Raw genomic sequence first — 288,358 nt, 5'->3', positions numbered from 1 at the left:
AAAGGTGGATATGCTGGTGTAATGAATAAAGGTAGATGCTTTTGACTGTAACTGGCTCCAGATATAAAGAGACACTATGGTAGTAAGTTGTACTGGCCAGCAGCGTTACTAGCAAGCGTAGGTAAGGGATATGTACAGATTAGGGATGCCCCAATCACGTTTTTTGCCACCGATACCGATCACCGATCGTCGTGAGCCATATCGGCCGATACCGATCCGATACCGATCGTTTTTGATTAAAAGAAATTAAAATTTATTTTATATAAAAAAAAATTCTTTTTTTTTAAACTTTGGCCATTTCCCTGGCTCTTTTATACGTTTTATCGCATTTATACTTGGTCAAGTTCGGCGCCTCTATTTTGATCACGCCAACTCAGGGAATACACAGGGATATGGCGGTGTTTGTTCATAAACTACAACTTTAGGACAAAACAAAGGGAATATCATGATGAAATCATAATGAATACTATCAAGGCCCAGAAACAGTCATTATCTCTTAGTTTTAGGGCACATGGAAATCCATAAGCGTAATATTAAATACCAGGTAGGGAAATTAGGAAATATCCTGCAGCTGACTGGGGAAATAGATGAAAACAGATCAATCATAACTTGTCACAATGGTGTGAACGCTCAATGGTGGCCAGGGTTGGAAACAAATTGCTTGACTTAACATGATGCCCTGACAAAACAAACTTTTCGAACAATGCAAGCGTTCTGCTGGCAGTTTTTATACAAGCCAAATACAATGGAGGTCAATACGGACGGTGTCTGTGTTTTCCCCCGAGTAGTAGGTGTGTAGGTGTGGCCACAAAAAAAGCCGGTGTACTATATATAATGGATATGCTGGTGTAATGAATAAAGGTGGATATGCTGGTGTAATGAATAAAGGTGGATATGCTGGTGTAATGAATAAAGGTAGATATGCTGGTGTAATGAATAAAGGTGGATATGCTGGTGTAATGAATAAAGGTGGATTATGCTGGTGTAATGAATAAAGGTGGATATGCTGGTGTAATGAATAAAGGTAGATGCTTTTGACTGTAACTGGCTCCAGATATAAAGACACTATGGTAGTAAGTTGTACTGGCCAGCAGCGTTACTAGCAAGCGTAGGTAAGGGATATGTACAGATTAGGGATGCCCCAATCACGTTTTTTGCCACCGATACCGATCACCAATCGTCGTGAGCCATATCGGCCGATACCGATCGTTTTTGATTAAAAGAAATAAAATTTATTTTATATAAACATTTTTTCTTTTTTTTTAAACTTTGGCCATTTCCCTGGCTCTTTTATACGTTTTATCGCATTTATACTTGGTCAAGTTCGACCGACAGAAGCAGGCTGAAAGGGTTCAGATGGGGGGGAAGACACTCTGGGAAAGGCACGGCTGCAGTCCGGGATTCGAACTCGCTCAGCCCCAGATCCGCGACGAGCACGGTTGTCCACGGCGCTGAAATAGCACTTGCGGTACGTGGTGAGCTACTGGAGCTCCCCCTATATAAACATTTTTATTTTTATTTTTTTTATAAAATATATATATTATATAATTAGACTTGTACTTGTATTATCTGCAAGACATCGCCACCACGCAACAAGCTCCACTGTCTGTGTGTACTCTAGTAGCCTCCAGCTACGGCCAGGATTCTCCGGAGCTGCAGCTGGACCTATACTCGAGTAGCCTCGAGCAGAGCTACGGCCAGGATTCTCCGGAGCTGCACCTGGACCCTATTGGTATAACGTTACTTAACTGTGCTCAACAAGCCCTCAGCTCGAATACGCATCGAATCAGTGTTATAAGACATTGATATCAGGAGCTATCTGTAGCTACTGCTAGCCGGATATATAACGTTAATACAACGCCTCAGTGAATTATTTAGTTCAATGGGACATTTCGTTTTGAACAGTGAACTAACGTGAGCTAACAGCTAACAGGTATCATACACATCTCTACTATACTTGCTGGAGTGTTTGTTGATATCAGGAGCTATCGGTAGCTGGCCGGCTAGATACCGTTCGGTTAGACAATGCCTCATCATGTATTAAACTAAAAGTGAATAGTTGACTGGGTCATTTTGTAACGGTAGCTAAGCTAACGCCGTCCTCCCGTGTCCCGTCTCACTAGACTAGACCCGTGTTTACATGCGTGCGGGAGGGAGGAGCAGACCCCGCACCACCCGGTGTCTGAGACAGAACTCAGCGAATGAGATCGGCTTTGACGATCGGCGAAAATAAAGCATTATCACCGATCGCATATTTATACTGATTATCGGCCGATAACGATCGGTGGCCGATCGATCGGGGCATCCCTAGTACAGATATAGATAAGAGTATCTACAGATGTGTAAAAATTATTATATGCAGGAATGTACAGACAGATGTGGATATATATATGGTAAGAATAAATATATATATATATATATGGTACAGTATAATACAGCATTATGGTACATGCCATCATGCAGAGTTGTATGGGTTTGTTATATGCACGTGTATAAGTAGGTATATAGAAGGATTATATGCAGGTATATTCAGACATTATATATATATATATATATATATATATATATATATATATATATACACGGTAAATACAAATATATAAATGTATATATATACGGTAAATACAGCATTATGGTACATGCTATCAGCTATCATACAGAGCTATATGGGTAGATTATAGTATGAGGTAGGTTGGATTACTATGATTACAGTGTAGGGCAGTTGTAGACTGTGAAAGCAGTAGGTAGGTATAAATTGAGTATAGGCAACAGAGTTCAAAAATCGTACAGTCTGGGTAACAGAGCCAGGGTTTAAGCCAGGGATGTCAAACTCAATTACCAAGGAGGCCGAAATGAAAGATTCTGATGAATTTGAGGGCCAGACGCATAATAATACCTAAAAAAAAGGTACATTTTCCTGAGGTCACTTGCTATAGATATATATATATATGTTGTAATGCACTTCTGTTCATTCTCTGGCTCAATGAATACAAGGAGGGCTGTTTAAAAGGTGGGTAAGGAGGCATATTGCCTTAATAATTGGCTTATTATAGATTTATTTTTATAGATTGAAATTACATACTATATTAGGATTTAAAAAATAATTCACCCACAAGAACTGGTGTCACGCACACTCACACACACACACACACACACACAAACATCTCTCACCTCAGTATCTCTTTTTACGGTAGCTTTCACTTATCTTGCACAAAAAACAATCATTTCCACAGATTTGATTTCAGAGTAGGCATGATGAATTAGCAATAATCCACTTGATAATACCCCAGCTTGAGACGAGTGAAAACGGATGACTGACAACTGACAAGCTTTTAAAAGTGAAAGTAGGCGGCTGGGTGGCGCAGCGGACTAAGCGCTCGTCACCAACGCAAGAGACACGCAATCAGAACTGCCTGGACGCCGCGTGCACGCGCATACATGTTCCCTCGCGTGCGCACAGAACAGATGATTATTATGCATAAATAGTAGGAAACATGTTTGTATAGGAAATTACTAGTTTTAGTTTCGTTTTTGTAAATATTGCCTTGAAATAGAGAAGCTGAAAAAGGTAGCAGGATGTAGCCTTCAATATATAAAGAAATTATATTGTCAACAGATATGGTTGAAAAACACACGCGTGCACATCCGTGCGCGTACTTCTGCTCAGAAAACTGCTGGGACGGCGTGGTACCGCGTGGGACCACCACTGGAGACACTGGTATCGAATCCGGCTGTCAGCGTTGCCTCCGGCTTGGCCGGCCGTCATACTGGCTCGATTGGCAGTCAGCGGGAGGGAAGCCGGTGGGTGGGTCCGGGTCGTTGTAAACAGCGACTCCTACAGTTCGATCGGGGCGCCTGCACAGCGAGGGAAGGATCTCTGGAGGGAGGTAGTGTGACCTTCCACACGTTACACTCTCCCAGTGAGTCCGCGCTGCCAGGTGAAAAGAAGTAGTGGGCTGGGTACACATGTGTCGGAGGAAGCATGCGATAGTCTCCGCCCTCCCAGACAGACGGTAGGGGGTAGAGTGCATAACGACCAGGAAGGGGATTGGGAATTGTCATAACGACTAACATTGGGAGGGGAGAAAAATGGAAAAAGAAGGGGGGGAAAGACAATACATTTTTTTTTAAAGGTGACATGTACTATAAATGTCATTTTTCAGTCTCTAGCATTGTATTATAGTAATAGGAGTTCGTATCAATGTGTTTTAGTGTCTAAATACCATATTGGCGGATTGCTCTGATTCAGCTCAGCCCCTTTCCTCCTCCAGTAAATCAGGCCATTTTGATTTGAACGGCTGATATACGTCATACGGCCGCTGGGTAGCAGACAGTGATGTGATTGGCTCTGTGGTTGTAGCTAATGCCCGCCCACATTCTACCTAGACTGACTGTACACAGCGAGTGGAAACCATTTCCTCATACTCTGCATGGGGAGAGAGAGAGAGAGAGATAGAGAGTTGCCCAAATAGTGCTAGGAATAGCAGTACATAGCCCCTTTAATAAAAAAAATTCAAAAGTGAAAGTAAATAAAAACATAAAGTACAACTGAAGAATAAATATGGGGTCCTCCTCTAATGGTCCACGAAAGCAGATTGATGCATTTTATTCAATAAAAACATGATGCAGATGAAGATAATGCTCTCTGCATTTGCTTGAATCACACTGCCACAGGCCAGTTGAATTGCACCTAGGTGAGGCAGCGGGCCAAAATTAATTGATAAGCTAATTCTGCCTGGGGACCAGATGAAAGTGCCAGGTGGGTCAGATTTGGCCCACAGGTCTCGAGTTTGAGACATGTATAGGCAATGGAGTTCAGAGTTTGTATGGTATGCCAGTTCAAGTTTCAAGTTTCAAGTTTCTTTAATAGTTGTCATACAGAAGTACAGAATACTTTTATACAAAATGCTTCTTACTGTTGCGCTCCAGAGACTGTGCAAGACAAGATAAGTATGAAATAAAATAACATAGTAAAATTAGAAGTAAAAAAATGAGGTCACAGTGTTCAGTTTAGACATATGTACAATGTTCGATGCAGAATAGACGTAGTTACCATACAATATACAATACTGTGCAGTGTACTAATATACAATACTATATAGTGCAAGGCAGAAATGGAGAAATGGGACGAGGTGCAATTTAGGTACAATTCACAGTAGGTGTACGAGTTGTAGTGCAAATCCTTTATCAATAAATATAAAGTGTAAGTGTGTTTGTGTGATCTAAAGTGTGGAGAGTGGGTGCTGCAGTGTGTTGTTTGTTTGAGTGAGTGTGTGCGTGTGGGTGTGTGTGCTGTGTGCATTTGATGGTTGTTGCATAGTGATTATTGTTCGTTTAGCAGCCTGATGGCCTGATGGCCTGCCTCGCCAAAATGTTGCCCCACTTTTATTTGGTCCCCTCCCCAACAAGCATGACATGGTTGGTAGCAATGGATACAAGTATCTATCTATCTATCTATCTATCTATCTCCACTCTAACAGTAAAACTAAACTGAGCTACTGCCTCTGAAAGACAGTAGTGTCAGCCAAGGGGCAGCTGTGTATATATGGGTTTGTGTTACGGAGTGTAATCTTTACACAAAAATGTACTGCAATTGAATATTGGCCAAATGTCATCTCCTTGACTTACTAATAATAAATTGGTACTGAAGAAAAATTATAATGTCATCAATTTAAGGCTGGGCTTGATATTGTTCTTAGCTTCCATGGTGTCACAGTATTTTGAGGGCATTTGGTTGTACAGTCCATTCAAATGTGATATGACATCTTTTGTACGTCTTTCTTCTTGCAATACAATTGTCCTCATGCTACTATATTCAAAATGGTCTTTTCTCTTCCCAGTCTTCATGGATGAATGACAGTGTATACCTTAAAATACAGGTACACGTCCCTCCCAGCCCTACATCAGTTCTAATCTTACCGTAGGCGTAGGTGGAGCGCAAGGTTTCAGGACTTATCTCAACCGTTTCCCAGAGGGTTCTGGTGCCTAGTCTATAGAGAGGAGGGATGACCTCATTATTAAGAGAGGATCAGAAGCACCTGACGGGGTCGTCCAGGGCACCAGTTAAGACACAAGCTGCACTGACACATTGTTATTTAAATTAATCTTTTCCAACCCCCACCCCCCCTCGTTAGCATATAGGCCAGCTTATCCTTCTTTATAAATGACCCATCTCAAGATCCTTTATTGATCCTCAAATCACAATTGTTGCTTCACTTCCCCCTTTGTCAAGAGGAAAGCAACAGTTGTGATTGAAGGATCAAGAAAATATGGCGGGGTTTTGACATAGGTCAATTGTAAACTCTAACCTAGCGGGAACCAAATTGCAAATCCCTGACATTTAAGAAAGGTGTGGGAGAAAGGTATGAAGCTATTCTGACGCCTCACAGAACTAGAAAACAAGCCAGAGTCACACCGCCCCTCATAAAAAAAACCAACCCTGAACCCCACCGTCATAGGCAACTATCGTCCTGTCTCTCTTCTCTCCTTCCTTTCTAAAACACTTGAACGTGCTGTATCCAACCAACTTACTGCTTATCTCTTAGGCTGCGGTTAGACTTTCGTTTCATTTTCGTTTCATTTTCAGATGAGTTTCGCCGCAACGTAGCGGGAGGCGAGTCACACTTTCGTTTTGTCACCTGAGCACAGTGATGTAGTACACTGCCAAAGCAGTAGGTGGCAGTAGGTGGCGAACATGAAGGCAATTTAAACTAATCAGAACTTGAATGTGCCAATACACTTCCTGCAAAGAAAATGTCAACAAGGCGGGCGCCGCCATCTTTGCCTATTTACCCAATGCAGCACTTCTTTTTCAGCAAAGTGTAATAAAAGTGCAATAAACAAAACGGATACATTCACTGTGTGTTCTGCCTCTCATTTGTTGATGAAACAGAACTAACATCAACACAAGTGACCACCAAGAGCGGATAGTTTAGTCTCAAAAAAGATTGGTGACGTTGTTAGCTACATTGTTAGCTGCATGCTAACGTGAATGGAATATGCCATTATAACAGTATAGCATTGTGGCTAGAAGCTAACGTTAGCTCACGCTAGTTAGCCAGCACCAAACTGATGATATCGGGAGCTATCAGTAGCTAGATAACATTAGAGACAACGCTGTGTGTATTAAACAAAAGGTGAATAGATGACTGGGCCATTTTGTTTAATGCTTGTTAAGATTGAAAGAGGAGCTCTGAGCTAACAGGGTCTGATAGCCAACGTTAGCCAGCTGCTCATGCAATCGGTAATGCTAGCAGAATGAATGGATGTAAACTTTATTTAACATATTGCATAATGGGTACAATACAATACGGCTCAATACAAACAATTGTTAAGGGAATGCAGACTGTTGTAGCTTGGACTGGGGTCCTTATAACAATAACTTGACAACACATGGTAGCTGCAGCTATTTGGGACAGCTCTGCTGTCACCGGAAGGGCACGCAGATGGTATCTACTGCGCATGGCCGTTTTCGCAACAACGGCTCCGTGCAGATTACACGACTGTTGTCGGCGAGTTTTGGCGCTACTCCAAAACGGAAAACACAATTTAGCGTTTTCAGTAGGGCCACAACGTATCCGCCAAAAAAACGCATTTCTGTGTAAAAGGGACAGCAAACGTATTCAAAAAACGTATAAAAACGAGCACAAAAACACTCAGTGTAACAAGCGCCTTACAGAATGACCTCCTAGACCCCAATCAGTCTGGCTTCCGGACTGGCCACTCCACAGAAACGGCCCTCATTGCGGTCACAGAGGCACTTCACTTAGCAAAAGCGAAAGGCCTCTCCTCTGTCCTGATTCTCCTAGATCTATCTGCAGCCTTCGACACAGTCAACCATCAGATCCTCCTCGCGGCCCTCGCAGGAATGGGAGTGGCTGGATCTACGCTGACATGGCTGACATCATACCTCAACGACCGCTCCTACCAAGTGTCATGGAGAGGGACTCTGTCGGCCACCCGCCCCCAGGGCCCCCCTTCTCTTCTCCCTCTACACTAAATCACTGGGTAACATTATCACGTCTCATGGCTTCTCATATCATTGTTATGCCGATGATACTCAACTCTTCCTCTCCTTCCCTCCCTCAGATATCCACGTCTCTGAGCGGATCTCACCCCGTCTGTCCGACATATCCGCCTGGATGACGACCCGGACCAACCACCTCAAACTGAACCTAAGCAAAACAGAATTACTCCACCTGCCGGCCAAATCCTCCCCCCTGACCGACCTCTCCATCACAGTCGAGAATGCAGCTGTGACAGCGTCCCCGACCGCCAAGAACCTTGGTGTTGTCCTCGACGACCAGTTGAACTTATCTGCTCACATCGCAGCGACAACCAGAACCTGCAGATTCCTCCTGAGCAACGTCAGAAGGATCCGCCCCTTCCTGACAAAAGAAGCCACCCAACTCCTCGTCCAATCAACAGTCATCTCCCGCCTCGACTACTGCAACGCACTGCTAGCTGGCCTCCCGGCCACTGCCACCAAGCCTCTTCAACTCATTCAAAACGCAGTGGCCCGCCTGATCTCAAACCTACCGAAGTCGGCCCATGTCACCCCACTTCTTAGGGACCTGCACTGGCTCCCCATTGCTGCACGTATCCGTTTCAAGGCCCTCGACCTAGCATACCGTGCGGCAAAGGGAACCGCTCCCGCCTACCTCCGGTCAATGGTCTCCAAGTACACACCCTCAAGACCCCTACGCTCTGCATCTTCTGGCCGCCTCAGACCTACTCTTATCCAAGCTCCCGGAGGGTCATCAAAGAGAAGCCGCCTATTCTCAGTCCTTGCCCCACAATGGTGGAATGAACTACCCACCCCAGTTAGGACAGCCGAATCCCGTCCAATCTTTCACCGTTGACTAAAGACTCACTTCTGTAAGGGAAAATTATTTATGATATCACATTTATAATGTACATGATTCACAATTAGATGTATTTCATTTCAGAGCATAAACTCACTGTATCTGTCCCAAAAACTAGTGCAAAGGTTCGCTTATGCAAACAGGTCATTATTTGCATAAGCTAACTGCCCCCAACTATTACCCCCACCTTCGTGTTATCATGTCCCCTCAGTCATTTCTATAAACCTGTCTGCCCCTCCTCAGAATCACACCACTATTATCACTGCCTTTGTCATCATGACCTCAAGATGACATGGCACACTTGTACCCCCCTGTATTGGCCCTGTGTAAACATTACACCACTGCCTTTTCCTGAATGGGACTTCCTTCCTTGTATTGGATTGGATAATACCGCTGTCATCTATGTGATTGGATCAAACGCTATCATGTTATCCTTGCCCACTTTTACCCTATATAAACTGTATTAAAATGTTCATTCATTTGTCCAACTCAGGGTAGAGCATTTTGTGTGCTCTGACTTGACTTGTCACCATTTGTATTCTGCAGAATATAATAATAAATCACTTTTGACTGTGAAGACTGTATCCAAAGCCATATTTATTTCATGCATTACCAAGGGTTTGAGACGACTTTCAATTTCCACAACACTTCTTCAACCATTATCTGAAATGATAATAAAAATAAAAAATAAATCTAACCCTGACTAACCTTACTGTCATGCACTTGTCCTAATAAACTAACCTATACTGTAACACGCAACACTTTGATAAACATGGTTACTCAGCTAATAGAGTTGTACCCTTCTTGCTGTCTTGTCGTACAGAACTTGTAAGTCACTTTGGATAAAAGCGTCAGCTAAATGACTAAATGTAAATGTGTATGTGTTGGGTGTATGTGGTGGGTGGGTGCGTGAATGAGTGAGCGTGTGTGTGAGAGTGTGTGAGTGAGTGTGTCCTCAACACTCAGCAGACATCGGAAGGGGAAACAAAGTGCAGCCTGGCTGGAATGATTACAATACATTGGGGGTAGAGGATGCTGTCATCTACCTGCTGAACCGAGCCTACACTCACCTAGACAAGCCGGGGAGCACAGTGAGAGTCATGTTTTTTGACTTCTCCAGTGCTTTTGATACCATAAGGCCTGGGCTACTGGGTGAGAAGTTGGAGGCGATGCAAGTAGAGGCCCCCCTGGTGTCCTGGGTTGTGGACTATCTGACGGGCAGACCACAGTACATGCGCCTACGGAGCTGTGTGTCAAACAGACTGGTCAGCAACACCGGGGCCCCGCAGGGGACAGGCCTCTCTCCCTTCCTCTTCACTGTCCAACGACTTCCACTATCGGTCAGAGTCCTGCCACCTTCAGAAGTTTTCTGATGACTGCGATAGTGGGATGTATAAAGGGCGGTGACGAGAGGGAATACCGGGAACTGGTAGTGGACTTCGTCACATGGTGCGATAAAAACCACCTGCAGCTAAATGTGGCGAAGACCAAGGAACCTGTGACCCCCGTTTCCATCAGGGGAGTTGAGGTGGACATGGTTGAGGTGTACAAATACCTCGGTGTGCACATCGACAACAAACTGAACGGGTCAAAACATGCAGAGGCACTTTACAAGAAGGGCCAGAGCCGACTCTACTTCCTCAGAAGGCTGAGATCCTTCAATGTCTGTACAAGGATGTTGAGGATGTTCTATGAGTCGGTGGTGGCGGGCGCCTTCTTGTACGCTGTGACCTGCTGGGGCAGCGGACTGAGAGCAGGGGACACAACCAGGCTGGATAAGCTGGTCAGGAAGGCCAGCAGCGTGGTTGGGGTGGAGCTGGACTCTCTAGCGAGGGTGGCGGAGAGGAGGAGCCTTGCTAAGCTCCAGGCCATCAGGGAAAACCCCACCCACCCACTCTACACAGACTTGGCTGACAGGAGGAGCATGTTCAGTGCTAGGCTCACTCTACCCAAATGCAGCACTGAACGGCACAGGAAGTCCTTCATTCCAACAGCCATCAGACTATACAATGCATCACTGTGCCTCACTGCATCACAGAGCGGCAGCTCCATAGTGGCAGGCGACTACCAGCCTCCAGGCTCCACAACAGGGGGCAGCGACTGCTGCCAGACATTGACCTAGGACTAATAGGAACCCAAGGAGGACAATAACACTACCTGATGCATACGGCACCTTATGTGACATATATGTGAATACTGTGAATATATATATATATATTTCAGTTAGTTAGATAGTTTGGTCGCCATGGTTAAATTCATAATTTACCATCCCTAGCCAGCTCTATTTGTCTATGGAGAAGTTCCCCTTCTTTGCAGGGCTATAACTTTTTAAATTCTATTGCTAAATTGACATTATTATGGCCCATTCAATGTCCTATATCCATTGTTCAGGGTGTAGCAACGTTATACTTTTTCATTCACATATTCATACTAAAATATGGTCTAAAGTATAAGTATGTTTTTATCGTTTTCTGCAGCTTTCTCCAGAACTTGATTTATAGCCCCAAATGCATTATATTGATGATCAAATACAGTTTGGTAGCGATCGGTGCCAGATGAAAAATTTCAACTGGAGGTACTTCTAGAAGTTACTATGTATCATCTGATATTGACTATATCATTCGTCTAGTGTGGGTCATATGGTCATCAGAGCAGTTTATATGGAACACGTTAGAAAATAACGCTGGATCTTACCATATCTTCCTCGCGCCGTTGGACGACCAGCTTGGAGTAGACAGTTTTCGATTATGGGATGTTGATATAGATTAACCATTTCCAGGTTGTATAATACTATATACGTCCAAATAACGTTGTTTATTGAGTTAGGGCGAGCGATTGATTATCCAGTGTGTTGAGATGGAGTCCGGCTAACGATCGCGAGTGCCCGGACGAAATATGGATGAGCACTTCCTGTTTGGCGCGGCACGTCCTGTTGGCCGATCTGCCGATCGGCCACCAGATGGCGCTCTTGAACCGTTAAGACAGTTGAGTGGAGCTCACCAGTACATCTCATGTCTCCGGAGGAGAAATATGATTTCGATCACAGATTTTTGAAATATTGATATCAAAGACGAGTTACGGCGTCTTCGGCAGAATGAGCATGGCGAGCAAAGACGAGTTACGGCGTTCCCGGCGATTAAAGTGTTAATATACCATCCTCCGCCAGCTCTATTTGTCTATGGCAGGGGTGGGCAATTATTTTTCCCAGGGGGCCGAATGAGCAACTGAAAATATGTTGGGGGGCCGGGCCAAAATTCCAAACTCAATTATGCATAATATACATTTTATTTCTATATAAAAAGCAGTAAATGGCATTGTTTTGACCCCTGGTAAGAGTGTATGTTATTATTTGGCAATTAAAAGGTGAGGTTAGCTTTCAAAAATATCATTTATTCAAATAGAATTTATTTCCAAAATGATAAACAAAATGTGAAACATTAATAACAAAGGGAATTTTGAGTTTCATATACTATTGAGAGAAAATGGTGGTTTTTTCAATGTATATTTGGTTATAAACTGATATAAAGAGACGCTTTAAGAGGGTAATATTAGGGCTGGGCGATATGACCAAAAACGTTATCGCGATAAAATTATAAAAAAAAATCATATAATTCGATATCGATAATTATCGGCGATATAATGTCTGTCAAGTTTAATTAACTTCTTATGCTGCTGCGAATGTCTCGAGTCGAGTTGATGTCGTCATCAGTCCGCGCACGTTAGCAGTTAGCCGACAAGCGGAATATCTCATGACAATGTAATAAATATGACACTAAAATACTCTCTTCCGCCACAATATATTGAAATGACGTCCACTGTATACCCCACACTACTATAAACGTGGCCTCAGAATTCACGCCACACACATACTCGGCACGTAAATATATAAAACATCGCCGTGCAAGCTAGTTATCCTAGCCAGCCTGTTGTTTCTAAGCGAATGTCTCGAGTCGAGTTGATGTCGTCATCAGTCCGCGCACGTTAGCAGTTAGCCGACAAGCGGAATATCTCATGACAATGTAATAAATATGACACTAAAATACTCTCTTCCGCCACAATATATTGAAACGACCCCACACTACTATAAACGTGGCCTCAGAATTCACGCCACACATACTCGCCACGTAAATATATAAAACATCGCCGTGCAAGCTAGTTATCCTAGCCAGCCTGTTGCTTCTAAGCGGTGTATTCCATGACAATGTGCTAAATATGACACTAAAATACTCTCTTCCGCCACAATATATTGAAACGACGTCCACTGTATACCCCACACTACTATAAACGTGGCCTCAGAATTCACGCCACACACATACTCTGCACGTAAATATATAAAACATCGCCGTGCAAGCTAATTAGCCTAGCAAGCCTTGTTGTTGAGTGAGTCCTACCTCTGGGTCTCCTTCCAGGTCTCCTTCGCTCTCGGCCATCTCCTTCACTGATTGGTCGTTAGTGCGTGCTCATATCCAAGCTTGGAAAATCGATATATCGAAACTTTGCGACCACGTTTCATGTTTATTTCGAGGAAATAATTTATCGCGATAGTTATCGTTATCGTTTTATCGCCCAGCCCTAGGTAATATCATTATCATCACAGGATGATATTGACGGTGGTGGAACCAGTGGTTTCACAGGCACAGGCCGCATCAGCGAGGGGGTTTGTTTTTGAATTCCTTGTAAGAACAAAGATAACGGAGCGGTACAGAGCGAGGGAGAGGGGTAACCTCTTTAATGCAACAGTGAATGAAACGTTTTGAAGTGTGTGTAAAGGTTAAACGCAGTTGTCATGAGCGTCGCATGACAACCAGGAGAGGGGCGGGGGGCCGTCGTTGCTACGGCGAGGATCTATAAGTCGAACGGTGTTTCCGGGTGTAGGGCAGACTAGAATCTGACTGAGACTAAGAGGGGAGAAACCAGAAGAGACTCTCTCTCCTCTCATCATGAATGGGGGGGGGGGGGAGAATGCCACATCATCATTAGCTTCGGCTACCACAAGGATGGTCTTGGCTAACGACTAGGCCTGACCACTACAACGTCAGGAGAGCAGTAATAGAGGCAAAACGGCGTTACAGGGATAAAGTTGAACTTCAGTTTGAACAGGCCGACTCTAGAGGCATGTGGCAGGGCCTCAGAACAATGACAGACTACAAAGGCACCCCCCTCAAACTGAACAGTGACATCTCCTTAGCAAATGATCTCAATTCCTTCTATGCGAGGTTTGAGGCTGTGAATAACAACACCAGCCTACAAACCACGGCAATGGGGGGGGGGGGGGGGGTCTGCTGATGGAGACTCAGTGTTCAGGGTAACAGAGCATGAGGTGAGACGGATCTTTAAAAAAGTGAATATCAGGAAGGCAGCAGGACCGGACGGCATCCCCGGCCGCGTCCTAAAAGTCTGTGCCGACCAACTGGCCCCGGTATTCACTGACATCTTCAACCTGTCCTTGGAACAGGCTGTCATCCCCACCTGTCTGAAGAAGTCCACCATCATCCCTGTACCCAAAAAATCTACGCCCGCTTGCCTCAACGACTACCGCCCTGTAGCCCTCACCTTCATAGCCATGAAGTGCTTTGAGAAGCTAGTGAAGGGCTACATCTGTTCCTCCCTCCCCATCAACCTGGACCCTCTGCAATTTGCATATCGCCCCAACAGGTCCACGGAGGACGCCATAGCCCATGTGCTGCACACAGCAGCATCACACCTGGACAAGAGGCAGGGGAACTATGTGAGAATGCTGTTCATCGACTACAGCTCAGCATTCAATACCATAGTCCCCTCCAAACTCATAGCCAAGCTCAGGGACCTGGGCTTGAACTATGACCTCTGCCAGTGGGTCTTGGACTTCCTGACGGGCAGACCCCAGGTGGTAAGAGCCGGCAACTGCACCTCCTCATCCATCACGCTCAACATAGGGGCCCCCCAGGGCTGTGTTCTGAGCCCCCTCCTCTACTCCCTGTACACACATGACTGCGTAGCACAGCGGAACAACAACACCATCATCAAATTTGCTGATGACACAGTAGTGGTGGGCCTGATCTCTGCCAACGACGAAAGGGCCTACCTGGAAGAGGTAGAGAACCTGTCACAGTGGTGTCAGGAGAACTGCCTCTCCCTGAACGTCAGCAAAACAAAAGAGATGATTGTGGACTTCAGGAGGTCGGGGGTCAAGGACTACAGCCCCCTCAGCATCGACGGGGCACCGGTTGAGAGAGTGAACAGTTTCAAGTACCTCGGAGCCCACATATCCGAGGACTTGACATGGACCACACACATTGACAGTGTTGTGAAGAAGGCACGACAACGCCTCTACTTCCTCAGGCGCCTAAGGAAGTTCCAAGTCAGTCAGAAGATCCTTAGGAACTTCTACTCATGTACAATAGAGAGCATCCTGACCGGCAACATCACCTCCTGGTTTGGGAATAGCACTGCACAAGACCGTAGCAGACTACAAAGAGTGACACGTTCAGCCGAACGCACAATTGGAGGGGGGCTTCCCACCCTCCAGAACATTTACAACAAGCGGTGCAAGGGGAAGGCTAAGAGAATTATTAAGGACTCGAGCCACCCGAACAACTGCCTCTTTGAACTGCTGCGGTCAGGCAAGCGATACCGGAGTCTTAAGGCGAGCACAGAAAGACTCAGAAGAAGCTTCTATCCCCAGGCCATCAGGCTGCTAAACGAACAATAAACACTATGCAACAACCATCAAATGCACACAGCACACACACACACACTCACTCAAACAAACAACACACTGCAGCACCCACTCTCCACACTTTAGATCACACAAACACACTTTACACTTTATATTTATTGATAAAGGATTTGCACTACAACTCGTACACCTACTGTGAATTGTACCTAAATTGCACCTCGTCCCATTTCTGCCTTGCACTATATAGTATTGTATATTAGTACACTGCACAGTATTGTATATTGTATGGTAACTACGTCTATTCTGCATCGAACATTGTACATATGTCTAAACTGAACACTGTGACCTCATTTTTTTACTTCTAATTTTACTATGTTATTTTATTTCATACTTATCTTGTCTTGCACAGTCTCTGGAGCGTAACAGTAAGAAGCATTTTGTATAAAAGTATTCTGTACTTCTGTATGACAAATATTAAAGAAACTTGAAACTTGAACTATTGGACTGAAAGGACAATCTGAACACACCGAGAGATCATTAGAATAGACTCTTCAAGGACAATACAATCTGTTAACATCTGAGCTGAGGTTTCTGTTTATCAAATAAACCACGCTTTTCCTTGTAAGGTATTTCACGTTGTCGAAGTGTCGAATTCTTACGGAGGTGGAGAATTATTATGGTTTGCGGATTGTACTAACGGGGAGAGATAAGGATCTTATCAGCCAGTATCGGAGACGTTAGGACCATTAAAATGACACAACGCAGAGGAATTGGATGGAGAGCCAAACAGACGAAGACGTGATACTGGCCAGATTGATCAGGATCTAACACTATTGAAACAAGGATTTTCTTAGCTTTCTAAAGACATCACATCATCTTATAGCAAAAATAAACAAGACATGTCACTGAACTGTGTAAAGAAAAGTGTCCCAGTTTTGTAGCCTTTTTTACTTTACATGCCTATATTAAACATTTAATGTTTTCAGAACTGTGCAAAAAAAGAAAAGAAAATATCAAGTGTCCCATTTCACTTGTTATATTTCCACATTTTAGTGTTCTTCAGTTCTTTTTTTTTTCATTCAGTGTGAGAAATCCAGTCTCTGTTGAGCTTTAACAAGTCCATCAAAGTCAGGTTGCATGTCTGAGGTGGAGATGCGAAGCACAGCTACCAGATGTTAATCAGTGAGAGAGGATCTGTACCTGGACTTGGTAAACGTCATGACTGAGAATGTCTGTTCACATATGTAGGTGGATCCAAAGAGAACCAACATCTTCTGAACATGTCTCCTAAGCGTATATTGTGCGTGTGAACGTTGACATGAAAAAAAAAAAGTAAAAAAAATATATATATATTAAAAAACGTTTTTTTTTAATTTTTTTTATTATCATGTAATCTTTCGCGGGCCGGTCAGAATCATCCCGCGGGCCGTATCCGGCCCGCGGGCCGTACAATGCCCAGGTCTGGTCTATGGGGATGTTTACCTTCTTTGCAGGGCTATAACTTTTTAAATTGTATTGCTAAATTGACATTACTATAGATTCAACATCAAGTATCTATTGTTCAGGGTGTAGCAACGTTATACGGTATGTTTTTATCGTTTTCTGCAGCTTTCTCCAGAACGTGATTTATAGCCCCAAATGCATTATATTGATGATCAAATACAGTTTGATAGGAATCTGCGCGAGATAAAAAATGTCAAATAGACGTGCTTCTAGAAGTTACTACTGATCATCTGATGTTGACCGGATGGGGGGGGGGGGTCGTTTATAATTCCGTGGCCAACGTTAGATGATTCATCTAGTGTGGGTGATATGATCATTAGAGCAGTTAGTATCGAACACGTTAAAAAATAACGCTGAATCTTACCGTAGCTTCCTCATAGCGTTGGGCGATGAGCGTGGAACAGAAATATTCCTATTATGGATGTAGAAATATGCGATCCATTTCCAGGTTGTATAATAGTATATACGTCCAAATCATGTTGTTTATCGAGTTATTGGTAACGGATTGCTATCCGTTGTGTCTAGCTCGAGTCCTGGGACTATTACCGAGTGATCGGACCGAATTGAAATGAGCACCAGCTTCCATTTCCTGTTTCCGCTATGGGCGATCCGCCGATCGGCCACCAGATGGCGCTCTTGAACCGTTGGAGAGTTGAGAGGGGCTCAACAGTAGATCTCAAGTCTCCGGCGGAGAAATATGATTTCGATCACAGATTTTTGAAATATTGATATCAAAGACGTGGTACGGCGTCTTTGGCAGAATGAGCATGGCGGGGAAAGACTTGGTTTGTTTACACTGCCGTGTTGTTTTTTACTACCTGTACCCCCCCCCCCTTCCCCCATGCTCAGTATATTTTTACTGTATTTATTTACTGTATATTTTATTTCATTTTTATTCTATTTACTCTACTCTTATCCTAGGCAACTTGATTTGATTTGTGTTATTATTCTAATTCGTGACCTGTCCTGTCTAAATGTTTAAATGTTGAGCGATTTGCAGTGTCAAATTTCCCACGGGATAATAAAAGTATTTCTATTCTATTCTATTCTATTCAGTGGTCTGAAGTATAGATCAAAGTCACAGGCCTGTTCTATTGAGAGACTGATGAAACTAAACATTGACACAAACCAGCATCCTCTGATCTCGACTGTCCTGGACCAGGCCTTCCTGCGTGTTTCAAATGTCTTCAAAGGGGGACATCCTATGGTCTTTGTATGGGTCTGAATCTGAAATTATACTTTGGCGTGGGACTCAGGAACATGACAGACAGTAGGTACTCCTTGACACTTGGCCAGGGTTTTCAGGTCTTCAGGTTAACAAGTTGTAATTATTAGCTTTGCACAAGCAATTACTCACTTTAATTAAATCAATTAACTCAGGAACACTGCCTACCTAATGTACCACCCAGTTACTCTTGGGTTGTGTGACAATCGGGCAGGGAAGGAAACAATGAATAAAAGATGTGGTGTGTTGCTACACCCACCAGAAACAGCCTCTTCAATACCAGGGAAGAAAGAGATGCTCAGAAATAAATCTAATAATCTAAATTAGATTCAGACTAGTTTCTTAAATAAATAATCTAAATTAGATTCAGACTAGATTATTAAATAAATAATCTAAATTACATTTAGACTAGTTTCTTAAATAAATTATTTGAATTAGATTTAGAAAAAAAGAAAATCACAAACATGTTCCATAGATTCAAGGAAGAAAACGGTTTGTCTCCTTTAAAGGGGCGGTTTCCTGAACACAACAGCGCCAGGGGGAAGAGTGATTTGTCATAAAAGACTGAATGTATTCATCCCAACATGCTTAGACATGCTGCTAACAGATTAGGACAAGACTGGGTCAAGGCTAAATAGATTTTTCTTTTCTCCTCAAATCATTTCTTTCTGCGCGCGTGTGTGTGTGTGTGTGCGTGCGTGCGTGCGTCTGTCTGTCTGCCAATTCAGCCAACTGTGAACATTTTTGTTCTAAATTTATTTGAGAGGAAGCCAATTCCCCAAACACATTGGGGAACCAGGACGCGGTGGTTATGATAGGGTTAATCCCCCGTGCCGCAGCTCCATCTCTGTGATTGATCTCTTTGTGGTCACAGCGACTGGTCTGGAAACTGGGTTATGCAACACCACAGAGTGTCACTGCACATTACAACACTAGACTCCAGTCGTTTCATAGGCCATTACATTGTACCATCAACAACGCAAAGAGGGCACAGAGGCTTCAGTGACGAAATCCAAATCACAGGCGTGCGCTTTACAAGTCAAAGAGATCTATTCTGGCCGACGATGAACGGGGCAGGAAAACAAACGTTCGCTCCCGCCTTGGATACGTGACAATCTCTCTCACTCCGGTGATGAAAGGCAAGAGCTATGAAGTTACATAAGTAGTCGGCCGCTAGTGAGGGGAGGGGTCAGCCCTGAAACCACACCGGCCTAAAAAGGCTCCACCGGACCATGAGGTCACGAGCAGATCTGAGATCAGAGAATATTACTGATGAGTCATAGTCCATTCAGGGAGTGTTGGGTAGTTTCCACCGTTCCAGGGGGCAGCACCAGTAGCCTTAACCGTTTACCCACAACAAACACAAGCTCTTTTCAATGCAGGTCTCCCCAGCTCTCAGTACACTCTTTCCTCTCTTTTGTTGCTTTTGGGAGAATTGAACTTCCACTGGCATTTTGCCTAGAGTCTGTTTGAGCTGTTGTGAGCCCAGACGCAAAGACCAAATGGCACTTTTACAATAGGCTAGGCTAGGCTAGACATGGGTACGCCCGAGCACTTCAGATCATAAATGGGCCCCCATTCATCCATAATGCAAATGTGACAAATCCAGCCCAGGACCTTTGGGATAACCCCCGAAAAATACAGCTACCGTTTAATTCATACAAGCGCTGAACAGAGAGATGGCAAAATCAGGTGCGGACACGCTGCACAGATTGGAACAACTGACAACTGACTGGGAAACTGGTGACAACTGGTACCTCCATCGCACGCGCAGATGGGCGATTAGTACTGGCATTGCCATGGCAACCTTAAAGAGTGACAGACACAATAGACCACTCACTCTTTGGTGAGCTGGGGACAGGACTTGAGAAGGAAGCGATTGAGAGGCGTGTCCTGGTAGACGAGGTCGGGGGACGCAGTGGGGCTCTTCAGGTTCAGGCAGCGGACGATGATGTAGAGCACGGTGGCCACCGCTGCCAACTTCATGCCGTCAAACATGGCCGGCAGCTCCGGGGCGATGGTGTACACGTCTGATTCATGGGTGCTCATGATTGCTCTGCGAGTGGAGGGGGGTTGGGGAGAAGAGGAAATTATATTATGAGACATTTAAATAGCAGCTAGATGGGCTCACCGTGCCAAAAATAGGAGATACTGGAAGCACTTCAATCAGATACAGTTCATCTAAAAGTTAGATTGAATTAAGGCATCTTGGTAGTATGCTTAGGTATATCTGATATATATATATTTTTTTTTAAGGGCAGAAATGGCTCGGCTTAGGGTTTTACATTTAGCACGCTGATTCTGTATCAATTACTATCGAATTACACTTTGAATGCAAGCAAGGATAATACATTTGTATTTGTAACATTCTAGGCAAATAGCTTGTTTAAATGTTTTTTGTTTAGTTTGTTTTTACCATTGCGACACACAACATTACACAAGATAACAGAGACATCAACTGCTATGGAAAAGAGAAAAAAAGGAATCTGTTTTACTTACAATTTTTGTTAAGTTAATAACCTCCAATAAATGTTGCTCCTCACGGTCCAAACGCCTGAAATTGTGAAAAGAGGCGAGGTCACGGTGATTTGGTCAAACCTAGGAGAAGAAAAAAAGATAAGGACATTACTCATCTTACATTAGGATGATATACAGTACATTTTCTTATCATAATTTACGGTCTTCCCTCTGTCGATAAGAACACTAACTGATAGCACCAGTGACATTATGTGCCAACTGTGCAACCAAAGTCAACAAGCAAACGGGCTCCTTTCTGAATCAATGAATCACACCTGACGTCACCATATTTCCCCTGTAATTAGCCTTGCAAATAGGGGTGCAACGATGCGACCTCACAACGATTAAATTCGATTACGATTCTTCAGGCAACGATTCAATGCATCATGAAATCTCTTCATTTGACCACGATTCGATTAGATTAGATTAATTTTCTATCAGTTAATTCCCCCAAAAATGTTGAATACACAAATATGGCTGGGGGAACTGATTCACTCAGCATGAAAGAGCATGTGAGCGGGCGGGTTTGACGTGAGCGACGGAGTGGGTTTTAAAATGGGTCGGCGCGACTTCCGGAGCGAGAGTTCTCCTCCGCTCCAATCCGCTCCGGTCCGCTCAGAAACTGATGTAATATACATGTAGTACAATGCCAAAGCAACAGGTGGCGATGTACAAACATGAAGGCAATTTTCAACCAATGAGAAGGGTGAACCGTCACTCACATCCTGCTAGACCAAAGTAGAATCCGCCATTGTTGTTGTTGTTAGCTTACATGCTAACGTGAATGGCAGCGACCATAGCATTGTGGCTAGGCTAGCTACCATCGCTTAGTAGAGCTAGTTGAATGGATATAAACGTTATTCAACATTGCAGAATGGGTACAATTACAATACGGGTCGGCTCAATACAAACAATTGTTAAGGGGCCCAGGGGGTGTAGACTGTTGTAGTTTGGTCAAATCAAGCTAATTTAAATCATGCTCCAAAAAAATTCTGCTGAGCGAGCTGTGGAGCGGGGAGCGCTTGATTCGTAAATGAAGGTGAGTGGAGCGGAGCGCTGAGCGGCGTGGCGGCGGGGTCAACATGAGCGATTAGCGGAGCGGAACAAGCCGTCTAGAGCGAAGAGCGGATTTCTCGTCCGTGCCGCTCCGCTCACATGGACTATAGGTCAATAAAAACAATACATAAAAAAAATAAAAATACATAAAAAAAATATATATGCATAAAAATATATATATATATATATATAATTTTTTTAATTTAGATTCTAATCGATTCTAACATTTTCAAATCGATGCAGTTGAATAGTCACATTAGGATCGGTGCATTTCGATGCATCGTTACACCCCTACTTGCAAACTATTTAAACCTTGTCTGGCATGATGTTGACTAGTATAAGGCCATCATTTCACTGATCACTTTAGTATTTAATAAGTTAGTACTGTGCTGCATCTTCTCACCGGTGTTTCAGCTTTCAAAAACCACAATAAATGTCATTTTCTACAAACAGGAAGCTTACAGTATTATCATTTGTGCCATATATGTTCTACTGGGTAACAAACTATACACTGTATGAAAAGTTTCATGGGCCAGTTACGCATATTGTAACTTTCTGATGTTAATACCACTTGGTTGTTTTGTCTGTAAATGTTGTATCAATTGTCATGTATATATGTTGTGGACCCCAGGAAGAATAGTTGAAGATTTTATTAGGTACATCAACTGTTGATGTACCTAATAAAATCATGAATCATAAACATTCTAAATGGACCCAAGTTAATATCCTGTTGCAATGTTTGCTATTGCTAATACAATAGCCAACACTAAATAAAACTTGGGCACAAGCTGTTCCCCTAGCAACAGAATTCTACTGAAAAGGACTATAGGGCCAGTTGGTGTGTTAGCCACTGGAAATTCCGACCGATTGTCGTTGTCCTGGTTACCCATTGGCAAGCTATTAGCTCTGCCTAGTAGGCTTGGGCGGTATGACGGTATTACGGTATACCAGGGTATTTAGAAATCCCGTCAAAATCACAGATGCGTTTCAGTTTATATTACACTGAAACGGAGTTTTGACAGTGGTTGGTTGGTTGTAGTGCACACACGAACCAGCAGAGGGCGAGACCAGTCCTCACTAGTGGAGCGAGCCGCAGAGCTGGTTGTCTACACACAAGAGGGGAAACCCCGCTTAAGTGGTGGAAATTAAATGAGACACGCTTACCGTTGCTGCGGGCTAACTGGCTATTCTGAGAGCTAACTGTTGTGTATGTGGATCACAAGGTGTTCACGCTTTACGGTAATGTTGCAACAGTGCTGTGAAAATACCGTAAAGCGTTGTGGTAACGAGAGTGTGTTGTTGTGCACTGGTAGAGCAAGCAAATAAACGGTAAAACGTTAGGTCGCAGTCCGGTGCGTTTTTAAACACACAATACTAACGTTACTAGTACTACGGTGCTGCAGGCTAACTGGCTACCATTCTGAGAGCTAACGTTAGTAGTACTCTGTGGGCTTCTGGCTACCATCCTGAGAGCTAACGATAGTAGCACTCGGATGCTGCGGGCTAACTGGCCATCTCCGTGATTTGTTTACTTCCCCCCCCCCCCCCCCCCCCCCGCTGATGAAAATGAAAGTCATACCGTCATATACCGTATACCGGGGTATTAGGTAATCAAGGTATGATGGTATGAAAAAAATTATACCACCCAAGCCTACTGCCTAGTGCCTAACACTTTTAGGGTTACTTTTAGGCTATTTATTGCATTAAACGGGCATGGACATTTTCAAAGGGGCCCCTTGACTTCTCACCTCAAGATATCTGAATGAAAACAGGCTCAATAGAACCACACAAGACTCCTCTTTACAGTCAAGATCATGTATGCTGTCACATGCAGGATTAGGCCCAAACCAGGCAGTGTCTAATTGTTTTTGTCACACACCATAGACTGTAGAAAATATGTTTTCCTTAAGTATTCTCACGTTTAATGGCTTGGAGCCACAGTACTGATAAATGAGGCTCTGTTTTAGGATTAGGTAAATGGAAGAACCTGACATATGGATTTTTCCTCTAATTAGAACTGCATCCTTTTAGGCTTTCTTTGACTAGATATTGACGTGTGAACTGCTGAAAAAATGTAATAATTGCATTTAAATATGGGAAGAAACTGCCTCTGACCCCCCCCCCCCCCCCCAAACAAGGGGCGTGGCTTTGAATACTATAAATTGTCAAATGACTCTGGTCATGAGTCATGACTATACATAGACGGTTTCACTGGAATTTTGTTGCTAGAGGCTTGTTCAAGATGGGATAGGCGGACGCAGATCTGCGCAGGTTTTACTACGGCCTCGCCAAACGCGTTGCATGACGGTTAGAATGTTGTCCGATTTGCTCTGAAAATCTGACGAGGCGAGGCGCGGAACTCCCGCGGGAGCGAGCCACAAGCAGCCTTCAGAGCGAGGCTCCACAGTACCTCTCAGCCGGCTGCTCCCGGCTGGGAAGCGACTTGCTACGGTCGCGCAAAGCGCCTATTGGTTCAGAAAAGTTGTCAGTCACCAGCCATGTGACAGCCAGGGAGTTATGAGACGTTTGATTGATTGAAAACTTTATTATGTTATGCGTTATCAATTTATCATCATATCATCATGATAAACTTCAAGCTGTCAGACACACACACATACAGCAGTGTGTTGTGTGTGCGTGCGGCCAGGAGCGCGCAACAAGATGGTATACATTATGGTATATGAATTGAATAGTATATTCCACTGTAGCAGTATATGGTGTGCTGTACATTTGAATCTGATCTAATTTTGCACACGGCCATCGCATTATAATGAGCTGGACAGGTGTGTAATGTGTGTGTGGTGAAGTGAAAGCGTATCTGCCATGCCGAGACTAGGCGAGAGGCTCTCGTGAAATCGGCAGTGTCCGCCCTTTTAACTCCTCCCCCGGCTTCACTCGGCTACTCTCGTCTACTAGTCGAGGCAAACCGAAATCCATCTTGAGGGTATTTCCTGTCAACGATTGCATTAGCAAATATTGCATCAAGGAAACTGTAAAAGAAGGAAGGGTCATAACGTCACTGTGTAGTGCATGAACGCAAATGTGGAAACTTTCAGTTCAGCCGACACTGAGGTGAATGGGATCGTCATCTCCTCATTTATGACCCGTCATTTAAACAGGTTATTACCTCGGATGTCAGAATCCTCTGCAAGTTGGTGCATAGCTAGCTAACGTCTTATATATTGGCTGATGTATTTCCTCAGATAGCGGATATAATATATATTTTTTTTTATGTTAATATAGGCTTCAATATAACTGTCACCAAGCAGAGCATATAGAACGCTGGTATTCTGACGTGATTACCTTTTGGCCTACTTATTTTAGCCTATAGTTTCCATGCATTGCATCAGGAAATAAATGTGGGTCCTATTAGAATGTTATTGTTCTCACTTTTAAACCATCTGGACCTTTTGAGAAGTATTTTGTTGCTATGGAAACAGCTTTGGCCCCTGTTTATTTCATGTCAGCAACTGTATTAACAAGCATTGCAACAGGAAATACAAATGGGACCTATTATAATGTGTATGTTGTCAAGTTAGAAAAGGTCTACTAAAGCAAATCGGTAAAATGATGGTCTGTACCAGTCTAATTATGCCAGACAATAGGGTCTGTGTTAAAAATAAAAATAAAAAAAGTGAACCAGTCCTTTAAAACCAGATATAAACACAGGAAATGTTTCTTGGGATGTCAGTGTCACTCACTATGTCAGTAGTACACATTAACTTACATCTATTCACATGTGCAGTACATGAAGCAATCCAGTAGTTGGGCTACATATACTTTAGTTGGTGTGTGTGTGCGTGTGTGATTGATTGATTGATAACTTTATTAACAGATTGCTGAATGGGAACACAGTACAGCTCAATACACACACAACTGCTAAGAGGATGAAGACCAGAAAAAGACTCTTGTTTACATAAGGCTCCTCCATTTTAAATTCATCAAGAGATCACACTATTGCGAAAACCATGCATTGCTGTCTAGTACTAAAATAAATATATCTCAAAGCCATCAAACGTTACGTTATACAATCTTAGCTGGATACAGATCAATAATACCACCCTCTGACACAGTATCACACATTCATAATTTACTAGTCGTATGTACTGTGACTCCATCAGTCTGTAATAGCCTACATTGTCAGCTGTAGTGTGTCTCAGGCCAGTGGAGAATGGGACCATAACGTTATCCTAACCTAAGCTCAGCTGTGTTGAGCATCCATCCAAGCAGCATCATTCACAACCTGGCCGACACGACCAGGCTAGCCAGGCAGCTAACATCACCGACCGTTAGCTTTGTTGTCACGACGACACTATGACGTTTGTACTCGGACAGGCACAATGACAAGCTTAACTATACACTGGCAAATACATGTTATAATCCTGGGTAATGACGTGCTGGATAATAACAAACGGTGACAGTTATCCTCGGGGCATCGTCAAATCTTTCACTTTTATATTTCCCAACAGGCCAACCGTCGCAGGCGCATCATGTATTTTGGTAATAAATAGAGCGCAGCATCGATAGGCAACAACAGCTTCTACTAAACCTAGATCCATCTAACAGCTAACACCACCATATCCACCAGCCCCTTGTTGATCAAGTACCCATCTCAATGGAGACGTGAAAAGAAGGCAGCAGGCGAGATAACAACGTTAGTTAGCGCGGAAGCTATTGTGTACACAGCAATGAGCAGCATCCTACCGTGGCTAAAATGAGTCCCGGATTTCCCTTCTTTACTGTGTAACGGCGTCCATGGTTTCGTATTAGTCTGTATCTAGGTTTGCATCATAGTTAATAACACGTACATGATGTCCTTTACCAATCCTGGACACAAAGCTTACAGTCTAGTTTTAAAATTGACATCTTGACATCTCGGAATCCACTTCCTATACTAGAAGGATCTGCGCTCTGCATACGGGCCGCGTCATTGGGTTAAACACAAAGGGGCGGGGCGCTCCTCCTGGTCATCACCGGACCCACAGAGGAGGAGAGCCGACCGTCCACAGCGTTGTGTCGTCCTATCTCAAGTACAATGACAGTAATCTGCCATATTTAATTAGATTAGATTAAAATGTGTTGTCGTTATACATTGTACGACTTTGAACTGTTGAACAGTAATCCAGAACTATTTTATTGCACTGTAAAAATATATATATTTTTTAATCTATTCTATTCTACAATTGTATTGCACTGACTGCACTATTGCACTATTTTACTCTGTCTATTTTATCTTGCTCCTTTTATTATTGTCTATTTAAAACTGAATCAAACCATAAACAAGGTGGCCTGTTGGGATGTTAGATCCTAATGTGAACAACTGTGATTTTATATGTCTGCACTTTATGTGCTCATTTTATGCCTGTCTTTTTTCTGTTGTGAAGCACTTTGAGCTGCAGTTTCTGTATGAAAGGTGCTATACAAATAAAGTTAATTATTATTATTATTATTATTATTATTATTATTATTATTATTATTATTATTATTATTATTATTATACAGCACAAGTACAGTACAACGAAAATAAGTTTGGCATCCAACCACAGTGCAAATGTAGCAGTAAAAGTGCAACAGCAATATGTACAGCAGGTGGTTAAACTGGGTACAAAATGATACAAGTTAGTACTACTGAGTGCAGTGCTAATCAGATATGTACAGAGTGTATAAATAGAGAGAGTCAGTAGGACTACTACTGCTGGCCCAGTGGCCAGCAATGTAACTAGTAAGAATAGGATATGTACATATATATAGTAAGGGACTATGTGCAGGTAAGTACAGACAGAGGATAGATATGCGGTGAGAATAAATATTATATACAGCATTACAGCATGGTATACACTATACAGCATTATAGTGCATGCTATCATACAGAGCTAAGTGTTATGTGCACGTGTACAATTTAGCAGGTATATGAGGGGTTATTATGCAGGTATATTCAGACAAATATGAGTGTACTGTATATGTCATGGTCTAACCATTTAAAAATGTCAGTCATATTTTAAACAATAATGTGGATGACACTCCCTGAGAATAACCTTTCCCTTTAGGACAGGCACAGGGATTGCCCCCCAGGTAGCACATCATAATCCATGCTGCTGCTCGTGTACTCAGTCTGTAGAGAGAGACAAGAGCAGTGCACAGGGCAAACAAAACATAACGTCACCCAAAACTGGTAGCGTCCAACCAACGTTAGGCATGATGTCCTTTATCCACAAGATGGCGACAGAGGTTTATATATTTTATTATGTGCCCAATTTACCAATGCCCCCCTTCCCACATAATGGACCACTGATTTGTAGCAATAGTGTATGATGCTCATATAGTCACATGATATGTGAGCTCATGCTCATGAATATTTTTTGCCGAAACTATCATAACAAATCGATTAAAAAATCGATTGTTTTTCTCAAACTAGTCCCTTTGGATATAATTGTAATTTTTACATAAAGAATACACTCGTGCACACGAATATATGCTAATATAAGAATATGTAATCTGACATTCTCACTGAATCGGTGTTTTATTTGATATCCAGAAGGCCGGGCCTTCATAGGCTGAAAGCCAAGGTGGGAGTCAGAGGGCTCAACTCAGCGCTAATCCATGGACCGATGTTGAGCCCGCCTACTCTTCCTGTCAATCTCAGCCCGGGTTTAGCCTATAGCCGTTTAGCGATTGCTGAGAAAACTGAGGGAGACCAACATGAAAAACCACGGGCTTTTGTTAAACTCAGTATATTTAACAACTTATATATGCCTACTTTTTATTTGTCTTTGTTCAGTAAAAGGTAAGTCCCGTTATATCCTTGACAAGGTGACTGTGTAATTCATCGCATAGGTGGCAGCATACTAGATTTAGGCTACATTGAAACACGTCTTAATGGAACATTCAAACTAACTGTAGACTTGCATTTATTACTTTATATGCTAATGTTATACATGGTGACTTGACGTTTTTCGTTCCATGTCACCCATAGAGGGACTTTGTACTGAATATTGTGCCAACTTGTCATGTTTGCAATGTCACTGTATTTTCATCGTATTCAATCTTGAGCCGCATACCTGATCTATACATAGACTATCGGACAGAGGTGGAAAGGAACGGATTACTCTGGTTAGTAAGGCTACTGTAAATAATTAGGTAAAAGTAGATTGATAAAACACCACAGGATTGATTGAAAATGTTATTAACAGATTGCAGAATGGGTACAATATACAGTACGGCTCAATACTAACAATTGTTAAGGGGATGCAGACCAGAGAAATACTTTCGTCTTGTTTACATCAGGGTCCCCCATTTTCAATTCATAACATTTATGACATACACGACGACATACAGATATACAGTACTGTTACATCCAGACATTTATGCATACAAGATATACAAATATACAGTACTGTCTATTTACAGACAGAGTTTCTAACAGAGAATAATTATATACATTTGAGGGGGAGGAAACTGTACATTGGGGGGGTTGGACATTCACTGGGGCCAGTTTGGAATTGCGGCCTCCCGTAGGTGCTTTTTTAGAGCGGTTTTGAAGGTGGGTGAATGAATGAATGAATGAAAACTTTATTTAACAGATTGCAGAATGGGTACAATACAGTACGGCTCAATACATACAATTGTTAAGGGGATGCAGACCTGAGAAAGACGTTTGTCTTGTTTCCATCAGGGTCCCCCATTTTCAATTCATATAGACATTTATGACATACACAACATGACATTTATGGCATAGGGACATATAGGTATTTAGTACTGATACATTTGTGACAAACGGTATTCAAATATACAGTACTGTTACCCCTAGATCCTGACAGAATATGTACATATGATGGGGAGGGGACTGTACATTAGGAGGGGGTGGGTGGGTGGGAGAGAAATATACATACGGCGGGGAGGGAATATATACATGCGGTGGGGAGGAGACTGTCTATTAGGAGGTGGTGGGGGTTTTGGGCATTTACGGTGGCCAGTTTCGAATTGCAGCCTCCCGTAGGTGCTCTTTAAGAGCGGTTTTGAATGTGGGCAGGGATTCACATTCCTTTACAGCTTTGGGTAGGGCGTTCCACATTGTTGTGGCATAATTGCGAAACGTGTTTAGTCCCTTGTTTGAGCCGAATCTGGGTTTAACATGATTTGTTGAGCTTCCTCTGGTGTAGTGGTTGTGGTATTCACTGACCTTTGGGAAGTATTTTGACATGTACATGGGCACCCCGGTCGTATAGTGTATCTTGTAGACCAGGCCCATTGCAAGTTGCTCTACTCTGTCGTCTACTCTAAGCCATCCTAGGTTGTCAAAGTGGGCAGGGGTGAGGTGGGTTCTGGGGTTCAGGTCAAGTAGTAGTCTGACCAGTTTGTTTTGTGATGTTTGTAATTTTGTTTTAAGCGCCTTTGAGGTGCTTTGGTACCATGAGGTGCACGCATAGTCATAGTACCCTTGAATGAGTGCTCCTGCCAGAGTCTTCAGGTAGGGATTCACATTGTTGTGGCATAATTGCGAAACGTGTTTGTCCCTTGTTTGAGCCGAATCTGGGTTGGACATGATTTGTGGAACTCCCTCTGGTGTTGTGGTTGTGGTATTCACTGACCTTTGGGAAGTATTTCGACATGTACATGGGTACTTTAGTGGTGTAGTGTATCTTGTAGACCAGGCCCATTGCAAGTTGCTGTACTCTGTTGTCTACTCTAAGCCATCCTAGGTTGTCAAAATGGGCAAGGGTGAGGGTGGGTTTTAGGAGTAAGGTCAAGCAGTAGTCTGACCAGTTTGTTTTGTGATGTTTGCAATCTTGTTCTCAGCGCCTTTGAGGTGCTTTGGTACCATGAGGTGCAAGCATAGTCGTAGTACCCTTGAACGAGTGCTCCTGTTAGAGTCTTCAGGGTATTCTTGTTTACCAGAGAGGAGATCCGGTACAAGAATCTTGTTCGTTGGTTGACTTTTTTTATTACATTGGTTGCCATTTTGTCACAGGAAAGATTTTCCTCTAGGATGGAACCTAGGTATGTAATTTCATCTTTCCTTGTGACAATATTGTCACCCACTGTAACTGAGAAGCCGTTATCATATCGTCACCTCAAACGTCGATGCCAGAGGGAGTTTCGAACCTGCGGTTTGCCGCACGCCCGCACCGCAGGCTACAGCACAGACCTCTATACCAAGAGGTGAACTCACTGCTTTGTAACGTGTCTATGTGTCTTTTGAGGGTGAGAGTGAGTTTAACCCATAGCACCGCTACTCGCCCCAGTCACTTCACAACATCGGAAGTCCATCGTGACTGCGCTTCGTGGTACCATCCGTTACACATGCACAAGATATTAATGATTTTCATTCAAAAGTAAATAAGTAGCCTATTCTTGAGTATGACTACAACTAGCATGCTATTCTATGTTTATAAAAGACAACTCGTCTAGGCCTATACTCTTACTCCGACTTAAAGGTAGAATCTCTAATGCTGACAAACAGCGACCTCTTGGCAGAATTGCTCTTCTTGATACTGCACTATGTTTACATGTTTTGGTCTGATGTGTGGATTGGAGTTGAGTGGGGATAGGGGAGGGGTTGCTACTGCTGGTGTAACGGATATGTGCCGCGATAGTGTGACTACGGCACATAGAAGTGTGTAAAACTCACTCCCCAGAGGCATACAAACTGAGCGCTTAGGGGGGAATTCCCTTCTTGGCGCAGCGGTTTGCGATGCTGGCCCCGGTGCAGACGCTCGGGGTTCGACTCCCACTCGAGGCACGGTCGAATTTCGTGGCAGGTGTCAGGTGGCACCTGCTACACTGGCAACACCTCAGGCTCTATATATACTGTAGCTAGCTAGCTAGCTATATAGTAATTTATTATACTGTCAATTTACAAGATTATAAGTGAAAATAGTGTGCTGGAATTCTTTATTTTGACGTTGTCAAGATCCTGTTTTTTGGACCTATTGAGAAAATAGCATTTCCACCCACCAGCCCACCCTATCCTAATTCCAAAACCACCCACTATGTCGGCCTTCAATAATCAAAGTAGCCTACTGGAAATATTATATGTCAAGAGACGCTTAACTTTAGAACATTGGCTCTTATTACTGTAAATCTTCTCACATCACATCTGGATGTTTCGCATTTTTTTTTTGAAAAAATGTGAATCCCTACCCACATTCAAAACCGCTCTTAAAGAGCACCTATGGGAGGCTGCAATTCGAAACTGGCCACTGTAAATGTCCAACCCCCCCCCTCCTAATAAACAGTCTCCTCCCCACCGTATTTTCTCCCACCCACCCACCCCCTCCTAATGTACAGTCTCCTCCCCATCATATGTATATATTTTCTGTTAGGATCTCTGGGTAACAGTACTGTATATTTGCATATCGTATGTGTCACAAATGTAACTGTACTATATACCTGTATGTCATGTATGTCCCTATGCCATAAAGGTCATGATGTCATGTATGTTGTGTATGTCATAAATGTCACTATGAATTGAAAATGGGGGACCCTGATGTAAACAAGACCAACGTCTTTCTCTGGTCTGCATTCCCTTAACAATTGTGTGTATTGAGCCGTACTGTATTGTACCCATTCTGCAATCTGTTAAATAAAGTTTTCATTCATTCATTCATTCATTCATTCATTCATTCATTCATTCATTCATTCATTCATTCATTCATTCATTCATTCATTCATTCATTCATTCATTCATTCATTCATTCATTCATCCATTCATTCATTCATTCATTCACATATCACTCTTGTTCAGACATTTCAACATTCAGCAGTCTGTTGTGCTTCTTCTAATGAAAGCCTGTCACCGTCCATAGTTAAATAGTGAAAATACCCATGTTTGTCAAACCTCTATTTTTAAAGCAGTAAGTCATTCGGAAGCCTTATATATATCAAGATGGCAACTTGTTTTTGTCATGGTATAATGAGTGAGTAGATGCTAAGCTACTTGTTATTGTACCTCTATTGTATCAAGAATGTTTCATTGTTATTGTGATCTGCAAAGCACGTTGTAGGCAATTACATTGTTTCACAGTGAATGTGCTTCTGTCACTATTATCATATTGTATCTATCTCTAGTCTGTAACAAGAATGTTTCACTATTATTGTGATGTGATCTCCAAAGAGCATGTCATATAGACAATGGCTTCATAACACAACACTACAACAGTGTGGCTTTGCCTCTGGTCAGTGGAGGGTGTACAGATGGCATGGAAAACAACGGCCATATGGGTAGTCTGTCTGGAGCCATCGTGATGCCACATGACCGCTGCAAGGATCTACTGGACCTTCGTGTTTGGCCCACAAAAACATTTAGCATCATTGGATTTGTCTTGCTGTGTCAATTTGAGGAATGGGGTAGACATGTCCTGAGGATACAGTATGGCTATTGTAGAGATGTAGAGACCAATATACCAATTTCAGTGTGCTTTGACCACCTGTCAGGTGTTTAGAGTGGGTGTCATGCATCCACCCTGGGGTTGTTTCTGTCCGTCTTCCATCTGGCTCCACCTGCTTGTTTATGAGGTGGGCTGCGTGTCTCCGTCATGTTATGCAACTGGTCATTCCCCAAAGAGGTGGTAGTGTGTAACACCTGTCTAATCCTGCAATCTCTTAATCCTGAACACAAACACATTCTGTTATTAAAGTGTCAGTTGAATTACAAAGCAACCTCCACGTTCACTTTGTCCCAGTTTTGATATCGGTGTTCGTGTTGAAACACGTCAGTCAGTTCTGCTGTAAAGCCGGTCTGCCCAGTGAAGGCTTGACTGCCAAACCTGCTTCCTTATGGAACAGTGTGGGATATGATTAACACTTTCAGAGCCGGCCGTGTTTTCCTTTTTACCCCCTTGAATGCCCAGCAACCACTTCAATGTTAACGTTAATATCGCCTAATCTATGTTTTAAATTATGGCTATGTGTCTAATCTGCCCGTCGCATTATCAATGACCCATTTCCAGTCAACATTGTCGAAGCGGATTGTTTTTTTATCGGTTCATTTCCGTTTTATAGCATTTTGAAAAGCCCTCGTTTTCAAGAAGAAAGAAAAATAATCCATGATAAACGCTGATGTACTGTAATATTCTAGAACGTTGTCATTGTTCGGCCTATTTATGAATCGTTTTCAAATAAACGCTAGATTATCGATAGTATTATGTGTACGTATACACGCTGGTGCCGCAAGCTGTAAATCGATTCTCTTATTTCCTGATCACTCTCACAGTCAAAACAGCCATATCACATATAGGGGGAAAGCTTATATCTCCGTGAAAACAGGTCTGATTATCCTAAGACTGGTAAAATAGATTGCTAATAAAATTTAAAAAAACGAACGAATATTCTCGTTATGGGCATTCAACCCGCAGGGTTGAAAACTCGGGTTGGGCATTCAAAGTGTTAAAAGAGAGTTACCATGTACGGTTGCTCATGTATGATAAATTCATATAGAAATATTGATTCTGATATTTGGTGAGTTGAGAGGATACTGAGAAAGAGAATTTGAAACGGAAGCGTTTAAAGGATAACTAAAACACGAATCTTCCTTCCCCACACTGTCTTTGTAAACCTTATTTCTGATAGTTATTATTATTGTCATTGTTATTATGAATGATGCCATTTAGAGGACTCTGGAGCCCCAAGGAGACTTAAAATCCTGACCTTTGCCTCTCCCACTGAATGCTCCTGCCTTTATGTCCCTAATCCAGTACAGAACTGTGAGTCAGTGGTTTGAGCTTTACAGCCAGCCATGACCTCTGAACATGGTCCCTACATGGCTGCTACAAACACTTAAGCCAACAACAGACCGAAATAGGAGATACAATTGACATTTACACCATGAGAAAAGCACCCAGAGGTCCAGTCATGTCCTAAAATGAGAAATGAGTCCTCTCTCTCTCTCTCTCTCTCTCTCTCTTCTCTCTCTCTCTCTCTCCCTCTCTCTCTCTCTCTCTCTCTCTCTCTCTCTCTCTCTCTCTCTCTCTCTCTCTCTCTCTCTCTCTCTCTCTCTCTCTCTCAGGTGACTACTGTAAGGTGAATTTCTGCCATAATGGGGGAACATGTGTGACTGGTGTTGGGGAGGATCCCTTCATCTGCATCTGCAATGACGGCTTCGCTGGAGACACCTGCAACCTCACAGAGACCGGTACAGTCGCTCTGCTATTAACAGCGGCCTTCTTGTGTCTCAACCTAAGCATTCCAGTTAGCTGAAATTCCATTTTTTTTCGCTTGATGTCATAATGCCCTCTCTGTCATTATCAGTGGCCATTTTGTGCCAGAGGAAAGCAACAGCCGTGATTTGAGGATCAAGGAAAGAGGAGTTTGAGATGGGTGAAGGACAATAGGGTTAATCAAGCACCATCTAGGCCGTCATCATGCACTAAATCTATTTCCATCTTTGCTTGGGGACCTCCTCTCAGGACCTTGCAGTCCCAACCCCTGTAAGAATGACGGCTCCTGCCAGGTCATCACGCCGACCACCCGAGGAGACGTGTTCAACGAGTACATCTGCAGGTGCCAGGAAGGCTTCGAGGGGTGCGCACTGCCAGATCAGTAAGTAGCCAGCGGACTGGAGGCGTGTGACTGTGACGGTGTGACGTGTCCAGGGTGTCCTGCACCCCTACATCTGCCTGCTCAACTGAAGTATCCTAGTTCCTCTCTAATTCCAGTATCAGCTGAGGCATCCATCACACACACATAGAAGCAGAGCTGCAGAGGACACACATACACACGTTCCACTCCCAACTCAGCATTTTTAGCGTGAGAGTTGTGTGTCGTGAGGTTATACGTTTCATGAAAGACCTTCATTCAGCTAGCCTGGAGGTTATTCTGTTTAGCTAATTAGTCAAATCCAAGCCAAAGTCTCTTGGCATTCGGCAGCTATCCACACACAGATTAAACATGGTCTCAGTCTCTGCATCTTGACCTAATTAAGAACTTTATAATGGCTAATTCAGTTATATCCTCTTATGATAAACCTTGAATTAGACATTAGACATTTTGTTTGGTTTGTCATTCGAGCAGAGATGGAATAGTTTATTAAAGGAGTACTTTTGAATGTCACTGTATTTTTCTTCACTTGACGCTTGTCTCACTGGAGGAAAAGGTTTACACATAGTCCTTCAGTTTCCCAGAAATGGCATGTTAGCTTTATTAGCATTCATCATTGAAACCAAGGGGCACCACTAGCTGCAAGTGTTATGCTTGAGAAGAAAAGACAATGCATGTGTGTATGTGTGTGTATTCTTGTGTGTGTGTGCCACCCATTGCATGTCCCATGTCATTGCATGCCGAATAAAGACATCTCTAAAGAGGTCCTGCATTATTATATATATAGTTATGCCCCTTGGTTACAATGAGGAATGCTAATAAAGCTAACATGCCAATATCAAAATACTCTCTTTACTTTAAGTGTAAAGGGAAATATTGAGCTGGAAATAAGTGTGTACTTTAACATGAGGAACTAGTAGAGAGTAAAGATTGGAATGAGGAGAAGGGTGTCATCAACTAAAGCCTCAGAATCTGTAGGAGGGGTTCTGAATACCCACCGGCACACCCAGCATGTTGTTTGGGAACAGGTGTGTGTGTGTGTGTGTGTGTGTGTGTGTGTGTGTGTGTGTGTGTGTGTGTGTGTGTGTGTGTGTGTGTGTGTGTGTGTGTGTGTGTGTGTGTGTGTGTGTGTGTGTGTGTGTGTGTGTGTGTGTGTGTGTGTGTGTGTGTGTGTGTGTGTGTGTGTGTGTGTGTGTGTGTGTGTGTGTGTGTGTGTGTGTGTGTGTGTGTGTGTGTGTGTGTGTGTGTGTGTGTGTGTGTGTGTGTGTGTGTGTGTGTGTGTGTGTGTGTGTGTGTGTGTGTGTGTGTGTGTGTGTGTGTGTGTGTGTGTGTGTGTGTGTGTGTGTGTGTGTGTGTGTGTGTGTGTGTGTGTGTGTGTGTGTGTGTGTGTGTGTGTGTGTGTGTGTGTGTGTGTGTGTGTGTGTGTGTGTGTGTGTGTGTGTGTGTGTGTGTGTGTGTGTGTGTGTGTGTGTGTGTGTGTGTGTGTGTGTGTGTGTGTGTGTGTGTGTGTGTGTGTGTGTGTGTGTGTGTGTGTGTGTGTGTGTGTGTGTGTGTCATTGTGTGTGTGTGTGTGTGTGTGTGTGTGTGTGTGTGTGTGTGTGTGTGTGTGTGTGTGTGTGCATGTGTGTGTGTGTGTGTGTGTGGTGTGTGTGTGTGTGTGTGTGTGTGTGTGTGTCATTGTGTGTGTGTGTGTGTCATTGTGTCATTGTGTCTGATGCGGTAACGGAACATATCACCATCTAGCGCAGCAATGTACAAACATGCCAGAGTGAAACCAGAGTGGTTTGGCCTTACCAACGATGTCTTTGCTAACATACCAAATACACCGGACGTTGTTTTTGTTGACACCAGCCACAGGGAGGTGCTGGTCATAGAAGTAGGCTGTACCTTTGATCTGTACATGGACCAGGCCTTCCGGAACAAGTATATCAAATACCACTGCTCAGCATGATGGCTGACCTTGGGTATAGGTGTAGATATAGTGTACTTGTATTCGGAAGTCTTGGCCATGTATACAAATGCACCATGACCGGTCTGAGAATTGCTGCAATGTCTAAATGAAAAGCCAAACAAATAGCCAAATATTGCTCTGTCTCAGCTATTATTGGCAGCTTAGCCACGTGGAGAAGGAGGTGCATGTGTACCCTTAAGTGTTCAGTGCTGCTTGGCCCCGATACATTTGATTCCCTATTTATGTAATATAATTTGTGGAACCAAATAAAGTATTAAAATGTGTGTGTGTGTGTGTGTGTGTGTGTGTGTGTGTGTGTGTGTGTGTGTGTGTGTGTGTGTGTGTGTGTGTGTGTGTGTGTGTGTGTGTGTGTGTGTGTGTGAGACACATTATGACATACGTGTGTGCCCTTGTTAACGTCTGTTCTGTGTGCCTCCTGTTGTGCATTCAAATAAACACGCCGACACACCATATTCAAAACGCCTCTCAAAGTGCAAGTACTGATATAGAGCCAGCTTCAGTCTGTTAGTTTGAATAAAGTATTAATGACAAATGTTCCTGGTCACTGACCCCAGATCAGTACTCTGGAAAACATAGTGAATATGGGCCCAGAGATGTGTAATTTCTGGCAGTATTATTTGGAACTGGGCCCTGGGAATGAAAAGGGGAAACGAAGGATGCTATTCATGAGTATTTGAATGGGTTCCGTGTGGCCTTGTAGCACTGAAGGATATTTAGCCGGAGCTTGGAACAATGCCTTTTCCCATCTCATTTGGTTGGAGGACTTCAGCTGAGCCATTTCAAAACACCACACATGATCTCTCATGTAATGCCAAGATTATTACATTTAAACTACTCTCACACCTACTGTGGCACAATAACTATAAATCATAATTATAAAGACATAGCTATAGTTTATCAAGCATATACCGCTTTATTGGTGTTTATAGTTATCATGGTGAATTACACTCCATATCCCCAGCGAGCGATTTTTTTCTTTTCATAGTTACCTCCTTTTCGGCCCCCCAAACCAAACCAGTGTCATTGCCAGCAGCCTGGGTAACCTGTCTCCCCTAGTCAAGCCCTTCGTTAAAAACCTGGGCGTGCTCTTTGACCCAGAGTTGTCCTTCAATAGGCAGGTAAACTCTGTGGTGAAGGGGTGTTTTTTTCCAGCTCCGGTCCATAGCCAGGATCAAGGCCATTCTCTTCCCCTCAGACCTGGAAAGAGTAATTAACGCCTTCATATCTTCACGCTTAGACTACTGTAACTCCCTGTACCTGGGGCTTAATAAATCCACCATAGCCCGTCTACAACTACCCCAAAACGCTGCCGCTAGACTGCTCACAGGTACTCGGAAGAGAGCTCACCCCTGTACTTGCCTCCCTCCACTGGCTCCCGGTGCGCTATAGAATAGACTTCAAGGTCCTCCTATTGGTCTACAAAGCCCTTAATGGTAAGGCCCCTGCTTACCTAGCAGACCTCCTCACCCCCTATACCTATACCAACGTCAGGGCCCTCAGATCGGCTGACAAGGGTCTCTTAACTACCCGTACGTCTGATTTCTAGGGGGGGGGGGGGGGGGGGGGGGGGGGCGTGCTTTTGCGGTCGCAGCCACTGACCTCTGGAACAGCATCCCCATGTCCATTAAATCGGCCCCCCTCCATCGAGTCTAAACAGCTTTCTATTAGGAAAAAAAACAGCTCAGCCACCCAAACACTAGTCTGACCACCAATTGCAGTGTTTGTGCCGCGTGGCCGCCCACTCCCGGTACATATTTAGTCCGAGACGTCATGGAGTCTATGGGCCTGTAGGGTGGAGCATAGGGCGGCTCCCAGTCTGACTCAGTCTAAGCTGGTGAGACTGCATGGGCTGGCGGTGGCTGGCTGAATTGGTGTTATGTCCGTTTGCGTCTTAACCCTTTCACTACCACTGTAACTGAGGGGTTACAAAACCCTGACTGTATTAAAGATTGTGATAGATTAAACCACTACTACATATTATTATTACTTGCCAGACAGTACAGTTAAATATGGCAGACACTCAAAGACGGCACGGTGACAAAGAGATAACGTTTACAGTATTTTATTATCAATGTCAAAGATACAACTGAGAATTATTTGGTCGCTCTTTTATGGCGAATGATATTAGAATGTCAGAGTATAAAAGACAGTGGGAATGAATAATTCCTAGGCTAAGGATACTAGACCGGAACGCTGCATGGCGTGAGATGGCAATATAGAGGGGCAAACGAGGGTATAGCTGGAGACTGGTGATTTCCCCCACGGAGTGGTAAGCTCCAGAGGATTGAAGAATAGACGGATACTCCGGCTGGTCACTGGAGAAAGGGGGTCTCATACGGATCCGGTCCTTGTAATCCAAGTGCTCGATAGCAGGGTAATAGCTCTTAATCCAATGCCCGACGGCAGTGATGATAGCTAGCTAGCTTCGTCCTCGAAGCTAGCCCGATGCAGATCCTCAGGGGTAGTTAAATCCAAACGACAATGGTATTAACGATGCTCTTCTCCACGGTACTACGTTTACACAACTCACTATAATCCACCAACAATGGTTCTACAATATCAAGGTCGTATCTAAGGAGCTACTAGTTATCCGTAACGATACACCGCGGTAGGTTCCACTGCTCACATGTCCAATAGTTCTGCTGCTAGGTTCACCTCGTGTTCTGATACTAATTACGTTAAGTCCACACACACTTGCTAAGGTTCACACTAGTTACTAGGTTCAAGCTTCACTTCACGTTAGGTTGGGTCGAACTGCTGCTGCTTGCGCCTTCCACAATATATATTTAGAGTGCTTTCTAGGGCGCAACCGAATCTCTTGTCCGGAATCAATGCGCTGGCCAAGGGCATGTCTCAACTTGTCCGAACTCGTCTTTGAACTTGTCTGGGGGGCGCGACTGTTGGCGCCGCCAGTGCCAAGGGCGTTGTCCAATGAGGAAAGCGAATAATGCTATGATTCAAACGGAGGCTTAAAGGTATATAGCTTATATATATAAATAATATACAAGTTATATAAAATAATAAAACGTATATTCTCAGTGTTAATCTGGCCCTTCACAACAACCACACTACCAAAGGGTTAACCCTTTCACTGTGACAATACATAAGGTTAACCCTTTCACTGGCACACGACAAAGCCTTAACCCTTTCGGTACCACACTACAGAAGGTTAACCCTTTCACTACCACAGTGAAAGGGTTAAGTCTTACTTTGGATAAGCTGGATGATAGCATTATGTCCCTCTCCCGGTGGGTCTATGCTGGAACGCAAACATATGCTGATACACACCAACAACTTAACGTTGTAAATGTTCTGCGGAAACATTTCTGACCCTGAACCGATACAGTAGATGTGTTTTTCCAGTGTTGCTCCAGACTAGGAACGTGGGGCATAGGCCTACTGTATTTTATTTTAGTGTACTTTGTGACATCATTCTTTCTCTCTCCCTCCTCCCCCTCTCTTTGTCTGTGCGGGTGCTGTCACTGCAGTTTGGGGAATGTTTGTTACCAATCCTCTTAGTGCTACCGGGAAGAGCAGCTGCTGAACAGGTGTTACATTAACCTGCTGTCTGGCTTTTAGATTGTGGTGAGAGACAGTAGGAGGACAGGCAGAAACCCTCCTTCCAGTGGCGTCGCGTGGGTAAAATAACAGGGGATGCCAAAAAAAACGATAAAAAAAAAATGTATTAAATGTTTTTATTAATATTTTTATTTTTAATTTTTTTTTAAGTCAAGCAGTCACCATGTACACTACAGTATGGCTTGGCGGCGAGTCAAACTTTATTTTTATTTATTTAACAGATTGCAGAATGGGTACAAATTACAATACAGTACGGCTCAATACACACAATTTTATAAGGGGATGCAGACCAGAGAAAGACGTTTGTCTTGTTTACATCAGGGTCATTAATACTGCTGGAGCATTGGTTAATTATTTTCCTTGCACGATTTTGCGCGCCGCGTCGGAACAAATTCGAGACACATATTCGGTTGCAAAAAGGTGTCCCACGGTCTCCTCTGTGGCCGTGAATATTTTCACGCGGATCGGAATCACGGCGCGCCTGTGGGACACTTTTCCGTTTCGGCGAGTTTATTCCACGCTTTCGCCTTTCCTTTTCTAAGCATTTTCGGGGCTACATGTGAATGAGTAAAAGTTGCGGGACGCGCAGATGTTCCCAGAAAGCTCGCGTGGAGCCCATAATAGGCTCTCTTAATACAGCGTTTTTAAAATCACGCGACATTTTCAGGGTCGCGAGCCGACCTTTTCCCCTCGTTTTCGATGATGGAAGTGATTTAGGAAAAGCTTCGGCACGCCGAGAGGTACCCGTGGATTTAATCTCGCGAGGATCGGGGCAATATTCGGCCCGTGGGAGCAGTCACGGGTTAATTACATTTTCAAATGTGCAGAGGGGAGGCCAGACTACTACGTTTTAAGGTGTGGGCAGGGCTTTAGTCAGCTCGAATCTGATTAGCTAGTATTGGTTTTGGAGTCCACATACATGGGGAGGCTGGAGAAAGACACCTCCCCCCTGCCGCGTCTCTACTTTCCGTAGCTCCATTTCTGCAGACCCCTCTTTGATTGGTTGAGCCCATTTCTGCAGACCCCTCTCTGATTGGCCGAGCGCGCGCATGCGCATGAGCCGCGACAAGCGCCTCTAGCCAGGAATCAAAACTCCGTTAATCTCCAGAGAGAGAGGCTGAAAACCCACAGTTCTTGCCCGACGGATGGGAGCCGAATCCCGGATCCGAGTTTTCTGATGAATACCCCCAAAACATAGAGGTCGTGAACGCAATTTATACGCATGGAAGTATTGATTACGCCATAACGAATCATTAAAAAAATATACCGTTAACTGGAATATGTTGTGTGTGCACATATGTTGGATTATGTAATTGGTTTGTCATTAAAAACCAATAATAATCGCTCGCATCGCCGGCTTCGCTGACCTGACCAGAGCTCTCTCAGATTCAAAGTTTTAATTGCAGCCTGGAACATACATGTTTCGGAACCAATGTGTAACTAGACAGTTAAAATATAACATTTATATTAATTAACCCAGTTAATGCCTTAAGAGAAAGAGTCTGGTGGTCAATGTCGGATTGCTACGGAAATGTTGTGTCTTACTATTAATAACTAATTCCTTGGTCAATAGAAGTCTCTGTGATACTTTCTGAATATGATTTGGGAACATCAAATGGGCAGGGTTATAATAGAAGAAAGACAGTGTAAACAATATAATTAACTCTGAATATAATAATGAGGAAAAAGAAACAGGATACACAACAAGGTGCATGAGATGAGGTTATATGTAGAACATGGTACAGTTACAGTAAGTGGGGAGTGCGTCATGGTACAGTTACAGTAAGTGGGGAGTGTAAACACTAAACAGTGATTCAAACCCCCTCAATGTACAGTTTCTGACAGCTGGGCTGTGTTGAACTTGTCACATGAAATAACGTTATGTGAATAAACCGCGAAATAACATAACGTTATGTTATATAACGTTACAATGTACAGTTTCTGACAGCTGGCTGTGTTGTGAAATGTGCATAACGTTATGAATAAACCGCGAAGTCACGCGAAATAACGTTATACGCGAATCTGGTAGTACATTTCTTTTTATCTTCTTGACATGATAACATTACATCCGCCTTTTGCCATCAGAGAGGGGCTTCACTCAACCAATCAGAGAGGGGTCTGCAGAAATGGGCTCAACCAATCAGAGAGGGGTCTGCAGAAATGGAGCTACGGAAAGTAGAGATGCCCCCCTGCCTCCTCTCCAGTCTCCTCTGCTGCAGTGAGTCTTAGGCTACGTTTAGACGGAGAGAGTCTGAACAGAAACCGCAAAAGTCGTCTTACGGTTTCACTTTTAATTTTGCGTTTAGACGAGCGTTTTGGGATGGAATTCTCCGTGCAGACGAGGCTGTAACAACTCGAGACAACGGAGCCCCGCTGTCACGCGATTGGCGCATATGTCACATGACGTGCTGTGAAGACCCGCCCTACTCTGTCTCTGATTCGCAGACTGTGGGTGGGGAATGTGATTGGACCAAAGCAGAGTCACTCACAGACAGTGGGTCCAGTCACGCCGCGGGACAGATTCTTGTGTATTTAAAAGTACTGCCAATGTAGCCTTCAGGTGATCGCCATGGATAGAATCAGACATGCTTTATTTACGCTTCTAGGCTACTGGCGCATGCCTGTGATGTAAGCAGTACACGCGACGAGAGCCTTGACAACCCTTTCGTCATTGTTTTATGCGGTTTGACAGTTTAGATGAGAGCGCAAAGGTTTAGCGTTTCTAGGAATTACACCCTGGAAGGTGGTCTCACTTTTTTACGGTTTCACCCCGTAAAAACGCTGTTTCCGTATAAACTAAAGGCACATCCGAAAAAATATTTTTGCGGATTCACCTGCTAGCGTTTCCGTCTAAACGGGGCCTGACAGTGTGTCAAGGCCTCTACATGCTACAGCAACTTCAAAGCAACTTCAACACAACATCAGCGCGATTTCAGCACGGTTGTTGTTTAGGGTCTTGTAGACTGTGTTGCTTGGACGTTGTGTACATGTCCCCCAAATCTAACCTAAACAACCGTTGCGTTGATATTGCGTAGCAGTGATTGGTTGGTTAGCGAATGGGGGCGGGGCTGTCATAGAATAATATTGGTCTCGCAGAGAATACCATCCGCCATTGTTGTAGCCAGCCAGCGGTGATGCTAAATAATTAGCGTCACATAGCTGGCCTTTTTCTGAAAACCCAAGCACATATTGTTCCATAGCATACGCCTTCAGTTGATCATGACAAATCCTCTCTTACCTTGACGATTAAAAAGCCTCCATAATTTTGTAAATAAAGCTGTAGCCAGCCAGCTAGCATTGGTGCTATACAAAATGCTATCCACATTAGCTACATAGCTAACCAACTAAATACAATGGTATCCTGAGGTAACTTTAGCGTTAAATACAACGTTTGCTAGTCGAAATGACTGGACACACACAGGAACAAGTTAAACATCAATCAATTAATTTATTCCAATAGGTAGTTTGAGCTGCATGTGAGCCGAGGTCCTCTCCATTGGAAACTAATGATGTTACGGTAACGTTAGCTCGAAAAGCACAGAAAGTTAAGCTGCTAGCAACAGACACTATAACACTTCCGGTCGGGGGATTTCAAAATAAAAGAGCGACGTCTAAAATCACCGGAAATACGTTTATTTTGTACATTATCTAACGTTAACACGAACCTAAACTAACTTTAGTTAAACTAACTTTGCGCGTCGATGTTGCAGAAGCATAAAGGCAGAGTGTCTAAAACACCGTTGCTTTGTAGATGTTGTGTTGCAGTTGCTTTGAAGTTTCTGTAGCATGCAGAGGCCTTTAGAGAGAGTGAGAAGGAGAAGAGGGAGACATTTAAAAAAATATATATAACACAGATGAAAAATAATGATTTTTTATTATTATTGTAAACTATATATATATATATTTTTTTTCATATTTCATATTTGATATTAATTCATATTTTTATAGGGAGGCCTGGCTTCCGTTGGCTTCCATGAGGAATCGCCACTGCCTCCTTCACAGGTTAATGGACCTTATTGTGGAATGTGGGTAGAGGCAGTTTTGTCAGCTAGGTGAAGTTATCAGTGTTCAAATCATCATGATTTAAAAATCCTGTTTAAAATCCTGTATACCGTTGGGAGGTATTCCTGTTGTCTTTGTTACTGTAGAGTGGTGTGTGGTTACACGGACTCCAACTATAGAATTATATTGAGTATCACGCCTCCCTGTGGAGAGTAGAGAGAACTGCAGCTATGCTAGAGCAAACTATGTACAAACTAGATGCACCCACACTACAGCACAGGTTGACCTGTAAACCAACCATCCAGTCATGAATATTTAGGAGAAAACCTAATTATGTTATTATAAAAACGAGTAGTCTGAGGAGACTCTGTGTCACATCAACCTCACTCGCATTCCCCACCTAGTGTCCCTTAGTGGGAAGTCTTGCCTGTCACCATCTTGGCCCTCAGACCCTAGGTGCGGCAAAAACGCTGACCTCCATCTGCATCTGTTTATGTTTGACCCATATGGAAAAAATTCAATAGTGCATGTTCTTGGCTGAATGTCAACCTATCCACCAACAACTTGGATAAAAGGGACACACACACACATACACAAGTGATTATAATACCCCCTTGTGCTGTCCCCGGGAGTAATTACAATGTTAACAAACTTTCTTTCTTTTCAAATCTTTTTATTATTTTTTATACCAGCATCATGTACAGTAAACATTGGTGTTTTCAAAACATCTGAGTGAGCTGGTCTTCAAAGTATTGTACAAAACAAGGCAGAGGAAATAAAACAAAAAGGAAAAACAAAGAAACGTACTCAACCCACTCCTTTCCCTTTCAGTTCCCACCCACCCCTCGTATGCCCTCCCACTAAACCCCGTCTTTTCAACCCAACCCCTTGTGCTCCCCAAGTGAGTTGTCTCCTGTCCTCCACTCGTGTGCTGCCCTCAGGGCACCTCTGTCATCATCTCTGGCTGAAGAGAAGCCACTTGGAAGCAGCTGCAGGTTTGCAAGCACAGTGAGAGCATTGTGGTTCCCGTGAGCCCCGTAAGCCCACTTGCCTCGCAAACGGCCATCCACTTCTTTTTCTGACCTGTATGTATGTGGACAGGTGCGCTCTAGAACTATAGCCTAACCATCATACAGCATCTTCTCTCCCTGTAATGGTCACCAGAGAATCTTCCACCACTTATGGGCTGAACTTACATAATTATCTATACTTAACCCTTTCACTACTACACTACAGAAGGTTAACCCCTTCACTACCACACTACAGACTGTTAAGGGCAGTGAAGGGTTAACCTTCTGTAGTGTGGTAGTGAAATTGTTAACCCGTTTGCAGCACGGTAGTGAAAGGGTTAACCGTCTGCAGTGTGGTAGTGAAGGTGTTAACCCGTGTGGTAGTGAAAGGGTTAATTACAGTTGAAAATGTTATTCATGTCAAGATTTTTTTTTTCTTTTGTTCAGATGTGAATGACTGCGCCTCGCTGCCCTGTAAGAACGGGGGTAAGTGCAGAGATCTGGACGGAGACTACACCTGCCGCTGCCCAACCCCCTACGTTGGAAAACAGTGCCAACTACGTAGGTCCACCCGCCATAATGATATTCCTGTACATCTCAACATTACATTTCCAACCCACCAGATTATTATAGTGAATCTTATATATATCTTTGTGTGTGCATTAAAGATAATAATAATAATAATAATAATAATAATAATAATAATAATAATAATAATAATAATAATAATAATAATAATAATAATAATAATAATAATAATAATAATAATAATAATAATAATAATAATAATAATAATAATAATAATAATAATAATAATAGTAATGTCAAGGATATGTGTCCCAGGTTGCATCTCTCTTCTGGGAATGGAAGTGGGAGGAATCATGAGCTCTCAGATCTCGGCCTCCTCTGTTCACTACGGGGTCCTGGGGCTCCAGCGCTGGGGCCCGGACTTGGCTCGGCTCAACAACCAAGGCATGGTCAACGCCTGGACCTCTGCCGCCCATGACAGGAATCCCTGGATTGAGGTCAGACGAGCAGACCAAACTCATTAAAACCACAGAAAATGATTATGTATTATAAGGGTGTAAAGGTACACATATCCGTACCGTACCGAACGGCTGTGTAGGGTACCGAACGAATACAACGAATACACTAACGACCGCCCAATATAATTATTATTATTATTTAATTATTTTACAAGTCGATTATTAATTTCAATATAGAATATTCGTATTCTATACCCGGGGACCATATTAAATAGATTTTTGTAACGGGGAGATGGAATAGGGGCTATCTTCGTCCACTCTACATGGTATTGCAGTACTTCCAGGAATGGTGCACCTCCCGATCAATAAAGGAATATCCTATCTTATCTTATCTTATCTTAAAGTTTGAAAAGGTCTAAATGGAGTTGAGGTGAAAGGATCTTTGTTGTGGTGTTGAGGTTGACTATCATGATCCCACTTTTTATTTTCTTCTTCTTTTTTACACCAGATTAATATGCAGAAGAAGATGCGTCTGACAGGCATCATCACGCAGGGCGCCAGTCGCATGGGCGCGGCCGAGTACGTCAAGGCCTTCAAGGTGGCGAGCAGCTTCGATGGCGAAACCTACACCACTTACAGAGCAGATGGCCAGAGGAAGGCCAAGGTTAGTGGATAATGGATATATTACTCATATAGTATCAGTTTTTGTGTTTGCTGCATTTTGCTACTGTAAAAGGTTTGTTTATATTGATAATGTTTGTAAATGCTGGAGTAAAACAGAATTAGTTAAGAACATTGCAAATTGTGTATTTTCCACCTGTTCACACATGTGTATCAATGCAACAGACGAAGCCTTTAATCTCTAGTAGACTCCAGAGAGAGCTTCTTCAGATGACTTCAGATTACTCATAATTTAGGGCGAGGTCAATTCAAAGCGCTATCCTCCTCTGCTGAATGGCAACATTGGAAAAACACTTTCCTCATTTATTTGTGTCCCCCGCCCCCCAGGTGTTTGTGGGTAACGTGGACAACGAGAGCACAAAGGCCAACCTGTTTGATCCCTCCATCGTGGCCCAGTACATCCGCATCATCCCTGCCGTGTGCCGCAAGGCCTGCACCCTGCGCATGGAGCTGGTGGGCTGTGAGCTCAATGGTAAACACACTATCCAGGCTGAAATACATCCCTCTACACTTCTTTTTCCTTTGAATTTATTTATATTTTTAATTTTCTATTTGTCAATCATAATTGAACGTATTCCCATGTGTATTCCCCGTAACAACAATCCATAACAGAGAGGAATTGTCAACAGCTAATTGGTGGATAGAAATATTTTTTACAATTATATACATGGGGGTCAAAGAGAGATGATGGTCTCTGATGAGTCAAAACAAGACATTTTGATTCACATTTGGTGTTTTTCCATTTTGAGAAAAACTATGAGCCAGTGTATTGCCATGACAAGCGTGAAATGGGTCTATTTAGATACATCTCAACATTGGTCCTAATTCAGCTGCGGTTAGACCACACAGACAATAATAAAAGTATTCAGAGTGAGGGCAACTCTTACCATGCAACAGTAGTGGCAGGTGTCATTTAAAAGCACAGAACTACACTCAACTACATGCACAAACACACATATGCATGTACGCATGCTTACACACACACGCACCCACACCCACATACACTGTCTGGGTTTTTCCAGCTCCACCCTATGTCACGGCTAGTACAGAGGATGCAGAACACAGACAAACAGGCAGGTCTTGGTATAACCCAAAAAGCAGGTGTGTTTATTATGAAGTCGCGTATCCAGGCAGATGTAGGTCATACACGCAGGGGGTATTCATAAAGTCCAGGGGCTTACGGGGAGCAGGGTAGTCAGACAGGCGAGGGGTCGTAGACGGAATCAGACAGTCCAGGGAGTAAGCGAGGAGAATAGTCAGGCAAGCGGAGGTCATACACAGGATCCAGGGGCAAGAGAACAGGAAGCGGAGCCAGGTAGAGGACTGAGGGAAAAGATGACAAGACAGGGCTAAACACGGGTAACGGAATAATATATATATACGAGCACTAAAGACTAAGACTGACTGGAGAATACAAAGTTACGATCTGGCAGCATGATGACATCTGAGCCAGATCTATATAGGGAGGTGTAGTCTGACGTCACTTTAGTTTCCTGCGCGGTCCACCCGTATAGGGATTTATCATTCGGAAAATGGATTATCGGCTATTGTAACAATTCTGCCTCATGAACATTGCAAGCTTTCCATTTTTGCACAAAATGAGTTCCCTTCTATCACTAACATTATTGTATTTTTGGTTGAAATAAAGGTAGTTATATAAGGTTTTTAATTTGTCATTAGAAAATAACTACACTTACCAGTAGAACGCCTGACATTCAGTGCTGTCGCCGTCAGCAGCGCCAAAGAGAAGTGTAGTTCCTCAGTGAACGAAAACATAAACGTTGTTATTTTGCTACCTTTACGATTAATTGCGAATTTTTTCATGTTGAGTTATAGATTGTGGACACAGAAAGGTACACCATGCCAATGTTCATGCTTTATTTGTTTTAAACGAGACGATTTAGAAATGGGTCTATTGGAAATACATGGCAATTTCAAGAGGGGTGGAGTGGACCACGCTGGAAACAGCAATACCTCCCACACACCTGAACTCCATGTCTGTAATCAGAGGACACACACAACGCGAATGAACACGGACGGACGGGGGGCTGCCGCTTCACTTCCGCTCCCATGTTAACGGACGCTACTGTGCACACTGGCCGCAAGCGAGGCGGCGCGGGAGGCGTGCGCCACGCGACTGATTGATTGATTGATTGAAAATTGTATTAACAGATTGCAGAATGGGTACAATACAGTACAGCTCTCTCTTTTTCTCTCTCTTTATTCTCCCTGCCTTTCTTTCTTTCTCTCTTTCTCTCTCTCCAGTCTCTTTCTCCCCCTCTCTTTCTTTCTTTCTCGTTTTCTCTCTATCTTTCAATAGATGCATGTTGTTCAACCAGCTAATGTGTCTGTATCTTTCCCAATGCAAATAAACCATATTACTATACTTAGTACCCCGCCCTGTCTGTCTGTCTGTTTGTTTGTCTATCTGTCATATCTGGTTGCCTGTCTGTCTGTCTGTCTGTCTGTCTGTTTGTTTGTTTGTTTGTTTGTTTGTTTGTTTGTTTGTCTATCTGTCTATATATCTGGTTGCCTGTCTGTATGTCTGTTTGTTTGTTTGTTTGTTTGTCTATCTGTCTATATATCTGGTTGCCTGTCTGTCTGTCTGTCTGGCTGTTTGTTTGTTTGTTTGTTTGTTTGTTTGGCTATCTGTCTATATATCTGGTTGCCTGTCTGTCTGTCTGTCTGTCTGTCTGTTTGTTTGTTTGGCTATCTGTCTATATATCTGGTTGCCTGTCTGTCTGTCTGTTTGTCTATCTGTCTATATATCTGGTTGCCTGTCTGTCTGTTTGTTTGTCTATCTGTCTATATATCTGGTTGCCTGTCTGTCTGTCTGTTTGTCTATCTGTCTATATATCTGGTTGCCTGTCTGTCTGTTTGTTTGTCTATCTGTCTATATATCTGGTTGCCTGTCTGTCTGTCTGTTTGTTCAGCCAAACCATTGATAATGTAGTTTTATAGTGGCGTAGGAATCCGTCTGAAGAACTATACTATATTGCATAATAATAATAATAATAATAATAATAACGTTTTATTTACACGTTTTATTTGTTTCCTGACAGCTAATTATGGTAATTATTATTATTATTATTATTATTATTATTATTATTATTATTATTATTATTATTATTATTATTATTATTATTATATTATTATTATTACTATCATGAAGCCAACTGGCCCCTGCAAATGTCTTTACCCAACCCCCTCTAATGTACAGTAAATGACCAAGTATGGTTTTGTCAATATTCCAATGTACAGTTTTGCTTGTACAGTTGTGCAGTGTGTGTGTCCCCCACCCTACTACTAGAGAGAGCGAGAGAGAGGGAGAGAGAGCGAGAGAGAGAGAGAGGGGGGGTAAAGAGGGGGGGAGAGAAAGAGGGGGGGAGAGGCAGAGAGAGAGAGAGCGAGAGAGAGCGAGAGAGAGAGAGAGAGAGAGAGAGAGCGAGAGAGAGAGAGAGAGAGAGAGAGGGGGGGAGAGAGAGAGAGAGCGAGAGAGAGGGAGAGAGAGAGAGGGAGAGAGAGAGAGCTCGTGCTGCTGCTGGTTCTATGGAGGGCTCCGCGCTGCAGTCTGTCGTCCGCGCGCTCTGAAGTCGGACTCTGTGTGCCAGGCCAGGCGCACTTTGTGCGCGTTGTGTGTGCCCTGGGCGAGAGAGTAGACATGCAGGGGATAGAGTGTGACACCCTATTGTCATATGTCTGGTCTGTAGTACAGTATTGTACACAGTACACTGTGTCCACATACTGTAATGTATACTGTACAGTATATGTTATGTATGTTATGCTGCCTCCCCAGCGGCATTATATTTACTGAGTGTGTCCTTCAACTTTACTTTGTGAATACCTTTCTGTTCTTTCCACTTGGCTTTGGGTGTAAAACATTCAATCAAATCATAATTTGAAATTATACATGCATAAAAAGAGACAGCTGTCGGGTTGATGGTCTTTTCTTTCTTGCGGGTGTGATCAGTGGGGTTTTCATCTCTTCTTCCCTGTCCTCTCCATCTCTATCTGTCTCTCTATCTCTTTCCCCCTCTATTTTTCTCTTTCATTCACAGTTTATTCAAACACGGCAGGTTGCTCCGAGCCAATGGGGATGAAGTCCCGCCTCGTCTCCGACGTACAGCTGTCGGCCTCTAGCTCCTTCCGCACCTGGGGCATCGATACGTTCACCTGGCTCCCCCAGTTCGCCCGGTTGGACAAGCAGGGCAAGACCAACGCCTGGTCCGCTGCGAACAACAACCGCTCCGAGTGGATCCAGGTTAGGGATGGTGCCTAACCTTGCCTTTTCCTCTCATCATCTCTAAACTTTGGTGCAATCTGGTAGTCTCCGGAATACCACTGGTGTTACATAGAACAGTAGGAAAATAAATGTTGTAGGAATGCTGCAGTCTTGCCATCATCCCTTTGCGCACCTGTCTCCGGAATGTCATCCAATGTTGTGATGTTGTGATTGAGGCGTATACCTGTCCTCTCTGTGTGTCTACCCTATAGGTGGATCTGGAGAAGACCAAGCGCCTCACAGGTATCGTCACACAGGGAGCGAAGGACTTCGGGGTGGTGCAGTTTGTGTCCATGTTCAAAGTGGCTTACAGCGACGATGGTCAGCAGTGGAACATGGTGAAGGAGGACAACAATCAAACTGATAAGGTCAGCGGAATGTAAACCTCTAAAATAACTCGTTCCCGACATACTGTATGGAATCAGAATCAGATTTATTCATTAATACATTTAGGAATTTATTTTTGCTCTGTGCTTGCTCATACAAGAAAGACGACAACAAGACTACTGTACAATTCTATATACAGTATATCCTCTTAACACGCAGCGGCCCTCTTGAGGATGATTTGCCCGCCGGCGCCCGACGCCACTTTGGTGACCTCTAGCGGCTTGTGTGTGCATATTTTTTAATACAATATATATATATATAGAATTAAAGCCCTATTTCTTGCCTGTGGATTGCCGTTCAGTGGTTCTCGAGTTACATGCCGATATGTGAGGCGTGTGCCAAAGTCTTTAGCAGACTTTAAATTTCTTCTAATACCACTCCCGACTCCCAACGCTCTAGCTCCGTCAATCATTAGGCGATCTCGAAAATTATTGGACAGTGTTGTAGCCAATGAGTGTGGCTTTCCAATGATAACCCACATGAGGTTGAGTGATTCAGGGATCTAGGTGAGAAGTCACAAGCGACAACAGAAAATAAATAATTCGCCGAATGCATTGGAGTCTATAAGAAAATGGAAACCTGCAGACCTTTTTTTTCTCACATTTTACCAAAATCTCTTTATATCACTTATTTCTGAATGGATTGTTATGAAATTTGGACATGTACTACACAAGACTTCAGGCTATGGACCCAGCCATACAACTCAAGTTCAGACCTATGTTACTCTATTTCATTAGCACTAAAAGTGAATTTTATTTATTGTATCAGAAACCTCTGAATGTTATCTTTCAAAAGAGAACAGGGTCATGCATGTGCTATAAGTATAAACTATAGTATAGTATAGTATTTTGGTTTGCGAAACAAGTATGCAGTCCTCAAGTTCAAGTAAAAACATTTCCACTTTTCTGCCTGCTTGTTAAGAGGTTTTAAAAGATTGAGTAAAATAAATAGGAATATTAAAATGGTAGAAGTATATAAGGAAGTTCTGGAGGAATTGTGCAAATGCAACGGGGCAAAGGATAAAAAATTGCATCTGATAAGTGTATTATTACCACCACAGTATTATTACCACCACAGTACAGTACTTCCCCTCCTGTCTCATTCTGTGACATCTGAGCACCTCTCCCACCGTCGCTGAGAGAACACCTTTACCTTTGTCCAAATAAAGAAGTGTGCTAGTATGTCCGTTTTTGTCAACAGAGGACCGTAGTATGTCTCACATTGCTGTCAGTCTGTCACGTCAGTGAATGGACCTATCTCAAACCCTGTCCTCTTTTCTTAATCAGAGAGTACTGTACCTCCACCCCGCTCATCAGCTGTCCTTAATGAGATAATAACTCCACCTGATTATTTAAACCTTGCTGAAGCACTGACTTGCCTGTTATCTCTCCAGGTGAGCGGTCAGGAGGGGCTTGTCCTCTGCCCCCTTTTTGGGTGATTCTTTTTTCAAATGGAAGGGTGCAGATGGATCAGTAAATGCTGCCAAAAAGAAAGTTTAAAAAAAAATCTTTTTAGTGAGTGCAGAGTTTTCATCCCCTTGACGACGCTTTCCCTGGGCTTTCTTGGATCACTGAGTGGCTGGGTGGGGCCAGTGGAATTTGAGTTGTAAGGTCATGGGTCAGAGGTCATGTCAGATTTATAGCCTCTGATGTCAGTTCTTCCTATCACCTATTTACTGTCAAAAGAAACAATTTCTCATGAACAAACTCAACAAAATGGAGGATGTTTTGCCATGAATGTATACAGTTGCAGTATAGGTGGCCCTTACAGTACCACTAACCCTGTTAATAACATGCCCCCCCCCCCCTTAGGCAGGATCTATCAGTTAAGTTGAACAGAAAATGTATTACAAACAAGTACTTGTTGTCTTTTAACCCATCAAATAACTATCGTACCTATTTCTCAACTACCTGCAGATCTTCAACGCCAACATTGACAACAACACTCATAAAAAGAACCTGTTTGAGCCACCGTTCTATGCCCGCTATGTCCGCGTTGTGCCCTGGGAGTGGCATGAACGTATCACCCTGCGTATGGAACTGTTGGGTTGTGACGACTAGAACATCGTCGCACAACCAACCAATCAGTGCTTCAACCACATCCAGCATCCCAGCTCTTCTGACCACGCCTGAGGCTATAGCTGGGACAGAAGCAACTTCCCTTTCTCCAAGACTAAGGCATAGAAGTTGAATGTATAGAATGCAACTCTCAATGGGATGCGTGTTTCCTTCTCCATCCGACTCTGGATAACGCAGCTCTGGAATGATAATGTCTGCTGAGTAGCTAGAATTTAAGCACTTTTTGTGTTTCATAATCTTTTAATTTTAATTTGTTCAAGTCATATTAATGGCACTATTATGAAAGTGCAGTTTGTGTTTACTCACAGAGAGCACTCCATTGAGTATCCATGTTTGGGATTTCAGTGACTTAACATTTCTTTCTAAATGGTTTTGCTCTATGTGCATGTTATTATATAATTTATTTGCGTCGTTTAACCCTTTCAGGTGTATGTTTTTGGAATGTTTTCTTAAGGTTCCTCTGACCATTAGCCATTGTTACATTGTTCATTAGAATACTCTGTTCACAAAATTGTACCCCTGAAGGTTCAAATGTATATTGACTCCTGCCTCTGCCAAAGTTGGTACCTTGTGACAGTTGCCTTTCACACATACACACACCCAGTTGTACTGAATCGGTACTGAATCTGAATAACCAAAATGGCGTCTCTGAGCTGTCACTTTGCTGGCTCAGCAGTTGGCCTGTCTATACAGTCCTGCACGAGGCAACAGGCCATATTTTACCACACCACATGAAGTTATATGAAGGATAGGTGAAGGGCATCATCAAGTTTCTCACCTGCTGTTATTGAAAACCATTTTTAGCTGTGACACGCTACAGTAGCAGCAGCAGGGTGGAGGGAGATGTGTGCAGCTGTGACGCGCTACAGTAGCAGGTGCAGGTAGAGGGAGATGTGTGCAGCTGTGACGCGCTACAGTAGCAGGTAGAGGGAGATGTGTGCAGCTGTGACGCGCTACAGTAGCAGGTAGAGGGAGATGTGTGCAGCTGTGACGCGCTACAGTAGCAGGTAGAGGGAGATGTGTGCAGCTGTGACGCGCTACAGTAGCAGGTGCAGGTAGAGGGAGATGTGTGCAGCTGTGACGCGCTACAGTAGCAGGTAGAGGGAGATGTGTGCAGCTGTGACGCGCTACAGTAGCAGGTGCAGGTAGAGGGAGATGTGTGCAGCTGTGACGCGCTACAGTAGCAGGTGCAGGTAGAGGGAGATGTGTGCAGCTGTGACGCGCTACAGTAGCAGGTGCAGGTAGAGGGAGATGTGTGCAGCTGTGATGCGCTACAGTAGCAGGTGCAGGTAGAGGGAGATGTGTGCAGCTGTGACGCGCTACAGTAGCAGGTAGAGGGAGATGTGTGCAGCTGTGACGCGCTACAGTAGCAGGTAGAGGGAGATGTGTGCAGCTGTGACGCGCTACAGTAGCAGGTAGAGGGAGATGTGTGCAGCTGTGACGCGCTACAGTAGCAGGTAGAGGGAGATGTGTGCAGCTGTGATGCGCTACAGTAGCAGGTGCAGGTAGAGGGAGATGTGTGCAGCTGTGACGCACTACAGTAGCAGGTATAGAGGGAGATGTGTGCAGCTGTGACGCGCTACAGTAGCAGGTGCAGGTAGAGGGAGATGTGTGCAGCTGTGAGTTCAGAGTTCTAGCAGGGAGCCGAGCCAATTGACACGTATTGACTACCGTGTTCCTGCATGAAATAACACTAAAGCTTCATTCAATGGAGCATGTGCTATACTGCAGCATGGGTGTGTGCAATAAACACGTGGGATATCGAAATAGTAGTGTGTAAGTGTAAGGACATACTAATAGATTATGGAGTTACGATGCTCTGTATGAATATTGTTTATCAATTGATAGAAGGACAGATAACTTGAAATTCTCTGTATGGTTATGTAATATTTTGCACTTGATAATAACTCTTTGTATTTGACTTAATTATTACATGTCATCTGACTCACTTGTTTAATTATTTCTACTCCAAATGTGAAATATCTATAAAGATATTGTGTAGAACATAATTGTGGTTTTACATTCTTTTAAAAAATATATTTTCTTTATCATTCATTAAAGATTCTAAGAAAAAAAATCTTTCTATTTTTTCACTTGGGGCAGGTGATTATGTCATTGATATAAAATAGTATAGGGCATTGATTGTTCCACCCTGGTTTATTTATTATTATTATTATTATTATTATTATTATTATTATTATTATTATTATTATTATTATTATTATTATTATTGTTATTATTGTTTATCTGGGGAAGCGTGTCCCAGAGTGCCATCAGAATGGGTGTGGATGGCAGAGCAGGAGAAGAGGCCAGTGCCTGGCTGCACAAGCAGAACCTGATTGTTTGATGTCATTGTTTGATGCCTTAGTTTGTTTTATTATTGAGGCCATGTAGGGACTGTGAGTGGAGAGCAAAGAGTTGTGTTGTATATCAGAACGCAGTGGCCCGCCTGATCTCCAATCTACCAGTCAGCCCACATCACCCCACTTCTCAGAAATGGCTTCCCATTGCTGCACAAATGCGCTTCAAGGTTCTTGACCTGGCATACCGTACAGCAAGGAGAACGGCTCCCTCCTACACTCTGCATCTTCTGGCCGCCTGAGACCCGCTCCTATTCGGGCTCCTGGGGGGTCATCAAAGCAAAGCAGGCTAATTCTCTGTCCTTGTTCCACGATGGTGGAATGTATTTCCCACCACAGACAGGACAGCTGAAACCTGCCCAGTTTTCCACCGTCGACTAAAAACACTTCTTTTCTTCGTACTGTTTTTTATTATTATGTACTTTGCTAGTATGTCTATATTATCTACTATGTACTATTCTACTATGCCTCAACTAGTACCTACTATGCTACCTACTAACCACAGAGGAATCAATAGTGTTCATACGCTAAACTGCTGTCTAACCACAGAGGAATGAATAGTGTTCATATCTATGCCAAACTGATGTCCCTAACCACAGAGGAATCAATCAATCATAGTAGTACAGTATGATGGTATTGGATGGTATTTTCAGTTTTACCATGGTATAAACAATGTACCATGGTACAGCCATTGTACTTTAAAGATCCAGTATAATTATTTTTAATTTAGTCATAAAAATCTTATTGTGGAATGTTAATGTTATAAGTATATTTTTTTCAGCTTCAGATGTATCATTTGTTTAGCTATATTTGATTGATTGATCTTTTTTCTACAGATGTATTCCCAGCCCATATGGGCTTACAAGACACATAAACAATAAGTATATAGTATACTTAACAATAAGTATATAGACCAAGAGGGCCACAAGAAATAAAACGAAATAAAAAAAACAAGCTGTAAACAATGTACTTCAAAGAAACAAGAGGAATTCATATAAAATTATATAGGATATAATGTGTTTTGTCTCAAGTGTCATGCTTTCTCCAAAAATCCTGCAAAACTGAAAATCTCCACATAAAACCAACTCAATATACAACTCTCAGACTGCCTAAACAAATCCGGATTTACAAATTGAACTTTCTCAAATAAAACCCTCCTCAAGTTGGTGTACAACAAGGGGCAGTGAAAAACAAAACAAAATGTCTTTCTCTTGTTGAGGGGGTGTGGCCTTCCGTTCACGAGACACTACATGTAGATGCTTGACTGTTAAGTGTACACTGCAGTAAGTACCACTCAGGTACAGGAGGTGTGATTGATGGGCCAATCAGAGCAGCTAGATCTGATTCATGGGTAACGTGTGTATAAAACGATATTTCAAAAGAAGCAGATTGGATATCTGAAATTGCTTGATTCTGTTGATATCCAAGGGGATAGACATCAAAGGGCTTTAGTCATCATTTTGACGCACAGCCAAAGCGCTTTACAACGTATGCCTCACATTCACTCACACACCAATGGCAGAGGCAACCATGCAAGGTGCCAACCTGCTCATCGGGAGCAGTTAGTGGTTATGTGTCTTGCTCAAGGACACCTCGACACACTGCCGGAAGGAGACACAAAATGCAACATGATTGAAAAACACAATATCCATATCATCCTCAAATGAGGAAGGTATGCTTTTATATGTGTATGTGTGAGGACTGTCAGTCAGACAGGTCAACTCTCTAGAGTATACATTTCAAGTCTTGTCATTATGTGGCCAAATAATCTCAACTCTTTCAAGAAGGGTTCACAGCTTTCACCTTTGGGTGTCCTGTTCACACTGTTCGCTTTAAGACAAAACCACGAAAAGAAGAACTATTGAACCACAAAGAGATGTCTGATGTGGTCTTTAGACAGTATTTGTCTCTGGGTTTTCTCCATGCTGGACTACTGGGGGTATGACCTGCTGTTTATGGGCGTAATTACACCCTGTTAGCCCCTCATCTCTCTGCTATGCACATGGTGTTGGTATGTCTTGCCGCTGGCAACGGCTTTCATCTACTCTCTCCCACTCCCTATGAAATGAATACGTAGAAGGACAGAGCACCTCTGACACATCTGTTATCATAGTGTGTGTGTCCATGAGGATGGCAGAAAGTATACATTTTAGTGGTGGGCTGTACCTTTGATTACAGTCTAGAGGAGTTGTACAATCTGCTGAAATATGAACAGCTGGAGAGAGTCATGTCACAGCTAGGCTGCACATGGAAGCTCCTGCTTTTTCATATTTGGTCACACATGGGTCATTAACAGGCTGGTTTTCGAGAGGCAAATATTGGCTGCTAGAGAGGAGACGTTGCTTTATGTAGCCTTGAAGCAGATGTTGGATGATGTTGTGCTGTCTGTCTGTCTGAGTGTGTGTGTGTGTGTGTGTGTTTGTGTGTGTGTGTGTGTGTGTGTGTGTGTGTGTGTGTGTGTGTGTGTGTGTGTGTGTGTGTGTGTGTGTGCGTGCGTGCGTGCGTGCGTGCGTGCGTGCGTGCGTGCGTGCGTGCGTGCGTGCGTGCGTGCGTGTGTCTGTCTGTGTCTGTCAGTCTGTCTGTCTGTCTGTCTGGTTGTCAGCCGAGCATGTGTACCTACCCCTTACGAAAAAGTATCATGGTAGTATAATGGTAATGCGTGTGTGCGTGTGTGTGTGTATGAACACACGTGCCTAAGTGTGTGTTTGCCTACCATTGTATGTGGGTGTTTTTGTAAGTATTTTCCACAAGAGCGGGTTCCCAATAAAAGAATACTATGTCCAGAAAAACAAAGTGCCAGCTGGAATGATCCTTGGATCCTAACATCTGCTTTTAAAATGTTAAGGGGTGATGGTTGAGAGAGAGAGAGAGAGAGAGAGAGAGAGAGAGAGAGAGAGAGAGAGAGAGAGAGAGAGAGAGAGAGAGAGAGAGAGAGAGAGAGAGAGAGAGAAGTTCCCTTCTCCACTGGTATTCCTCCCCCAACAGCTGGACCACATGAGCTCATTTGTTAAGGTGGGCAGATAAAAGATACTGGTTCTGCAAATGACATGGGACAGGAGCCTAAACAACTCGGAGAATTCAAGATGGTGTTAAAATAAGTAGTGAGTTATAGCTCAGTTATGGGTAATGATTCAACTTTACTATCCTACTAACTATTAGTAATAAAATAAAATTGCCAGTTGTACACTGTAGCCTATACTGCATCTTTGAAAATCAGTTTCCCACAAATTAATCCCATGTTACAGCTTGAGACAATTTAGTCAATAGGGAATAAATCTCTCCCAAAACTGGAAAAGCACAGAACCAAGACCCTGATCTGTGGTTTTGATAAGAAGCTAAATGTGAGAGTGTACCATGTTATATCCTGAAACTAGGGCTGGGCGATATGGCCTCTAAATGATATCATGATATTTTTTGGCTCTATCATGATACACGATATATATCGCAATATTTTGACCTTTCCTCTAAAGCACTTAAAAATGCTTGATTTAACCCTTTGATGGATACGGTCACGCAAATATGATGATTAGCATAATAGTCCCTGCAACATATGTCTGCATTAAACCATGAAGATGCTTTCAAAAATAATTAAATGGAAAGTTTCAAAAAAAAATTAAATAGTCTACTGACACACTAATACAGAAAAAAAAATTATTAACATCTAAGACAATTTATATAAAAACTCTTGGGTGCCTAAGACTTTTGCACAGTAGGCTACTGTGTTTTCTATCCACTTTAGCCAAAAATACACACACATATACTGTATGGATGAGGGTTTTTGCAAAACATCACGATGTCCACGATACGTTTAAAAAGTGTATCGTTAATGCACTGTACCCGATATTTATTTAATATCATCATATTGCCCAATGCCCAACCCTACCTGAAACACACTTCAATAGAAACAGTCCAAACAAAAAGAAACACAACCTGTGACACGTTGCTACAGATGGATGTCTGAGTTATTGAGCTTCGTTGTTGTTGACGGTTGTGAATCAGAAAGTGTGCTTATATCCCTGTGGAATGATCCTCAGTACCTGTCACTGTTTACCAACTACACAATGCTGCTCTCCTGGCACTCACCTCCATCAGAGTCCCTCAGGAGATGTGGCTCCATAGAACTAGAACTGAAGGGCTCTTGAATGCTCTTTCATCCATTCAAGTGCTGTGGTTTACTGGTGTTGGGGAGAGACCCCCCCCCCAACACACATGTGCACCACACACACACACACACACACACACACACACCGGGATGACATTTTGACAGTTCTTTCCCTTGAATCATCAACCCTCCAATTTTCACTTTTCTTGCTCTAACCACAGGTAGCCTGGTACTTTCACTCTGCAGTGTCAATATGTTGCAGGGGTATCGTTTGTAAGCAGGCCAGTTCAATTCATGTTCGGTTAGGCTACAGCCAATTATCATTAATTATCGCATGTTGCTCTAATTAGAAATAGGTTAGTAACTAATTTCAAAGTGCTGAACTAACCTACATTTTCCGAGTTTCTCACTGGGGGTGACTGGGGTAAGTAATTCAACCCACCTTTTTGAGTCTTTCAGTTTTCAAGAAGCGTGTGAATTGGTGGGGCCTGGGGGTCATTGCGTCATCTTGGGGACATTCGTGTTGTCATTTATTGGCTCTGCATTTGCAAGGCTACTGACGCGCGCATCTTCTTCGGGCTCCCTTCCACCAGTGGTTTATATAGTCTATTGTCGAAGGATTTATGCCTATCAAGTGAAGTTTTACGGTAGGTGAAAAGATAATGAACATTGCCGTATTGTGGAATATTGATAGGGTAGGGGTTGAGGCTAAACTGTTACGTATTTTGTTGTGTACACACATCTAGAATTCCTTTGGGAGAAATGTGCAATATTGAATATTCGTTTCTCTTGGCCGCTACCTGGCGGTCAGGTGTACCGTTCGTTGTTCTTGCTGAGCAATGAGCAATCTTTATTTTCACCGCACTTAGAAGACTAGACTATTAAGCTTTACAAAAAATATATATATATAATAAAAGTTTACTTGATATGCCATATAAGGGCATACATGATGACGCTATTATGTCATCATTTTGCAGTATATCAATTGTTTCTTTACAAATCAATTGTGTTCTCAGCTAGTTGCATACGGAAAACAAATTGATTGTCTTGATCTTGATCACTCAAACTATATGCAGCCTATTTTACATCGACGTTTTGACACACAACATATGGTGTCATACCGCCCTCCGCTGGGACATCGGGTAGGCTACATGATGTAAATTGGTTTCTCTGATCCTGAAAATAATTTTTGAAAGATCTAGAGGCAGATCATTAGTTAATCTGTGACCAAAGAGCTAATCTGATCTCTCTGAATAGGCATCAGGCTTGCTTGTTGTATGTTGACCCCAAAAGGATCACCTGTTCAAATGAGTTTCTCGGTCTATACCTATAGGATGATGGAACCGGCTCACCCTCTGTTTATGATGTGGCTTCAGCTGCTCCTTGCATGCCTGACCCAGGCTGTCCCTGGAGACCACAGCTTCTTCTACCATGACTTTCTCAGTGGAAGAGGCAAAGGACAGCGTATGTATTCAGGCCAAGTGACATGTTAAATCCCACACTCGCATTCGAAAATAATATAATTATGTAAATTATTCACAGTCACAGATGCATAATACTTGCATTCTCCATTATTATAATTATTATTATTGAGTCTTGATAGGTTTTATTCCTATGTGAATATAGGACTATTTTATATATTTTTTTAAATTTAAATATAATAAATAAATACATTAATTAATTAATTTAAAAAAGAAAGAAAAAATTATATATATATATGTTACACATGTTCTATGTGTTTTACCTATGTTCTTTAGTTTAGATTTTTTTTCTATTTTCCTTTGTAATGACTCCCTTGAAAAGTGTTTTTGAATATAATATATATATATTTTTTTTTTCGAACTTCCATTTAATTCATTTGTTTCATGCTTCCGTTTTCTAACCCCTTGGTGTAACTCTTAACTCCCTCCAGTCCATTTTGATGGTGTGAAGCTCCGTGTGGACTCCTCCACCGATCTGCCTGTGTTTGCTGTCCGAGGGGGTGATGCCACCTTGCCGTGCAAGTACAGATATGAGCCGGAGCCTGGCTCCCCCAGGACGGTCCGGGTCAAGTGGTCCTGGAAGCCTGCTATTGGTGGCCATGAGACGGATGTGCTTGTAGCTATTGGGTCCCGCAATCGCACTTTTGGGGACTTCAGGTTACTGATTGGCCAATTAATATACATGATAATTATGCTGCCCTCTGACAGAAGTATGAATCAGTCAAGCACCCTTCAATACATGATAAATGAGAGACAAATCTTATGCCAGCTCTACACCTGCTATTTTCTTGCTCCGATTGCAGAAAACATTATTCAATGTACAAAAAAACATTACAAATCATGTACATACAATAACCTTTCCCATAACATGATCAGTGCCTGTGTTTTCGTTCAGGGGCCGTGTACGTCTCAGGGAAGACTTTCCAGGAGATGCCACACTTCTCATGACTGAACTTCAGTTGAATGACACGGGTCGCTATCGCTGTGAGGTCATAGACGGACTGGAGGATGAGAGTGCTTTTGTTGACCTTGAGCTACAAGGTGGGTCCACCTCTCATAATGCAATGGCACATTTACCAACCACGAAGGCAAAATGACTCCAGAACTGAACCTCCATCCCCTTACTCTTAGGGGTGGTGTTTCCCTACCAGCCACCCCGTGGACGCTACCACCTGAACTTCCAGGGGGCCCAGGAAGCCTGCGAGGAGCAGGACTCCGTCCTGGCCACCTTCCAGCAGCTCTTCCAGGCCTGGATGGAAGGGCTTGACTGGTGCAACGCAGGCTGGTTGGCTGACGGGACAGTACAGTACCCCATCACTCAGCCTAGAATACCTTGTGGGGGGCACGGCCTTCCCGCGGGGGTCCGGAGTTACGGCAGCCGCCACCGCCACCTTCATCGATATGATGTCTTCTGCTTCTCGTCTGCACTCCATGGTGAGTGATGGGCCTACCATAACTGCACACGTACCCTAACACATAACTGTCTATGTACAGTTCAGTTCAGTTCAGAGTTTTTATTTGCCACATGGAATCATACAATCAGAGTTTCTTCATTACACAATCATAAATATCATTCCATGGACAAAAGGAGCAGGAAGAAGAATAAATCTTATAGTTACCTGCCCCTTATTCCTAAACTAAACAAGTATTTACTTAATGGTCGGCGTACAACCTAATTTACACAAATAATAATTTATACCATTATACAAGAAACACACAATCCACAGTTAAACAAGAAAAAATTAAATAATAATAATAATAATAAAGAACAAAAGAAAGAGAAAAAAAAGAAAATATCTCACTATTCAGATCACATTTGATTTTCATACTGACTAAATATTTTTTGTATAACACCCTAACACATAACGGTCTATGTACAACACCCTAACACATAACGGTCTCTGTATAACACCCTAACACATAACTGTCTATGTACAACACCCTAACACATAACGGTCTCTGTATAACACCCTAACACATAACTGTCTATGTACAACACCCCAACACATAACGGTCTATGTACAACACCCTAACACATAACTGCCTCTGTACAACACCCTAACACATAACGGTCTCTGTATAACACCCTAACACATAACTGTCTATGTACAACACCCCAACACATAACGGTCTATGTACAACACCCTAACACATAACTGCCTCTGTACAACACCCTAACACATAACGGTCTCTGTATAACACCCTAACACATAACTGTCTATGTACAACACCCTAACACATAACGGTCTATGTACAACACCCTAACACATAACGGTCTATGTACAACACCCTAACACATAACTGCCTCTGTACATACACCCTAACACATAACTGTCTATGTACAGAGATAGTCTTGAGGACAAATTGAAAGCTGGGGACACAAAAGGGGTTTGGCAGGGTCTACATATGATTACACCAAGCATCAAGTTAGAGCCTTACTCTGCAAACAAAATGTTAGGAAGGCTGCAGGGCCTACATTTGTGTCTACATTTACCCTGAAAAATGGTGCTGACCAACTTGCTTCTGTTTTTACAGATCTGGTTGGTCTCTCAGCACACTTAAAGTCCCGGCATGCTATAAATCTGCCATAGTCATACCCGTGCCCAAGAAATCTAGCACTGCTTGTCTGAATGATTACAGGCCCGTCGCTCTGAACTCTGTCATTATGAAGGTTTGTCTGTGATCATTTATCTAGTATTGTTAAGCTAGACATGTATCAGTTTGCTTATCAGCCTAACAGGTCTGTAGAGGATGCTGTATCTATGTGTTTACACACCATCCTGCAGCACCCGCGTTCGGTTTGCGCGATCTGATTGGCCACTGAAATTTTTTTCAGCGCCAATCGCGTTACTCCTAACAATCGCGCCAGCAGGCTGTTACCCTAACCTTAACCAACTAACCCTAACCCTAACCCTAACCCTAACCTTAACCCTAACCTTAACCAACTAACCCTAACCCTAACCTTAACCAACTAACCTTAACCCTAACTTTAACCAACTAACCCTAACCCTAACCTTAACCCTAACCTTAACCAACTTCGAAAGAGAGCGACTTTGAAAGAGTCGCCAAGCTTAACCAGTTTGTTAGGAGTAACGCGATTGGCGCTGAGAGAAACGTCAGTGGCCAATCAGATCGCGCAAACCGAACGCGGAAGTGAAACTCCGTTGGGGAAAATATACAGGCGCCCCGGAACCCTGTTGCGTGCCACCACCCACTTCAATGATAGAGCTCTCATATTTGCGAACGCATAAATTATATCTTAAATTATGGCTATGTGTCTAATATGGCCGTCGCTTATCAATGACTTGTTTGCAGTCAACATTGTCGAAACGGATTGTTTTTTTAATCGGTTCATTTCCGTTTTATACCATTTTGAAAAACGCTTGTTTCTTGAAAGTTCCAGAAAATTTCAGAAGATTCTGTGATAATTGCCCTTTACTGGAATACACTGGAATACACAAAACACGTTATCATTTTTCGGCCTATTTATGAATCGTTTTCAAATAAACGCTAGATTATCGATAGTATATGTGTACTTATGCACGCTATAGAAGCGGGCTGAAAATCGATTATCTTATTTCCTGATAGCACACACACACACACACACAGACAGACACATACACACATATGGCACATGCTGATATATAGGTGAAAATAGCTCTGATTATCCCAAGACTGGTAAAATAGATTCCTTACCTCAGATCAGATGTTCTCCAAAAAGATTATTCCAATTCCTCATCGCCATTCCAAATATCGATCGCGTTTATTGATCCAACGCTGGGTACTGGAAACACACATTTTCCGCTGTTCTGGTGGTGGGCGATTACTTGGATCGTCTCCGGTTACTTGTCTGACAAGTAAAATGTGGAAGCAGGACTTTTTTTTCTCCATGCGTTTCATTCAATCCAATCCAAAGAGGTGCAGTACCATCCGGAGAGACGATAGGGGGCAGTATTTTCCCTGTTCGAGTTCAGACAGATCCCCACTGGTAACGTGAGGCTAGATTGATGAAAAATGAATGGAAATCGATAATTAAAAAAATAACGATCAAAAACTAGATCTCTCGTCTCTCTGGCACTCAACGGTTGGCATGAACTAACGAGAAATCTCGTCGTTGGCACTCAAAGTGTTAAGAGCGGTTTTGAATGTGGGTAGGGATTCACATCTTTTTACGGCTGTGGGTAGGGCGTTCCACATTGTAGTAGTAGTAGTAGTTTATTGTCACAAATAAAGTACAGGTAGATGCTTGGTTCATACACATACAGCTCAGTTTAGTAATATTACACAATTATTACAGTTGATAGTAATAATGGCACACACATAAATTCACACCAACATGCACATTTGTTGATACATGCAGGACTAAGTCTTGAGACAGACGTATGTGTATCACCGCGCCATGTTGTGGCATAATTGCGAAAAGGGTTTAGTCCCTTGTTTGTGCCGAATCTGGGTTGAACATGATTTGTGGAACTCCCTCTGGTGTTCTTTGGGAAGTATTTCGACATGTACATGGGTACCTGTATGGTGTAGTGTATCTTGTAGACCAGGCCCATTGCAAGTTGTTGTCTGTCGTCTACTCTAAGCCATCCTAGGTAGTCAAAGGGGGCAGGGGTGAGGTGGGTTCTAGGAGTAAGGTCAAGTAGTAGTCTGACCAGTTTGTTTTGTGATGTTTGTAATCTTGTTTTTAGCGCCTTTGAGGTGCTTTGGTACCATGAGGTGCAAGCCTAGTCGTAGTACCCTTGAATGAGTGCTCCTGCCAGAGTCTTCAGGGTATTCTTGTTTACCAGAGAGGAGATCCGGTACAAGAATCTAGTTCGTTGGTTGACTTTTTTTATTACATTGGATGCCATTTTGTCGCAGGAACGATTTTCCTCTAGGATGGAACCCAGGTATGTAATTTCATCTTTCCTTGTGACAATATTGTCACCCACTGTAACTGAGAAGCCGTCGGTCTTGCTTAGTTTGTTATTTGATCCGAAGAGAATGGACTCTGTTTTACCCAGGTGTAATGATAGTTTGTTATCAGCGAGACATGTGCAGATTCTGTCGAGTTCTGAGCTGAGGGTTTTTTCAACCTGTAACTTGTTCTTGTCAGCAGGGCTGAGTCGCCCGAGAACAAGAACAAGTTGCAGTCACAAGCTGACGACATGTCATTTGCATAAATTAGGAACAGTAGCGGTCCTAGTATGCTTCCTTGTGGAACACCACAGCTCACTGTGAGTGGGGGGGATTGAGTACCGTTTACCTCCACCATCTGTTCTCTCCCCTCCAGGTAGGATTGCATCCAGCTCACTGATAGACTATCAAAACCAATTGCTTTTAGCTTGTCAATCAGAATGGAGTGATTGACAGTGTCGAAGGCCTTTTGTAGGTCCAACATGACCATGCCGCAGTATTTGCCCGCGTCCACCTCTTGTTTGATGTGGTCGTTCAAATAGAGAAGGCATGTGTCAGTGGAGTGGGATGTTCTGAAGCCAGATTGGAATTCGTAGATTCGATTTTTTTCCGCTAGGTACTTTTCGACCTGTTCGTAGACTATTTTTTCCATGACTTTCGAGATGGAGGTAAGAATAGAAACAGGGCGGTAGTTCCCTGGGTCTAATTTGCTGCCCTTTTTGTGCAGGGGGGTCACTCTCGCAATTTTGAAGTCCTTGGGAACGTGTTCCTGTTTTATGGAGAGGTTTATTATGTGTGTGATGACTGGGGTGATGGCGGCTGCTGAGTCTCTGAGGAATTTGGAGGGGATGTTGTCATGGCCAGTGGCCTTGTTAGGTTGGTTAGGTTAGGTTAGGTTAGGTTAGTTTTTTGAGTACCTCATCTGTTGTTACCATTTCCAGTTTGAAGTCGCCTTTGCGTACCCCTAGGTTTTTGTAGTATGCTACTATGTGTTCTACCCCATAATGCCCTGAGTGGGAGGGTAGTTTATTAACCAGTGTTGTGGCTATGTTTGTAAAGAATATGTTTAGGTATTTGGCCACATCCAGTTTGTCTGTGATGAGAGTGTTTTCTGTCTTTATGTTTATGTGTAAATCTGGTTTTTAGTTTTTTGCTGCAGCCTAGTTGGTTGTTGAGTAATTTCCAAGTTGGCAAGGTTTGTTTTTGTTTCCCTCAGTTTTGTCATTGATGAATTTTTTTTTGCGGTTTTGATCATGGTGTTTACGTCATTTCTTAGTCTGTTTCTTTGAATTTTTTGTTCAACCATGTGGGCTTGGAGTTCACTGTTTGAGCTTTTGGTAAGCTTTGTCTGACTTTTATAAAGTTACAAGCATTTTTTGTCTCTGGTTTTCATAGCGTTCAGTGGACACAGGGGACACATGAATATAATAAACAGGTATTAGTCAGTTAAGAATTCCTGCACCCAGACCCATTGTGAGCTAGCACAGCATTGACATATAATCTGCAGAAATAATTTCTAACTTATGCTATTGTTGTGTATGTTTCTCTTCACTAGGGGAGGTGTTTTATCTCGAGGAACCCTTCAAGCTTAACCTGACTGAGGCGCAGCAGGCCTGTCAGGAGAACGGAGCTGAGATGGCCAAGGTGGGGCAGCTCTATGCTGCCTGGAAATTCAAGGGACTGGACCGCTGCGATGCCGGCTGGCTGGCTGACGGAAGCCTCCGCTACCCCATAACCAGAGCCCGTGGAAACTGTGGTCCATCTGAGCCAGGGGTGCGCAGCTTCGGATTCCCTCCTCTTCATCATAAGCACGGAGTGTACTGCTACAAAGCAGCTGAATGAATTCTGGCTGATCCCAACAGTGGTATTTGAAAATGTGAGATAGATTTTGATCTCCACAAAGTGGCTGTTCTTTTTTAAAACGCTGTGGTATTGTGCTGTGCTGCTGTGTGAAATGGAAACAATATTCGTAATATTTGGAACTGCAGTATTGCTGATAGCTCCAGAATTGTATTGCTGCAGTTGTGATTGGAGGACCAAGAAAAGAGGGCAGGGTTTGATATAAGTCAATTACAGAACCTCTTCCAAAAATACCAGGACATGTTATGTAGTCCAGTGTAATTTTTGTATGTTTCCATTTTGCTCAAATAATTTGTGGAATGATACAATATGCTCTAATGCTGCACAACTTGACTGTGCATGAATGAATTTACAAAGAATCTTTGTAATTTCAATAATGTTAAGAGTTACAATTATTTACTGTATACCTTTACATTACTCTCTTTGTAAATTCCCATATTTAACATAAGAGGTGAACTTACTCTACTGTGATAGGCTCTATGATGAAGTGGCCTCAACATGCCTGTGATATAAGATATTAAAACTAGTATATCCAAAACAGCTATCACTAGTACTGTATAGTCGTGTACCTCATTTCGTTTCCACATTAATGTAGGTGGTGGTTTAATTATAATTTTATTTGATCATGGAAATATGAATTACTTATTTTTGTAAAATAAATACATGTGCTCTATAACCAAGTACTTGTGCAGTAAGTCCATGACCTTTTAGACACATATATTGCATTAAATGACATATTGTACTATTGAATTACACATAACAGACACATCCAAGGTGACATATTCTTGAAATCTACAACAAAAGGTTTATTTAAGAGAGAGAGAGAGGGAAGCACCGTCTTGGTCTCATTCTCCAACGGACTTACGACAAAAAGGGCTTTCTCTTAGGGCCATTTGAGACCTTTTCGGGCAAGACATGAATATAGACAATATATTATAATATAATATGAATTATATATGTTTTATTGGGACGGTTGGTTAATCCCAAAATCGTCCCGAAAAGGTCTCAAATGTCCCTAAGAGAAAGCCCTTTTTGTCGTAAATCCTTGGAGAATGAGAATGTTTTTCTGTATTATTCCCATAACTCCACATCCTTATTAATACAGCTGCTGGCTCACAAACACTGAGGTTACCACCAACCTTTACTGGAATGTTTAGCTGGGGAGCCAATTGCTGTGAGAGGGTGACTTTTCTAAATTATAATCTTGATTTCCAACTCATTCAGATTCAGATTATTTTATTGACAGTTTTTTAAATGTGCATGCATTCAGACAAATGTGAGATGCTTGTTTTTCCAGGCTCCTCAACTGTAGTAGATTTGTAAACATGGTACACAATGTATATTTCTATCTATACAAATACAAACTATAACGATAAGCTATAACTATAAATTATAACAATAAATAGGCTATAAATAAACTAAAACTATAAACTAAATATGCACTATATTACATAACCACCAGATATTGACCAAGCTTTAAGGAGAAGTCCAGTCTATCTCCTTCAATAGATAGCCAATGATATAGTATAGGCCTAATACAACTCAGAAATACAGGTCTATAAACACATTATATTAGGCAGAAATGGCCATTCAGGGAGATAGTTGCTTTTGTTTTATCAGGGGACAACAACGACCTAAATATACCATTCATAATGCCATTATATCATATCTAACAAAGATCAATGGTTGATGTTCCTTGTCATCCTGGCACCAGAGATCTAAATAATGCCAATGTGAGAGAGAAAGGGGTGACAAAACCCCATAAATGACTTGTTATAATGTGAAGAGATACAGAGAGTTAATGAGAGAGAATGTTGTCCTCATGGGGCGTCTGTCATATGAAGATACTGAATCATTGTGTTGTTAATACAGCTCATATACATACTATATATTAGATTGAGCAGTCAGATATGAAATTCCCTCTGAGCCAAACTAAAGAGCAAGGAAACATTGAACACGGCCATACAGATAGTCACACCTGTGATTCAATACTGCCCAATTGATTTCACCACTGGCCACATATCAACTCTTTATAACCAAAGCAGCACCAAAGAGCTCCGTTCACAAGTTTGGTTTACACCTATCCATTGTGCCTAATGCAGATTTATTGATTTACTGTACCTCTCAAGGATCATCACTAGACAAATGGGAAGAGGTTCATGAAGTTTTGTCATCCGATAATTTATTATTAGGGCTGTCAAAATTAATGCTTTAATTTGAGATTATTTTAAATTATTTAAAGCATTAAAATAAATTAATCTAGATTAATCTATGGAGTGAAAAATCTTCAATTTTAGCGCCGCGGATATAAGAAAGAGGTCTAGCTGAGTCAATGTTGATGGTTTTGTTGAACATTTGTATTTCACAGGAGAGAAACTGTATTCAAAGAAAGCTATTAAAATAGTCTTTGAATCTAAATATACTTTCTTTGTGTTGATTTTACATTAATTCCATGATTTTACTCAAGTAAATATCTGTTACAAGCTTCGGTCTTTTTTTTTTATATATTTTATTTTACATTTTTCAGAACATTGTACAAACATGACAAACTGTATACCAACATGACATACAAACACACAGACAGTGAAAGTAAAAAAAATGCATTAAAGAAAAAATTATAATAATAACACATTTTTTACATTTGCTAGTACAACACGGTTACCAGCCATACATGACTGAGAAATATTGTGTTTGGGGTCCCTCATAGGGGGACTGTGAGATCAGACGGGCGAATCAGCTGCCGCCTCTAGCCTCATCGAGATAGGCTAAGAACGGGTCCCAGATTTTTGAAAACCTTTTAAGTGAATCGGTTCTTTCCACAGTTGGAAAGAAGGAGCTGAGGAGGACTTCCACTCCATCAGTATTTGTTTTTTAGCAACCGTTGTCCCCAGTGTCAAAGATTGTTGTACAGCTGTAGGAAAGCTCAGAGAGGACTCAGAGCAGCCGAAGATGGCAAGCTCTGCCCCCGGCTGTAGAGTTATCTTGTAGGCCTTAGAGTACCAGTCAAATATTTTGGCCCAGAATCCTGAAGGGCAAAACCAGAAGGCATGAGAAAGTGTACCCTCTGATACCTGGCACCTGTCGCACAGAGGTGAAACAGAGGGGTAGATCTTGTGCGATCTATGCTTAGAGTATAGTGGAGACGATGCACAACTTTAAATTGGATCAGCTGGTGTCTACTATTGACTGAGCCAAGTTGTACTATAGACAGACTCCTATCCCATACAATATCAGATAGATCAATACCGAGTTCCTCCTGCCATTGTTCTTTAATCTTCTCAGTAGAGGCCATATTACAGTTGTCAAACAGACACACAAACCTAGAGATGAGGTGCTTGGAGTGGGGAGGGCTCAGCAATATATCAAAGAAAGAATGTTCAATTGGGAGCTCTTAGAAAGCCTGAACTTTGGATCTAACATAATTTCTGACTTGTAAAAATCTGAGCCAGTTGGTGCCGGGCAACTCAAACTTCCTCTTTAGTAGATCGAAGGATGCAAAGTGACCGTCTATGTATAAGTCCTTAATGGAAGCTAGCCCCTTCCCACTCCAGGCAAGGTAACCCCCGTCTGTCCATGGAGCCGAAAAAGTGTTATTAAAACAGATTGGTGCATATGGATAGAAACATCTAGAGGGCTAAAAGCACCCCTGATTTGATTTAAAATTCTGACAGAGTTTTCCACGACAAAACTTAGTTTCAAGCTTCTTAAGATCCCGGGTACCCCTGGTTTGACAAATAGCATAGCTGGCAAGGATGAGTTAATAAGGGAATTAGCCTCCATTCTCAGCCACAAGGGGGCCCCAGGAGTCAATTCACCTGTTGTCCCCTGCCGCCAGTACATCAGAGCCCTTACATTGGCAGCCCAGTAGTAGTGCCTAAATACTGGCAAGGCCAGCCCTCCCTCAGATTTAGGTTTTTGCAAGTGCATTTTTGAGATTCTGTGATTCTTATAATTCCAGATGTAAGACAGAATTACAGAGTCCAGTTCTTTGAAAAAAGACTTTGTGAGAAAGATGGGAAGATTTTCACAAATGTATAGGAATCTGGGGAGAGAAACCATCTTGACAGAGTTTATGCGGCCTATCATGGAGAGGGGTAGCACTTTCCAATTTTCAATGCATTGTTTTAGCCTTGAAACATAGTCTGCAAAGTTCAATTTAAATATTAATTTAGGATCTTTGGGTATGGTCAGACCAAGATAGGTGAGGCGATCTTTTGCCAATTTGAATGGGAGATTTTCCAGGAACAAGCTTCGGTCTTAAGTAGAAAAATGCACTTTTTTAATCTAGATTAATTACAGAAAATTGTGAGATTAATTAGTAATAATTTTTTTATCTATTGACAGCACTATTTATTATATAAGAACATGTACGCAAAGGTGTCTCTAGGACTTAATTGTAGGACAGAGACGGCAGATGGAGGGTCCAAGCGTGTTTAACAACAAAAATAATAATGTTCAGAGGCAAAAGAGAAATCCAAAACACAGATTATACTTCAGTTGACACACTGGAGGAAAAAAAACTAGAGTAGAGAACTAACATAGAAAACAAACCTCGATCAGCAAATATGGAACAGATGAAACAGCTGACGTGAAATAAATAACATAGACAATGGACCAGCACAGAAGGAAATTACAACCTTGTATATAAAAGAAAAGTGGGAGAAAAAATTTGAAATAGAGATAACAGAGGAGGAATGGTATAACACATGTAAGATACAACAATCAACCACAGGATCAAGGATATGGAGGGAGGTTGGGTGGAAAAACATAATTAGATTCTTTATAACACCAGAAATACAGGGAATTACATGCCAACACAAAAGCCATGTTGGAGAAAATGTGGGCAAGAAGTAGCGAACCACACACACATATTCTGGGAATGTCAGAAAATAAGAAACTATTGGGAAGAGATAGGAGAGATAATAAATGAAATAGTAGGATATGAAATACCCCAGACAGGTCTAGTACTATACCTAGGGAACTTGTCACAGAAAGTCATTCAGGGAGAAGACAAGTATCTGATTAAGATACTATTAGTAGCAGCCAAGAAAGCATTGACTAAACTGTGGTACAGGGTAGAAGCACAGACGAAGGATGAATGAATGAATGAATGAATGAAAACTTTATTTAACAGATTGCAGAATGGGTACAATACAGTACGGCTCAATACATACAATTGTTAAGGGGATGCAGACCTGAGAAAGACGTTTGTCTTGTTTCCATCAGGGTCCCCCATTTTCAATTCATATAGACATATATGACATACATGACATACAGATAGTCAGTACTGCTACATCTATACATTTATGACATACCAGATTTGCAAATACAGTACTGTTTGTGATACAGAAGGAGTCAAGAAAAGGGAGTATATACATTTGACGTAGAAACTGTACATTGGAGGTTGGGTGGGGGGGGTTGGGTACATTGGGATATTGACAACCATACTGGGTAATTTACATTGGAGGTGGTTGGGGGGGGGGGGGGGGGGGCGGGGGGCATACTGTATAAACAAGTAACACTGTACATTGAGGGGGGGGGGGAGGAGACACTGTACAAACAAACACAATTGTACATTGAACTATTGACAAAACCATACTAGGTAAATGACTGTACATTGGAGGGGGTTGGAATGATTGGGTTAGGATATTTACAGGGGCCAGTGTTGAATTGCAGTCTCCCGTAGGTGTCCCTTGAGAGAGGTTTTGAAAGTGGGTAGTGATCCACATTCCTTTACAGCTTTGGGTAGGGCGTTCCACATTGATGTGGCATAATTGCGAAACGTGTTTAGTCCCTTATTTGAGCCGAATCTGGGTTTGACATGATTTGTGGAGCTCCCTCTGGTGTTGTGATCGTGGTATTCACTGACCTTTGGGAAGTATTTTGACATGTACATGGGTACCTTGGTCGTGTCGTGTATCTTGTAGACCAGGCCCATTGCAAGTTGCATATGCAAACATACAATACATGACTACATATAACCGCACAATACCTAAAATAAATGAAAAATAAAGTAGACAAAAAAAAGAAAAAAGAAAAAAGAAAAGAAAAAAGAAAAAAAAGTAATAATAATAAAAGAAAATTTAAATCTTTGATCAAAAATATATACGGGTAGGAGAAAATGCTCACTGAGCTCATTCACCACCTTATTGAGATCATGTGTACAAAAAATCTAAGCAAATGAATAAAGGGAAGATGATTAAACAGAAGGATTTGTAGATACAGTAATTAATGATAATCGATTTTAATTATAAATTCATATTTGACCTTGAACTTGACCTTGACCTTATTATGGCCAAATCATACATCTATGGATAGGGAAAATGCTCCTCTTTCCAATGGCAGGGTTGAATCTGGATTTAGTCATTTCCTTGCGGTTTTTACGATAATTAGCATTTTCTGATAAATTCGTATTTCCGATAAATCGTATAAAACATCGGTAAAATGAAAATATACACTTTAACTACTGTTTTTGATAGGGTTATGGTCTTTACTCTTTGCTACAATTTTTTTTTAATTTAAAAACATTAACCTCTTAACATCCAATGGCCCACATGTGGACGATTCTTTGCCGACCTCTAGTGGCTCGGGTGTGCATTTCTTTTAATACAATATATAGATATAATTAAAGCCCTATTTGTTGCCTGTCGATTCCCCTTTCAGGTGACAAAATCCGTTCAGCGGTTCTCGAGTTACATGCCGATATGTGAGGCGTGCCCCAAAGTACGCAAAAGTACACATTACCACCCCCGACTCCCAGAGCTCTAGTTCCGTCAATCATTTGGCGATCTCGAAATTCTTTGCACAGGGTTGCAGCCAATGAGTGTGGCTTTCCAATGATACCCCATGATATGATAATTGGGGATCTAATACGGTCTCTATTGATCGATTTATGATAAAGAAAAGCAGGGGGTCCTATAGGGGGACCTTAAGGCTTAACAGGTCGACGTGTCAAAGGCTGCACTGAGATCAAGCAATAAGAGCACAGAAGTTTGGTTTGAGTTGAGAGAGAGCAGTAAGTCATTTGTGACTTTGGTAACCGCCGTTTCGGTGGAGTGTAAGGCTCTAAAGCCAGATTGAAAAGATTCATTAAGATTATTGTTTGATAGATGGTCAGTAAGTTGCGTTGCAACAATCCGTTCTAATATTTTGGATAGGAACGGAAGATTTGAGATGGGTCTGTAGTTTTTCAAGATTAGAGGGTCGAGGTTCGGTTTTTTAAGTAGTGGTTTAATGACGGCTGATTTAAAGGCCAAGGGCACCACGCCAGTAGACAAAGCGGTGTTGAAGATATTGAGTAGGGCAGGGCCTAGAGTTGGGAAGAGTTTTTTGATAAGAGTTGCTGGAAGAGGGTCAAACAAAACAAGGAACTACAACTATGGCAACAAGACAGGGAAAAAATACAAGACACTGGGGCAAGACAAGAATACTACAAAGACTAATACTAAACACAGAACATAATACAAGAAAATTCTTTGACTTGCTGGGGCGCCGGACTCGGGGTCCTCGAGGGTTGGGGATCGTGGCTGCTGTGTATGGTGATGGAGGGGGCTTGGGATGATCACTGTACAGTCTGTCTCAATTCGTGTCTTGTCATGTTGTGTTAAGTTATTGTCCTGGGATGTCTTTTTGTATTATATTATTATTATTATTGTATTGTGATATGTTTTGTTTCATGTTGGAAAAAATAAAATAAAAAGATTTGATCAAAAGAAATATATATATATTCTAAACCCTAAACTCATAGGGGAACATGAATGGGAGGGACAGATAGAGCAGAGGAGAGAGAGAGAGAGAGAGAGAGAGAGAGAGAGAGAGAGAGAGAGAGAGAGAGAGAGAGTGTGCAGAGGAGAGAGGGAGAGCAGACAGAGAACAGAGAGAACACAGAGAGGCAGAATGAGTGGGGAATAAATGTCCATGGCAGAGGTGGGGGGAACAGAGCAAGAGGAAGTCCAAGGCCTGGGAGAAAAGGCAGTCCATTGCCAGGCAAGAAGGGAAGATTGTTCAGAATTATTACATAAATGTTGTTATTTATAAGCTGAAGGTCACATGTGGGGAAAATTATTGCCATTCTGGAATTACTGTTAACCAGAGAATAAAGTGGGTATTAAAAAAGACAAGGGCCCTAATGACTGCAGCAGTTATAGGCCCCTGAGTCTTCTCGGGCCGATCTTAAAATGTTTTCCAAAATACTAGTCCGTCGTCTGCAGAAGTATATGACGGTGCTGGTACACTGTGATCAGACTGGATTTATTCAGGGTCGACTAGCCGCAGATAATCTTAGGAGACTGTTACATGTAATTGACAACAGTAAGAGCAATGCAACTCCGGCCATGGTTCTGTCTTTGGATGCCATGAAGGCATTCGATAGACTGGAATGGTCATATCTTTGGACGGTACTGGAGGCCATGGGACTTGGAAATTAATTTATACACATGATCAAGGTTCTCTATGCCTCACCGTCAGCAATGATAATGACAGGCAAACTATGCTCCACACTCTTCCCGTTGTCTAGATCTTCCAGACAGGGTTGTCCTCTGAGCCCCGGACTATTGGCCCAATTCATTAGACAATCAGAAGAAATCTCCCCTATAATAATCAATAAGACACCACACAAAATTGCTCTATATGCGGATGACATATTCATTTTCATGGAAGACCCCTCCCAATCGGCCCCAAAGTTACTTAATATAATCAATGACTTCGGCAAATGATCGGGCTTCAAGATTAATTGGCCCAAATCAGCTTGTCTACCTCTTAACTCATTCAGCGCCAAACACGAGATTTCTCGTGTTTCAAATCCAAGCGTTGAGCTAGGCACTCGCGCGGGCCTTGTGAGTGTGGATTGGACCTGCAATGACGATTTAATCCCGCCATGTGGCAGTATCGCCTACCTTATGCACATGCATGGGCCAGCTTAGTGTGGGTGGCCCCACAGCCCCCAAACAACTAGGGACTCTACTAGTAGGTTGCGAGCAGCTGTGAGTAGGACACGTTCGACAATGGCAATCGCCTAGAGAGAACTATTGGATATTATGAAAAAGACTAAATGGATTATATGGATGATGATTATGGACGATAAGGTGCGTTTCCACCAGACTATGTTGGACTATGTTGGACTCAACACTTCTGGTAAATCATAAAAATACTATAGTCAAACCGGCCGATGAGGAAACCTATTCGGCTCTGTCTATAGTCTGGCCCGAGCAGACTATAGTATAGATGAAGAAGACAACGGATGAGGGCCATGTATGTATTGATCCTGTTCTGATTCAAGACACTCAGACTCAAAGCGAGAGTTGAGTACCTTCTAAAACAAAGGTAACGTCTATTTTACGTCTACTTTACTGAACCCCATCCTAAAACATGCGTTTGTATGATCGCAGCGTCGGAACCCCCCCCCCATCCCCCGATGCCTTTGTGAAGTAACATAATTTTTATGGTAGTGTTAATGTCTATTTTACCGAACCCCAATCCTAAAACATGCGTTTGTATGAGCGCAGCGTCGGAAAACTACCCCCCCCCCCGGCTTTGTGAAGAAACAAGGTCATATGTTTACCTTTGACATGGCAATAATATAGGTTTCAGGCGAGCAACAGCAAGATTTGTGCATACGCTGCGCAGAACACACTATATCTCACAATCTAGAAAACCAGCCTGGATTATTGTGAAACGGGGCGATGTTTAGCGTGGCTCAAATGAGCCATACTATTGTCTCCATAGCTATAATATAGAATATATGATGGGTCCACAAACATCGTGAAAATGGTCAATAACGCTGGCGCCAGGGAGTAAAAATGGGAAAACAGTGTGGCAGTCAATGAGTTAATGAGTTGGCCAAAGCGGTGCAACTATCGGCTGACATCCCCATAGTTGAACATTTTAAGTACTTGGGCATAGAGATCTTTCCCACACTGAATCAGACAACTAAATTTTACTTCACAGGTACATTAAATAAAATACATCACAACCTAGATAGATGGTCGAGCCTTCCTAATTCGTTACAGGCCCAAGCATCCATAATTAAATTGAACATACTACCTGGGATACATTTTGTCAGCTCAATGCTTCCCGTTCCTCCTCTAATAGACCACTGGCATAAGACTCAAACTATGATATCCAAATTAATTTGGAATAATAAATACCCAAGAATCAAAAGAACTACCACTCCATTTCTAGAGATATGCGTGATATTGTGAACAAATACTGGTACATTTTAAAGTCAGATCCTAAGATCGGAGGTGTGTTCCAGGAACCACCCAAATACTTCTACAAAAGGCAACCTAACTTAAGGGACCAGTTAGTTAAAACAGATTTTCCCAAAAAAATTACCCATTTTATGGCTAATATTCCAAATGGCAATTTTCCATGTTTGTCTTGTACCCAATGGCATGATTAAAGAGACATTTTATTTACAACCAAGTACAGGTAGGAGTATCGCTGTTAGAGGCCGGATTACCTGTAATTCTGATTTTGTTGTTTACTTGCTTAAATGTCCTTGCAACCTTTACTATGTTGGAAAAACAAGAAGACGTTTTAAAAATCGAATTTCAGAGCACAAATGTTCTATAAGAAGAAATTACGAGAAGTCTTCAGTTGCAAGGCACTTTAATAAGTTAGGACATGATATTTCTGGCTTAAAATACATAGGTATAGAGCAGGTCTTGAGACCACCAAGAGGCGGCGACAGAGACAGGCTCTTGCTACAAAGGGAATGCTTTTATATTCATTTTCTGGATTGTCTAGACTAAAGCCTAGAGGCCTCAATGAGGAAAATGTTTTGACCTGTTTCATTTGATTATTTCATTTCATTCGATTTACTATTTTCATTTATCATTCTTTATATTTATAATTGAAAGATGGCTTATATGGGTCATGAGTGTTTTTGTTTTTGTTTAGAGTTTAAGATGTAGGCCTACTCTGTATAAAAAAATATATATAACTATATATAGATATATCTCTTTGTGATTTACTGTTTCTTTTTGATTTACACACTTCTTTTTGATTTACATAATTCTGAAAAGGTTATGCTTGTAAGTGGTATTTTGTACTTTTTTGCAGATCTCTTGTGGGAATGTGTTGTCACTTCCTATGTTGTCACTTCCTGTTTGACTTGTATATACTAGGGTCACTTACCCTTCATGCTTCATGCAAGCCATTCTGAAGAAGGTGTGTTCACACCGAAACGTCATGATTACAGGCTGCCAATACATTTTGAAAAACCTGGAGTGCGTGCCTGGACATTGTTTCCCTATTTTTATATATGATATCAGAGGTTACAGCACCCAGTGTCAAGTCTAGTGAGGTGAGCGCGTTCTACAACTTTTTTCACTTATAGCTCAAATGTTGCAATATATTCTTTTCAATCTATACAGCTCGCGTGGGAAGTCTCTCTGGGGATTTCCGTCTCCTCCCTGTGGCGAGGGTGGCGGGATGTAAAAATGTAAACAATTTTTACCCTCAGCTGCGTCACGTGGGATTCATGTCAGTCTATGTTTCTTTCTTTTTTAAATAAAAAGAGGAAGGAACATGAAGCACAACGGCTCTGTGTCGTTCTCCCAGGCGACTTGGAGGAACAATGTCTGGTGTCTTGTTAGACTATCCATTGATGTGTTTGGGTCTCGACGCGTATATAGTGCTGGCTCGGGGTGTTTCTGTTAAGAATCACGCAGGGGGCTAAGTGCACCTTGGTTGCTCGTTATTAAAACAGCGTTTTTATAGGGCAACTGGGATGGAGTTTTGTCTCTTCCGAGCGCCAGTTTACTAGGTTGTCTCGATTAATTCTCGTTCATATCTGGGGGATGATAACGGAATAGATCAGAACATAGGTAGAGGGGTCTCACGCCCTTGGGGTGGGCCACTGAGCACGGTACAAATGGGACCATCTGGGTGGCGCCCTCTTTTCATGTTTTTAGATCGACACGCATACCTACCCCCTCTTCTGGAGTGGGCATGTCGGCGTGGTTAGGGCACGGGACTGGTTCTGGTCGCGCTGGTCCAGGTCAGTTAACCCGTTGTCTGCCGGGGATGCAGATCTGCTGTTCTGGTACCCTGAGGGACTTGTGCTTTTTTCGGGGGGAAAAATGCCGGTTCGGCCCGGGTGTCACAGGGTGTCACAGGCGTTATGGAGACCCTTTGTTGGGTACACGTTGTACCTGGCCCTATCCTAAGGGACTGGTTCTCCTTTCTTTCGCTCCTCTCTCACGCATGGCGAAGAGGGGGCTGTTGGGGTAGTCTTCTGGACCTCCTCTGGTAACCCTGTGTGCTTCCCGAGCCGCCGGGCCCGGTCCGAAGTAATGTTTCGTTGAAATTGTAGGCCTGAGATAACCCTTTTTGAAAACTGAAACACTTGTACTGCGGTATAGCTAGTGTATACCCGCAGGTGTGTTTTGGAGTTTTTTCTTGAGGGGTTATAGGAACAACCACCGTCTGTGTACCGAGAGGGTGGTTGATTCCCTGGTGTGTTGGAGCAGAGTCAACTCCCGGGTTACCCGGTTGAGTGTGCCCCTGCACGTTCATGACGTCTGCCAATCGTGTCAGCCTTCTCTGCCTCGACCCCTCTGGGTGGGTTTTTTTTTATGGAGGCTTTGTCATGGTGCTCAACAACGCCAGCATACGCCCCTTCCGCCGGGGGGGCTGTTTTCAGTTGACCCCTTTGGCGCCTGTCTCGTCCGCAGTGCTCCAGGCTCAGGTCTACAGCCTGCTGCCTGGTTTCCCCGGTGCGCTGCCTGCTTCCGTTGGTTAACCTTTTTTGAGTGCTTTACGGCCATGCTGACTGCCTGTTTTGCAGGGTCAGTGTGCCAGGCGGTGTACTATTGGGGGGTAAGGGCCCGCTCTTGGAGGAAAATGCGCGCAACGACCAGGAAGGGAGGGAAGGGAATTGGCATAATGACTAAATTGGGATGGGAGAAAAATACAGAAAAAGGGGGAGAAAAAGTAGATAAAAGAAATAAACGGATTAATTTCTCCAAAACTGTGAAATAAAATGTGTGAAGGTGCTAATGTTCATGAATTAGATGCCATTTCCTGGATGCATTTATTCCTTTTGCATTTATTCCAACAAACTGGTTGAGATATTTTCATTATATTCTCTGAATCAGACACACCCTCTTCCTCTTCTTCTTCTCTTTAATTCTCTAAAACAAGGATTTTGAAGATATATTTTCGTTTGAACTTTCCAAAATGTAAAATGCTTTCAGGCCATGTGACACATTTGTACTTATTTTATTGCAGCTACATATTATGATCACAAAAATTAAATACACAAATTATCCAATGGCCTATATAGTATTTTCTGTCAACTGCTGCCTGAGAGTAGTGTCTGTGTTTTAAAAACCTGCCAGCAGGTGACAGTAGAAGTTAGATGTTCATGTTCCGGTTTCAGACAAATGGATTTAATTAGAACAAAATGTACAGTACTTGTGCCTACTGAACTACATTCGTGTTTTACTACACCACAGACACAAATTAATTGTGTGGATATTAACTGAGTGTTTAAACAGCCTCAGATTGACATACTTTAGTTGAAACTCAAAAATGAGTTGAAAGCTGCACACGAATCTGGTATTATATAATACTATATATTATATAATATGATATATATGATACTATTTATGGTTATATATATATATATATATATATATATATATATCCTGAATATTGGTATAGATTGCACCACATTTGCGTTCTAGCTTTGCTGTGAACAAATCCTGCATTAGCAAATCCTGCATTAGACACTGATGAAATAAGAAACTGGAACACGGTGTACTATCGAATCCCAATTGTCCTCAGGTCCTCACAATATCTGGCAATGTTACTGTAACTATTTATTGTAGGGCAAATATAACTGAGAGGGCATTCATACCCTCAACTCGCACCTTGTTGGCACATGTCCAGTTAATTAGATTGTTATATTGTTTACACTGCCTTTTTATTCTATTTTTACTTCTCCACTGTAGTACACTTCTGTGACCTGTACGATGTCTTCTACTACCTGTACCTGTACCCCCCCCCCTCCCCATGCTACTATGATGCCTGAATTTCCCTCAATAAAGGAATATCTTATCTTATCTTATCTTAATGACGAGGCATGAATGTTTGATTGATTGATTTATTGAAAACTTTATTAACAGATTGCAGAATGGGTACAATACAGTACGGCTCAATACAAAACAACTGCTAAGAGGATGCATGTGGACCCAATTGCAGGCAGTAGACAGGAGGCAGTTGTAGTACTTTTCAACAAGTTCAATAGGTGTTTGAGTTCCCCTAAACAAATGTTTTGCTGAAAAGAAACCACACTGCATTCCAGAAGCCTCTATACCCCTCTGTTTCAGTCCTGTTCTCAACAGGCTGTTTTTTGTGTCTGTAACAAGCGAGCCACCTTCATCGTACAAATATGATCATTATTGTACATCTAGAAATGCTGTACGAGCCTGTATCGTCAAACGAAATTCAGATCAAACTGTCAAACTAGGCGTTGCAGATCAAATTTGACTCAAGATCCAGCAAGATCATATCAAACTTAAAGCTAAAAATGTTGTCAGAAACTAATTATACGTTCAACTTTAGGTAGGAAAGAGAAAACACTTGTTTTCCACATGCACACATGAGTCAAGGATCACGCACTGCAATGAGCTTTTTTGTGTGACATCACATAAAGACAGAAGTCCAAATGATTCACTTAAAAACACAGTTTCTGAATATGGGCTGGGTGCAAAATCTGACTGGGTTATCTTGGCAGACAGACAGAAAACAGAACTACTGAATAAGTAGCATCTAGAGACTAACAGACTACAGAAAACAGACTGGCGTACGAGCATTGACTGACTGGGGGAATGGAACATAAATATACAAGGTGAAGGGGGTGAGGACTAATGGACAGCTGGGGGTGATCACAAATGATGAACAGTTGGTGTGGGACTGGGAGACAGAAATGCATGTGGGAGACACATAAGGACACCTGCAGGACCTGGGTGGAAACACAAGGAGAGGGAGACAATAGGGAGAGACAACAGGGAGAGGGAGAGACAAGAAGGAGAGACAATAGGGAGAGGGAGAGACAACAGGGAGAGGGAGAGACTATATGGAGAGGGAGAGACAATAGAGAGAGACAATAGGGAGAGGGAGAGATAACAGGGAGCGGGAGAGATAACAGGGAGAGACAATAGGGAGAGGGAGAGACAATAGGGAGAGGGGGAGACAACAGGGAGAGACAATAGGGAGAGGGGGAGACAACAGGGAGAGGAAGAGACAACAGGGAGAGGGAGAGACAATAGGGAGAGAGAGACAACAGGGAGAGGGAGAGACAATAGGGAGAGGGAGAGACAACAGGGAGAAACAATAGGGAGAGGGAGAGGCAATATGGAGAGGGAGAGACAACAGGGAGAGGGAGAGACAATAGGGAGATGGAGAGACAATAGGGAGAGACAATAGGGAGAGACAACAGGGAGAGGGAGAGACAATAGGGAGAGGGAGAGACAACAGGGAGAGGGAGAGACAATAGGGAGAGGGGGAGACAACAGGGAGAGACAATAGGGAGAGGGGGAGACAACATGAAGATGGAGAGACAATATGGAGAGGGAGAGACAATAGGGAGAGAGACAACAGGGAGAGGGAGAGACAATAGGGAGAGGGAGAGACAACAGGGAGAGACAATAGGGAGAGGGAGAGACAACAGGGAGAGGGAGAGACAATAGGGAGATGGAGAGACAATAGGGAGAGGGAGAGACAATAGGGGGAGGGAGAGACGACAGGGAGAGACAACAGGGAGAGGGAGAGGCAACAGGGAGAGGGAGAGACAATAGGGAGAGGGGGAGACAATAGGTAGAGGGAGAGACAATAGGGAGAGGGAGAGACAACAGGGAGAGGGGGAGACAATAGGGAGAGGGGGAGACAATAGGTAGAGGGAGAGACAATAGGGAGAGGGAGAGACAACAGGGAGAGGGAGAGACAATAGGGAGAGACACTAGGGAGAGGGAGAGGCAATAGGGAGAGACAATAGGGAGAGGGAGAGACAGGGTTAAAACTGGACCGGACGTCACAGCTGTGACAGTTACGCTACAACTAACATACTGGTAACAATACAAGATGTGCTGTGCAACAGATTCTCCATGTGTCTTGTATGTGTAATAGTCACACTGCATACCAGCTTGGACAGAAACAAAAGTAACAAGTAGGACCACAGTGTTTTGGCTGGCCTAGTTTTCTACAGAGAACCGCAGTCAACCACATAACACCTAGCTGAAAACACAGACTCCTTATGATTGTGCTCTATTACAGAGGCAATGACAGGTGCATGTGGGTTCCTTCAATGTAGGTACTGTACACAGTGTTGCTTAGGACATATTCGACATATACCTAGAGTCTCTATGCAATTGTTCTGGGCCTGTGTGATAGCAGTTTGATGCTCTACACCTCAACCTCACAACACAGGATTGTGTAGCTAGGGAGCCACTGAAACCAAATGTTTTGTTGCCAACCCAAAGCAGAAAATCTGAAAAGAATGACAGTAGGCTTGGAAATTGATGGGCACATGAATTTAGGACAGTCATTAACTTAAGGTTATGTATATAACCAAGTTCTATGAGTTATGGTGACGCTCAGCATCATCTTGCACTGTACTTCACTTCATGCACGTGCACTGAATAAAAAATTCCACCATGTACCTTTACATCCCAACATTCGTCTGGCCACACCCCCATCTGCTTATTTATTCTGCCATTTGCTTGTGGTCACCTACTCGCCTCCTTCCCAAACTTTCACCACAAGGCGAGATCAAGGGCCGCAGCGGCGTCTGATGCTGAGCGTCACCATAACTCATAGAACTTGGTTATATACATAACCTTACGTTCTATTTCGTTATGGCTTTCGCTCAGCATCATCTTGCACAAGGGAGGCTGAGCGGGAGCCATAGCCCGACAAATGTACCCCGCTGAGGCCCCCCACAACCATCAGACCGGGGAGGACCGAGCCCCCCGACCCTCCCTAATGGCGGATACCCCCCCTAGTGGAGGCTTACGGGAGGGAGACGGATTTGACCGTGCGAAGAGGAACTCAAGCAACCCAATGCACAGGGTGAGCAGACCGTGGCTTGACCCCACGACTACACACACGCACAACCCGCATGCCACCAGGGAACGAACGGAAGGAACAACCTCGTTACTGCCCCCAAAATCACGGGGTCAAGAGCAAACCCAACCCCGTGGCAAGGCTGTAGCAGCGGAGCGCGAAGGAAGACCCAGACACACCGAAGGGACTGGATCCCCCGGAAAAAGGGGGCGCGGAGAGGTCAATGACGCCAGGCATCAAGACCCCACCAGGCGGTCACTTAGTGACACCGCCCCCCACATCGCCAGCGTATTCGGATAAGGCCCCTCCAAGAGCGGGCCCTTTCCCCCCAATAGCACACCGCCTGGCACACTGACCCTGCAGAACAGGCAGTCAGCATGGCCGTAAGCACTCAAAAAAGGTTAACCAACGGAAGCAGGCAGCGCACCGGGGAAACCAGGCAGCAGGCTGTAACCTGAGCCTGGAGCACTGCGGACGAGACAGGCGCCAAAGGAGTCAGCTGAAAACAGCCCCCCCGGCGGAAGGGGCGTATGTTGGCGTTGTTGATCACCATGACAAAGCCTCCATTAAAAAAAAAACACCCAGAGGGGTCGAGGCAGAGAAGGCTGACATGATTGGTAGACGTCATGAACGTGCAGGGGCACACTCAACCGGGCAACCCGGGAGTTGACACTGCCCCAACATACCAGGGAATCAACTACCCTCTCGGTACAGACGGTGGTTGTTCCTATAACGCCTCAAGAAAAAACTCCAAAACACACCTGCGGGTATACACCAGCTATACCGCAGTACAAGCGTTTCAGTTTTCAAAAAAGGGTTATCCCAGGCCTACGGTATCAACGAAACTTTACTTCGGACCGGGCCCGGCGGCTCGGGAAGCACACAGGGTTACCAGAGGAGGTCCAGAAGACCACCCCAACAGCCCCCTCTTCGCCATGCGTGAGAGAGGAGCGAAGAAAGGAGAACCAGCCCCTTATGATAGTGCCAGGTACAAAAGAGTACCCAACAAGGGTCTCCATAACGCCTAACCCTGTGACACCCGGGCCGACCCGGCATTTTTCCCCCTGAAAAAAGCCCAAGTCCCTCAGGGTACCAGAACAGCAGATCTGCATCCCCGGCGGACAACGGTTTAACTGACCTGGACCAGCGTGACCAGAACCAGTCCCGTGCCCTAACCACGCCGACATGCCTACTCCAGGAGAAGGGGCAGATATGCGTGTTGATCTAAAACATGAAAAGAGGGCGCCACCCAGATGGGCCGGTTTGAACCGTGCTCGGTGGCCCACCCCAAGGGCGTGAGACCCCTCTACCTATGTTCTGATCTATTCCATTAACATCCCCCAGATATGAACGAGAATCCGTCGAGACCCAGTAACAGGCTCTCGGAAGAGGAAAAAACCCCCATCCCAGTTGCTTTATAAAAACGCTGTTTCAATAACAAGCAACCAAGGAGTACTAGCCACCCGCATGATTCTTATCAGAAACACCCCGAGCTAGCACTATGCATGCGTCGGGACACAAAACACATCAATGAACAGTCTAACCAGACCCCACATTGATCCCTCAAGGCGCCTGGGAGAACGACAAGAAGGGTGTGGTGCTTCATATACTCCACACTCTTTTATTAAAAAAGAAAGAAACACCGACTGACATGAATCCCACTTGACACAGCCGAGGATAAAAACGGTTTACATTTTTATATCCCGTCATCCCTACCACAGAGGATAGACGGAACTCCCCAGAGAGACTTCCCACGTGAGCCATAGATTGAAAAAGCCATGGTAATCTTGAGTCATGTGACCAACCGACTCAAGTTACGCATATATCGAGCGTAGTGGAACCGTAATTCCTACGCTCTATCCCGACACTTTGACAATAACAGACCTTACATACGGGTCTAACTCACGGAAGCCATCGTCAAATAGCAACGTGCGTAGTGACATGTGCTATGGCGGGGGGAAACCCAAGACTCAACGCCTGTTAATAGGTGCAGAGTCTGGGAAACCCTTCCCCCCCCCCCCCCTCCCTGCCAAGCCGCCTAACAGCTTGGACCTGACTGGACTAACAAGAGAGGAAATAAACCCCCTGACCAATCAGAAGAGGGAAGGAGGGGTTTATCCGGTACCCCCTCACAAGCCCAACCCTTGCATACAACAACAACTTAGCCATATGATACCTTTAGTAGCAATGCTAATGAATAGCGCAAGCTAATACAATGCACCCTAACCACAGACAATCTGTGAACAGGGTTTATAACAAGACCAAGTTGCGTGTGTGTGTGAATCCTACACACGCATCCATGTTGTAACACAGAAAAAACACTGATAGAGAGAGAGAACAGCTGAGCCGTGGTACGTTTTCATACGAGCATTACTGCAAACCCAACACAACAGTGTTGTAGCTCAATATCACTGTGTAAGCAATAGAACACACAACTAGCCTCTACCTTTATGTGGAGATTCAGGCCGAGGCAGAAAACCCCCCTTTTTTTTATTTTATTTTTTTATTATCTTTCTTCCCCTCCTTTTTTCCCGATTTTTCTCCCATCCCACCCTTCCTGGTTGTTGCGTACTTTCCCCTACTGTTGGTCCGGGAGACCGGAGACTGTCACATGCTTTCCTCCGACGCATGTGCAGCCTGCCGGCAGGCCAACCTGGCCGCGCAGGTTCTCACCGGGGAGAGTGTAGCGTGTGGGAGGCCACACTATCTCTCCTTAGTTCCAACCCTTGCTGAGCAGGCGCCCCGACCAAACTGTAGGGGTCGCTGTCCACAACGCCCAGGACCCACCCTTCAGCTTTCCCACCCTCTGATACAGCCAATTGTATCAGTGTGAGAGGCCAGCCAAGCTGATAGCAACGCCGGGAGCTGGATTCGAACAGGCGAATCCAGTGTGTCCCGGTGTTGGTGACGAACGTAATCTCCGTGCGCCACCTGCCCCCCCCCCCCCCCCCCCCCCTGAAAAAAACCTTTTTCAACCGAGTGTAGGCTGCAGGCCTTGCTTAAGCTCTAACATGAACGTAACCAATCAACCCATACTAGTGAAGATTCACACGTTGCAACCCCATCATATGTTTGGTGAATAAACACACAGTTTGTTAACAAAAAATACAGTCCCCCTTTAGAGGGGACTCTTTATTTTCGAACAAAATCATATTATGGTGGGGCCGGGAAGGGAAACAGAGGGGACCACAGGGGAAAAAGGTCACTGGTCCTAGCGACGCCTGCCACGAGCCGCTCGGGATTTGCCACCCCGTGGAGCACCGGAGGGACGGTAAACGATCGGCGGCTGGTCTCGACGATCCCTACCGTCGCCTCCGGGCGTAGATGGGCCGGCTGTCGTAGCGGAGGCGCCCTCTCTCCTCCTGGCCTTCTTCATCGAAGGTCCAGCAGTGGCGGTGGTGGCAGCAGCGGCCACGGCGGAGGTTGCTCGACGACGTGGCAGCCGTCTGACTCCACCGGTGACATCGGGAGGGGGAAAAAGAGGCTGGAGCACGGATCGCTCCTCCTGCATCTCTCTGCACGTCGAGGTCATCAACTGCAGGGCCGTCCCGAATAGTCCAGCATCGGAGAGGGGTGCCGTCAGAAGTGGAACTCTCTTCTTCTCCGGCACACGAGCCTGCTCCAGCCAAAGGTGGCGCTGGACCAGAGTTGCCAGGGCGCGCACTTTCCCAGCGGCTATAGCCTGCGGCTGAGTCAGATGCAGGATGGCTCCTGCCGACTGGGCGAGCTGGTCATGTTGTACATCACTCAGCTCCATGCCGCCCGTCAATATCCTGGACATGAATCTTGCCAGCTGCGCGATGTTAGACGCGGCAGCTAGAGATTGTGTTCCGGAGATAAATGACTGGTCGCTCCAATATGCCAACCGCCTCGCCGATTTCCCTTGGGGAACCGGCTTCCGTAACGGCTCCCACACCACCTCTGGACAAAGGAGCGCCGCCACACCTTATGTGAATACTGTATACTTCATCAGATCATATACTTAGCATTTTAGCATTAAGTATTTTTAGATTATATATTAGATTTAGATGATTGGATTATTAGATTATATATTGCATATATTTAACATTTAAGCATTTCGTTTTTTAGATTATATATTAGATTAGATTTAGATTATTGGATTATTAGATTATATATTGTAACCATTTATTGTAGGGCAAATATAACTGAGAGGGCATACATACCCTCATCTCGCACCTTGTTGCCCATATAAAATATAAAATAACATATTCCTTTATTGATCCCCTTGGGGACTGTCTTAGACTGGTTCCGGTCCTAAGCAATAGGACCTTCTCTGTCCAACTTGGTGACTTCACTTCCTCTGTGGCCCCCCTCACCTGCGGGGTGCCCCAAGGCTCGATATTGGGTCCCACCCTCTTCCTCTTATATATACTCCCCCTAGGCCAGATCTTGGCAAAACATAACATCTCATTCCATTGCTTCGCCGATGACGTGCAGGTCTACCTCCCCTTAAAACCCACCCAAGGGAAAACATCAATAAAACCACTACTTGACTGCCTGGCAGAAATCAAGTGCTGGATGTCTGAAAACTCCCTGACATTAAACGAAGGGAAAACCGAGGTCATTGTTTTTAATAGTGCCCCCCCGGCCCCCCTCATTGACGCACTTGGTCCCCTGGGTCCAAACCTCTCTACCTCTGTCAGGAACCTCAGGGTCATCTTCGACAGCAATTTTAAATTCGACAAACAGGTCAGCGCCATAGTCAAAAACAGTTTTTACCACCTCAGACTCCTGGCGAAGACAAAGGCATACCTCTCCCAAAGTAACCTAGAGACAGTAATACATGCCTTTGTCACCACTCGCCTCGACTACTGCAATGCCCTCTACACAGGCATCGACAAATCCCTGCTTCGCCGCCTACAACTGGTGCAGAACGCAGCCGCACGCCTCCTCACCAAAACAAAAAAACATGAGCACATCAGCCCAGTTTTGGCCTCGCTCCACTGGCTACCTGTTAGTTTTAGAATAGATTTTAAATTAGCCCTAAATGTTCTTAAATCACTAAATGGCACAGCTCCTCCCTATCTATCCGAGCTCTTGCACCGCCACACCCCCCACCGATCCCTCAGATCAGCTGACCAGCTGCTATTGGTGGTGCTTAGAACTAGGCTCAAGACTAGGGGAGACAGAGCCTTCTCCACCGCAGCGCCTAGATTGTGGAACAGCCTCCCCCTCAGCATACGGGCTGCCCAGACCGCGCAGGCTTTTAAATCACTTTTAAAAACCTACCTGTTCTCCTTGGCCTTCCCCCCCACTTAATCACCACTAGACCCCTGGCCCTTCTATCCTCTTTGTTTTACTGTGTCCTAGCTGTTTTTATTACTTTCATTGCTTTACTGTGTTTTTAATCTTATATCTTGCATCTGTAGCAGGGTGGATTATCCCTGCTTTATGGGAGTGGATGTACACTGCCACCTGGTAGTGGGAACGCAGCAGAGCTGGGTCCGGCTGAGTCCCCGACTGTAGGCCAGGAGTATTGGAGTGGAGGTTTAGCAGAGGGAGTGGATGGGGCCTAGGATTCACTAACCTAGGGGTGGTGCGCTGGTCCTTCTTGCCCTCCAGGGCGATTAGCAGTAGCTCCCCACACACCCACACTTCCCCCAATACTTCCTGTGCCCTCCCACACCCGATGGCAGTAATGATGGATGATATACTTTCTCCCCAAAGCAGTACCCTTCCTGATTGGCGAGTAGAGACCTGTCCCAACGAGGCATAGGCAGGGGTGGGGAAAGGGTTAAACAATAATGAGCATTACCCGGAAAAGAAAGGGTTAGACAGAATGCACATTAACAGACACGCACAAAGTGTTCCCATTTAGCTCTCTTTTACTGAAAGTCTTATTCTTTTGACATGTATTTACACAAGAATCAAAGCTCTTTCCACACTGGGCACCTAGTGCTCTCGCTCTACGGTAATGACTAAAGTTCTTCCCACACTGGGCAAGACACAGTAATAAAATCCGTCCCTTTAAGGATTTAGATACTTGTTCGTTTCCCCGTAGGTGGGGAGAGAGGGGAGGAAGAGGGAGAGGGATACAGGAGCTATTCAATGGGAATTTTATAAAAGAACACACGTTATCACACCACATTCAACCAAAAGACAGTGGGCCCACGTTGAAAACAAAAGTCCTATCTATAGCCAGCTTCACCAAAATAATAAATGTCGGGGCGCCCCTAAACACTGTTACCAGTGTCAGTTCAAAGTACTGCTTCTCTTCGCCCTTAAAGGGCCCACGCCGCACAAAGAGAATGTCTACCGATAAAGTTCCAGCACTCGGAGCGCTCACTGTAACTGGCTTGAGTGTACTTAACCAAGGGCGGGCCTGCTCCCACCACCGAACGTCCGTGTGGTGAGATGGCCGTCGAGAGGTCCCGTGATAGCAGGCGGCGGGGCTGGGTAGACGTTAGGCAGGTGACTGCTGGGGTAACGGCTCGGAGGGGCTGGAGGTGCGTGCAGTGCAGTGACATCCGCTGCTGGGCTGAAGGGGTGGGGCGACACGCGGGCTAAACTGTGGTGCTAGCCTAACTGAAGCTAAGCTGTGGGTCGGGACGACCCCCTGTCATGACGCCTATACATTAGCTAAAACGCAACGTGTGCAATATCTACCACACTCTTCGGCAGTAGCTCGTCTGCTTCTTCGTTCACAATGTCTCTTTAGCATTAACTGAAAGCTAAGCTATTGCATATTCCATTACTAACCCTCCTCGTAACTGGGTTTATATCTCGCGTGCTTGATGTCCGGAGCTCCAGCTCCAAGCGACCTATTCCTTCTCTGGAAAACGATGAAGAGGAAGTTCCGCCGCCGGCGCCGTGCCCTGAGCCCATCCTTCTTCACCTGTGTCCCCCTGCCCAACGTCGCCACCAGCTCCCCCTGGCGGTACCTGTATCATGTCCCACTATTAAGTGTCAATGTTAGGATAGGGAGGATCAAGAGAGGTCAGCAAGTTACACAACGTCATCGCGAACACAGAGAATGCAAGGAATTAACGTTAGACACATTGAATCATTGTTAGACATATTCAGGTGTCTACACATCGTATTATTTTGTTTTTATCAACCTGCCTGTGAAGCACTTTGGTGCCAGCTGCCGCTGCCTGGAAATGTGCTATACAAATCAAATTGACTTGACTTGACTTGACTTGGGGAAATTCAGGCATCATAGCAGCATGGGGAGGGGGGAGGGGAGGTACAGGTAGTAAAAAAAGCACTGTGTAAACAATATAACAAATCAATTAATTAACTCTGGACATGTGCATATGGGCAAGGTGCGAGATGAGGGTATGTATGCCCTCTCAGTTATATTTTCCCTACAATAGTTACAATATATAATCTAATAATCCAATCATCTAAATCGAATCTAATATATAATCTAAACAAAACTAAATGCTAACATGCTAAATATATGCAATATATAATCTAATAATCCAATCATCTAAATCTAATCTAATATATAATCTAAAAATGCTAAATGCTAAAATGCTAAATGCAAAATATATGATCTGATGAAGTATACAGTATTCACATAAGGTGCGGTATGCACATGTCCAGAGTTAATTATATTGATTTGTTATATTGTTTACACTGCTTTTTTACTACCTGTACCTGTACCTCCCCCCTCCCCATGCTGCTATGATGCCTGAATTTCCCCAAGCGGATCAATAAAGGAATATCTTATCTTATCTTTATACCTGGACTAGTGGGTCAAGCATTTAAGTCCCAGGCTCATAAATGGCAGAATGAGACTAGAATGGAAATCTCACTTGTTGCAGCTGGATTGCACAGTTGGCAGCCTCCTCGTCATAGTTGAGGTTCTGAGGGTGTATAAACCCCAGCAAGTGCTATTTTGGTGTAACCACAGGAAACTGTGTCATGAAATGAGTAGAAGATTCTAAACAAAACAAATGTCAACTGTAGGCTATAAGGGGACACACACACACACACTGTAAATGTTATCATTGTCTTTATCGTATATAGATAGCAGTCCTGATGCTAAGGGTATTGTCTCACACAATTTACCAAAGAGTTTTATAGGCCTCTGTGCTAATAATCATGAAGTACCATGGTGTGCTTATTGCATACATAGGGAACCTGGTGTGTAGGCATCTAGAATGAGCCCAGGGCCCCAGGCCCCAGGATAATACATCAACGTACATTCCACATGTGTATGACAACTATGTATGTGTATGTCCCTATGCCATAAATGTCATGTATGTTGTGTATGTCATAAATGTCACTATGAATTGAAAATGGGGGACCCTGATGTAAACAAGACAAACGTCTTTCTCTGGTCTGCATCCCCTTAACAATTGTGTGTATTGAGCCGTACTGTATTGTACCCATTCTGCAATCTGTTAAATAAAGTTTTCATTCATTCATTCATTCATGTTTTGATTGATTGATTGAAAATTGTATTAACAGATTGCAGAATGGGTACAGTATACAGTACAGCTCAATACATACAATTGTTAAGGGGATGCAGACCAGAGAAAGGCTTTCGTCTTGTTTACATCAGGGTCCCCCATTTTCAATTCATCATAACATAATATGACACACACGACATACAGATAGACAGTACTGCTACATCTATACATTTATGACATACCAGATTTGCAATAGGGTAGCATTGTGTACTCTTTGCAGGCTCTGATGCAATTTATACATCCGTGTCTCTCGAGTTAGTGCTGATAAGATTAGGTAAAATAGCAAGTTATTTACAGAAAAAAACAAGTCTTACTTTTGAAAGTAGTCCACTTTTACACACGTGGGCGGGATGTGCGAGCGGGGGCTGCAATAGTACTCAGTGATTGGCTGTCTGGGTTTGTTTCCGCAACCTCGGAGTGTTTATATAGCCAATCGCCGGATACTATTTAGTACATGTGTAGAAGCAGGGCTTTCACTTGGTTCTCTTTTGGTCGAAGACCGCATCGGAGTAACAGCGTCCAGCTTTCACCGCCCTACTCACTCAGTACAATGGAGGACTCAAGTAGTTGACGTTTCCCGTAACCTTCTCTTTTTAAGCTTTCTTCCGTCTGATCACTGTGTTCCCGAGTGAGCTGACCGGTCCTGGTTTATCGACGTTTACGTTCTGACCTTTCACGATCCAAATATGAAGTACATTATCGGCATTGGCGGGTGAGTAAACATGAACGGTTCGCTAGGCCTCAGCCTTCCACGTGGATTGCGGTGCGCCGGTGTGTCTTAAAATTGTCATTTCTTTTTAACTACTAAAGATTATAGTGACCAACAATGTTATGTTTAAGTGACGTACCACGTGTCCATTGATTTATGCTAGACTGAGTTTTAAAATGCAGCATGTATAATGATTATACTATCGACTCGTTGACGTTAAATTAGTGGAGGCGATTCAATGGCAGCACACACTGGTGGAACACAAAAATGGGAACACCGTTTATTGTACTGCCGAGTTTTTGCTGAATTAGCATTTTTGTGTCTGAACAAAAGCATGACTGTTGAGTTGTCATAATGTTGTCCGTTTGTCTGCTCTTGAGGCGTGTTATCATTGACCATATGGCCCATTTTGTGTTCTGTACAGAGTAACCAACGGAGGGAAAACCACCCTCACAAACAAACTCATTAAGAATTTGCCCAACTGCTGTGTGGTACATCAGGATGACTTCTTCAAGGTGAGTACCACTGATTCAGTTGTTTGTACAAATGTACACTTTCATCTTAACACTATAGAAGTTGGTAAAGTTAACACATGCGGTGTAATGTGTGTGTATATATACTTTAATCTATGGCAGAGTTGTATCTATAACAGTATTAATTAGGGGTGTAATGATTTTGATTACGATTATTCAGGCAACGATTCAATGCATCATGAAATCTCTTTTGACCACGATTCGATCAGTTAATAACTCCCAAAAATGTTGAATACACAAATGTGGCTGGGGGAACTGATTCACTCAGCATGAATGGACTATAGGTCAATAAAAACAATACACACAAAAAAAACAATGTTTTTTCTATTATAATCGATTCGAACATATTCAAATCGATGCATCGATTCGAACACAATAGAATCAATGCATTTCGATGCATCGTTACACCCCTAGTGTTAATGTGTAAGGATACATTTTGGTGGTTATAACAATAGCCAAGGAGTGCCTTCCATTAGACGAGAGTCTAGCTCTAGCAGAATGTACCTGGGTACATCTTATTCGTTATGTTTCAGCCCCAAGATCAGATTGAAGTTGGCGAAGATGGCTTTAAGCAGTATGATGGTAAGCCTGGTTCTTTATGGAAGGGTTTGTGTGGCATGGTGGCGCCTTATTTTGCAATCCACATGCTTCATAACTAAGACGCCTGACTTGACCTGGCATCAATGTCCATGTCTCATTGTGCACCCTGCTCCTTCTCTCCTAGTCATTACTGCCCTGGACATGGACGCCATGATGAGTACAATCTACGCATGGCTGGAGAACCCGGTGAAGTTTGAGAAGTCTCACGGAGTCAATAACACCCAGGATACCGAGATTCTCCCGGAGTCCGACCACAAGGAGGAGGAGGAGACTCGCATCCTCATTGTGGAGGGCTTCCTGCTTTACAACTACGGGTGAGTGTGCGCTTTGCTTTTTAACGGTTCTCGCATGAGGATGAGGGGCTCTCAGCATTCCTGAGTCCAGAGATGGATTACCTCGTCCCAACGAGGATGCGCCAGGCCAGTCGACTTGGAAATTGATTTTTGTCTCCTGTTCCTCTTTCAGACCTTTGATCGACGTACTGAACCAACGTTATTTTATTTCCATTCCATACGAAGAATGCAAAAAGAGGAGGTGGTAAGTAACACTGAATGTTGTCTCAATTCTAGAGCTTGTATAGCTTCAGATGGCCGGCTGTGACATTGTCATTAGAATGTTCAGTCCTGTAAAATTCTAGTCTCCCTTGTGAGACGTATACATGAAGGGGTTGAGTGTGCTTGGTGGTTTATGTTCATGGTCTAGACAGCAGACGTCCATATCTTATCTAAACTCTTGTGTGTTGTCGCCCCGGGCAGCTCGAGGAACTACGCCGTGCCAGACCCCCCTGGTCTGTTTAATGGCCATGTCTGGCCCATGTACGTCAAGCACAAGAACATCATGGAGCAGACGGCAGTTGATGTCTGTAAGTGCAGTTTGTCTGTATGTTGTCATTACTGCATTCTGTGAGTAATGTGCATAGTGGAGGTACTTTTGGCCCACATCTCCTTTTGTCCAGAGATTAGTTTCTTCAGAAGGCAAGAGCAGGTGTAAGTCTGCGTTTCTATTACAGTGCAACTTGATGGAACCAAATCCAAGGAACAACTGTACAACTTTGTCTACGGCGACATCCTGAACCTCATCCAGAAGTGTCTGTAATCGACAAAGGTGCATATCCTGTGTCTACCTTGTGTGACATTTTATAATGACTGCATGCCTGTTTGAGATGCTTAATTTTTTTTTTTTTTTTTTTTGTGCCATCCCAGGTCAAATGATCGGCTAAGAGGAGTGTGGCTCTGCCTGCAGGAGGAAGACCGCCTTGCCTTAACCGTTCCTATCTGGCAGCTTAATTATCTGGCTGCTAAGACTTTTTCTACGCGTAAATTATTCTTTACCTGACAGCGTTAAATGCTGGCATGATATATCTACCATATTTATTGCTTTTACCAGCCTGGGGTTGAGAGGATGGCTGCACGTAGCTGCATCAATAAATGATCCTCCTGCCATCTTCTGTTTTGTGGTCTTTGCCCCCCCCCCCCTGTATATGAAGTTGGGTGTTAAACAAAATCTGTCTTTGAATTTGGAACAGTTGGGGAAAGCTTTAGATCACTCCCACCATACTAGATGTGTTTGACACAAACAATCTGCATCCACAGGCTGCTGGAGACTAGAACTAAGGTCTCATTATGGTTTTCCTTTTCATCACTTCCAAGCCAGACGGAAAGTCCCTACTAAGTACAGGGTGCCACCGGCATCATTATGGTAGGTTCTAGATCCTACAGCCTGTAATGCAGTTTTACATTTAAATGTTTAGGTAGTGGTAGGGATGTTTTATAAAAGGCCATCACTATCGCCCCCTGATAACGACCTCAGGCTTTCAGCAGAAACTTCTCCCAAGGAGAAGATACTATTCTCTGAACTTGCCCACAACATATTTCTCATGAAGAATTTAAATGATGCCAGAATATTGACACTGTATTGTAGGAACAGCCACTGTTTAGTACAGTGCTAGAATTTCACTGGGCAACAGCTTTTGAATATATATATATATTTTTTTACAACATGAAATGCATGTTGACATGGTCAAGTGCATTTAGTTAACTGTTAATGACACAATTCCCCATGCAGTTTAGAACGGGATTCATACATGGTAGTGCTTGGATTTGGTATGTTTTTAGAAAACTGAAATCACCCTCGTGTGGCGTGTTCAAAAATTCCAAATTGATCATCCTGTTAAGACATTGGGCATTTTGAACGTATGGTTTAATGTTCATTAAAATGACCGGTACATGGGCTGGGTTTCATGTGGCAGGGTTCAGTGGAAATCCTTGAATTCCCCCTACAAATGAAATGAACTACTGAGGACCTTAACGTTATAACGGTTCATTCCTTTCAAAGTTTTGAACTCTACTTTTTTTTTTGTTAATTGATATACATTTTCTTAAATTTGTCAGAATTATACTTGTTTTGTCTATTGTAAATAGATTGCGCATGAAAAATATCTCATTCTAATGTGTTTTGCCTGTATAAATAAAGCACAAATAAAATAAAAACATTGAATTGTCTATGAACCCTGGTAGAACACCCGTGTAGTCTTGAGCTGGGTGAGGAATTTGGTCTGTACAGCAGTATTAACATGCGTGGTTCAGTCAGTTTACGGAGCCTGAAAGCCGACTAGTCCGCTTCCAGGGTAGCAGTTACAAATGTATATCTATGGTTACAACAATACCACTCCTGCCGGTTTTTACTACTATAGGAGCAGTTACAGCATTCTAACTACTACAGTGAACGTTATCTGTTCTATGCTTTTGTAGCTTTCAGAGCTCACTATCGGTACAGCCCAGATGAAGGAATGTAAATATACATATATAGTGACATTCTTGTTGTTTTGCAGCACATCGGATTTGAATTGGAACTTTTAGCTTTAATTTGAGGTAATTGACTTCCATATCAGGTGAACCATCTAGGAACTGTAGCCCTTTTCATACAGTATCTCATCTTAGAAGACAACTTTGTACAATATCAACACACTTAAAGTAATCATAATTGGTAGTTGTTTGCAAATCCTTTGCAATCAATGAGCACCTGAAGTCTTTCCTGCTTAAAAAGCCGAGACCAATGCCCATAAATACATTAGAATGAGACTTAATGGGGTTTCAGTGTAGGGGAGACTGGTAAATTGAGCCACCCCTTGTTTCTAGGAAACAATTTCATGGAATCTGAAGGTAAGAGCCACATGGCTAACGTGGTTAGACATGCATGTCCAAAAAAACTTTTTCACTCATGAAAGTGAGTTTCACAAGGATTGCGTTTAGACCAACATAGATCATTTAAAATGTGTTTTATACCTCAGTTGGGGTATCTATAAGCTGCAACATGAGGTAGTAAACCTAGCATGAAAGTGCACCATTTTAGCTGTTAGGGCTAATTAATTACATATGGTATCTCTGGGGTAAGTTGAGCCAGTGTTTCTGTTCAGATGTTTGTTATTTTTCAAATTCAGATTTAGCGTTTTCTTTCAGACCACACTTTATGGCATTCTCAGGCCTATGTTGAAATGGTTTCAAATGCAATAATAAAACAAAGCTAGGCTGTATTGTGTTTAATAAATAAAAGTACATTGTACATTTGAAGTAGTGAAATTTCAAATCAAATGTATTTGTAAGGCCCGACAACACACGTTAATGTCCCCATGGGCTGGACACGTCTTCTTTAAACAAGTCAAGAAGAAACATCACAATAAATCAAGAACAAAACAAAAACACCATGAAGTCCAAACATTTTCAAATACATTTTATAAATGAATGCAACACTCCCAGACATACCCCACGCGAAGGTAAGAAAAACCAACTAAAACCTAGCAATAGGGAAAAAATGCACCACAGGCAATGTGGAGGAGAGAAACCTTGGAAGGGCCGTTCAAGGGGGGATCTCCCTTCTTAGATGTTGGTGAATGAATGAAAACTTTATTGAACAGATTGCAGAATGGGTACAATACAGTACGGCTCAATACACACAATTGTTAAGGGGATGCAGACCAGAGAAAGACGTTTGTCTTCTTTACATCAGGGTCCCCCCTGGTGATAGTAGTGTTGCAATAAAACAAGCGAAACAGTTGTTAAAGGATAACTCCACTATTTTGGGAAATTAGCTTATTTAACATCTTCCCTGGAGTTAGACAAGAAGATGCATACCTTTTTTGTCTCTGTGCGTGCATTTTAGCTTTGGGAATAGATGCTCCGTTAGCATAGCTTAGCTTCATCACTGGAAGTGAGGCAGGACAGTAGCCTTACAGTGCCTTACAGTGTATTGCAAGGTCTGACATTGACCAAACTTGATATGCATGACCTTGGTGGGCTCTAGGTCAACTCCTGAAAAGGGGGTCAATGTCAGACCTTGCAATCAAAAGTTAGGGGCGCACTGAAATTATGGCAAGGGTTATTAGCCCCCTAACTTTTGATTGCAAAGTCTGACATTGACCCCCTTTTCAGGAGTTGACCTAGAGCCCACCAAGGTCATGCATATCAAGTTTGGTCAATGTCAGACCTTGCAATACACTGTAAGGCACTGTAAGGCTACTGTCCTGCCTTACTTCCAGTGATGAAGCTAAGCTATGCTAACGGAGCATCTATTCCCAAAGCTAAAATGCACGCACAGAGACAAAAAAGGTATGCATCTTCTTGTCTAACTCCAGGGAAGATGTTAAATAAGCTAATTTCCCAAAATAGTGGAGTTATCCTTTAAGCATGCACATATATACGTGTAATGAACACAAATAAGTGCATGCAATAGCAACTTGGGTATATAAACATTTTGAAAGATTGAAAATAGAGCTGATGACGGAGGTATGGGGGCGGCGTAGAGGGGATTGCATCCTCCCAGCCATCATCACAGGACGTCCACCACTCCAGTCATCACCAGGAGACAACCGCTCACAGGGAGACAGGGATAGGCGTTAGATGTCGGTGATAGTAGTGTTGCAATAAAACAGTTGATAAGCATGCACTACATGTAATGAAACAAACAAGTACATGCAATAGCAACTAGGGTATATAAGAACATTTTGAAAGATTGAAAATAGAGCTGATGACGGATCCACTTGAGGTATGGGGGCGGCGTAGAGAGGATCGCATCATCACGGGACGTCCACCACTCCGGTCATCACCACAAGACAACCTCTCACAGAGAGACGGGACAGGCGTTAGATAGTTTGCATGTTTGTGATGAGCGGCCATAGCAATAGATACAAGTAGTAAGCATGTATGTGAATAGAATAGATACATGTAGTAAGCATATATGTGAATAGAATAGAAGTACTTAACCCAGCAATGAACCAGGACAGGCATGCACGGTGACAATTGAATCAAAGTATATAAGATAATTGAGAAATTTAAGTAATAGATAGAACTAAGAACTACTGCAAGCGTATGTAAACAGGATGAGATACAAGACGCTCCAGGGGGCAGGAGAAACCACTCAGAATAGGTCAAGGCAGAGCAGGTAAGGTTCAACACTGCAGACCAGACAGAAGGCGGTATGCAGCAGTTCCATGGGACCGGTGGTGCTCATGTACAGTATGATGTAGAGAAGGTCACTGGAATGTCTATATCGATAAATTCACTCAGAGACGGAGACAGGGGTTAAAATATTCTCCCAAGTCTGCAGAGAAGCAGACATGGGAGCAGATAACAGACATCCTAACTAAACTAGGCAGATTAAGCTAAGGGTCAGTCCCCAACTAGGTGAGATCAGGGTAGGTTGAATTTAAAAGCTTCGACAGAGCAGGCGCCCCTGACGACGGCAGGTAATTTATTCCACAGGTAGGGAGCGCGGTAGACAAAGGCTCTGTGGCCGGCGGTCGGCGGATTTCTTTTTAACCCTAGGAATCGATAGAAACCCAGCATTTTGTGAGCGCAGAGCACGAGTGGGCGAATATCGTGAGATGAGATCGGATAGATAGAGCGGTGCGAGGCGAGCCCATTAAACATTTTGTAGGTGAGGAGTAGCACTTTAAAGTCAGATCTGGCTTGAATAGGAAGCCAGTGTAAGGAGGACAAACTGGTGTGATGTGATAACATTTTCTAGTTTTAGTTGGTATCCGTGATTGTTATCCGTGACTGTTATTTCATATAGTATAGCCAGGGCCGGACTGGGGAAATCATTCAGGCCAGGAAATATAGTGCGAAATATAGCCCCAGTCAGGCCACTTTTTAGTTACAAAGACTTAATTTCCTGCATTCTGGTGCAGGAATTTTATAATTTGAACCCTTTAAATGCCAGTGTGTGTGATGGCATCACAAATTATTGTTAAAAAAAACACTTATATTATATAAAAAACTAAATATTTTCAATATATCAAATGCAAATTAGATTTTTCTGGGGGGGATTATTACAGGCTCTTTTTTTCAGATTTAACAACAACTCGTTTCAGAAAAGTGGGAGTATTTAATTTTTAATCTGACATTACAAAAAAATTATAAAAAAAATAATAATTTATGGTCAGGGCTGAAGTTGAATAAAAGATATACGAAAGAAAAAAAGTGGAAAAGTATTTCAATATAATAATATTTTTATGGCGTTTTTGAAGAGGACAATTTTGTCCCCTAATTGGCCTAATTGTAAGAGTGTTACACTTTAGTTTTCAGACACAAGGGTTAAATTATTGATTGTCCAGTTTCTTGGCAGCTTTAACATTGGGCTTTTGACAGGGGACGATGATGATGCATGGTAACATTAGCTATGTTAGCTAGCAGTAGCTAGCATGTTTATTTTTATCACTGACTAACCTGGTGCAAGAAAACATTTGGTAAATTTTGCCGCATTTAGTGGCATCTCCTGCAAGGGACTTTCTTTTTTTCTCTCTCTCCCTCTCTGCACCACCATTCCTATTTTTTCCACTGTCCATCTTCAAGTGCAGGTTATGCTAGACATTTTTTGTCTTTCGCTCTGTCTCTCCCTGTCATTCTGCAGAAGTGCCATCTACCATTCCATTCGCCGTCTCCGCTGTCAATCAGTTGTATGGCCTGGTCCCGCCTCCACCAATCACATGCGGCTCCCTTTGTGTGTGTGTGAGTGAGAGAGAGAGATCATTATTATAATATATATATATTTTTTTTTTTCATCTGCGCAGGCCAGGCCACCGGGAAAACTCCCGATGCTCCCGATGGCCAGTCCGGGCCTGAGTATAGTATAACTGTGGAATATCTTAATCCAGGGAGGGGAGGAGGTGGGGGTATATGGGGAGCGGTGTTAGAAGAGGGGAGGGGAGAAGGGAGGGCGGGGGGAGGAAGTAGGGATGGAAGGAGGGAGATGGCTCAACTTACCCCGCTCCTATGCTCAATTTACCCCAAGTAAATGGACATACTATATTATCAAAACGGTTATGTTCACCCTGATTCTGATTGTCTGTAGGGAATCCCAACATTCTGAAATATATGCTGATATATATATCAGTTAGCAACAAAACTATAATTGCCTTCATGATCCTGAATATGAAAAGTGGCTCAACCTACCCCAGTTTCCCCTATGTTGTCCAGTGCCTGAGGGTTCAAAGATAATAAAATCATCCCCCTCATGTTACTGTAAGTGAAAGTACAGTGGTGGTGAAGGAGGCCATTTCCAAATCAATCTTGTGATACTGCAGAATGCATTTCTTCATGTACACATTCATTCAAGTGAAGACATAATGCACACATGTGCTTTACTACTTCTGTACTTGTGTGAGTACTTTCTTCCGGTGGAAGTAAAACAGAAGAACACCACTCCTGATATAATGTTTACTCTACTGACCCACAGAAGTCTGGAACATTGTGGACGTGAGTCAAGACGGCCGAGGGGGTGGAGAGATTTTCAGCGCTCGCTCTGTTCCTTTTTCCCCCTGCATATAGTGAGGTATTATGCAACACACATCTGTTGTAGGGCATTGCTGACGAGGAGCAAAAAATAACGTAGTCTATGTTATATCATAGCTAGCTATTCTCTGTGGGAGGAATTTGCAATTGGTTTTCTTTTTAAATGAAAGGCTCTCATAGGTGTTTTCAGAGAAAATATAAGTTTTCTTTACAATAAAATGTGATTGTATTAATAGTGATAATGTTCACATTACGTTGCATGCTGGGAAAATTGAGGCATGATAAAGTGAGCATGTGCTGCGCTAGTGACTTTGTCACATTCACGCTTCACAATGCAGCTGTTGTCCGTTTCTATGTTTCCATTCAGACTGAGAACAGACTGTCAGTCCACATTACATCACATATCAATGTCACAGCGCGCACACACACACACACACACACACACACACACACACACACACACACACACACACACACACAGTGAACCGATCTCTCAATGTCAGACAACTGATCCAACTTGTGTGGATGTGTCTAAACCAGGGGACATACAGTAACCTGTTGGTTTACATTTACATTTACATTTAGTCATTTAGCTGACGCTTTTATCCAAAGCGACTTACAAGTTCTGTACGACAAGCCATCAGGAAGAGCACAACTCTATCAGCTGAGTAACAATGTTCATCAAAGTGTTGAGTGCTACAGTGTAGGTTAGTTTATTAGGACAAGTGCATGACAGTATGGTTAGTTAGGGTTAGATTTTTTTTTTTTTTTTTTAATTCAGATAATGGTTGAAGAAGTGAGTCTTTAGTCGACGGCGAAAGATTGGACGTGTTTCGGCTGTCCTAACTGGGGTGGGTAGTTCATTCCACCATTGTGGGGCAAGGACTGAGAATAGGCGACTTCTCTTTGATGACCCTCCCGGAGCTTGGATAGGAGTAGGTCTGAGGCGGCCAGAAGATGCAGAGCGTAGGGGTCTTGAGGGTGTGTAGTTAGAGACCATTGACCGGAGGTAGGCGGGAGCAGTTCCCTTTGCCGCACGGTATGCTAGGTCAAGGGCCTTGAAGCGGATTCGTGCAGCAATGGGGAGCCAGTGCAGGTCCCTAAGAAGTGGGGTGACATGGGCCGACTTCGGTAGGTTTGAGATCAGGCGGGCCGCTGCGTTCTGAATGAGTTGAAGAGGCTTAGTGGCAGTGGCCGGGAGGCCAGCGAGCAGTGCGTTGCAGTAGTCGAGGCGGGAGATGACTGTTGATTGGACGAGGAGTTGGGTGGCTTCTTTTGTCAGGAAGGGGCGTATCCTTCTGACGTTGCTCAGGAGGAATCGGCAGGTTCTGGTTGTCGCTGCGATGTGAGCAGAGAAGTTCAACTGGTCGTCGAGGACAACACCAAGGTTCTTGGCGGTCGGGGACGCGGTCACAGCTGCATTCTCGACTGTGATGGAAAGGTCGGTCAGGGGGGAGGATTTGGCCGGCAGGTGGAGCAATTCTGTTTTGCTTAGGTTCAGTTTGAGGTGGTTGGTCGTCATCCAGGCGGAGATGTCGGACAGACAGGCCGAGATCCGCTCAGAGACGTGGATATCTGAGGGAGGGAAGGAGAGGAAGAGTTGAGTATCGTCGGCATAACAGTGGTAGGAGAAGCCATGAGACGTGATAATGTTACCCAGTGATTTAGTGTAGAGGGAGAAGAGAAGGGGTCCTAAAACCGAGCCCTGGGGGACACCCGTCCGCAGGGGGCGGGTGGCCGACAGGGTCCCTCTCCATGACACTTGGTAGGAGCGGTCATTGAGGTATGATGACAACCATGTCAGCGCAGAGCCAGCCACTCCCATTCCTGCGAGGGCCGCGAGGAGGATCTGGTGGTTGACTGTGTCGAAGGCTGCAGATAGATCTAGGAGAATCAGGACAGAGGAGAGGCCTTTCGCTTTTGCTAAGTGAAGTGCCTCTGTGACCGCAATGAGGGCTGTCTCTGTGGAGTGACCAGTCCTGAAGCCTGACTGATTAGGGTCTAGGAGGTCATTCTGTAAGAGATAAGCAGTAAGTTGGTTGGATACAGCACGTTCAAGTGTTTTAGAAAGGAAGGAGAGAAGAGAGACAGGACGGTAGTTGCCTATGACGGTAGGGTTCAGGGATGGTTTTTTTATGAGGGGCGTGACTCTGGCTTGTTTTAGGGAGGTGGGGACCACCCCCGAGTTGAGTGAGGAGTTGATGGTTGCAGTTAGGAATGGGAGGATGTCTGGTGCTATGGACTGGAGGAGTGGGGAAGGTAGCCGGTTCTTGTTAAGGCCTTGCATTTACAATGGATAGTCCAATGTACAAAGGCTTTCCACACATTTCTGTTTTGTTAAAATATAGCAGTGACAGTGAAAACGTGATGTTATTGTGTCTAAAGTTCAATCTGATGACCCCACAAAAGACTCCTTGGTACTCAACACAGACATTCTCTCTCTGTCGTGTGTGTGTGTGTGTGTGTGTGTGTGTGTGTGTGTGTGTGTGTGTGTGTGTGTGTGTGTGTGTGTGTGTGTGTGTGTGTGTGTGTGTGTGTGTGTGTGTGTGTGTGTGTGTGTGTGTGTGTACGTACACACATGCATGGACAACCAACACCACCCTCTATCTATGTTACCTCTTCAGACATACTGTACCATGCAGTCCGTGATTTTATTACCTGCAACTGTCAATCAGAGGGCTATTAAAAGCACTGCATTATTCACAGGCTCTTATCCACAGCTAGAACCCAGCTAGTTTGTCAGTGGTACCTCTGAAGCTCCTGGGCTTACCAGTTACAGGCATTCAGGCTTTAGTCAGATTTAACCTCGGCTCACAGGCTCAGCCCCATTGCAAACTTCAAATGTGTGTATGGTGATACTGTGTGTGTGTGTGTTTGTGAGTATGTAATACGTGTTTGAGAGTGAGTGAGGATCCTGTTGTAATATTATCTATGCTGGGAATTTCCTACAGCGCTATTACAGTTTCTCACACGACTTAACATTACAGCACTCTACAACTTGTCCAGACTGAATGGAATTACTCACTACCAGCGTTTCCAGTGTTCTTCAGAGTCAAGATGAAGTACGTGGACATTATTGATATCAGTATTTTCCTGAGAATACACATTTTTGCACTATTTAATTGAGAAACACCAGTTTACTCTCAAAGCACAATCACTTATTTTACAAATTGTATTGCAAAAAGTATATACTGTATACGGTGACAAACCTGGTAGTGTTCAGGCTCGCCATGGTTCAAATACAAACAAATTCAAATAGTGTCCACACAAGAGCAATATCAATCAATACAAATATTTATTGAATTCAGGGCAGAATCCAGAGGGGAAAAGCAAAAGAATGGTTGTGATTCAGTCAAAAAGGGTCAAAAACACAAAAAGAAAATTGTGTGTGGGACTGGGTGTGTGCACGTGAGATGTGGTTGGACTAATGATGTGCAGGAGATCTGTCACAATACATTGAAATAAATGTAGCCTATTGTTCATATCAAGCTCTTCCTGCATACTGCCCTCTAGTCTTCAATATATGCAGTACACTCTACACCTCCTGCACTTCACCCCTAGCGTGGCACTCTTTTCAAATAGTTCTTTAATATCTACACTTAGAAAAGTGTTTCCCTTAATAGTTTATACCCAAGCTGGCCATATTCAGTAGATCTAGGCATGAGTGTGTGAGATAGACAGTTATGTAACCTTGAGTACCTCTGGAGTCTGGATAACCTTCTTTAAGAAGAGCAGGCCGGGACTCTGCGCCCCCTGGCCCCTACAGCGCAGGCCTGCTCTCTCTCTCTGTTACCTAGCCTGCTCTACTTCTCTGTGTTACAGACAATGTTTCAAATGTTTTTTTTTATTGTAAAGAGTTCCCATCAAACAAGGCATTCCATTAAACATGCTTAATTTGTCATCTTTTCTAAATAAAAATAAACATACAAATAAAAACCGACATATCAAATAAACAAAAACTATAAAGTGGATCACCCGTCCACTATCAACCCCAAAATCACTCCTCACTCTACATAGTTTTGTGAGCACCAAAACATGCACCAAGTGATCCATATAACCCCTCCCCCCCAGCCTCAACCCTCCCTAGGAGTGCTGTCTCTTATTATTGCCTATAGCCCCAGTCTGGTTCTCAATAGTCATTGTTCCACACTCCACAGTAAGGCCAAGTTGTCTTTGAGAACCAATGGTTCTCGAGCCGTAACGGCACATGGGGCAGGAGCCTATCTCCTGTTTCCGTAGCGTGAGGCAGCTTGATGTACAAGTACACCCCTTGGACATGATGCTAGTATGTCGCAAGGACTTCCCCCCAAACCAACCCTTGATGCTGAGTGTCAAGCAGGGAGGCTATGGGTACCATTTTAAATAGTCTTTGGTATGACTCGGCCGGGGCTTGAACTCCCAGCCTCCCGAACTCAGGGCGGACACTCTACCCACGAGGCCACTGAGCCGGTAAGGCCAAGTAGGGCTTCTTTTTTAGGATTTCCCCCCCAGCTCTAAATGACCATATTACACACAATGTAGTGAGCTATACATACTGTTCAAGTTCAAGTTCTTTATTTGTCAAATACACAATAATACAGGGACAGTAGGGGGCGGCTAAGTGGCGCAGTGGGCAAGGCGCTCACCACTAACGCAGGAGATGCTGGGTTCGAGCCCAGCTCTCGGCGTTGCTTCCGGCTTGGCTGGTCGTTCATACTAATACAATTGGCAGTATTAGGGGGTGGGAAAGCCGGTGGGTGGGGATCGGACGTTGTGGACAGCGACTCCTACAGGTCGGTTGGTGCGCCTGTACAGCAGAATCAGGAAGTATCAGGGGCAGCGTGAGCCTCCCACGCGTTACTCCTCGCCACTGAGAGATCGCGCTGTGCAGGTGAAAAGATGCGACGGCTGCCTCCTCGTGTACCGGAGGGGACACGTGATGCAAGGCTTTGTCCACATTGCAGCCGACCAGTGGGAGGCATGGTCTAACAACGTTCGAGACAGGGGAGAGTAGAATTGGATAATACGAAATTGGGATGGGAGAAAAATAGAAAATGGGGAGAAAAAGTAGATAAATTCTTTCTTTTTTTTAAACAATACAGGGACAGTGAGCTGCGGTGTTCCACAAGGAAGCATACTAGGACCGTTACTGTTCCTAATTTATGCAAATGACATGTCATCAGCTTATGACTGCAACTTGTTCCTGTTTCGCGGACGACTCAGCCCTGCTGGTCTCTGACAAGAACAAGTTACAGCTCTGAACTAGGCAAAATCTGCACATGGCTCGCTGATAACAAACTATCATTACACCTGGGTAAAACAGAGTCCATTCTCTTCGGCTTCTCTGTTACAGTGGGCGACAATATTGTCACAAGGAAATATGAAATTACATACCTGGGCTCCATCCTAGAGGCAGATCTTTCCTGTGACAAAATGGCAACCAATGTAATCAAAAAAGTCAACCAACGAACAAGATTCTTGTACTGGATCTCCTCTCTGGTAAGCAAGAATACTGTGAAGACTCTAACAGGAGCACTCATTCAAGGGTACTACGACTATGCTTGCACCTCATGGTACCAAAGCACCTCAAAGGCCCTAAAAACAAGGCTACAAACATCACAAAACAAACTGGTCAGGCTACTGCTTGACCTTACTCCTAAAACCCACATCACCCCTGCCCATTTTGACATCCTAGGGTGGCTTAGAGTAGACGACCGAGTACAGCAACTTGCAATGGGCCTGGTTTACAAGATACACTACACCACAAAGATACCCATGTACATGTCGAAATACTTCCCAAAGGTCAGTGAATTCCACGACCACAACACCAGAGGGAGTTCCACAAATCATGTACAACCCAGATTTGGCTCAAACAAGGGACTAAACACGTTTCGCAATTATGCCACAACAATGTGGAACGCCCTACCCACAGCCATAAAATAATGTGATGTGATAAAATAATGTTTATTAATAATAATAATAATTTGTATTTAAATAATATTTATTTACCCACCCTCAAAACTGCCCTCAAAGAGCACCTACGGGGAGGCTGCAATTCTAAACTGGACCCGTAAATCTCCAAACCCCGAACCCACCCATCCCCCTCCTAATGTACAGTTTCTTCCCCCTTTAATGTATATATTTTCTTTTAGGATCTCTGTCTCTTTAACAGTACTGTATATTTGTATATCTTGTATGGCATAAATGTCTGGATGTAACAGTACTGTATATCTGTATATCATAAATGTCATGATATATATCTGTATATCTGTATGTCGTGTATGTCATATAATAATAATAATAATAATAATAATAATTAATAATAATAATAATAATAATAATAATAATAATAATAATAATAATAATAATAATAATAATAATAATAATAATAATAATAATAATAATAATAATAATAGATCAAATTTATATAGCGCCTTTCATAGAACCCAAGGTCGCTTCACAATCAGGAAAAAAAATAGGGCAAGGAAAATAGGGGGGGGGGGGGGATGAGGGAAGGTAAGGGATAATGGACCTAATCTAATCTAAACTAACTGATGGGGAAAAGCCTTGGTGAAGAGGTGTGTTTTTAGAGCGGATTTGAGGGTGTCCAGGGTTGGGGCGTTGCGGATTTCGTGGGGGAGAGAGTTCCAGAGGGTAGGGGACGCCACGCTGAAGGCTCTGTCCCCAAAAGTCCGTAACCTGGTGCAAGGGATGGAGAGGAGACCTAGATCAGAGGATCGTAGGTTCCGGGATGGAGTGTACTGGTGGAGGAGATCAGACAGGTATCGGGGGGGCGAGGGCATGGAGGGATTTGTAGGTGAGGAACAGGAGTTTGAAGGTGATGCGGAACTTGACTGGAAGCCAGTGGAGGTGGATGAGGGTGGGGGTGATGTGCTGCCAGGGCTTGGTGTGAGTGAGAACCCTGGCAGCTGAGTTCTGAACATACTGGAGCCTGTCCAGGGCTTTGCTGGGTACCCCGAACAGGACTCCATTACAGTAGTCCAACCGGGAGGTGATGAATGAGTGGATCAGGGTCTCAGCCACAGAGTCTGAGAGTGAGGGTCGGAGACGGGAGATGTTTTTGAGGTGGTAGAAGGCAGACTTGGTGACGGATTTGATGTGGGAGTGAAATGATGAATGATGAATTGAAAATGGGGGACCCTGATGTAAACAAGACGAAAGTCTTTCTCTGGTCTGTATCCCCTTAACAATTGTGTGTATATTGAGCCATACTGTATTGTACCCATTCTGCAATCTGTTAATACAATTTTCAATCAATCAATCAATCAATCAATCAATCAATCAATCAATCAATCAATCAATGACATTTTTGTGTTTCGAGCTCAGACTCAATAGTGCACAATTAAGAAACGACAATGAATACAAGAATGGTAACAATAAGTAGTAGTAGTAGTAAGATCAAATTAAATAAAATAGTCAATTATTTACAGAAAGTGTCTGTACTGTACAAGTAGAGCCATTTCACCAGAAATGTCAGAACACAGGGTCACGAAGGGGTCAGATCAGGGATAGACACACTGGCTGTTGCAGGGATCAAACCGGTAGCTTCCTGTTTACAGGGACAGTCTCTCTGACCACCGGGCCGTCATGATCGACACTGACTCTACAACGTAGGATTTAGAGCGCTATTTATATTTTGTTAAAACTTACAAATCCATCTGTAGCCAACAATACACACCTATTGAAACAAATCGGGAAAAGGGGGGAAATAAATGTCAGGGAAAGACACATTTTAGGAATTCACATATCGAAGGGTTATGTATATAACCCAGTTCTATGAGTTAAATGGTGCGCTCAGCACCTGTTCTGCACTGTACTTCACTTCGTGCACGAGCACTGAATAAAAAATTCCACCATGTACCTTTACATCCCAACATCCGTCTGACCACACCCCCTTCCGCTTACCTTCATAAGCAGGTGTGTGGCCACCTACTCGCCTCCTTCCCAAACTTTCACCACAAGGCGAGATCAAGGGCCGCAGCGGCGTCCAGGTGCTGAGCGCACCATTTAACTCATAGAACTGGGTTATATACATAACCCTTCGTTCTATGTCGTTAATGGCTTGCTCAGCACCTGTTCTGCAACAGGGGCTGAGCGGGAGCCATAGCCCGACCAATGTACCCCGCTGAGGCCCCCCACAACCATCAGACCGGGGAGGACTGAGCCCCCCCGACCCTCCCTAATGGAGGATACCCCCCCTATTGGAGGTTCACGGGAGGGCGACGGATCCAACCGTGCGAAGAGGCACTCAAGCAACACAACGCACAGGGTGAGCAGACCGTGGCTTGACCCCACGACTACACACACGCACAACCCGCATGCCACCCGGGAACGAACGAGGGAACAACCACGTTACTGCCCCCAAAATCACGGGGGGTCAAGAGCAAACCCAACCCCGTGGCAAGGCCGTAGCAGTGGAGCGCGAAGGAAGACCCAGACCCACTGAAGGGACTGGATCCCTTGGAAAAAGGGGGCCCGGAGAGGTCAATGACGCCAGGCATCAAGACCCCACCAGGTGGTCACTTAGTGACACCGCCCCCCACATCGCCAGCGTATTCGGATAAGGCCCCTCCAAGAGCGGGCCCTTACCCCCCAATAGCACACCGCCCGGCATACTGACCCTGTAGAACAGGCAGTCAGCATGGCCGTAAGCACTCAAAAGGTTAACCAACGGAAGCAGGCAGCGTACCGGGGAAACCAGGCAACAGGCTGTAACCCGAGCCTGGAGCACTGCGGACGAGACAGGCGCCAAAGGAGTCAGCTGGAAAACAGCCCTCCCGGCGGAAGGTGCGGACGCTGGCGTTGTTGACCACCATGACGAAGCCTCCATTAAAAAAAACCCACCCAGAGGGGTCGAGGCAAAGAAGGCTGACACGATTGGCAGACGTCATGAACGTGCAGGGGCACACTCAGCCGGGTAACCCGGGAGTTGACTCTGCTCCAACACACCAGGGAACCAACCACCCTGTCGTTACCAGATGCGGTGGTTGTTCCTATAAAAAAAGGGTTATCCCAGGTCTACGGTATCAACAAAACTTTACTTCGGACCGGGCCCGGCAGCCCGGGAAGCACACAGGGTTACCAGAGGAGGTCCAGAAGACCACCCCAACAGCCCCCTCTCCGCTATGCGTGAGAGAGGTGCGGAAAAGAGAACCAGCCCCTTATGATAGTGCCAGGTACAAAGTACCCAACAAGGGTCTCTATAACGCCTAACCTTGTGACGCCCCGGGCCGACCCGGCCTTTTTCCCCCCTGGAAAAAAGCCCAAGTCCCTCAGGGTACCAGAACAGCAGATCTGCATCCCCGGCGGACAAACGGGTTAACTGACCTGGACCAGCGTGACCAGAACCAGTCCCGTGCCCTAACCACGCCGACATGCCTACTCCAGGAGAAGGGGCAGATATGCGTGTTGATCTAAAACATGAAAAGAGGGCGCCACCCAGACGGGCCGGTGTGAACCGCGCTCGGTGGCCCACCCCAAGGGCGTGCCCCTCTACATATGTTCAGATCCATTCCGTTATCATCCCCCAGATATGAACAAGAATCCGTCGAGAACCAATAACAGGTTGTCGGAAGAGGAAAAAACCTCCATCCCAGTTGCTTTATAAAAACGCTGTTTTAACCACAAGCAACCAAGGCGTACTAGCTACCCGCATGATCCTTAACAGAACACCCCGAGCTAGCACTAAGCGTGCGTCGGGACACAACCACATCAATGAACAGGCTATTTAGACCTTTCAGTGAATCCCCAAGGCGCCCAGGGGAAACGACAAGAGGGGTGTGGCGCTTCCTATACTCCAACTCTTTTTATTAAAAAGAAGGAAGCACCAACAGACATGAATCCCATTTTACACAGCCGAGGGTAAAACTGTTTACATTTTTACATCCAGTCACCCCTATCACAGAGGACTTCAGACTGAAATTCCCCAGAGAGCCTTCCCACGTGAGTTGTAGAATGAAAAAGCCATGGTAACTACGAGTCATGTGACCAACTGACTCAAGTTACACATAAAATCGAGCGTAGTGGACCCGTAAGTCCTACGCTCTATCCCGACACTTTGACACAACAGATCGTACGTAAAGATCCAACTCACGGAAGCCATCGTCATAGCAACGTGCGTAGTGACATATGCCATGACGGGGGGAAACCCAACACTCAACGCCTGTTTTTAATAGGAGCAGAGTCAGGGCAACCCTCCCCCCCTCCCTGCCAAGTCGCCTGACGGCTTGGCCCCGACTGGCCTAACAGGAGATGAGTAAACCCCCCTGACCAATCAGAAGAGGGAAGGAGGGGTTTATTCGGCACCCCCTCACAAACCCTTCCCTCTGCACACAATAACAACTGTAGCATATGATACCTTTGGTAAAATGCTAATGAAATAGCGCAAGCTAATACAATGCACGCTACCCACAGATAACTGTGAACAGGGTTTACAACAAAACCAAGTCGCGTGTGTGTGTGAATCCTACACCCGCATCCTATGTTGTACATAGAAAAACACCGATAGAGAGAGCGAATGGCTGGGCCGTGGAACGTGTGTATACGAGCATTACTGCAACTAACACAACAGTGTTGTAGCTCAACATTACTTGTGTAAGCAACAGACCATACAACTAGCCTCTACCTGCATGTGGAGTGTCAGGCCGAGGTAGAAACCATTCTATAACCGAGTGTAGGCTGCAGACCTTGCTTAAGCTCATAACACGAACGCAACCCTTCTATCAATGTATACTAGTGAAGATTCACACTTTGCAACCTCATCATATGTTTTGGTGAAGAAACACACAGTTTGTTAACAAAAAATACAGTCCCCCTTTAGAGGGGACTTTTTTATTGTCGAACAAAATTATATGAGAGGCCGGGGAGGGGATTAACAGAGGGGACCACAGGGGAAAAAAGTCACTGGGCCTAGCGGCGCCTGCCGCCTCGAGCCGCTCGGGATTTGCCACCCCGGGAAGTCCCGGAGGGACGGTAGACAATCGGCGGCTGGTCACGGCGATCCCTACCGTCTCCTCCAGGCGCAGATGGGCCGGCTGCAGCGGCGGCGCCCTCTCTCCTCCTGGCCTTCTTCGAAGGGCCAGCAGTGGCGGTGGTAGCAGCAGCAGTCACGGCGGAGGAAGCTCGACGACGTGGCAGCCGTCTGACTCCACCAGCGATGTCGGGAGGGGGAAAATGAGGTTGAAGCACGGAGCGCTCCTCCTGCATTTCTCTGCACGTCGAGGTCATCAAGTGCAGGGCCTTCCCGAACAGTCCAGCATCGGAGAGGGTGGCCGTTAGAAGAGGACCTCTCTTCTTCTCCGGCACACGGGCCTGCTCCAGCCAAAGGTGGCGCTGGGTTAGAGTCGCCAGGGCTCGCACTTTCCCAGCGGCTATGGCCTGCAGCTGAGTCAGATGCAGGACAGCTCCTGCCGCCTGGGTGAGCTGGTCATGTTGGACATCACTCAGCTCCATGCCGCCCGTCAATATCCCGGATATGAATCTTGCCAGCTGCGCGACGTTAGACGCGGCAGCCAGAGATTGTGTTCCAGAGATGAATGACTGGTTGCTCCAATAAGCCAACCGCCTCGCCGATTTCCCTTGAGGAACCGGCTTGCGTAACGGCTCCCAGACCACCTCCGGACAGAGGAGAGCGGCCATCGGCCTATCAAGCCGTGGCACGCCCTCTCTCATACCTTCGACCAAACCCGCCACCCGCGTAACTTGTATGTAGGCGGGGGTGAGGCCAATGATGTGGGACACCACCTGGCCCCGACGAACATAGGCCCCCATTGAGGGGAAAAATGGGTAGACAACGTCCACCCCTCTCACCTATTAGATCATCAGGGACAGGAACAGGCAGTGGCTGCGGCAACGGCCGCCACCGCCATAAGCTCGGGAAACAAAGCCTGCAGTTCCCCCTGCAGACTTTCCTCCACCGAGCCCGCATCCCTCACATGCAGCAGGCTACGACTGGTCAAGGAGCCACATTCCGATGTGGCTGATAGTAGGGCATCCTGCCGACGAGTCAGAGGGTCTTCCCCGACGTCTTCAAACAAGGCGCCCCAAGGAGACATTTCACCCCCCTCCAGTGTTACCTGGATGGGCGGGATACATGTCTCCACAGGGCCTTCAAATAAGAACCCGTCTGCCTCTACCATGTAATCCTCTGTTTCCATTGGGCAGGTAGAGACCGACGCATCCTCACTGGGCTCCAGCAATTCACCAAACCCAGGCCGTTCGCGTCTGCAAGCCACCATCTTGCGACGGGAGCGAGCAGACGCAAAAAGTTTGCGTCTCAAATCCTCTGGAACCAAAGGAACCGGCCGCTCAACAGCGGACGATTCCCCGGAAGCAGAGGAACCAGAGCCATGACCAGGCCATCGCAGAGGCGACGGCACCGGTGCACCAGCTCCTTGGAGAGGCAAACTACCCATCGGACGCCTACCGGGCGTGGCTGTCAACCACGAGAGAGGCAACAGCCCCACACCAGAACGCACGACGGAGGCGGAAATGGAGAACCGCTGGTGGAGAGTGGCTCTGTGACTCTCCGAAGTAGACATTTTTAGTAGAGATTTTTCTATCGAATATTTATGAGAGAAGAAAAAAATAAGCAATGTAAACACGTCTCAACTTTCTTCAGCTAACAACCTCGTCAAGTGGGGATCTACCGAAGGCACTTCCTTGTGGTGAAAGTGAAGAAGGAGGCGAGTAGGTGGCCACACACCTGCTTATGAAGGTAAGAGGAAGGGGGTGTGGTCAGACGGATGTTGGGATGTAAAGGTACATGGTGGCATTTTTTATTCAGTGCTCGTGCACGAAGTGAAGTACAGTGCAGAACAGGTGCTGAGCAAGCCATTAACGACATAGAACTGTGCTTTAGGCTTGAAACACATGAGTAACTTATATGAATTCTTATTTTTTTTTTTAAATGTAATTTAATTTGTATTTACAATTTAATTTTGTCTGGCATGAGGTTGATTAGTACAGGTCATAATTTCACTGATCACTTTAGTATTGAGAAACGTAGCACTGTGCTGCATCCTATCACCAGGCTCCAATACAATCCAGTCATCATCATCTGCATCAAACCTTTATTTATACTCATTAAAATCAATTGAGGTCGCCCTTATTTCCAATGATGACGAGTTACAGATGAAATAAATAAAACAAGTTTAGAAGTAATAATACAACAAGAAAAAAAAGCTAAAAACGGGAAAGATTAAGATAAAACAAAGAAAATCAGCTAAAACAGTTACAGACAGTGGTTAGTGATCATGGTTTTGAATTGTGCTTAAGTTGGAAGAGTATTGATCTTTAAAGTGCGTTTAAGGATGTTCCATTAGTCAGGAGCATCAACAAAAAAGTTCAAGTTCTTTATTTGTGAAATACACAACAATACAAGGGCATTGCAGGTAATGAATGAATGCAGGAAATGACCTTCCATATAATGTTTGATATGATGTACAGTTTGTCAGAGTATGATGTGCTTTTGTGATATGCTTAATTTTTGATAATCAGATAACATGTATATTGTTGTTGTTTAGCTGTTCCTCTTCGATGGACATTATTTAGTGTGTTATTAAGTGATGACCATGAACATTTTAAATGATACATCTTAGAACTTTCCAATATGGAACTTATGAACCAAAGAAGGCCATAAGCCAAAGTTTACTCCCACTGTGTTTGTCTTTTGGATATGAACTAGACAGTCAATTTAGCAATGAGATGTAAATTGATATATATATATATTTTTTTTTTTAACTTTATTTTTTTAGCGTTTATCGCTTTTCTGGTCAAGCATGACCGACAGAAACAGGTTGAAATGGGATGTAGAGCAGGGGAAGACATTCTGAGAAATGACGGCGGGTTCGGGAATCGAACTCGTGTCCCCCAGATCCGTGACGAGCACGGTTTTCCCCGACGCAGAAATAGCGCCGAGATATGCGGTGAGCTACGGGAGCTCCCCGTAAATTGATATTTAAATGTAAATTGATATTTAAATGTAAATTGATATGTAATCGTAAATTGATAAGACTTCTTGGGCTATGGTCTAACAAAATCTCATGGGTATGGTGATAGATATCCCATTGGCTTTCTATGACCACACCTATGAGAAACACCTGAACCTGCTTTCATTCAAACTGACCTGATGAAGAGCTAAAAACATTTAGACTTTTAATGCAATAAATGAGAAAAACATAGGGAGTTGATACATTGTGAGTCCTTTTGAATTACATGATGTACAGTTTGCCACCATGTCCTCAGTAGAACACATGAAGACATATCTGATTATACTGATATACCGATTCCTATTTTGGAAAAGGCTTTTGAAGGCTAAAACACTTGCCCCAGCCCCACTAAAGTGAGATTGTGACTTGCACTTGTCAACATCATGCACTAGCCAACATCATGCCAGACGAATGTGTAAATAGGGCCAGGGTTTAAAAAAAATAAAACATCCTTTAGACAAACATACCGGTAGTAACTAACCACTAGCTAGAGGTGTTAGGTCCTGTAGTGAAAACCAGACCATTATGCGCCTCCTCCGGCTCAAGGCAGATATTGTATAGAGGCGGAGGGAGAGATGGATGCTTTTGTCTTAAGACATCCATCCATCCCAGCCACTGGACTACTTTCTGAAGCCTGCACTTAACTAAACCACACCAACCACCAGGCCTGGAGTTATGAGGGGATGCAATACTGGATCTCGCTGGATCTTGTTTGTGTATGTGACTGTATGTGTCTGTGTCTGAAGCATAGTGTGTGTGCGCGTGTATGCTAAATGTACACTGTATATACATCTCTTCTCCCCTTCTCTTGCAAGTTTTGTACCTCATTTTCGGCATTGTACCTCACTGTTTACTCATTTTTACTCACTGTACTTAGATTGTACAAAGGTTGTACTTTAGATTGTATATTGTACTGTATATATGTATATTCCTCTTTACTTACTTTACATTTTTTTACTGTATGAAGCACTCTCAGGGGCTCATACAGAACCAAGCATTTCACCATAAAGTATGTGTATTTTATTGTGATGATAATTAATAAACAAACTTGAGCTTGAAACTCTTTCTAAACACCTCTCAGCAGTAGGTCCTGACAGCTTGTCTGCTGTGGTTACTTCTCATAGACACATAAACAACACTATAAATCCAGCCCACAGGAGACATTCTAACTCCATACTTTTAACATTTCAGTCACATCTTCACCTCACCCAGGTCAGACAGTACGTGGGTGCACAGACGCGCTCACACTCACGCTGACTGACACACACAGACACACACACAAACAACCACTAACCACTCTGGAAGCAAAGGTGACTGGACAGTCGACTGAATCTGTCTGTGAATGCAAACTCTTTTTCTTTCTCACAGCTTAGCTGCCATGCTCCTTGTCCCCGTCATCGCTGCTAATTTTCCCCCTCCGTTACCCATCAGAGGGGAATAACAAGGGCAGGGCACTTTCCTTTAATCAAATCATCTTTCCCTCCACCACAAAAACGCTGCTCTTTAAAGAGTCCCTGCCAGCCTACAGGACTCACTTCTATATTTACTTATTTACTGTAGCCACGGACGAGCCCACGGAAACCCGGCCTCTGTCCAATAAAACCTTTTGTTTCTAATGTTTCTTTTTTTTGGTGAGACCTTGTTCTGAAAATGCACAACACTGTTCGCTGAAGGGAGTTAAGCCGGCGGCCGAGGGTTGGCAACAAAGTGCTCTTTCACCTACTGCGGTTAACCAAGCGTCTGTGTTTATACTGGAACACAGGCCTTGGGGAGGCTGCGCTGCACTGCAGACAACAACAATACTTTGTTTACTCCACAGGTAGCCTTGTAACCTTACAACACCGGAGGGTTGGCCTTCTTGATTGATTGAAAACTTTATTAACAGATTGCAGAATTGGTACAGTACAGTACAGCTAAATACATACAATTGTTAAGGGGATGCAGACCAGAGAAAGACTTTCGTCTTGTTTACATCAGGGTCCCCCATTTTCAATTCATCATAACATAATATGACATACACGACATACAGATAGACAGTACTGCTACATCTATACATTTATGACATACCAGATTTGCAAATACAGTACTGTTTGTGATACAAAAAGAGTCCATAAAAGAGAGTATATACATTTGATGTAGAAACTGTACATTGGAGGAGGTTGGGTAGGTGGGGTGGGGTTGAGTGGGTGGGGGGGATTGTACATTGGAGGTGGTTGGGTGGGTGGGGGGGGGGGGGGTGGGTAGGAGGGGTGGGTGGGTGGGGGACACTGTACAACTGTACAAGCAAAACTGTACATTGGAATATTGACAACCATACTTGGTCATTTACTGTACATTGGAGGGGGTTGGGTTAGGACATTTACAGGGGCCAGTTTCGAATTGCAGTCTCCCGTAGGTGTTCTTTGAGGGTGGTTTTGAAAGTGGGTAGTGATTCACATTCCTTTACAGCTTTGGGTAGGGCGTTCCACATTGATGTGGTATAATTGCGAAACGTGTTTAGTCCCTTGTTTGAGCCGAATCTGGGTTTAACATGATTTGTGGAGCTCCCTCTGGAGTTGTGATCGTGGTATTCACTGACCTTTGGGAAGTATTTTGACATGTACATGGGTACCTTGGTCGTGTAGTGTATCTTGTAGACCAGGCCCATTGCAAGTTGCTAAGTTCTAACATCTCACTGCTCCCTTTCGTGGAGGAAACAAGCCCAAACGTACGGTTAAAAATGTCGGTTTGCAAACGCAACATTTTGGTCGCGTACATGGTTATTATATCTAAGGATGTATTCTGTACCATCTGTTGAGTCACAGAAACCTAATTACCAACGTTCTCCGTGCCCATCCGTGGCGCACGCAGTTATATAAGAGCTTAATGGGAAGGAAAAGTAACCTCACTCCGTTCTAAACACCACGTGTTTTCCAGACCGGTACCCGACCCCTACAGTGAGCCTTGTGCACGGAATCCTACCATGTCGACCGAGCGGTGCAACCTGGGGGAAATAAAAACCCAATACGCCAGTTTGGGGAGTGTGGGTCCAAGATAACCATATCCGTTTATGGTGAGCCATTGGGAGAGGCCTGGTGTTGTTGACGCTGGTGCAGACCAGGCAGCAGCCACCCACTCCTCAGCAGTCTGAATCACTGTTTACTTAGACAGGAAGGCTGTGTGCTACGACACCATCTGCTGCTGCACGTCTGTGACTCGCCTGTGGCTGTGGCCAGGAGGGGTTTGTTTTTTACCCGCCATCGGGCCAAGTTTCTAAAAGCAGAGACACGTCTAAACCAGAACCGTGGGCACAGAGGACCATAGGCCCCGGCCTCGGAAACCACTGCTGCTACCCAGGCTGTCTGTGGCCGCACGCTATTCACAACCCTCCCCTCTGGAGCCATGCAGCCCTATACAACCATAACACTTTTCTGGGGAAATGAGACAAAACAACATTTAGATAATGTGTCACAATAGGCCCACTTGACTTGGTCCACTGTGTTCTCAATTAACAACAACAAAAATATCTTTATAAAAAAACAATTTTTTAAAGATAAAAAAAAAAAAAACAATGTCAAAGTTCATAAATGTCTGTGGTCTTTGTTCACAAAGACTGATTTTCCTCACTGCCGTAGAAGGTAGGATTTCAGTGACCTTGTGCTGCGGGTGTCACAGTAGAACCCGGATCAGCCACACTGTGGTACCAGTGTAGTTTCCGCTCCAAACAGGACAGTGGGCGGGGGTGTGGTGGGGAGTGGAGTAAATCGTGTTGGTTTTGGAAGCGTTTTCTGCTGTAGTAGTACGCTTAAAATAAGGTTTTTATGTGAATCGTGCGACCGACACATGGGTTTCTTGGGACCGTGAGGAATTTAACCTAGTTTTCTGTCAACAAACTCTCATCCACATCGCTGTAATGGGATAATGGTATTAAATTTAGATATTCATCTAAAATGTTGTTAAAAACACAACTTGTTTGTTGACATCTGTGTACTGCTGACTGAGCTGCTTTATTTGGAAAGGCCTGTGAAGGAATTGGGACCAAGCCAGCAACATCTGCATTCATACAGTAGATGTAGAGTTCACAGAATACAGTCTAGACGGGTATAGGTCTCTCCCGTTAGTCTCTGCTGACATCTAGTGGACTGTAATGGATATATAATTTCATTATATCACACCATTGGTTCTCAGCCTGTTTTGTGTCAAGGAGGACCCCCAAAACTGTTACCCATTAGCTTGCGCCTTGCGGACCCCCAATCTTTGTCTCAGGCACCCCTATCTGAGAGTATTTTTGTTACATATGATTAATTTCAGTGTTCCCTACTCAGATACCGGCAGGGAAAGTGAAACCTATGATCAGAAGTCTCATTAGCCTCTAATCTCTTAACGAAATAGTGAAATTAAACTATCCACTATTATATGGATGAAATGTTTACATGTAAGCATGGGTGTGTTTGTACACAGACAGCCAAAGACACACAGGAAGACTGAACAGAGTTTTATTCTCTATAACCTTAGATCTCACAAGCACATTTTTCCTTCTTGTTTCTGTGTATGAGACGGGAGTACACAGCATCACAGCTCTGAGGCACTAATACCTTCATTACAGAAGTACAGAAGAAAAAGAACATAATAAATATGAAAACAAGTTGATTTGCAGTAAACCAATTAGTGTTGATTTGACTGCCAATGATGAACTCACAATGATGTTCTGGCCATAAGTGCTCAATAGTGCATAAAAACCTTTTTGTATTAATTTATATCGGTTATATTGATTTAGAAATGCAGTGGATGGTGTTACATTGTCATCTTATGTCCATAAGGACAAAACAGGAGGTAAACAAAGAACACAAAACTGATGTGATTCTATACAACAACAGGCTGGCCTACAACACTCTACGTCAATGGGACATGGAACCAAGACTTAGTTGAGGTCCATTCGCACTAAGATGTAAAGATGAACACTTCCATCTCAGAAAAAAACATAGTCATTATATTGATTCCCCATCCAGATCATTTGTCTGAGGACTGCAACGTGTCTTTTGAGGAAGTGTTGTTGTTTCTCAGTGTAAATGCACTCAGAGGTTGGGATAAACCAGCATAGGATGATTGCAGTCCATGTCTTTGGTTTGTGGTGTTCTTGGCAATGGCAGAGTTAATACAGCAGTAGTAATGCCTGGTGGTCCTATGTTCTTTTAGCCGGTTTGGCAATAAGTTGCCTTTCTCTCTCGAGCTCCTTCTCTCGCTGCTGCTCTTTTTCCAGCGCTTCCTTCTGCCTCAGTTGCTGCAGCTTTAAAGCCCTTTTCTGTGACAGGAAAGACCCATTATATTTCTAATAAAACATTGGTCTGTGTATCATCCCTGTACTTTAACACCAGAGAGAGAGGGGCTATGTATTTTATTACCAATTTAAAAGGTTTTACATTTTAAATAGTTTTGATATACACATCATCCTTGTATGTTAATGAAAGGGTTAAACTTGATGGAGCTGACTGTACCTTTAGCTTGGTCGTCTTCTCATGGATTATCATCATCTCTTTCCGTATGTTCACCAGCTTACTGTGGTATACCTTGGCCTCTGTAAACTGAGAAACAACATTTTGGATCACAGATCATTCCTACTAACAGTAGTGAGGCATGCAACAGAACTGACACACTGGGGCGGCTAGGTGGTGTAGTGGGCAAGGCGCTCGCCACCAATGCAGGAGACGCTGGGTTCGAGCCCAGCTCTCCGCATTGCTATCAGCTTGGCTGGTCGTTCATACTAACACAATTGGCAGTGTTAGGGGTGGGAAAGCTGATGGGTGGGGATCGGACGTTGTGGACAGCGACTCCTACAGGTCGGTTGGTGCGCCTGCGCAGCAGAATCAGGAAGCGACGGGGGCGGCGTGTCCCTCCCACGCAGACCCCCGCCGCTGAGAGATCGCGCTGTGCAGGTGAAAAGATGCGACGGCTGCTTCCTCAAGTACCGGAGGGGACACATGATGTAAGGCTTCGTCCACATTGCAGCCGGCTTGTGAGAGGCATGACCTAACAGCGTTCGAGACAGGGGAGGGTAGAATTGGACGATACGAAATTGGGATGGGAGAAAAATAGAAAATGGGAGAAAAAAGTAGATAAAAAAAAAGAACTGACACACTGATCCTAGTGTTTTAAAGTATACTGTCATGGACCCACACATAGGTATTTGATTTGAAGTACAGGTATTTGAAGTACAGATATAGCCTTAAGCTGTTCAAATAATAAATGTATATACAAAAAATTTATGATTAAATAAACAAAAAAACAAACAAGTAAAAAAATAAAAATGGGTCATTTACATATTTGAAAAGGAGTGGAAAGAAGCACGTACACTTATTTAATCCCACCCCTGTTTACTCATCAGATCATACTATATTAACTATACTAATTCATACTTTACTAACTGCTCGTTTTATTGTCAGACTTATATTGAAAAAATTTACTTAGTTAACCATTCTTTTTTCAATAATACCTTATTAATATTTGACAAAACTGTAGGTTACCCTGTATAGTTTATCTAGCCATTTTATATACATATATACAACTACATACCTACATATGCAGTATGCCAGTTATCAAACCCCTTCTTCATCTCTGTACCTCTGGAAAACCATTTGAATGTATTTTATTTTAAACTGTTTTATGTTTTGACATTGCTTTAACTCCACAATCAGACCGTTCCATATTTTACTCTGCAAATTGAGATACAAAGACATGGTCGTTCGAAAACTGTATCTTTTAAAACAGGGGTCAGCAACCTTTTTGAGTGCCTGTTTGAAATATAGTTGTAACTAGTGTGCCTCAACAATATTCCATGCATCGTAATTTTTTTTTCTCATAATCAGGTCTTTTTAATGATAATTTTTACATTATTACATCATTATTGTTATTGTTATTATTAACAATATTATTATGATGGTTGTATCAACCCTAAATCTGAGTTGGGGCGGGGGTGCAATGCAGACAAACAGTTTTGCTTTACTGAGCTCCGTTATCTGGGGGCTGTAGTTGGTCACTTTAAGCTGCACACCGGAGCATCTTTTAATCCAGCTGTTTGCTGTTCTCTGATATTTTCTGACATTTCGTTGATGCGTCGCTCGACACTTCAAGCTGACATGGGGATATCTTTTATCCTTGATTTGATTGTCTCTTTGTTTGGCAAGCCTTCAAACAAAACATCTGAGCTACAGAGAAAAGCCTCCTTGATATACTCGACTTACAAAAAATAACCTGTGGGAGGATTTCAACAAGATAAATGCGACAACAGTGCAAAATATTTCACTATAATATTTCAAAGCAAAAAAAAAAGAAAAAAAAGGTATATATACCGGTATATATATATTTTTTTTTTAATGCTGCCCCCTGTGCCAATGAAAATGCCCCCGCGTGCCTATGCAGGCACGCGTGCCTAGGGTTGCCTACCCCTGTTTTAAAATGAAATGTTCCCCTTAAATTGTAACCCCCATCTTGCCTGTTGAACAATCTTTGAATATTTCCTGGGAGTTTATTATTTTTTGCTTTGTACATTATTTGTGCGGTTTGATACATTACAATATCAGTAATTTTTTTTCATTTTGACTAAGAATAGTGAATGAGTATGTTCCAGATATCCAACCTTGTGAAAGATGCGCACAGCTCTTTTCTGTAGGATGGTTAATGGGTGTAATGAGCATTTATAATTATTTCCCCAGACTTCAACGCAGTAAGTTAAATATGGTGAAACTAGTGAACAGTAGAGAATGTGAAGTGATTTGTGATCCAAGACCTGCTTTGCTTTGTTTATTACTGAAATGCTTCTTGCCAAGGAATGACGGTATTTAAATAGCAGCTTTCTAAGGACACAAAGCGCTTTATAATGTAGAGGGAACCATTCCTCCTCCTCCACCACCAATGTGTGGCTGGAAGGGTTGGAGACAAGAGTTGACATCAGCCAATTAACACTTTGAGAGCCCACCACGTGATAACACGTGTTATCAGCCCGCCCCCTGAATGCCCACCACGACAATTGGCGTGTAATTTTTTTATTAGCGATCTGAATTCATATTTCATCAACGGAGTCTCCCGTTGGTAAACCAGCCCCATCAGGAGCTCAGATGTGAAAAGACCGCCCCCTATCATCTCCCAGATGGTAATGCACCCTTTTGGAATGGACTCAATGAAAATGGATGAGAAAAGAAAAATCCGGAATCCACATTTTACTTCTCAGGCATGTACCCCCGAGCCGATCGGATTCATTGTGGACCATCAGAACAGCGTGGAATATGTGTTTACAGTATGTAGCGTTGGATCGATTTTCGATTTTTGGAATGGCGATCAGGAATTGGAATGATCTTTTTGGAGAACATCTGATCTGAGGTAAGGAATCTATTTTACAAGTCTTGGGATAATCAGAGTTGTATTTGCTGAGCTCTCAGCGTTCGCCCTTGTGTGTGTGTGTGTGTTTGTGTGGGCGATGGCTTTGAGGAAATCAGATAATCGATTTTTCAGATCGCCTATATAGCGTGCATACGTACACATATACTATCGATAATCTAGCGTTTATTTGAAAACTATTCATAAATAGGCCGAAAAATTACACCGTTCTAGAATATTCCCGTACAGGGAGTTTATCACGGAATCTTTTTATTTTCCTTGAAAACGAGGGCTTTTCAAAATGCTATAAAACGGAAATGAACCGATAAAAAAACAATCCGCTCCAGGGCGGCTACGTGGCGTAGTGGGCAAGGCGCTCGCCACGAATGCGGAGACGCTGGGCTCGCCTGTTCGAGCCCAGCGCTCCACATTGCTTTCAGTTTAGCTGGTCGTTCATACTAATACACATTGGCCGTATTAGGGGGTGGGAAACTGATGGGTGGGGATCGGGCGTTGTGGACAGCGACTCCTACAGGTCGGTTGGTGCGCCTGCGCAGTAGAATCAGGAAGTGTCGGGGGCAGCGTGAGCCTCCCACGCGTTACTCCTCGTCACTGAGAGATCGAGCTGCGCAGGTGAAAAGATGCGACTGCTGTTACCTCAAGTACCGGAGGGGACTTGTGCTATGTATGACTTAGTCCACATTGCAGCTGGATTGTGGGAGGCAAGAAACAGCGTTTGTGACAGGGGAGGGTTGAATTGGATGATACGAAATTGGGATGGGAGAAAAATATAGAAAATGGGAGAAAAAGTGGATAAAAAAAAAAAAAAAAAAAATCCGCTTCGACAATGTTGACTGGAAAACTAGTCATTGATAAGCGACGGGCAAATTAGACACATAGCCATAATTTAAAGGGGAACTATCTTATAAATGGCCTTTGAGTGTTTAGCATTGTTTCCTAGCTATGTGAACTTATATTAATATGATCTATGTCTCAAAATTCTCATATTGGTGCATTCTTCCAATTCTCCTCTCACAATATTCACCCTCACTGAACTGAGTCATCTGAAAATGTGCCCTATATGTGATGTCATAAAGACACCGCTGCATGTTAATGTTGAGATAGAAGATGAGCTGCACACAGTGGCACCTGCACTCTTGCCACATCAGCTCAAAACGGCTCGAGATCTTGAGGTAGAAAAATGCTGTTTTTGAGGACTGGATTAGAAATACAAAACAATGAATTAAAAAAATATATATATTACAGAGGTGTTCCATAGACTCACAGGAATTGTGTAAAAGTGCCCAAATAGTGAAAGAAATAGTAAAATAGTTCCCCTTTAAAACATAGATTAGGCGTTATTAACGCTAACATTGAAGTGGATGCTGGGCATTCAAGCACTAAATCGTGCGCCCCCTGCTGGCACTGAAAGTGTTAAGGAGAGGGATGATTAGGTGGCCTTAATGTCCAATTATCTGATCGCCATTCCAGTTATCCACAGCGATCCTGTCTCCGACGTTATTGGGCATTGCACATGAACGGGCGGGTAGGGTCAGTTGTCCAAGCCATCCCTACAAGCGCGTGTTTTGCCGGAGTGTTTAGGACCCGCCCCCACGCTGCAGCTCGGTAGAGAAAAGAAACTACATAGTTTCTAATGGAGTGCAATAGCGGCCGAAGGCGTTAGAGGGCGGTATAAGACAGTCTGCCAGCTCAGACACATTCAGTACAGCATGCACAAGGTGCCCCGCTGAATTATGAATGGCAATAGCGAATAAAATAAATACCGTGAGAAAAACGTAGATCTACGTTTCCGGCACTCAACCGTCGGGCAACAGAAACGTAGTTCTACGTTAATGGCACCCAAAGGGTTAAGCACCTTGTTAAAAAATGGGCTGTTTTCAAGGAATTCCAGATTTTTTGTCAAAAATCAAGCACTTTAAAATGCAACGGCCCACATGTGGGCCCTCTTGAGGACGATTTTCCCACCTGCACTTTGGCGGCCTCTAGCGGCTCGGGTGTGCATATTTTTTAATACAATATATATATATCGAATTAAAGCCCTATTTGTTGCCAGTCGATAGCCGTTCAGCGCTTCTCGAGTTACATGCCGATATGTGAGCATAGCTGTCAACATTGGGATTTGAAAAAACTGGCTATTTCGCCCGCCCGCCCCCTTCCCCCCCCCCCCCTCCCAATGTAGTCTCCTCCCCCTCGTATGTATATTATAATATTGTCTGCACTGCGCAGCCGTGGAATCGCGAGGCCATAGATTTAGAATAGATAGAAAGGGCACATTGTGTGGGCGGTTAGGTGGCCGAGCGGAGATTGCGTTCGTCACCAACCCCGGAGCTGTGAGCTGGATTCGCCTGTTCGGGGTTGTCACCAGCTTGGCTGGCCGTTCACACTAATACAATTGGCTGTATCAGAGGGTGGGAGAAGCTGGCGGGGTGGGTCCGGGTCGTTGTAAACAGCGACTCCTACAGTTCGGTCGGGGCGCCTGCTAAGCGCGGATAGGACCTGAGAGGGATAGTGTGATCCTCCCACACGCTACGCCCTCTCAGTGAGAATCCGCGCTGCCAGGTGAAAAGAAGCGGTGATTGGCTGGACGTGTGTCGGAGGAAGCACGTGGTAGCCTCCACTCTCCCAGATAATCTGACTGTGGGGGGTAAGTGCGCAGCGACCAGGAAGGGATTGGGAATTGGCATACGACTAACATTGGGATCGGAGGAAAAATAGAGGCGGAAAAAGATCAATAAAAAAAAAATAATAAAAAAAGGGCACATTGTGGTGTATCATAATTAATTTGTTGAATACAATAGTATTTTTATAACGTTGACACAAATTAACACTTTGGTTGCCTAAGGTTAAATTCATGATATACCATAGATTGCCAGCGCTATTTGTCTATGGAGAAAGTCCCCTTCTTTGCAGGGCTATAACCTTTTAAATTCTATTGCTACATTGCCATTATTAGGGCCCATTCAAAGTCCTATATGTATTGTTCATTGTGTAGCAACGTTAAACTTTTTCATTCACATATTCATAGTAAAGTATGGTCTAATGTATAAGTATGTTTTCATCTCTTTCTGCAGCTTTCTCCAGAACGTGATCTATAGCCCCAAATACATTATATTGATGATGCAATACAGTTTTATGGCAATCAGCGCGATATAAAAAATTACAACTAGACGTACTTCTAGAAGTTACTACACGTCATCTGATGTTGACCGGATGGGCTAGGGGCCGTTTATAATTCCGTGGGCAGCGTTATACCAATCATCTAATGTGGGTCAAATGTTGATAATAGCAGTTAGTATCGAAGACGGTAACGTTACACGCTGAAACTCACCCCAGTCTCCGCGCGCCGTTGGGCGATCATCGTAGAGTTTAAATCTTATCATTATGGGATGTAAATTTACCCGGTCCATCTCCAGCTTGTATAATGGTATATACGTCCAAATCATGTTGTTTATCGAGTTATTGGCAATCGATCACTGTGTAGCGTGACGAGCCAGAGTCACGGGACCTATAGCGAGCACCCGGAAGTACTACGGACGTAGCACAACCTCTATGCCACTTCCTGTTAAAGCGATTGCGCCGATCGGCCACCAGATGGCGCTCCTGAACCGCCAGAGAGCTCAGTGGGTCCTGCTGGTGGATCTCAGGCCAGCGGAGGGGACATCCGATCGCAGATTTTTGAAATATTGATATAAGGACGCTGTACAGCGTCCCCCGGCAACTTGAGCATGGCCAGCAATGACGTCAAAACACGTTTCATGGCAGTCAAAGTGTTAAAGAATATTTACAGTAAGTTCTCTTTTACCTCTTATTTAATTCATTCATTAATTTAATTGTAGGCACTGTTTATATTGTACATAGTCCTGTGTGTTGTATATTGTGTCCTATGTTACTTTTGTGTTTATTGTCTCTTTCTATATACCGTGGGAAGGGGGGCACGTAATTGAATTTTATACTGGCACATGGGTCTAATACAGCAATGGATTATGGGTAAATGCAAAGTTAAAGCAGTGCCAATGTAAGACTGACTTTACATTAAACGAATGACAACAATATAGTATAAAGTAGGGTATTATTTGGACTAAAGTTTCAAGTTTCTTTATTAGTTGTCGTACAGAGGTACAGAATACTTTTATACAAAATGCTTCTTTCTGTTACGCTCCAGACTGTGCTAGACAAAAATAGATAAGTATAAAATAAAATAAGTATAGCAAGTATAAAATAGAAGTCACGTACGTAGGCACAAGTGTGCAGTATGTACATATGTACAATGTTCAATGCAGAGTAGAAGTAACTGAGTTACCATACAATATACTATACACAATATACTAATATACATTATACTATATAGTGCAAAGCAGAAATGGGATGAGGTACAATTTACAGTAAGGTGTAATGAGGTATGGGTTGTAGTGCAAATTCTTTACCAATAAATATAAAGTGTGTTTAGGTGTTCTAAAGTGTGTAAAGTGGGTGCTGCAGTGAGTTGTTTGTGTAAAGAATGGTGTTGTCTCACCCTACTCGCATGTTGAGGGAGAGCACCATACATTATACACTGAGAAACCACAGCCGAGAGTGAGCTCTCCGGGAACAACCCCACATTGCCGGTATCTTGTAGGTAGGTAGTTGTAGAATGTAATACATTTCGTGCTAAACCACTCCTTTAGCCGGTCGCTGGTCTTCTTCGGGTCGCAACCGTCTTCCGGTCTGACTTCCTGTGCTAACGCTCTAATCTACACTGCTGCCACCTGTCATCACGGAAGGGAATTGCAGCCATTTTGTAAACATTTAGAAATGTTTAAAAAAAACTGGCAAAATACGGGAAAATATTTTAACGGGATGACGGCGGGAAGGAAGGACTTGAAATATAGTACAAGATTATAAGATCTGGGCACTACCTGCCAAGTGCCATACTGTATAAGATCTGCCAATTCACAAACAGAAAATATTATGTACTAGTGTAGTGTAATGTACTGTATTGTGCGCCTGAGAATCAAACGGCTGGGCAAGAGGCAGCCTCAGCACTGTAGTTGGCCCGGAAGAGTCAGGGAACCGGGTCGGAGGAGACTCCAGAGGAGGCTGGAGAGGGGTGAATTTGTGCATCCTGATCATGGGCTCTGAATTGAACGAGAGGGATGGTAAAGGGTAGATCTGGAGTGGGGAAGATGAGAGGGGCGAGGGGGAAATGTTTCACCGCAGGATGCCCCAATGCACTTCTTCTGGCGGAGGAAGCTAGGAAGGTGACTCTTCAAACCCAGAGTAAAACCGGTCTTAATTTGATTTATTCGAATTTGAATGTGAATGCATGGGAATTGCAATTTATTTAATACACTATAGGTTCCATGTGGATTATAGCAGACAGAGCAATACATCTGTAGCAAAAATCTATCGTATTCTGTTCATGCAAATGGTGATCAAACCTTCCAGTTTGAGTCTGATAGACCTGTGCATAAATATGTAAATGTGCTTGCCTACTATGCTTGCCTCATAGTTAGGCGGCGCCTTTGATTTTAAATAACTCAATAAGGCTCAACTATAGCAAACATTGTGGCTGATATCCTGATCTGATTATTCATCCAAATAAAACATGCAAACTCCATGCCATGATGCAGTCAGCCTCCGCCTGCGGTAAGCGTTTTCTACCCAGATTGATCGTCCCACTGGAAAATGAGGGCTTCCACCCACATTTCTCATCTAGTCAGGGAATGTACACATTAACCGGTTACACCGCAGAGACGGAACCGCATAGACGTCAAATGTACAGATTTCCCTTGATATCTTTTGCAAATGACACCCCCAGCACTAACTGATCCAGTCAAAACATACCAGTGAATTGAGATCCAGCAGGCCATTGCACTCTCTGAACTTGGTCACTTCCTGATCAAGTGTGTCCAGTAGTATGACTTGGTTTTGCCTGGTCAAGACAGAAATGACAGAACAGAACGAGGAATTGTTTCAATGACTTTGTAATTCACATAAAAACAACCACAGTGTGGTAAGTTTCACCCAAAACCCTACCCTCAAATAGAGATGGGTTTTTTTCAGAAGATATCGGAAGATATTTTTGACTTTGCTGCTTGGCCAACAAGTTGGGACTCTAGAAGGTATTCTTTAGAATACTGACGTGAGCTCTTGGAGGACTTGTTTGGAATTTTGTAGATCAGGCAGGTAGTGGGAGAGTAGTCCCTCTGTGAGGTTCGCTACTGCCTTCTTATCCACCAAAACAACTTCCTCGACAGGCACTGGGTTCTCAGGTGGCAGTGATTCCTGTGGTGTTAAACTGAGATCTGTTGGTGATAAAAGAGATTGATTGATTGATTGAAAAGTGTATTAACAGATTGCAGAATGGGTACAGTACAGTACAGCTCAATATACAATTGTTAAGGGGATGCAGACCAGAGAAAGACTTTCGTCTTGTTTACATCAGGGTCCCCCATTTTCAATTCATCATATGACACACACAACATACAGATAGACAGTACTGCTACATCTATACATTTATGACTTACCAGATTTGCAAATACAGTACTGTTTGTGATACTAAAAAAAATCCAGAAAAAGAGTGTATATACATTTGACATAGAAACTGTACATTGGAGGAGGTTGGGTAGGTGGGGTGGGGTTGGGTGGGGCTGTACATTGGAGGTGGGGGGGACGACGACACTGTACACTGTACATTTGAATACTGACATACATTTGACATAGAAACTGTACATTGGAGGAGGTTGGGTAGGTGGGGTGGGGCTGTACATTGGAGGGGGGGCACTGTACATTGGAATACTGACAAGGCCATACTTGGTCTTTACTGTACAACTGGGTTAGGACATTTGTAGGGGCCAGTTTCGGATTGCAGTCTCCCGTAGGTGTTCAGATACCGGTACAAATCAAATATCAACGTGTGGCACTGCTTGGCATCACTCACTAAGAATAAGCAAAGATGCAGCATCTACCCCAGTGGTAGTTTGATTGAATGACTCATAAAGTTGCTACGTTTCTTGGTTGAGGTTAACACGCCAAGCACTTAACTCCTGGCAGTAGTAGGTTGGTTGGGTAGTTATTTGTTGTCAAAGCAAAGCAAATCAAAACAAAGCAAAGCAAACCTTTGTCATGGGGAAGATCAGTCTGGGACAATGGACCCTCATCTTTACTTCCCTCTGCCTCCATGCGTGACGACGCTGTTTACCCAGACTGCTTAACCTGAAAAGAGGAACCAGGTATGAGCTCAAATATATTCTAAAACTCTTATGGTAAATGTGCCACCTCTTCGAAAGAAACTGTCGCTTCTTAAAAACATGCGGAAGGCGTGTTAATGGCTTGATAGCGATTTAATTAATTGTATGCACAGTCTGCGTGCTAACGTTAATGATTACACTGAATGTATGAATGAGGAACATAATAAACTGTGGCTATAGCGAGCTACCATTAAACACTAACTAACGTTACAGTAGCTTCGCCAGCGAGTTATCTATTTCATGACACTCATGTCACTTTAAATACGAATGGGTCGTGGTGGAGAGGGTGATATTACCCAAACACAAAGATAGTTAGCATATGGATTTTTTACCTTATGAAATATTTCCATCAACAAATGTCTGCGGCTGGACAAAACATCATGTGACCAGGAGGGGGCGTCACTCATGTGACTGTTCATGCAACCAAACTTGCTTGTTGTGACTCACTTCCCTATTCCTGAGACACGGGTTCAATGTTTACATCCATACCAGAATGAAAGCGGCTGTTGTCCAAATACACAAGTTTTACACTTCTCAAAGGCCAGATAGGTGGTAAGTTTGGCAACTATGTCTTTTAACAACTGTATGTAAAACAATGTTATAGGCTTAACACGCTGGTGTCACACGCTTGTAGGTTAGTAGCGGTGTTGTTAACGCTAGCTTGCCAGCTCCAGTAAGTTAGCCTGTTGGCTAACTTTGTTCAGAAAGGCAGTTTTTAATGGCGATATTGCGTCCTGCAAGGTAAACGTAACTCAACGGTTAAGGCAGGGAGAGGTTGCGTACTATACGGTCAATTCGGCACTGACTCTGTGGGTCTATGGCGTGTTTGTGTGAACTCTTGAACACCCAACAAGTGAGGTTTCAGATTCAGACCTGTTAGCAATTCTGGATGGAATATAAACCTTGGGTGTGTGAGTGACATCTGAAGTTCTGAACCTTATACATATTCACAAATGAACTCGAGTAATTGTCTATGGAGCAGCCTCAGAGAGTGGTTCAAGTTCACAAATATTCACTGAACGGTCCTGGGGCACAGACAGTACTAACATACAGTATGTGAATTAATTCTTAGAATGGGGGATGTTACTTTTTACAATGTCAAGAAAGCAAACTTGCGGATGTTGGTCCACTATATTGTGTTGACAACCTGGGACCTACCCATGTTCATGGGTTTAAATGCCCCCCCCCAACATGGACCGGACCTGGTCAGTAACCTTTGTCTTAACCATGGTCACTGGTGTAAAAGGTGTATGAAATCATTTGCAACATTTGCTTAGAGTAACTACAGGCACTCAGATGGTATATGGGTGAATTTGGAATTACTGTTGTCTTTATGGTGACTTCTTTTGAATTCCAGGTGCTCCTTTGGAGACTCGTCCACCGCAGCAAAATGTGAATGATTACCAACCACTGACCTCTCCGGTTTATATGACAAACACCCGGCCTGCAAGCTACGCGCGAGTCCAACTGAATATATCTCCTTGCACTTAACAATGTCAGCCGCAAGCTTCCTGAGTAAAGTGCGGTCTGTCTTCAAGAAGGACCAAGACGACTGGGACCTGAGTGACACAGCACCATTTGACTTCTCCTCGGATGAACTTGTGGAGGACGAGGCACCCAAATTCAACAAACTGAAAGTGGTAGTCTCCGGAGAAATGGATGACTATTCCTCTGGGGCTCCTTCAAACGGGGTGGCGGTGAACACAATGGTGGCAGACGACGATGACTCGCTACTGGGCTCCTCTTCTAGCCTGGGCAGTCCAGGGTTGAATATGGACCCGTGTGACAGCTGCACCAAGAAGAGGGAGGGGATCAAGCAGAGGAGAGTGATGAAGAAGCTTTGGATTGCAGCTGTGCTGTATTTCCTCTTCATGATAGGAGAACTTGTAGGTAAGAACATGCAGGACAGGTGATCTGTGTGGTAAAAGACACCAGATTCAACCACACGTGTGCACGGTCATGATTGCTTATCTCAAGCTGGAACAAGGCCAGGGCACACACTAAGATCCCCAAGATTTGCTAGCATATATTTCAACAGCTGATGTGGGAAGTATAAAATACATGACTTGCAGCTTTTTGATTAAAATACATTTTCACCTCTGTGATCTCTAATCTCAGCGAGCCATGCTTTTCATACCTACCAATACAAGTAGCTTTGTAATGTTGGACACGTGGTGACACAATTGCGCAATAGTTTACCCTTGCAGCAAGAAAGACCTAGGTTCCTTCCAACTGAATTCTGTGGTGGGGCTTTTTATGTGGAGTTTGCGTGTCCGTGTGTTTCTTCCGGGTACTCCCACGCCATAAAACACATGTATGCTAGGTACTCTTGCCATTGCCCTCGACTAAGGCACTGGCATCTAGGGCTGACCTTCGAATTTTTTTTGGAATTCGAAGCTTCGGGGCCGAGATTCGATTTTAATTCGAAGCTTTGAGAAAAAATTTTAAAAAAAAATTTAAATTAAAAGATTTTTTTTTAATGTTGTGGGACTTGTACAGCACTTTGTTCAACTTTGTCAGTGCTGTAAAGTTTAAACCTTTTTAAATCTTAGACAAACCAAACACTTTGCTTTCATGAAATATTGTAAGCCGTCATCTGAGGCTTTATAAAAGCAGCACAATGAACACAAATCTGTCAGTGCCGAGTCCGACCTCATCTTAAATAACAAACAGCATTGCTTGTTGTAATTAACACATTAACTGCCACGCAGTTTGCCCCTCTCATACCACTAAGCCTATGGAGATGTTCACCTTCTTTGCAGGGCTATAACCTTTTAAATTGTATTGCTAAATTGACATTACTATGGCCCATTCAACATCGATTATCTATCGTTCAGGATGTAGGAACGTTATACTTTTCATTCATAGATTAATACGAAAATACCGTCTAGAATATAAATATGTTTTTATCGTTTTCTGCAGTAATTCCTAGAACGCTAGTTATAGGCCTAAACGCATAATATAGATTATCGATTGCAGTTTATTCGTGATACACGCTATATAAAAAAATCCAACTGAATACGATCCTAAACGTTATGACTCATCATGCGCGGATGAATGGGGGGGGGGGGGGTGGGGGAGTCGTTTATAACTCTGTGATCGTCAGTAAATGCTTTATGTAGTATGGGTGATATATTGATCAGAGCAGTTTGCATTAATAATAATAAACAATCACGCTAAAAGTAACGTTACTGTCCTCTTACCGTTCGCCGATGAGACTGGAGGAAAAAGATCCCACTTATTTGACGGCGATCGACTAGATCCATTTGTGGTTTGTATGGCAAAATAAACGCCCAAATCATATCGATTATTGAGTTATGGCAGTGATCCATATACACGGATGTGTGTCTAGAGTCCCGCAACAATATGTGCCTGCCGGACCCATTTCCCAGATGCATGGAGATCACCAGAGATCCATTTCCGGTTGTAACTCGCCCGATCATCCACCAGGCGGCGGTATTGAAGCGTTGCACGGTTGTGCCGAGTCCCACTGTCTCAGCCGAGGCTGGGTGAGGGAATTATGAATACCATGGCGAAAAAATTAAATATGATCTCAATAACGTTGTACGCCGTGGAATGGCGGAATTAGCATGACCTAGAAACCCGTCGTAAGCCGTTTTTGGCGGTGGATGTGTTAACAAAGAGAGGCAGAGTTGATTTTGCAAAAAAAATATAAATAAATAATAATGTTCATTTTTTTAATATAATCGAACTTTATTTTCATATTCGAATCCCATGCCCATCGAACGAAGCTTCGAAGTATTTAAGACAGCCCTACTGGCATTAGAACTGGAGTTGGTGCCGGTGCTATTCCTAACATCCTAACTGCTCCTAAATAGTTAGGATGGGTTAAATGCAGAGGAAAGATTACTGGTATGTAAAAATTTACTTTGCAAATAAAATAAATTCTAATAGTCACTAACTGCACTCGGCTGATAAAAAAAGGAGTCTTTTGTGAAGAGTATTCTTACCATTATCACATCATCTGACCTAACTGCATTTTTCTTATTCAGGTGGTTATGTGTCTAACAGCTTGGCTATTATGACCGACGCCCTGCACATGCTCACAGACCTGATAGGCATTTTGGTGTCTCTGCTGGCCCTCTGGCTGTCTGCCAAACCCCCCACCAATAGGTTCACCTTCGGCCTGCATCGTCTGGGTAGGTGTTTGATGCTCTCTCTCCTCTCTGCCTGATGCAGCCCAACTTAATACAGGTGGTTTTGATGCAGATGTATCATGTTCAAAGATGAAAAGCTTGGAGTCCTTTTTATCATCATTTTGTCATCATTGACCAGCTGAGCTCAGCTGTTTTTATGGCTGTACCGAATGTCATTTTTTAACATTCGAAGCTTCGATTGAAGTATTCGAACGAAGCTTTGAATGTCTATAAAAAAAATGTCCTTAATATTATTTTTTTAACTAAATCCTCAATTTGAATAAAGTGATTAATCTGATTAAATGAGTCTTTCTTTTATTAAATCAACTTTCTTTAATGAATATAACTAATCAGTTTCGTCAACATAAATAAGGCACGGTTGGTATGAAAGTGATGGTGACGTCTTATATTATAATATTAGTGTAGCCTAATCTTTAACTGCAACTGTGAAGAAAACCCCCATTGGTTTAAACAGATTGAATAGACAAAAAAAAAGATTAAAGTTTTTTTAATAATACAAAAAAAAATTCAAATGTTGATTTAGAATTAGAATGTCAACATTATGATCGAAGCTTCAAAGCATTCGGTACAGCCCTAGCTGTTTTGCCGCTTTAGATTCTGCCATAAAACAGTCACGCAGTTTCTTTCTCTTTCTGATCCTTACTTGTTTTAGTGCTCTGTAAACTAGTCTGGGTCTCGGGTAGGATTGGGCGGTAATATGGTATCCCTTGGTATTTGAAAATAGCAACGGTGTCCATGTCATTACAGTCAAAACATTTCTGCTGCTCATAAATATACAGTATATTATATACCAGTCAAAAGTTTGGATACACCTTCTCATTCAGTTCAATGAGAAAGTGTGTACAAACTTCTGACTGGTACTATATATATATATATATATATATATATATATATATATATATGTGACAGCTTCTCCCCCAGAAGGGAGAATCAAAAGGGGGAAAAAAGAGGGCTTGCGCTAGAACACAACTGCTGCAATTTGGCAGCATTTCTGGTTCCGACCAAATAACAAGGGAGAGCCAGCAAATCTCTGAGGTTGTGTGTCTTCTACTATATTACCCTGCCCATACCTGTACCTCCCCTCCCCCATGCTGCTATGATGCCTGAATTCCCCCCAAGGGGATCAATAAAGGAATATCTTATCTTAAGATGAAGACAGACACAAATTTAAATACTTACCCATCTCAGAATCAGTCACCCGCTAAGTGCAGCGAGGATGAACATATCCTCTAGTTCAAGGCCCCCCACTGCTCCTGCCCAAGCAGGACCACTGTGGAAGAAATAACCTCGCTTGGACCATAGTTGTCATACGTTCATTAGCTTACAACCCAGGAGAATTGGCTTAAGAGATCCGGTGAACCCTTTATACATGACAGAGAAAGGGGCTGGGCTCAGTGTGTAGACAAGAGATTTGCGATTGGTTTATCATGGGAGACGGGAAGACTGATGGGGGGAAAAAAGGGTTGATCAATGGAGAAAGGTAGACAGAAACTGAGTATTGGAGAACAATGCGATACAGAATACATTTTATGGTTCTGTTCGTTTTTAAAGCCCTTAATGATCAGCCCCTCTCCTACATCTCAGACCTCCTATCCCCCTATATTCCAACACCAGGTCCCTCAGGTCAGCCGATCAGAGGCTCCTGACAGTCTGGAGGTCTAACCTTAAGCTCGGACTCAAAACCCACTTCTACTCATTATCATTTCCCGATTTACACTGACTCATGCCCTGTTTGCTTGTGTGTCCTGTATAACTGAGATGTGATTTGTTGTCTAGATGTATCTATGTGTATCTACACTCTGTACAGCACTTTGGTTGTCATGTTTAAATGTGCTCTATAAATAAATGATTGATTGATTTGATAGTAGGTGTGTGAAAGGTAATAAAATGAGAGGGGGAGCATACAAATTCCAATACACCACCCATTAGGCCCACCACCACCATACAACCAAACTAACAAACTTCGGGAAAACAAACTAACGTTTGTTATTCAGTTTCTGATTGTTGTGGAATATTTTTTTTAAATGAGCCAGACGGTGAACAGTAGAAATTCAGATGAGTCAAATTGTATAAAAATAGAACATCGTTTATTTCTGTTTCGGTTTCTGTGGGTTAGATTTGATTATTTAACCCTTTCACTGCCACGCGACAGAAGGTTAACCCTTTACTATCACACAACCGACGGTCGGTGTATTGTCGCAGTGAAAGGGTTAACCGTTCGGTAGTGCGGCAGTGAAAGGGTTAATGCCCACCCAGCCAGGCTGGTGGAATTGTTCTCAGTGCATTACATTGCACTGTTCCAACATAGAACATATAACATCACTTACAATACATACTACATGCAGTTAAATACATAGTCTGGTCAGACTTACAATTAAGTACCAGCTGGGAATGACAAATGAAAACAAAGATGGGTTTAGGGGGTTTGTCGTGTCACACAAGACTGATATGAAGACAACAAGAAAAATAACAAGATGTGATTTACTTGGACATGTCATATCTAAGTCAAGCTGTCCTGGGCCTTGCCCGTTGTTTTAAGAACACTGTTAACACTTTTGAGTGCCACGGGTCCGGTCCCCCGGAACCCTGTTGCGTGCCACCACCCACTTCAATGACAGAGCTCTCATATTTGCGAACGCATAAACTATATCCTAAATTATGGCTATGTGTCTAATATGGCCGTCGCTTATCAATGACTTGTTTGCAGTCAACATTGTCGAAACGATTGTTTTTTAATCGGTTCATTTCCGTTTTATACCATTTTGAAAAACGCTAGTTTTTTTTAAAGTTCCAGGAAAAAATAAAGATTCAGTGATAAACGCCCTTTACTGGAATACACAAAACACGTTGTAATTTTTCGGTAGTATATGTGTACTTATGCACGCTATAGAAGCGGGCTGAAAAATCGTTTCTTATTTCCTGATCGCACACACACACAGACACACATACACACATATGGCACATGCTGATATATAGGTGAAAATAGCTCTGATTATCCCAAGACTGGTCAAATAGATTCCTTACCTCAGATCAGATGTTCTCCAAAAAGATTATTCCAATTCCTGATCGCCATTCCAAATATCGATCGCGTTTATTGATCCAACGCTGGGTACTGGAAACACACATTCTCCGCTGTTCTGGTGGTAGGCGATTACTTGGATCGTCTCCGGTTACTTGTCTGACAAGTAAAATGTGGAAGCAGGAATTTTTTTTCTCCGTGCGTTTCATTCAATCCAATACAAAGGGGTGCAGTACCATCCGGAGAGACGATAGGGGGCGGTATTTTCCCTGTTCGAGTTCAGACAGATCCCCACTGGTAACGTGAGGCTAGATTGATGAAAAATTAATGGAAATCGATAATAAAAAAAAACTAGATCTCTCGTCGTTGGCACTCAACGGTTGGCATGAACTAACGAGAAATCTCGTTGTTGGCACTCAAAGTGTTAAGACTGTCGCCCTAGTGTCTGAGCTGTATACTAGTTAACTATATGAACTAGTCAAGGCTGTACAGATAATATGTACTTAAACCAGCTATGAATGAACATGATCATATTTTCTATCACATGATGTTCAGAGAAATGGTATAACAGCGACTACATGAATTCATCATTTGTAATTGGTGGCTCCTTAAAAGGTAATTTTTTAAATTAGCCGGTAATGACGCATAAGTAATGCAGGGACATTTGGGGAAGGTTTAATGGGGTCAAACATAAGTCTCTGGACAAAGCCAGGCTGAAGAGCCTCAGGAGTCCCTGCTATATAGTGGAACCTGGGTGTAAAATGGATTGATTGATTGATTGATTGATTGATTGATTGATTGATTGATTGATTGAAAAGTTTATTAACAGATTGCAGAATGGGTACAGTACAGTACAGCTCAATACATACAATTGTTAAGGGGATGCAGACCAGAGAGAGACTTTCGTCTTGTTTACATCAGGGTCCCCCATTTTCAATTCATCATGGACAGATGAACCCTCTCTCAAGCACGGATTGGGCCATTTATATTCTGCTGTGCTCTTTGCTTGGCACAACGCCTTGAACGCGTCAGTTTGCATCTTAACACCACACAACACCATACAACAGGTGTGGATATGTCAGCTCAACCTAAGATGCCATAGTATGTCAGTTGGTAAGACTATGTTAGCACTATTTTTCATAACTAGGATATTGTCTGAAGGCTCGGCTACAAAGTTATGCCTTGTTCTTTATTCATACACACACACACACATTAATGTTTATTCATTCAATCAGTGATGTTTTCTTATCCTGTTGCAGTCCATTGTTTACAAAGAATAGGGGGAGATGTTTAACTTTTGTGCCTGTGCCTAATTTTTTCAAAACGCTTATCAGGTTGTGTTGAAGAATCCTTTTGGTTGTCCCAAACAATAGCTTAGTTCACACCTATGTGACAGGCCACCCCTACTTAAGCTCATTGGGCGGTGGCTTTTCTTATTTTTCTCTTAACTCTTTGGTGGCCAGCCACCCACTTTCCCCATCTGTACCGCCTGGCGCCAGTATTATTGACCATTTTAGCGATGTTTGCAGACTCATCGTGTGTTCTGTATTATAGCTATGGAGACAATAGTATGGCTCATTTGACAGGCATTGTTCATAGTCCATTACTGACTAATCAGTTAATTTCTACACACTGTAGTTTGTAGTTTATTACACACTAAACATCGCCCATTTCCAAAATAATCCAGTATTTTTCCATACATTGCGAGATATGACGCGTTATATGCAATAAGCCCAAATCGTTCTGGTTGATCGCCTGAAACCCCAAATACTCCCAAATCAAAGGTATATACCATGTACATATGTGCCTTCACAAAATCTTCAAGAGAGGGGGGTCGTTTCAACTAGAAATTGTGATTGTGTTTGTCGAGCATGTTTTTTACGTCCGGTAAAACACGACACTGTGATCGTTACAAAAACATGTTTCAGGTTCAGTAAAATAGACAATATACCTTACCTTAGCCAGAAGGTATTCCAAAAAGAATAATTCCCAGTGATCGCATCGCCATCGCGATTACCCGTGTATATGGGAAATGGGCTTCAGGCAAATAAATCTCGAGGCAATCGCTGTCGCTCTGTCTCCGAGGAGGAGGAGCCCTTGCAAAAAAAAATAAGAGAATAGGTGTATCCACACCAAGCCATTCCAATTCAAAAGGTAGGCGATACTGCCACCTGGTGAGATTCGATCGTCATTGCAATTCCAACGTAGGCAGATGAGCCAGGGACACCTAGAGGGCTCCGGCTGACCGTATAGAACGGGGATCAAAGGAAAATATCAAAGCTATCAAAGCATACCCGACTATACTCGGGTATGGCACCCAAAGAGTTAACAGACGGTTAAGAAAAAATATAAATGAGAGTTAACACATTGACTGCCAAGCTGTTTTCCCATCTTTGTACTTAGTGTGCCAGCGCTGTAAAGTATAGGGATTTTCACTGTGCGTTGCAGTGTTTGCAGGGCTATATCTATATTATAGCTATGGCGACAATACTATGGCTCATTTGACATTAACAATCCATCGTTCAACATGTGAAAAAGAATAAATGTTTTCATGTATACGTTCGCGTGTACCATGGTGAATATTGTATAGTTTCGGAGTGATCCTGGCTAATTCCTGAAAACGCAGCTATGGAGCAATACGTGAATTTTGCTAAAAGCATTGGCGTTGCTCGCTTGTACACGCTACTATTTACAATTCAAAGGTATATAATAGGTATTATGTTACATCATTGTGAAAGGAAATCATTGTAGGATCAAGGTGGAATTGATGTCAGATAATCCTTACCTTTGATCGGGGGTATCCCAAAAAGAATATTCCAATTGTCTGATCGCGATTTCCAGTATTGGTGTCCATCGTGTCCCCGACACAATCCAGCACAACACATGCATCGAGGGGCAGGGATGCGTTCCAATGTGATCGGGTGAACCGCTAAGCTTGCCTGTACCAAAATGCTGTGCCCGGAGGGGTTTAGATGTAACACACGTGTGAAATAAGGTTTCAAAGGGTGGGCGATACTGCCACCTAGCAGGATGCGGCCGGTATTGCACTCTCGGAATCTCAGAAGTATTTCCTATGGTAACACAGAGGTCCGTCAACCTGTCACGAATAAAAAATCGAATAAAAGAAAAAAGGATCTAAAAACGAGTTTACTCGTCCTTGGCGCTCAGCGCATGGCGACCAAAAGCGAGTTAACTCGTCCTTGGCGCTCAATGTGTTAAGAGAGTATTGGTGAATGAGGCCCATTGTCTTCTTCTCTTCCTCAGTGTGTCTCCTAGCTGGTCATGATGAGAGCACTCCTCTCAGCCAAGCTCATTTATGATGTACTTTGTACAATTCGTTTTTACTATTAAACCTATTTTTATCAGAAGATCTCTCTACGATATAATTGAGTCCGGATTCCACCACAGTTGAAGCTGAGGGTGAGGAAGTTGACACTTTATGGCTAACACTATTGTAATAATAAATTCCCAACACATAGGTTGGGCATAAGATGATAATTACTACTAAAGCTTTGAAGCCCCCCCAAAAATGTTGGTAATCGTGACAGCCATAACATTGCAACTGAAAGTTGATTCCAGTGTTGCGTTCTGTGGGTACAGAGGTGGTGTCTGCAGGCATCAGTGTGCTGCTGATCTACATCCTGACGGGCGTGCTGCTCAACGAGGCGGTGCAGAGGACGGTGCACCCTGACTTCAACATAGATGGTGATGTCATGCTCATCACTGCCGCTGTGGGGGTGGCGGTCAACCTTATGTGAGTTAACACGCATACATACACATCTCTCTGATCACTAGGGTTTGGTACCATTCACATTTGAACCGACACTGGTACCAGTACCAGCTCCTGGAATTCTGTATCTGTACCAAACGGTACCTTTTTTTCGGTACTTAACTCTCTCTGTAATAACAAAGAATTTAATTGCCGTTGTAAACAATTATTCCAAACATCTCAATTTAAACATTGTTATTTATTTAGAACATTTTGTTATTTATTTACAGACCACACAAAATGAATCTCATGATCATATATTATGTTTTTAAATGTCTAAATATCAACATTATCTGGCCATGCTCAGTAAATGTTATCAAACTCCAAAGACCCAAGAGATGGGACAGTAATATAAATATTTGTGGAAAAGGCTCCCTCTTGTCTAGTATATTACACTCTTATACTTACGGATTAAAGCGCTCCGTCTTGAGACGGATTTCGTCAATTTTATTCGGAGTCGTGGCGGATTTTCCGTCAATTGGCTACCTGGTATAATATGATTTGTAGATGCATACAGATTGCAACAAAATTGAGCCAATCAGCGGCTTCAAATATGATGAAAAAGGGCATTTTTCCCTACCGCGGCCGTACCAAGCAGAGTCATTGGTGTGGGGGTGAGTGGACTGATATTGACTAACAATAATGGATGCAGTTACTCGAGAGACAGGATTACGCTAATAGTTCGTTGTCGACATAATCGACGACGGCGATCATAAAAACTCGTCGACGCAGAATTTTTTCGTCGATGCGCCGTAAAAAAAAAAAAAAAAAAAAGACAAAGCAGAGGAACAGATTGGACATTGAGCATGACCTCAGAGTTGCTTTGTCTACCATCACCCCAGACTCTGGTCAGGAGCAAACAACATCCCCAGTTATCCCATTAGTTCCCTGGGATGTTAAGCTAAGAAGGATATATTATTTATTATCATTATTATTTTATTTCATTGTGTTTTTAGCCCTAGTTGAACTTTTGTTGCAACCCCAGTTATCCCATTAGTTCCCCCAAACTTACTGTCGGTCTGTTATGTTAAGCTAAGAAGTCTGCTAAGAGCCCGGAAAAGGAGCCGCGCCCACAGGAAGCAGAGATGGAGGGTGTGACAGAAATAATCGTTAGATTAGTCGACTAATCGAAAAAATAATCAACAGATTAGCCGACTACCAAAATAATCGTTAGTTGCAGCCCTAGTTGGATCTAACTAAATGGATTTATGGACACATTTATGCCCGGACCACAAAGCTTATCGAAGGGTTAGCGCGATTGCTCTACCGGTGAGACTCAGACTGTTATATTATGATATGAAAATGTAATTGTAGTGCTGTCAGACCGTGATACGGGTTGTCTTCCTTTTAGCTAACGCTATTAAATAAAAATATACAGTGGAGGTTAAAATAAGAATATGACTTTGCCTGAAAAAAAAAGTTCAGTAAGGAGATGTTTTTTTATGATGCACCCCTGCGGGATTGACTTTACCATAAATCATAGGCTGATATATGCTACATTTAAACATATACATGTTACAGGACAAAAGTAATAGATTTAATCACTTTTATTCTTTTAAACTTTGTCTGATCGACCTTCAGCATACATAGACAATGAACAGGCAGGTAGATCCAGTAGCAGAAATGCATTTGCATCATTAGGCTATGTTAGAAAACACATGTGCACAAATCCTGCATTAGGCCTACTTTAGTGGACAAAACCCAAACCAAACAAAACGTATTTCTTGCGCGTTGATCTACCTCTGATACTCACCGGAGTGAGCGTGGAAACTTGATGTCCGTTTAGCTAGTAATGCTATAACTTATATAGTATAAGCATGGACGTGCGCATACTAAAAGAAGGCTCCGATGTGTCGGAGGTAGATAAAAGCGTGAGAAATAAATGGAGATGGGCATGGCTCTACGAAACGGGGTATGATAACAAGCCTTTTAGTTCATGGTGCAAAAAACTAAAAGAGCCAGGTGTGTGTTTTTGCAACGTATGCCACAGGAAATTACAGTATGGCAGTAATGGGAAAAGGGTGCTAGCTTGCCATCAATCAGAACTTCAGAAGCTAGCCACAAGACATTTGCGCTCTCCAGCACACAGCCTCCCTGCCTGGCACGACAACCACAACAGTAGGGTCTATAGTCACAGTCAGGACAGTAGGCTCTACAACACAGTGGTCTATAGTCACAGTCAGGGCAGTAGGCTACAACACAGTAGTGGTGGTCTATAGTCACAGTCAGGACAGTAGGCTCTACCAACACAGTGGTCTATAGTCACAGTCAGGACAGTAGACGCTACAACACAGTGGTCTATAGTCCAAAGACTAGAGGAAACTCTTGATGCAGAAGACTTGTGGATTAAGTACAAGACGCATACATTTTAAATCTATATTTTATGTTATGCGTGCATAAAACCCAGAATTAGGAGTTTTCAGTATGTAAGCTGCACTTTTTTTGTTGTAAAATTCCATTATGTATTACCGTAAAATCTCAAATATAGGACGGTTCTTCTATTTACCTCAGCTGCAAAGAGCACCAGGCCTTTATTAGAGAGAGGCTTATATAAGAGGCAGGCCTTAATTTCTAAAAATGACACTCATGGACATAATCCCTTCATTTTCAGACTTTTATTGCATTATTATTATTATTATTATTTTTTAATACGTACATATTGTCTGTCTACATTTATTTAGACTAGCATTGGTATTTAAATATTGAGTGCAGTTGAGTAATTGTGGGATTAACGTAATTCACACACTGAAGTTGGAACTGTCTATACTAGGTTGCGGGGTCCGGGGACGGTTTAGCGTGTGGTACCTTCTCGACTTCCTCAGTCGAATCGAGTTGTTGACATGCAGGAAATAGCTTTAGCTGACGCTATCATAGCATCATGATCTGTAATGTGTCAACTGGACAACGTCAGCCTCGTCTGCAAACGCCATATAGATAGCGAACGTTAACGTTTGCAAACGAAGTCAACGTCATCCAGCTGACACCACAGATCTAGATATTATGACAACGTTAGCTAGCGCTAAAGCTAACCAGAGGGAAACGTTAATGTACGGTAGTCAGTGTAGCGGGAGGCAGCACTTGATTTCCATTGGCAAGAGTTTATCTCATTCTATATCACGGCACGAAAAATAAAAAAAATACTTTTTTTTGCGACCTTATATTAGAGACCGGCCTGTGTTTGTCTAAATGCATCAAACCCCCGGCCATTATAAGAGGCCCCTCCTTTATTGGAGGTCCCTCCTCTATTAAAGGATTTACGGTATTAAAGCACTGTTCCCTTGTTTAGTTCCTTGTTCAAGTCATAAGCTTGTTCAGTTGTCACAATGTACTGTAAATAAAAACGTGCACTGAAAAGTTACAGTATGTAGATTTATTTATTTGTATGACAAAGTCAGAGTCAACCCTTGCAAAAAGTTGTATTTACATGATTTTAATGAATTGAAAACTGCATTGTTATTACGTAAAAGCAAACTGGCAATAGAAAAGATGTTCAAAACAATCTAGTTCCCTTAAAACGCTAATGCTATTAAAAAATATACAGTGGAGGTTAAAATAAGAATGATTTGGCCTGAAAAAAAGTTTAGTCAGGAGATTTATTTGGCTTTAATCCCTTAATACTAAACGTGTAAAGGTACTGATTGACCTACCGTGAATCGGTATTCTGTAGTACCGATGTAATTCGGTCGGTACCCTTAAAAGTACAGAGTTTGGTACCCAACCCTACTGGTCACAATACGCTGTGAAATGTCCAGAGAAAATGATGGGGTTGTTTGACAGATTGGTTAACCCACTTCCAATACTAGGGATTGTTTCTTGAGCCTTTTTCTTGAGTAAAAACTTGCTTTCAGTGGAGATTTCTATTGAGGAATATCCTTAGTCCAGGATCCATACTTAGTCTTGTCTTAAACTATGTCCATGTATGTAACCGACCCATATTACATCAGCTAAATTTTAACAATACAGTCCAAAGTACTCTTTTTTATTAACATTCCGGGTAATTTAGTAGCCAGCTGGACCTCATTGTGTAATGTTTGACTTCAGTGCTAGCAAGATGAAAGAGGAATTTACACATATATTGTCTACTAATGGGAACATGCCGCCTGTCTTTCTGTCTTCAGCATGGGTTTTCTACTGAACCAGAACGGTCATCTCCACTCCCACGGCCATGGCCACTCCCACGGCCCTGCGGCAGCCTCAGACCCCCAGCCCCATGGGACAGGCCAGCAGCAGAGGCCACACGGCAGCCTGGCTGTCAGGGCTGCTTTTATCCACGCTCTGGGTGACGTGGTCCAAAGTGTCGGGGTGCTCATAGCCGCCTACATCGTCCGCTTCAAGGTGCCTCCCACCTATAATGATCTGGTTTTATCATGAGGGGAAGTACTGTTTGCTAAGATGGACTATGTACAGCTTTGTCTTGGGATGCACGGACACTTATTATCTGGTGTATGCCCTATACCAGGACTGGTATATGATGTGAGGCCCATACCAGGACTGGTATCTGATGTGAGGCCCATACCAGGACTGGTATCTGATGTGAGGCCCATACCAGGACTGGTATCAGAAGTGAGGCTCATACTAGGACTGGTATCAGAAGTGAGGCTCATACCAGGACTGGTATCTGATGTGAGGCCCATACCAGGACTGGTATCTGATGTGAGGCCCATACCAGGACTGGTATCTGAAGTGAGGCCCATACCAGGACTGGTATCTGATGTGAGGCCCATACCAGGACTGGTATCTGATGTGAGGCCCATACCAGGACTGGTATCTGATGTGAGGCCCATACCAGGACTGGTATCTGATGTGAGGCCCATACCAGGACTGGTATCTGAAGTGAGGCCCATACCAGGACTGGTATCTGATGTGAGGCCCATACCAGGACTGGTATCTGATGTGAGGCTCATACCAGGACTGGTATCTGATGTGAGGCTCATACCAGGACTGGTATCTGATGTGAGGCCCATACTAGGACTGGTATCTGAAGTGAGGCCCATACCAGGACTGGTATCTGATGTGAGGCTCATACTAGGACTGGTATCTGATGTGAGGCCTATACTAGGACTGGTATCCGAAGTGAGGCTCATACCAGGACTGGTATCTGATGTGAGGCCCATACTAGGCCCACATGTTGAGTCTTTGTCTGGGGAAAGCAGCAGTTGTGATTGGAGGATCAAGAAAAGAGGGCGAAGTTTGAGATGGGTCAATTTGTCCACAAAGCAAGTCTTGTCTGTAGCAGGCATTCATTCATTCAGGTGTTTGTTAGAGAAGTCTCCTACGGATCATTAGGCTTGTAATGACTTGTCCTGCCCGATGAGCTGTGGTACTTCTGGGTGAATAACGACATGAATGAATCATAGGCCAACAAACCGCATTGACAGTGCTGTGTCTGTGACGAGGTTGTTAGTTTTAAACATGGGTGTAAAGTACTTGAGTAATTGTACTTACAATACTTAAGTACTGTTTTGGGGGATTTGTATTTTACTCGAGTATTATTAGGTTTGTATACTTTTACTCAATTACATTTCAGAGAAAAAAAACACTTTTTACTCCTTACATTTAAAATGCAGACCTACAAAGTACAAATCTCGCAGGTCCAACAATTTTAATTAGTATATTTGTTTCTCTGGCCGAACTAACATTAACGTTATTAATCCTGCGGCCACACTTTATTTAAAAACAGCCAATCAAATCCCCATCAATGGAAAATTAACCCGCCCATAGCCATGCTGATTGGTCCTTGTGCAAGACTAGAAAGCGGGGATCTTTGATTAAACACCTGCTATCAGAAGAATAGACAGTCAGAAAAAAAGTTTTTACTTTTACTTTTTATTACTTAAGTACATTTTAAAGTAGACACTTTTACTCAAGTGTGTTTTTAGCCAGATACTCTAACTTTTACCTGAGTAATATTTTGAGACGGTACCCATACTTTCACTTAAGTATAATTTCTGGGTAATTTTTACACCCCTGCTTTTAAATGACCTGATGGAATGTTTTGACCTTGCAGCCGGATTATAAACTGGCGGACCCCATCTGCACCTACATCTTCTCCATCCTGGTGCTCTTCACTACCATCCGCATCATACGAGACACAGGAGTCATTGTCCTGGAAGGTGAGTCACTTACTCACGTTCCTTTTTTACCTCACCTGATGTCTCGAGCGTCTACTAACCCTGGTCCCTGAGGTACAAATAATTTAGGCTTTTGCATATCTGGTTTCAACGGAACTAATAGGAATGTCTGATCACTAAGGGGGCTTTCACACTAGCCATTCGGGGTCGAATCATAGCACGATCGCACCAAAATAGGGTGTGATCATCCCTGATGAGAACGCTCCCCCCGTCAGCGGGGACGCTCATTCGCTCCAAACCTGGACCGCTGGAATAGGTGGTCTCGGGTCCGAACCAGCGTCCCCGACGACGGAGCGGGGGGGGGCGTGGTGTGCAAGCTTGTACCAAAACACGGAAGAGGCTTGCTGTATCAACTTGCTGACACACACAACGTCATTATTGTAATGCTTTCATGCTTGCTTGAATTTTGGGCAAATAAAAACATACAGCAACAACTGGACAATACCAACAAAAATTATATTTATGGGCAATTTGGCGAGTTCAGACCTCAACCAAACAAGCATGTTGAGCCTCACGGCTCAGTGGATGAAAACATGAAGCCACGTTACAAGCCCAAGACTTCCCTGGCTCGCATTAGGCCTGGCAATTTTAGTTGCCATTGCTATGTCTATACATTAGTTTCTTGTTCGAATGCATTTATTTCTATAGACCAGTGACATGTAATATAATTGACGCAAGCAATGGGCTAACGTTAGCTGCTAAGTTATCCCATAAATAGGCTAAGCTAACTAGCGTTAGCCGCTAACCCTGGAAACGCTCAAAGCGGACTCCACGACACAAGTTCCATTCGTGAGAAAAAGGGGGTGGGATATATTGCCGACGCTTGACAACAGAGGCTCAAAGATAACTTCATATTTATTGGTTATTCGTTTCTTTATATCGGGCATCCAGTTTCCATCACTGTGTGTTCAACTGCTTGTGTTGACGTTCGAGAGTGACATCATCACCTACGGCAGCTTACACGCTCAAAAGCAAACCGTAAACAAAAACCGGAGCGAACCAGACTGCAGTGTGTACACAAATAATTATAAAATAATAAAAAAAAAACTGGTGTTCGCACTCAGGGCGGAGCGAGGACGGAGCAGAGCACCCGTTCCTAATGAGAAAGCCCCCTAAGTGTGTCTGACTCCTACCACCTGAACTGCACGGACTACAATGTATAACGTGACGTATATCATGCATGCCAGTTAGGGTACCTTATGTATACTGCACTTGTGTGTACTGTACTGTATACTTTACTTACTCATAGTATATATTCAGATTCTAAGTGTTTATTGTAACATACAATATATAACTGATGGGGCATACAGACCCTCATCTGCACCTTTTGATTACACTGTTTACTTTCTCATATGCTTATATAGAGTTAATTATATAGTTTACACTGCTTATTTTTTATCTTTACTATAATTTTATTGCCTAGATGTATGTCTTCTACTGTACCATGCCCATACCTGTACCCCCCCCCGTCTAAACCACATTTCATGTATGCATGAGGAAGGATAATAATGATAATCTAGCGTTGATTTCAGGTGGGGCTGGGCGATATAACTATAATTATCGCGATATATTTTAATAATCGATATCGAGGAAAAAAAATATATGTCGAATATACCGGTATATATATTTTTTTGTGACCTGCAACAGGGCAGTTTTAAAACCAGAGACAGTGGACAGACTTGTCTTTCTTGCCTGCAACTTAAAGTAATGGCTTTGCTTGTCCAAATGACAATACTGACCAAATTGAGATTTATTTTTCTCTTGTCCATTTATTTTGTTTGCTTTCTAATTTAAAATACAGTTTGAAACCGTCTGTACACAGTAGGCTATGTGTGCTAGCAGAGCTAGTCTCCAGTCACGAGTCACGGTGCACATGTGCGGTGGTTTGTCCACCAAAAAAGCGCCAAAAGATAGAAAAGAAACTAGCAGAGCCAGAACTGTTCAACTCCCCTGGAGCCACAGCCAGCAGAGAAGCCGGTTTACTTTCGCTTTCAAACCAGCTGCAGCCTGAGAACTGGAGTGTGAGGGGATGTAACACTAAAGATGGCGGCAACGACAAAGAATTGCTGCAAAATAAACATACATCGGTTTAAATTTTTTTTTTTTATAAAAATGTTATACTTATAACAATATCGAATATCGAGTGATATGATATTGTTATCGATATCATTATCGCGATATCATTTTTGGCCATATCGCCCAGCCCTAATTTCAGGAAGATTCGATAATCAGGCGAAAAATGACAATGTGATAAGTGAATTACACAAAAACGCTATTATCGCGTCTTTTTCCTGGAATTACTCAGAAGCACCAAACTATTCATATTCAAAACGGAAATGTACGGGTGAAAAAAGTATCCGTTTTTTGCAGGTTGACTGGAAGCAACTCACTGACAATCGACAGCGTTATTAGACCTATAGCTATAATATAAAATAGCTCTACAAACTACAACTACGTTTACATGGGGTTAATGGACGGCAAGGCCAGGTCACTTCCCGGAAGGGGCATGGCACTCAATGTGTTAAGTGCAGACTTTCAGCTTTACATACAGCAATTTATATATATGTGCCTCCTCCTTTTTAAGGGATCGAAAGTAATTGGACAATTGGCTGCTCAGCTGTTTCATGGCCAGTTGTGTGTTATTCCCTGGAATCCGTTGCTGTCAACTCTCTATGACAGGGGTTCTCAAACTTTTTCATACCGTGACCCCATTTTATTTAGGAATTTTTTTGGGGACCCCACATCGCGTAATTTCAACGCGGAATTAAGGAATATCAAAATAAAAGCACACGTTGTTGAACTTGATCATGCATATTTATTAGAAAATGTAATTACAGCACTATGTTATCAATACACATTTATAAAACGAGGCACATCTAGCCAGGATAGGTTGCCAGAACATAAAAAGGTAAAAAAAGCATTTTTTTTTTACTTGCCAATGCGCAACTGTCCGCCCCCCCCCCCCCCCCACTGTCACCTACCCGCGACCCCAATTTGGGTTGCGACCCATAGTTTGAGAACCACTGCTCTATGAGGTCCAAAGAGCTGTCACTATCGGTGAAGCAAGCCATCATTAGGCTGAAAAACCAGAGTGATGGCAAAAACATTAGGTGTGGCCAAATCAATTGTTTGGTAAATTCTGAAACAGAAAGAATGCACTGGTGAACTCGCAACACCAAAAGACCCGGAAGACCATAGAACACAACTGTGGTGGATGACAGAAGAATCTTTTCCCTGGTGAAGAAAAGCCCATTCACAACAGTTGGCCAGATCAAGAACACTCTCCAGGAGGTAGGTGTACAAAGTCACAACAAGTGAGAAGACTTCACCAGATTGAATACACAGGGTTTACCACAAGATGTAAACCGTTGGTGAGCCTCAAAAACAGGAAGACCAGATTAGAATTAGCCAAAAAACATCTAAAAAAGCCTGTACCGTTTTGGAACAACATCCTATAAACAGATGAGACAAAGATCAATTTGTACCAGAATGATGGGAAGAGAAGAGTATGGAGAAGGAAAGGAACTGCTCATGATCTAAAACGTACCACCTCATCAGTGAAGCATGGCGGTGGTAGTGTTATGGTGTGGGCATGTAATGGCTGCCAATGGAACTGGTTCCCTTGTATTTATTTATTGATGTGACTGCTCATAAAAGCAGCAGGATGGATGCTGAAGTGTGTCAGGCAATATTATCTGCTCATATTCAGCCGAATGCTTCAGAACTAATTCGACGGTGCTTCAAAGTGCAGATGGACAATGACCCAAAGCATACTGCACATACTGGCAATGGCCAAGTCGCGTCTATATCTTTCACAGCCGAAGAGTGCGTCGCGTTTCTCTGATTGGCCATGATGCCCATGTGACCGCGGCAGCGCGAGAGAGCGGCAGTGCGGAAATAGGCTGCATCCTCCACGGCAAGAAAGACAGACAGGCATTCTCTGTGACAAACCCTAACCTTACCCAACTCCGAAATAATGCCTAACCTTAACCCTCCCTAACCATAACTTAACCCTAACCTTAACCAACTCCGAAATAATGCCTAACCTTAACTTAACCCTAACCTTAACCAACTCCGAAAGAATGCCTAACCTTAACCCTCCCTAACCTTAACTTAACCCTAACCTTAACCAACTCCGAAATAATGCCTAACCTTAACTTAACCCTAACCTTAACCAACTCCGAAAGAATTCCTAAACTTAACCAGCGGAAGAATGCACGTTTATAGCGAGAGATGATAAACGTAAAAAAGAAAGAAAAAAAAATTGAAGTGATTCGAACTTGTGAGCAACCGCACCGCAGGCTCCACAGCACGGCGGCGTACCAGTTGAGCTAAGCGTCGATGGAAAAACATCGGGGATTACGGCTACATAATGCCGCAAGCTCTGCGGCTGCCGCGCTGCCGCGGGGCGTGTCGCAGCCAATCAGGGAAAACGCGGAAGCACTCGGCAGCACTCTTCGGCTCCAATTAAAGAATAGGCGTCCCAGTCAGTCACCTGACCTGAATCCAATTGAGCATGCATTTCACTTGATGAAAACAAAACTGAAGGGAAAATGCCCCAAGACCAAGCAGGAACTGAAGACAGTTGCAGTAGAGGCCTGCCAGAGCATAATCGGGGGCGAAACCCAGCATCTGGTGATGTCTATGGGTTCCAGACTTCAGGCTGTCATCGACTGCAAAGGTTTTACAACCATGTATTAAAAGTGATCATTTGATTTATGGTTTGTTTGACCAATTACTTTTGGTCCCTTAAAAAGGGGGGGGGTGCATGTGTAAAAACTGTTGTAATAATTACCTACACTGTTCACCTGATTTGGATGTAAAATACCCTCAAATTAAAGTTGAAAGTCTGCACTTAAAGCACATCTTGTTTCATTTCAAGTCCATTGTGGTGGTGTACAGAGCCAAAATTGTGAAAAGTGTGTCAATGTCCAAATATACATGGACCTGCCTGTACATGATTAGTTGACATATGGCAATAAATGTCTCCAAGCTTTGCTAAATAAGATCTAGGTTGCCTGCTCCTCCCAAGAAAAAAGGAGGAAAAAGAGCACAAAACACAGAATGCCCATAAAGCCTGGTTGCTTCCCAGCGTTCATCTCTTCCCAAGGCGATGTTGTCGAGCATTCACACACAGTGTGTTAATAATGATTGTTGGGGAACACCCCTTAGGCCTATAGCTATACCTACAATGAAAATTCAAGCCTTTTTACTTATTATTATTATTTTATTAAAATGTTTAGTTTTTTGCTTGGTTTCTTTTTTCTATAAATTTTTTTATTTGTTTGCTATTATTATTGTTGTTGTTGTTTTTCTTGTGTGTGTATGTGGGGACGAGTAGGGATGGATGTTGGATGTGTACCGGTCTGGGATCTATACTGGTGCTCACCCCTTTGTTTGTGTTTTTGTCTCTTGTTTTTTGTATGGGTGATTGGTAAAAAAAAAAAAAAAAGGTGTCAAGATTTCGAATATGCGTATGTACATTTGTGTGTGTATGTACGTATGTAAGTATGGATAGGTGCAGATGTGTATGTGGGTACACATACTATACCTAAATGTAAAATGATTTTCTTTGACACAATAAAGAAAAAAAAAAATGATAATAAATAGTATTTGTAGTGCACTTTTCGTTCACTAGGATCCCAAAGTGCCACAGGGTTAAAACAATTAAAAAATAAAGTAAAAAAATTATTAAAATTATTAATAATAAAATACAAAATAACAATTAAATTAAATTAAAACATAGTTAAAAACATACTATAAACAGAAAATTAAAAACAGCACAAGAAAAAACCCAGGCTCTGTGGTGCCCTCAGCTGGATGGGGAGGCTGTTCCACAGGCGTGGTGCAGCCGGGCAGAAGGCTCAGTCCCCCATGGTGCAGAGCCTGGTACTGGGGACCCGAAGGAGCAGATCTGAATGTTAGGAATGGGTGTAAAGTGTGTGGACTGAAATGCTATTTCCTGTCATGTCAGGGGCTCCCCGGCACCTGGACGTGCAGCGAATCAAAGAGGACCTGCTGAAGCTGGAGGACGTCCAATCGGTGGAGGAGCTGAACGTGTGGGCGTTGACCACTGACAAGACCGCCGCTCTCGTACACCTGCAGCTCTGTGAGTGGTCGCTTCACTCTAGCTCATCCAGTGAGAGAAACGCATGGCGGGGGAGAAATGATGTCATAATGAATGATGACCATTTGTAGTACATTTTGTCAGTTTATTTGAATGGCCCAGACATTAAAGGGCAAAGTCAGAATTTTTAACCCCTAACCCTGTTTCCTTCTTACCGACAATGGTCCTTATTCTCGAACAGACATACGTAAAACTTACCAAGGATTTCCTTCGTAACCCGATTTATGTACTTATTCGGCATTCTCGAACGGCTTCGTATTGTAAATTCTTTGTAGGATTTACGTACTCGAAAAGGCAGTTGTAAATCAGACAGACCGGTATGCGCCCGTGGTTTCAACAGCTTTCTCTGGGACAAGTCATTGGGGATTGCCGATACTACTGACATCAGGAATTAAATAATTATAATGATAATTAATATGACAATATGTGTACCATTAATAATTACGTTTTGCCTTTATAGTCCTGACTCAATGAGGCATCGTGAGCATTACACGCACACACTGCAAACTAAATAAAAAAGAACTAAACCGATCGCTGCGGATATAGCTACTGTATAGTGGAATATACTGTATTAATATGCCATATACTGTCTTCTCTATTATTTATTGTTGGTTTGATGTATTCCTATACTATTGCTAAATTAAATAAATGCGTTAGTGAGGCAGTCTCAGTCAGCACACACACACGTACTGTATATATATGTGCAAAATTAATCGTTCCAGCAGTAGGCTTCTATTATTCTAATGACTTGTTTTATTGGGTATTATAGTAGTAGGTCCTACTGTAGAACATGACATATTAGCATGACATCTCATTGTAATGTCAATACTGAACAACTGGCTTTTGGCTCTTGACAAGTGTGCAGTTGTTCAGTATTGACATTAGAATGAGATGTCATGCCAATATCACTTCGATATGACCGACATCCGTGGAATAAAATAATTATAATGATAATAAATACAACACTATTTGTATCATTAACAATTATGTTTTATATTTATAGTCATGACTCAACGAACCATGTCAGAAAATAAATAAATAAATAAGAACTAAACCGATCGCGCGGATATAGCTATAGTAGAATAGACTATTAACACTTTGAGTGCCAGCGACGTGTTATGTCGTCTTTTCATGCCCCCCGTTGAGTGCCGACGACGCAAATTGTCGTTTTTTTTTATATTAGCGATCTGAATTCATATTTCATCAACCGAGTCTCCCGTTGGTACTAGTGGTCTGCAAGGGCCTTGAAATAAAGCCTGAGCCCTGCCCGAGCCCGTGAATTTCAGGCCCTGCCCGAAAATAAGCCCGACTGTAAATAATATTTTAAGCCCTAGCCTGCGTGAAAACCAGAAAAAAAATTATTATTATTATTATTAAAATATAATTTTTTTTTATTTGTTTTAAATATTCGAAACACGGTTTTATATGAACGTAATAAATAAACAAAAACGAAAATGTCCAATAGGTCTAACTAAATAACACATATCATGCTGAAAACTAACAACCATTCTATAGCTATATCCAAATATGAAATAATTTTTTTGTTTTAAATATTCTAAACACTTTATATATTAACTTAATAAATAAACAAAAACGAAAATGTCCAATAGGTCTGCCTAAATAACGCATATCACGCTGAAAACTAAGAAGCATTTACATAGCCTGTTTCGCTCTTATTAGAATGCTGTCCCTCCCAGTGCTCGCTTATAGACTGACTCACACAGCAGCCTCAAACGTATTGAAGGCTATAGAATCTTCTTTGACACACACACACACACACACACGACACACAATAGCCTACTCAGTCACTATACAAACAAACAGAAAACAGAAATCAGATTTAGAGCAGAGCAACATAATGAAAAGCACAACAAAACGGGTAGCGACCCAGAAAATAATAAACATCACTCACCACGACGTCAGCAACGCGTTGAACAACGTTAACAAAACTTCGCCAACCGGCTACATACATGATACATCCAAGAACAAATTAAAACGTTCGCCAACTGGCTATATTCCAACACAACCAATCGAGTTGTCCCCTGAGCTGAGTTCTCCCTGCGCGCTGCGGTAATTACATCCAAATGTTTCTCTGATGACAGCTTGCGCAAAAGAGAAAACGAATCTTAAGGAAAACGGGTGCCCGGGCCCGGCCGAGCCTGAATTATTTATTAAAAAAAAAAGCCCTACCCAGCCCGAACCCGCCGGGCCGGGCCCCGTCGGGCCTGGGCAAGGTTGCAGTGCACTAGTTGGTACAGCAGCCCCTCTAGGAGCTCCGATGGGAAAATACCGCCCCCTATTGTCTATCCCTGTATAACTGCAGGCCATTCGATTATACTGGTGGATCTGTGGAGGGGGAGCCTCCTCGCTCCACTATGCTGGCGAGGGATCTGATGAACAGGGAAGTGATCGCGAGATGGAAAGCAGCCTGGAATATATATTTACAGCAGCCAATAATCAATCAATAAACACGATCGATATTTGAATTGGCGATCAGGAATTAGAATAATCTTTTTGGAGAACATCTGATCTAAAGTAAGGAGTCTATGTTACCAGTTTTAGGATAATCAGAGCTGTATTCACTGAGATAACAGCGTGTCCCGTATGTGTATATGTGTGTGTGTGTGCTGTTGAGGAAATGAGAGAATCGATTTCTCGGCTCGCTTCTATAGCGTGCATAAGTACACGTATACTATCGATAATCTAGCGTTTATTTGAAAACGATTCATAAATAGGCCGACAAATGACAATGTGTCTAGTGTATTCGAGAATATTCCAATAAATGCCGTTTATGAGGGAATCTTTCTATTTTCCGAAAATCTTCGAGAAAACGTTAGCTTTTCGAAATGCTATAAAAAGGATATGAACCGATTTATAAAAAAAAAAAAAAAAAAAAATCCGTTTCGACAATGTTGACTGCAAACAAGTCATTGATAAGTGATGGGCAGATTAGACACATAGCCATAATTTAAAACATAGATTATGCATTTTTAACGCTATCATTGAAGTGGATGATGGCACTCAAGGTTCTCAAGATTCTTACTTTCATAGTACATGTACATGTTTTTAGTTTATCATTTTTAGTTTATCATTTTTAGTTTTATCATTTATATACTGCATACTATCATGACTTTCATTACTTATCTCGTACGAAGTAACGATCCATTCCTATCCTTGCTTGATTTTTGTTTTGTTTGTCCTGTTTATTTTGTGATCTTGTATGTTGGTTTACTTATTTTGTAATGTCATTTCTCAGTTGATTTTGTTGTTGTAGACTGTTTCGATGTCCAATGTTTTTTTGTGTTTTTATTATTATTATTATTATTTATTATTTTTATTTTTTTCTTCTGAAAATGTACATACATTGTATTGTGTTAGGAGCCCCTCGAAAACGAGATGCTACATCTCAAGGGGTTATTCTGAATAAAGAATTTCAATATACTCAAGGACATTAATCAACGTTATGGCTGGCACTGAAAGTGTTAATATACCGTCTTGTTATTATGATTATTATTTATTGTCTGTTTTATTTATTTATTTATTACATTGCTTGCGCACATCTAAGAGCCAGTGTAGAAACGGCTTGGTTGTATGTTACTATTGTACTTACATTTTCACTCTGGTTGGATGCCAAACTTATTTCCGTTGTATTGTATTTGTGCTGTATGATGACGATACATTTGAATCTAATCTAATCTCATTTTGGGAGATTGGATAAAAGATTATCATTTGGAGTCGCAAATCGCTGTCGCGCTACGTTGTGTGTGTGTGTGTACAGTATCAGCTCCTGCGTCGTAATGAACTATAGATTTATATGGAATTCGTTAATCTATTCTTAGTCTATTCCAGTATATCGCGCAATTGGGTTATTAAGATGCAGCAGGTGAGGCACTGGAAGGCGGCTTAGTGAAGATACTGTACAAGAGCCAATCGCGCAGTCATTCATTATTGACATAAGTGAGATGTCATGCTGATATGGCATGTTCTGTGGTGGGACATGCTGCTATAATACCTAGTGAAATGGGTGATTAGAGTGATAGAGGCCTGCTTTGCTGGGGCGATTTATTTTGCGCGTGTACAGTGCCCGTGTGTGTGCTTGCGCACTGAGGCTGCCTCACTGGATGCTACACAATGGAGCATTTATTTATCCACTCTGATTGGATGGTGTATTGTACTTGTGCTGTATAATAACAATAAATTTTAATCGAATCCCATTTTGAGATCAGTCGCAATCGCTTCCACGCCAGCTGTAGAATGGATCAGCATGGTGGATGGCAATGCCAAACCTCTGTTGTTTTGCACACGCCTCATTTGCCTTATAATTGTCTGTTTAACTGTGCACATGACAATAAACAATCTAGAATCTTGAATCAAACACACCGATTTCTGATCTAATGCTTGTGTGTTTGTGTTTCCAGCACCCTCTAGTGCCAGTGCCTGGGAGGACGTCCAGGCAAAGGCTCGTCACCTGATGCTCCACACCTATGGTCTGACCAGGTGCACGGTGCAGGTGCAGACTCACAGGCGGAGGCCGGTACACACCTGTGCACACTGTCAGCTGCCCAGCGCCTGAGGAGACGCACACTCACACACACGCTCACACACACACACACACACACACACACACACACACACACACACACACACACACACACACACACACACTTGCTCCTGGACTGTTTTCAATGAAGCCACTGGTCAGGGGGCTCTGCAGAGGGACATTCTGGCAGACCACTTACAGCTCAATGAGGGTGCAGGAGCAGCAGGATATGCAAGCGGACATTATTAACCAATCACTTGTGCCAAAGTACAGTCAGTGGAATGATTGGTGAGGATGACTACCGGATGCACATATCTTTTTCTTTTCTTTAAATGATGGCCACCTCTTGCGGGGGGGCTATAAACCCATTGCTTGCAAATGTTTCTGTGGAAAGGCTGGATGTAAAATGTTCAACTGAGACGAAGAAAAAGGTGGTCATGCTCTTAAATCACCATTAAAGCCTATGTATGTCAGTAGTTGAACTCTTCCTTTTTGTACTCTACTCTTTGATTGTTTTTCTGATGTAATCATCAGGTGTAATTTACTGTTTGTTTGTTTGTTAATGTGCGCGTAAACAGTGTCTTGTGTTTTCTCTTACTTTACCAGGGATGATGGGAAATTAAATGGTATCTCGTGTAATTTGATAATTGGTGTATTAACAGGGCTCCAATCTATATGCATGTAATACACTATTTTGACCACAGAATTATCATCATCATCGTCTGTGTTCCCTGTAGGGGGCGCACTGGAGTGAAACAGAAATCTCTTTATTATGCACCTGAATGGACCTATCAACTCTGCCCCCTTTCCTTGATCCTCCAATCACAACTGTTGCTTTGGATCAAGAAAAGAGGGCGGAGTTTGAGATAGGTCAACTGTGTTCACATTTCACCTGCTAAAGGGGCGATAGTGACTCAGCAGGTAGAGCGGACATCTGGTAATTGGAAGGTTCCCGGTTCGATTCTGGCTCCTCCGTGTCACGTTTCGAGGTGTCCTTGAGCAAGACACTTAACCCCTAACTGCTCCTGATGAGCAGGTTGGCACCTTGCATGGTTGCCTCTGCTGTCGGTGTGTGAATGTGTGAGTGAATGTGAGGCATAAGTTGTAAAGCGCTATATAAATGCAGTCCTTTAAAGGATGTTATATGGCCGTCCCCTATACAGAGCATGGATATTGGGATTATTTAAAGCTGTCTTAACTGGATACTGACCAACACTTAGATTAACATGGAACGTAACGTGTCAACAATGGTAATTTATTGTGGTGGAAGAACGGGCAACTGACAATCAGTGTGACTTGCTTTGAATAATGCTGAATGCTACAATGGAATAGTTGGAAATGGTTTTAATACGGTTTCTGTTTACTCTGTATAATCAGTAACATGTTAATATGGTCTTAATTGATTTACTCATCGGTACAGTAATTGGGACATCATTTCAGAGTTGCAATGTTTTCATGTATGGGGCGACAGTGGCTCAGGAGGTGGAGCCGTCGACTGGTAATCGGAAGGTTCCCCGTTCGATTCAGGCTCCTCCCGCTCCCGGGCAGCATGTCGAACTTAACCCCTAACTGCTTGATGAGCAGGTTGGCACCTTGCAGGGTCGCCTCTTCCGTCTGTGAGAGTGAATGGGTGAATGTGAGGCATAAGTTGTGAAGCGCTTTGGATAAAAGCGCTATATGAATGCAGTCCATTTTCCACTTACCATCATGTGTAACTATATGCGTTTTGAAGCTTCCAGGTTTTGAAGCCAAGAATAATATTTATCATGTTTTCCTTATCAAGTATTCAGGCTCTGGTTGGTTTCCTTGTAAACCTCTCCATTGTCCTGTTATTGCTAATCAAGGGAAGAAGAACTGGGTCACTCAGTTTTAGTTTGTAACCCCCAGGATTTTTTCTTTTTCTAAATTACTTGAGCTTGTTTTAGTGTTTTGTATATACATTGCATGTTATTGTTATTGTAGGCACTTCATGTTTAGTTTAGCACATTTGACTCCTGTAATTTGCACATTCCAACTTCAACGTTTCTGACAAGCTTTTTTTTTTTTTTTTGTTTTTTTTGCTCTTATTCGTTTAATCAGTTACTGCTGTTATTACATTGAGAGTTCCTCAAGTTATCGTTCCTTTTACTAATGGCATGGTTATCACTTTCTCAATTGGAATACTCATTGAATATTTCTCACCTGGAATACTCATTGACACTTAACAACTGAATGAGAAATATATTATTACATGTGTAATAAATAATTTGAACACCCACATAATTTGTAATGGTTTGTTCTGTTTTGAATATAGAACTATTTGGTTCACCCCTATTACAAAATGTCAATTACAATATGCTCCATCATCTCCAATGTGATTCAAACATGGCGTAATGCACAGAGGTCTTGTACTATCAAGTGCCCATGGCACCTCGACTCTCCAATATTTCATAACCAACTATTACTTGTTGGGCATAAACCCATTAACAACCCTCAGTGGGAAAGGAAAGGAGTACACACTCTGGGGGATGTTTATGATAAGACCGGTCTTCGTGTGTTTCAAGACCTAAGATTTTTATGACCTCAGCATATCCTTTTACTTCTACTTACAGCTAAGGGCGGCGCTCAGGGTGCATGGGATCCCGTGGGGTCGGCCACTACATCCACACCCTTTTTTAAAGCTCATCAGAGACAGAACAACTAGGTTTTCAGTCAGCTTGGTGCATTATGGCTGGTGACAGATGAGCTCCAAAAGGAGATGGAGTCCTTCACTTGCATTATGTATGGCCATGGTCGGATGAAGTCAGTTGATGCTGTGCGTGCCAAGATGCTGCAGAAAACGGTGGGTCTTGATAAAGTCCTGGATGCAAAATCCAAAGTAGACCTTGAACACCTGCCTCCTCCCAAGGTCTGTCTCATCCCACATGTACAGCGAGTCAACTTCAGAGTTGCCTGCTACAAAAGAGCAGACCAGCCAATATTTGAGATGCCCAAACCCTATGATCAGGATATGGGCTGGGAGAAGATGATGGATGAGGGGGTGTTAGAGCCTGTCTGGCCGATTGGACCCATCCTCCCTCCTTCTCTTGTTGAGGTACTGGCCCAGAAAGTGGAGTCAGAAGAGCAAGAAGCTCTTAATAAGGAGGCAGGCTATGCAAAACATAAAGTGGATGAGGAGGATGGAGAGTACAAGTGTGATGGAGATTGGAGAGATAGACTTTGACGATCTCTTTGATGATGATGATTAGTAGTTTAGGTTTTAATGTTGTGCCAACAGAGAAGATGTACTGTAATAGTACTTTGTTTGAACCCAAAACATATTTCACTGCATTTCAAATTGTATAGGAAAATGTGTTAATTTGGATGAATTAGTCTTTTCACATTAGTCTTCCACTTTTGGCATTGTTTACACAAAATCTACAATATTTAGGGCATAACAGCATGATACAATCTTTATTAACATTGTATTTCCAATATTAACCTCAAATTGATCTCATCTGATGGACTACATTTGAGTAAAGTGGGAAAATAGAGATGTGATCTAAACATTTTCAGCTTTTTTTGCATTTTCTTGTCCTGAAATAGAATCAAAATGTGTTTGAATCTTAAAAATAACTATTTTACTGAATTCCTTGGGTCAATATTGTTTGGGGAAATGTTTTAATTTGTCTCTATATCTTGTTAACATCAAACATGCTGTTTTCTTTTTCTTCTTTTTCAGGTTTTGTTCGGGATAAAGGGTTAAAAATAAACCCCATGGGACATTATTTCAACCTGTTACCTGTTAAAATCTTAAAATAGACACTTCAAGGATTAAGAAAAAACAGGTTCCATCTATGTTTCCATCTAGATTAAAACCTCAGGGGGTTTTGTTTCAGATTTCTATACACTCTTAGTCAAATCCACATATAAAAACCTAACATTAGATATAGTTTGGCGAGAGGACATCCCAGAATTAGACCCTGAGTTTGACTGGGATGATATCTCTGGACTAATGTCACATTGGCTACCCATAACCCTATCACCAGAAAATACATTTAAATTATATTCATAGGACGTATCTCACACCTAGGAAACTGTGCATTATGGGGTTGGTGGCTGACTCTCTGTGCACTTTGTGCGCTCTGAGGGCCACTGGCACTTATATGCACATGTTTTGGGAATGCCCACCGGTGGCTCGCTTTTGGAAATCTATAACAACTAAACTTTCAAACATATGTAACCTGACAATGCCACTTGCAGCAGCAACACTGCTCTTAAAATGATATATCACTACTGCCGGCCTTCACACAGTAAAAAAAAATATCATTCTCGTGGGCGTTACAGCAGCCAAGAAATTGATAGCCATGAGGTGGAAACAACCTGAGAAACTCACAACGACCAATTGGTCTTTGACACTTTTGGATGTCATTTACATGGAGATCTCCGCTGCTCGGGTGATTGGAGTTGGGAAATCCAACATTGAACTATGGGCCTCAGCAGCCGAGAAGGTAAAGGCCATGATCTAGCGGCGAAGCGGCCAGCGGGGTCAGGATGTTGGTCCTGAGGGGTCATGGGGACCTTGGGTGGGGGAGGAAATCAGGGGCGGATTTAGGACAGAGAGCATACCTTTGCTCCCCCAAGTTCAATGCCCCAGTAGCCACCCCCTAGCCCCGCCCCTGGAGGAAATGTCTTGTGGTGTCTGTGATAGTACTGTCCTGTGATGTCTTGTGTATTATTGTTGTTACTGTATTGTGTTGTGTTTTGTTACATGTAAAAATGGACAATTAAAATGCTACTAAAGTGCTACTTTCTCAACACTAGGTGGCGTGACTACAGTATCTGAGGGATGCTTTACCTGCTGTCCTCTTCTTTATTTTTTATTTAAATTAGTACACTATGTAATGTTTTAAAAAAAAATCATGAAGAGTGTCTGGTAATTAGAAGCATAAAGAATGCACTGCTCAAACAGAAGAGAAGGGTTTGTCATTGATAAGCAGAGTATAAATGATACTGGGAGTGTTCTGGTTACCAGGCAACTGAGTTAGTCTGTTAAAGGCTGATAGCCACAGCAAGCCACCACCTCTATTTGCATGAAGGGAGCCAAGGCTTTACAGCGTCCATCTGATCGCAAGGTTATTATAGTTAACTAAAAACTAAAACTAAGAAGAAAATTAAAATGAACTACTAAACTACTCAAATTAGTATTTCGAAGACTAATTTGTGTACTTATAGAACTAACAAAAATAAAATCAATTTTCACAAGTTGGTCCAACTTGTGAACACAGCAAGCTTGAGGTGGTATTGGTGCACATATTTATTGAGAATGGGATGTCTATGACTGAGTCAATTGCCTTCACAAAGTGATGTGTTTCTGAACTTATTAAGTCTTGCCCCTCACAAATACCCCCAATATTAATAAACAAAAAACTCAAACTAATACAAACTAAGCTAAAACTAAACATTTTAAACACTAGTATGTCACTGGAAACTAACTAATGAAAAATACAACACTATAATAACCCTGCCCGATAGGCCAGCCTCACTTTGGAGCATTACAATTATATCTGCACTAGAAATTCATAAAAGAGATAAGATACTGATTTCAAGATTTCAACAGGGTCTAGATGTTTGACAAATATTGTTTTTACTACTAATTTCATCACTATGGCAATTCAAATAAGATACAACCCTCTATGCATAATTAATTAAAAACCTATTATTGTACTTCTTAGTCACATGACTAGGATGTGGGCGGTGGATGACATGTGAGAGTATGACTGTGACCCAGTCACGTACACAGACCTCACTCCCAACGCTCCTTCCTTCCTTAGCCACCTTACAACTGCACACAATCTAATGGGTGCATAAGAATTCAGTCATATAACCTACACCCCTCTGAACATCAACATATTGATGATGATGATGTTTCTAAGACGTATATGTTACCCAAACCTAGATGCTTGATTATGCTGAGGGGAGAGAGCCCACTCCCCTCAGTATTTTTCATTTAGACAGTATGAAGACTGAGAGGGAGACAGATAAGGTGAAACACAGGAGAGAAGGTTGGGTTTCTTATTTCAAGAGTACGGCGACTGAGAGGGAAACAGAGAAGGGGAGACACAGGAGAGAAGCTTGTGACAGGATTCTATCCTAGGTCAGCAAGGGGTACATGATGTGGTCCCAGGACAGTAAGGATTTTCTTTCAGGGACAAACACAGTGGGATTAGTGGGGTTAGCGAGTTCCCACACAGCCATAAACTGGGCAGGTGAGTGTGTTTGCCCAGTGCTCTGTTGAGGAGGGAAATTACATTAGAGCTTTCTCTTGGTGTTACTCTCGCCTGCCATCAGAAAAACAAACTGCAGTGGAGAAAACACTGTTACGTAAAAGGAATAGATTCGAAAATGGAGATGTGAAGTTTCAGTTGACCTCTATGTTGTGATGTCAATACCATGTACAGCGGTTGTGCCCTCATTACATTAATGGGGAGCTGGAGCATGAAGACCATGCTTAACTATATAACCTGCATTGGCTGACTCTCCTGACTTGTAGACAGGCTGGTATTTACCAGCAGTATAGTTCAAGATCCTGCTTGAATAGTCATGAAAATGAAACTATGGTGTTACATTAAATAACCTCAACCAAACTCCTCAACGAAGGAGAGGTTTCAGTGCCACAGCTATAAATCATCTATTAAATCAGATAATAGACGGTTTCAAAATGACAACAATAACATTCAGGGCGCTGTACTGCGGCTGCCCACTCCTCTTAAAATAGTTTGGATGGGTTCCTTCCACTCCACTAGAACATGCTCTCAGATTTATTACTAGTGATATATATGGTCACCACTGCGTCCTGTATGATAAAGTGGGTTGGTCTTTTCTGGCAGAGAGGCAAAATAAACATTGGTATCTGTTTAACGTCAAGTCCATTGCCGGGGAATTGTTCCCATAATCAAAATGTTGCTAGATTGGAACTAAAGTATGGACCCTATCTGACCTGCTCAAATGACTGCCTTATGCTTAAGGTCCCCAGAGTACAGACTGAATTTTGTTTTAATGCCTCAGCTTCTTGGAATGATCTTCAACTCACACTAAAAATCAATACCCCACGATCATGGACAATTTAAAAACATGATCACAAATCTCCCTGCTTTAGTTTTTAACTGTTTTTTATTTTGATCTTCATGTTTTTATCCTATTTATTCAATGTCTAATTATCTAAACAGATTTTCTTTTAATTTATCTTTATTATCTGTGTTTTCCCCCTTTCTTTTACCTGTTTTAATATGCCTGTAATCTTGACAGCATTGAAAATGAGGGAAACCTTGATGTCTCTTCGAGAATCAAATAAAGGTTTGAAATGAAACGCAGATAATACATCCCTGGTATGTGTAAATGTACTTGGCAAATAAAAACTTTCATTACTTCCTTCAAATAATTTATTGAATACATACATTGAATACATTACAGGCGGAGAAGTGGGGAGTAGTTTACTTTCACACTTTTAGTTAACCCATTTCACTACCACACTACAGAAGGTTAACCGTCTGTAGTGTGGCAGTGAAAGGATTAACCATTTGGTAGTGTGGTAGTGAAATGGTTAAGCCAATGAGAGAATGTATAGAATGACTATTCCACACATGTACTGGGACTGCCCACCAGTTAAAATATTCTGGAAAGAGGTGACCCAGCAACTATCAAATCTCTTAACTCTGAATATACCTGTACACCCCTCTGTACTACTGCTGAATGATGTTTTTGAGTATGCAGTAAATCCACAGCTAAAGAGATTGGTTTTATCGGGTATCACAGTGGCTAAAAAGCTGATAGCATCACGATGGTTCCAACCGGAAAAAATGTGCCGAAAGGTCTGGATTATTACATATCTCGATGTGATTTATCAAGAAATATCTACAGCTAGAATTTTGGGTCTCAATGAATCCAAAATGACAATGTGGTTAGAAGTGGTGGAGATAATAAAAGCTAGCATATAATGGTAGTGTCTGGTTAGGAGTGAGGGATAATGGATGGATTATCCAATGGGGGGTCCGGGAGGGGGGGGTACGAGCTAGAGCATATGTGTGTAGGGTATTAGATAGCAGGTATTGGGGGTATATCCTGTATAAGACATTTAACTATATGGTGATTTCATTGGATGTGCACTGTTAATAATGCTTGTATATCTTATCGTGTGTTGTCATGTTTGTTTATATGTTTGTTTAAAAAATTATAAAAAAATAAAACACAAAAAGAATGACTATTCCTCTGTTGTCTCCCCACCTACAGTAAAGACAGTTTCTGGACTAAATCACATCTAACAACAAATATCTTCTCAGATGGGAGTCCCTGGAACACAATCACGAGGGTCCCTGACCTATATTACGTATCTATTTGGCAAAAACTGTTTGAGAACCACTGCTCTAGGAAACCCACAACACAATAGCTTTCATCACTTGGATGCATGTGAAATCTGTCTGTCGGGCCAAGATGACTACAGTGGATGTCCTTAACCCTTTCACTGCCACACGACAAAGGGTTAACCCTTTCACTACCACACTACAGAAGGTTAACCCTTTACTATCACACTACAGACGGTTAGGTTTAAGCTGCGGGGGCCACCATACAGCAGTCTGCGTGAGGCCCCACCAGTGTGGCAGAAGCATTTCCGCACACTGATCATCAAAGCTTTTTGTGTGTTTTATGATGAATTGAAAATGGGGGACCCTGATGTAAACAAGACGAAAGTCTTTCTCTGGTCTGCATCCCCTTAACAATTGTATGTATTGAGCTGTACTGTATTGTACCCATTCTACAATCTGTTAATAAAGTTTTCAATCAATCAATCAATCAATCAAAGCGCCTAGTCTGTGCAGAAAGGATTCCGTTAGACTGGTGGTGGGGGGTGGGGGTGCATGAGGTCGGGCTGGATGTGGCTACGGAGACACCGGCCTTTACTTGGTCAGACTCTTCACCAGCTGCAACTCCTCTATCGGCTTCCACTGTTGGTTGATGGTGATGAGCTGTAGGATGAAAACATCCATTACATTTGACATACTACCAAATATTAGTAAGTAGGTCTAGTGCTTTGTAAAGGGGCTTAAGTATTTCGGTAACATTCAGTGGGCACAGTGATAATGATTAAGTACAGAGGAACTTATGAGGAACTACAGTATGTTATCAAACCGTTGACGAACCAGTTACTCCAGTCGCTGACCTGAATGTCTCAGTGCAGGGAAATTCCTCCAGAATGGCTTCTACTTTCTCACTCACACATTCAGTGAAGAACTATCTATTGAACTCTAAATTTACTACTTGCTTACTTTGAAAAGTCAGCTATCAGTTCAATAATTGTTGTCCCTGTGTTTTGTTATCATATTATACTGTAGTTCCTCATTAATTCCTAAATCCATACATTAATTTGTATAATAAAGTGTTATCCATTTGACATAGTGGTGTGTGTGTGTGTGTGTGTGTGTGTGTGTGTGTGTGTGTGTGTGTGTGTGTGTGTACATGTGTGTGTGTGTACGTGTGTGTGTGTGTGTCACACACAGGAGAGTGGCATTCCCTCACTTCTTTGTAAGATAATTTTACTTTCAAATGATAAATCAAATGTAGGCTCTGGCTACACTCTATAATTATAGTCAGACAGTAGCTGCGTTCCGCCACCACTTCTAAAGACAACACTGTTTCACATGCTATAGAGCAGGGGTAGGCAACCCTAGGCACGCATGCCTGCATAGGCACGCAGGGGCATTTTCATTGGCACAGGGGGCAGCATTAAAAAAAAATATATATATATATACCTTTTTTTTGTTTTTGCTTTGAAATATTATAGTGAAATATTTTGCACTGTTGTCGCATTTATCTTGTTGAAATCCTCCCACAGGTTATTTTTTGTAAATCGAGTATATCAAGGAGGCTTTTCTCTGTAGCTCAGATGTTTTGTTTGAAGGCTTGCCAAACAAAGAGACAATCAAATCAAGGATAAAAGATATCCCCATGTCAGCTTGAAGTGTCGAGCGACACATCAACGAAATGTCAGAAAATATCAGAGAACAGCAAACAGCTGGATTAAAAGATGCTCCGGTGTGCAGCTTAAAGTGACCAACTACAGCCCCCAGATAACGGAGCTCAGTAAAGCAAAACTGTTTGTCTGCATTGCACCCCCGCCCCAACTCAGATTTAGGGTTGATACAACCATCAAAATAATATTGTTAATAATAACAATAACAATAATGATGTAATAATGTAAAAATTATCATTAAAAAAACCTGATTATGAGAAAGAAATATTACGATGCATGGAATATTGTTGAGGCACACTAGTTACAACTATATTTCAAACAGGCACTCCATGTCAAAAAGGTTGCTGACCCCTGCTATAGAGTATAGATTAGATTAGATTCAAATGTATTGTCATTACACAGTACAAGTAGAGTACAATAAAAAGAGGTTTGGCATCCGACCAGAGTACAAATGTAGCAGTACTATACAGTGCAACAACAATATACAATGTAGAAGAGATTAAACTGGGTACAAAATTGGTACCACCACCGTTGTGTCATCTGCAAACTTGACAATGGTGTTGGTACCATGTATAGGAGTGCATTCGTGGGTGAAGAGGGAGTAGAGAAGGGGGCTCAGCACACAGATGTGCGGGGCTGGTGTTCAGGGTGAGGGTGGAGGAGGTGAGATTGTCTAACGGTACCGGCTGGTGTTCAGGGTGAGGGTGGAGGAGGTGAGATTGTCTAACGGTACCTAACAAACTGGGGTCTGTTAGTTAGGAAGTCAAGTATCCAGTTGCTGACAAAGAGGTTAATGTCAAGGTCCTTGGTTTCCACCAGGTCACCAAGTTTGGAGCTGAGTTTGGAGGAGATGATGGTGGTGAATGCTGAGCTGAAGTCGATGAACAGCGTTCTCACATGGGTGTTGCTCTCATCCAGGTGAGCATGAGTTGATGAGTGTAGGAGTTGATGTATTCCACAACGGAGGAGGTGTAGGAGTTAATGTATTCCACAACAGAGGAGGTGTAGGAGTTGATGTCTGTATGGGAGTCCAGGGTGGACTGGGTGGCTGTTATGTACCAGGAGCTGATCACTCCTGTGTCACTGTGCAGGCAGGCCTGATTACTCCTGTGTCACGGGGCATGCAGGTGAGGGCTGCCAATTAGCCAATTAGTGCTGATTGGTTACCTGCTGGGAGCTTTAAAGCCAGCCCTAGTAACACACATGCAGAGTCGGTGCTTAGAGGGAGAGCTGTCACATTCTTCCAGTCCGTGTCCGTTGGGTTTACATTAGTACATTAGTTTACATTTACATTAATAGTTCCTTGATATAGTAGCATTTTGAGTTAGAGCACGGGGTTTTGGTGTTGGTTTGCACATAGGTTGCGTGCCCATGAGCCAGGGTCGTAACAGTTGGGCGCTCGTCCGGGATATTTTACCCCTAGAACTTTGTTTGGTGGTTTTTTTTTGTGTTACACGGGGTGTCATGGTATTATGGTTTGGGTGGTGTTCGTTACATAGTGTGTAACGTGGGGGCTTGAGCCGTTTTCGTCAAACAGGTGAGTATGCCGTATTTGTTTGTAATTTGATGTGACTATTTATGCTGTTAAAATATATAGTTTAGTGGGCACCACATGTAGATAGGGACATTATTTTCTGGTTGTTGGTTAGCGTCATGTGCACCACGTACTCCTGGGGCAGTCGGGGAAGGGATTAGCACCATCTGCTTGTCTGGTACCGTATCATGTACTGGACGGGTGGATGGTCAAGTATGATCTTTGACTGGTAGCAGGTGTGGTTGAAGATGGTTAGGTCTACAGGGCATTAGTTTAAGGGTAGGTAGATTAGGGCGGCCAGAAAACACAGGTAGTGTGGTAGGGCTTGATTTAGTGTTTCTTAGGGTAGACATGTGGTGGGCCGGTTTTGACTGCAGTTTAGACGTAGAAGCATATGTAGTCATATCAGGTTAGAAGGCGCACCTGTTTGGATTTGTTTGTTGGATTTATTTTGTTTGTTTGAGTGTTTGGTGAGCATACCTGGTAGCACCTAACACCCTGCGTGTATGACACGTCTATTTAGGGTGGGTGTGTTTTATTTTTATTTATTTTTGCGACCTAGAAAGGTGCGCTCCGTAGAGCTCACATTTCCACCGCGTTCCCTTCTGGTTGTTATTATTGGCATTTAGCATTCTTCAGTGGTTCTTCAGTGGTTCTTCATGGTTCTTCAGTGGTTCTTCGTGGTTCTTCAGTGGTTCGTTAGTGGTTCTTCGTGGTTCGTTAGTGGTTCTTCGTGACTGTGAGGTAAAGTGTGTAGCTTGTGGTGGCTGGTACAGTGACGATGGCTTCCATCAGGGACTTTGTTGATCGCCCGTCTCATGACATGTTGGAGAAGTTTTCCAAAGAACAACTTCTAGAACTTGCTGTACACTACAGGGTAGAGCTTAATGCAGGTGAGAAACGTTTGAAGCCGACTGCCTTGAGTGCTTTAAGGGTGTTACTCATTAGAGAGCAGGTGCTTGAGGAGAGGGTGGAGGAGCCTCCTTCGTCTGGCGCGTCTCCGCTATTACCTGGTGTGGAGGGTGAGTGGAGGATTAGGGAGTTGGAGTTTAAGGAAAGGCAGCTAGAGTGAGAGCGTGAGGAGAGGAGAGAGGAGCGTGAGCTTAAGGAGAGAGAGAGGAAAGAGGAGCGTGAGCATGAGCGTGAGCGTGAGTAGCGTGAGTTTAAGCGTGAGGAGCGTGAGTTTAAGGAGAAACAAATGTTGCTGGAGCACGAGCGTGCACAGAAGGAGCTTGAATATAAGCATGCTGCCTTGCAGGCGGGTGCTCTGCATCCAGAGTCACGTTCCGGTTTTGATGTAGGCAGGAATATTAGGATGGTGCCTCCATTTTTTGAGAAAGACGTGGAAAGATATTTTCCCCTTTTTGAACGGGTGGCAACCACATTGAAGTGGCCTGATACTGCCTGGACACTGCTGCTGCAATGTGTTTTAGTTGGTAGGGCACAAGAAGCCTACACTGCTCTGTCCCTTGAACAAAGCGCTGATTATGAGCTTGTTAAAGCTTCCATATTGAGGGCTTATGAGTTGGTCCCCGAGGCCTATCGTCAGCATTTTAGAGGTTATCGCAGGTCGGAGGGGCAGTCTTATGTTGAATTTGGAAGGGAGAAGGAGAACCTGTTTGACAGGTGGTGCACTTCTCAGAAGGCAGAGTCAAGAGAGCAGCTTAGGCAGTTGATTCTCCTAGAGGAGTTTAAAAGATGTGTTCCTGATACCGTTTCCACACATCTAAATGAGCGTAAGGTATCGAAGATAGGCGACGCCGCTGTCTTCGCTGATGAGTTTGTGTTGACACACAAGTCCGTGTTTTTGGAGGACTACCGTGTTGAGTCCGGGGATAGGCGTCCTGTTCAGGGGGGCCGTTTCCCAAAACCTGTGTCTGCTGGTCAGTTAACTTCACCTCCTAGGCGGGGTGGTTCTGCTGGTGCATTCCCAGAAGGGATTATCTGTTTCTACTGTAAAGAACCTGGTCATATCGTTGCTGGGTGCCCGGTGCTTGAGCAGAAAAATGTCAGAACCGTGGCTCTGGTAGAAACCATATGCAGAACGCCTATGCCAACGTTAGATGGTGATGGGGGAAGTATCAAAAGTGTGGACAAAGAGCTCGAGGGTTCCTCAAGGTTTATGATGGATGGGTTTGTTTCCCTGACTAATGCACTAGAGTCCAAACAGGCTATAACAATTTGGAGAGATACCGGTGCTTTTCAGTCCCTCATTCTGGAGGGGGGTTTGCCGTTTTCAGAAAACTCTTCTTTGCATTCCGGTGTCGTTGTTCAGGGCTTTGGGGGTGGATTTGTGGATGCACCTTTGCATGAGGTCACGCTCAATTCTCCCTTAGTATCAGGCAATGTTGTTGTGGGGGTATGTTCTCACATTCCCATAAAGGGGGTCTCCTTCATTCTAGGGAATGATTTGGCTGGTGACAAAGTGTTGGCTACTCCGGTTGTAACTCCCATTCCTGTGGTTTCTGAGGTCCCTAATGAGCTGGCACAGAAACATCCAGGAGTGTTCCCTGTGTGTGCTGTGGCACGGGAAATGTCAAAGGACAAAAGTGATGTTGTTGATACTTCGACTTGGGACATTACACTTAGTGACACATTCTTTGTTGAATTAAAATGTGTACCTGTTGAGAATTTTGGAAAGCACACTGTGGATGTACCTCTGCATAATGATTCTCTTAATTGTGGCTTTGTGTTAGGCCCGGTGGTGAAACCAGAGTTGACATGCGTGCCGGAGAAGCATGTGACAGGAGATGATATGGCAGCGCAGTGTCTCAAGGTCTTCCCAGCCTGTACGGTGGCTGAGGCCACGAACGAATTGGAGGATGAGTGTGGGAAGGATGCTATGAGAGGTGCTGTTGTTTCATGTGACACCGTTCTAGTTGGAGAGGCTACTAAGCCTGACTTAGGCTTGGAGAGGCTACTAAGCCTGACTTAGGCTGCCAGCCTTCCCACAGTAGCTCTATTGTCCCTAATGTTTCACTTGTGGGCAGGGATGGTCCCAGTATGTCAGTTGATGATTCTGACATTGATCCACATGTCCACACTGATTCTCTGCCATGCACTAGGTGTGATGGTCAACCTAGTTACCTGTGTCCTGTGGAGCAGGAGCCGCCTTCGCGACCTGGTCTGTTGAGTGGCAGCCATTTTGATTTTGATCGGGACAATGTTATTTTGGGTGACGCCATTTTAGATGGTGTTCCAGACGTTTTTGTGACTGTCGTACTGCCATGTTCCCGGTACGCTGGAGCTGTACCTGAGGCGGTACATCCTACTCTGGATGTTCACGGTTTGCAGTATCCTGAACTGCCAGTGCCAGGTGGGATGGATATGGGCGCGGTGGTGGTATCAGTGATCTATGGTTTTTGTTGTGCTGTGTTCTGTTCTGTTGAGCGCAGTTCTCGGGTTGATTTTGGTTTGCAGTCTATTTTTGACAGATCGGTATCGGTGGAGGGGCCTGTTGAAAGGGAGCATACAACGCGGTTGGTGGTCGTGTTCGACAGGGGCCGACCCGCTATCGCTGTTGTGGTAGTGGCCCTGACAACTAATGGGTCACAGTTTTTTATTTTTTATTTTTTTGGGTTGTTGTGTGGTGGTTGCCTCTGGGGCAACCAGTTTGGTGGGGGAGGTGTTATGTACCAGGAGCTGATCACTCCTGTGTCACTGTGCAGGCAGGCCTGATTACTCCTGTGTCACGGGGCATGCAGGTGAGGGCTGCCAATTAGCCAATTAGTGCTGATTGGTTACCTGCTGGGAGCTTTAAAGCCAGCCCTAGTAACACACATGCAGAGTCGGTGCTTAGAGGGAGAGCTGTCACATTCTTCCAGTCCGTGTCCGTTGGGTTTACATTAGTACATTAGTTTACATTTACATTAATAGTTCCTTGATATAGTAGCATTTTGAGTTAGAGCACGGGGTTTTGGTGTTGGTTTGCACATAGGTTGCGTGCCCATGAGCCAGGATCGTAACAGTGGCAAACAGACTCCAGTCTGTGTGTTGAAACCGGTGCTGCAGTTCAGAGTCTGCCCCCTCAGGCCATAATTTTAACTGTTCTAACTGAGGGCTTCACATGTTTGATGAGTGGGGTGTACTTGGGTAGAAGGAACAAAGAAAGGTGGTCTAGTCTAGTGTAAACATGGTCTAGTGTTTTATCTCCTCTTGTGGGGCAAGAAACATGTTGGTGGAATTTGGGGAGCACAGTATCAACATGGCACTTAGTCAAGGCATTAGCTGTTTCATAGTGAGCAAGGCAAGGGGTGTGTTATTTACATAGCACATTTCATACACAGAGGCAACTGACCTATCTCAGGGTCAAGTCAAGTCAAGAGTTTTAATTGTCACGGCATACAGGTATACAATGAAATGCGGGTGGTCTTGCCCGCAACGATGTGCAATACAGTGGTACATATAATAGAATCAAAAGAAGAAACAACATTGTGCAGTAACAGGTAGCAGGTAACATGGAGTGACATCTCGGTATCTGTACATAGTTATTTACAGAGCATGTGTGACATGCTAGTTAGCTTTGGTAGTGCAATACACTGTTGTTATTCTAATTTAAAGTGTCCTTTCCTTTGGCCATAAGTGTGCGTGTGTGCAACATGAGTGTGTGCCCGCTCATGCTAAAGTGTTAAGTGGCTGCTCGTGTGTGAGCGTGCACAGTGTGCGTGTCGTGTGTGTGTTCATGTGTGCTTGTGTGTGGACAGTTCAATGTTCTGAGCACTCAATGTTCATTGTTCATGGCTCTGATGGCCTGGGGGAAGAAGCTGAGCCTAAGCCGCTCTGTCCTAGTAGCTGGGGTTCGCAGGCGTCTGCCTGACCTCAGCAGCTGAAACAGGCTGTTATTGGGGTGGTGAGGGTCTTTCATTATCCTGCAGGCTCTGGATTTGCACCTCTTGTTGTATAGAACCTGCAGGGGGGGTAGTGCAATACCCGTGGTACGCTCGGCTGAGCGCACCACTTTCTGTAGGGCCTTCTTGTCCTGTGCCGTGCTGTTTCCATACCAGGCAGTGATGTTTCCGGTCAGGATGCTCTCTACAGCTCCTGAGTAGAAGGACTGGAGTATCTTCCCCGATACTCTGAACTTCCTTAACTGTCTCAGGTGGTAGAGACGCTGTTTCGCCTTCTTTACTACTGTGTCTATGTGTGTTGACCATGTCAGGTCCTCTGAGATGTGGACCCCCAGGTACTTGAAGCTGCTCACCCTGTCCACGGTAGCCCCGTTTATCATCAGTGGTGTGTGTGTCTCCTGCTGTCCTCTCCTATAATCCACGATCAGTTCCTTGGTTTTGCCAATGTTCAGGAGCAGGCTGTTGTCCTGGCACCAGCGTTCCAGTACCTCAACCTCCTCCCGGTAGGCCTTCTCGTCGTTGTCCGAGATCAGCCCCACCACCACCGTGTCATCTGCGAACTTCACTATGGAGTTGGAGCTGAACTTGGCCACACAGTCGTGTGTGTAGAGTGAGTACAGCAGGGGGCTCAGAACACAGCCCCCGGTGGAGTTTGAGATAGGTCTATTCAAAGTACCTTACATGAGATAAAAAGGAAAGAGCATAAAAAGTAATACAAGTCAAAGTGCAATCAACAGTCAAGTGTGCAATTATGAGCAGTTGTTAAAATTCCAACTAAAGGGAAAGGTGAACATAACATTATTTTTGAAAGTAGCCAGAGTTGGGGCAGATCTCAAATCTTCCAGATCTTTGTTCCAACTATGTGTAGCATTATAGACTGTTTCAAAGTGACAACAATGACATTATAAAAGGACCTGCTTTTATTTCCTGTTGCAATGTTGGCTAATACAATAACTGACAGGAAATACATCTATAACTGAATGCTGCTTCACCACAACAAACCATGGCGTCATCAAAATCAATGGCCAGATATCATGGTGATGGACCTGCTACAGAGTTGGTCTCTGTGTGACTCAGCAGATTTCATGGTGATGGACCTGCTACAGAGTTGGTCTCTGTGTGACTCAGCAGATTTCATGGTGGTGATGGACCTGCTACAGAGTTGGTCTCTGTGTGACTCAGCAGATTTCATGGTGATGGACCTGCTACAGAGTTGGTCTCTGTGTGACTCAGCAGATTTCATGGTGGTGATGGACCTGCTACAGAGTTGGTCTCTGTGTGACTCAGCAGATTTCATGGTGGTGATGGACCTGCTACAGAGTTGGTATCTGTGTGACTCAGCAGATTTCATGGTGATGGACCTGCTACAGAGTTGGTCTCTGTGTGACTCAGCAGATTTCATGGTGGTGATGGACCTGCTACAGAGTTGGTATCTGTGTGACTCAGCAGATTTCATGGTGATGGACCTGCTACAGAGTTGGTCACTGTGTGACTCAGCAGATTTCATGGTGGTGATGGACCTGCTACAGAGTTGGTCTCTGTGTGACTCAGCAGATTTCATGGTGATGGACCTGCTACAGAGTTGGTCACTGTGTGACTCAGCAGATATCATGGTGGTGATGGACCTGCTACAGAGTTGGTCTCTGTGTGACTCAGCAGATTTCATGGTGATGGACCTGCTACAGAGTTGGTCTCTGTGTGACTCGGCAGATTTCATGGTGATGGACCTGCTACAGAGTTGGTCTCTGTGTGACTCAGCAGATTTCATGGTGATGGACCTGCTACAGAGTTGGTCTCTGTGTGACTTGGCAGATTTCATGGTGATGGACCTGCTACAGAGTTGGTCTCTGTGTGACTCGGCAGATTTCATGGTGATGGACCTGCTACAGAGTTGGTCTCTGTGACTCAGCAGATTTCATGGTGATGGACCTGCTACAGAGTTGGTCTCTGTGTGACTCAGCAGATTTCATGGTGATGGACCTGCTACAGAGTTGGTCTCTGTGTGACTCAGCAGATTTCAGAAGTTGCTCTAGCAGAGTCCAGTCTTGCGTCCATATCAATACCAATTAAATTGGCTTACTGAATGACACCATAAGTGCAACACATACTTATACTGTGGGCTTTTAACAATGTCTCAGTCCGTGGCGATATTCATCAGGTTAAGTCGTAAAGGCCCAAATCAATGATCCAAATGTAAACAAATAGGAAGCCCCACGAAAAAGAAAAAATAGGCTAGGAATGGAGATATGTTTTCATTCTGTAGCTGATTGATTGGGCTCTTGATACAATGACTAACACTAGACACAAGAGTGAAGTAAAAAATATCTATATTCGGAACGGATTAACAATGGGTTATGATTAGAACATTCCATTGATGTGAATGAATGAATATACATAAAACAAAGCGGGGCTCGCAACTCACTTGTTGTTCCAAGGTGTTTTAATTGACAAAAAGGCAGTAGATACGACGTTTCGACCGACCTTTCCGGTCTTCTTCCAGCAAACTGCCTTTTTGTCAATTAAAACACATTGGAACAACAAGTGAGTTGTGAGCCCCGCTTTGTTTTATGTATGACTGTTTTTACAGTTTGGCTCAGCACCAAGAAACGGAGGATGTGTTATATATTTTTTCTGAATGAATGAATACCCCACATTGGTATGGTTAAAAACAATGATTCAGGCTTTAACTGGTATGGAGCTTCGCCCTTCTTCATATGCATACCTCAGCCCCCCCCCCCCCCCAAAAAGTACTTTTACATACTGAATAACAGACATACAGACACATACGCTGTGTTTATTACCTTCTGGGGTTTCGATGGATCTATTCTCTCCCAGGGTTCTGGGTTACTGGTCTTATTCAAACTAGAAAGAAAAAAAGAATAATGATCATGCATATTATCCCCCTAATCAAGCATAGAAAATTGCACGTCATACGTGTTTATGTCGTTTAGAACTTCAGATAAACGATTCAGATAAAATAAATACAAAAAAAGGCAATTTTCTTCATATTAAATGCCATTTCCAGTGCTTCAGAGTAAAAAAAACACATATTTTCTTTCATTAACACAATAAAATATACTATAAAGTCTCACATGACATCTGTTTTAGTGAAGAGGAAGAATATGGAAGCCGAGACGGCACCTGCAGCAGCAAACCCCACAAACCCTATCAGAGGGATCAACTGGGGACACGACACAAGTGATTAGGATTCTGCAGGTTATTTGATCCTTTGGTAAATACACTCGGATCTAATATAGACTAATGATAAAAATAAATATATATTTGTATTAAGTCTTTAAAGAATACAAATAATTACATTTATGCTAAATGTAGTAATATAATTAAATTTTACAAAAAATATAATCCAGCAAAATGCACTTACCCCCTTCCTCTTTCTCAGCAGTTTGATAAAGCCAGACATTATTTTTCAATTATTATTCTCAGATATACTAATTCAGTTTTCTATAAATAATAAATATTCCCAGCTTTTCCTTTATAGTTGAGACTAGCTGAGACAACAGATGATGATGACGTACAGCTGCATATGGCAGGTCACCTGTTGTGCAAGATGTTTCTGAATGCAGCATCATATCAGCCTGGTAGATGTAAGCTACCAGAGGTGATACGAGTTGAAAAGCACGTAGTCAGATACCATTTCCTCAATCGAAATCTACCAGAGACCAATTCCACATTAGATTGAAATTGAATAAACTTTTTTCTACGTAGCCAACGCCCCCTTGTGGTCATATTCAATTACAGCCGTTCACAGCGTGACGTATTTACACTTTTGCCGTCTAACGGTTCTCATCAACACCACCACAACCACACCAGGGACGTGCAGAGGACTTTAGAGGGGCAGGTGCTCAAAGGCTGAAAAGGGCACTATACCTATGTGTGTTATAACCGAGCGCGTGTAGCGCGCAAGCCCGATTTTTGGGGGCCCTTTTTATGCTTTTTTGGTGATCAAATATTGAATATTGAACTATAATAATCAGTGCAGGAGCTCACTTATCCTTGAAAGACACTTTTATCACTGACTTAAAAGGCCCATACATCTCCATAAATGTTCAGGGGGGAGGGAATAAGTGCTTACTCTACAGACCAAGAAGTGCTGTATATTCTGTATTGTTTAATATAAATGCCTTTTTTATTCCAATCCCGATTTGTATTTGAGATTCCCAAATCCAGTGATGGGAATAACGGCGTTATAAATAACGGCGTTACTAACGGCATTCGTTTTTTCAGTAACGAGTAATCTAACGGATTACTCTTCCAATCTTAATAACACTGTTACCGTTACTGCCAAAAAATGCAGCACGTTACTATGATTGAAGCAGTTTTTTTCATCAGACAGATCTCTGCGCCAACACACACACACGCCGTGCATCGCCAACACACACACACACACACACACGCCGTGCATCGCCGACACACACACACACGTCGCCAACAAACAACAACAACATTGGACTCACGCTGAAAAAATAAAAAAAAGAAACATACTTTTTCGGACTGATCATCTCCAGTTAAATCCAAATAATCCTCTGCCATTGTTGTAATGTCATCTGTTCTCTAGTATTTAGTCTCGTGCAGTTAAATCCTCTCTAGAAGGGAAAGTGAAACTTACCAAGCCTATAAATTGTTAAAGGGGCAGTAGGCAATTAATTTACTCTGGATGCCTGAACACAGAATGACACCAGAATCACTGACTACCACGGCAAGCCTATAGAAAAGTATTCTATTTAACACTTTCTTTGCCAGGCTTATGTACATCCTTATACCATCCTCTGCCAGCTCTATTTGTCTATGGAGAAGTTCCCCTTCTTTGCAGGGCTATAACTTTTTAAATTGTATTGCTAAATTGACATTACTATGGCCCATTCAACGTCAATTATCTATCGTTCAGGATGTAGCAACGTTATACTTTTTCATTCACATATTCATACTAAAATACGGTCTAAAGTATAAATGTTTTTATCGTTTTCTGCAGCATTCTGCAGAACGTGATTTATAGCCCTAAATGCATTATATTGATGATCAAATACAGTTTGGTAGCGATCGGCGCAAGATAAAAAATTTCAAATGGATGTGCTTCTAGAAGTTACTACTTATCATCTGATGTTGACCGGATGGGGGGGGGGGGGGTCGTTTATAATTCCGTGGCCAACGTTAGATGATTCATCTAGTGTGGGTGATATGATCATTAGAGCAGTTTGTATCGAACACGGTAAAAAAAAACGCTGAAACTTACCCCAGTCTCCTCGGGCCGTTGGGCGATGAGCGTGGAGCAAAAATATTCCTATTATGGGATGTTGAAATATGCGATCCATCTCCAGGTTGTATAATAGTATATACGTCCAAATCATGTTGTTTATCGAGTTATTGGTAACGGATCGCTATCCATTGTGTCTAGCTCGAGTCCCGGGACCTATAGCGAGTGATCGGACCGAATTTGGATGAGCACCAGTTTCCGGTTTGGGCGATCCGCCGATCGGCCACCAGATGGCGCTCTTGAACCGTTGGAGAGTTGAGAGGGGATCAACAGTAGATCTCAAGTCTCCGCGGGAGAAATATGATTGCGATCACAGATTTTTGAAATATTGATCTCAATGACGTTACGGCGTCATTGGCAGAATTAGCATGGCGGGGAATGACGAGTTAAGGAGTCCTTGGCGATTAAAGTGTTAATAATAATTATAATAATGATCATAAATATAATATATTAAAAAAAAGTTATAATTTTTTTTTATTATATTAGTAATAATTATAAATATTTTTGTTGTTGTACCAAACTCGTACCAAACCGTGACCCCAATACAGAGGTACGTACCGAACCGTGGCTTCTGTGTACCGTTACACCCCTAATCTATTGTGTTTGTATGATCCACTATATAAACATAGTAATTATAATATCTACATATACATGGCATTTGATTGGAGGCTAGTCTCACTTTGTCCCACAGCAACATTAAAAGTTTAGATTTGTGTATGTTTTTTTATGTAAAAAAATTACTTGAAAGTAATGCAATAGTTACTTTTATAATTTGTAACTGAGTAAGTAATTTAGTTACCTTTTGGAAGAAGTAACTAGTAACTGTAACTAGTTACTTTTTAAAAGTAACTTGCCCAACACTGCCCAAATCCCATCGGACTTGATTTCTTCATGTCCCTCAGTGTGTAATACCAGCATTCAACTGTATGGGCCACAGCGGTTTCTATCATCATCATCATCATCATCATCATCATCACCACCACCCATGCTATGCATAAAATATATAGGTCCGCGGAGAGGCACGCTGAGGAGGCCGTGCAAACTGCAATGGAATACGGGGCATCTCTCTCTTTTTACCTAATATTTTGATTCTATCCTGACATTTTTCAGTTGGAAGGGCAATCTATATGCGCAACGGTAAAAAAAACTTTTTTTTAAAAGGGCACTTTTTTATGAGGCTCAAAAGGGCAGGTGCTAAAGCACCCCTTGGGCTCTATGTGTGCACGTGCCTGAACTACACGCATTATACACAACCACATAACCCGTACATAAAACAGTAAATATACTAAATGCAGTAATTTCTAAGTATTTGTAAAACTGGAAATAGCACAGCAGACAATCATGGTAATGTACTACTGTATACAATAAAGGGCAAGTTCAGCAAAAAAAACACCTTTATTTCACACCTAATTTATGAACGTGTTATACAAACCATAATAGCAATTTATAGATATAATATATACACACTATTATCTTAGATGCAGAATGATGACTGCTGTCATCTGAAGGCAGTCTGGTAGGTGTGGATCTGTTGTGCAGAGAGAGAGGGGGTCATCCTGTTGAGAGACTTCAGGAAGTAGGTGTGTTTAATAACAGAAGCCTCCATGCCTTCCTCTTGAAGAGTCAACAGCGCAGCCTGGAAAGCAGAAACAAACAATATTACAACAAAACATACACTAGAACCTTATTTATCATACCAGAGTTACAAACCAACTAGATATTGTGTTTGTTTGCCCCCCCCCCTGCCAAAGTGTGCTACTTCACTTAGCTGTTGCATATCTAAACACATTATAGAATATAAATACATGTTCTGCCAAATATTGCACATGGAAACAACTTTGTACTAGGAAATATATTTATGGAGAGGTCTCATTTGTCTAAAATAGTCCATAATCAGAACATTTCAGTCTAATGACTGACCTTCATTCCAGAGGTGTTGCAATAGATAAAGCTCTAATAACCAAGCAATAGGTGTCTGTCCAGGTCGGACTATAGATGGCTTGAAAGTGACAATAATATTCTAAAAGGACTGAAGTTTACTTCCTGTTGCAATGTTAGCTAATGCAATAGTTGAGTTGAGGAAATACATTTGGGTCTGAACTAGGGATGCTCGATATTAGCTTTTTTACCGATACCGATATTGTCCAACTCTTAATTTCCGATACCGATATCAACCGATACCGATATATGCAGGGTTTCCCCCCAAAAAACGGAATAATTTCAGGTAACTAATAATTTCACTGGATGCATTCAAAAGGCTTTCTAAATGTAAGCATTATCTGTACAAAATATGATCATTAAAAAAGTTAAAATTAACATTACATATCTCTTGTTGTTGAATTAAACCAACATGCATACTTTTGACAATAAATAAAATAAGAATTGGTTCTTACTTGCTTGCCTGGGTAAATAAAGGTTAAATAAATGTTAAAAAAAATATATATATATATATTAGGGCTGTCAGTTTATCGCGTTAATTAGATTAATTAATTACACAGCAAATAATCGCGTTATGAAAATTAACTCAAAATTAATTACAATTTTCTTTTTTTTTATAATTTTTTTTTGTATCTCATTCATTCCAGCATGTACAATACACATTTACAGATTTTTTTTTAATATGGTCCATTTGCATGTTCTTGGTATCTGATTCTAGGGACATCTATGAATCTCAGGGAATGTATTCCCAGTGTCAGAAATACTGTGGGCTAGATCCACAAAGAATGGATTGCACGGTGCAAGTTGCACCCTTACTTACAATTCATTATGAATTGAAAATGGGGGACCCTGATGTAAACAAGACGAAAGTCTTTCTCTGGTCTGCATTCCCTTAACAATTGTGTGTATTGAGCCGTATTGTACCCATTCTGCAATCTGTTAATAACATTTTCATTCAATCAATCAATCTGCGCGGTGATTGATTGAATGAACATTTTATTTTGAGCAAAATTGTAATGAACCAAATGAGAATATCAATACATTTTTTTTTATCTTTGACTGTGAATAACACCATGCTCAAATTGACCAGACCTGAAAAATCGAAGCAAATTAATAGATGGAAGATGATTAAACAGAAGGTTTTGTAGATACAGTACTGAATTCTGCCATCCGGACACATGCAATTTGAAATATAATTATAGAATATAGAATATGAGGCATAAAATGGTAATGCGATTAAAATGTGATTAATTAGATTAATTAATTACAAATCCTGTAATTAATTAGATTAATTTTTGTAATCGCCTGACAGCACTAATATATGTTGTTATTGTTTTTTTTTTTACCGACACCAATATTTTCCGATATCACATTTTACTGCCGATATCGGCCGATAATATCGGTCGGCCGATAATATCGGACATCCCTAGTCTGAACTGTTCCCTAGCAACAGGATTCCAGGGAGGTCTATATGAGGTGCATTTAGTAGCAGTATCAATGTCAGATGTACTGTTACCTCTTTGCACAGATTCTCCAGGTCGGCTCCAGAGTAGAGCTCAGTCTTTGCCGCCAGCTCTTCCAGAAGCACATCAGGGTCCAGGGGCATCGTCTCTGTGCACACCTTTAGGATGGCAAGGCGTGCCTGAAAAACCACACACACACACACAGCTAGTTACATTTCTTGTGCATTTTACAGATGTCTGTACATCGAAACAGAAGGAAACAATGTGAGGGGAGACAGATGAGGAGAGTGTAGTGATTAAACCCAGACCCATGTGGCTTCTAAACCACACCATGTTTGGCATGTGGGGCTTTTTGGCACATGTTCATTCACTAGAGAAAGACACGAAAGACAAGAGAGAATGGATGACGTGACAAAGGGTCAGGATGACATGTGACAAAGGCTCAAGAGGTAGACATAGGCGTTTAGCCCCCTGCTCTACATAACGCTGCACACAGAGGGCTTTTAGATGAAAACAGACACCATGAATGGGACCTAGCTAGCTCATTTAGCCACAACAGTGTCCCTGCTTGTGCATATCTGGGCAGCAGAAAATGTCATACAATTCCCCTAACTCGCAACATGCACTCACCTCACACACATACTTGATCGCTGTAATGTTATATATATATATAGTCTGGTAAGAAAGACTTATAGTCTATAGTTATATAGTTAGGAAGAACACTTAATTCACTTTTATAGCTCCAATTATAATTAAAATGCACACTTCCGTGATTAATCTTCCGATTAATTCATCAAATGCGCTAGCATAGAAACGGCCATGTAATTCTCCACAGAAGATTTATCAAAAAAAGGTAAAGCATGAAGAACATGGAAATAAATGCTTTAAACTTCTGATTTTTACAACGTCGTGGTGAGTTTTCTTATTAGTCTTTCCTACCAGACTATATATATTACAACAATCAAGTAGGTGTGTTTGGTGTGCGAGTGCACGTTGCGAGTTTGAGCACATAGGGAAACTGTAGCAAGCTATATCACACCCATCAGAAACATTATCTGATGACTTGCCTGTTGATCAGGAGGAGGGACATAGATGAGGTGGTCTAGTCTTCCAGGCCTGAGGAGGGCGCTGTCGAGGGAGTCTGGTCGGTTAGTGGCTGCTACGATCATCACTTCTTTGTTGCATACTTCCAGGTAATCCAACTGCCCCAGAGAGAGCAAAAAATAATAATAAACATAAACCACAACATATTATATGGATCAGAGATTGTACGATGTGATATAATAATGAGAGAACAGAGGAAACGGTTTCTATGTCAGTTTATACCAGGGATGACCAAAGTTTTGACCTGGAGGTACCAAGACGTAATATGGATGGCGGGCTGTGGGGCCAAAAACATTGATTCGACATTGATTCTTTTTCAGAATGTAGGGATTAGCTTCTCTGACCTTAGGTCAGTCACTGAGGTTGTTCATGCATATGTCTTGTAATAAACAAAGTGACTCAAAATAATTCCTCACATAAAATCTAAATGCATCAAAACAGATCAAATAGAAGCTCATGATATTACACACATACACAACATTTTTAAGTGATGTTTGTGTGGGAGGAGCTTTATACTTCAAACAGCCTACGTCAGACATTTTCTAAAAACATTCTGCATGGGAGGAGACAAGCGAGGAAATCTCAGGCTTCCAGGTTTTGGAACGGCCTTAAAGATGGCGGCAAGCTTTCAGTTCCTGGGTTACGGAGGAATCGAGGGCAAGAGGATGGGGGTGTTTTGAATGCACCCAGTATCTGACCTGTTGCTGTGTCTCACACTCCTCAGCTCCCTCTGCCTGGAGGACCTTGCCCGTGCCTCTCCTCTCCTGGCTCTTAATGCCCACCCCATCCAGCTCAGTGAGAAGCACAGAGAGGAGGCGTGTCTGCACACTGTCACGTGACTGGCTGTCTGACCGCGAGCCAATCAGAGAGTCAATCTCATCCAGGAACAGGATGCAGGGAGTGCATGCCCGTGCTTGGCGGAACAGCTGGAGAACAACACACACACACGCCTTTAAAGAGCAACTAAACACATGGGCATGTTGCTGCCCTAGTGCTCGATATTGTCACCATGCTGCACACTCTTGTCGCACCCCAATTGGTGATGTCAGAGTACTATCAAAGCCTGTCTAGGAAAAAAAGAGGTACTTTGACATCACCGATTGGGGAGAGGGGCTGAGTGTGAAAATATAACCACTAGGGCAGCAAAATGACCATGTGTTTAGTTACTCTTTATGGAGGGTCAATTATATAAGATAGCATAACATGTCATTTGGTAAATGCCCTTATCTATAGGGAGGTGTAGTGGTTACGTCATTGCCGTTTTTCGTGTTCCACCCTCTGTCCAATGCAATGTACTTCCCCATTTCCCATTTCTAAATCGTCTTGTTTAAAACAAATAAAGCATTAACATTTGCATGGTGTACCTTTCTGTGCTTATTCATCCACAATCTATAGCTCAACATGAAAATATTCGCAATTAAATCATAAAAAGAAATCGCCAAATTTGATTTCAACCAAAAATGCTTAAGAAATTATGTTAGCGATAGAAGGGAACTCATTTTGTGCAAAAATGGAACGCTTTTCAATTTCCATGCGGCAGAATTGTTACAATAGCCGATAATCCATTTTCCCAATGATAAATCCCTATACGGGTGGAACAACCAGTGACGTCAGACTACACCTCCCTATAGTGCCTTACAGTACCACAAGTGCATACATTTTCAGTTTTGGTGGTCCCAGGAATTGCACCCATAACCTGCCCACTGAGATACAGACAATACTCATGTTATTATGGGTATCCTGTAAGAAGTCGATGTGTGTATTTGTACCTGTGCCAACGCCTTCTCCGAGTCCCCTACAAAGGGAGAGTAGAGGTCAGCTCCGCTCACGGACAGGAAGGTGCAGTGGGAGGAGTTGGCTGCTGCTCTGACCAGGGTTGTTTTGGCACAGCCTGGCGGTCCATACAGCAACAGCCCCCGCGGCCGACTCAGGCCCAGACGGACAAAGGCCTCTGGGTATTTCATCGGCCACTCGATGCTCTTGGTGAGATGGATATGGAGAGGCAATTAGGAACGACGGAAAGACAAACATCTTTAATACAGTTTAAGACGAGACAGGACATACAGCTCGCTTATGACACAAAAAAGGTCTAGATGTGGAGGATGTTTCAACAATGTAGGAATTCTGTGCCCACCTGGCAGTGCAGGGACCACGATTCTCTTTAGGTGAATTCAACTTTTAGAACACTGGTCCTAGACCAGCGCTCCGGTGGTTGTTTACTGCGTCTGTGACCAAACCCTCTTTCTATAGAAAACATCCAGGCTTACATCCAGTAAATGACCAAGTGGGGTCTTGTGAACAAATCTATTCATGAACATTTTAATATTTCAGTGAATATCTTGCTTTCAACACTGTGGTGGTTTCGTGTTTATAGGCCACATATGTTCTCGTGTTTGATGGACATGGGTCAGACGTGGGTGACACCACGTGCCTGCTAATTTCTATTGAAATGCACCCAACACTCCTGGGTTCTGTTGCACCAGCTGGATATTATAAAGTTGGATGTCTGTGCTAAATTTGGTTTGCCTAAGTCCAACGTTACATTTAATATTAAAGCAACAGAAATTGCACCATCTAAAAATACAACTACAATGCAATTTTAGTTCTCTCAGGGGGTGTTACAGAAACGTATTGGCTTCCAATTATCAAACAAGCGTGTAATGTTAATTCAAGCTATATCACAGAACTTCAGTACCTGTCTGAGTTTGAGTTTGACTTGGTCTAGGCCTCCTATCTGCTCCCAGGAGACCGGAGAGAGCTCAGTTCTGCCCAGGCTGCTCCTCAGGCAGGAGGGACGCACCGTCTTCAGGGCCTCCTGGAAGTGTTCCATGCCCACCGCCTGCACTATTGAACCCTAAAAAACAATATATTAGACACTTTCAGATCAAACCATTCATTTATTCTTGGGATGCATCAATAATCAATTCAAGATTCAAGAGTTTTATTTGTCACATACATACACGAGACATGTAGTGAAATAAAGGTGGCCATGCCCACCTCGATTGTGCAAAAATACAAATAATAATATACAATGCTAAGCATAAGAAATAAAGGTAATGAGTACTATATACAATAATATACAATATATAGTTATGTTTTTAAAGTAATGGAATCAGCTATTATTAGGCTAAAACAGGGTATCCATATCTAAGAATTCCCCAATACTAAAACCCAATACAAAGAGTTATGTGTAACATGTCTGGAATCAAAGTAAAGCATTTTGGGGACATAGAAGCATGTTACATCTCTCTGATGGAGATGAATAGATTATATATCAAACATTACTGTGTTCAGTAAAAGTAATGGATTGGATCTGTAGTAATGAGTAATGATGGTCTGGCTCAATACAATCTAATCTAATGTTACATTTACCTGGGAGCTGTGTCGAATAGCCTGCATGGCGGCCTCTCTGCACAGGGCACTAAGGTCTGCTCCTACATACCCTGGCGTTCTCTGGGCCAGATCTGCCATGTCCACACTGGGACCCACTGGCATCCGCTCACATAGAACACACAGGATGTCCCGCCTCTGCTGCACTGTGGGAGCTCCTAGGATCACCTGAAGGAAAGCACACAGTTTACTCACATTACAGTGATTCACATATTCACTGTGAATCACTAATGTGATTCACATTAGGGCTGAACGATTAATCGATTTTAAATCGAAATCGCGATTTGGAATGATGCAATTAGCAATTAGCAAAAAATTATAATAATCGCAAATCTTTTTTTCCCTCTTCTTTTAAATTTATTTAACCAGGAAGTCCCATTGAGATACAAGATCGGTTTGGGAGAGGGAGGTAAGGGGTTTTAGATTGTGTGTTGTGAAGTTTAGACTTCAGAGAGGGAGAGTAAAGTACAGAAAAAAATTGTACCATTGGGTACCGGTATCGATTCCCAGGTAAAAAGAAAAATTTTCAAGCCGCATTTTACAATAAACCTCTGTGGGGCTGCTTAAAAATGATAATTCTTATAATCACACATTTTATCGCAATCGCAATATCAGTCCGAAAAATCGCAATTCGATTATTTCACAAAATCGTCCAGTAGCGTGGCTACATGAGTAGAGCTCCGGATTCATGATGGGAAGATCACCGGTTCGAGCCCCGGGTCAAGGCTGTTGTCGGATAGTGGTGTTGTTGTCCAGCAGGGGGCACTCCGACATCAAGGCCACCTAATCATTCCTTCCCCTTAATTGGCTGATATCAATCCCTGTCTCCTGAGCCATTGTGTAGTGTGATGTGTGCCTGGTGCCAGTGTATGGCAGCCATTGAGCCTGCGTAGCCCAAGGTTGGGTGCTACCAATGGTGGTGAAGGAGGCAATTTCCACCCTACATTGTGGGGAGCGCTTTGAGTGTCTAGAAAAGCGCTATACATGTAATGAATGAATATGGATGTATTTGTAGTGGGCCACTGTGACAGGAGAGAGGCCACTGCAACACGAGAGAGGCCACCACAATACGAGAGAGAGGCTACTGCAACATGAGAGAGGCCACTGCAACATGAGAGGCCACTGCAACATGAGAGGCCACTGCAACACGAGAGAGGCCACCACAATATGAGAGAGAGGCCACTGCAACATGAGAGAGGCCACTGCAACATGAGAGAGAGGACACTGCAACATAAGAGGCCACTGCAACACGAGAGGCCACTACAACATGAGAGGCCACTGCAACATGAGGCCACTGCAACATGAGAGAGAGGACACTGCAACACGAGAGGCCACTACAACATGAGGCCACTGCAACATGAGAGGCCACTGCAACATGAGAGGCCACTGCAACATGAGAGGCCACTACAACATGAGAGGCCACTGCAACACGAGAGGCCACTACAACATGAGAGGCCACAGCAACACGAGAGGCCACTGCAACACGAGAGGCCACTACAACATGAGAGGCCACTGCAACACGAGAGGCCACTGCAACATGAGAGAGGACACTGCAACATAAGAGGCCACTGCAACATGAGAGGCCACTGCAACACGAGAGGCCACTGCAACATAAGAGGCCACTGCAACATGAGAGGCCACTGCAACATGAGAGGCCACTGCAACATGAGAGGCCACAGCAACATGAGAGGCCACTACAACATGAGAGGCCACTACAACATGAGGCCACTGCAACATGAGAGGCCACTGCAACATGAGAGAGAGGACACTGCAACATGAGAGGCCACTGCAATATGAGAGGCCACTGCAACACGAGAGGCCACTGCAACATAAGAGGCCACTACAACATGAGAGGCCACTGCAACATGAGAGGCCACTGCAACATGAGAGGCCACTGCAACATGAGAGGCCACTACAACATGAGAGGCCACTGCAACATGAGAGGCCACTGCAACATGAGAGGCCACTGCAACATGAGAGGCCACTGCAACACGAGAGGCCACTACAACATGAGGCCACAGCAACACGAGAGGCCACAGCAACACGAGAGGCCACTGCAACACGAGAGGCCACTACAACATGAGAGGCCACTGCAACATGAGAGGCCACTGCAACATGAGAGGCCACTGCAACACGAGAGGCCACTGCAACATAAGAGGCCACTACAACATGAGAGGCCACTGCAACATGAGAGGCCACTGCAACATGAGAGGCCACTACAACATGAGAGGCCACTGCAACATGAGAGGCCACTGCAACACGAGAGGCCACTACAACATGAGAGGCCACAGCAACACGAGAGGCCACTGCAACACGAGAGGCCACTACAACATGAGAGGCCACTGCAACATGAGAGGCCACTGCAACACGAGAGGCCACTGCAACATGAGAGAGAGGACACTGCAACATAAGAGGCCACTGCAACATGAGAGGCCACTGCAACACGAGAGGCCACTGCAACATAAGAGGCCACTACAACATAAGAGGCCACTGCAACATGAGAGGCCACTGCAACATGAGAGGCCACTGCAACATGAGAGGCCACAGCAACACGAGAGGCCACTACAACATGAGGCCACTGCAACATGAGAGAGAGGCCACTGCAACACGAGAGGCCACCACAACATGAGAGAGGCCACTAAAATATGAGAGGCCACCGCAACACGAGAGGCACCACCACATAGCAATTCTACATGCTGACATACCGGTATAATAAAATAACATAACAATAAAATTATAAGCTTCTTGTGTTGCATCAATTCTGTGTATCTTACCTGCTCTGCCTCGACACAAATTCCACAACCACAAATAGCCTCAGAACTCTTTGTGCTGCGGCCACCACATCAGGGTTCCCACAGACATTGCAAAATGAAATTCAAGGATTTCAAGTACTTTTACAAGCACTATATTTCTTTTTAAAATGCTGTTTTTTTTAATAGAAAACATTTATAAAACGGATCCAATATTTATGGCTCAAAAGTCAAAACCAATTTCCGACAATTAGTTACACTTTAAAAATGGAAAAATTATATTTCTTGATTCAGAAATATGGATGAACAAAACTTTCAATGCGAATGGTTGATTTGAATTTCAAGGGACTTTAAGCACCTTGTTAAAACAAAGGGGCGGTTTTCAAGAAATTCCAGGCCTTGGCTTTTATTTTTTTTAAATCAAGCACTTTAACACTTTCAGTGCCACGCCTCTTACTCCTCATTGGCCACCCATTAACCCCATGTAAACGGTCACCTTGTTTGTAGAGCTATAACCATATTCTATATTATAGCTATGGATACAGTACTTTAGTCATTTGACACTGGGTTTCTTCCAGTCAAGATGCAAAAAATAAAAATAAATTCCATCCATACGTTCCTGTGTTATACCGTGGTGAATATAAGTATGGTTTTAGAGCGGTCTATCGTAATCCATGAAATGCTGAGTGTTGTGAAGGGCCAGATTAAACCGAATATATATATTTATTTATATATATATATTTAATTGTATTTGTATATTCTCTAATATTCCCTGATATCCCTTGTATATTCCTTGTACAATATACATTGAATATCCATTCTAGCCTACTGAACATCCCATAATAGTCTCCATTCTACTATTGGTCGAGACCTTGGTGCCAGGCTGCCATACCCCTCAGACCCAGTTCAAACGTACCGCTCGACATGTACGAACAAGTCCTAGTTCCGCGTAGGAATTTGGCTACCGCACCACTAATGGGACTATTTGTTCATAGTGCGTATATATACTGCGCTACTAAAGTAGGACTTTCTTTTCAGTCCAGTTTCTTACCCTCCAATAGAGTCACAGACGTAAAGCCTCCCCGCGATGCCACGTGTGGGAGTAAGGCCAAGTTCGGCCTACCATCGGTATTGAGACATCGTGTATATTAATATTTGAATAGTCATATTTGGCACTATATCGTCGAGTTGGACGTAGTCTATTAAGCTAATAATAGTCTGTTAATATATAGTGCTTCGTGCGGTGAGAATACTACCGTAGTCAGTACCCCATCGTTTCGGGCAGAGAACTGGCTGCTTACCCAGGGTGGTTGACCCTATGTGAAGCTGCACCCGAGGAGCCCCAGAGCCGACGAGCGAGTGGACTTGTATACCGGATTATTCTACCGACGACAGCCCGCCTTCCCAGGCACGGATTATGCTTTGGATACTTTGATTATTCTATGGATAAAGACCCCCGACACTACCGTGTGTTGGAACCCCCCCCCCTGGAGAGGACGCAAGGTGAGGAGACGCTCTGCAAGACGAGGTCTCTCCACATCTCTCCCCCGTGGACCGGAGAGAGCCGGCCCACAAAGAGTCCACCTGCTTTCATCTGTGGTCCAAGGATCGCCGGCGCATTGAACGGCACTACAGTGGGTTCACCTGGGATACCCTTGGCCGGACGAGGCAGCTGGATTCTACCCCCCCCCCCCTCCTACTCCTGTCGGCTTACAAGCGACCGGATTAACCCCCTCTAGTGTATCCAGCCTATAATCATTAAAGTATCATTGCTGTTATTCCTTAACTATTCCAGGTCGTATATTTACCACCTGCGCCTTCAGAGATTGGACATTATCTATTGATATACCGACGAATACTCCTTGCCATAAAAGTGCATACTATTTCAATTCATAAATGTAATTAAGTGATTAAGTGTTTATTCTACACACCATCGCTGTGTAGGAAATAAAGACCTGCTTCTAATTCGTACATTTGTGTTGGATCCGTTTCATCTACGTGAGAGTGTTCATGATAATATATTTATGCCGTGTACTGGGTGGCCGAATATTAAGTACAAAGGTAGTGGTAGTAAGTATCATATCTAGTAATACAGTCAGGGAATTGTACCCCTCAGTTACAATTGGTCCTTCGAGCCGGAGGGTAATTAGTGTAATATTAATATAGTGTTATTAATATTGAAATGGCCTATGATGAACACTCCACGAAACGATCCTCCTAACCAACGCCCGCAGCGCGAACGACGGCTCCCTCAGTACTTAGAGGCTTACGCTGTCAGTCAACAACCTAGTCTTCTACTAACAGTAAACGCGGTAAAACTAGAAAGTAAAAGTATGTCTAACCCCAACGCCCAGACTACCCCGACCATGGAGGCCCCTACGGGCTCTAATGTAACTGACCAGGTTCACGGTGGGGACCAGTGGGAACCAGACATGACTTCACACCCCGCCAGTACTGAAGAAGTAGTCCCCGATGAGTCCCGGGAGGAATACAACGCTACCGAGAGAGAACTCGGCACGGAAGAAGACGGGGAGAGCACCGTGGAGATAGAGCTCCAAGGCTCCGCAAGGAGTACCCCGAGGGAAGGCTCCCCTATACAACCGCCTTCTCCCAGCGAGGCAGAGAGGACCCTACAGCAGGCCTTCCTCATCAGCCTGAACGCCGCTGCTGAACGCGACCGACTGCAGATCCAGCAGCGGAGCGAAGAAGAGCATATACGTCTAGAAATAAGACGCATTCAGATGGAAGAGAATGTGGCCCGAGACCGAGCAGACAGCCAGCGAGCAGCTGCTGGTGCTCTACGGGACGCAGAGCGCGACAGACAGCAAGCGCAACTAATAGAACAGCTGATCAGACGGACAACACCCTCTCCCTCCGCCAGAGGCTCCAGGAACTCGTCTAGACACACCTCCAGGGCGGCATCCCCTAGCCGAGTAAACAACCCTGAACTTGACCAACAGACGAGGTCTATACCCCCCACAGACCACCTCCCCCCACCGGTCCAAGCGAGACCTAGCAACCGGGAAGGAGCAGCATATCCTGTGGAGAGGCTAAACCAGAGACTACAAGCACTGGATGACCTAACTGAAGACGAAGAGGAAGAGGAGGAGAACCGCGCCCGAAGACAGCACAGTACTCTACCGGACCAGGAGGTCCGGTACAGCCCAGGCTATACTCCCGCGGAGCTGCGCTACAGACCCCCGACTCTATACACGGGTGAGCACGACGCACGACCCGCACCGAGGAACAGCACCTGGACAAGCGGGCCATGGTACACTGCCGGTACCAGCCCATACCAAGAAGCGGGAGGAGACTCGCCTAGGAGGCCTCCCCCCCAACGCTCGCCGATGTATCCACAGTCAGCGTCATACATTGGCACGCCTATGGTACCCGACTTCACCCAAGAGAACCGGGCCCAGTATACAGAACTCCGCATGTGTCTGGAGACCATGTTGGTGGATGTATTGGATGAACGCCACAAATACGCCATCCTACTGCAGCACTTAAAGGTGCCCCGCGCACATAATATAGCGCTCGCCTACGCGACTTCCACCACCCCATACACAGCAGCGCTGGTAGCATTGGACCAGAGGTATGGGCGCATATGGGATTACGTGATCCAGGAGATCCGACACATCGACCGCTTACCCCCAGCAATAGACAATCGAGCACTGGACGACCTGTCCATCAGAGTGCAGTCCCTGGTAGGGATGTTGGGAGCGCAAAGAGAGAAGGGGAAGTATGAACTTTACGCCAACTCAAATGTGGAAAGGATCCTGGAGAAGCTGCCGCCCGCTCGTCAGGAGCGCTTTAGGCGGCAGAGGGACCACAGAGACCCGAATGGCCCCGAACCGAACCTCCTCGATCTAGCAGACTTCCTGGCGAGAGAAGTCAGCAGCCTACGGCTAGATACATTCGGACGGAGCACCCCTGGCTCCAGAGAAGGAACCAGACGACTAAATGATGGAAGAAGATCGGTGACTGTGATGCACCAATCGGAGTCAGTACCGAGCAGCAGGAGCCACAGTACCCCCTCCAGAACGGAGAAGTGGAAGATAGTGTGCCCCTACTGTGAGAAAGAACACTGGCTAGCGCAATGTGACTCCTTCCCCAAGCTGAACGCGGAGGAAGCAGGTCAATGGATAAAGTCCAACAAGCGCTGTTTTCGCTGTGCGCGCTCACACATGGCAGCCGAATGCCGCTTAAAGAAAAAGTGCACCAAGTGCGATGGAGCCCATCTGGACATACTTCACGACAGTAACAGACGGCGCCCTTCACCTGCACCATCCAGCCGCAAAGCGAGCGTCATGTACATCGATCCCGCCAGCAGCAGTGGAGCCCGAGTACTCCTAAAAGTAGTGCGTGTGACACTAAGCTACCAGAATAAAGTCCTGGACACTTACGCCGTCCTCGATGACGGGTCAGAGAAGACCCTGCTGCTCGCCTCCGCTGCGGCCCAGCTAGGGCTGCGGGGAAGCGAAACCCAAATGACAATTCGGACAATAAGACGAGATTTGAAGACGATAAAGGGCGAGAATGTCTCATTCTCTATCGCAGCAAGCGGCCAGCCTGAGCGACGGTACCAGATTGCAGACGCTTTCACCAGCCAAGAAATAGGACTGTCGCGGTATACATACCCCGTCGCCAAGCTGATGGAGAAATATGCACATCTGCGCAAGTTACCGATCCCGCTCATAGACAATGCTATGCCGACCCTGTTGATAGGCTCCGACCATGCAGACCTCATTGTCCCGATAGACCGGGTTCATACCGGACCCCGAGGCTGTCCTGCAGCAGTCGAGACCCGTTTGGGATGGACTCTCCAAGGCCCGCTCGCCAAATCTCTCAACCGAAGTACAGCCACTAGATGTCTCCACTCCCGAGTCACAGAGGGAGAAACCGCACTCCTGCAACACGTAGAGCGGCTATGGAGCTTGGAACAAATGCCCTTTAAGAATGGAAAGAAAGACATTCGCTCTAAAGATGACATTTACGCCATTCACCTCCTCGAGACAGGGACCAAGAGAGTCCCGGTCAACGGCGTGTTGAGATACGCCACGCCACTCCTGCGGCGAGAAGGAATGCCTACTTTCCACGCCAAGACAGACGCCATAGAACGGTACCTGCTGAACACGGAGCGGCGCTTAGCCAAGAACCCCGCCCAAGAGAGTGTATACCGCGCTGAGATTGAGAAGCTCATCACAGCGGGACACGTCACAAAGATGGACATTAAAGAGGCTGACCAGACCACTGAATCGTGGTACGTGCCCCACCACAAGGTCCATCACAACGGTAAAGACCGCATAGTATTTAACTGCAGCTACCAGATCGGATCCCAAAATCTGAATAAAGAGTTACTGCCCGGTCCCACACTCGGCCCCTCCCTACTCGGCGTTCTACTCCGCTTCCGCCAGGAAAAGGTGGCCATCAGCGGGGACATTAAAGGAATGTTCCTGCAGGTGAGATTAGTAGAGGCGGACAAGCCCCTGTTACGGTTCCTATGGAGAGAGAAGCCAGGAGATGAGCACCCAGCCATCTACCAATGGGAAGTCCTCCCCTTCGGAACGACGTGCAGCCCCTGCTGCGCGACATTTGCACTACAGAAACATGTAGCAGAGGACCCAGCAGCGGACGAAGAGGTCAGACACAGCGTAAAGAACAGCTTCTACGTAGACAACTGTCTACAAAGCCTTTCAACCCAGGAAGAAGCCGAGGCTCTCCTGATTAAACTCCGCGCCTCATTGATCAAAGGCGGCTTTGATCTCAGGCAGTGGGCCAGCAGCGATCCGCAAGTACTGCGCAGCCTCTCCTCCGAGGACAAGGCAGCCAGCAGCGAGACCTGGATGGCTACAATCCCGGGAGAAGCCCAGGAGATGACCCTGGGATTGGTGTGGCGATTCAAAACAGATTCGCTTCACTACAGACACAAGCCCCTGACTACGGAGCAGGGAAGGCCGGCGGCGGCGCCGACCACCAGACGGAGTGTGTACACAACACTCGCCCGACAATATGACCCGCTAGGATGTATTCTACCGTACACCACCAGGGCAAAAATGATTGTACGAGCATTGTGGGACAAGGACCAGGGCTGGGACGACCCCATTCCCGCACACCTTGCATCCACCTGGAGAGAGTGGGAGATGGAGCTCCACTCACTCCCAGGCGTTAATATGCGCCGAAGCTACTTCCCACCCACGGTGAGGCCAGAGACATGTAAAATGGACTTACACGTCTTCAGTGACGCCTCAGAGGTCGCATACGGATCAGTAGCCTACTTGCGGGCCCAAGACCAGGGGGGAGAGATCTACACAGCATTTGTCCTCGCCCGCTCGAGAATAGCCCCACGCAAGCAACAATCTATCCCACGTCTAGAGCTCTGCGCAGCCCTAGCCGGAGCGCACCTAGCCACGCTCATCCAACGTGAGCTCACCATACCGGTGTCTAGAACAATCCTGTGGTCAGATTCCACGACGGTACTCGCCTGGATCAAATCGGACTCATGCAAGTACAAAGTCTTCGTGGGAGTCAGAGTCACCGAGATTCAAGACCTAACCGAAGAGTTAACCGGAGAAACAGAGTGGCGCTACGTTGATACAAAACAGAACCCAGCTGACGTCATCACCCGGGGGATGCCCCTGGATGACCTCACCCGTCGCAATGTCTACAGTGACGGCCCCGCATTCCTAAGACTCCCGGAAGGACAGTGGCCCATGCCTATCCCGAGGGAAGCAAGTCCAGAGGAGGTGGAAATTAAGAAGTCTGTGTTCTGTGGATTGAGCACCGTAGCCTCCACCGACCCTAACATAAACGATTGCACGTCCATAGAGAGTGCACAACAAAGAACATTCCTGCGGTACCACCCGGAGTGCAAGTCCCCCGCTGATATGTCAGCAGCTAACTACGAGGAAGCAGAATTGCTTCTACTGCAGCGAGCCCAGAGAGACTCGTTCCCCGATGAATTGGCCTGTCTACAGGGAGGAAAGCCCGTCCCATCCGACAGCAGATTAATTCACCTGGCCCCCGAGAGCGACGCTCACACCCTCATCAGAGTGGGTGGTCGCCTACGCAGAGCCCCCAATCTACCGGATGACATTAAATACCCGATCGTATTGAACAGCCGACACAAGGTCACAGAGCTGATTATAAAGAAATACGATGAGGATGTACATCACGCAGGAGCAGAAAGAGTCTTCGCGGAAATCAGACGTCGTTACTGGATCCTACAAGGAAGAGAGGCGGTACGACGCTTCCAACGAACATGTCTAGACTGCCGCAAGTGGCGCGCGCAGCCCAGCATACCAAGGATGGCTGACCTTCCTCCATGTCGCCTCCGAATCGGTGACAAGCCATTCCACTCAACGGGTATGGACTGCTTTGGCCCGCTGCACATAAAGAAAGGAAGAGGAACCGAGAAGCGGTGGGGTATTGTATTCAAATGCATGACCACCAGAGCGATACACATCGAGCTTCTCCCGACCATGAGCACAGACTCATTCCTTATGGCCTTCCGTAGATTCACATCACGGAAAGGAAGACCGTCTACCCTATTGTCCGATCATGGGACAAACTTTAAAGGCGGCGAAAGAGAGCTGAGAGAGAGCTTCCAAGCTATGGGCCCAGAACTTAAGACCCACCTCGCTCCAGCACAGGTTGATTTCCAATTCAACCCCCCAAACGCACCCCACTTCGGTGGCACTTGGGAACGAGAAGTGCGCTCCATAAAGACAGCCCTGTACGCAGTACTTGGGGCCCAGACTGTGGCGGAAGAAGTCCTAATGACAGTCCTCACGGAGATTGAGGGAGTACTTAACTCGAAGCCCCTCGGATATGTCTCCAGTGATGTGGCGGATATCGACCCAGTTACCCCCAACACACTCCTGATGGGGCGGCTAGATCCCACATTACCCCAGACAATGTACCGGCCTGAAGAAGCGAACGGCCGACGAATGTGGAGGTACAGCCAAGTATTAGCCGACAAGTTTTGGAACAGTTTCCTACTGCACTACCTACCGTCTCTACAGACCCGCCAGAAGTGGGTAAAGGAGAGAGACAATTTGACAGAAGGAACAGTCGTCATGATTATTGATCAATCACTGCCCAGAGCTATGTGGCCGGCCGGCCGCGTAAGCAAAGTGATCACCGGTGCCGACGGCAAGGTCCGAGCAGCTGAAGTGCTCGTCCAGGGTCGCACTTACACCCGTCCCGTGGCAAGGCTCATAGAACTGCCTCGACTCCCAGACACAATCGATGATGACCATGACCCTACAACCCTATGACTTTGTGAAGTTGACTGACCCCTACAGCAAACCCTTATGTGTAAATAGACAACGCGATTAATCTGTCTCCGTTTAACTGATTAGGTCTGGGACCTATTCAGGGGGTGGCTGTTGTGAAGGGCCAGATTAAACCGAATATATATATTTATTTATATATATATATTTAATTGTATTTGTATATTCTCTAATATTCCCTGATATCCCTTGTATATTCCTTGTACAATATACATTGAATATCCATTCTAGCCTACTGAACATCCCATAATAGTCTCCATTCTACTATTGGTCGAGACCTTGGTGCCAGGCTGCCATACCCCTCAGACCCAGTTCAAACGTACCGCTCGACATGTACGAACAAGTCCTAGTTCCGCGTAGGAATTTGGCTACCGCACCACTAATGGGACTATTTGTTCATAGTGCGTATATATACTGCGCTACTAAAGTAGGACTTTCTTTTCAGTCCAGTTTCTTACCCTCCAATAGAGTCACAGACGTAAAGCCTCCCCGCGATGCCACGTGTGGGAGTAAGGCCAAGTTCGGCCTACCATCGGTATTGAGACATCGTGTATATTAATATTTGAATAGTCATATTTGGCACTATATCGTCGAGTTGGACGTAGTCTATTAAGCTAATAATAGTCTGTTAATATATAGTGCTTCGTGCGGTGAGAATACTACCGTAGTCAGTACCCCATCGTTTCGGGCAGAGAACTGGCTGCTTACCCAGGGTGGTTGACCCTATGTGAAGCTGCACCCGAGGAGCCCCAGAGCCGACGAGCGAGTGGACTTGTATACCGGATTATTCTACCGACGACAGCCCGCCTTCCCAGGCACGGATTATGCTTTGGATACTTTGATTATTCTATGGATAAAGACCCCCGACACTACCGTGTGTTGGAACCCCCCCCCCTGGAGAGGACGCAAGGTGAGGAGACGCTCTGCAAGACGAGGTCTCTCCACATCTCTCCCCCGTGGACCGGAGAGAGCCGGCCCACAAAGAGTCCACCTGCTTTCATCTGTGGTCCAAGGATCGCCGGCGCATTGAACGGCACTACAGTGGGTTCACCTGGGATACCCTTGGCCGGACGAGGCAGCTGGATTCTACCCCCCCCCCCCCCTCCTACTCCTGTCGGCTTACAAGCGACCGGATTAACCCCCTCTAGTGTATCCAGCCTATAATCATTAAAGTATCATTGCTGTTATTCCTTAACTATTCCAGGTCGTATATTTACCACCTGCGCCTTCAGAGATTGGACATTATCTATTGATATACCGACAAATACTCCTTGCCATAAAAGTGCATACTATTTCAATTCATAAATGTAATTAAGTGATTAAGTGTTTATTCTACACACCATCGCTGTGTAGGAAATAAAGACCTGCTTCTAATTCGTACATTTGTGTTGGATCCGTTTCATCTACGTGAGAGTGTTCATGATAATATATTTATGCCGTGTACTGGGTGGCCGAATATTAAGTACAAATGTAGTGGTAGTAAGTATCATATCTAGTAATACAGTCAGGGAATTGTACCCCTCAGTTACACTGAGTTATAGTATAACGTCGATTACATTGTAGACGCTAGCGTTCCTCGTCTGAACCCGCTATTGTTCCGGATTCAAGTCCACATTATCTGTATTATGTTCCATCATGAATGCATGAAAGGGGGGGGGGGGGGGTCGTTTCTGATTATTCAAGCGTCAGTAACGGCATTCGCATTGAACACTAGAAACGGTTACCAGCCCGATCACTATGAAAGCATTGCAGGATCAAGCTAGAATTGACGTCAAATCGCTCTTACCTTTGGCCGAAAGTAATCCAAAAAGAATATTCCAATTTCTTGATTGCCATCTGGTAGATCCAATCCCCATTTGCTCGACGTTATAAACTACCATAACATACGGATCAAGCAGTTAACGTGCTTCAATGTAACCGGCTGAACTGTGCGCTTCGCCGAGAACAAAAAATGAAATCCGAGACATGGGGTCATTCCACAGCCTAGGATACAATGTTAGAAATGTAGCTCGATAGGGCGGCTGGGTGGTGCAGCGGACATTACGCTCATCACCAACGCAAGAGACACCGGGTTCGACTCCGGCTGTCGGCGTTGACTCCGGCAGGGCCGGCCGTCATACTAACTCAATTGGCAGAGTTAGAGGGTGGAAGTCGATGGGTGGTAATCTGGACGTTGTGGACAGCGACTCCTACAGGTCGGTTGGGGACGCCTGCACAGCAGAGACAGGAAATGGCGGGGGTAATGTGAGCCTCCCACACGTTACACCTCGCCAATGAGAGTCCGCGCTGGCAGGTGAAAATATGTGACAGGCTGCCTCCTCGTGTACCGGAGGGGACACGTGATGCAAGGCTTCTATCCTCCCTACAACCGGCCAGTGGGGGGCATATGCAAGCAACGTTCAAGACAGGGGAGGGAAGAATTGGCACAATGGAATTGGGATGGGAGAAAAATAGAAAGCCAACACACAGCACTCTGAGATTGAATAGGGTATTAAAATAGAAAAAAAGTAAAAACGACCCAGAAACGAGAATCTTCGTTTTTTGGCACTGAACGGTAGGGATGGGTATCGTTAGGATTGTATCGATACTACTACTCTTATCGATACTGCTTAACGGTTCTTTTTGATTATTTTGCAAGAAAAAAAACCAATTAATTAACTCTTTCAATGCCATGCCTGGTTTTCCGTTTTACCGCTTGAATGCCACCATCCGCGCCAATGTTAACGTTAATATCGCCTAATCTATGTTTTAAATTATGGCTATGTGTCTAATCTGCCCATCGCATTATCAAATACTATTTTCCAGTCAGTGCTGTGAAGGCAGATTCTTTTTTTATCGCGTCGTTTCCGTTTCAGAGCAGTTAGAAAAGCCCCCGTTTTGATATAAAAAACAGCTCATTCTGGAGCATTCTATGAAAATCGTCTTTTAGTGGAATATTCCACAACGTTGATATTCGTCGGCCTTTTTATGAATCGTTTTCAAATAAACGCTAGATGATCAATATTATACGTGCACGCACGCACGCACATTACGGCCGCGCACTGATAATCGCCCCGTTGATTTCCTCTCGGACTTTTACAATGAAAACGAAAGAAGACATTTCACAAAACAGCTTATAACTTCATCAAACTTACTCCGATTATCCTACCACTGATAACACAGAGTCCTTACCTGACATCAGATGGTATCCAACTGGTATATTCCAATTCCTGATCACCATTCGAAAAAATCGATAAGTGTATGGATCCAACGCGACACAGTAGATCTCTATGATCCGCGGGGATCTGAGGCTCCAGAATGAACTGTGGTAACCCCGGCTGGATCAGTGAACTGGAAAATGTGGAGTACCGGATTTTTTTCCCCATTCATTTTCATTGAGTCCATTCCAAAATCACTTATGTCATCTGGGAGACGACAGGGGGCGCTTTTTTCCACAGTGATCGTCGGCGCCCCTCGGCTATACTCGGGTAGGCTCGGGTGATGCAATAATTTTTCAGATCGCAAAAAAAATAAAAAAAAAAAAATCCGAGAAATCTCGTGAGTGGCACTGAAAGAGTTAAGAACAGAATCGACATTGCTTTATTATTCTTTTATATAACTATATAAATAAATATTATTTCTTCAGCAGCAACAGCAGCAGCAATGTTTTAAATGTGTCTGAATTATAGACTTTTTATAATTAACAACAAATGTAAGATAAAAAAGTTGGAGTCATACAATACTATTTTTATTGCCAGTCGATCTGCCAATTACGTCACACCGCTTGCACCCACCTCTTCTTCTTACCACCAATCGGAAGCTCTCGTTCGTTTATTTACTTCCGGATTGTCAGCCATTATTCTACTCGGAGGCTAATAACGTTAGCTCCCCGCCAGCCACATTGACAAGTACCAGCGGTTATACATTACTGGCAAATGTCTTGTTGCACTTGTGGCAACGAGCGTTGTCTGCATCGACTTTAGTAAAATAGACCCAGACTTTTGAACGTTTCGTTCTGTCCGCCATGATGAGAGCAGAGCTGTCTGTACTCTGTAGCCTACAATAGAACCTGTGTGTGTGTGTGTGTGTGAGTGAGTGTGAGCACAGCACAGCCCGCTCCTCGCGCAGGCAGAGAGAGACCGAGGGAGAGATATAGAAAACGGCCAACAAGATTACTTTGCGACGTTTAAATTCCTCAAAAAAAAACCTCCATAATTTCTCGAGTACCGATAGCAGTACCGATGACGTCGGAGCTTATAAATACTCCGGTCTTTTCTAATATAGTACCGGTTCCCGTTTAGAACCGGGGTCCGGGGGTCATCCCTACTGAACGGTTGGGGCACAGAAACGAGAATCTTCGTTTTTGGCAATTAATGTGTTAAGCACTTCAAGGACCTTGTGTGAACCCTGCCACATAGACCAGAGTCATAGACCCATACTGTACCTCTCTGTCGAATCTGCCAGGTCTGCGTAATGCTGGGTCCAAGGTGTCTGGTTGGTTGGTGGCTCCAACGATGAGGAAGCGATCTGACTGGTTCATCCCGTCCATTAGGGTGAGAAGCTGAGCGACCAGGCGGTTCTCTGGTCCGGATGAGGCTGTTCTTCTCGGACACAGAGAATCCAGCTCATCAAGGAACAACACACACGGACCCTCCTCTGCTGCAGCCCTGGCGCGCTCAAACACACGCCGCAATCTCTCCTCACTCTCACCCGGCCGTGACCCTACCACCTGAAATAAGATTAGTCACTAGATATAAAAAGGACAACAGTAATACACTAGAATTCATACACGTCAGGCTACAATTGACCTTAACCTAGATCCAATTAGGGCTGGGCGGTACACCAACAATTAACTGATACCAACTTTATGAACCTCTTATCAACCAACCTTTTCCCATATTGGTTTGTTAGGTAAATGCATTCATCCAGTGTATAGGCTGCTTCATTTTGTGTCCCTTTAATGCAACTGAATGTACAATAACCAATCACATGTTGACAAACAAACGTGTTGACAGACAAACATTACAAACATGATGACAGAGGGCCAACATGATGGAGAATGTGGTATTTTTACACTGGTGTTTAAAAGAATAGTTAACGTTTCATTTATCCAATTCCTTGCAGAGGTAAATGTGGTAATATACCGTGATATGGATTTCAGGTCATACCGTCCAGCACTAGATCAAAATACATTCATGTACTGCCATCTTATGTCAAACAAAGTTTCATTAACATAATTTCTACCTCTGGTCCTCTGACCATCACCAGGCTCGCCCCCACCTCGCCCACCACCCTGCGGACCAACAGGGTCTTCCCCACACCTGGAGGCCCCACCAGGAGCAGCCCTCTGGGACAGGACAAGCCCAGGGAGTCCATGGTGAGTGGATAGAGCAGGGGCAGCTCCAACATCTCCTTCAGGGAGACACGCACCTGAAATGAGATTCAAAAGAGAAAACATATCAGAAAACAATTTCATCATTCATAAATTAAATGTTACTTTTGTTATAGAACATTTTAAAACACGTTTCATTGGTCGAGTGACAATGACATTTTTTTTAATCCTCTTTTTCTCCGCCTGATTTTCTATGCTTTTCTCCCCATCCCAATTTAGTCGTTACGCCAATTCCCCCCCTCCCCTACCTGGTCATTGTGCGCATGTTCCCCCTACTGGTCGGTACAAGGGAACCCTGAAGTCTACCACATGCTTCCTCCGACACATGCGGAGACAGCCAGCGGCTCTTTTTTCACCTGGCAGCGAGGACTCTCATTGGTGAAGTGTAACGTGTGGGAGGTCACGCTGCCTTCACCACTTCCTGCCTTTCGCTGAGCAGGTGCCCAGACCTGACCTGTAGGTGTCGCTGTCCACAACGCCAGATTACCACCCACGACTTCCCTCCCGCTAACTCAGCCAAACGAGTTAGTATGACGATCGGCCCAAGCCGCAGGCAATGCTGACTCCGGGAGTCGAGACCGCAGCCTCTTGCATTGGTGACGAGCGCAATCTCCGCTACGCCACCCGACCGCCCGTTTGACAATGACACTTTAAGGGAATACACACACAATAAAAAAGATTAAAAGACTTTAAACGATTTTTGCATTGCACAGTATGGCTTTTGCCCGACAGTTAAAATGTTGACTGTTCCTTCTAAGGTACTACATGGCAATTCTTTATTCAGATATAAGAAGTTGGTATAGGTCGACTCTTAAATCCATCAATATTTATAATATATATATTTATTTCAGTTGAAGAAAGGATGAATTTTTCCACAGCTACTTACCTCCTCCAGGCCTCCCAGTGGAACGAGGGGCTGGTCCTGTAGTTTCCCATGATAGTGCCTGAGGGTCTGGATGCCTACTATCTCCACACCAGTCCTGGAGGTGATCACTCCAACATCAGCAGAGTCTGGGCTGATGGCCTCAAACTGAATATATCTAATCTCAGTATCAAAGTCACAGACATTTATCACGTGATTCCTGTGCACGTATAAACCCTTCAGCATGTCTTTCACAAGTTCATGAATGACGTGTGGAGGTGAGCCTTTTCTGAACTCCACGCTCTTAACAACCACAGTTACCCTGACTCCTTTCAGCTTGGGGCATGTAACAGGTGTCAGCTGCTCTGGGTTGAGGGAGATGTGTGAAGGTGGGTGAGAGATGAGGCCTGAAGAGCAACATTTCAGGTCTATCTGAAGGAAGCGTTCAGCCAGGTCAGGTCTGGGCCAGGCAGTACAAAGGCAGGTTCCTCCAGGAACAGACACCAGAAGAGGGGAGCCCAGACTCAGTCCTAGGGTTGACATCAAGCCTGGGCCCAGTCTGCATCTTTGGGTGCCCTGGTCTGCTGGATCCACTGTCAATACTCTAAGACATCTGCCCTCCTCCATTAGTAGCCAACCACTGCTCTCAAATGGAAAAGACAACAGGCTGTTGAAAAAGCATTGTATAGACACACACACGATTAGGGTTGCTATGCTAACACTGGAATAGCTACCGATATATTAGAATAGTTGCCATTCGAATGTGTTTTAGCTAGCTAGGCTACAAAATGAGCGAACTGTGCTATCTGTACTGTGCTACCTTATGCTATCTGTAACTGTAACGTTAGCGAATACATTACCTTCAACATTTTAACACGCTGGGTTAACGTTACTTACCAGTGAATCAATGCGGCCAATTTGATGGCTAAACGACTAACGAGTTTGACAGCATGGGCTACTGTTTACAAGGAAACATGTGGAGAGGAAATAAGATGACCAACCAGAACCTTTCCCTGGTTCACTGTAAAACAGACTGTGATACAACTACGACCTCGCTTACACAACAAGGCTTTTACAACTGATTGTAAGCAACGTAATCAACTCCAGTGCGTCTTCAATTTACATTTTCATAAAGTCGTTGAAAAAAGGTAGGGGCATATAGTCGTCCCGAACCCGTAGACTTTACATAATGCACCCACATATGTAGAGAGTTGAACGACGTTCCACTGCCGACCTGTTGAGGCTGAGAGGACTTACAGGCAGTGTGTACAGAATGGTCCTCTGGCGCCACCCTGTGGACGCGTGATATAAAAATGTAAAGGAATGCATTTTTTTCATTTACTCCTTGGAGTATTCTGCGGTTCGTTTGGTCCGGTGTCGGTAATAGAAGAGTTGGTAAGTTAGCTGGGGGGAAAATGGGGGACCCTGATGTAAACAAGACAAAAGTCTTTCTCTGGTCTGCATCCCCTTAACAATTGTGTGTATTGAGCTGTACTGTATTGTACCCATTTTGCTATCTGTTAATACAATTTTCAATCAATCAATCAATCAGCTAGCTACAACAGTCAAGACAAGTTCACCACTCACTGAACGCTACGCAGATAAGTTAGCTAGGCTTTGCTATTGCTAACATAATCAGATTGAATAAATGCATCATCAAAATGAAATATTATTTAATAGTGTGCTAACGTTGCATTATAAAACATATCCCATAGCCATCTTTCCTAGAAATAGAAAGTCCTAGTAGAAGTGACATGGCATAGGGTCGGTATTGTTATGAATTATTATTAGGCATTATCCCAAGCTGCAGGGGGCATGTCTAGGGCTACTGTAGCTAGAATGGAATCACATGGCCCGCTATTTATAGTCATATCAGAGTGAGAGAGCTGTGATATAGAAACTGCCAAGTTATTGTCCGCTGCGAAAGTGAAGGTCGTCCCTGGCTGCGAGCAAACAAACCGGCAATGGTGTTCCACATGTGGTCTGCTGCAGTACCCTGCCCCCCCTGTAGTGAAGCATTTAATATTGAGAGAGGGGTCAAGTGTTCAAGTCTCTTTCCCTGGACAACTGAAAGGCAAGTATAATTGCCATATATGCAACCAATGAATCTGGGAATAATTGGGCACATGTTGACTGACTGAATTGAAATGAATGCACAAACAATTCCGTAGGAACTGATATTGGGTAGGCTACCTGTATAGCCTACTATAGGCCCACAAACAAGGTGGCCGGACACTTTCCCCGGTCTTTCTTGTAGAATAACATTAATTGTGCATTTGTTGAGATAATTAAAGTCTAGCCTAGAGCACCTACACAATATCTCAGTAGCGTTGTGTGAAAAGCTGGGTGTGTCGGCCCTGTAATCCACAACATACTACATGGATAATTGGCTATTATCTCTATGCTCCTTCTCCATATTGATTGATTGAATACTTTATTGACACAACAGTAAAACAACACCCTCTGCTCTTGACCAGGATTGTCTTGGCACAGGCCCCATGCTGCACCGTCATATTTCCAGATCTCGCGAACTAGTCTGGAGGGTGTAATCAACCCTGGGGCCTGCGTGTGAGTGTCATGTCCTGGAGGGCTGAAATGTCACTACTGCCATAGCTAGGCCTTAGAATAGAGAGTGTGTTTGTTTGTGTGTGCGCATGTGTGTGGATTCAGGATTCACTTGGGGAGCATGTGCTTTGTGATCTGACCGCAGAAGTGGTATTGACTTCTCACCTACCTCTGTGTGGATTCAGGAGCCAGCGAGTGCAGGAGCCTCAGGACAGGACTCCCAGTAGCCATGTCGACCCTCCTGCGCTGTGTCTCCTACTCCTCTGTCACCTTGTTCCGGAGTGGAGTTTGTCAGAAGAAGATACCTGGGAGGAGGTCTTTCAGGACATTCCCTGTGTTAAGAGACCAAAATGCTTCCAAAGGTAGGAGAAGCGGAGATGATTGTTTCTGTTTTTAACTTTTTTGCAGAGGACAGCAAGGACCTGGGTGCTCTGATTTACAATGCTCACCTCTGTCCCGGCTAAGGAACTAAATTAAATAAATAAATGAGAGAAAAACAGTGGTTAATTTAAGGACACTCTCGCTTGTCTCGAAGAGAGGAGAAAAAATCTACAGGCCAGGGAGACTGTTGCCTACAAACTGTTGTGTTTTGCAAGAACTAGAGAACTGAAAATAGAGAAGTGCCCTAAATGGGGAAATGTAGTTCTGAACCATCTTGCTATTCACACTGTACTCTCTAGGAGCTGACTTGTGTGAACAAATGAGAGGTCAGTTAAAGGTGAAATGTAGGCCTAGGCTAGCAGTACTGTGGTGTATTCCGTCCACCAATACATGTCTGTGGAATCATATTTGGCCATCATAGATGGCCAGAGCAGTGAGTGTGCTTTGAGTTTGTTGGGAGTTTTGTCAGTTACTCAGAGCTTAAGTCTGAGAGCATGTAGAGAGCATGTTTGAGACACCGTGCAGGCCTCAGTGTGGGGGTTGGCTCACAGCCAATCAGCTGCTAATAATGTCCCCATGGAGGTTAGGTTATCATGCCGTGTATGGACAGATATGTGCAATCTGACACTGTACCCTGTCAGTCACTACTGCACCCGACCAGCCTCACTTGCTCAGTCCTACATAAGACATGCGTGTTCTCCCTTGTTGCAAAATGCAGTGAGGAAGACATTAGAATGTCCTTCTCAGGAAGTCCTTTAAAATAAACTTGTATTTATTGCCCCCCCCCCCCCCCCTCTCTCTATTTCATGGTGTATCATTGTGGTTAAGGATGTGCAGCATACAAAAAACAAGCATACCATGTTTCTTTTTTCTTTTAATTTGTATGATTTGTAACACCTGTTCATAATGCATCTCCTTTAATGTTTTGCAAGATGCGCTTATTAATTAAAAACATGTACTTAATGCGAATCAAACAAAATGCATGATGTTCTCTAGAGCTTGATATATTGTTTACAATAACTTGCATATATCCACTGTGAATGGGTCTCACATTGAGAGTTACAGTTACAGAATACAAATATCTTGGCATCTGGCTTGAGGAGAAATTTACATTTAAATACCATATACACAATCTTGCCAGTAAAATAAAAAATAAAAAATAAAATAAAAAATACACATGATACTGTATTGTACGTTACATTATATAATCATATTATAATTAATTTGTATATTATATTAAACTATATTTACACTATATACTATTATATTATGGTACTATATTATATTGTATATATCATGTACTATATATCTCATTACATTATATATGTGTTGTATACACTATTATGTACTATATACTATTATATACTGCAGGTATACTATACTGTAATGTGTACTATGTGTGTACTGTAATGTGTACTATATGTATGTACATAAAAAAAAAAAAAAAAAAATGAAACGAAACGTAAGTACCTGTCTCAAACCCTGCCCCTTTTCTTGATCCTCCAATCACAGCTGTCGCTTACCTCTGACTTCCTCGTACAAACTTTGTTTGTACGAGGAAGTCAGAGGTAAGCGACAGCTGTGATTGGAGGATCAAGAAAAGAGGGCAGGGTTTTGAGACGGGTCCATTGGACAATGCTGCAATAGCAGCTGGTAAAACGTTGGCGATTTATGGAATGGCCATTGTTATGTGTCCAAAACCAAAAAAAAAAAAAAAAAAAAAAACTGAACTGAAACTGTGGCAAATAATTGTCTTCTTGTACAGTAACAGAACCAGCTTCCCAATGGTTAGCAGAAAGAGGGTCGTTGAAGCATCGGTCTTGGATTATGGAGATGTGATTTATAGACATGCTACTGTAACAAGGTTGAAGCTTGCAATGGTAACCCCCTGGGTGTAAACTCACTCCTAAGCTAATAAATACCCTCCACATCACCACCGGAATTGAACCCTTTTCAGGTGGTGGAATGGATAAGACTGTGGTATTTAACATACGTGATCACATGGTGCTGGTGAGCGGTTCGAGGTGGTCAGAGGACAGGTGTCAAGCACAAAGTGCCTGCTAGTACCTAGTGACCACCATTACAAGTGATGCCGTGAACACTACTGTTTTCACTCAAGCCCTTGGATTATGTACATCACTCAGCCCTCATATTTATCACCGGTTATGGTTATGGTTATGGTTATAGTACTTATACCATTGTATCCTGTACAATGAGGGTGGCCCTCTTTGGCAGAGAGATGTGATTTGCACTGGCATCTGTTTCTATATAAAGACATTGTTGGAGATCTTCCCCCTTATATCACTTAATTATTGGACTGGACCTCTGGACCGTATCATACTCGCTCCAATGATTGACTTCAAACCCCCAGACTTGGGAAATCTCCTTTTAATTTCTGTGCCCCCGACACATGGAACATCCTGCAATGTACCTTTAAAACTCAGTGCATTACTATATTTTTGTTAGTTTGAATCCTTAATGAAAAACCAGTCTGCAGTTGTTTTTAATTGTTTTATCGATTTACTTTCTTGTTTTATTTTTATATAGTGTGTTGTATTTTCTTAATATCATTGGAAATGAGAGTTTACTCTCGTCTCAATTATCTTTTCGAGACTAAACAAAGATTGTATGAATGTAAGCTAATACTGTATCCTCAATAGGGGACTGTATTAACTATGGCTGCCTCCATTAATGATGTAACTCAGTCCTCCTAAAAGCATTTAACACATCCTCTTTCACTGTTAACATTAGTGTTAACATTAGTCAGCTACAAAAATGTTGCAGCTAACACTAGCTACTATAGTATTCAATCATTAACTATCTCTGATTAACACCAACTAGCATTAGCTGTAACATTTGGTAGCTGACATAGTAGCTCTAATGTTTTAAATAATTGTAATGGTTGTAAGTAACTTGTAATGGTTTCAAACATGGGGGCAGCCATATTGTACGTAATATTTTTTTTGCAATCCATTGTTTTTATTTTAGTTTTTGATTAACAGTCATGTTATGTTAATTGGGGCGACAGTGGATCAGGAGGTAGAGCGGTCGTCTGGTAGTCGGAAGGTTCCCTGTTCGATTCCCGCTCCTCCTGGGCAGCATGTCAAAGTGCCCTTGAGCAAGACACTTAACCCCTAATTGCTCCCGATGTGCAGGTTGGCACCTTGCATGGTTGCCTCCGCCATCGGTGTGTGAGGGAATGGGTGAATGTGAGGAACAAAAATGGTAAAGCGCTATATAAAATGCACCATTTAATTGTTTTTGTGTTGTTGTTGCTTATTGTTGTCTTTGTATTTCCTGTTGCAGGACCTTGAAGATGAGATGCTACATCCCAAGGCAGTTTATCCTGTGAAACAAATAAATATTTTTCCACAAATGTCACAATCTCCAAAATCTGCGTGTGTGCGTGTGTGTGTGTGTGTGTGTGTGTCTCCAGGTGTGCTTTACAAGGACATGGTGGTCGGTGTCCCCAAGGAGACTGTACAGAATGAGCGTCGTGTGGCCGTGTCTCCTGCGGGGGTGCAGCTCCTGATCAAACAGGGCTTTCAGGTTCAAGTGGAGAGTGGAGCAGGAGAAGAATCCCAGTTCTCTGATTTGCAATACACAGAGGCTGGAGCCACCATCACCGATAGCAAGGGAGCCCTTGGTTCAGACCTGGTCCTCAAAGTTAGTACAGCACCGCATTACTCTTGTTCATGCAAATATGTTTTTAATTTATTTGAACCAGCATTAATTTCATTAACAAGTAAGAGAATTCAGCTACTCAGTTGTGATATACATTTTATTTTTATTATTGGATGTGAACGACCTCAATGTGTCGTAATCTTTCTGCCCATATAAGGAAGTCCGGCTCCAGCTGGCTCCTGCAAGCTATGGGAAAATGAATGGATTATTAAAAGATCAACCCTAGATTTGTCCGTGGTTCACACAGGCTCTTGACTTTCTCTCTTTGATATGGTGGTGGGATTTTGAAATTTGAAGTGTCAATAAATAAACAAATACATTTGAAATAAAATGTGCAAGCCAAAACGAGCACAACAATGTGGCTCTTAAGAATTGGCTAGTTAATTAAACACAACGACAATTAACACAACGTTCTGTAAAACCTACTGCTCTGTAAAGGACCATTTACAACGGTCAAATAACAATGACTGGTAAATGGGAAAGGAAAATGTCACTATTGTGTGTTTAACATCGATACATTTAGTCATTTAGCTGACACTTTTATCCAAAGCGACTTACAAGTTTTGTACGACAAGTCGGCAGGAAGGGTACGACTCTCATCAGCTGAGTAACAATGTTCCATCATGTGTCCTTGTCTATTGTAGGTTCGAGCCCCTGGGTTGGAGGAGGTGGACCTTCTGAAGCTTAACTCCACCTTGGTGAGCTTCATCTACCCGGCCCAGAACCCAGAGTTGATGCAGAGGCTGTCGGAGAGACAGAGCAACGTGCTGGCCATGGACCAGGTGCCCAGGGTCACTATTGCACAGGGCTATGATGCGCTCAGCTCCATGGCCAACATCGCTGGGTATGAAACGCACTTTACATCACACGTTTGCCATCAGGGCCCCTATGTTATGGATGCCCGAGGAACCTAAACAAGCATTATCAACTTTTAAATCACTTCTTGGAAGTTGGCACACACTTTTGCAGATGTGCTTTAATGTAAAGTGTTGCCTTTGCCTGCCTTTTTATTTTCATATCGTCTGTTGTGTTTTCTATTTATTTAACGTTACTTTTTTTTTTCTCTTTTTGATTTGTCTTTGAATCTAATAACAAAAACAACAATGATAATCATTATAATAATGTTCAGAAAATAGAGTAAGCATTATAGGTGACTGATCTTGTTTCCTGGATAGGTACAAGGCTGTGATTCTGGCTGCCAACCACTTTGGCAGGTTCTTCACGGGTCAGATCACCGCAGCAGGGAAAGTGCCCCCAGCCAAGGTACCTGCTGCTTGTACCTGCTGACAGCCAGCACTGTAATCTGTTGCATCTCTGTTTAACCACTTGCACGCCTGTCTCCATTGTGCCTCCACAAAAACTCACTCTTTGAGGAAGATGGACTTTGTCCTTTGTCCTTAAAAAAATAGAGCAATGAACTAAATAAATGAACATGGAAACATGAATGGATGCGTTTATCTAGTACAAGCACTCAAAGTGCTTTTACAATGAAATGGTCACATTAGTGCCATGCTCGGAGCACTTAACACTCTAATCATTGAGCTCCACACTAATCATTGAACTCTGTAACCTTAACAGCACATGCATTCTTTCCATCCCTGCAAATACTTTTTTATTATGATCCTTTGTCCCGCCGCATTAGCACTATACTTCCTTGTATATACACCTACAACATTTGTATATACATTTGATTTAAAAAAAAGTATTACCATTTTGTCAATATTATTCTAGATGTGTTGTTCTAGCCAGATTCCTTGTGATTGTGATTGTGAAGAATCCTTATGTTATGGGCAGGTCCTGATTATCGGAGGTGGAGTAGCCGGCTTATCAGCAGCAGGAGCAGCCAAGTCAATGGGAGCCATAGTGAGAGGATTTGACACCAGGTACAGTATAGAAACTGGTATAGCATAAAACACACCAGGGCTCATCTTCACAAAGCTTTGCAGAGGAGGAGTGATGATCTTGGGGTCAGTTCAAACCCTGCCCTCTTTTCTTAATCCTCTAATCACAGCTGCTGCTTTCCTTGGATTGGAGGATCAAGAAAATAGTGCAGAGGTTGAAAGGTCAATTAGATAAGTGTGTAGTGAACACATAGCCGTTTATCTGCTTCTGCTTCTGTATATATGTCAGTATGTATAAAGGAATTCCTGTGCCTAATATTTGTGTGTTTCTATATCTTATTTTCCAACCATTGCTGTGTAGTGTTGTTGACGACAACTCAATTTCCCCCTGGGTTCTCTTATCATAGTAGATCAATCAAATGGATGATGATTTAATGATGGCAGTGGTCGTGGCTGATGATCATAGTGACCTCTGAGTGTTCTCTTGACTCTCAGACCAGCAGCTCTGGAGCAGTTCAAGTCATTTGGGGCGGAACCATTAGAAGTAGATATGAAAGAGGCGGGGGATGGTGTTGGAGGTTACGCAAAGGAGATGTCCCCGGAGTTCATCGCAGCCGAGATGGCCCTGTTCGCTAAACAGTGTAAAGAGGTGGACATTCTCATTAGCACTGCACTTATTCCAGGTGAATTCAGTCTCCCATCTTTCCCTTGGTGTAGTTTGTTTGTATTCGTGTTTAATTGTTTAATGTTTCATTTATGTTTTATTTAAAGGAGTACTTCACCCAAAAATGATCATTTGTATATAAATTACTCACCCCTTGAATTCATGAAGATTTGTTTTGTCGTGAACGTTGAATGCAAAACAACTGTAGAAATACTTGATGAATTTAAGTTTATGGAGATTTTGTTCAACAGCTAAACTATATCAAAATCAGTTTACAAACTCTCTCACAACCTGTGCAGTATAATCCAAGTCTCATTTAACCAGTTGTATGTTTAGTACTTCATAAACAAATGCATTTTCACTAAAACCTTGCTAACAAATATTTCTTTCGGTTAAGTGCTGCCTTCAAATGGAACTCATGTTTTCTGTGTTCACGAGAAGAGTCCATATGAACGATCCACTGTTGTGGTATTCACAACATTGTAAGTGGAAAATCGTTAGACTCTGATGCATTGCCCAGTTGTATACTCACTTAAAGTTGAGATCACAAACTCTTGAGTTCCATTTGAAGGTAGCATTGAACCAGAAATGTTTTTGTTAGCAAGGTTTTAGAGAAAATGCATGTGTATGTGAAGTACTGAGCATATGACTGGATAAATGAGACTTGGATTAAACTGCACAAGTTGTGAGAGTTTGTAAATAGATGTTTTGCTGTTGTTGAACAAAATCTCTTAACTTCAATTCATCAAGTATTACTGTTTCTTGGATTCTATATGTTCACCATGGAGACGTGCAGAGAAGAAAATAAATCTTCATGAATTCAAGGCATCACGGTGGGACTTAATTGACATACAAATGATAATATTTTGGTGAAGTACTCCTTTTATTTAAGTTTATCTATACGTTATTCTTTATTTTCCCTCTTCCACTTTGCTTTCTTATTGTCTTGTATTATTGATATAACATATAACATAACCCCCCCTGTCTGCTCTGTCCCCGTGCAGGAAAGCGCGCTCCAATTCTGATCAAGACGGAATTTGTTGAGTCTATGAAGGAAGGGTCAGTCGTGGTGGATCTGGCTGCAGAGGCAGGGGGCAACATTGAGACCACCAGGCCAGGAGAACTATACGTTCACAAGGTGAGTCCCCCGGCGGGGGGAGGGGGGGGGGTTGTAACTGTACATTGGATTATCGACGAAACCTTACTTGGTCCCAAGAAGAGGGTCTCATGTATTACTGGGTTAGGACATTTACTGTACATTGGAGGGGGTTGGGTTAGGACATTTACAGGGGCCAGTTTCGAATTGCTGTCTCCCGTAGGTGCTCCTTGAGAGTGGTTTTAAAAGTGGGTAGTGATTCACATTCCTTTACAGCTGTGGGTAGGGCGTTCCACATTGATGTGGCATAATTGCGAAACGTGTTTAGTCCCTTGTTTGAGCCGAATCTGGGTTTAACATGATTTGTGGAGCTCCCTCTGGTGTTGTGGTCGTGGTATTCACTGACCTTTGGGAAGTATTTTGACATGTACATGGGTACCTTGGTCGTGTAGTGTATCTTGTAGACCAGTCCCATTGCAAGTTGCTGTACTCTGTCGTCTACTCTAAGCCATCCTAGGTTGTCAAAGTGGGCAGGGGTGAGGTGGGTTCTAGGAGTCAGGTCAAGCAGTAGTCTGACCAGTTTGTTTTGTGATTTAGTTTTTAGCGCCTTTGAGGTGTTTTGGTACCATGAGGTGCAAGCATAGTCGTAGTACCCTTGAATGAGTGCTCCTGCCAGAGTCTTCAGTGTATCCTTGTTTACCAGAGAGGAGATCCGGTACAAGAATCTAGTTCGTTGGTTGACTTTTTTTTTATTACATTGGATGCCATTTTGTCACAGGAAAGATTTGCCTCTAGGATGGAACCTAGGTATGTAATTTCATCTTTCCTTGTGACAATATTGTCACTCACTGTAACTGAGAAGCCGTCGGTCTTGCTGAGTTTGTTATTTGAACCGAAGAGAATGGACTCTGTTTTACCCAGGTGTAATGATAGTCTGTTGTCAGCGAGCCAGGTGCAGATTTTGCCGAGTTCCGAGCTGAGGGTTTTTTTCAACCTGTAACTTGTTCTTGTCAGAGACCAGCAGGGCTGAGTCGTCCGCGTCCGTTAATGTCTTGCTTTACCCATTGAGCTATACGGGACCATAGACATGAGGCTCATATGGAACAGACGGATGAACATTTTGCCACAAGGTTTGTGTGGATGTAGTGTGTTTTGATATTCTGTTGGCATAATGTTATTCAAAATGTCACGGATGAAAACCGACTGCCCACTTCCCCTCATAGGTTTTCTTGGACACCTACATGTCGCCTACATGTTTCAGGCCTTTTCGCTTTTTTACAAACATGTACAGTAGGCGACATGGTCCAATAAAACCTCTGAGTGTAAGTGTTCAGATTTCATCTACTGCTTTTTGAACTCCTTTGGCCAATGATCTGCACCTTCTTGCGTGTGTGGGGGGGGGGGGGGGGGTTGCGTTCTGAATTTAATACATTTTGAGCACAATATTATTCACCATCGCATGAGTTTGAAGGTGTCTCTATCCTCCCCAGGGTGTAACACACATCGGCTACACAGACCTCCCCAGCCGCATGCCCACCCAGGCCAGCACTCTGTATTCCAACAACGTGCTGAAACTGCTCAAAGGCATCAGCCCAGACAAGGAGTACTTCCACTACGTACCCCTGGAAGAGTTCAACTATGGAACTGCTGACCATGTCATCAGGGGGACCTTGGTTATGAAGGTGAGTTGGCAACCGCCATCTGTCTAGCATCTCTCTCTCTCTCTCTCTCTCCCTCTGGGCAATGTTTACTAGATCCTGTCATGCTAACACATACGGTGCCAAACGGACCCCTTGCCAGCTGTGAATAGCTCATGTTAAAGTCAGGGATTTAAGGTTTCAAAACATACTTTTCCTGGAATTCTGGCTTTGACACGATGTTTACAGCGTGGGGGGGGGGGGGGGGGGGGGGGCGTGCGGCCTCAGCAGGACATATCACTTTACCCCTTGTTAAACTAAGCATTATTTGTTATTGTCTTTCAAAACCACTATTAACTGGTTGGCGATTGCCGTTTGTTCAGTGTCTCTTATGCAATCTGTGACTTAGCGCTTGAATACTCCCTCTGGGGCAGAATCCCGCCACGTGAAACACCAACATCCTTGATCTCTGTATCTCACGCCAACCTTTTTAATTTCTCAGTCTTGACCGTTGTTGTGCGCTTGTACCCAGGATGGAAAGATCATGTTCCCCGCCCCGCTCCCCAAGTCCATCCCCCCTCCGCCCGTCAAACAGAAGACGGTCGCTGAATTGGCCGCCGAGAAGAAAGCGGTGGTCTCCCCCTTCCAACGCACCATGACCAACGCTAGTGCCTACACGGCAGGTCAGAGGTCACATACACACTGAACAGACCAACACACAGCAGTGTAATGTATTATAGTGTATACACAGTAGGGCTGGATGAGGGACGTTATCTGCTTAGGTATATAATGTAATCCAATTTATGTTTCTCATATTGGGCTGCATGGCAATAGGACGTGTGATGCAGAATTCAACAGAAAATGTCATTTTCATTCAGTATTTCACTCATACTTAGCTACTCTGCCCCTAGTGGTGGCTCACATGCATGACATCTTCCAGTTCACTGTGTGTCCTTATTAGGACCAGAAGCATTTCATTGTCCTCACTACCAGGGGTTTAATGATGTGCAAAATGTGGCCGATACCGATAACGGATATTTAAGTGTCTGTATAAAACAAAAGCATACATGATACCGATAAATAAATACAAATCTGTATCATCAGCCAGATACATGTTCGCTGGCCCACTTATAATAATACAAAAAAAAGTTGTAATCAGTTGCTTTCCACCACTCACACACGCACAACGCAAACGAACAAAAGACACGCATACGTATTTACTTGCTTGCTGAGGTGTGTTGTGTCTCTGTAGGTGTGGGCACCTGCCTGGCTCTGGGCCTGGCTGCTCCCAATGCAGCGTTTACCCAGATGGTGACGACCTTCGGCCTGGCTGGCATTGTGGGATACCACACTGTGTGGGGTGTGTCACCAGCTCTGCATTCCCCTCTCATGTCCGTCACCAATGCCATCTCAGGTCAGAGGTCATATAGTGTTCAGTCTGCCTAAAAAAATCCAGTGTATGATGATAGCTGTGCTATACAAGTGGAGTTTTATATGTATTATTTACAACCTTTTCCTGTTTCTCTCCTTCTCTATTTTATCTATCCGTCTGTCTATGTGTGTCTCTCTCTCGCTCTCTGCCCTCCCCCCTCTCTCCGTCGCTCAGGTCTGACAGCGGTAGGAGGTCTGGTTCTGATGGGCGGAGCTCTTACTCCCAGCAACTTGCCTCAGGGTCTAGCTCTGGCTGCTGCCTTCATTTCCTCCATCAACATCGCTGGTCTGACCCTCAACACACACACATACACATACATACATACATACATACATACATACATACATACATACATACATATATACATACATACATACATACATACATACATACATATATACATATATACATACATACATACATACACATAACAGTAAATAATAATTATTTAAAGATGCGTTGTGTTAGATTTTAATTTCCATGTGAAATGAGGACAGTGTTGACTCAACCATGTACAATTGGGAGAAGCACATCATTTTGGGGTTGTGTACCTCCTCATTACTGGACTAATGTCTAATGAGGACCACGTATACTCAACTACTAGGACAAAAATGTGTTTTTTGACTAAATCAAAATAGTGGCCATATTATTTTATGTATAATTTTCATCTTGATAATATTATGTGGGCTATCTCACAGGGACAGCACATCTCAAATGTCATCATGATCGGACAAGCCGCAGAGGAGTAGTTCATGTGACAAAACGTTCACAAGTAACTCATCGCTTCCTGTTTACCATGTTTTTTTCTGAATACAATTGGATCTGTTGGTGGTCATCAACTATCTAAATGATGCATTTAAACTTAAAGATGTTGGTCCCTAGATGCCATGTTTCATAAGAATCTGGTAAACAGCTGTAGCAATACATGTAAATGTGAGTGTTGCTTTAACACATTCTGGGCCATTCGATTTCCCCATCTAGCTATTGCATAGTACATAGTTTCACTGTGCGTCACATTGTTTGTAGAGCTAAATCTATATTTTATATTATAGCTATGGATACAATACCATGGTCATTTGACAGTAACTATCTTCCGTTCAAGATGCAAAAAAGAATACATTTTTTCATGAATACGTTCATGCGTTATCCCGTGGTGAATATGAGTATAATTTTGGAATGATCCGGGCTAATTCCTGGGAGGCCGGCCACAGGGCGCAACGTGAATTCTACTAAAACCATTGGCGTTTCGTCCCTGGACACGCTACTATAAAATAAAATCAATCATAGGTATTATGTTTCATCATGAATGCATGAAGGGGGGGGGGGGGGGGGGGTCGTTTCTGATTATTTGATTGCCAGTAACGTCATTCGCTATTACCACGACAACACACGCCGATCAGGGGGCTGGGTATGATAACCTTGCACGATCAAGCTGAAATTGACGTCAGATTGTCCTTACCTGTGGTCGGTGGTATTCCAAAAAGAATATTCCAATTATTTGTTCGCCATCTGGTCCATCCTATGCCCATCTGGACCACAACATATGGATCGGGGGTCCCGAAAACGATTTAATGCGATCGGGTGAAGCCCTAGGTTTCCCATTACTAGAAAAGTCCGTCCGGAGCGGTTTAAACATAGCACCCGGTCTGGAATAGGGTTTACTGCACTCTCGATACTGCCTACTAGCAGGATCTGGCCGGTACTGCACCTTCGGAGTCTCAGTATTCCTTTTAACGGCATATACTGCAATACTGGGAAGAGGGAAGGAGAGCTAATTTCCTTCAGTCCTTGTACCAAAGTATCCAGCTGACGTTACGGATATCATTACACTGGCCGTTGTAATTGTGTATTGGTATGAAGAATCAAATACCCACAACAACGTTATGAGGGATCTCCCTTTGGCTTTCTTGTAGATCAGTGTGGTTATACATACAGCTTAGGAAAAGCAATTTTTTTTTTTTATCCACTTTTTCTCCCATTTTCTATATTTTCTCCCATCCCAATTTCGTATCATCCAATTCAACCCTCCCCTGTCACGAACGCTGTTTCTTGCCTCCCACAAGCCGGCTGCAATGTGGACTAAGTCATACATAGCACAAGTCCCCTCCGGTACTTGAGGTAACGGCAGTCGCATCTTTTCACCTGCGCAGCTCGATCTCTCAGTGGCGAGGAGTAACGCGTGGGAGGCTCACGCTGCCCCCGACACTTCCTGATTCTACTGCGCAGGCGCACCAACCGACCTGTAGGAGTCGCTGTCCACAACGCCCGATCCCCACCCATCAGTTTCCCACCCCCTAATACGGCCAATGTGTATTAGTATGAACGACCAGCTAAACTGAAAGCAATGTGGAGCGCTGGGCTCGAACAGGCAAGCCCAGCGTCTCCGTCATTCGTGGCGAGCGCCTTGCCCATTACGCCACGTAACCGCCCAGGAAAAGCAATTTTCAAAGGTCTTGATTTCTGGGTCACCAAAATAAATAGGGCTCTTCCTCTAGAGGTCATGAGCATTCACAGCAAATTTCTATAATTCTTTCCGTTATTTCTCCCATCCCAATGTTAGTCGTTATGCCAATTCCCAATCCCCTTCCTGGTCGTTGCGCACTCTACCCCCTACCGTCGGTCTGGGAGGGCGGAGACTATCGCATGCTTCCTCCGACACATGTGTAGCCAGCCCACCGCTTCTTTTTCACCTGGCAGCACGGACTGTAACGTATGGAAGGTCACACTACCTCTCCCAGATCCTTCCCTTGCTGTGCAGGCGCCCCGACCGAACTGTAGGAGTCGCTGTTTTACAACGACCAGGACCCACCCACGCGGCTTCCCACCCGCTAACTGCCAATTGTGTTAGTGTGGACGGTCGGCCAAGCCGGAGGCACCACAGCCGGATTCGATCCCACTGGCTATGTGGTGGTAGACAGACGCTTAGTCCGCTGCGCTACCCGGCCGCTTAATTATTTAAGGTAACCAACTTGCGTCTAGCCACGCCCCCGCGGAGCTCTGCCGCGGCAGCATTATGTAGCCGTAATTCCCCCTCTTTTAACATCGACGGTTAGCTCAACTGGTTCCCCGCCTTGCTGTGGATCCTGCAGTGTGTTGGTGACAAGTTTGAATCCCTTCAATTTTTTTTTATTTATTTTTTTAACATGCATTCTTTCGCCGGTTAAGTTTAGGCATTGTTTCGGAGTTGGTTAAGTTTAGGCGCTGTTTCGGAGTTGGTTAACACTTTGGCTGCCGGAAGACGTTTTTAGGCGTCCTTCCCCGCCATGCTCAAGTTGCCGAAGACGCCGTAACTCGTCTTTGATATCAATATTTCAAAAATCTGTGATCGAAATCATATTTTCTTTCCGGAGCCCTGAGATGTACTGGTGAGCTCCCATCAACTGTTTAACGGTTCGAGAGCGCCATCTGGTGGCCGATCGGCAGAGGGAGGGGCTCGCCAAACAGGAAGTGCTCATCCTATGTGCTCCGGGCACTCGCGATCGGTAGCCGGACTCCATCTCAACACACTGGATGATCAATCGCTCGCCCTAACTCAATAAACAACGTAATTTGGACGTATATAGTATTATACAACCTGAAAATGGTTCATCTGGATAAACATCCCATAATCGAAAACGGTCTACACCACGCTGATCGTCCAACGGCGCGAGGAAGATACGGTAAGATTCAGCGTTATTTTTGAACGTGTTCGATATAAACTGCTCTGATGAACATATGACCCACACTAGATAAATGATATAACGCTGCCCACGGAATTATAAACGATCCCCCGCCCATCCGGTCAATATCAGATGATACGTAGAAACTTCTAGAAGTACGTCCAATTGAAATTTTTTATATCGCGCCGATTGCCATCAAACTGTATTTCATCATCAATATAATGCATTTGGGGCTATAGATCACGTTCTGGAGAAAGCTGCAGAAAGAGATGAAAACATACTTATACATTAGACCATATTTGACTATGAATATGTGAATGAAAAAGTTTAATGTTGCTACACAATGAACAATACATATAGGACTTTGAATGGGCCATAATAATGGCAATTTAGCAATAGAATTTAAAAAGTTATAGCCCTGCAAAGAAGGGGTACTTATCCATAGACAAATAGAGCTGGCAACCTATGGTATATCATGAATTTAGCCTTAGGCAATCAAAGTGTTAAGGTTAGAAGGATTAAGTTTAGGCGCTGTTTCGGAGTTGGTTAAGGTTAGAGTTTGTCTTAGAGCATGGCAATATTCTTTCGGAGTTGGTTAAGGTTAGGGTTAAGGTTAGGCGCTGTTTCGGAGTTGGTTAAGGTTAGAGTTTGTCGCAGAGAATGGCAATAGAATGCAGCCTATTTCCACACTGCCGCTCTCTCGCGCTGCCGCGGTCACATGGGCGTAGTGGCCAATCAGAGAAACGCTGAACACAAGTGGGTTGCCTAAAATATTGACGCTACCCGGCCGCCCATTCACAGCAAATTTGATAGAGATTCAAATTAAAACGAATGGAGTTACTGCATTTGCACTGTGAACTGTGGTGGCGGTCAAGGTGAATACAACATTTGATCATAATAGTCATTTTGGGGACATAAATACAAGCTTATTCCAACACAATTGTGCATGTGGTTGAGTCGAAATGGTCCTTATTCCAAGCTTACACAATGCATCTTTAACAGAGAAATCTCAGAACAATTGTAGCTACCCACCAATCTTATGAAAATCATTACAGATAATCACTTCTTAAGAGGCCCTGCTGAGTTTCTGTCTGTGTGGTTTGTGTTTTGTATGTCTGAAGGCGGTTTTCTGATCACCCAGAAAATGCTGGACATGTTCAAGCGTCCCACAGACCCTCCTGAGCACAACTACCTCTATGCTGTTCCTGGGGCCGCCCTCATAGGAGGCTATGGAGTGTCACTGGCTGCTGGCTACAACATTGAGCAGGTGACTCTGCACATTTATCTTCTCACCACAGACCAGACAGGAGTCTATACATTTGTTGGATATTGGCTTCCAATCTTTTAGTGATAACAGTTTTGGCTGTATATATTTAGCTTATTAATGATGCATATATTTGTACATTTGTATATATATGTCTTTATCTCTGTATGACCCTCTCTATCTATCTACCTACCTAAGCAAAATATTATGTATGTATGTATGTATGTATGTATGTATGTATGTATGTATGTATGTATGTATGTATGTATGTATGTATGTATCTATTTTTTCTTCTTTTTTAATTAATTGAATTGTCATATTCATTGCTGTGTAGTGCTGTCGACAATGACACAATTTCCCCTCTGGGACAATATAGGTCTTATCTTATATCTACTAAGATATACTCTGTACCAAATAATGACGTGAACTGCCTGACTGTGTGATGCTCTAGCTTATCCTTGTTGTGATTGTAGATGATCTACCTGGCCTCAGGCCTATGCTGTGTCGGGGCACTGGCAGGTCTCTCTACTCAGCGCACCAGCCGTCTGGGCAATGCCTTGGGTATGATGGGCGTGGCAGGGGGCATTGCTGCCACCCTGGGCTCCCTAAAACCCTCCCCGGAGCTGCTGGGTCAGATGTCTCTGGCCATGGCCAGTGGAGGAACCCTTGGTAGGTACCCATCCAGCCACTAGAGAGGAAGAAGTATAGTACAGTTCTCACTCAGTGTAGCCATTGGAGAATTTTCACTTTGCATGCATTGCAGTCAACAGTTGATCACTACTGCTTCACCCTGGAGAGGAAGTGTTTGGAAGTTGTTATCAGAAGGCACAGGAGATGATTTGGCAACCAGCTGAAGGAGATATACAAGTTGTATGCTATAGTATACCCGTTTAGTTTGACCAATGATCACTATTTGTGAAAAGGCTGCAACAGCAGCTGCAGCACAAATGGGGGATACATGCAGGGTTGATGAATAATGGAGGTCTTCAACATGACATGTTGGTTGATGATTAGAACCTTTAGGGAATTGAGTGAGTATTGCATTGTTATGACCTCTCTAAACAACTAAAGGCTCAAGAGTAGACTTAAACGCCAAGACATCAGAGTTTTTATTTAGAAGAAAAGAAAACCATACTCGGAAGTACCAAAGAAAACAAGCAAAAAGGGTCTGGAGATCCCAGCCGACCAGAACAAAAAAAGGGAAGCTACTGGGTCAGCCACACAATGGGCCGTGTAAACCCAGCTCTTCCCCCTGAACTACCGAAAAAAGAATGTAAATTAAACGGAACCAACTAAAATAATAAAGCCCAACACACTAAAAACTGGGGGGAAAAGAATCCCCAGAAAGTGCTCTGCTGCAGGCTGTCATTCTGTCCTCGGGTCCCATTTTACACTGATGCTTGATTCACTTCAGGTCAATCAAGAGAGAATTTGGCCTCAACAAATCAATGAGCAGAGTCACAACGGCAGAAAGGTTTTTGCCAACATTTCTATAATAACCTGCCATTCTCAAAGAATGGCACAGATCACATTGAGTAACGGGAGCAGGGAACAACTGGATCATTTCAACCTTGGAAGGCATCTGCTTGACATGAGAGAGGGGCTTGACGGATATGTCACTGTAGTCTCTCCAAACTCTCACTTCACAAGGTTATGTGTGAGATTGGCATCACACAACCTCCCAAACACTGCATGAAGGTCATCCCACAAACTTAAATAGATGACAATGTCGTCCAGATAAGCTTCACAGCCTGTTAAAACTGACGAGACTGTATTTACCAAGCACTGAAACATAGTGGGAGTGTTAATGGCATCACTGTATATTGCAATAAGGTGTCAGGGGTCGCTAATGCAGAGATCTCTCTTGCCTGAGGAGTTGGCGGCACCTGCCAGTATCCCTCTGCTAACATGATCAACATTATTAGTCCTCTACCCGGGAGGAGAAGGGTAGGGCTGACCCCTATTAGTCGAATAGTCGACTAATCGATCGAAAGGAGCCTTAGGGCCCGCGTCCACTTGGCGCATATTTCTGACAGCACGCATCTGTTTTCAATGTAATCCAATGGGGAGGGAGCGCATGCGGCCGCATGCGGCCGCCTCTAGGAAGTGCGCTGCCGTCGGCTTCTTTTCTCAGCTTTTTTGTGTGGCTGAAAGTTGAAACTTTCTCAACTTTCAGAGCGATGCGCTGGGCTCATTTTCAGACAACTAATCACAGCCATTCATCTACCACTCTGTTTGTAACCTGACACCGGAGCTGCCTGCCTGTCTGGCTGTCTCCACACAGACCATTGAGATTCGCGACAAAACTAATAATAATAACTACACGAATACACTACTAAAAAGCTAATAAAAAGCAAAGGGCGAACTGTGGTGTCAGGCAATAACTATATATATAATTAATATACAATAAAGTTATTCAAATATGCTATAATATGTGCAAAACCGCGGCATGGCTGTAGATTTCTCTCTGTCATCTACAAGATGCGCTGCATGCCAGCGCTGCCGGCGCACTCCCAGCATGTTTCACGGAGAAATATGCGCTAGGTGGACGCGGGCCCTTAGTCGACTGCCAACCTCTTAGTAATTTTTTTTTATTCTTTTTATAATTATTTTATTTTTCGTATCATTCTTTCCAAAAGAAAAAAGGCCTAGAAGCGTGGCTAACGCTAATGGCACACATACCAGAGGCTAACTGCCTAAGAAAACAGGCACAGAGGCACTGAAAGAGGATTTCACCCATCTAATGAACACACTAGACTAGACAAATATCAACATGTATCCATCAGTGGACCAATTGCATGCTTTTGCAGAGGACAAGAAGCCTTCCGTCGCCTCCTTCAGACATTAAGCACCCCCCACAGCCCAAATGAAAAAAATAAATAAAAAATTATACTTTATTTTTTTCAAAATTCTATTTTTTTCATAGTCGACTAATCGACTATCGACTAATTTCGACCAATCATAGTCGACTATCCAAATCCTTAGTCGGGGACAGCCCTAGATAAGGGTCTGTTTTCGTGACCCCATTCACTTTACAAAGATTTTGCTTTGCCAATTCACAAGCTCTGAAGTTTGAAACTGAAATTACAGACATAATCAAGCAGATTTCGTGGTTTACGATCACCCAGTCATTTTTCTTGCAAGAGTTTGAGAGGGCCTCGCAACACCAGCTCTGCCGGACCGAAATGTAGGGACTCTTGAACCATCTCACAAGCAGAAAGAGGAGGATATTGGACACCCTCACCCCAATCTTTGTTGAACTCTAGGGAGCAAGTCCGAAGCATAGACTTTAGAGTCTAATGAAAATGACTCTCTGGGTGGTACAGCTTGGAACAATGGTGAGTGATGTCAAGTTGTTTCATGACCTGTGCAAAATCTTACATGAAATCTAAGATTTCTCTCTGATCAGTCTTTAGGCTTTAGGCAACCCAAACAGGGCGGCCATGATCTTGCACATGGGAATGGCCTCTGGAAACTGACTTAGTACCTTATTGTTAAAGGACTTTCGTGGCTTTTGGGCAGGGAAAAGGACCAACACAGTCCACTATATTCCAAGCTCAAACTGCTCACCAACAACCGAAATGGGATAGCGCGGATATGGAGAGATGTTCACTTGTGATTTGGTTGACCAGAGACCTGGCAGACATGGCATGTTTTTCAGTGCCGCATGTACCGTATTTTAGACCGAAAAAACATTGCAAGACACTATCATACGGTTACAGGAACATTATGCTCTGAGGATGAATGACACTTTTCAAATGTACCCCGTGTGTGAGGACGTACTTTTGGAAGAATTTCTAAATTCTTCCAAAAGTAGTAGGTCAAGATCTTGATATTCTTCGAGTGACGGCAACAATCAAACAGACTTAATTTGGTTGCAAGAAAGTAATTCTGTCTGCTTTTGGCGATATGCCTTGGGCACCAATTCATATGCCCTAAGCATAAGCTTCAAGTCAAAACCCAACTCGGGTGACAGAGATGCGGTCACATTGATTGAATATTACATTCATAAATGGGTGGTGGTTATTGACCAAATATGCTGTTATTCTTGACAATTAAAATGTACAGTAGATTTGGGTTATTATCCCAAATAATTATTATGTAATTGATAAACATAACACTACACTTGTAGAATCGATTCTGGGCATTAGTCAATATCCAGCCTAAAATGTGTGCGCAAAACTTTACCAAACACACAAGGTATAGGCACTATACAAAAAATGGCGAACTACACAAAGTGTCAAAGCAACACGTGTCAAACTACGTATCAATTAAGACGTGGAGAGAGAAACAAAATGTACAGCTACAACACTGAGCCAAAAAAATCTAAAGGCCATTAGCGACTTACCGCACTCTGCGTTTAAACCAATCCTACAAAAACAACTGCAGTGTAGAAAAACTGATGGACTAGCCCCCAAATATGTGCCGCCCTCTCTAAACAACCAAACGCTCAACAGGAGACCGAAACATATGAAAGGACGCCAAGATCTCTTTGAGTTACCAATAAAAAAGGTTTTATTTAGAAGAAAATAACCATATTCAAGTGCCAAAGAAAACAAGCAACAGAGCAAAAGATGGGGAAGCTACTGGGCCAGCCACGCAATGTGCCGTGTGAACCCAGCTGCTCCCCATGTACTACCAAAAAAATTATGTAAACTAAACTGAACCAAAACTAAAACCCAATAACTGGACAACTGGTGATCTCCAACCCAAACAAAAATAACAAAACCAAACATGCTGGGGGGGGGGGGGGGGGGGGGGGGAAGCATGTTCAACAAAACCAAAACAAGACACGCCCACAAGCCGTGTGCAATCATTTTTGCCAGACCACACGTAACATGCATCTCTTTTTACATCGACTTGATCTCGCATATCGTTGAAGCACAGACACCATTATCATTTTGAATTGACTATCGCCACGGGGCTTCCGTCACAATATCATGCCATGGACGCACTTTGTGTGGTACAGGATTAATGGGATTGGTTCTATTCATTGTCTGTGTTTCAGTCTGGACTGGGATGAAACGACAAGAGTAGAAACCTGGACATCTCCCAGTGGAAATGCAACACTGCTGTTGTTTAGAAACTAAACTAGGAAACCATGATGAATCAGTTATATGCCATCATCTGCTCTGGGTTTCTTGATTCTTTGAAAAACAAGGATACATTTCCTGAAATATGACAAGTAGACACAATAATGAGTTGATGTCTTCATCATGTCTTTGGTGTTTTAAACATAAATAGTGATTTCAGATAGCAGTTTGATGAATGACGTTATTCTCACACATGCACACACACACACACAAGTGCGTGCGTTTACTAGGTCTGAAATTAGTAACCCTATCCTTTGGAAAAAACTATTTTATTAGCTTTTTGACAACACACTTTGGAGCGTGACTCAGGACTATTAGGTTGTTTTTGAAGCTAATGCCCAATATAAGGAGAGTAATTGAGAACAGATGCTACTCTTCACCAGATATACTCTAGTATTACATGTATTCATACTTGCTCATGGTGCATGAGAATATTGTGTGTGTGATGCACGATTTAGCACCACACAATAAATTCACTGTTGTAATAGGATATTCCCACATGTATGGATTTACTGTGATGTACCCCTTTGTGGCTCTTAACTGTGTGTGTGTGTGTGTTTCTCCAGGCCTGACCATTGCCAAACGTATTGAGATCTCAGACCTGCCACAGTTGGTGGCCGCCTTCCACAGCCTGGTGGGTCTGGCAGCCGTGCTCACGTGTGTTGCCGAATACATGATTGAGTATCCCCACTTGGACACTCACCCTGCGGCCAACATGGTCAAGACCGTAGCCTACCTGGGCACCTACATCGGAGGTGTCACATTCAGCGGGTCACTGGTGGCCTACGGCAAGCTTCAAGGTACTGGGATCTTTTTCTTTAAAAACTAAATGAAATGCTGGCAGCACTGTACGTACGAGACATGGTATACCGGTGTTGAGGTATTGTAACGTCAACATTGTGCCTTTTGCAAATCTGATCCTAGTTCATATTTCCGTTCAGCCAAATACACACACAAGCATCCACACACACAAATACACACATACGGTTCAGACAAACACACAAGCATCCACATACACAAATACACACATACGGTTCAGACAAACACACAAGCATCCACATACACAAATACACACATACAGGTCAGACAAACACGCATACACACATACAGTTCAGACAAACACGCACACAAGCATCCACATACACAAATGTGTTCCGTGTTCTCTGGTGCTGATTACATTGTTTGATCCAGTTAAAACAAAGATCCTCTCTTAAACACAGGGCTGTTTAGTCTGTGTGTGCGTGCTAGTGCTGATTGTGGTTTAACTGATAAAGGGGAACACATGAGAACCTTTCTGGGACGAGGACAGAAGCTTTCTGTGGAGAGGACAGACTCTTCAGATGGCTCATTAGTGGTCTGGACACAGGACTTGGGGGACATTCCTATAGGCTCACTGACTCTCCACAGTCGGCTGACATGTTTTATCATGTTGAATAAGAACCCTGCGATGCAAAAGTACCGCCGGCGGCCTGGCTCCTCAGTTCCACTGTTGTAACCAGAAAGGTGTCGTTTCCATTATCATTCTATACGTCACACAACCCATAACAGTCATGCACCCAGCACAGTCATGCACCCAGCACAGTCATGCACCCAGCACAGTCATGCACCCAGCACAGTCATGCACCCAGCACAGTCATGCACCCAGCACAGTCATGCACCCAGGCCAGTCATGCACCCAGCACAGTCATGCACCCAGCACAGTCATGCACCCAGCACAGTCATGCACCCAGCACAGTCATGCACCCAGCACAGGTTGGCGTTATGAACATATTCTTCTCTAGATGTGCTTCCTCCAGGCCAGAAGGACCTGTTAGCCCCACGATTGACTCCTATGCTCCCAAAACACCGGGTCCGATGCGCCACATGATTCATGCTTCTGATTGGTTCCAGGCGTTCTGAGCTCCGCCCCCCTGATGTTGCCGGGACGCCACATGTTGAATGCTAGTCTGCTGGCAGCGTCTATCGGTGGCATGGTGCCCTTCATGCTCAGCACAAGCTACGGCACTGGCATGGGATGTCTGCTGGGAGTGTCCGGGCTCTCCACCATTATGGTACGACAAAACAATTAATATATACCGTAATCATAATAAATCATCAATGAGATCGGCATCATAGCCGATAAAAGACTAAACCTCCCCACAGAATATTGATATGTTTCATCCGGTATTTCTCCTGTTATTGGATTGGATTTTGGAAAGCGACTTCTGCAAACTTGGATGAATGGAAATGTAATTGGCTTTTCATGTTTTCATTAAATTTCATTGGCATTCAGCAGATCTTCCTATTTAAATGGCAGCTTGTTGGTTAGTCTGTTATTTCCCTTGCCTGTTACTTGACCACAATCTTGGTAGCGACTCTGGCTCTTCCCCCACAGGGTGTGACGTTGACAGCAGCCATCGGGGGCGCTGACATGCCCGTGGTCATCACAGTGTTGAACAGCTACTCCGGCTGGGCTCTGTGCGCTGAGGGCTTCCTGCTGGAGAACAACCTCATGACTATCGTCGGTGCTCTGATTGGCTCTTCTGGTGCCATCCTCTCCTACATCATGTGTGTGGTAAGTAGAGACACACACAGTGAGGAAACGCACACGCACACCAGACACATTCTTTTCTTATTTGTTTTAAATTGTTTGACATACAAGATGGTATACCATATAGAACAATACAACAAGAAATATAGGCAGAAAATGTTTTTGAAAGTCAATTTAGCAATGCCTACTTCTCTATGATTGAACGCTTACCTGATACAGTTACCCTAAAACCACTGTAATCTTTAACACTCCATCACTGTGTATCTGAGGGTTGTTTGCACCTCTCCTTCTGTCCTTCAAGGCGATGAACCGTTCCCTGCCCAACGTCATCCTGGGTGGCTTTGGTACCACCTCCACAGCGGGGGGGAAGCCCATGGAGATAGTTGGCACTCACACTGAGGTCAATGTGGACCAGTCTATTGAGATGATTAGAGAGGCCAACAGCATCATCATAACACCAGGTACACACACACGCACACGCTCACAGACAGAGACACACACAGGCACGCACACACACACACACAGGCAAAGAGACTCATACACACACACACACACACACACACACACACACACACAGAGACACACGCTCACAGATGGAGACACAGACGGGCAAAGAGATGCATACAGACACAGACACATAGACTGAGAGAGATGCACACACACGCTCACAGATGGAGACACAGAAACGCAGACAGGCAAAGAGAGACACAGACACACATAGACACACAAATACAGATGGACAGACAGACACACACTCACACACACATATTAAAAGGGCTGTCGATGCGTTCCAGCTGTAATCAGCTATAATAACAGTATGGTAGAACAGAGTGGCCGCCCAACCTGCCGCTCGGGGGGAAGTCACCCCTGACATGAAGACAGTCAGGCAGGAGGCGAGACGGGAGGAGAGGGAGTCCTGGGTCCACATCAGAGAGACTGATCATGCACACACCCTGTGCTGTCAGACTCTCTTCCACCAGGGCTGTGTTGATCCCCCCTCTGTGCTCCAGATGCTGCATTTGGACTGTCAACAAGGTTCATACAAGTTCCTTAACCCTTAAGACACCTGCCCTAGAACCATTTTTAACCCTTAGAGACCTACCCGTTCTGTCTTTTCTAGCAGGTCAACAGTAGATTATATCTTGTAAATTGTTGCAGCAACTGTTGGGTTGATGCCACTTGTTACACAGATTTGGTGCAAAATCTAACCAACTCAAGAATTTATAAACATGGTTAAAAGTCCCTCAAATACTACATTAACACTTTCACTGCCACACACGAGATATCTCGGGTTTCCGATAGTTATGTTGAAAGCCACTCATGAGATTTCTCGGATTTTTTAAGCGATCTAAAATCATATTGCATCACGCGAGCCTACCCGAGTATACCCGAGCACCGCTGGCGATCATATGTGGAAAAAAGCTGACATAAGGGATTTTGGAATGGACTCAATGAAAATGGATGGGGAAAAAAATCCGGTACTCCACATTTTCCAGTCCACTGATCCAGCCGGGGTTACCACAGTTCATTCTGGAGCCTCTCAGCCCCGCGGAATCATGTGTACTACTGTATCACGTTGGATCCATACACTTATCGATTTTTTCGAATGGTGATCAGGAATTGGAATATACCAGTTGGATACCATCTGATGTCAGGTAAGGAATCTATGTTATCAGTGTTAGGATAATCAGACTAATTTTGATGAAGATATAGGCTGTTTTGTGAAATGGGCTCTTTCGGTTTCACTGGAAAAGTCCAAGAGGAAATGAACACGGCGATTATCCGTGCGCGGCGCGAATGTGCTTGCATGCACGTATAATATTGATCATCTAGCGTTTATTTGAAAACTATTCATAAATAGGCCGACGAATATCAACGTTCTGGAATATTCCAGTAAAAGACGATTATCACAGAATGGTCTAGAATGAACTGTTTTTTATTTCAAAACGGGTGCTTTTCAAAATTCTCTGAAACGGAAATGAAGCGATAAAAAACCAGTCTGCCTTGACAGCACTGACTGGAAAAGTGTTCTTTGATAAGCGACGGGCAGATTAGACACATAGCCATAATTTAAAACATAGATTAGGCGATATTAACGTTAACATTGAAGTGGACCGTGGCATCAAGGGGGTAAAAAGGAAAACCCGGCGTGGCACTCAAAGTGTTAAGCTACACTATAGAAAGATTTGAGCTGAAAATCTCTTAAGAATAGAATTTTTCTTTACACTTTCAGTGCCCAGCAGGGGGCGCACATTTAGTGCTTGAATGCCCACCATCCACTGCAATGTTAGCATTAATATCGCCTAATCTATGTTTTAAATTATGGCTATGTGTCTAATCTCCCTGTCGCATTATCAATGACCCATTTCCAGTCAACATTGTCGAAGCGGATTGTTTTTTTATCGCTTCATTTCCGTTTTATAGCATTTTGAAAAGCCCTCGTTTTCACGGGGAAAAAAAAGATTCCATGATAAACGCTGATGTACTGTAATATTCTAGAACGTTGTCATTGTTCGGCCTATTTATGAATTGTTTTCATATAAACGCTAGATTATCGATAGTATATGTGTACGTATGCACGATGGTGCTGCAAGCTGTAAATCGATTCTCTTATTTCCTGATCACTCGCACAGTCAAAACAGCCATATCACATATAGGGGGAAAGCTTATATCTCTGTGAAAAAAGGTCTGATTATCCTAAGACTGGTAAAATAGATTCCTTACCTGAGATCAGATGGTATCCAAATGGATTATTCCAATTCCTGATCGCCATTCCAAAAATCGATCCTTTTATTGATCCCACGCGTATACTGTAAAACACAGTAACCACGCTGTGCTGAGGGTCCAGCATGAAGCTGATCGGCTCCGGGTACATGCGTGAGAAGTAAAATGTGGATTCCGGGTTTTTTTTTCTCATGCATTTTCATTGAGTCCAATCCAAAAGGGTGAATTACCATCTGGGAGACAATAGGGGGCGCTTTTTTCATATCTGAGCGCCTGGGGTGGCTGATTTACCAACGGTAGACTCGGTTGATGAAATATGAATTCAGATCGCTAATATAAAAAAAAAACGAGAAACGAATATTCTCGTTATGGGCATTCAACCCGCGGGCTGATAACCTGAAATATCTCGTTATGGGCATTCAAAGTGTAAGAATTGAAGGGAGCAGGCGGCTGGGTGGCGCAGCGGACTAAGCACTCGTCACCAACGCAAGAGACACTGGTATCGAATCCGGCTGTCAGCGTTGCCTCTGGCTTGGCCGGCCGTCATACTGGCTCGATTGGCAGAGTCAGCGGGAGGGAAGCCGGTGGGTGGGTCTGGGTCGTTGTAAACAGCGACTCCTACAGTTCGGTCGGGGCGCCTGCACAGCGAGGGAAGGATCTGGAGGGAGGTAGTGTGACCTTCCACACGTTACACTCTCTCAGTGAGAGTCCGCGCTGCCAGGTGAAAAGAAGTGGTGGCTGGGTACACATGTGTCGGAGGAAGCATGTGATAGTCTCCGCCCTCCCAGACCGACGGTAGGGGGTAGAGTGCGCAACGACCAGGAAGGGGATTGGAAATTGGCATAACGACTAACATTGGGAGGGGAGAAAAATGGAAAAAGAAGGGAGAAAAAAAGAAAATTGAAGGGAGAGTGTCTAGTTATGTTTTTAGATGGAAGGCTGTCTTGTTAGTCAGGTTAGTCTTGTCGCTAGCTTGTCACATTGGTTTTATTGATGGAAGTTACAACAGGGCTTTGGAGGTGATGCATGAAATCACTGCACCCAGGCAGCAGTGGTTCGGCAAAAAAAAATTCAGAGTATATCTGCTTAAAAAACGAAAATATCAAATAAATAAATTAAAAAAATGGGTAAATACACAGGTCACAACATGTTTACAGGAAAGTATTGGAGTGTATTTCGTGTTGGGAACTAGGCTAACTGGGCAGCCCTACTTCCAGTGAATGACGCTACGCTAGGCTAACAGTGCGGGTGTTCCCTACTCTGAATGCATGCACAGAGTATGTATCTGCTTGTCTAACTCCGGGGTAGATGGCAAGTAAGCTCTACCCAATTTCCCCAAAAGTTGGCGTGTTCCTTTAAGTGATGATTGTTGAGACTAGAGGGACTATGTATGTATGAGTCTACATTGTTTTTAATGATAATTCCACCATTATACCCTTTTAAGGGGCACCTTTTCCCCCGGTTAATCCTAATGATTTTGTCTAGTCCTGGGTGATTGGTTACGTTCTTTATTCAATAATTCTCTTTTCAGAACTAGACCAAAGCCATGCAGCTCTCTGTTTCGGCCATTTTCTTTTCCAATTAATGGATATGTTTCAGTTTGCATTTATGTAGACTGGATTATGTTTCAGTTTGGATTTATGTACACTGGATTATGTTTCAGTTTGGATTTATGTAGACTGGATTATGTTTCTGTTTGGATTCATGTAGACTGGATTATGTTTCAGTTTGGATTCATGTAGACTTGATTATGTTTCAGTTTGGATTCATATAGACTGGATTATGTTTAAATTTGGATTCATGTAGACTGGATTATGTTAGTTTGGATTCATGTAGACTGGATTATGTTTTGGATTCATGTAGACTGGATTATGTTTCAGTTTGGATTCATGTAGACTGGAAGAAAATCCAATAGTTTTGTCCCTGATGAACCTTTCATGCCGTGCCGAATAGCAGGTGAATTCCCTCAATGATGGATTCTCTGTCTGCCAAACATCTACAACTACTCATTAGTCCGCATTGAAATCACCTCCTATTATTAGACTGTGTTCAGACGATTCTAGCATTGCAGTACATTAGTTAAATGGTCATAGAAATCTTGTACCATAATACACCGATATAGAATAGAATAGAAATACTTCTATTATCCCGTGGGAAATTTGACACTGCAAATCGCTCACCATTTAAACATTTAGACAGAACAGGTTACGAATTAGAATAATAAAACGAATCAAATCAAGTTGCCTAGGATAAGAGTAGAGTAAAATAGAATAAAAATGGAATAAAATATACAGTAAATAAATACAGTAAAAATATACTGAGGTCTACAGTAGGTGTAATATTGCACAGTGCTGTTTCAAACTAAGTCCAGGAAGATGGTAACTGCCACTCTGTGCTCAGTGATGCAGTGAGGCACAGTGATGCATTGTATAGTCTGATGGCTGTTGGAATGAAGGACTTCCTGTGCCGTTCAGTGCTGCATTTGGGTAGTGTGAGCCTAGCACTGAACATGCTCCTCCTGTCAGCCAAGTCTGTGTATAGTGGGTGGGAGGGGTTTTCCCTGATGACCTGGAGCTTAGCAAGGCTCCTCCTCTCCGCCACCCTCGCTAGGGAGTCCAGCTCCACCCCAACCACGCTACTGGCCTTCCTGACCAGCTTATCCAGCCTGTTTGTGTCCCCCGCTCTCAGTCCGCTGCCCCAGCAGGTCACAGCGTACAAGAAGGCGCCCGCCACCACCGACTCATAGAACATCCTCAACATCCTTGTACAGACATTGAAGGAGTCGGCTCTGGCCCTTCTTGTACAGTGCCTCTGCGTGTTTTGACCCATTCAGTTTGTTGTCGATGTGCACACCAAGATATTTGTACACCTCAACCATGTCCACATCAACTCCCCTGATGGAAACGGGGGTCACAGGTGCATTCCTCCTCCCCCCCCCAGCTCCACAACCAGTTCCTTGGTCTTCGCCACATTTAGCTGCAGGTGGTTTTTATTGCACCATGTGACGAAGTCCACTACCAGTTCCCAGTATTCCCTCTCGTCACTGTCCTTTATACATCCCACTATCGCAGTTGCTAGTTTCTTGCCATTTATCATCGTTTTTATGTAAGCAACTCTTAAGAGTCCTTTTACAGATCCCAAATCAAATTTAAAGCAGCGTTTGACAACAATCACTACTCCCTTGTTTCTTTGTATTTGATGAGGAAACTATAAACAAGATGGGATTTATTCTGTAATCTGCAAATGTCTTCACTCAGTAAATACTAGGGGTGGGAATCACCAGTTTCATCATGATACGATACGATATCGATTCTTTGGACAACGATACGATATTTGCCGATATCACAAAGTCTCTCACGATACGATACGATTAGATTCAGGTGCCTGCAATCGATATGAGATGATATCATATGCCCATTTAACACAATCAGTAACATTTAGATCAACAAAAAAAAGGTAATGAAAATATCATTTGACGTTTGTATTTTTTTAGCTCTTCCAGACATTTAAAGGAAAATCAATCTATTGTTTTTAATACAAATAGACCTCCTGTTCACTGTAAAGTGCCACGTTTTTATATATTGAGCTTTAAACTTTAAGCTAAATTTTTTGGAACTCAAAACTCACAACCTCCCTCTCCCAAACTGTTCCTACAACAATTTGTTGATGTTGCATGATCATGTATAGGCCTACATTTATTATGTATTATATTGTTTATGTTTAAATAACATTTAAACATCAAACTCCTCTGACCTCATCTGGTCTTTCCAAAGACGCGCGCACACACACACACAGAAAGGGAGAATGCTATGCTGTAACATCTACACACACGGAGCTACTGCTGTTGTTCTTGGGCGGATATGAGACTCGCCACAGGATTTTCAAAATAAGAGTATCGATATGAATCGATCTTATTACATCGCATCGATCCGATTCGATTGTTGATAATTACATCGATGTATCGATCTGGATCGATGTATCGTCCCACCCCTAGTAAATACGATTATTGAAAAAGAGCAACAGCTATCTTTCTCCTCTGCAGGAAGTCCATAGTGTTGAGCGTTGATGAGGAATATTTAGGCCCCACGCATTCCAAGACGTTAGTGAGGTGCTGGTCATGGCTGGCTAGGTGGAAGAACAATGATGAAATGAGATGCCAAATAATGTGACTACCGTTGTTTTAACGCAGCCTGATTTTGTTCATTCAAAAGGTCCTGTCCCAGCCCCCCATCGACTCCTCATTCTAGTCGTCTAGTTTCACATGCCAGTATCTTCACTCTAGCTTTAAAACTGAACCCACTACAGCCTCTGAAAAACAATAATGGCAAGCGATCCTGCAGTTCTCAGAGGCTTAAAGAGGCCCCTCTGCATTATTGCCCATGGAAAACTTGATTTTACAGATTTATCTAACTGTGTTTACTCAAATGTGCTAAAAGGTTTTGCAAAAAACAAGTCAAACATGGATATATGGAAACGGAGGCATTCTAGCAAAATAATAACCTTAAAAGCACATGGAATGCACAAAATTTTTTACACTAAACAATCACTTGGCCTCAGTGATTTCACTTGTTTCATGTTGAGTCTTTTAAAACAGAAATAGTACTGGAAAAGGTTTTTGAACATCATTGAATGCTATTTAATAATGTAGGACCTGATTGTCTCCTCCATGTAATCAGCCTCACGTTACAACCAGCCGCATTATGCTCCTAAGCCCCGCCATACCTACTGCACAGGGGGAATGTTTATAAAACAAATATAGATCCTATTATTAAACTACAGAAAAGAGCTATTAGAATAATAAATAAAGCTAGTTATCTTGAATCGACAAATCCATTATTCATAAAGTCCTGCACATTAAAATTTGTAGATATGGTTTAAATAAAAACCTTGGATAATTTTTCGTGCTAAGAGTAAGAACCTACCAGCTTGTATTCAATGTCTCTTTCAACCAAGAGAAGGAAAGTATAATTTAAGAGGGTTGTGTATTCTTAAAACATATAAAAAGGTAAGAACTAATGTAAAAGCTAGATGTGTTTTAAATTTTGGGAGTTAAATTGTGGAATAGTCTTAGTGACGGGTTGAAGTTGTGTACCTCTCAGGGGAGATTTAAAAAGGCCCTGAAGGATAAAATAATTCAGGAGTACAGTTTTGAGTAAAACATCAAACATTTATTTTCTCTTTTCTTTTTTCTCTTAAAGAAAAAGAAAAAAAAATATCTTGCAGCATATTTTAAAATTGTCTTTCTTATATTAAAGTATATTTAGTTTTTAAGAATTGTAAAGGATAGGCAAAAATAAGCATGTGCTTCAGCCTATTCCTTTTTTCGGTCATTGAGTTTGGATTTTGTGTGTGAGCTTACTTTGAATATGTACATTTGTGATTTTTTTTTCTTTTCCTTTTGAAAGTCCACACATGTGTGTTTTTGATTTATGTGTAAACAAAGACCGAAATAAAACTATTCATCACAGGACCCTGGGGAGACATTCGGGATCATGGGCTGATTGATAAGGGTGTAGAAAACAAGTACACATGGTCACCAAGAGAGGGAGCTGTTTGTTCAGACATGATTCCGCCTATGTCAGTCAGGTGAATCACCCCCACGCCACCACACACATGTACATGCCATACACACACACACACGCACACGCACACACAGATGCAAACAGTACAGTGCACTAGATCTTTAGTGCTTTTTTGATGGTAAAATAAAAACATTTTATGTCTGAGAAAAGTGAATGATTGCAAGTTTCTCTTGCTTCGTGAAATTGTAAACCCAAAATTGGCTTTGAAACCCGAGGAGTCTGGTCACTGTCTCATTGAGTCACCTGACCACAGAAAGACTCCAGCCTCTGATGGGCCAAACAAATACCAGGACGGCTGTGTGGTGTGACACGCTGGTGTGATCATTACCAGGAACGGGCAAAAGTCATGAGAGCAACGATGTACAGAGGCAGATGTGTTCACAGTGGAGGACCACCAACTGGGAAACGTAAGACTGTCCCTTGAAACCGGGGATATGGGTTAGGGGGGGGGGGGGGGGGGGGTGACTGCTCTGATGGGGGACTTGATTAGGGGTTTAATGTACTGCTGCAAAAGGAAACATTGAACTCCACAAGATACCTGACCACTGGGGTTAGACGGGGGTTACTCCACAAGATACCTGACCACTGGGGTTAGACGGGGGTTACTCCACAAGATACCCGACCACTGGGGTTAGACGGGGGTTACTCTACAAGATACCTGACCACTGGGGTTAGACAGGGGTTACTCCTCAGACACAGGAAATGGGGGCTCTTTGCACGAAGGGGCCCCCCAAGCACACGCACACAGAGTTCTGGGAGAAAAGGGGTTTCCTTTCAATAATGTCTCCCAGACTGATGAACCCATATGATTGAATACAGAGAGGAATATATGGGGTGATTAGGGAGGAAGGAATGCAGGAAGAATAGTAACCGTTTTACCAAGATTTATTGAGACTCTGCTGTTTCTGTGTCGTTTAGTGAAGGGATACACCCACTGTCACATTTTCACAGTAAATAACGATTCGTATGACACAAAATTATTGAGATACTATCCCAATTCCACCATTAGAGAGATCTAACATGCTACCCAAAAGAATACAGAAAATCAAGTGGCTTTGCTTTGACTTCTGACATGTTACACATAGCTCTTGGTATTTTTGTAACGGATACATTCTCGGATACTAATGTCTGGTACTGGTATCCCTAGCTTGGTTTGAAATATAGGTTTGGAGGACAATCAAACTATGTTGCATGTGTTGCAGTAGTGTGATCCTCTCAAGGAACATGTGTTTTGTCAGGTTAGTCTATTTGCCAACACAATGAACCCGGAAATTTTGGAACCACCAAACTTTTATGATAGATATGGATAGTATGGGTCACCAGCACTTAGAAACTGCCGGATGCTAAGTTGTACATGTTGGGCAACTTTTTTTATTTGCATAATTAGCCACATTTGCATAATCACCTAAATGGACAAATCTCGGAAACTACTTGGTCAATTTCAACAATGTTGGAGTGGTTTTGGGGGTTATTCGGGATGCTGAAATTATTTGAAATGGTTTTGTTAACCCTCCTGTTATCCTCAAATTTACTTTACACTCTTTATCCTTGGCGACATTTTGACCCCAGCAGTTTAAACCTCCAGAAAATGATTATAATCAAAAGTGTTACCCAAATGTATGTTTCAGGTGCTTCATGTTACTTTGTTGATTACCTAAATAACCATTTAAATAAAACATTACCCCTACTCCTTCCCACCCACCCAATTATACATACATAATATATATTATGTTGTTCAAGTGGGGAGTGGTCCCATGATAACTTTCCGTTTTTGGAAAGTAACGTGTCTGCTTGTGGTTGAGAGACAACAGGAGCATCTGCACTAAGGGTCCCATTCTCATCAGAGGAGGACACCTCATAATCGGGGTCTCAGACACATTCTCTCCTATGTCACTTTCACCGTCAAATATCTGTGACAACTTCACTGGCAGAAAACCTTTTCTTCAAGTTAATTTTCAAATTAGAGTTTAGAAGGCTGCTATGCAAGCTATGTTTGCTCCTCCCCTATGTTGCGTAAAGTTTAGGTAGTCAAAAATCACAAATAACAATAAAAATACAGTCCGGGATATACATTCTAAAATATATACATTCTAAAATATACAGCCAAAAATATACAGTAACATTTACAGTAATAAATGTAGAATTTCTTTAATAAAAACGTTTAAGTGTATATGTAAAAATAAGAAGTCAAAAGTCCAGGAAGATTACCAGAGTTTGTACTGTCACTCTGTGGTGAGGCAGTGAGGCACAGTGATGCGTTGTATACTCTGATGGTTGTTGGAATTAAGGACTTCCTGTGCCATTCAGTGTTGCATCTAGGGAGTCTTAGTCTAACACTAAACATGCTCCTTCTATCAGCCAAGTCTGTGTATAGCGTGTGGGAGGGGTTGTCCATGATGGCGTGGAGCTTAGCAAGGCTCTTCCTCTCTGACAGAGGAAGAGTCTAGCTCCACTCCCACCATGTTACTGGCCTTCCTGACCAGCTTATTTGTCACATATAAGGTACATGTACATTACAATATGGTGTAGTGTTAAAAAGTGTTTAAAGTGAATGTTAAAGGTGTGTTATTCCATACACATGGAATATGTATCTCGATACGATAGAGAGCACACATTGTGAAAACAAAGAACAATTTACCGCCTAATAGAGGCCTTGCACAGAGTGTTTAGAATGCCAATTTCTCCTTGTTAGGGACCAAGCAGTGAGACAATGAGGAAACAGGAGTTGTAGATGAAAACTGGGTTTTTATTTACCCACAAGGTGCAAAACCATTGCAAACCAAGAATTTGATAACTAGGCCTATAGATGGGTTTCTCGTCCACGTCAGCAAGGAGGCCAAAAGGAACGTAATAATCCTGGTCAGAACAATGGGGCAGACTGTATAGAGGATACTTTGTAGGACATGACCTCGAGAACATTTGAAACTGTTTGGGGAGAGATTTCACACAGACACAACCAGGAATGAGGAAGATATACCATTGTATCTCTTTGTTCCTGGATTGTAGCCAGCTCTTCATAACAACTCATCAACAATAGTCTTCCGGGATTCTGAAATCGGGGAGGAGATAGCGGGGGGAGCAAATTAATGAATGTGGATGAGAGCCGTGATGTAAATGATTGCAGCTACGGGTGTGGGGGTGCTGGAGACATGATCAAAATAGACTTGTATGCGCCTGAATCTCCTGAACACTGCGCGACCCATTCCTAAATCGGCAGAGAAAAAGCCCATTTTTAAGCACCTATGCACATGCGCAGATTGCCCACGGATTGTGACGCCACGCACACCCGCCCTGGACTGTTCCATCCATGGGCAATCTGGGCATGTGCATTGGGAATAGGTGCTTAAAAATGGGCTTTTTCTCTGCCGATTTAGTTCTGATCGATTAGGAATGCAACCACTTACATCACGGCTCTCATCCACATTCATTCATTTGCTCCCCCCGCAATCTCCTCCCCGATTTCAATGTAACGCGGAAGTGTAGTGGTCTATTAGGCGCTCTACAAATTAAAGTTATTATTATTATTATCATTCTGTTTACAATTGAACATTCCATGAAAATTATCTATAAATTCTGCATCTTCTGAAACATTTATAAACAGAAAAGTCATAAAAATTGCACCAAAATTTGGTAAATTCCAGTAAATATTGCAATTTTTAAACTTTTTTCTTCTCTTAAGTATCATAACTGGATTCAGTATACCGAATAACCCCCAAAACAACTCTAACATTGTTGAAATTGATCAAGTAGTTTCTGAGATTTGGCCATTTAGGCGATTATGCAAATGTGTGCTAAGTATGCGAATAAAAAAAGTTGCCCAACATTTACAACTTAGCATCCGGCAGTTTCTGAGTGCTGGGGATCCGTACTATCCATATCCATCATAAAACTTTGGTGGTTCAGAAATTTCCGGGTTCACAATGGGGCTCTATGGGATGGCAAATAGACTAGGTGTGTAGAGGATGATTGAAAATCTTAATCAAATGCCACTCAAAAATGGTAATACCACCGACACATTGCAAATGCATCAATATACAAAGAACAGGGTTCGCACAAGGTCCTTGAAGTGCTTAAAGTGCTTGATTTTTTACCCAAGAAATCAAGGCCTGGAAAAAAAACAGCCCATTTTTTAACAATGTTGAAATCAAACATTCGCATTGAAAGTTGTTCATCCATGATAAAATTGTTCTGAATCAAGAAATGTTTTTTTTATCTAAAGTGTAACTAATTGTCGGGAGTATTGGATCCGGTTTTCTTTCAATAAGAAAACTGCATTTAAAAGTTAATTGTATCCTTTTAAAATGAAAAAATAGTGCTTGGAAAAGTACTTGCAAGTCCTTGAATTAAATTGTTCAATGTCTGTGGGAACCCTGAAAGAAGGTGGCGTTAAATAATTCGCCACATGCGTTTGTTATGTTTGTGTGTGTAGGTTGGGGTCTGTGTGCGGCCAAGGCCCAGTATCCCATTGCAGACATGGTGAAGATGTTGAAGGAACAGGGCAAGACTGTCAGGTGAACCATCCCCTCATTTTCATTATAGCAATGTGGTCATTAATCAATATTTACACATTCCTATCCGTTGTACTGGATCCAGTAAGAATGACATTATAAACAGAGTTTGCACAAGGTCCTTGAAGTGCTTGATCTTTGACCAAAAAAAGTCAAGGCCTGGAATTCCTTGAAAACAGCCAATTCTTTATCAAGTTGCTTAAAAAGTACTTTCAAATCAACCATTCGCATTGAAAGTTTAGTTCATCCATGATCAAATTGTTCCGAATCAAGAAATATATATTTTTTTTATTTAGTGTAACTAATTATCGGAAATTGGTTTTAAGCCATAAATAGGGAATTGTATCCTTTTTTAAAATGAAAAATAGTGCTTGGAAAAGTACTTGAAAGTCCTTGAATTTCATTTTGCAATGTCTGTGGGAACCCTGTACTGTGTATTATGAGGCCACGGTCAAATAAAACTGGAGAACGGAATTTGGCTTTGCCAGTACGTTCCCTTCATATTCTGCCCTCTGGTTTATTTGACCTTGGCTTCATAGTCCACACTTAACCCTTTCACTACCACACTACAGACTGTTAACCTTTTACTACCACTACAGACAGTTAACCCTTTGTAGTGTGGTAGTGAAAGGGTTAACAATGATTTGTAATGGCATTTTTGAGTTTGAAAACCAATCTAACCTAAATGAGTTTCTTTCTTCCCATAAAACTCTTGATTAAACTTCCAATTCCATCTAAATCAAATGAAAAACTGAATGATTTGGGTGTCGTTTGATCAGAAGGTAGAAAGTACTTGTTTGTTTCCGAGGTTCACCACTAAGAAGGTTGACTAACTCTGGGCTTGCAGACTAAAAAATATATGTTGTGTGTGTTAGGTTTGGTATTCATCCGGTCGCAGGTCGTATGCCAGGCCAGCTGAACGTGCTTCTGGCTGAGGCTGGTGTTCCCTATGATGTGGTCCTGGAGATGGACGAGATCAATGAAGACTTCAAAGGTAAACCTTCACTAAATCAGAATGTGTGTAATAAATACACCTCCTTTCATCCATCTGAGGAGGAGCAACCTAATGTTGATTGCATAATGATGTTTAGACATGCCATGTATCGGGGCAACAGACTGTTTTCGTAGCGACCAGGCATGCAGTCTCCACACATGGTTCTGTTTATGACAGCGGGAGAGTGAGAAGTGCGGCGTGTAGGGTAACCCAATAGGCAATCGCAGTACACTTCCTCAGGGTTATTTTGACTGTTCCTTCATTGATTTTAATGTGCGTTGTGTCACCCACAGAGACGGACCTGACGTTGGTCATCGGTGCCAATGACACGGTGAACTCCGCAGCTCAGGAGGATCCCAACTCCATCATCGCCGGCATGCCGGTCCTGGAGGTCTGGAAGTCCAAACAGGTGGGTAATAATGGGTTCCTCTCATGACAAGCAATGTACACATGTGACCGGTGCACTTCCCACTGCGTGTCGACTACCTTTTGATGCTGATACATGTTTCTTTGAAATTCATTTTATAATTACAATAGCATTTATTTTTTTAAATTAATTGCAGATTATCAATTTGATTACTGGCATTACTATTATGGATTGGAGTTTATGACCATGTGGCAGTGGGTGACTAGTATAACCCTGTCCTGTTCCTCTGCACTACAGGTGATTGTGATGAAGCGTACACTGGGTGTTGGCTATGCTGCAGTGGATAACCCCATTTTCTACAAGCCAAACACAGCCATGTTGTTGGGAGACGCCAAGAAGACTTGTGACAACCTGCAGGCCAAGATCAGAGAGGCCTACTACTAGGAGCTAACATCCCCATCAGCTTACCATTGTGTATTTATTCATCTTCAATCCACATGTCTTTTCAGTTTGAGTGCAGGATGTTTTTTTTCTCTTGGAGAATAGAGATGTACTGGATCTTCACTAATTGTTTATAATGCAATGTATCAAAACAAAGATTCTTACCACTTTCAACTTGAGGTAAAAAATAATTTACCCTAGTAGCATACTGATGTAAATAAAATTATGTAAATGTGATCAGAACTTTTCTTTCATATTTTCCCCCATAACCACCAGGATTTAGCAAATTCCTGGAGGAAGTGTTAATTAATACATTTAATTTGATCACATACTGTATGTAGCAACTGAAAATCCAACTATACTAACGTTTCAAAGGCACACACTGAAACCTTTTTATAGAAAGTTTAGAGGTGAAAATGAAGGATCACTGAACTAGCATCATTTAAAACTCCTGACAGCATAATAACCAAATGTCAGGGATATTTCACTTAGTATAATCCTGTCGTCTGCCAGCAACACCACCATCCCAGGTGTAGGTCTCCTCATTCACTTCCATTAATTTTGAGGACCATGTCCATATTTAAACAAAACTGTACAGCAATATTATTTCATCTAATATATTTGTCTAGTACTTTTGAGCTGATGTTACCATTTCCATCAGTAAAGGAACTATTTCTCACTTTAGGTGTAGTTTTGACCAACTCAACTTTTCACAGAATGTTTAGAATCTTTCTTCCAGCAAGGCAGCATGTAACCACTCGCCGAACATCTGTGCAAGGAAAAGATACACAGCACTCGAACCCAACAAATTGACTCGATTTGCTTTTAATTAACACATTGGGTGCCAGCAACGAGATATCTCGTTGTTGGCCGCCATGCGTTGAGTGCCAATGATGAGAAATCTCATTATTTAATCGTTATTTCTTTTATTAGCGATATCCATTCATTTGTCATCCATCCAGCCTCACGTTATCATTGGGACTGGCTCTGATCTGGAAAAGGGCAAATACCGCCCCCTATCGTCTCCCGCATGGTATTGCACCCATTGGATTGGAGTCAATGAAAATGCATGAAAAAAAAACTCCGGATTCCACATTTTACTTCTGAGCCATGTAACCTGAGACTAGGGATGCTCGATATTGGCTTTTTTACCGATACCGATATTCCGATATTGTCCAACTCCAATTTCCGATACCGATACCGATATCAACCGATACCGATATATGCAGGGTTTCCCCCCCAAAAAACGGAATAATTTCAGGTAACTAATAATTTCACTGGATGCATTCAAAAGGCTTTCTAAATGTAAGCATTATCTGTGCAAAATATGATCATTAAAAAAGTAAAAATGAACATTTTAAACCAACATGCATACTTTTGACAATAAATAAAATAAGAATTGGTTCTTACTTGCTTGCCTGGGTAAATAAAGGTTAAATAAATGTTAAAAAAAAAAAAAAATGTTATTGTTTTTTTTTTTTTTTTTACCGATACCGATATTTTCCGATATCACATTTTACTGCCGATATCGGCCGATAATATCGGTCGGCCGATAATATCGGACATCCCTACCTGAGACTATTGCATTCATTGAGGCAACCGAAAGCAGCGTGGATTATATGTTTCGAGGTCTAACGTTGGATCAATAAACGCAATCGATATTTGGAATGGCGATCAGGAATTGGATTAATCCGAACATCTATAGACATCTATAGACCACCAGAACAGAGTGGCTTTTATGACACACTTGATGGGTGTTTAGCTGGGGTGGAGGGGGTAGAAAAAATTCTTATTGGGGACTGTAACACGGATATGCTGCGTAAAGCAGCACCCGTCTTCAAGGCCTTCAGTAGATTTTCTGATCTGCACGGTTTCAGCCAGCTAATCACCCAACCCACAAGGGTATGTGATTCGACACAAACCACCATTGACCTCATTTTGACCTCTGACAAGTCAATGATCTCCAATAAAGGGGTGATAGCATGCGGGTTAAGTGATCATTATATGATTTTCTGTACCCGCAAAAAGCTAAAACAGAAGGCCGGCTGTCACAAAACAGTCACATCTAGAGACCTCAAAACTTACTCTAGAGAGGCCTTTAACCTAGAACTGGGGAGCTTGGACTGGTCAGATGAACTCAGTGGTACACAGGTTGAAGAAACATGGCTTGGATTCAAAACCAAATTCACAGCAATACTCAACAACATGGCACCCATAAGAACCACCAGGGTTAAAAATCGCGCTGAGCCATGGATGCACACTGAAATACTGGCCGCTATGAAAACCAGAGACAAAAAATGCTCTGAACTTCATAAAAGTCAGACAAAGCTTTCCAAAAGCTCAAACAGTGAACTCCAAGCCCACGTGGTTGAACAAAAAATTCAAAGAAACAGACTAAGAAATGACGTAAACACCATGATCAGAACCGCAAAAAGAAATTTCATCAACGACAAAACTGAGGAAAACAAAAACAAACCCAGCGAACTTTGGAAATTACTCAATAATCAACTAGGCTGCAGTAAAAAACTTAAAACCAGATTCTCAAACATAAACATAAAGACGGACAACACGCTCATCACAGACAAGCTGGATGTAGCCAATTACTTAAACATCTTCTTCACAAACATAGCCACAACACTAGTAAACAAACTACCCTCCCACTCAGGGCATTATGGGGTAGAACACATAGTAGCATACTACAAAAACCTAGGGGTCCACAAAGACGACTTCAAACTTGAAATGGTAACAACCGATGAGGTACTCAAAAAATTGAGCGCCCTCCAACCTAACAAGGCCACTGGGCATGACAACATCCCCTCCAAATTCCTCTGAGACGCAGCAGCCGCCATCACCCCAGTCATCACACACATAATAAACCTCTCTATAAAACAGGGGCACGTCCCCAAGGACTTCAAAATTGCGAGAGTGACCCCTCTGCACAAAAAGGGCAGCAAATTAGACCCAGGCAACTACCGCCCTGTTTCTATTCTTACCTCCATCTCGAAAGTCATGGAGAAAATAGTCTACGAACAGGTCGAAAAGTACCTGGTGGAAAAAAATCGAATCTACGAATTCCAATCTGGCTTCAGAACGTCCCACTCCACTGACACATGCCTCCTCTATTTGAACGACCACATCAAACAAGAGGTGGACGCGGGCAAATACTGCGGCATGGTCATGCTGGACCTACAAAAGGCCTTCGACACGGTCAATCACTCCATTCTAATGGACAAGCTAAAAGCAATTGGTTTTGATAGCTTATCAGTGAGCTGGATGCAATCCTACCTGGAGGGGAGTGAACAGATGGTAGAGGTAAACTGTACTCTACCCCCCCCCCCCCCCCCCCCCCTCACAGTGAGCTGTGGTGTTCCACAAGGAAGCATACTAGGACCGCTACTCTTCCTAATTTATGCAAATGACATGTTGTCAGCCTGTGACTGCAACTTGTTCCTGTTTGCGGACGACTCAGCCCTGCTGGTCTCTGACAAGAACAAGTTGCAGGTTGAAAAACCCTCGGCTCGGAACTAGGCAAAATCTGCATATGGCTCGCTGATAACAAACTATCATTACACATGGGCAAAACAGAGTCCATTCTCTCCGGTTCAAATAACAACAAACTCAGCAAGACCGACGGCTTCTCAGTTGCAGTGGGTGACAATATTGTCACAAGGAAAGACGAAATTACCTACCTGGGTTCCATCCTAGAGGCAAATCTTTCCTGTGACAAAATGGCATCCAATGTAATAAAAAAAGTCAACCAACGAACTAGATTCTTGTACCGGATCTCCTCTCTGGTAAACAAGAATACCCTGAAGACTCTGGCAAGAGCACTCATTCAAGGGTACTATGACTATGCATGCACCTCATGGTACCAAAGCACCTCAAAGGCGCTTAAAACAAAATTACAAACATCACAAAACAAACTGGTCAGACTACTACTTGACCAGTTTCTACTTTCTACGCCAAATGTATATACTCTTTTTCTGGACACTTTTATATCACAAACAGTACTGTATTTGCAAATCTGATATGTCATAAATGTACTATAGATGTAGCAGCTACTGTCTATCTGTATGTCATATATGTTATGATGAATTGAAAATGGGGGACCCTGATGTAAACAAGACGAAAGTCTTTCTCTGGTCTGCATCCCCTTAACAATTGTATGTATTGAGCTGTACTGTACTGCACCCATTCTGCAATCTGTTAATAAACTTTTCAATCAATCAATCAGACCTGAACCCCAGAACCCACCTCACCCCTGCCCACTTTGACAACCTAGGATGGCTTAGAGTAGACGACAGAGTACAGCAACTTGCAATGGGCCTGGTCTACAAGATACACTATACGACCGGGGTGCCCATGTACATGTCAAAATACTTCCCAAAGGTCAGTGAATACCACAACCACTACACCAGAGGAAGCTCAACAAATCATGTTAAACCCAGATTCGGCTCAAACAAGGGACTAAACACGTTTCGCAATTATGCCACAACAATGTGGAACGCCCTACCCAAAGCTGTAAAGGAATGTGAATCCCTGCCCACATTCAAAACCGCTCTTAAAGAGCACCTACGGGAGGCTGCAATTCGAAACTGGCCACCGTAAATGCCCAAAACCCCCACCACCTCCTAACAGACAGTCTCCTCCCCACCGTATGTATATTTCTCTCCCACCCACCCACCCCCTCCTAATGTACAGTCCCCTCCCCATCATATGTATATACTCTGTCAGGATCTAGGGGTAACAGTACTGTATATTTGAATACCGTTTGTCACAAATGTATCAGTACTAAATACCTATATGTCCCTATGACATAAATGTCATGTATGTTGTGTATGTCATAAATGTCTATATGAATTGAAAATGGGGGACCCTGATGGAAACAAGACAAACATCTTTCTCAGGTCTGCATCCCCTTAACAATTGTATGTATTGAGCCGTACTGTATTGTACCCATTCATTCAGGTACGGACTTTATTTTACCAGTCTTGGGGTAATCAGATGTTTTTTCACATATTTCACAACGTGTCTCATGTGTGTGTGTGGCGTTAGCGCCAGGCAGGGCATAGATAAATCGATTTTTCAGCCCGCTTCTCTAGCGTGCATAAGTACACATACTATCGATAAACTAGCGTTTATTTGAAAACTATTCATAAATAGGCCGAAAATGTACGTGTTGTGTATTCCAGTAAAGGGCTATTTTCGCAGATTTTTCTGGAATCACTAGAAATCTTAAAACTATACTCGTATTCAAAACGGAAATGTACTGATAAAAAAACAATCCGTTTCATACATGTTGACTGCAAGCAAGTCATTGATAAGACTGTTGTATTAGACACAGCCATAATTTAAGATAGTTTATGCATTCCTGCTCAAGCCCATGTCCATCGCATTGCCGTTGTGTCCTTGGGCAAGACACTTAACCTACTTGCCTCGTATGAATGTGTATGCATGTGAATGAATGTTGGTGGTGGTCGGAGGGGCCGTAGGCGATGATTATTCGCCACGCTTCCGTGAGTCTGCCTCAGGGCAGCTCTGGCTGCAATTGTAGCTTACCACCACCGGTATGACTGTGTATGAACGAATAATGGACTCTGTGAAGCGCTCTGAGTCAGAGAAGAGCGCTATATAAATCCAATCCATTATTCGCAAATATCCCCGTCCTCATTGACTAAAGCGCTGGCACTCAAGTGATAAATAGCGCACCCCCTGCTGGCAACCAATGTGTAAGGAAATAAATCAGCGAAGATGTATCAAATGCCAAAACAAACACCTACCTTTCTCAGAATGGTCTGTTTTATTATTTATATACTTCAGAAGTATATTTAGATTAGGTACCCAAAATTAATGGAAGTGAATGAGGAGCCTGACACACCTCATCACCTTTGTTTATCAACAGTGAACGATTCTACTCCATTTATTGGATTCCACTTCGTTTACCTGTACTAAATATTTTGACATTGTGCTGTGTAAAGTGTGTGAAATGAAACCGAAATCGATTCCCCAGAGACAGATCCATTTTCCAGCTGCAGTTCACAGGTTGCGGTTTATATAATAACAGTCAGAATCTGGTCAAATTATTTTATTTATCCAATGAGATTATGTCCCTAATCATTCAAACGGTTCATAGTCCTTCCTCCCCGCAGGCCCTCACAGTTTTCCAGCTGAGGTCTTGGCTTTTGTGATGAGTGAGTGCAGGTAGGAGTAGAAGAATAGCAGGTTGTCATATTCTCCGCTGTACTCCGTAGCCAAACACTGCTCGTGGTAGTCCTTTAGAAAGTAATAGATTGCCTCAAGTGTGGCCAGGTATGTGTCTGGTTTGCCCTTCTGGTGGCGCCAGAAACATGTCTTCCTTGTCTTCAGCTCTACCTGTAGCAAGGCTGGAGATGGAGAACACCACACCATCAGTCAGAATACACACAACAGTAAAACGAAGTGAGTCAGAATACACAACATAGAACTAAATCAGAATACACACAACAGTAAAACCAAATGAGTCAGAATACACACAACAGTAAAACTAAGTGAGTCAGAGGACGTGGTTCAAGGAACGTGTGCAGGACGTGTGATAATCGGACATGTAACTCACCAACGTGTTCCGTGTCTCGAGAGAGCTCAGCCGCATCGGCACCCTGAGAAATTCCTCCGGGTGACGCCACCGAGAGGAGAGCAGACCTCTAGTGAACTGCTGACACTATTTCCTCAACCATTTCTTCAACTTTCCTGGAGTTGAGCCTCTACTACACTTGGTAATAGTTGAGGAAATAGTGTCTGCAGTTCACTCGAGGTCTGTTCTCCTCTCTGACGTCACCCAGAGGAATCTTTCAGGGTGCCGATGCAGCAGAGCTCTCAGGACACGGAACATGTTGGTGAGTTACATGTCTAATTAGCACACGTCCTGCTTACAACAGAACGATAGGATTAAAGTTGATAATCAGTAAAGTGCCTCTTCAACACCACATAACCAAGCATTTCACTATAATGTACATGTACCTTATGTGACAAAGAAAACAAAGCTTTAACTACTAACACCAGTACCCCCCCCCCCCCCCCCCCCTCTACAATAACCAGAACCCAGCTGTTTGAAATGCAATCTTTCATAATTACACTGCAGTCTCTCATCTGTGACGATCCTGTTGGTCTGGTTCCACGTGCTGTCAATGAAGACCACCCTCTCGAGGGGACACTCCCTTGACTCCGAACCCGTAGCCTCGTCTGGGGCCACTGACCCAGGGTCTTCAGAGACGTGTGTGGCCCTCAGTGGGGTCTCCTCCGCTCTCGTTCTCTTCTGGCAGGGCTCGTCGTCAGGGGAGTCAACAGACCTCCTGTCAGCCATGTGGCGCAAATGCTGCATCATGTCTTCCATTGTCACTGATCCTGGACCAGGAAACACCAATACCACCTTGAGAGAGAGAGAGAAGAGAGCGCTCCAGGGCTCCAGACTAACTTTTTTCACCACCGTCCCAGAACCGTCCCGAAATACAATTTTAACCGTCCCAAAGTGAATGTCGTTTCTTTACTTTGGTTTTGTCGTCTATAGTTGTTATTGCCATAAGAAACACCATTCAGAGAAGGGGAGAATAAATTGATTTAGTCAAAAGGCTCCCAGGTGGAAAGATTTCACAAGAATAATGATGATTAAAAATAAATTATATATTAAAAAAAAGTGTTTAACAAGGTGCTAGTATAGGGATATTTGGTCACGGTGCTGTTATAGTCAACCAATTGGAGCCATGTTGATTATTCCTTCCATAGGAAAATATATTTAAATGTATTTGTATTTTATTTCGTTTTAGTTTTTTTTTTATTACAAATGTGTGTTTATGGTTGAAAATGTTAGAGATAAATAAAGATCAAATAAAATCTAACTGAATAAGTTATCCCTCTTCTAACAAGAAAGAAAAACGTAGTTTAGCTTTAAACTATATAATGTCATTGCGTCCAGAGATTCCACCTTTGATAACTAAAGTAATGACACTTGACTAGTAATGAAACATGTCCCTTAGATCGCGCTGTCCTCCTGGTCGATATTGATAACTGCTGCTAAAATAAAATAAGACCTGAGTCGAGACTCCGTGCTGCTCCCAACGAATCCCAATAGTATGCAACTGCAGAGCCGCAGAGCAGGGGCACTTTCAGGTCCAGTCACAGACCCGCTCAACAGCACCCCCCACCCAACGGCTGAATTGCCAATGGCTGAATTGGAGTATTGCACTGTGCAGGCACAGCGGCCCCGCTCTGCGGCTCTGCAGCTGCATGCTTGTCGCAAAATCCAGCATCCAGCTCCCGCTGCCCAGCCGTCGTTATCAGAACACTACAAGCATATCATAATGTTCACAGCAAACTGTAGTTGATCACCAGGTATGTTTTATTAACGTAGAATAATATGCGCGCACTGACAGTCGGCTAATTGACATTTCCTGTGAAAAAAATAAAATCCTCTCCGTCCCGTTTGCGTCCCAAAAAAGATTTCCGTTAGTCCCAAATCAATATGTGATCGTCCCCGGGATGACGGGACATCGTTAGTCTCGAGCCCTGCGGGCAGCGTGGTGAAAAACAAGACTAGGCAGAATTCTTCATTTGAATTAGTGATTATCGATTTATAAAATCCCAAGATCGATCTTAAAAATAAATACATGTATAAATGATGATACATGTAAACAAGTGTGTGTGTGTGTGTACGAGCAGGCACCCAGAGGTGAATTTGTGCCGGATCCTTTCGGAACAGGATAATCACTAGTCACTCAGTAGTCTGTCAGTAGTCTTGTCACTAAAATTTTCCGACGATGCCGAGTGCAGCGTTAGCCAATGTCAGAAATGCACTATGTAAACATGACAGGCATATTCGCTTAATTTTACACCAATATTGGTGTTTTATTGGTGTGGTTCACGATTATTCTTAGTCATTAGTTTGTGCAGCTTCGCCGTGGTCTAACATTACCGCAGGTAACGCTTGTGTAGTCGGTCACTCAGGAACAGACACAGGCTCATATTGACCCTCTGGGGTCAATAGAAACTATAGAAAAACTGAAGAAATCAGAACAATGAGATGCATTATTATATATATATTTTTTTAAAGCTACTTACTTTGTCCCTTCCATAGTCAGGTATGCAAGGGTAAGTGTATATGGTGACATCATCAGGAGCAAGGACCTTGGCATGGATAGCGGTGCTCTTTCCATCGGTCTCATTAGGGTGCTTGATGATATCTATCTTCACAGGGAGCTAAACACAAGATATATAGAATTAGAGAAAATTATTAGAATCTCTATTACCAACTACATTCTTTATACTAGGAATTAGTCCTCTGCATTTAGCCCATTCTAACTATTTAGGAGCAGGGGTGTAAAGTACTTAAGTACAATACTTAAGTACTGTTTTTGGTGATTTCTACTTTACTCGAGTATTATTAGGTTTGTATACTTGTACTTTTACTCAATTACATTTCAGAGAGAAAAAATATACTTTTTACTCCTTACATTTAAAATGCAGACCTACAAAGTACAAAGCACAAATCTCGCAGGTCCAACGAATTTAATTAGTATATTGGTTTCTCTGGCCGAACTAACGTTATTAATCCTGCGGCCACGCTTTATTTAAAAATAGCCAATCAAATCCCCATCAATGGAAAATTAACCCGCCCATACCCATGCTGATTGGTCCTTGTGCAAGACTAGAAAGCGGGGATCTTTGATTAAACACCTGCTATCAGAAGAATAGACAGTGAGCGTGACAAGCTACAGAAGATGGCCACAAACGATAGTACGAGTGATGAAGAGGACGAAACGGTCGGCGTGGACAGACAAGACACCTGGTCTACCCCTTGCAATAAAAAAAAGTTTTAACTTTTACTTTTTAGTACTCAAGTACATTTAAAAGTAGAAACTTTTTGACTTTTACTCAAGTGTGTTTTTAGCCAGATAGATAGAGTAAGATTTTGTACCCATACTTTCACTTAAGTATAATTTCTGGGTAATTGTTACACCCCTGTTTAGGAGTAATGGGCAGCCAATGGCCTGGGGACCAACTCCAGTCCTAATGCCAGTGCCTTGGCAGGAGCAGGTACCTAGCATGCATGTCTTTTATGGTTAACCTCTTAAGCCCTAACCACATTTTCAGAGAATTTGCCTAAAAATACTACCTAAGTAAAGATTGCTCCACTTCTACAAGGTCCATTTGCATGTTCTTGGCATCTAGGGACATCTATGGATCTCAGGGAATGTATTCCCAGTGTCAGAAATATTGTGTCTGTTACTAGGCTTGAGTAAATTGTAATGAACCAAAAGGAGAATATACATTTTCTTTTGATGGTGAATAACACCCTGCTAGCTAGGGCCAGGTTCCAAAAAATATATTGACTTCCCGATTCTGAACCGATCTTCATTTGAATTAGTGATTATCGATTTATAAAATCCCAAGATCTATCTTAAAAATAAACAATTAAAAATATATATATATTCATCCCCCAATTTAGTCGTTATGCCAATTCCCTTTTTGGTCGTTGCGCGCATTGCCCCACTGTCGGTCTGGGGAGGGTGTAGACCAGGGGTGGCCAAAATTAAGTTTGACCTCGGGATAGGCAATTTCCATTGGTTCTCCCAGCCCACGTGACCATTTCTAGCATTTCCATTGGCTATAGTGACAGACATAGATAATGATTGTGGAAATACAACAAATCTATGAAACCACTTACTGAGACATCACCCAGACGTGACATATGCAAAAGCCAATGTTCCAATAAAGAGTACATTCATGTAACTGCTTGAGAGTCTATTCTTAATGTAAACATTGATATTTTTTAACAATGCAACATGTTAAGAGGGTTCCTTGAACCATTTCAAATTGTATAGAATTGAATCGGAAATCAAAATCGATTCAGGAATCGGGACCTTGTGAATCGGAATCTAATCGTTTTGGGAAATCAGTGGCGATACCCAGCCCTAATGCTAACATTGACCAGATGTGAGAAATTGCCACTGAGCTCATTCAGCACCTTCTTGAGATCAAGTGTACAAAAAATGTATAAAGGGCAAATGATTTACAGGGGGTTTTGTAGATACAGTACTGAATTTTGCCATCCGGACACATTTTAAATATGAATATAGAATATCAGGCCTATAAATTACCTTATTATAGCCAAGTCACACATCTATGGATCGGGCCAAATCTCCTCTTTCCAATGGCAGAGTTCAATCTGAATTTAGTACCACCAGGCGCCCCTGACAAGGCAGCAAATACTGTGAATGAAATCTACTGTAACTACAGTTACTTTTTTATAATGTAAATAGGTTCCACTATTTTTCATCAGATTGCGACAGTTTTTTTTCTAGATGTTTACAGAAAGGTAAAGAAACGAACTACGTTCTATTTTATGGCAATAATGTTCAGGTTCGTTCAACCCATGAGATATGATCCCGAAAAGAACGTTAAAAAAATGCACAGTCCAGTCAGATGATTGACAGGGGCTGGCGTGAGCTGGGAAGTGTAGTTTTATGAAATTTGAAAGCCCATCGAAAGCCCTGGGTCTCTTCTTTCGTAGGACTACACACAAGTATGACAGCTTCCTTTATTTCCGTCTAATTCATCTGGTTTCTGCCGGGATGCGTCGAGATATTTATGAACTCATATTTAGCTAATAACACTTCAAATCATTGGTAAACAAACGTAGTGCTGAAAATACACACGTTAACTGATGTTTTGATAGGGTTAGGATCTTTACTCTTGGCTACATTTGAAAAAAACACTACATTCATTAATACGGACTGCATTGATCTATTTATGGCGTGAAATGGTACCGGACCGCTCAGGCTTAAGGGGTTAAGTGATACATAAATTGTAACTATAAGATGTCTGAGGCAAAAAGACAAAAACATTAATCAAAACTTAAAGATCCCCTCAACACATGTTTTTAATACTTTAAAACTATTTGTTTAGTATATACAAATACTAAAATATTCAATAAACCACTGGCTTAGCAGCATCCCTACACCTTTGCTCTCATTGAGAATGCAAGGATCTATGAATGCCCCACCCCACTTCACCCCTCACAACTTCCCCCAAGCTGGTTTCTAACCTTTTTCCATTTAAACGGTTCGCCAAAAATTTGTTTCACCCAAACATTTTTTAGCTTATTGTTATAAGAGATTCTCTGAGTAGAGGGGGAAAAGGTGTTTTCATGCATAGATCACTAGATGTATCAACTTATAAAATGAGTTTCACATTAGTGTTAGAGTGGCCAGCCGGGAGCCCGGGACATAGCGAAGTTCTGCACAAATAACAATCTGTATAGTCAAACATTTTTATTTTTGAGTGGAGGGGACCTTTAAAAAGGCGATGTTTAAACTTGTCCAGTGCCATTACGACCTATATCATTGGAGGGTTCTATTGAAGAACCTCGCACTGACCTTGATTGTTGGGATTTCGTCCTGGTTGACACCCACTAATGAGCAGCATGTGTAGCAGAAGAACATCCTTGATCCCCCACACTTGCAGCACTTTAACCTGCCCCTCTGCTGAGCCTTCTCCAGCACTGCGTGGGATGCCAGTTTCAGACCTTGGAGAGGTTGCCTGGCAGACTCACATGTGTCCGATGAATCACTAGAGACTGTCTGCGGGTTGTCAGGGCAATGAAGAGGGAGTCGCTGGTCTAGATCCAGGCAACTCATGTCTTGCTTGAGTTGAAGCAAGATTTTGACACAACGCTGGTGGAGTAAACCTAAATGCCTGGGCCAGACGGTGGTAGCTGGAGGACAATGATACAACAAACAGCAGAACAAGGACAGTGTCATAGGCGGGAGGCATTTTTGCATAGAGTGAACTAGTTTTACATAATGTGTCATGCCTGTGAGGGCAGAGTGGCTATGAGTGAGTTACTGCATGAATTAATGAGTTAGTGACATTGTCAGGGATAGACACTTTGCATCTAAACATATATATGATCCAACAATCCAAATAGGGTAGGGATGTGGACAACTCCAGATTCTACTAGCCTGTACTAGTTTCCATGACAATAATCAATTGGCCTATTCCATCTTTGTTGGCAATTATTAGCTTACTATGTTATTATAGGCATTATCAGGCATGATAACATGACAAGCTAAATACCCTATGTGTTACTTGATGATGTGCTACCCTCCTTCAGTTTCATATTTTTTGGAGACAGCTGACAAAAGTGAGAAGGAAAGGTAGAAGCTAAATGTACAGCAGCACAAGAGATAACCTCTGACATTTGAACTCAGCAGGCAAAACCCAAGAGTGACACTGTTCTGCCACTTACATGCTAGACTAGTGTAAAGTGTGACACTGTTCTGCCACGCTAGACTAGTGTAAAGTGTGACACTATTCTGCCACTGGCATGCTAGACTAGTGTAAAGTGTGACACTGTTCTGCCACTGGCACACTAGACTAGTGTAAAGTGTGACACTGTTCTGCCACTAAACTAAACTAGTGTATATACTCTCTTTTTTTAGACTCTTGTATCAAAAACAGTACTGTATTTGTAAATCTGGTATGTCATAAATGTATAGATGTAAGCAGTACTGTATCTGTATGTCATATATGTTATGATTAATTGAAAATGGGGGACCCTGGTGTAAACAAGACGAAAGTCTTTCTCTGGTCTGCATCCCCTAACAATTGTGTGTATTGAGCTGTACTGTATTGTACCCATTCTGCAATATGTTAATAACATTTTCAATCAATCAATCAATGACTGAGATCCTGCAGATGTACATGGTTGGATCTCAGTCACATTGGCGAGCTGCCGATATACCTAGCTAGCACTAGTGTTTGCTTGTTGTGTGCGTCCTGTGAGTGAGAGTGATAATGTGTGTGTTTGTGGATGAGTGAGAAGACAATAAGTGAGTGCACAAGCTACTGGAGAACTTGAGGTCTGTTAACCAAGAAAATATAGCACAAGTGTTCGTTCACATCAACTAATTTTAGTATTCACGAACACAATGCATTTGGTACACTAGTACTGACAAACGTTATCTTACAGTCAAAATGCCATTCCTGTTTTAGGTAACGTCAGCTAACTAGCTAAATGGCTAACTACGGTAATCGCTAACACATAAATGGTACATGTTAGAAATCACTGGCTGGGTGGGCAAAATCAAGTTTGCAAGCTAGATGTTTTCATTCCTCGTCGTTACTCACATCATCACATCATGGACATGGTCTCGGTATTGTGTTTGGCACAAACCTGCGGCTGCGATGGTTGCGAAAAGATTCCAACTCAAAGATCCTCCTAGGCATTCCCACACATGCGCAGTGTGTATGCGTGTCTTCTTCTACGCCGGAAGTACATATCCATCACCGGGGAATCTCTTTTTCTTCCACTCGTGTTGCCAGGCAACTAATCAAGCACGTGTGGCAGTCAGTCCACTCAAAAAGTATTAATGTCAAGAAAAAGAAAAGAAACCGTTCAAGACAAGAGCTTCGGGTGGACAATATGCAAGTAGTGAGATAGGGATAGGGATAGGGAAGAAGATGGTGATAATAACAAGCCCGACGGTACCAAATGGTTGTTGTCTGCTGCTGTTCCACCATGGTTGTTTGAGGAGGTGGAGGTGGATTTACATTCACTGGAAAGAAGGAGGAAGAGAGGTGAGGAAATGGTAGATAAATACGAAGTCAATAGTTATATAGAAAGAAAGTATGAAGAACATATTAAAGTATACACAGACGCCTCAAAAACAACCAATAACAGAGTGGGGGTTGCATTTATAAGCCCAGAAATAAATATGAATGAATGAAAACTTTATTGAACAGATCGGTCCCCCATTTTCAATTCATATTGACATTTATATATATTTTTTTAAATAATTTTTTTGTTCTCACTTTTTCTGTATTTTTGCTCCCATCCCAATTTAGTCGTTATGCCAATTCCCTTCCTGGTCGTTGCGTGCATTGCCCCACTGTCGGCCTAGGGAGGGTGTAGAACTACCACGTGCCTCCTCCGATACATGTGGAGTCAGCCAGCCGCTTCTTTTCACCTGACGGCGAGGACTCTCACTGGGGGAATGTAACGCATGCAGAGGTTCACGCTATCTCCCCCCGATCCCCTCCCTGCTGAACAGTGGTGCAGTGGTAAATTGACAGTAGGTCAAACGCTCCACGCGCATGTGCACGCGCGCGCGCATGCACAGTTTTTTTGGCACTTTTTTTTTTTTTGCCTTGAAATAGAGAAGCTGAAAAAGGTAGCAGGATGTTGCCTATATTGTCAACAGATATGGTTGAAAAACAAACAATGTTTTAAATGTATTGATACAATTTCTTTAATTGAATCAACTTAAACTAGAAAAGTAAATACAAACTAAATTAACAATGTAAGTTACATTGTTAATTTAGTTTGTATTTACTTTTAGTTTAAGTTAATTCAATTAAAGAAATTATTTTACACACAAACACAAAAGCAAACTTAAAATAATCAGACAACTTGTGTTTACTTGGTTCTTTATTTTGAGAAGGGGAAAAAGTACACATCACTTAAATTTGTTCAATGTAATTTGTTTCACAACAGTGGTTTCAAAACAGTTTCAAGTTTCTTTAATAGTTGTCATACAGAAGTACAGAATACTTTTATACAAAATGCTTCTTACTGTTACGCTCCAGAGACTGTGCTAGAGAAGATAAGTATGAAATAAAATAAAGTAGCATGTAAAAAGAAGTAAAAATAGAGGTCCCAGTGTTCAGTATAGACATATGTACAATGTTCGATGCAGACTAGAAGTAACTGAGTTACCATACAATCAGTCAAGCAAGCCCCCACCATAGGGTGCTGGGCCTATGATTTGGTTTTGCTATCCTCGTTCTCTTGTCCTCAGCTGAGCGATGGCCTCTCAGCCAAGTTGCAACATATGTTGTTGAATCCCAGATCTCTGGAGGTGGCCCGTTGATCTTAATGAACATCAAAGATGCTACCCGTGAAATCATTAACCTTGTGCGTGTTGGGGTGATAATTTGATTCATGGCACTGAATCCCCTTTCACATTCTGCAGTGCTACATGGAATTACTTTTGTGCAATTCAATAAAGGAATAAGCTCATCGGGTATCATTTCTCCATTGCTCTCAACAAAGTCCCTGAATCCATCAATAGTACTGTTAAGGGGCAGCTTGAATCTTTTGCACAGATGCCTTATTTCCACCTCGCCAAATCCTAGTGGCATTTCTTTTGGCCAGCTTTTACACTCAACAACTTGGAGTTGTGCAAGCAATTGAACATACTGTGCTTCAGACTCTTTCTGTGCCACTAATGATGACCCCTTAAAAGATGCAGTGGTGAACAACCGATTAGTTAGATTATCACTCAGACTTCTGATAAACTGTTTCCGGTTGATGGAAACAATTTTCGGTCTGTCTGTCAGATCAACTGTGCCAAATTTACCTGCTTTTATTGCAGTTTCAGCTTCAAGGACTTTGTTGCCTTGTTTTTCTCCCATTACATCAATGAATTTAATGCAACGCCTCATACGTTTGTCTGCAGAGGTTAGTGTCATTTGGCGGTTTTGCAGAGCTTCTGAAAGAATGCTTAACTCACTTAGGGTGTCGTACAGCAGTGCTAAATCTAGCAAAAACTGATATGAAGTCATTTTCCTGAATAGACCTTCATATGTTTTCCTATCAGCGCTCTGTCGTCCCCTGTCTGTCATTGCCATGCTGAAGTGAGCACAAAGTGCATCATAACCATCCCACACTGCAGACACTGTGCGGAAAGAACTGGATACCCATCTTGTGTCTAGCAAACGGCCAATTTTTCTCACTTGTTTTTCCAGGCCGGCTGCACACTCGTTCAGTTGCTCTTTGTTTAGTGGTGATCTACTGTACACAGTATACAATTTATCCATAAAGATCTGGAAATGGTTCATAGCTGTGATATCATTAACTGTGTCACCTACAGCAAGTTCCAGCCGGTGATTTAAGCAATGCCAGGTCAATATGTTAGGATACAGTTCAGTCAGTTTTGCAGCTATACCAGCTTTGCGTCCCAACATGACACTGGCTCCATCACTTGCAAATGCAACCAAGTGCTTCTTCAAATATGCATCATCAAAGCCATGTTCACTGAGGCATTTCAACAGATGGTGCATAATCGTTTCTGCTTTTTGGTTGGGAAGTTCAATCAGATCTAAAAATAAGAACTGTGGGTCCAGGTGCTTGAAAACTTCAGTTTTGAGGTACACAATCAGTGTAGTTTTAGCTGCATGGGTAGTTGACTCATCAATCAGAACTGAAATTTTACCTTCTATGGATTGGATTTGTTTGCAAAAATGTTTGCGCATTTCTGTACCTATATGCGTGGTGATGTTTGCTGCACTCTCTCTTGAGTGCAAGCTCTCTCTTGAGTGCAAGCTGTAGCCAGTGTCAGACCCAGTTCTCCCTATTAAAGCCAGCAGACCAACACTATCTGAAAACGGCTTGTCCCCCTCTGCTAAATAGTACACAGAATGGAAAACATTATTTGTAGCCGTCAGTTCTGATACGAGCATGGCGTCAGTGGATTTCTCAATTCTCAGTTTTTTTGCGTCATTGAGAATACGTACTGCTTGGACATGCGCATTCGAGCTGTTGTGGATCCACACCTTTCTCCTGAGACTCATCAGCATAGCAGATTTTTTTGTTCCACTGTGTGTGATCTCGTAGTTAGTCCATTCTGCTGCAAATCGTTGACCTCTGCTTTTCTGAGCGTCTGCGGCTGAGCACACTTTACAGCCGAACTTCCCATCTTTACAATCCAGCCACGGGTAGTTGGCCTGTTTTTCTTCCCACATCTTGTCTGACCATAGGTCAGGTATCGGTGAGGATGTACTGGAATCAGGTTGAACAATTCCATCTCCCTGCTGAAAAAACAACAAAGACAGAAAAAAACATGAGAACATCATTCCCAGCATATGAAAGACAATGACACTGTCACTAATGGCCTCTATGGATAGAATGGCATTCCATGGCAATCACAGACACAGCCCATCGTTCACACCAAACTTGATAAGGGGGGGCAGGGAATCAGGGATTCAATGTGGAACGCTCTACCCAAAGCTGTAAAGGAATGTGAACCACTACCCACTTTCAAAAACACTCAAAAAACAGTAAATGACCAAGTATGGCTTTGTCAGTATTCCAATGTACAGTGTGTCCCCCCCCCCCCACCTCCAATGTACAGCCCCCCATCCATCCACCCACCCACCCAACCTCCAATGTACAGTTTCTACGTCAAATGTATATACACTTTTTCTGGACACTTTTTGTATCAAACAGTACTGTATTTGCAAATCTGGTATGTCATAAATGTATAGATGTAGGTGTAGCAGTACTGTCTATCTGTATGTTGTGTATGTCATATGATGAATTGAAAATGGGGGACCCTGATGTAAACAAGACGAAAGTCTTTCTCTGGTCTGCATCCCCTTAACAATTGTGTGTATTGAGCTGTACTGTAGGCTACTGTACCATTCTGCAATCTGTTAATAAACGTTTCAATCAATCACTTACATTATTCGTTTCATTCAGTGATGGTGGCAGGGTACTTTTTGTACAAGTGGTGGGCACCGTTTCATGGTCCTGTTGATGAATAAACAAAACAGAGAACATTAGAACATATACAATTAGTCAACTGAATGCTTTGTATCTTGTTTGCTAATTCAGGTTAAAGACAGCCGATTTAACCAGCATATTAAGAGAGCAAGACTGTCTATCTGGTGTATGTTATGATGTTATGTTACTGATGTAAACAAGACGAAAGTCTTTCTCTGGTCTGCAGAGAACATCATTCCCAGCATATGAAAGACAATGACACTGTCACTAATGGCCTCTATGGATGGAATGGCATTCCATGGCAATCACAGACACAGCCCATCGTTCACACCAAACTTGATAAGGGGGGGCAGGGAATCAGGGATTCAATGTGGAACGCTCTACCCAAAGCTGTAAAGGAATGTGAACCACTACCCACTTTCAAAAACACTCAAAAAACAGTAAATTACCAAGTATGGCTTTGTCAGTATTCCAATGTACAGTGTCCCCCCCCCCCCCACCTCCAATGTACAGCCCCCCATCCATCCACCCACCCACCCAACCTCCAATGTACAGTTTCTACGTCAAATGTATATACACTTTTTCTGTACACTTTTTGTATCAAACAGTACTGTATTTGCAAATCTGGTATGTCATAAATGTATAGATGTAGGTGTAGCAGTACTGTCTATCTGTATGTTGTGTATGTCATATGATGAATTGAAAATGGGGGACCCTGATGTAAACAAGACGAAAGTCTTTCTCTGGTCTGCATCCCCTTAACAATTGTGTGTATTGAGCTGTACTGTAGGCTACTGTACCATTCTGCAATCTGTTAATAAACGTTTCAATCAATCACTTACATTATTCGTTTCATTCAGTGATGGTGGCAGGGTACTTTTTGTACAAGTGGTGGGCACCGTTTCATGGTCCTGTTGATGAATAAACAAAACAGAGAACATTAGAACATATACAATTAGTCAACTGAATGCTTTGTATCTTGTTTGCTAATTCAGGTTAAAGACAGCCGATTTAACCAGCATATTAAGAGAGCAAGACTGTCTATCTGGTGTATGTTATGATGTTATGTTACTGATGTAAACAAGACGAAAGTATTTCTCTGGTCTGCAGAGAACATCATTCCCAGCATATGAAAGACAATGACACTGTCACTAATGGCCTCTATGGATGGAATGGCATTCCATGGCAATCACAGACACAGCCCATCGTTCACACCAAACTTGATAAGGGGGGGCAGGGAATCAGGGATTCAATGTGGACAGTGGAACGCTCTACCCAAAGCTGTAAAGGAATGTGAACCACTACCCACTTTCAAAAACACTCAAAAAACAGTAAATTACCAAGTATGGCTTTGTCAGTATTCCAATGTACAGTGTGTCCCCCCCCCCCCCCACCTCCAATGTACAGCCCCCCATCCATCCACCCACCCACCCAACCTCCAATGTACAGTTTCTACGTCAAATGTATATACACTTTTTCTGGACACTTTTTGTATCAAACAGTACTGTATTTGCAAATCTGGTATGTCATAAATGTATAGATGTAGGTGTAGCAGTACTGTCTATCTGTATGTTGTGTATGTCATATGATGAATTGAAAATGGGGGACCCTGATGTAAACAAGACGAAAGTCTTTCTCTGGTCTGCATCCCCTTAACAATTGTGTGTATTGAGCTGTACTGTAGGCTACTGTACCATTCTGCAATCTGTTAATAAACGTTTCAATCAATCACTTACATTATTTGTTTCAAAACAGAGAACATTAGAACATATACAATTAGTCAACTGAATGCTTTGTATCTTGTTGTATGTACCCATTCTGCAATCTGTTAATACATTTTTCAATCAATAGCAAGGCAAATCATTACTGAATGATTATTCTTCCAATGTGATTGCGTGGCAAATACATTTCTTTGTAAGAATATATCTGCATTTTGTCAATACAATATTAATCAGTGATCACATTGAATTAAAACATGATTATTTCTTGACTCTGTAAACAAAACACGCATTTGTCATGTCTCAATCTCATGATTCATGAACCACAGAACCAGTGACTGTGCCACGATTATTTATTTCAAGATAATAAACAAACAGGCAAATAGCCTATAGCTTAGTCAATCTGGATAAATAAAGAAAAAAAGAAAAGCTATTTTAAATGCGTTAATACTTGCCTTGTTGAACTTGTACTGGAGTGGCAAGAGGACTGCTGGACTCAGTGGACTCGGAGGCTTTGGAGGTAAAGCGAAACTGAGTTTGCTTTGGGCGAGCTGCTGCGGCATCTTTCTTCTCAATCTCTTGGACGGCGGTGGCATGTTGCGTTGCAGGTAGATTAACAAGTTCAACATGAATGATACTGTTGTCAAAATGATCCGTTTATAACGACTACTCGCGGACGTGGTTGGAGACACTGACTCTACCTGTGCTTTTGTTATGTAAAAACGGTGGCCGCGCCGAGCCGGCACTTAGTTACAACGAATGGGAACAGCGGATTTTTGTGTGAGTGACTGCGCGTACACGCGCGAACATTTCCGTGCGCGATTGCGCGTACTTCAGCCTCAGTGAGTGAGGTATCACAGCGTGATACTGAGTGATACGAGCACTGCAAGCCTGCTGCTGAACAGGCGCCCCGACCGACCAGTAGGAACCGCAGTTTACAACGACCAGCACGCGTCTTAGGGCTGGGCGATAAAACGATAACGATAAATATCGCGATAAATTATTTCCTCGAAATAAACATGAAACGTGGTCGCAAAGTTTCGATATATCGATTTTCCAAGTTTGGCTCCGTTCAGCCTCGGCTCAGCTCACTCACTAACAACCAACGTTACGTGATGACGTCCTTACGCACCACAGCTCAGGACTCAAGGCTGCTAGGATACTTAGCTTGCACGGCGCTATTTAATATATTTACGTGCCGAGTATGTGTGTGGCGAGAATTCTGATGCCACGGTTATAGTAGTGTGTGATATACGGTGGACGTCGTTGCAATGTATTGTGGCGGAACAGAGTATTTTAGGGATATTTACTAGTACATTGTCATGGAATACATCGCTTGTAAACGAAGCTGGCTAGGTTAACTAGCTTGCACGGCGCTGTTTTTATATATTTACGTGCCGAGTATGTGTGTGGCGAGAATTCTGATGCCACGGTTAGAGTAGTGTGTGATATACGGTGGACGTCGTTGCAATGTATTGTGGCGGAACAGAGTATTTTAGGGATATTTACTAGTACATTGTCATGGGATACACAGTACTGCTCGCTCTGGCTAACGTGCGCGGACTGATGACGACATCAACTCGAGACATTCACAGCAGAAAAATAAGTCTATTAATAGCCCGTCCATCGGTGCCGGGCATAAAAAGTTAATTAAACTTGACAGACATTATATCGACGATAATTATCGATATCGAGTTATATGAAAATAATTTTATAATTTTATCGCGATAACGTTTTTGGTCATATCGCCCAGCCCTAACGCGTCTATTCGAAACCCAACCGGTTCATGCTTCTGTGTTCGTGTTTTGCGAATCTGATTGGCCACTGCCGTTTCTGGTGCGATCTGATTGGCCACTGACGTTTCTGGTCATGTGACATGTGCGCCCAATCGCGTGGCGCGCCCATTTCCGCCTCGACCAGCAGCAAACTACCTAACGCCTAGTTTATCACTGGTTAAGCTTAGGCGACTCTTTCGAAGTTGGTTAAGGTTAGAGTTTGGAATCAGGGCTGGCGTTCTATCGCCCTGCTCTAAGACAAACTCTAACCTTAACCAACTTCGAAAGAGTGCCTAAGCTTAACCGGCGAAAGAACTTGCCGTCACACGATTGGTGCGACCAGAAACATCATTACCAGGCCAGGGTGACGCTCATCAGACGACTAGATGGTGCACGGTTCTGGGAACGAGAAAAACGGCTCACCAGGATCTCCCGGGGTCCCGGCGAGCCTGGTCTTTTGGCCGGGTGGGGCAGTTGGAGATACGGTGCCCATCCCGGCCGCAGTAGAGGCAAAGGCCGGACCTGAACCTGGCCTCTCGTTCAGCCGGGCTAAGGTGAGAGCGTCCCAGCTGCATGGGTTTCTCCTCGGGCACCGAACGGGAGGGGAAGGGACCACCAGTTGTGGTGGAAGCAGGACGGGCTGCAGTACCGTCACGAGTGCGGGAGGTCTGGGTCACCTCTGGAGGTCCCAGTCGGGCTCTCTCAACCCTCAGCTCGGAACTAGGCAAAATCTGCATATGGCTCGCCGACAACAAACTATCATTACACATAGTGATGCACCGATGTGAAAATTGTGGCCGATACCGATAACCGATATTAATATTGCTGTTCTGGCCGATACCGATATTTACCGATGTCGATATCTCTGTATAGAAAACACTTTTTTATGATAATCAAAAAAGAGCTATTTTCCAAAACGCATACTTTTTTTACTTTTGTAACTTATTTTCAGAAATGACTGATATTTTGAAACTATTTAAGGCCAAAACATGTAAAAAAAAAAAAAAAAAAAAAATGTAATATCGGCCCTATCTTGATATCGGTCCGATACCGATGTGTAAAAAAAACGGCCATATCGGCCGATATTATATCGGCGGCCGATATATCGTGCATCACTAATTACACATGGGCAAAACAGAGTCCATTCTCTTCGGTTCAAATAACAAACTCAGCAAAACAGACGGCTTCTCAGTTACAGTGGGTGACAATATTGTCACAAGGAAAGATGAAATTACCTACCTGGGTTCCATCCTAGAGGCTAATCTTTCCTGTGACAAAATGGCATCCAATGTAATAAAAAAAGTCAATCAACGAACTCGATTCTTGTACCGGATCTCCTCCCTGGTAAACAAGAATACCCTGAAGACTCTGGCAGGAGCACTCATTCAAGGGTACTACGACTATGCTTGCACCTCATGGTACCAAAGCACCTCAAAGGCACTAAAAACCAAATTACAAACATCTCAAAACAAACTAGTCAGACTACTGCTTGACCTGACTCCTAGAACCCACCTCACCCCTGCACACTTTGCCAACCTAGGATGGCTTAGAGTAGACAACAGAGTACAGCAACTTGCAATGGGCCTGGTCTACAAGATACACTACACGACCAAGGTACCCATGTACATGTCAAAATACTTCCCAAAGGTCAGTGAATACCACGATCACAACACCAGAGGGAGCTCCACAAATCATGTAAAACCCAGATTCGGCTCAAACAAGGGACTAAACACGTTTCGCAATTATGCCACAACAATGTGGAACGCCCTACCCAAAGCTGTAAAGGAATGTAAATCACTACCCACCTTCAAAAACACTCTCAAAGAACACCTACGGGAGACTGCAATTCAAAACTGGCCCCTACAAATGTCCTAACCCAGTTGTACAATAAAGACCAAGCATGGCTTTGTCAGTATTCCAATGTACAGCCCCACCCAACCCCACCCCACCTACCCAACCTCCTCCAATGTACAGTTTCCATGTCAAATGTATGTCAGTATTCCAATGTACAGTGTCCCCCCCCCCCCCCCCCTACCCAACCCCCCCCCCCCACCTCCAATGTACAGCCCCACCCCACCTACCCAACCTCCCCCAATGCACAGTTTCTATGTCAAATGTATATACTCTTCTTCTGGATTTTTTTAGTATCACAAACAGTACTGTATTTGAAAATCTGGTATGTCATAAATGTATAGATGTAGCAGTACTGTCTATCTGTATGTCATGTGTGTCATATGATGAATTGAAAATGGGGGACCCTGATGGAAACAAGACGAAAGTCTTTCTCAGGTCTGCATCCTCTTAACAATTGTATGTATTGAGCTGTACTGTACTGTACCCATTCTGCAATCTGTTAATAAACTTTTCAATCAATCAATCAATCAATTCTCTCCCGGAGGCGTCCGTCGATGCGAATGGCGAGGCTGAATAGGTCCTCGAGGGACTCCGGTTCCTCACGGGTCGCGAGCTGGTCCCTTACAGCGTCGTTGAGCCCCCTTATGAAGGTGAGACGAAGCGCTTGGTCGTTCCAACCGCTCTCCGTTGCCGCCAGTCTGAACTCCAGTACGTAGTCGGTGACCCCGCCACTGCCCTGCCGGAAGGTGCCCAACCGAGCTCCTGGGTCCTGGCCACGGGCTGGGTGGTGGAAAACCCTGCGGAGCTCTGCCACGAAGTCTTGGTAGAAAAAACAGAAATCAGCCCCCATTGCCCAGGAGGCAGTAACCCACTGTGCTGCCCGGCCTGAGAGCAGGTTAGTCATGTAAGCCACTCGGGCTCCCTCTGAAGTGAATCGGCTGGGTTGATGACGAAAAACCAACTCACATTGCATGATGAATGTGGCACAATCCTCGAAGTTACCGTTGAACAACCGTGGTTCGGAGAGACGGGGCTCCCGAGGTGCGGGATCGGGAGGTGCGGGGCCTGCCACGGCTGCGGGTGGTGCTCTGGCCGAGACTCCTGAAGCAGGTGGGGTTACAAGCAGGGCGTTAAATGAGTCACTCAGAGTTTGTAATTGGTGAAGAATATCAGCCTGCTGATTACCCTGGGCTGTCTGCAGGGTAGCCAGAGAGCCAAGGGACTCCTGAATAGGCAGGACCTGGGCTCGGAGCTCCTGTACAGCAGCCGCACCTAGCTGTAGGCTGTGGTCGTTGGTTAATTCAATCTGGACCGCCAACGCGGTTCTGACTCTGTCTATGTCGGCTGAGGTCGACATGGTCGGGTCGTAATGTTAGGGTTTGAAACCGACCTCAAACGCACGGCACAGACAGGTAGTTCAGAGTTAGCGAAATACTAGGGCGTATTTATTTACAGAGTCAAAAAGGAGTCAAGTAAACAATTCCGAAACAAAAAGGGAGACTGCCTTCGGCAGAGTTATCTGCGGCTCTGCAGATCCTCTTGGTGTTGGAGGTGGGGAAACGGTGTTGACGCCGTAGCGGCTCTGCAGATACTCCCAGCTTCAACTCGAGGTGGAAAAGGAGAGAGAGATAGAGAGATCAATAACAGTCCCACATAACACAGAAGCAGTGCGGTTTCCTCCTCCCTTAGCTGAGTCCAGAACAAACAAAACGATATCTTCAGTGTTCTCCACAACACACAATTTAGCTGAGGGTCAGTGCAAACAAAAACGATAATCTTCAGTGTCTCTTCTAAACACACACTTCAGCTGAGTCCAGTGCAAGCAAAATGATAATCTTCAGTGTCTCCTTTAACACACAATTTAGCTGAGTCTAGTGCAAGCAAAAATGGAACTCTTCAGTGTTCTTCAAAACACACAAAACAGAATAGTCCAAAAAGGGGTTTGGTTCCAACTCACCAAAGCGCAAAGCGTAAAGCGGGTAAACGAGGCGCAGCTCCAAACGGGGGGACAAGGTCTTCACCAGCGGCAATCCACAGATGTCCTGGAGGGAAAGTAGACGAGGCACAGCAACGGGGGAACAACAGGCAGAAGCAGAAGTATTCAAAACGACCCGACATCGATTGAAGGAAGGTCCCAGTATAAGAAGCCTCTGGGGCGCTAATCACAAACGGGTGCGTGCTGGAATTGATACTTGCTCCAAAAGCGTGTGGCGGGGAATACACCAATCAACACAGTACCTTAAAGGAGCGTGTGGCGGGGAACGAACCAATCCTCACAGTATTGTCCACCCAGAATTAACTGAGTACTGCTTCTGGCGTGGCTTTTGCTAATATTTTGATCAGTCATTATAGACATTATAGACACCCTTTTTAATCATACCAACAAAGCTCATGTCAGCTAGGTCCAGAATAACGAGTTATATGAGTACTGGCTAAGCGTCCCGCTCTTAAGCCATACCGAGATATACCTCATCTCATGTACCTAGTGTACTCCATCAACGAATAAAAAAACAATACACCCATCACCTGCCAAGCCCCGCCCTAGTGGCGTACTATATAGTACTAGGCGTGGCCACCACTCACTCTTCCTCGGAAAATCGTTTCCAAAGAAAAGTTTCCCCAAGGGAACTCAGGGCACGCTAAGAGCGGGACGCTTAGCCAGTACTCATATAACTAGGTTATATACATAACCTGTCGTTATATATTCGTACTGGCATCGCGTCCCGCTCTTAAGCCATACCGAGATATGGGGTAGAGCGGACGCGAGGCCTGACAAATGTACCCCCTGAGGACCCGTAAGCCCACATCAGGGGGGAGGGGAGTCCCGTCACCCCATTCTTCCTAATGAAGAGGGTGCGGCAGTCAACTCCACCGAGTGCGAACAAGAGGGAACTAGAACCTCTTGAACGCACAGCACAGGCGGAACCATGTGTGACACAACACATTGTGGCCCACACCCACACACGCCTGCTACCCTACCAAAGGACGGGAAGCAGGAGAGGCCACAGACCTCAGAACCGCCTGGGAGACAGAACCCCCGGTCATGTCCATGAGGTAAAACCTTACGAAGGGACCCAGTGAGGACCATGAAGCCACAGCACAGATGTCCTCCACCGAGGCCCCACCCAGGAGAGCGGCAGAGGCCACCACCCCACAAGTGGAGCGCGCCCTGACGCCCCCAGGGGGAGCCAACCCGGCCAACGTGAAGCAAAGGGCAATGCCCTCGCACAACCAATGGGACAGGCGCTGTTTCGACAGTGCCTTACCAGCACGAGAGCCACCGTAACAGACAACTGATCGGTAGCCCTGAGGCCCTGAGTACGGCTGAGGTAAACCCCCAAGCCCGGACCGGACATGACAGGTGAAGGCCCGCCTCCAACTCACTAGCGTGAGGAGGCGGATGAAAACGCCTGAACCATAATATCCCTGGAGCGGAAAGCACTCCGGATATTTCTAGGCACGAAGGCTGGATTAGGCCGCAGAGTGGCACCGCTATCGGAACGAAAAGACAGGCACTCTGGCCGCACCGAGAGAGCACAAGCACACCCACGCGTTTAGCGGAGGTGATGGCCAGCAAGAACGCAGTCTTGAACGACAGCCGTTCCAACAGCGCTTGCTCAAGAGGCTCAAACGGGGCCAAGGACAACCGACGAGGACCAATTGAAGATCCCAGCTCGGAGCCAAGAGCGTTTCACCGGCTTAAGGTGTCGAACGCCAAGCAGGAAACACTTCACAAGAGGGTGGCCTTACACCACTCTTGGAAAATACGCCACCTACTCGCGTAACCCGCGATAGTGGAGGGAGCATGCGCGTTCCGGATGGTACCAACCACAGAAGGATCCATCCTCTCCAGACTCACCCTCTCACCAGCCAACCCACCAGCAGCTGGCCCAGCACAGGGAACTAACACAGAGACCCGTGCGCTTGAGAGAGGGCCCGCGATGACCAAGGAACAGGCCATGACGGGATACCAAGAGCTGGATCAGGACCGGGAACCACACAGCTGCGCTCCGGTCCAGCGCAATCAGGATCAAGTACCTGCGCTCCTCAACGTACCCGCCCCAACAACTGACCTAACAGATGTATGGGGGAAAGAATCCCAGGCGGCACGGCATCGGTCCCAGACCTGCCTGACTATGTCCGGACGTAATCCCCACCCGTCAGGGTGAGGACCGCCCGTGACATTACACCTGTACCCACATTCACCCTGCCGGGGATGTGGAGAGCCCTCAGGCCGCGCAGATGGAGAACGCCCATAGCCAGCCGCCCGCCGCCCGGTGCAGACAGGGGGAGCGTACTCCTCCCTGTCTGTCGATATACGACACTGACGTCGTATTGTCCGTCCTGACTTGCCTCTCACCGGGTCTATTTCCATACTGGAAAAGAACCACCTCCGTAACCTCCTCCTGGGGTGAAGAGGAGGCCAAGAGGGACCACGGAATGAGCAGATGCCCTCATACCGAGCAGGCGTATCATGGACAGCGCCATAACCGTCCTAGGACGGAACCTCCCGAGCGTGTCGCAACACGCTCTGAGAGGGATGCCCATAGCACTCCACCCGTTGACTGGGAAGACGAGTACTCTACTTCCAGTCTACAGCAACCCCAGGCTGGTAGGAACCCAGCCTGGCATGAGACCTGACGATCCACCTTGACCGCCAAGGACCAGAACGTCGGCAGGGCAGAATACACTTCGTAACCCCTGACGATGCAGAGGCCCCAGTGCGGCCTCCACGCACTTGGTGAAGATGCGGGGAGCCAGAGAAAAGCCGAACGGCAGCCCCTGGTACTCATACGCTAACCCTGCAAAGGAAGCCTAGGTAAGCCCTAGGACGGAAGATCGGGGATGCGAACACGCATCCTACAGGTCTATGGAGGAGAACCAGACCCCCACCTGACAGTGTTCAACAGGTAGGAGGCGATCCAAAAAATGCCGAACCTTCCCATGGGACAGGTCCAACATGGGTCTGACACCCCCCCCCCCCCCCCCCGATTTCTCAGGCACCAGAGAACACCGGGAGGAAAACGCCACAACGATGGCTTGCTTCGTCCACAGAGATCGGATCTCGTCGACCAGAGCTGTCACTGCTGGTGACCCTGACAATAGGGTCTGTACCAAACCCGAAAACGGGTGGGAATGTGTAATACAAGTCCCCGCCTCAGCGTTCTCTCCATCCACCTCGACATATGGTACTGCTGTAGCCATATGTGATGATACTCCCAACGCACCCGCCGCCATGTGGCGCAGGTCCGCTAGGAACTGTAGATAGGCGGCCCGGTCCCACCCGCTGTGCGTAGCCAACCCTGGACCCGTGCGAGCAGAGCGTTCCGTGTCGGGACATCTGACCCTGACACTACCCACGAGGCAATCGCACCCAAGGGGGGACCCCGACAGAAAGGGCCAGTTTGATACGGGGGAAGCTGACATCATACCAGGTGACAAAAGCTCCCCCACTGAACACCCCTCCAGAACATGCTGAGGAGTTGTTCTGCAGCCGGACATGCAAGGTGTGAGGCCCCCATGGGTTCCTACACACCGTAGCCCTGCAGTGATATTACTACCACCCAAATCACGTGCGCCTGCGAGACCACTGCCAATCTTTCAGGAGTGGGAGGCACCAACATGATACCTGGCCTGGCGAAGGCGAGGTCGGGGAAGCCCGCACTATGTGCCTCAAAAAGGTTTCGAGCACCCCTGCTGACAACACTTATAGTTGACAGACGTAACACCAGGCTCAACCAACACAGCTTATGGTGTGGGAGCCGCTTGACAGCACAACATTCTCACGGACAGACCCAGGCTCAGCCATCAACTGGGTGTCAGCCCCTGTCCCCATGAGAAGCGAAAAGTGGGGCCGCACGCGCTTCAACGAAGGCACGCGGCCCGCAGCCAAAGGAAACAATCAGAGCCGTTTTTCCGCTGGTGTTGGGGGGAGGGAGTGATCGGAGAGCGGGCTGCTCGCGGCAGGACGGCGACGGCTTGTATATTCCAAGCCGAGCTCATCCAACATGGCCGATCCCTCGGCCGCCAAGGCTGTCGGCCTTGTGGACACCTGTCGATTCAACGCCCAGGATACCTCTGGCGGGGGAAAACATGGCCGCCTGTCGAGGGCCTCGTCATCGCCACTGACAAGGCCGTGCTCTTTCTTCTTCTGGCTGCGCGGTGTGAGGCGGTGTGGGGCCTAGGACAATACCGCCCGCGCTCCAGCGGAAGACCAAAAACCTCTGCGGAGAGGGGAGCCCTGAGCGGTTATAGCTTGCGGCTAGGTCAAAGCTAATAACGTCAACAACCTCACGCGATGTGTCGACGTCGGCTGGCCCTCAAGGCCCCGCCACCAGACACCATTTTTTTATAGAAAAAACAGCAATTTGAACAGTTACTAATTGCTGTCAATTCCATACCGTGGCGGTACAGGCTTTAGCAGCCCACCAGCCACTTGCCGGGCCGACCCACCTCATGGCGTCGGCCGGGCGGGGCACTGTTTCAACATGTCAAAAGCAAAGGACTGATGCTAACACGGAGCACCAGTGGTGGTTGCAACCAGCAACCTCCACTGTGGTGTGCACCATGAAGGGGTTAATGAATAAATGAACTAACACCACGAACATGTTAAGGGGAGGCAGACCAGAGAGAACCAGTCCCGCATTCATTCATAATATTCACAACAGCACACCAGCCCTAGACCTCAGCCCATTTACCCATGAAGGTAAACAAAGCCCCCCCCGCACTACTCCCCCAGTAGACACCGATTGACCGTCAGCATGAATGGTTGAGAGGAGGGAAGACTGTAGTATAGACAGACATTCCCATAGCAGAGAGACAGAACAGAAACAGTAGCCCAATATAGCATAGCGTTCGACGCTAATGTGGACAGAAAAACAGTCAGCTGAGCCACAACACTGGCCGCCGCTAAAATCCCATCCTGCAACAGTATAGCTCTCATCAGTCCATACTGCCACCCGCCGGGCCGACTCGCTCTCAAGCATCGGCTTCCGGGTGGGACACCGTCCAACCCCGCCGGGGCACAGGATCGATGCTACCTGGCTACCTAGCCACGGCACACCCGCCCTGCACCCTGTTGTCAACCCATTTACCCGTAAAAAGGGTAAAATAGGACTCAGCAAAACCCCCCACATTAGCTACCGACTGACCTTCATCAATGAACCGGTTAAGAGGAGGGAAAAGCGGCAACATCCCACGGCAGGGAACATTAGAACAGTGCCCAGCATTTCAGCATTAGTGTTAGCATTAGCGTTAGCATTAGTGTTTAGCAGCACGCTCCAGGATCGCTTGGAAACCGTCCACTTCAGGGGAACGTTCATCAAACCATCCCGCCCCTGGCGCCGACACACAACTCGGTTGTGTAACAAAACAAACCAGCATTACTAACACTAGCATCAATGCCTGATGACACAGGGCCTACCTGTGTGCGAGCCGGCTCGATAACCAAACCTTGCACGCTGTCCCTCGATCTGCTGCCACAAGACGAGGGAACATCAGAATAGACCCGACGTGTCGTTGGAGCATACCCCGAAGATTCCAGGGGTAAGCAAATCTCCGTAAGCGCTCAATATTATCTAAACTTTTCATAACAACTAGTTGCATAGGGTGTCATGCATCCGCTATGATGGAAACAAAAATAGAGGAAGAGTGAGTGGTGGCCACGCCTAGTATTATATAGTACGCCACTAGGGCGGGGCTTGGCAGGTGATGGGTGTATTGTTTTTTATTCGTTGATGGAGTACACTAGGTACATGAGATGAGGTATATCTCGGTATGGCTTAAGAGCGGGACGCGATGCCAGTACGAATATACGTATAACAGTGTCTGTATGACATATCTCATTGTATTTAGTACTACTGTATGATGACCAAAAATAAAACATACTTTAAAGTAAATACTTTAAAATTTACTGAAGTTGAAGTACAGTTGATTAGTAATTGATCTACTCAATTACGGTAACTAGAGTAAATGTATTGGTAAATGCCTGTTTCAAACCAGCTAGTGAGAGAGAGAGAGGAAGCTCAGATCGTGCCTCCGCCTGGGTATTCTGATTTGATACGTTTTGAGAACTTTGTCCTTATCATGCTGCTTAGATAAGGCTACAGTTTGAAGTTTCCCCCTTGCCGGGTGAATGGCCCATGAATCATGAAGAAAAGGTTATGGAGTGGCCACCACCTGGTATTGTTGGTTGCAAGTCATCATGATACATAATTGATGAAAGTGCCTTCCCTAGATTATGTCACTCTCTTTTTTTCCAACAATCTTGACAAACTTTTGATGACGTTGGAAAAACATAAATCCACAATGTCACAAGGACAAACCAAAAGGACTGGGCAAGAGGTTGACACACGTTTTATGATTCTAATGCTCATAGTGCTCTGTAGGCAAGCAGAAGATGCCGATGTCCAGCTGTCGGTTAGCCTAATTTAAATGCTGTTGTTCCCATGTTTCAGTTGAGGAATTAGTGGGGAAGCACATTGAAAAATCAAAGAATGCTTGAAAATAAGCCTCTGTGTCAATTTAAAACAAACTTCTTTGTATCGAACAATGTGTTGCATAATTTGACAATATGCTCTATTTATACGTTTTCATATAATGCATAGTACTAGTACTTGCTAAATTTTGAATGTTTCATTTGCAGGTCACTATCCAGGATTCACTGAAGTAGAAAATCCTGACATTTATATACCATATATATATATATACATTTACATTTTGGTTTTCCAAGTTAGATCAGATAAGCTGAAGTCTTTCAAATACTGATTTACATGACACTCATTTTTAATTGGCTCTCTCTGCTTTTGAAAGCTGGTATTCTGTTCTTACTCCATATCTTGCCCTGAGAAGAAGAACAGAATGTAGCCTGGTAAAGGTTTTTGAGAGCAGTGTGGTCAGTGTTCTGTTCCCTCCCGTCACTGGGGAATTCTTTGGCACCCTCTGCAACCAATCATCCTAATCCGAGAAACAGACGTCTATTAAAGTCCTGTTATATTAACAAAGTCCAACTTTTGCAGATGACCTTTCCCAAATATTGGCTTTAACAAAACAAAAAAGAGAAATTCTAGGTAATATAGTGCAAAGTTTATTTATTACTCCAAATACTATGCAATCATCCTCTCCAAAGCCAGATGTGGTCTATGTGATGTGAAACAGACCTGTTGTGTTACAGTATGTCAAGTTTCAAAGATACCTGGGTTGTCATACTCTTTTGCGAAAGACGAGATCGCATGCAGACTTGCACGTCATGCACATGTGTATCACACGCAGCCCTTTTACACTGTCATCTTGCATGATGAATCGACCATATGTATCATATGGTGTGTGCCAACCATGAGTTGTATTAAGATTTATAGTAACGAAACATTGTTTATCGATATTTGTCATGTTAATCCTGTGGTCATGTCTGTCCGCCCTGTATGCAGTTTAGGTTTCTGGAAATCTGGAAACCCTTCTTTCGCTCTGATCTTTCTGTGGCCATGTGACACATTCTGGTGGTACTTCCACAGATTCATGGTGAATTGGCTGATTTATACCAGTGCCAGTACGATACTGCATTGATTTTTATACCTTTTCATCGTGTTATATCATAGATGATTTTCTGTGTGACATTTTTACATGCTTTTTGCTTTTGTGAACAGAATCAGAATCACACCTACAGTTGTGAGTCCATTCATAAGTGCTTTACATAGTGAAGTAGTGTCTAGAAAAGCGCTATATAAATGCAATGATTCATTCACTCTTTTGACACGTTAAAGGGGTAGTTCACAGAGGAACATATTTTTCCTCTTACCCAGAGTGCTATCTATCTATCCATTCAAGATAGTTTTGGTGTACTTTGCCATGTTTTGGAGATATATGCCATAGAGATGTCTGCCGTCATACAATGGAGCTGAATGCCATGTGGTGCTCAAAGCACAAAAAAACAAATGTTACAGCTTCACCTCCACATTAACCCTCCATACCTGTCTCACATACCCCCTGCACTTCAGCTCAACCCTCCATACCTGTCTCACTCACACACCCCCTGCACTTCAACTCGCACACGTAGGCACAGGTGAAATTAGTTACGCTGATGGATGGAGATTCCACACCTTCTACCACTCTGCCTACAAGAAGCATGGTTCTTTTCATTCAGCGTCAGATCGTCCCTAAGAATGACCTGGCAAGTATCCTCTACAACGTCGTTAGCGCTAATTTTCGGCCATCCTCACGGTCAACCCACTCTCTCTTCAGATATTCCTCAGCCTCGACAAGCGACCAATACTTCCTCCGTTCCTCATCCCTCAGCTTCACAGACAGCCTTGCCGGGAAAAGCCCAACTTACAGAGCTTAAACATGGTGTCCCGGTACTCCCCTCTCTGTGCCAACACTTCTGGGATATAGTCTTTGAATATGGCGATCTTGTGTTCTTTATAACGTAGATCGTCTCTGCCTGCTTGTCGGTTAACCTCTTCCACCCGTGCGGTGCATCGGCGGACCGCAAATGACATTGTCATAAATCAATCTGTCTAGACTGTCTGACAAAAGTATCGTTTTATTTTTCAAACGTATTCAAGTATAAACATCATAACCTGAACGAGATCAGTGGCAGTTCATGTCTGGTAATTTTTAGCATGGTGTTATTCACTGTCAAAGCTGCAAAGAAAAATCATAATTCATATTCTCCTTTGTTTCATCACAATTTAAGCAAGCCTAGTAATGGACACAATATTTCTGACACTGGGAATACATTCACTGAGGTCCATAGATGTCCCTAGATACCAATAATATGCAAATGGCCCTTGTAGAAGTGGAGCAATATTCCATTTACTTAGGTATGTATTTTAGGCGGATTTTCAGAAAATAGGGCTCCGGGCTTAACCCTTTGGGTGCCGTTAACGTAGAACTACGTTTCTGTCGCCCGGCGGTTGAGTGCCGGAAACGTAGATCTACGTTTTTCTCACGGTATTTCTTTTATTCGCTATTTTCCATTCATAATTCTGTTCTGAGTGTGTCAGAGCTGGCACACAGCCTTTTTAAAAAAAAAATTAAAAAATTATTTGCAAACTTTTCGATCTACAAACATCAACAACATTACAACATTACAATTTACAGACAAAATTATAAGAACATAACATCTAAACCAAGTAAAAAAAAAAGGCATAAATAGTCCACTGCTATCCCTGTCTGTCTGACATATATAGAGCCATAATAAACAATAACATCAACAATAACATTTGGTACTTCCATGGTAGTAGAGGATCTCAGTCGTATCCCTCTTTCCCCCGCGGGTGGGGAGTAGTGGCTCTCCTAGTGAGAGGGCTCCGCCTAGTGGCAAGAAGATGTGCACTATACATGTCCAACTTGTTCTGTGTGCGACCTCCGAGCTCCCGGTCAAAGCTCTGCATTAGTCACTTTCATGTTCATGTTTATTTGAATCCTGTGGTTCTTTCATGTCCGTCCAATATGTGTTTTTTCCCAACATATCTCTTGAATCTCCATGTCCTTTTTTAGAAATTTTGGTATAATTATCTCGTATGTACTTTACCATCTTCTCATTGCATAAGTCATTTTCATGTTCACATTTGCTTGTATTGTGTGTGTCACGTGTATACCAGTCCAATGTGTATTTCTCCCAGTGTGTTTCTTGAATTTACTTGTCCTTTTTTATAACATTTGTTGTAATTATCCCATACGTATTATACATATATTTTTTTTTAAACTTTGACCAGTCAGCTGGTTCTTTTCGCGTTTATCGCTTTTTCTGGTCAAGTATGACCGACAGAAACAGGTTGAATGGGGTATAGATGGGGGGAAAGACACTCTGAGAAAATATGGCGAGTCCGGGAGTCGAACTCGTGTACCCCAGATCCGTGACGCGCACGGTTGTCCCCGACGCCGAAATAGCGTTCGAGGTACGCGGTGAGCTACTGGAGCTCCCCACGTATTATACATCTTATCTTTGCATAAGTTATTCTCATGTTCATATTCCCTCGTATTGTGTGTCACGTGTACTTCTGTGTTTCTTTCATATCTGTCCAACGTTTATATTGGTAAGTCTTTCATATTGATATTGTATTGTACTTATCCTTCCTTGGATCACCGTGTTCCCTCTCATCTCCTCTCTGCTCCCCTTCCCAGTGTCTTTTTGTCGTTCTTCTCAGTTGGTCCGCTTTGAATCAGTTCAGATCCCCGTCACCTTCCCGTCCTCCTCTCCTCGTCCTCGCCCCTCGAATCTGGTCCATCTGTGCACCTTCTCCAACCTCTGCATCAGCGTCGGTCTCTCTCCTTCTCTCGGCACCTTCCATCCTCTCCGATTCATGTCCCTCGTCGCTTCCTGCACGTCGTTGTACACCTTGATGCCTTCTTTCCAATGGACCTTCAGCGTGGTCATTGGTGATTGAAATCTGATTCCTTTCTCTTTCAAAGCCTTTTTTATTTCTACATAGCTCCGACGTTTTACAGCCACCTCTGTTGAATAGTCATGATCAAAGGTTATCCTCTGTCCCTCCACCTCCATCTTCGTCTGCCAGGCTGCTCTGAGAATGTTTTCTTTGACTTCGAATTTCAAGAAATTAACTATAACTGCTCTCGGTGGTCTGTTTGTCTGTGGCTTCGGTGCCTGGGCCCTGTGCGCCCTTTGAACTACCTTGGCGAGGTCTGACATTTCTAATTATTTTCGAATTAGATTGTCTACATATTTGGTCATCGAGTCTCCTTCTCTCCCTTCTCTCAGTCCCCATATTCGTATATTATTTCTCCTTGACCAAGTTCAAGTTTCAAGTTTCTTTAATAGTTGTCATACAGAAGTACAGAATACTTTCATACAAAATGCTTCTTACTGTTACGCTCCAGAGACTGTGCTAGACAAGATAGTATCAAATAACATAGTATAGCATGACCTCCCCTCCAAGTCTGTTAGCTTTTCTCTCATCGTGTTTTGTTGTTCGAGCATCGCCATTAGAATTCCTTGTATTTCTGTATTCCATTCCTCCGTTTCAGCCGTCCTTTTTTCTAACATCCTTATGTCTTTCTCTTGTTTCTGTAACTTTTCATCCATTGTCTCGAGTCTCTTATTTATTTCTTCTCTGAGCTCGTCCTGACCCTTCTTTAATTCGATGTTATTCTGAATGTTCTGCATGTTAGCTTGGATGCTAGTCTGTATGCTAGCTTGTAGCTCCTCTACCCAAGTGGGCACCTCTGCTCTGTCGTCTTGCGCCATGCTAGCTTGATTTACCTCCTGCGTCACTTTTTATTTTGTTTTAGATATTTTAACTTCCTTTTTCAATGTTCTTTGACCGGGAGCTCTTTTCAATGGCCGTCTACCCATTGACCGGAAGTCCGGCAGACTTTCTTATACCGCCCTCTAACGCCTTCGGCCGCTATTGCACTCTATTAGAAATGGTGTAGTTTCTTTTCTCTACCGAGCTGCGGCGTGGGGGCGGGTCCTAAACACTCCGGCAAAACACGCGCTTGTAGGGATGGCTTGGACAACTGACCCCGCCCGCCCGTTTATGTGCAATGCCCAATAACGTCGGAGACAGGATCGCTGTGGATAACTGGAATGGTGATCAGATAATTGGATTATTTTTCTTGCATTACATCAGAGACCAGGTAAGGCAGGGCTCTCAAACTCAATTTACCTGGGGGCCGCTGGAGATAGAGTCTGGGTGAGGCTGGGCCGCATCAAATATTCCACAAAAAAAGGGTTTCAAGTATTCAAAAAAAAAGTACAACTGATCCAATCTTCTCAATCTTTAGCAATAACATTTCAGAACATGAACAGTTCTTCAGAACATGAACGGTTCTTCAGGCTTCTCAGTGGTGTCAGTGGACTCATCCACAGCTATGGAAATGCACTGTGCATTTTTTTTATTAATAATAATAATGATTTTTTTTTTTTTTTTTTTTTTATTGAACATTTATAGACAAACAACACAACATATACAATAACATCAACAACACTATTAAACAGACATAAATAATAAAGAAAAAATGTAATACCCAAAAGACGAAAAATAAAAAATACTGACTTAAGCAAATATTCACATACATAAATAATGAAGTGGAAAAATAGAGATACCAAACCTGCCTTTTCCATATACCACACACACACAGACACACACACATGCACACAGGGGTTGGGATCAAATTGATCACAGCCCTGACACACACACACACACACACACACACACACACACACAGTGGCCATATGTATAGCTAACTTAAATAAACACGACGGAAATAAAGTCGCAAGCCTGCAGCCAATTCGGATTTATTTTTCCAGCGTTTTTTTCATGGTCAGACATGACCGACAGAGGAGGAGAGGGTGAACGGGAGAATAGGTGGGGAAGACATGTGACAAGTTATCCCCTGGGAGCGGGAGGCAAACCCGGGACGGCCACGTAGGTGTGTGAGGCACTATGGGGTGCGCCACGAGGGCGCCCGAGAATGTAGAGATATTTAACACTTATTTGAACAAAGAAATACCACTTACACCACCTTTAAGGTTGATCTGTGACACTCCGCTCTAAACCACATTTCATGGGTGCATGAGAGACATAATAACGATAATCTAGCATTGATTTCAGGAAGATTCGATAATCAGGCGAAAAATGGCAACGTGATAACTGGATTCCACTAAAACGCTGTTTTCGCGTATTTTTCTGGGATTACTCAGAATCACCCAAACTATATTCATATATGCTATACAAATAAAGTTATTATTCAAATTGGTTTAAAACGGAAATGTACGGATGAAAAAATTATCTGTTTTTTGCATGTTGACCATAAGCAACTCACTGACAATCGACGGTGTTATTAGATCCATAGTTATAATATAAAATATAGGTTTATTTCTACAAACAAGGTGAGCGCTTACATGGGGTTAATGGGCGGCAAGGCCAGATGCACTTCCCAGAAGGGGCGTGGCACTCAATGTGTTAAGAAACATCTTAAGCTCCATAAATGTATCCCCCCTTTTTTTTTTTTTTCTTTTTTGAATATTTTATTTAGATTTTCCATTATTCAAAACATACACAAATGACAATACTGAGACAATTACAGGACAGTAATAACAGCAACAATAACAACAACTACATGTGGGTGCCTATATACGCCTATGGTAAATGGTTGTAAATGTGTAAGATAAAGTGATAGAGGTCCCTACATATGTAAACAAACACATCAGGAAAACAGAAACAAACGACAACAACAAAAAAACAGAACAAAAAATAACTATTTTCAGAGACATTGAGAGATACAGGATGTCCTCAACACATCTTTAACACATCTTTACCAGAATGGAGCTATAGAGAGATCAATGAAAAGGTCATTCAGTCAAGTCGGGTGGGAGATCTCCAAAATAGTCCAGAAAAGGCTGCCAAATTTTATTGAAATGATCAACCCTGTTCCTTAGTGAATAAGTCACCTTTTCTAAATGGATACAGCTCTTCACCTCTGAAAGCCACATCCCAAATGGCAAAGGGAGACCTGACTTCCATTTTGTTGCAATACATTTTTTGGCAATAACCAGGAGGAGTTCTGTAAGCTTGATGGAATGACTGCGTGTAAGGTTTGAGTTTGTAAAGTTACCAAGGAGGCATAATTCGGGATCAGTCGGAAATGTTATATTATGAATTTGTGATATGGTCTCACAGACCCGCTCACAGAAATTTTGCAGTTTGATGCAATGCCAAG

At 43.5% G+C, this 288,358-nt stretch overlaps 9 protein-coding genes and 1 pseudogene across 12 annotated transcripts in view; 5 read left to right on the top strand and 5 right to left on the bottom strand.

Moving 5' to 3' along the window:
• LOC311247365 (monoacylglycerol lipase ABHD2) overlaps nucleotides 1-26,708 on the bottom strand; it is a 73,529-nt gene extending 46,821 nt beyond the window's left edge. Inside the window, exons 1-3 of the mRNA XM_084337740.1 lie at nucleotides 26,528-26,708; nucleotides 20,750-20,848; nucleotides 20,091-20,306 (exon numbers count right to left, since the gene is read on the bottom strand). Coding sequence (XP_084193866.1) covers nucleotides 20,091-20,299 — 209 coding nt within the window. The 5' untranslated portion in view covers nucleotides 20,300-20,306; nucleotides 20,750-20,848; nucleotides 26,528-26,708. The remainder of the gene's footprint in view (nucleotides 1-20,090; nucleotides 20,307-20,749; nucleotides 20,849-26,527) is intronic.
• Nucleotides 26,709-28,477: 1,769 nt separating this feature from the next.
• LOC311246910 (lactadherin-like) lies at nucleotides 28,478-55,417 on the top strand (annotated as a pseudogene). Its single transcript, XR_014621010.1, has 10 exons — nucleotides 28,478-28,607; nucleotides 34,827-34,952; nucleotides 35,227-35,359; nucleotides 46,367-46,480; nucleotides 46,763-46,944; nucleotides 47,414-47,569; nucleotides 47,914-48,058; nucleotides 51,645-51,847; nucleotides 52,081-52,236; nucleotides 54,172-55,417. The product of XR_014621010.1 is annotated as a lactadherin-like (transcript).
• A 5,992-nt stretch (nucleotides 55,418-61,409) lies between these two features.
• On the top strand, nucleotides 61,410-69,017 carry LOC311246852 (hyaluronan and proteoglycan link protein 3-like; the record flags this gene model as incomplete). Its single annotated transcript, XM_084337095.1, has 6 exons — nucleotides 61,410-61,442; nucleotides 62,129-62,259; nucleotides 62,708-62,933; nucleotides 63,172-63,317; nucleotides 63,408-63,710; nucleotides 68,731-69,017. Exons 2-6 carry the CDS (start codon nucleotides 62,130-62,132, stop codon nucleotides 69,015-69,017), a joined length of 1,092 nt encoding a protein of 363 aa, XP_084193221.1. The 5' UTR covers nucleotides 61,410-61,442; nucleotide 62,129.
• A 25,977-nt stretch (nucleotides 69,018-94,994) lies between these two features.
• mibp2 (muscle-specific beta 1 integrin binding protein 2) lies at nucleotides 94,995-98,895 on the top strand. The gene is made up of 8 exons (XM_084337287.1): nucleotides 94,995-95,258; nucleotides 95,680-95,770; nucleotides 96,322-96,370; nucleotides 96,513-96,702; nucleotides 96,854-96,925; nucleotides 97,144-97,250; nucleotides 97,398-97,492; nucleotides 97,591-98,895. The coding sequence occupies exons 1-7, from the start codon at nucleotides 95,233-95,235 to the stop codon at nucleotides 97,481-97,483; spliced, it is 621 nt and encodes a 206-aa protein (XP_084193413.1). The 5' UTR covers nucleotides 94,995-95,232; the 3' UTR covers nucleotides 97,484-97,492; nucleotides 97,591-98,895.
• A 23,736-nt stretch (nucleotides 98,896-122,631) lies between these two features.
• Nucleotides 122,632-134,158, bottom strand: bloc1s6 (biogenesis of lysosomal organelles complex-1, subunit 6, pallidin). Its single transcript, XM_084337747.1, has 6 exons — nucleotides 134,095-134,158; nucleotides 133,631-133,727; nucleotides 132,655-132,817; nucleotides 132,357-132,444; nucleotides 123,638-123,724; nucleotides 122,632-123,444 (listed from the first exon to the last, which is right to left on the bottom strand). Exons 2-6 carry the CDS (start codon nucleotides 133,692-133,694, stop codon nucleotides 123,325-123,327), a joined length of 522 nt encoding a protein of 173 aa, XP_084193873.1. The 5' UTR covers nucleotides 133,695-133,727; nucleotides 134,095-134,158; the 3' UTR covers nucleotides 122,632-123,324.
• slc30a4 (solute carrier family 30 member 4) lies at nucleotides 133,673-163,750 on the top strand. Of its 2 annotated transcripts, none has more exons than XM_084337746.1 (8): nucleotides 133,673-133,744; nucleotides 135,120-135,652; nucleotides 137,776-137,922; nucleotides 144,560-144,713; nucleotides 148,847-149,063; nucleotides 150,736-150,841; nucleotides 156,834-156,968; nucleotides 161,405-163,750. In XM_084337746.1, the coding sequence occupies exons 2-8, from the start codon at nucleotides 135,256-135,258 to the stop codon at nucleotides 161,557-161,559; spliced, it is 1,311 nt and encodes a 436-aa protein (XP_084193872.1). In that variant the 5' UTR covers nucleotides 133,673-133,744; nucleotides 135,120-135,255; the 3' UTR covers nucleotides 161,560-163,750. The 2 variants fall into 2 exon arrangements, with proteins under 2 accessions (XP_084193872.1, XP_084193871.1); XM_084337745.1 differs by lacking the exon at nucleotides 133,673-133,744 and adding an exon at nucleotides 134,218-134,314.
• Nucleotides 163,751-170,438: 6,688 nt separating this feature from the next.
• Nucleotides 170,439-181,372, bottom strand: cUnh15orf48 (chromosome Un C15orf48 homolog; the record flags this gene model as incomplete). The annotated part of the gene is made up of 4 exons (XM_084337283.1): nucleotides 181,275-181,372; nucleotides 180,985-181,073; nucleotides 180,694-180,754; nucleotides 170,439-170,507 (listed from the first exon to the last, which is right to left on the bottom strand). The coding sequence occupies exons 1-4, from the start codon at nucleotides 181,311-181,313 to the stop codon at nucleotides 170,439-170,441; spliced, it is 258 nt and encodes an 85-aa protein (XP_084193409.1). The 5' UTR covers nucleotides 181,314-181,372.
• Nucleotides 181,373-184,602: 3,230 nt separating this feature from the next.
• Nucleotides 184,603-209,559, bottom strand: afg2b (AFG2 AAA ATPase homolog B). The gene is made up of 11 exons (XM_084337456.1): nucleotides 209,231-209,559; nucleotides 208,358-209,000; nucleotides 207,324-207,509; nucleotides 206,524-206,808; nucleotides 191,042-191,227; nucleotides 190,365-190,523; nucleotides 189,439-189,648; nucleotides 188,368-188,595; nucleotides 187,633-187,767; nucleotides 186,619-186,744; nucleotides 184,603-184,800 (listed from the first exon to the last, which is right to left on the bottom strand). Exons 2-11 carry the CDS (start codon nucleotides 208,958-208,960, stop codon nucleotides 184,663-184,665), a joined length of 2,256 nt encoding a protein of 751 aa, XP_084193582.1. The 5' UTR covers nucleotides 208,961-209,000; nucleotides 209,231-209,559; the 3' UTR covers nucleotides 184,603-184,662.
• Nucleotides 209,560-209,717: 158 nt separating this feature from the next.
• Nucleotides 209,718-249,023, top strand: nnt2 (nicotinamide nucleotide transhydrogenase 2). The gene is made up of 22 exons (XM_084337739.1): nucleotides 209,718-209,728; nucleotides 211,084-211,260; nucleotides 214,716-214,945; nucleotides 215,608-215,807; nucleotides 216,139-216,226; nucleotides 216,758-216,846; nucleotides 217,300-217,487; nucleotides 218,473-218,606; nucleotides 220,055-220,246; nucleotides 220,734-220,884; nucleotides 221,454-221,615; nucleotides 221,808-221,918; nucleotides 226,414-226,559; nucleotides 227,030-227,225; nucleotides 232,216-232,449; nucleotides 233,540-233,700; nucleotides 234,024-234,203; nucleotides 234,481-234,640; nucleotides 246,915-246,996; nucleotides 247,869-247,987; nucleotides 248,281-248,396; nucleotides 248,652-249,023. The coding sequence occupies exons 2-22, from the start codon at nucleotides 211,128-211,130 to the stop codon at nucleotides 248,796-248,798; spliced, it is 3,219 nt and encodes a 1,072-aa protein (XP_084193865.1). The 5' UTR covers nucleotides 209,718-209,728; nucleotides 211,084-211,127; the 3' UTR covers nucleotides 248,799-249,023.
• Nucleotides 249,024-254,848: 5,825 nt separating this feature from the next.
• On the bottom strand, nucleotides 254,849-263,090 carry dtwd1 (DTW domain containing 1). Of its 2 annotated transcripts, none has more exons than XM_084337422.1 (5): nucleotides 262,956-263,090; nucleotides 261,203-261,540; nucleotides 257,886-258,023; nucleotides 255,906-256,200; nucleotides 254,849-255,178 (listed from the first exon to the last, which is right to left on the bottom strand). In XM_084337422.1, exons 2-5 carry the CDS (start codon nucleotides 261,461-261,463, stop codon nucleotides 254,949-254,951), a joined length of 924 nt encoding a protein of 307 aa, XP_084193548.1. In that variant the 5' UTR covers nucleotides 261,464-261,540; nucleotides 262,956-263,090; the 3' UTR covers nucleotides 254,849-254,948. The 2 variants fall into 2 exon arrangements, with proteins under 2 accessions (XP_084193548.1, XP_084193549.1); XM_084337423.1 differs by having other exon boundaries at nucleotides 263,002-263,084.
• Nucleotides 263,091-288,358: the final 25,268 nt, after the last annotated feature.

Source organism: Notolepis coatsorum (assembly GCF_963971535.1).
Source record: "Notolepis coatsorum genome assembly, chromosome: 20".
Classification (NCBI taxonomy): Eukaryota; Metazoa; Chordata; class Actinopteri; order Aulopiformes; family Paralepididae; genus Notolepis; species Notolepis coatsorum.
The sequence above is the reverse complement of the archived record's forward strand: the minus strand, read 5'-3'. Positions and strand labels throughout refer to the sequence as shown.

Excerpts from the sequence above, each read along its gene's own strand:
- nnt2 (XM_084337739.1), top strand. The coding sequence starts at position 211,128 with ATGTCGACCCTCCTGCGCTGTGTCTCCTACTCCTCTGTCACCTTGTTC. Across the intron at positions 215,808-216,138 it reads TCCATGGCCAACATCGCTGG|GTACAAGGCTGTGATTCTGG; the intron begins GTATGAAACGCA and ends TTTCCTGGATAG. Across the intron at positions 233,701-234,023 it reads CCGGGCTCTCCACCATTATG|GGTGTGACGTTGACAGCAGC; the intron begins GTACGACAAAAC and ends CTTCCCCCACAG.
- dtwd1 (XM_084337422.1), bottom strand. The coding sequence starts at position 261,463 with ATGAGTTGCCTGGATCTAGACCAGCGACTCCCTCTTCATTGCCCTGAC. Across the intron at positions 256,201-257,885 it reads CTGACTATGGAAGGGACAAA|GTGGTATTGGTGTTTCCTGG; the intron begins GTAAGTAGCTTT and ends CTCTCTCTCAAG. Across the intron at positions 255,179-255,905 it reads CACAGATGAGAGACTGCAGT|CCTTGCTACAGGTAGAGCTG; the intron begins GTAATTATGAAA and ends CTCCATCTCCAG.
- bloc1s6 (XM_084337747.1), bottom strand. The coding sequence starts at position 133,694 with ATGGAGGCAGAGGGAAGTAAAGATGAGGGTCCATTGTCCCAGACTGAT. Across the intron at positions 132,818-133,630 it reads TGATCTTCCCCATGACAAAG|ATCTCAGTTTAACACCACAG; the intron begins GTTTGCTTTGCT and ends TATCACCAACAG. Across the intron at positions 123,725-132,356 it reads TGCTGGATCTCAATTCACTG|TTTACAGAGGCCAAGGTATA; the intron begins GTATGTTTTGAC and ends GTTGTTTCTCAG.
- mibp2 (XM_084337287.1), top strand. The coding sequence starts at position 95,233 with ATGAAGTACATTATCGGCATTGGCGG. Across the intron at positions 96,371-96,512 it reads TGGCTTTAAGCAGTATGATG|TCATTACTGCCCTGGACATG; the intron begins GTAAGCCTGGTT and ends CTTCTCTCCTAG. Across the intron at positions 96,926-97,143 it reads GAATGCAAAAAGAGGAGGTG|CTCGAGGAACTACGCCGTGC; the intron begins GTAAGTAACACT and ends CGCCCCGGGCAG.
- slc30a4 (XM_084337746.1), top strand. The coding sequence starts at position 135,256 with ATGTCAGCCGCAAGCTTCCTGAGTAAAGTGCGGTCTGTCTTCAAGAAG. Across the intron at positions 135,653-137,775 it reads CATGATAGGAGAACTTGTAG|GTGGTTATGTGTCTAACAGC; the intron begins GTAAGAACATGC and ends TTTCTTATTCAG. Across the intron at positions 137,923-144,559 it reads CTTCGGCCTGCATCGTCTGG|AGGTGGTGTCTGCAGGCATC; the intron begins GTAGGTGTTTGA and ends CTGTGGGTACAG.
- afg2b (XM_084337456.1), bottom strand. The coding sequence starts at position 208,960 with ATGGAGGAGGGCAGATGTCTTAGAGTATTGACAGTGGATCCAGCAGAC. Across the intron at positions 189,649-190,364 it reads TCAAACTCAAACTCAGACAG|AGCATCGAGTGGCCGATGAA; the intron begins GTACTGAAGTTC and ends CATCTCACCAAG. Across the intron at positions 186,745-187,632 it reads TCCCTCCTCCTGATCAACAG|GCACGCCTTGCCATCCTAAA; the intron begins GCAAGTCATCAG and ends GTGGTTTTTCAG.